A 288,358-nucleotide genomic window follows, 5' to 3' on the forward strand; every position below is an offset into this window, starting at 1 on the left:
TTCTTAGAATTTATCCATTTGTATCTCTTCCTTGAGTGACTTTACAACTTGGACATTTGCAATTTTTAGGTCTCGCAGAGAGACCTATTGCCACCCATCCACAAAGCTGACTTTTACGATGAGGATTTTCAACAGTTCACATGAATCACGTGACCACAAGCTCCTCGTGCACGAGCTTGCATTCGATCATCAAAGGCAGCCCAGTCTCCCTCACACAAGCTTCTTCCAGCAGGCAACCCACCCCCCTCCCTCTTCATATGGTCGCTCGAGTTGCAGGCAGCCCACCCCCTCCCTCTAATCTGATATCTGCCCCGAGCCTTCTGCCTATCAGCCTCCCTCCCACCTCCCCCCTAATTGCTTTAATTTTCCCGGCCTCAAGGCCTTGAGCTACTTCAAAGAAATTCGCTCCGCAGCTAATCAGCCTGCCCTCCCCCTCCCTGTCTGTGCCTTTAAACAATGTGCCCGCATAATACAGTACTGCATCATTTGCCTTTTCTTGTTTTACTTTACAGATACAAGGCGGCGATCAGGTTCTGTGTGCACTCGCAACTTGTTTGGTCAGGTCAGGAATGCTTCAATCGATCAGACTTGCTCTAATGTCATATTAAAGACTCCCCTGTAATATTCCAATGAAGCACTAAAGCCAAGATTGACATTACACGTTGAAGCACGCACGCATCTGTCACCTCCCTATGTAATATTTTAAACTTAAAACATGCATATTTTTCTCCATGCCATGTTCGGTGCACGTCATCTGTCATGCCATGTTCCTTGCACGTCATCTGTCAGCAAACGACGTGAGCAAGCTATAATGTCAGTGGAGCAGATCTCTTGCACTAACCATGCACATCATCTGTCATCTAACAACATATTTAAGCGTTGAAGTCACTTGCCATCTTCCGTGCACGCATCAGTCACCTTCACCAAAAGCCGGCACCTTCCTTTTTAATATTTGAAACGTGCATCATATTTTCCCTCTTTCTCCATGCCATGTTCCGTGACTGTCATTGCTCATGCCATGTTCCGTGCATGTCATCTGTCATCTAACGATGCCATATAATGACATATTTAAGCGTTGAAGTCACTTACCATCTTCTGTGCATGCATCTGTCACCTTTCACCTAAAGCCGGCACCTTCCTATTTAATATTTAAAACACCAAACGTCCTCTGTCATCTAACGCCGTGAGCAAGCTATAATGACAGTGGAGCAGATCTATTGCTATGTAATATTTTAAACGTAAAACGTGCATAATATTTACCCTCTTTCTCCGTGCCATGTTCGGTGCACGTCATCTGTCATGCCATGTTTCGTGCACGTCATCTGTCAGCAAATGACGTGAGCAAGCTATAATGTCAGTGGAGCAGATCTATTGCACTCACCGTGCACGTCATCTGTCATCTAACAACATATTTAAGCATTGAAGTCACTTGCCATCTTCCGTGCACGCATCTGTCACTTTCACCTAAAGTCGGCACCTTTCTATTTAATATTTAAAACGTAAAATGTGCATCATATTTCCCTTCTTTCTTCATGCCATGTTCCGTGGATGTCATCTGTCTTGCCATCTTACCTGCACACATCTGTCACCTGTCACCTAAAGCCGGCACCTTCCTATTTAATATTTAAAACGTAAATGCCAGGATCAGCTGGGTACATTGGTTGAATCATATTCATATTTTCATTCATCGCTGGACTGTGTACATGTCATAGCAAGCATTATAAGTCAGTTTCTCATCATCGACATGCCAATTAAAAGTCATTGCGCTGTACCTATTGTTTCATATGTATCATATTTAATGTATTTATTGGAGAAAATGCAATAAGCATGTAATTAAAAAAATATATTCCATAGCATTATTAGAGCATTAGCTCATTTGTTTCTAAAATAGAAAATGATATATTCAGAGTTATATTTAATGCCATAGCACTATTATATGATTAAAGCATTTTGAAAGACAGATTCATATTTCCATCATCGCTTCCCATCATCACTACAAGTGCACCTTAACCGAGCTGTCCCTGCCATCTTCCGTCGCTGGCGACGACCCAAAAAATGACGTATGAACGTAAACATAAAAATGATGTATTTATTCTATCTATCTATCTATCTATCTATCTATCTATCTATCTATCTATCTATCTATCTATCTGTCTATTTATCTATCGTCCTCACTCTGTCTGTCTATCTATCGCACTCACTCTATCTATCGCCATCACTCTATCTATCTATCTATCTATCTATCTATCTATCTATCTATCTCCCTCACTCTATCTGTCTGTCTGTCTATCTATCTATCTATCGCCCTCACTCTATCTATCTATCGCCCTCACTCTATCTATCTATCGCCCTCACTCTATCTATCACCCTCACGCTATCTATCTATTTATCGCCCTCACTCTATCTATCTATCTATCTATCTATCTATCTATCTATCTATCTATCTATCTATCTATCTATCTATCTATCTATCTCCCTCACTCTATCTCTCTATCACTTTCACTCTTTCTATCTATCTATCTATCTACCTACCTATCTATCTATCTATCTATCTTTCTATCACCCTCACTCTATCTACCGCCCTCACTCTATCTATCTGTCTATCTATCTATCGTCCTCACTCTATCTGTCTATCTATCGCACTCACTCTATCTATCTATCGCCCTCACTCTATCTTATCTATCTATCTATCTATCGCCCTCACTCTATCTATCTATCGCCCTCCCTCTATCACCCTCCCTCTATCTATCTATCTCCTTCACTCTATCTAACTATAGCACTCACTCCATCTATCTATCGCACTCACTCTATCTATCTCTTGCATCACCACAGCATCACTCAGCACCACCACAGAATCACTAAGGGGCACCACAACATCACTATGCGCTACCACAGCATCACTGAACGCCACAGCATCACTCGTCACCACCACAACATCACTCAGCGTCACCACAGCATCAATCTGTGCAACCAATCAACAACAACTGGTTCAAATATGTTCTCTCAATGTTTCAAGCTTTATTACAAATATCACAAAAGATGTTATTATTTCAATTCTGTTCTTGGATTTTCCTCACAATAAAATACACTGAACATAATCTTCACAAAAGTGATTTACAAAAGTTTAAGCTATTGCCATTATAAATTACAATACTTTTTATTTAAGTATTAATTATTTTAAAAAATTAAGTCATTTTTATTTGTAATAGCAATACATCTAAGTCATGTAAATACAACACATACTGCATTTCAAATACTATAAGTGTCACATTTGCGAAAGTTATAACTATTGGCATTGTAAATGACAAAGCTATTAATTTCGCTATTTTCAAAACCAACACATAAATAAAAAATGTGTCATTTACAATACCAATAGCTCTAACTTTCCTAATGCGAGACCTATTGCATTGCAAATGCTTGTTTCTATTTGTATCTCTTTCCTGTGTGACTTTACAACTTATACATTTGCAAAAAATGTTCCTGTTTGTATCTGTTAGGTATCTCATGCAATCCTAAGTACTTATGTATCCCAACTGGTTCTTTTGTAAAGCGCTCTGACACCTTCGGGTCATGTTCGCGCTATAGAAAATCGCATTAAAAATAAATAAATAAAGTCCATGGGGAAGAGAATGTCTTCAGACCTTCAGTCTCGTTTTGAAAGCTTTCCCCTATCTTTTTCCGAAATATGTGCAAAAGTCCAGCTCCCACAATGTTATGTTGCTTATACCGTGTACCTTTAAGACCAATGTTCTAGTTCCTTTTAGAATGTTATGATGCTGGTAGGTTGTATGTTCTTAGAATGTAGGCTTAGCATCTTTCATGTGAAGTCAGTTATAGAGGAGCGGTTTTGGGGAAACGCTTGAGAAGTTGAAAGGCTTTGAACACAAGATACTTCTTAAAGCCAATGCTGAACCTAAAGTGCACAAAGCAAGACCCATTCCCATACTAATTAGAGAAGTAAAAAAGGAGTTAGAAGGCTTATTAGCTAAGGGGATTGTTGGACCCGGCCCGTTGGGCAGGTTCACCCCTAGACTTTTTTTGCTTTTTCCTAGCCTGTTTATGGAACCTGGTGTTGGTGATTTTAGGCCTCTGCGCACTTTTTCACTGTGGTACAGTGTAAAGTGCTTGAGCTCTCTGTGAATGAGTGATGAGTGACCTGCCCTCCCATAGGAATGAATGGGGAATATGTATGCCCATGGTAGTTCCTGATGTGTGGGGAGTGCAGGGGCGAGTTTGGTATGTATGAACTTGTGAGAATGAATGCTGCAAAATGATATATGCGGCATGACTGTGTCTAATCTAGAAGTACTATATCTGATTCTGACAGGCGCCCATGTGGCCCTGTCTTGTGTGCATAATCCCTGTGAATATTACCTGTGCCAGTTGGCACAATGTATATGTGTGACTCTATCTGATATGTTTTTACAATACAAAAGTTATTTTTATAATAACATTGTGTGGAGTCTCTTTTGTGGTGTGCCTAGTATGTTGTTGCTGTTGTGCGCTGGCACAAATGCTTTACACATTGCCTCCGAGTTTAGCCTTACTGCTTGTGCCAAGCTACCAAGGGGGTAAGCAGGGGTTATCTTGGCGTGTGACTTCCTTGCCCTGACTAGAATGGTGGTTTCTGCCTGGCTTTGGCGTCAGCCTTAGCCTACCAGAAACAGCCAGTTCTAACATTGTTGGTCAGCGGTGCGGATTTGGACTTGTGTTTGTGCAGTCCCATAGCGACAACTGGCTACATTACAAAACTCTGCAATTGTTTTTTTTCAGATAGTCACATGTTTGGGATTATTGTTTTTGATTTTTTTCCTCAAGAGTGTCATTTTCAAATGTGTTCCTGGGCTTTATGTTTAGTGGCAGATGAGAGAAAGTGACAGGGCAGGACGCCAGTAGAGGGGGAGGTTCCCATAGATTAGGAATCCCTTGCTGGGTCCAGTGTCCAATCCCAAATCCTGTTCCTGTGTGGGTAGATGGAAGAGAGGGAGTGTGAGGAGAAATGACTAGCTCAGGAGGGTGGTTGTTACCTGAGTGTAGTGGGTGTGTCTGGATTCCCCAGTGTGGTAGGATCCAGTGGTGGCAGCTTAAATGTGTCCAGTGCGTGTGAAGTCCCATTCCCAGTTCCCAGAGTATGGTGCCTGGTGCTCAGTAAGAGGGTGACAGGTTGTGAGTCAAAGGCAGTAAGGAACTGTCTCACCAGTCTGGAGGGGGAGTGTGTGGATGAGTGGTGTCTTGAACTGGAGGAGTTGGTGTGAGTTTTTTTTAAGGAGCTTGCACGTGAGGTGTACCTCTGGTGGTGTGCAGGAGGTCCTGCAGAGGCACTGGGCGAGAAGGTGGATGTCTGGCGGTGTGCTAGATGTCTTGCAGAGGCATTAGGAGGTGATTCTAAAAGGAGTGGCTTGTGTATCTGATGATCCTGTGAAGGGGAAGAGGTTCATGTGTAACCCAGCTAGGTCCCAGTAGTATGGTAGGGGTGTAGGGGCTCACGCCCTGTCTCAGTGGAGGCGGAGTGAGTGTGGGACGGAGTGTCCCACGTTGGCCTGAAACCCTATCTCAGGGCCTGGAGGGTTCCCTAAGGGAGCGCCAGGTCAGGGGCCTAAGCTGTACATAGGTCATTTGAGGAGGATCTTCCTGTGTCTAGAGGACGGGGAGTGTCTGTAACCAGAACTCTGGCGGTCCTGGTGTTGGGCAGCACCACTCCTAAGTGGAGAGTGCAGAAGTCCTGGCTCGCTGAGCATTTGACCGTCTAGAGTGCTTGACCATTTGTGGGGCCTCTGGAGGTCGTTCCCCGAGGAGGGGGGAAAGCCAGGTTGGGGTTGTGGCCTGACCTGGAAGGAGTACTGGAGGAAAGTGTGTCACTGATACGCCGCTGGCGTGTGCTCTGTCTAGCCTGGGACATACTGAGAATCACCCTGTGATAGGGAGTACTGGAGGAGAGTGTGTCGCTGATACGCCGCTGGCTTGTGCTCTGTCTAGCCTGAGACATACTGGAACTGGAAGGGGGTGCAGAGGGACGGTGTCCTTACTTCTGACCCCGGTGTAACCTGAGGGTTTAGATCTTAGGTTGGGAGATTAGGAAACTTCTAGGTCAAGAGGAATCTCTCCCAAAGTGGATCAGCTGAAGAGACTGAGGGGGCTGCCCTTGCTGTGTGATCTGGGGCTCACCTGCAGTTTGTTGTTTCCACTAAGGTAGAGGAAAGGGGGCTTTGCTGTGTGCTGTGTCCCCCCACCTGCTTGAAGAGGGACTGTGCTGTGTGCTTTGTACCTCAGAAGTGGAATAGTTTCCAGGTGGTAGACCAGTGATGGAGTGAGGTCCTGATCTGGTAGGAGAATTGTGTTCTGGTGAGTGCTTCTCTGTGAGGGTGCGGAAACCCAGAAGTAGAGGTAGGGTGGGGCATTCTTGCCCGTGACCTCTGGTCAGCCTGGGGGTGTGGGCCCTAGGTTGTTGGATCAGTGGTAGTTGTAGCTACACTGAGAGAGAGAGTAGAGAATGGCTATTGTATGCCAGGGGTTATTACCCCCCGCTCTGTGGATTAGTTAGGACCTGTGATTTGGATGGCCTATGGCCTGGTCCTGGCTGTGGATGACTAGGGAGTACCAGTGTGGTATCCTAGTTGTGTCAGAGAGTTATTGTTTGGAGGTAACCAGGTGGGTTCAGAGTGGCGTAAAACCGGAAGGTGTCCCTGCTGTGCGGGTCCGTGTCAGTGTTTTGTCGCCCAAAGCAAGGAAGCCCATCAGTGGAGTGATTGGTCTACCCTGCGTTTTGGCTGGAAGGGGGTTGTGTTGGGCCCGGCCCGTTGGGCAGGTTCACCCCTAGACTTTTTTGCTTTTTCCTAGCCTGTTTATGGAACCTGGTGTTGGTGATTTTAGGCCTCTGCGCACTTTTTCACTGTGGTACAGTGTAAAGTGCTTGATCTCTCTGTGAATGAGTGGTGAGTGACCTGCCCTCCCATAGGAATGAATGGGGAATATATATGCCCATGGTAGTTCCTGATGTGTGGGGAGTGCAGGGGCGAGTTTGGTATGTATGAACTCGTGAGAATGAATGCTGCAAAATGATATATGCGGCATGACTGTGTCTAATCTAGAAGTACTATATCTGATTCTGACAGGCGCCCATGTGGCCCTGTCTTGTGTACATAATCCCTGTGAATATTGCCCGTGCCAGTTGGCACAATGTATATGTGTGACTCTATCTGATATGTTTTTACAATACAAAAGTTATTTTTATAATAACCTTGTGTGGAGTCTCTTTTGTGGTGGGCCTAGTATGTTGTTGCTGTTGTGCGCTGGCACAAATGCTTTACACATTGCCTCCGAGTTTAGCCTTACTGCTTGTGCCAAGCTACCAAGGGGGTGAGCAGGGGTTATCTTGACGTGTGACTTCCTTGCCCTGACTAGAATGGTGGTTTCTGCCTGGCTTTGGCGTCAGCCTTAGCCTACCAGAAATAGCCAGTTCTAACAGGGATCATTGAAGAGGTTGAGGCTTCTGAATGGATTAGTCCAATTGTTGTCGCATGGAAACCTAATGGGAAGATTCGTCTATGCATAGACTTACGCCATTTGAATAATAATATAATTATAGAGAAATTTCCATTACCAAAAATCAATGAAATGGTGTCTTCATTAAAAGGTGCAACTTGGTTTTCGACTATAGATCTCTCCGCCGCATATCACCAGGTGGAGTTAGAACCTGAATCTAGATGTCTCACAGCTTTTATCACGCCTTTCGGCTGCTACCAGTTTAAAAGAATGCCGTTTGGTCTGGCATCAGCTGCAGCTGTTTGTTCAGCGGTTGATGTACAGATTGTTGGGTAGCATGGCCATGTTATCTTTCTTTCAGGATGACATTTTAATAGCTGCTAAGAACCAGACTGAACATGATCTTAAGTTAAGACAGGTTTTAAAAGTGTTGGAAACAAAGGAGTGTATCTTATCTGGGGCACATCATTAGTGAAGAGGAGATAAGACCCAAACCAGCATTGATTGAGAATATTGTAAATTCTAGAGCACCTTGTACCAAGGAGGAGGAAGTCAGGGCATTCCTTGGAATGGCTGAGTATTGTGCGAAGTTTGTGAGTAATTTTGCTTCTAAAGTATTTAATATTCGCAATTTTCTTAAAAAGAATGTGAAGTTTGAATGGACTAAAAGTTGTCAGGATGATTTTGATCATATCAAAAAAGATTTGCAGAATGTTACTGCACTGGCAAGTTTTGACCCGAATGTTGAATGTTTTTTGACTACGGATGCGAGCGTTAAGGGCTTGGGGGCAGTACTATCCCAAAAAGATGAAAAAGGAAAGAAGAATGTTATTTTATTTGCCTCAAGAGCACTTTCTCCTGCTGAAGTGAGATACCCCATTAGTGAAAGGGAAGCATTAGCTTGTGCATGAGGTTTGGAGCACTTTAGGGCTTTTGTGTGGGGCATACCAATAGTCATTCGCACGGACCATTGACCATTGGTTAAAATGTTGTCTTCCGATGGCATTTCTGGAGCTTCGGCAAGGATGGGGAGGTTGTCCATGCAGATGAGAGAATTTATTTACAAAATCGTTTATTTACCAGATAGAGACAATCTCATTGCGGACTGTTTGTCAAGATTGCCTGCTCCACTCGAAGAGTGTGAGGATGATCCTTGGGGCAGTTTTAGTGTTGCTCTGGTGCATGATTCAGGGGCACCTGCTATTAGCAATCAGGAGTGGTTGGACGAATTGGACAAGGATTTGGACCTTAAAAAAGTTTCAGAACATATTTGTAAAGGGTGGCCTAGGAAATGTTTTATTGAAGATAGTCTTAAGGCATTTTGGGAGATTAGAATGGAATTATCCCTTAAAAAGAGCATACTTTTCAGAGGTGATAGAGTTGTTCCCCCTGTATCCTTGAGAAAGAAAATTTTGGAACTATGTCATGAAGGCCATTTTGGCATTGGGAGGAACAAGTTGATTGTAAAAAACATGTTTTGGTGGCCAAGAATAGATAAAGATACTGAAAAGTTTGTCAGGAACTGTGAGGTATGTAGTGCAGCGGATAAAACTCTCAGGACCTTAAAACCTTGTATGAGTGAAGGGTTGATTCCTGATTTACCATGGGACACAATTGTGGTAGATATCATTGGGCCAATAGGGGAGTTGAAGGAATTTGGTTTGGTTGCTATTGACTTATTTTCAAAATGGCCAATTGTGAGATTTATGGACAAGGTAGACACACATACTGTGTTGAAATTTTTAGACAAAATCTTCATTATGGAGGGGTTACCTATCTGTATCCTGACAGATAATAGTGTTCAATTTATGTCTAATATGGCAAGTAGTTATTTTCAAAAGAGCGGTGTTAGGCATAAGACTACTCCTTTATACAACCCAAGTGGAAATGGCACAGTTGAGAGATTCAATAGAGTAATCAAAGGTGTTATTCAGGCAGCCATCAACAAAAGAATGGATTGGAAGGTGCAAGTTCAAAAAGCTGTGTGGTCTTACAGGACAACTTTGCAGGCAAGTACAGGATTGTCTCCTTTTGTTATGATGAGAGGGAGATTACCAAGGAGTAAAGTTAACCCTGGCTGGTTAGTTAAGGGGAAAATTACAGAATGGTCTCCTGCGGAGGTCAGAAGTAGTCTTGATAGGGTTCATGCTATAAGTAAAGAATTCTATGATGTTCACCATGGTACGAAGGTGGTAGAAATTAAAGTAGGAGATTGGGTACGTGTCAAAAAACCTTTTAAAGTACCTAAAGGTGAAAGTTGTTTTGAACCACCCAAACAAGTAGTTGAAGTTTTGAGGAATGCGGTGAGGTTGAGCGATGGAAAGGTGTGGAATATGAAAAGCATTGCTGTTAATCCTACTCAGTGTGGTAATGTGTGTGGTGGAGTTGTAGGAAGCCAGCGTGATTATGAATGGATTGAGGATCACTTTGAAAACAGTTGTTTACAATCTCAAATGGCTGAGGTTGGAGGAGACGCTGATGGTGTTATTGATGACCTTGCTCCTGTTGACCAATCTTTCTGTGAAGGGGGAGGAGGGTCATTAGTACAGACGCTAACAATGACTTAAATGTTGATCGTGAGTGTTCTTGTTTTGTGGAGCGAGGACTTGGAAAAAGAACAAGTGTTTTTCCTTCATGGCTCAAGGATTATGTTATAGAATGAACTTTATTTTTTTATTATTGTTTTTCTTCTTTTTTTTGTTGATTAGTTTTATTTGTTTTTCTTTATCTTGTTATTGTTTCTTATTCCCACTTCTTATTGTTGTTTTATGGGAATGAGGGGGATGTGTTATGTTGCTTATACCGTGCACCTTTAAGACCAATGTTCTAGTTCCTTTTAGAATGTTATGATGCTGGTAGGTTGTATGTTCTTAGAATGTAGGCTTAGCATCTTTCATGTGAAGTCAGTTATAGAGGAGCGGTTTTTCCCCTTGTAGATGCTTCCTGGCTCTCACCTGTATTGTTTTACTTATTTAATAAAGTAACTCTCCTGCTACAACTTCTTATTGTCATCTTTACACACAACTACGCTCTTTCATGTAAATAACGGTTGTGCCATAAACCGAAGTACCGGTCAGCGCAAGCCACACTTTCTGCCTAAGGGTGTGCAAGCAGCACAACTGACTGACCGGCAGTAACCTCAGTCTCCACCATGCCCTTCTCCTCGGTCCAATGAGACACCGCCTAAACCCATGAAGCGCCGCCCACCCACATCCGTTCTGCCCCCTTCGCTCAATGTTTAACAGCTTTTGGTCCCGCCTCCTCACCGTTCCTCCCCCATAAGGAAGTCATGCCAGTGAGTCGCCACGCCTATTGCCCCGCCCTCGTTCACCTTTCTCCCGGTTTTCCTGAAAAGTTCTTCAGCGCCTGCCCCTTCCAATCAGCGCCGAGAGCTGCAGGTGGACTGCCTTCGGGGCGCCAATCGCTAGCCGGCAGGGGGCGGAGCCTAGAGAGGCTGGCCGCGCGCCAGAGATTGAGACATGGGGGCGTGGCCCCGGGGCGCGCTGCTGTAGAGTTGTGTGCGAGAAGCAGGTGGTTGATTGGGTCGCCGGAGTGCAGGTAGCGGCGGCGCGCGGACAGCGGCTCAGTGACCCCGCGGTTGGAACGTCTGACGCCCCCCGGCTGGCCGCGCAGGAGCTGTCTGGGCTTCCGTAGACCTCGCGCCCGCCACAGAGGAAGATGGCGGAGGCAGCAGAGGGCGGGGGTCCCATGCTGGAAGCGGCAGCAGAGGCTCTGGGGGCAGCGACCGGCCTGCTGGAGGCCACCGCCCAGGCCCTGGGGGCCTCCGAGTCCGCACTCCGGCTTATCCTGTCCATCTTGATAGGTAAGGCCTGTTACAGCTACTTCTAGTCAGCAACCATTACCGCCTGCCATCACCTCCAAACCCCTCACTTTAACTGACCTGTCATTCCAGCCAGAGTCTGCCATCGTGTCTTGCTGTTCATCGCCACAACTGAGAGCCCCGAGGACCGCCTCTCACCTCATTCACATGCTATAATCACTCTCTGATCTTCACGTGTGAGAGGCCCCCCTCCTCCTTTCAACATTGCCAATAGTGCGCAAGGTGCCAGTATTCCCCACTCACCTGCACCAGCTTCCCCATTCAACCTCTAGTCTGGCCTGGTAGGACAGTCACCCACCTTCGGGTCATTACGAATATGATTTGTTCCGCTCCTGGGAGGTCATGTGCAAGTATTATGCATTCTGGGTATTATAGTCTTGGTCCGCTTCCTTTGAACTCGCAGCACACTTGACTGCAGCCATACGTAGGTTAAACTGCGGAACCGTGTCCTTGATGACATAGTGAGCTGGCCTTTCAAACCAGTGAGAAACCTTCACGGACCTGTTATTCCTGGTTATGCGTCCTTGCCATGATAAGCCGAGCTAAAGTTCACCTTGCCGCTTTTCCAAACTATTTCATGCGTGAAGCAGTAGGTTGGGCCGATGAGGCCGACTTGTCGTGCACACCACCCCTAGCATACCACCTTCTGATAAAAAATGTAAAACAAGTTTTTTTAGGGGCGGATAGATATTGCAATGGGAACATCTCAATATGTTACTCAAGATCTTGTTGTCTGATAGCTAAGGACGATTTGCCCCCACGCCACTGCTTAAGTCTTAAGGTAGCTGATCGAACAAAAAGACTGCCATAGGTGACTTCCACTGATTGCTTCCTCGCGTCATCTTCCTAAATACTACCAGCTTTTCATAAAACCACCTAGCAGTCCCTCTTGGGCCTCCTCTCATTTCCATCCTTTATGAAACCCACCGCTCATTCTACTGCACACCACTGTAACTCCTCTCGACCCTGCCTTTTGGCTCATCCTGTCCATCTTCCTGTATTTGACTTGTTATTTTGTATAACACTTATTATAATAAGACCATGTTGCTGTGTATATGCTTGGTAAATAACAGGTGTTAATGTTACCTAGTTTACTGGTAGTCCAGTTACTGCCTTTGGAATAAGAACCCCTAAGTGCCACCCTCTCATGCAATGCCATAGAGAATTTATAAAGTGCATGTTCAGCATCAGGTCTCTTGGCGCTAAGGTAGGGGAAGCAGCAACAGCAGCAATATTGGAAATAAGCTTGTCTAATCCGCTTTTAAGATTTTCCTGAAGCACCCATAGTTGGCTGATGATCTAATGTCAAGGAGAAGGGTGTTCCAGATTTTGGTGAGTAACTAGAAAGAATCTGACCCTTCCAAGCTTCTTTCTTTTACTTTTTGGAACAGTTGGTTAATTCAGCTGAGCGGATCTGTGATGGTGGAAAGGAATATAACACAGAATTCTCTAGGACACTAAAGCTTGGCTTTTGCTGTGAAGGACTGTAAAGACAATATAGGCTATTTTAAAGACAGCCTCCTGTGATATGGAAAGCCAATATAGCTTTTTTTCATCAGATGTTTGGTATGGCAGTGTCTTATTTGGCAAGAAGCAAACCAAGAGACCTGATTTTGAGCCAGTTGCAGCCTGTGGTTTACGCCGACAGGGAATCTCAGATACATGGCGTTGGCATAGTCAGTCCGAGACATCACTAAGGCAATAATCATTTGGATGACAGCATCCACTGAAGTATCTCCTGATTTTCCTTATTCTCTTTAGTTGAAGAACACAAGAGGACAAGACAGCCCCTATCTGCTGGTTTAAGGATAGGTACTCCTCAATGAAACTTCAAAGACTTTTTACTGCTTTCTTAACCATTGATAGACGAGAGCGGCATCCCAGGGGTCAAAAATAAGGATTCCATTGCTGAAGTTTATTCCTTGTAACCACAATTTCAGTCTTTTCAGAGTTTAGCTTCAACTGGTACTATTCATCCAGTCCAGAATTTATAACATTGTTTTGGAGAAAAAAATTGCAATTCAGTCGTGTAGTAATTGGTGAAAATCGTCTGCATATCGTTAGTGTAGTTGTATATTCCACGTTTTGCTTCTGTAGTTGTATATTTTCACATTTTGCTTCTGTAAGGAATGTATCAGTGAGCGAATGTGATGAGGTGGAGCAGGTGAGGAGAAAGGGAAGATCCCTGGGAGACTCCACAATTTAGTTGGACCTTGTCTGTATGAAAAGGGGTGAGGTGGACTGATTGAGTACGGTCTCTAAGAAAGGAGGCCAACCGTTCAAGGGCAGTACCCTGCAGGCCTGACGCGGTTGATCAGAATAGTATGTTCGGCCATGTCAAAAGCTGCTGAGAAATCCAATAGGACCAATGCATGTGTGGTACCAATATCTACTTCTATCCTCATCATCCATTGCAGAGAGGATGACTGTCTCATTTGAATGGGTGAAACGAAAGCCCGCCTGATTGTCAAGAAAACCAGACTGCTCCAAAAAGGAGCATAGATGTTGAGAAAAGTGGGTCTATAGAAGTTTTGCTAGATAGGAAACCGTGAGATCGGTCTGTAGTTTTTCAGTATTTCCGGGTCCACCCCTGCGTTTTTTCAAGCGAGTGAGCACAGCAGCCTTGTTAAAATGTTGAAGGACCATCCCTGGTTAAGGGAATGGTTAAAAATAAATAAATACTTGTATTTATTTATATCAACACATCAGCACCCAGTTTAACTCATCCAGTCACTCGTCTTAATTCTGCTTTAGGTAGCATGGTAACATACCTCCTACAACATTGGACCATATAATACCATTTAAACTTAAAATACCACCATCCAACACACTTAATTGAATTCCAGAAATCTAAAGTCCTTATCCCTAAAGTAAGATCTATCTGTACTGGTTGTCTTTTCATATTGACTTTAGTGTCATCAGCCCATCTTCATTGATTAGACTGCCCCACCTTAGTGTTCTCTTCGTAATGACTTCCTTTGCACTAGTGCCTATCTTAAATCTTGCTAATATCCCACCCTGAAACTACCATTGTTTGCATTCCCCTACTGCTTACTTACCTTTTCCTAAAACATATCCAGTCCCTCACCAACTTGACAGGGCTCTTCTGCACCCACCCTCCCAGAGGTATAAAGTTTAGTGTTGTGGCCATAGTCACACTCCCCTCAATCTCCTGACTGTTCGTATTAGGTACTGCTTATGCACCCAGGATGGACTACTTGCACTTTCTGACAACCCCTAAACATGTCATTGTGTGGCTTCATTGCTATGGTTTATTCGCTGATCCTTTCATTCTAGAAGTGATAGGTGCTCACCTTGAGGCTTGTCAGTATTCTCATCGGATGTTAGGGTTCCCCCGGTGGCTTTATTTTTGGGTTTACTTGTGTCCCCGTCCGTTCGTGATCCTAGAGCATGTGAGACACCATCTAATTTAATCTATCAGAGGTTGAGAAAATTAGATATATTTAACAATAGCAATCAATTATTTGTCAACAGTGCCAAGAGACCCTTTATTCTGAATGTTTAGTCTGCAAATGCACATTTATTTTTAGGGTTATTTAATTAACATGTGAATCAGCAATGCTTGGGAATAGTTGGCCAGATATGAGGCTACATGCGATGGGACTGACTCTGCCCCAACTCTAATGTGCTTTCCAATAGAAGTTTGATATAGAACGAACTCTGGACTTTAGAGGTTACTCTGGCATGTGACTGATTGGTTAGTTCTCCTTATCTTAAGCTGAAGTAGCTGAATGCAAACCAGCCCCACACACCTTTCAAAAGTAATTCTGTATTGTGACTGACCATCCTCCCTGCCCTCGAAGTATCTTCACAGAAGCACCCAGGACTGGTCAGATACCGGGCTCCGAAACCTATAACCAGTCATTGTTGACCTCCCAAAGTACTGACCCATCAATCACTGATTGTTCATCATCTAGATAATCGTAAAAGCAGTCTCTGCTCAATTTAAAGATCACATCCAACCAGTCATCTCTTTCCTAACCACGAATTTGGCTTTAGATTATGCAGCAGCATGGGGCAGCTACTGTTCAGGTCATAGATGCCACGCTCCAGGTACCAGATGATCAACCTTGCTTCCTGAAATTGCAGCCTTTTAATCTTTCATCCTACCCTAATAAACAACACAAAAGAAACCACATTATTATATCTTGTTTTGAGAGAGGGGTAATAAGCAAGCACAGACAAAAATCTTAGACCCAACCTGTATTTCTTCTTGTAAGTCCAACATTACAGACCAGAGCATCCCGCACCTACCTGAAACTGAACTTGAACAATACAATTCTTATTTGCCAAGAGCAGCAAGCAACACAAAGTCCACACCTGTCCTAATGACATGTCCCTGGGCAAATTTAAAATCTACATTTTATACAAGGCTATGTCCTTTGCATTCATCCTGGACATCAACCTCACAATCTAGGATCTCATTGCAAGAGAACAGATTGCCTGTTGCCCGCTTTCTGCAGTAAAGAGCAGTACCTCCCCATGACCAGCATCTGCCGGACAAGCTCACAATCTTTAGTGGTTCTCTGCACAACTGCAGTGAGGAGCTCGTCGGACGGGGAGCAAAGAAATGCAAAATAAAAAAGATGGTACATCTTTCATCTATTCATTTAGGATCTGGGACGGCTTTCCTACATCTACTAGGACCACCATTACCATGCACCAATTTAAGAATGAGGCGAAGATGGATCTCTTTAAATAACAGTGCTGTAATCTCCTACTTTTGCTTTAAGAAGAGCAGGTACTGCTTCACTCACTTGTTGACTCTTATCTTTGCATTTGAAGTTTGCCATTTTTACAGTTACCAGCAATACCGAACTGTGGTATAAAAAACAAAACAACTTATGCTTCATGAAGTGGGTCGTTGATTATCAACTGGTATTACACATACCCCTCTTTTCTGCTAAATTTTGAGTTTGAATGTCTTCCTCTGGCTGAATACATTTCTTAAAATCTTGGATAAAGTAGCTCAAAACACATTTTGTTTGGTCATCATTCCTCTTAGTTTTGGTTTTTGAGACAGTTAGTGTCCCCCACTTTGTTGCTGATGCTATTTAACGAAGTGTGCCCTAGGTTCCTGCCAACCAGGTACCCAGGGCCTATGTTCTTTCTCTAAACTGTACTGTTGCACACCCAATTAGCAACTTGTTGGCCACATGTAAGTCTCTTGTAAAAGGTACCATGGGTACCAAGGGTACTGTGACCAGGGAAGGCCTGCAAGGACTGCAGCACACATTGTGCCACCCTTGGAGGCCCTGTACCCTAACACACACACGTGTTTTGGTGCAGAGCTAAATTAACAGTTGACATGGTACACATACCTGTGTGACATGCCTACAATCCACTGCCTATTACATAGGTAAGCCACCCCTCTAGCTGGGTGCACTATACTACTGGTGAGGATACAGGTGCTTGAGCCATGTACACCTACATTGTCAAAGTCCATTCTTAGACATTGTAAATGCAGTGAAGCCATAAAGAGTATATGGTCTGGGAGTTGATAATTACAAACTCCACAACACCATAATGGCTTTACTAAAATCTGGGAAGTTTGATATCAAACTTCTCAGCACACTAAACCCACAGTGGTGCCAGTGTGGGATTTAATGCAAAATGCATCTTTAGAGTTGCCACCTGAAAAACAACCTAACTCTAGTGTCCTGGCTGCTCACCATCTGCCACCCCAGACATGTTTCCTGACCTGAGAGCCTCCTGCTCTTGTGGTCCTGAAACAAAGCACACCCTGGGCAGAGGTGCCAAGCCTCCTCCCCCAGGATGTGCAGGGTCCACAAAGGGAAAGGTTCAAATGCTTGCTGCCTTTGTGAACAGACCCAGCCATTTGCTGCTCCCCGCAACTGGCCCCCATCGGTTCTGACCCCCACTTTGGGCAGGAGAATCGGTGGGAAAACCGAGCCTGCAGTGTTTGTTCTGACCAGAGCTTCCCCATTGAAACCAGCAGGGCTCCAGACGTCGGCCCAGCACCCTGCACCTGGCCGCCCCAGTGCCATTGTGGGTGCACTTTGTGTGCTATCTTGTATCCCCCTTTGCCCTGAGCTAAACGCTAGAAGCTTGTCTCCCACATCCAAGTGGTGTGCCCGTGAGCAGTCACCAACCGGAGGCCCCCCAATTGGATAACATTAGGCCTCAGCACTCTGCACCAGGCCGTCCTAGTGCCGCAGAAGGTGCTTTTTGAATGCATGCTTGACCCTGGGGGAACCCCATAGGATTTCATTGACTGTTTTTATTTGAAAAACTATGAAGTGTTGAGGGTGTTTGTATGGAAACATACGAAACGGTGTTTTTGTAAAAACTGTTTTACCTACCTTCTATCTAGAAAATGTCCTAGTGTGATATCTAGGCATATCACACTGAGTAGAAACAAGTAATCTAAAAAGTTATCACAAAGGAACTGCAAAGTAATTTCAACTGTTTCTGAATATTTGACCTACCTGTAACAAAACCAATTGCATTCAACTGTACTATTCTTGAAAAGTGATATTTTACTTACCTGCTCTAACTCGTGCTTGGTTCTAAAACTAAATAAAACTAAAATATTTGTATACAAAACAATTTAGATTTTCACAGACTGCTGGGCAGAAAATCTGGATTTTATTAAAGAGAAAGGAGGCTAAGATTATGCAAATCTTCTTTATTGCCAGCTCGCTCTCTCTCTCTCTCTCTCCCCCACACCAATAAGGTTTTCACAAAAACCATGCCATAAGAAGTTGCACATTGACAAAACCAAACGGCTGAGCAAAAGTTTCATACCTACTGGCTTTACCAATGCATGTTTATTTTTATGTTTCCTATAATCTCATTAAAATTGGTCACTGATTTTCCAGTATGAATATTTTTGGGAAATACTACCATACATCAACACACTTTCCTAAATGATGATGCAAAGAAATGTTACCTACAAGTTTACAGTAGTTCAGCGAAATGGATTTGCATTCTTTTGTGAACATTTTATTTTGAAAGCATAAGAATCCTCAATCTTGCTTTCAAGCTTATGCAAATAATTGCATCTAATGAAAGACCATTTTGGGAGCATTATACATAGCATTGTATTGCTAATCATTGAAAACATGTGTACACATTTTTATACTGGAACCACTAGTGCAGTCTGAGGTTTTTACTTAGAGCTATTTACTTGAAGCGCTCATAAAGGCTTTGCATTAATGAGCCATAAATACAAGTTTGAACAGCATTACCACAATGACACAAATATTACCTTAACTGCAGGCAATGCCATTCCCTGATCCATAATGTAGTACTGTAAACAGGCAGCCAAAGGTTGTGTGCTGTAAGGGGTTGGGCCTTCTTGCACATGAAACTTGTTGCCCTTGACCACAAACAATATGTCCCGGGTGTCTGGCTATAGGAATTCCGAATCCCTGTCTAGTACTTCTATTTATCATTTTAGTTAGTAAGTTCTGACCTACAGAGATGCCGTCTACTAGAGTGTCCTGCAGCTACAGCTGATCTATAAACATTGACAGTTCTGTAACGTAGGCCTGGTGTGAAAAGATCTGAAAGGTAGTTGACAACATGCACTAAATTAGTTGAAATGGGATCATAACCCAGTTGAAAAAAAACAACGAACCCATTTGTTCTAAGCCAGTCAATATGCTTTCCTTGTTCCTATTGCCCATGACTTAGATAGGAGTCGGACAGCATCTTGCGAAAGCCCTGAGATTCGCTAGTGTCTCCTGAATTCTTCCAGGTTGTTAGAACCAGTAGTAAAACATGACAAAGAGAGCAAATTTCCCTTACCTACCACATGATGGTGGTACAACAATACTTCAAATGCTTAATCAAATTTTGGTGACAAAGGCTCAAAAATTACTTGCATTCTTTCAAAAAATATATATGATTTATTTCATGATTATAAATATAAATTCCATTGATTTGCATCGATTAACATTCCTTTATCAGTTTATCATATATTGCAAAATTATCGATTTTTATGAAGACAAAACATTTTTTTTCAATATTAGTGTAAACAGAGAGAAGCATAATAAAGTGCATAGAAATCAAAAATAAGTACAAAATATGGTTACTATATATAGATACATGATTCATTCACCCCCTAGTGGAAAAAGAAAATGTCAGCATCTACTCATTCACAACAATCTCAACATTCTCACTCTAACTCCATACACTACCACACCATTAGAAACAAGGAAGTAAAATCATGAGTACAGGTCTCAAAGATCAATGTGAGACCCCGCACTTGGTCGACGCGCGTTTCAGCGGCTCAAAGCCACTTTCTTCAGGACCACTTCCAATCAGACCACACAAGTATCCAGGGGAACTACAATATATATAAAGTATCAATGTCACCAAACATTAAATTACCACATTGACATTTAACATTGTTAAGAACAACAAATAAACATCCAGATAAGGTGACCAGAAAAGCACACTAAACAAAAAAAAACAGGTTGATCCATACACATGGTCAGAAAAGTACACTAAACAAAAAAACACAGGCTGATCCATACACATGGTCATAACATTAATGTCCACAAAAAGGACAGCAAAGAAAGGTTTAAAGAACATTCACTAACCTGCTAGATCTAATATACACTATTCTAACATTACTAAGGGGATCTGCCTACAGTCCAGAAAGGCAATATTTCCTATAGTGGGATATAGGTACAAAGATACTTACATAGAAAGCAAGTATTGTTTATTTATTGAGTAATCCAACTATAGGTTTAGGTGTTCATATGGTATGCTTGTTCCAAATAACGATCTAAAAATAAATGGTATAAGGTACCAAATGGTAAGCTTTCAGCATCACTGGGCTTGCAAGGGAACAAAGATGGATAATGTGTAAGCAGGCAACTCTTACCCCTTTGTGAATTATTGCTGAGATCTATAGGGGTTTCTTTGATCACTTCATGCGACACGATTCTTGATTTATTGTTAAAAATTATCCACCTAAGGGCAAGAGATAGGAGACTAAGATGAAGATTTGTTATTAACTACTTATGTTGTAAATAGTCTGCAATTATCCTATAGTACTGAGTTGAGGAATGTCTATAGCCAAGTGACAAAAAATCAAAATATGTGTATGTGGAGATCATGGTTGATCTAGCTTACATATGAGATTGAGAATGGAAAGTCAACTATATATAGATAATCTCAAACAATGAAATATTCTCATTTGATTGTATTGGTATATATTCTATTTATTTATCAATTCTTTTAAGATTTACATATTTCATATTCTTTTTGTGTTTTTCTCTTCTGTTTTCTTTCCTTTTCTTATAGTTGTTTTTCAATATAACAAGTCAGTTAAAAGCATACTAGAAAAAATATACATAACCAATAGACATGAGACTGAACAAAATGTTGAAGGCAAAGCGGTAGATGTCACAACGCGTGTTTCGGCTCTTTAGCCTTCTTCAGGTTACCATCTATTGCTCTATAAACTGTTAAAAATATATCAATAAATTTACATGACAAGCATATTATATACAGTGGACTTAAATACATACACATAATATATACACTTATTCAGCTTTGTGTCTTCATTTGAGCAGCAAGGTAAGAGCATTATTTAACGAGTGTCTTTCAAATATAGATCTATTGCATCAACATTGAATTTTAGCACCATTTTGAATATTGTCCTTCCATTTACATATTCACATAATTACATGATCTATATATCAAAAAATGAATAAACATTTATCAGATATGACAATTGCAGTAAGTCTATTGCATCAACATTCATAATCTGTATATCAAAAAATGAATAGACATTTATCCGATATGACAATTGCAGTAGGACTTGAACTCATATTCTCAAAATTGAGTATTAGATGACATTCTCTAATTGTAACATACTTGTACTGGACAAATACATTCTCAATTCATAAGAGAAACAGATCAGTAAATTAGGAGAACATCCCTTGACTTGATCACTTTCACAAGCATATTCTATATAGTGTCATTGGCGAATGACGTTATCTAATATACATAACAATTTTGCTAAACCCCGAAATGATTTATTCAAGAAGAAATGAGAGAAACATGTTGGTCAATTCTGAGAACATCCATAGCTTGATCAATTTCCCGAACATATTCTGTATAATGACCGTAGAAAATAACATTCTTTAATCGTGGCAAAGCTATAAGACAAAAGCAAGCTGCTTCTCACTTAAGCTGAGACGCATATGTTGGGAAACTCCACGGACATCACATGACAAGATCTGAAAATGATAATATGACTAAGAGCTAAGTAGTACCAAGCCTAGATAAGCAGGAACCTGTAAGATTTTTGCAAAAACACATATTGTGATTATAGAGTAATAGTGTGGCTAAGTGCCTAGCAGCAGCATTTGAAGATAGAGATCCATAATATACCAGCTATCTAGTTATCATATGAGATTGCTCTACTATACTTACAACAATTGGTCTTGACCCATACTTACAAAAATTTGTGCGAACTCAAACCTAAATCTTAGCTAGGATGTGACTGGTCAGTCTATTTAGGGTTTCTTGATATCTGTAGATGTAGGATAACAGAGCATTAATTGATATTATGGCTTTAAACATTTAGAATGTGGATAAAGTTACAAATTGGAAATTAGGGACAACCAGATCTCTAAGAAGCCATTTTTCTTGTTCCACAATAGAGTAGTTAATCATAAATTGTTATACCTTCAAATGCAGGTAAATGAAAGCGAAGAACATATATGTTGTAGCTGTCAACGGATGGGGGTGATATCTATTAAATAATAAGCACATATTACTGATTCATGTTCCCATAAGTGATATATGATAAAGAGATCAAAAGGGAAATGTCATACAGTTACCTAGGAGTCACTAGATCAGTTCCTGTCCGTTATCTACAGTTTATTGGCACTGGGGGTAGTATAGGAATGAACTTGCTGGACATGAAAATAAAAGATGTCTATGAAGTTTCTGCCCGAAAAGAAAAGGTGATAATTAATTACTCTGTTGGTTTTAAATACATATGACCGATGTTGGATACAGTCTTAAATGTATATACCATCACACTTAAGTTATGAAGCAAATGGATGACGAGGATAAACGATAATAGCATCAAAGGAATTGTTCATTATCTAGAAGAAAGACATATATACAGAAATATATTTAGCCGATTTGTTAAGAATGCGACTGGTACAGCATTGTGTAGACTCGAACCATAGTGAACAAGAACTTACATGGTCAATTCTTGAAAAGGTTCAATCAAAAACAGGACAGCCAGTGGAAGTCACATGCAAAAAACGAGAAACGTTCTGGATTTTTCATCTGGATTGCGTTGCACGTGGTCTCAATGAAGCCATAAACTGGTACGTCACTAAATAATTTCAGTTCTGTAATTAAACCAGGAAGGGTATAGTTCTCTGTTTTCTTTAATATTTAGTCGCATCTTTTCCACCTAATGTGACTTAAATTCTATTTTTCATCCCACTAAATATGTATCATTATATATATATATATACTTTATCATTTATGGACCTGATTTGGCAACACTCCATGTGAGCATCACTTTGAGGGAGGTGTAGTTATACATTTATCCATTTATTCTATTACAATTCTATTTATTGTTTTTTGCATGCATTTCCCCCCCTTTTGGTCTTCATTGTTATATTCCATGGCACTATTGTATAATTGGGACCAACTGTCCAAGTGGTTCCTCAGATAATCTCATGGCATTTATCGCCCTTTAGTGTTTATCTTTCTGTTTAGTGCACATACTCACGGGGCAGTTTCTTATTGAGGTTTTCCCATTCAATATGGTGGCATTGGAGTGCGTCTTTTATTTTTAGTTGACCCTCATCATGTTCTTGCTGTCCTATTTTCATATGGTGGCGTTGGAGGGCGTCTTCTATCTTTAGTCAACCTCCATCATGCTACCTGCTTCCGGTTGGTTGCCACGTACCGCGATATCTCGCCGTGAGCGGTTACGCTTATAAACACTACATACAAGCCCGGCAGTCTCTCTTTCGTTGTGAGCTGACTAGGAGACGGACAATCCATTATTGAAGTTCTACGGAAGCAAGGTGAGCATTAGGACACCGTCAATTGTAACACCACGCTATTCTTAATGGCGACTTGCGCTGCTTTTATTCACGTTTTCAGAATGCCCGCCAAGTTTTTCATTTAACCGAACCCCTCGACCCCCCCCCCCTCCCCCCCATCTCCGCTATACGTAGGAAAGTGTCTATGTGGGACTCGGTTATTGGGAACGCCTCTTATCTTTACAGCGCCTTACAATACCTTTATATACGGTTCCCTAGTACCCGCTACATTTAACATTTAGCCGATTTTCTCCGGTTATTGGAACTTTGGACAGGGTGATTTGCGATGTCTGTTCTATCACTGTAAAGTACGAATTGTTAGAGAATCTCCCAATTTTAGTCGGATTGAGTATCTAGTCGTCAAAGTTTACGTTTATAATAGCAGTCTAGCTAAGCCTTAGCTGTGGTGTCTAACACGATGAGGAAAGGAAACGTCGGGGACGCCTCGATAGGAATTATGGAGCATATTATTCCATGCTTCTTTAACATGTGAACATGATGTTGGGGCATCATATGCACCAGTACCCCCACATAGCACCGCTCATCTTATTGAGAATTGGTTCCCTCATTCCACAGGACATTGAACGGTCCGGCCGGCGTACCGCTCCATGCTCCCTACCAAGAAACTGGATTTATAAAACTCTTGTAGACACATCTACTATCTCGCAGAGGTGAGTACTATAGGATAATTGCAGACTATTTACAACATAAGTAGTTAATAACAATAAATCTTCATCTTAGTCTCCTATCTCTTGCCCGTAGCAGGATAATTTTAACAATAAATCAAGAATCGTGTCGCATGAAGTGATCAAAGAAACCCCTATAGATCTCAGCAACAATTCACAAAGGGGTAAGAGTTGCCTGCTTACACATTATCCATCTTTGTTCCCTTGCAAGCCCAGTGATGCTGAAAGCTTACCATTTGGTACCTTATACCATTTATTTTTAGATCGTTATTTGGAACAAGCATACCATATGAACACCTAAACCTATATTTGGATCACTCAATAAATCAACAATACTTGCTTTCTATGCAAGTATCTTTGTACCTATATCCCACTATCGGAAAAACTGCATTTCTGGACTGTAGGCAGATCCCCTTAGTAATGTTAGAATAGTGTATATTAGACCTAGCAGGTTAGTGAATGTTCTTTAAACCTTTATTTGCTGTCCTCTTCGTGGACATTAATGTTATGACCATGTGTATGGATCAACCTGTGTTTTTTGTTTAGTGTGCTTTTCTGGTCACCTTATCGGGATGTTTCTTTGTTGTTCTTAACAATGTTAAATGTCAATGTGGTAATTTAATGTTCGGTGTCATTGATACTTTTTATATATTGTAGATCCCCTGGATACTTGTGTGGTCTGATTGGAAGTGGTCCTGAAGAAGGTGGCCTTGAGCCGCAGAAACTCGCGTCGACCAAGTGCGGGGTCTCACATTGATCTTTGAGACCTGTACTCATGATTTTACTTCCTTGTTTCTAATGGTGTGGTAGTGTATGAAGTTGGAGTGAGAATGTTGAGATTGTTGTGAATGTGAGTAGATGCTGACATTTTCTTTTTCCATCAGGGGGTGAATGTTATGTTATAATGTTATAAGGATATTTATTGCGCGCACAATTACTCAAGAGTATCCTGGCGCGAGACATAACCACAGAGAAATCGAGAGCTGAACAGCCGAACAAGCAATTTTAATAGGCTATTTTAAAAAGATGGGTCTTAAGGAGCTTCTTAAAGCAACCAAGGTCTCTGGTGTCCCTGAGAGTGAAAGGGAGGTAGTTCCAGAGGGCAGCGGCTTTGAACGAAAAGGATTGACCGCCCAGTCTGGTTCGGCGGAAGCGGGGCACTACCATCCTTCGTTGGGAAGCCGACCTTAGGTGGCGGCTTGGGACATGAAAAGTCACTCTTTTCCTGAGGTAGGCAGGACCGGTATCATGAAGGGCACGATGCGTGAGTACCAGGGCCTTGAATTGGACTCTTTGGGCCACCGGCAGCCAGTGAAGAGTAGCCAATTGATGTCTTATGCTGTTTCGTCTAGAGATACCCAGCAGGAGTCTTGCGGCAGCATTCTGGATAAGCTGAAGTTTATTAACCAGAAAGGAAGGGGAACCCAGATACAAAGCGTTGGCATAGTCCAGGCGGGACAATATAAGGGCCCTAGCGACCGTTTCTTTAGCTGGCTGGGGTAAGAGAGGAAAGAATCTACTCAGTGATCTGAGGGTCCCGAAGCAGGCACCCGTCAATCGCTTGATCTGCTCTGCAAACCTCAGATCTGCGTTAAACCATATGCCCAAGTTCTTAGCTGGGCCACCTTCAGAAAGGGGACGGGGAAAATCAGGTGGCCAAATTAATTCAGTGAATTGGCTTGGAAATTGACCGTATAGTAAAATCTCTGATTTTCCCTCATTGCATTTGAGTTTTGCATGAGCTAACCAGGTGAAAACGGCTGCCAGGCATTTTTGTGCGACATCAGTTTCTAATGTCGAGTTGCCCCATGTAAACAGGAGCTGGGTGTCATCGGCGTAGGCCATAATTTTTGCACCCAGCTCCTCGGCCAGGTAGATCAGCGGGGTCATGTAGATGTTAAAAAGTGGGCTCAAAGTAGAGCCCTGTGGGACCCCGGTCTGGACAAGCCTGGCCGAGGAGGAGTACGGGGGCATCCAGACTTGCTGATAGCGGGAGTCCAGGAAGGATTCTAGCCAGGACCACACAGCCCCAGTGATGCCTATCTCAGTGAGGCGGGCCAGGAGGAGTTGGTGAGGAACCGTATCAAAGGCGGAAGAGAGGTCCAATAAAATTAGCGCCGCTCTGCCACCCTTGTCCGTGCACTCCCTAATGGCTTCCACCACCTCCACCAAAGCTGTCACAGTGCTGAAGGATGACCTAAAGCCCGACTGGGCTGGATGTAGCGCACCTGACTCCTCCACAAAGGCGTTCAGCTGCCGAAAGACAACCTTTTCGCAGACCTTCGCCAGTGCAGGGAGCAGGGAGATGGGGCGGTAGTTGGCTGCAGTGGCGGGGTCTGCCGAAGGTTTCTTCAGGAGAGGCAGGAGTTTGGCTTGCTTCCACTGCTTAGGTACCACTGCTGATTGTAAAGACCAATTGATCAGAGTAGTGACCTCAGAACCTACACAGTCTGCTACTCCCGCCAGAACTCTTGCAGGGCAAGGATCCGAGGGGGAGCCTGATTTTAAAGATTTTAGAAGCGTTAGGATGTCCAGTTGATCCACCATAGTGAATTTGGTAGTGAATGAATCATGTATCTATAGATAGTAACCATATTTTGCATATAAAAATTTTTTGTCTTCATAAAAATCGATAATTTTGCAATATCTGATAAAGGAATGTTAATCAATGCAAATCAATGGAATTTATATTTATAATCATGAAATAAATCATATATAGTTTTTGAAAGAATGCCAGTAATTTTTGAGCCTTTGTCACCAAAATTTGATTAAGTATTGTAAGTATTGTTGTACCACTATCATGTGGTAGTTAAGGGAAATTTGCTCTCTTTGTCATGTCCTATTCCCCTCCTTGCCTGGCTTGATAAAGTCTTGAGGGGGTCCCATCATTTCTGCTATCTGTTAGAACCAGTAGTTCCTTCACCACAAGGTGGTGGAAGTCTCCCTCTGAACCTTGGAGTATTTCTCTGAATGAAGGTATTGGGATTGGAAAGTCTATGCTCATTTCCAGGATGATTGGGATCCAGGCTTGTGATCTCCACTATTATCGCTACTAGACTATCTTTGTAACAACGTGCATGAAGGAGTAGTCGAGGTAGCATGACAAATGGCGGGCAGGCATAGGGTGCTAAACCCCTCCAGCCTTGGAGGAAAGCATCTACCCCTTTACTTTGAGTAGGGCCCGGTCTCTAGCTGAAGAATTCCCTTCGTTGAGTATTCAGTCAGTCTGCAAACAGGTTTGTCCTGAACGGGCCTCATTTGGACTGGATAGTCAAGAATATTTCCCTGTTCAGTTTTAAGTTGCTGGAATCTTTGAAATTTCTGGAGACCTAGTCTGCTACACCATTACTTAATCCAGGAATATGTTCTGCTATAACTGATATTCCTTTGTTCAAGCAATATCTCCAGAAATCCGTCGCTAGACATGTAAGACCTTTGGAATGGGGTCCACCCAGCTTGTTGACATACCTGACTGCTGACACATTGTCTATATGTAACATCACACAGAATTTCATTGACATCTGGGTGAAGCAACAAACTGCAAATTAACCCGCTAGTAATTCTACGCAGTTGATATGCAATTTTTTCTCTTGATCTGTCCAACGACCCCCTGTTTATGAGTTGTCACATCTGACACCCCATCCTTCCAAACTTGCATCCGATTCTATTATTAAATCTGGTTCCTCATCAATAGCTCTGCCATTCCATGCCTCCGCTTCTTCAGCCACCATAGGAGTTCCCACCTTGATTCTTGATCTATCAACAAAGCCCAGGAATTGTGTTTGTTGGCTTGGTATTGTACAAGATGTTTTCTTGTTTATTGTAATCCCCAGGTGTTCTAAAAGACATATGGTAAGGTTTGTATGACGGAATACCGTCAATTTGGATTGAGCCATCATAAGAATGTCATCCAGATATAGTATTAATGTCATTCCCCCCCCTTTACCTTAGCCAGGTAGTTACAGGGCGTAGGGGCCTAGGTGTGAAGCACCCTTTAGATAGGGTTCCTCCAGAAACCCTCTTTCTCAGGGATTTACTTCGCCCCTTCTTGGCCACTAGTAGATGGCCATACCATATTGGGGATTGATACTATTTTTTATTTATAGTGTCATCAAGGGAACCCAAAACTTTATCTAGGTCTTTAACTAATTCCTCTAGTATATCATCCAGATTTAATTGTGGGGAGGGTGCAGACATGATGGTAAGAGGGGTAAAATTATCTAAATAACTAGTTTGGAGAAGAAAAAGTGCTATAAAAAATGTATATATTTAAAAGTTATTGATATCATTTTTGAGGGGGGTTATTATCATCTGCTCGATCCTCCGGAGACAGCTGACTGGGTTAACTGTCACCGTCATGGTGACCAAACGCAAAAAATGGAGGACGTATTACTGTGCATTAGAGTATCTCAAAGAGTTAAAATTGCGGTCACGCACTTATTTGCCGTGCGTGACCGTGTCTTAATGACCTTTCCTCGAATGTACGCTCATGCCGATACTCGTGCCGGTGAAAGTCTAATGCTCATCAAGCTGGTGTTTGGCTCTGCCTATTTCTGCTGTTGGGTAATGCGAGAATCGGAGCGTATGAAACGAGGAGGACTGTGTTACAGTTTTGGGTAGCTCTGTGAAAGTGTTTCCGGGGAAACTCTGTAGCACTTCGCCATCAGGACTCGCGCTACGGTCAGTATTTTAAATTATTTAAGCATAAACTAAGCGATGAGAGGGGAAGTAGACGCCAGGGGAAGGCTAATTTAGGGCTTCTGGTTCAGAATAAAACAGGACGTTTGAATGTAAGGTTATCGAGGCTAATATTAAGTCAGAAAAATGGTTAAATGGCACAGGAAGACACAGAAAAGCATAGAGTACTCAATGTTGTACCTATAAGCATATTATTCATTAATTCCTGGGATTCCCTCGCCTCCTTCCTCTGCGAAAGTCACAGCACCACAGCACGGTAGGTGTTAAACTATATTTATCAGATCACCATGTTCAATTGTGCAATATATATATATATATATATATCTCTCTCTCTCTCTCTCTCTCTCACCGGACGAAACGCGTCATGTCTGTATTGAGATAATAAAGAAGCACTTTATTCCTACCTACCGTGTGGTCCGTATCCTGATTCCTGGTCGTCCTGATGGCGGTTGAGTTGGGAGTATATATACATTCTCCAACACAGGTCAGCCCACAAGGTTGAAGTACAGCCACACAAAGTTTTAATCGCACATTTGGAATTTGCATCCATTTCCCCGCTTGCCAGCAGATACAAACACAATGGCAGTCTTTCAAGTAATCATCTGTCTGACGCGTTTCAGAATCGTCTCATCCTTTCTTAAGAGGCATGGTTGAGGTGAGTAAGGAGCAGTTTATTTTCGCGCTCTTAAGTAGATATTACCCACACCTGCGACAGTGGGCGTGGCGTTGCGCAAAGCCTTCTGGACAATGCAGTGCGCTGAAAGTCCTCCCTGAGTGGAGTAGCTTCACAAGTCTCACAATTTAAACCAGTTATTACAGTTCCAAGTGGAAGGAAAGCTCACCAAAGGTGCTGTCTGCCTTGCTTTCCAGAAGCGAAACAGGGCATCAAACCAGCACCATCATGTCATGGCGCTGTTTGTCTTCGTTCAGTAGTATGCAGGCAAATTCTATCAGCCTGCACAGGACCCGCCTCCAAGCAGTGGGCAATACTTCGCGGCTGGGCAACAGCCATCAATATCTCCAACAACACAGGGCAGCCCACAAGGTTGAAGTAAAGCCACACTAAGTTTTAATCTGCACATTTGGAATTTGCATCCATTTCCCCGCTTGCCAGCAGATACAAACACAATGGCAGTCTTTCAAGTAATCATCTGCCTGACGCGTTTCAGGATCGTCTCATCCTTTCTTCAGAGGCATAGTTGATGTGAGTAAGGAGCAGTTTATTTCCGCGCACTTAAGCAGATATTACCCACACCTGCCACAGTGGGCGTAGCGTTGCGCAAAGCCTTCTGGACAATGCAGTGCGTCTGGCAGCAAGGACAGTGAATTTTGATGATTTCTCTTCGCGTTTGTATGCAGCCTTCGTGACCAAATAAAGGAGCTTATGCACTTACCTGGTTGGTTCTTCCACAATGAGGCAACTCGATGGTTTGAATGAATTAGCGGCCGGTCCTGGTTGCGGTAAAACCCCCACTGCAAGCGCAGCGTTCCCTAGTTGCGGTCACAGCAACTTCCTCGTGACAGAGATTACCTCCCTGTATGATGGAGAGAGACTGCAGCAAGTTGTTGTTAGAGCGACATCACCCCACTGTGGTTTTTATAGTTTACACTACTGGCATTACAGGACGAACTCATTGGAGAATACTTATGCAACTACAAAGACCACCAGGCCAGAGGAATGGCCACGCCCACTGGGGGCGTTGTTGTGAATATAGTCAGCTGCATACTATCGATCCTGCGATGCTGAACCTGCCCAGTGCCATTGACAAAGGGTCACAGACTTGAAACGCGTCTGGCAGCAAGGGCAGTGAATTTTGATTTCTCTTTGAGTTTGTATGCAGCCTTCGTGATAAAATAAAGGAGCTTTTGCACTTACCTGGTTGTTCTTCCACAATGAGGCAGCTCGATGGTTTGTGTGTGTGTGTGTGTGTGTGCGTGTGTGTGTATATGTGTATATATGTATGTGTGTATATATATAAAATGTAGGCATAGAGAGGATGCTGGAGGTAGGGTATTTCTGTGAGATTGGTGTGAACACTAAGGAGACAGACTGTGGAAAAATGTTCAGACAGAAACGGAGATTTGTATTCAGAGAGGGAAATATCATGTACAAGATCAGTAAAGACTTATGGAAACGGAACGATATTCACGTAAACTGAAGGGGACTAAAGACTAGAATGAAAAGAGAAATGCCCCACACGCCTTGTCACTAGATATAAAAGATGGGGTGCAAATAAAGGGGGGAGTGAGGGGAAAGAAGGGAACATTTCATAATACAAAGTGTAAAATCATTCTCCGGTGACAAGCAATGAAGCAGAAATGTTGGTGAAAATGCAGTTTGATGTTTCAAACGAGAATAGAGGGAGAAAAGGCAGTAACAGAGCACTAAGGCCTGTGGATGGCCCGCAGTCAGCAAAATGGGGGACAACTTAGTTTGCATTACAACATTGTGAATGCCCATCCCGCTGGACCAGTAGTATCAGTATCCCGTGATTCTCAAGCTCGAGACTGTTATTAGAAGGCTAATGCAAAGAGCTCTGTGAAAATAACGGAAAGGACAACAGAAGTTTGCGCTAGAAGAGTAGAAGGGGGTCACGCAGCAATTCGACCACACGAAGCTCACTTAATAGTATAAGCAGTATCAGAGAATGAATGATTCCAGGTTACCACTACATATATTGACCCATCACCTCGCTCTCCCCATTTAAAAACAATCCGTTTCACCGCTCAGCTAACTCTACTGTCACCCCATCACTCGTCACACGCCAACCGCCTTACAAGTGTCACCTAATCAACTGCCTCACTGATCACACAACCCTTTACTAACCGGACACAACCAAACACAATCAATCCAATCACAATGGATGTCAATCGTAAAACTTCACAACGTCTGCCAAATTGAGAATGTGTTTAGATACAATAGCAATGCCAGCAAATGATGTACTAATGCAATATGACAAAACAAGTGCTATTCAAGGGATCTTTGTATGGACATTACCGTTAACCAAACCAGTCACTCCGTTACGTCCATGTCTATCATGCACTTAACTGTCTCATCTCCAGTCATCACCCTCACAAGCCATTTCAATCATTCACCAACTCACACACCCACTGTCACATCCCACATCCTCCAACTGTATCCCACATCCATGACACTTGTTAGCACATGCCCATGTGTATTTGTTTTGATCAAAGGCTCTGCAAAGGAAGTTCCTTAAATGCTGTGGCGTTCTTTTTTCGCTGCAGAGCCTTTGATCAAAACAAATACACACGACAGCTTCGTCGTGGAAAAAAGCACCACCCTGCTACGAAGGAAGGAGCCGGTGGAGAAGGGGGCAGTCAGACCACGGACATCCCGAGGTAAAGACAGCACAGCATTCTGCTACAATTGCGAGGGGATTTATGTGCCGGGGCACACTGAAGTGCTTAAAATATCAGTGGTATTACACTGAACCACTATGAACTTGTTTAATTATTGTGGCAAAACGGAACCCACTGTGGGCGCGGAGGATTGCTGATCAATACTACATGTCCCAGAATTCATGTCGAGAAAGCTACGAAGCTGACACCTACAGCTGCAACTACTAAAGACAGTTGAGGTATGGGACTGGAAACAGCTTTACTTAACCACATTGCCACAGCCCAGGAAGAAGGAGTGGACAGCTCAGAAACGCGTTGGCAAGCAGGATGAAATGACGGACGTTAACTCACCCTCGATCTGCAAATAAATTAAGGAAGTTCCTTAAATGCTGTGGAGTGTTTTTCGCTGCAGAGCCTTTGATCTATATATATATATATATATATGCTTACATACGAATGTGCAAAAAGGCTAATAAAACCATTCGATGAGTGCCATTAAAATGTAACCATAAAAACAAGAGCCCCAAGTATGCCCTGCAGTACTGTATAGCTGTGATGATAATGGTTAGTGTGGCCTGCGATGTGCATCTATTGTATAAGACAGTAGTGCCCAACAGCCACAGCGCAAGATGCGAAAAGTGCGAACATATCAGAAGACTCCTGATAGCTAAGCGTCAGGACTGGACGAAACGGAAGTCCCGCCCCACGGTAGTTTTCGTCACACGCACGTCTTCGTTTTTTTGCGTCTTGCACTGGTTTAATGAAGTTCGTGTTTAAATTTCAGATGGGACATGGTCTTGAATATTAACAGCTGTGAGCCCTTGCCTGAGGTGCATCATCAGAGCTGTGTGAATAATAACTGCGTCAGCCCCGTGTGTGAGGTGCATCATCAGAGCTGTGTGAATAATAACTGCGTCAGCCCCGTGCGTGAGGGTCATCATCAGAGCTGTGTGAATAACAACTGTGAGCCCGTGTGTGAGGTGCGTCATCAGAGCTGTGTGAATAATAACAGCTGTGAGCCCGTGCCTAAGGTGCATCATCAGAGCTGTGTGAATAATAACTGTTTCAGCCCCGTGCGTGAGGTGCATCATCCACATTGCTCAGGTCACCCAAATTCCTGCACTTTCTACCACACTGCTTTCAAGAACAGCATACTCTTGCACACACTCTCACTGCTCACCAATTCAAAGTTTGCTAAAAATGTTATGCAACGCATTGTCATACACCATGCCAATAACTCAAACTTTGATGCTGCGAGACCTATTGTAAATGCTTGTTTTCTTTTCCCTTGCACTGATTGAGCACCCAGTATTGGCACATTATTAATTTTGGTAATTTTTTGGTGGGATATTACACAAGAGGGGTGCATCCAGGACATACACTGATTTGTGACAGACTAGGTGATATGGTTTTTTGATCTATTATGTCACTATTAGTGAATCCATGCTTCAACCTAGGAAGAATGGGGCAACTTTAAATAGTTTTTTCTGCTTTTAGTATTTGCATATTTGTACAGTGATTACTGCATATTTGCACAGCAGACAATTTTTTTCACACATGAAGGTGTGACTTCTGATACATAGTTTTTGATCCAGGATGAAGCACATTTCATTTCACTTTTCAAGCGTTTTTGCACAATATCCAATGCATTAGCACTTTATAATATCTTCAAGCATTTTTGCACAGTTCCGATATTAATATGTTCACAGTTGGAGAGTGCCATCTCGGTTATACCATCTGACCTTATGACCCTTTTTTAGGTCTCGGCTAAACGCGCGGAAGCGTGTCTCGCCGAGAACTATTGTTAGCGAGTGTGCTTCCCAGGAGACCGTTCCGGCCGCGCGCATCCTTGGAGCCGATTTGAAACGGGAACGCGCGCTGTGGCCAGGCGCTGTCTCCTGGGAAGCTCAAGCACCACACACGCATGCGCATACACACACACACACAAGTGCCCATGCACGCACGCACATACATACCTACAGAGACACCCCCCCGACACACATACACACACACACGCGCACACACACACACAAGTGCACCGAGGCCCCCCCTCCCTCGCCGTCGCACACATACATACACACACACGAGCATACACGCACACACACAAGTGCACCAAGCCCCCCCAGCCTTTTGGAACTTACCTGGCCAATGTCGGGGACTCTGCTCTCAGCACGCGGCGCCCAACCTCCTGCTGGCGCGGCCCCGGGGCTCCACACCGCTCAGAGGAGCCCCGGGCGCGAGACGCATTTGACTCCGCCTGCCTCCTCTTCCGGTCTGGACGTGGCCCCGCCCCCGTCACAGGCGACCGTGCCTGACTTCCGGGGCGGCCGCGGCGGGATTCCGGGGGCATTGTCAACCCTTCCCACGTTATTAGCTGCAATCTCACGTGTTGAAAGTGCAAGTGATGTGTTTTGACATCGCCTGCATAGTGCGAAAGACATTCCACCCGTTCGACTTAATGGATGCCCTGCCACAGAGATCACATGAAGCGAAACTGAAACGACGTCCAACACGGAATTGCGGAATTTGAGCATTACTGTTTTAGTTTTTACACGTCGAATTTCCTCGAGGGCCTAATGTCTTTAAATCTATCGATTTTAAAACCGATGTGCTCTTTTGGTTATTTCGTTTTCCAAGCAATTTACGATATGACTGATTCAAATGGTTCCCTATAATTATTTGCAACTTTGCGTTCTACACTATCAAAGAATGCTTATTTTTAAATATGTATATTGCATCTCATGATTATCCAAGTGAAGTTGTTATTTCTGATAAAATTGTTAATAAACAGCTTCTTGGTTCAGCATAGTTTCTATATCGATTGAGGAATACAAATGCTGCCTTTTATCAAGTTAGGAATACACTGATACATGATTCACGAATCTAACTGTGATACTGAGTCATGCATTTATGGACTTTCTGCCCTTTATTACGCTCTATGCACTTTAAACCCTTAATCAAGCTCATATCCACCTTATAAACAGTCGATGGAATTAGTGCAAAGAAATACATTTTGTTTGTTAAGTACGTATATTAGCCAAGAACTAAATGAGCTTTTGTATCCCACAATAGAGTGCAGAGTGCAGAGTGCAGACAATGTTAATGACATTTATTTTTGATTTAAAGAAAAAAAATGTCATGAGCAATGCCAATAGCTCTACCTTTAATGATGCCGAGACCATTGCATTGCAAATGCTTGTTTACATCTGCAAAAGAAGTTTTCATTGTAGATATTTATACTATTTATAATAACATATTTATATAATTATGGATTTGAGTTTCTTCAGTTGCATTGTTTTCTGAGCTTTGTGAAAATGTACAATATGACAATGTGGGCATTTCAATTCTATTCGAGTGATATTGAGGCATATAAGCATTTGAGCATTACATACATTCTTGATTTATTTCGGTGTATAACAAATGTTACGTTAGTGGTAATTAGTGCGATCTGTAAATATTGTGCATATTTATTTATTAATTTTATTCATTTATTCGCTTGTTTTTTCAGTTACACAGACTTACAAAATGTTAAGTTTGTTTTCTAGTTTGGCAAATGTTTGAACTAGACCTGTATTTGTAGTCTCTCTTCTGTCGTATGTCCATGACAACAATGGGCGTAGTCTGTTTGGCGCCAAATTGGATGTTTAAATTTGTGTATTCATGCTTCCTCGCTTGTCAAGTGAGCAATGACAGCCTCGTGTCCGAAACGCGTCTTGAGGCATGCACTGTTCCAGCACTTTGAAATAAATAAATGAATTCTGGCATCAGCATATATCTGAGTCTGTGATCCTGTTTGTGCATGGAGGCACTAGGGGGAATACGGAGTGGATATATATATATATATATATATATAACACCGACTATATAGTACATATAAAGTATATAAAGTCGAAACTCATAAAAAGTAATACTTCTCTTGTGAGCAGCAGCAACAAAGGAGGAAGATGGCTGCTTGTGGGGGACTTTATAATATGTTAGAATGTTTATTGAAGTTTCATATCCTTCAATTATTGCTGTTGTGAGCTGGCAATAAAGGAGATTTGCATAATGTTAGCTTCCGGGTCATGCAATAAAATTGGTCCGAGTTCAGTCTTTGTGTGAAATAATTTCTTGCCTGAGTCTGTACAATAAATGCTTAACACATTATCTACTTTTACCTCTGTAAGCCTTTGGGGGATCCACTGGACTCTGTGCACACTATACCATGCTTTGGTATAGTATATACAGAGCCAGCTTCCTACAATTAGTGACCCCTTTCTGGTGCTAAAAGGTCACTCCTTGTTCTGTTTGCCAGGAACATTGGGATTCTGAAAGGTATCTTGTAAAGCTTTATGCATGAAAACCGCACAAGACCTGTTCCCTTGTGCATAGGTATGATTTGACAGAGTTCTATGAATGCTGCTTTGGAAGTAGATGATGTAATTGCTATGTGGAGAAGTGTGGCTCAATGGTTAGAGCGGCAGACCCTGATGCAGAGGTCTGGCCCGGGACCAGCGTTCGATTCCCGCCTCGGCGGCTCTTGGACTCAATCTCCCCGGACCTGATAATTCTAGCCTCGGTGCCTAGTCTAATCATGGGTCCCACTCTGTGACTCTGGGCAATAGCTTGCTTAATCTCCACAACGGCCCCAGCAGCGCTTGGATGCCTGGCTTCACCTTGGGGGTGCCCACGAGTGGACATCTCACAGGAAAGCCAGGAAGGGTTCCACAGCGGTATGAATACAGTGCTACGAGACCTCTGGGTAGAAGGCGCTATATAAATACAAACACATTTACATTATATGTTGATGAAGTACTATTTTGGGAAAGAAAGGGATGTAAATCGCCCAACATTGACTGAGGGGCAGAGTATTGGGTTGAGAGATTGATCACATGTTGCACAGGGTGCAAGTAGTATAGTACCCCACCCCCCCACTTCTGCTAAATGGGGGCGCAATATTTGTTTGAGAGTCTGCAGACCTCCAGTGTTTTTAAAGATGGTTTCTTAATTTGCTTCCACTTGTTTTGTGGAGAATGTCTTTCCCTTTGCACAGTTTCTACCAGTAAACTGGTGCGTGGGGTTAATATCTTCCCTTTTAATACTTTTATTGTTAGTATTTGTTGACTCGTTTTAATTTTGTTATTCTTCTAGGGACCATTTTTGTTGTTTCTTTTGTATCCTTTGTGTCAAATCTATGAATGGAAGAGAATGTGTTATAAAGTTTTATGCTTGAGTCCCCGTACGATACTCGTTCCCTCGTGTATGGGTATGGTTGTAGAGCTTTGACAGGGTTCTAGGTGGGTTTCTGGCTAGCAAGGGATTGACCACTATTTTACTGCTGCTACAATAAAGCTTACCTCTGTTCAGACAAGCTTTGTGTCTGAGGCCTTTCTTACCACAGTATCTCAATCTCCAGATTTGCTCAAAAGGATTGGGTCCTACATAGTGTCTAACATTCACATACACCAAACCCAGCACTGTAATGCAGTCAATACTTTAGTCATCAGGTCAGCTACATCTTGTGTGGTCCCAATCATGAGGTAAAACAAATTAATCGGCACCTGTCCCCTTGAACAGTTAGATGAGGGTAACTTGAAACAGATTCTGTTTTTGCTCCTATTTTTTAGGTCTCGCCTAGCAATGCAGTGCATGCACTACTCGCCATGGCGAGATTTGTTGTTGTCGTCGACTTGGTTGCCAAAGGGGGACAGGAGATGTGCACTTGCCCAGACAGCCGATGCTCACGCCGTCTCTTCTCTGGTGATGTCAGCTTGCGGGCGGGCGGACAGCAGATTTGCACACTCACAGGGTCTCGGACGCTCACACTGCGCTTTCGTGCTCTCAAACAATGCCCCCACTGCACTCTTGACGCCTTGGTAGACTGAATATTTTATAGTACCAGGAGGGAAGGGCTGCGGAAGGGGGCACCGGCGAGCATCCGTCCAGGCGGCATCTGGCTCCCCGACCGGCATCGCAGCCTGCAGAGTAAGCAGCAATGCAAACAACTTCCTGCAACGGCTCAACGACTGCTTCTACAACGACTGGGTGAGCAGGTGGCCAGTTGAACCACAAGCTGGGCTACCTGGCTGTGCTAGCCCGCGCCTACTTCCAGGGTAACATTGAGCTCTGCTTGCTTTTCAAGGGTGCCCTGGAGAAGGGCCACCTGCATGAGTGGGCCAAGCGGCAGGGCAACGAGCGAAACAAGGGCACGCTGCCGCCCAAGGTCAGTTTTTGAAAACATTTTTTATTATTATTAAAAAAAAAAAACCAGGCATGGCAGGCTGCATCTGCCTGGCACTGCTTTGCTTCCACATCAGGGTAAGCAGCCTGCTCTCCATGCCCGGTTTATCCTATTTCGGAAACACAGCCCAGTGTTTTAACGGGCACCCCAACTTTACACCATCATGCCCTACTCGCTTGACTCTTTGCATCCCTGCCATCTATCACTACCTAACAGCACTGGCCTCTCCTCACTGATCCCCCATCCCAACTTTCTCTTATCTCTTAGCACATGTAATCCAGGCCTCCAAGGAGGTCCCCATCCCACCTCTGCTCCCTGCTGTACAATCTGTCTCCCGGACCTTTACACTATACCATCTCATCATACTGCCACTGCTCCCCGGCTCTGCCTCCAGTGACGGCCTGTGCTGCAGCCAGCTCGGTCATCGTAAACATAGGAAGTTAATAAGTGAGAGGCCTGTTAGGAGGGCAGAGGCCAGATCTCAGCCTTTCACACTGAACCCCCAATCTCTGCCTATCGAGCCAGGACCTCACACCCCTCCGACCCTCTGATGGCCATCTTGCCTGCCACCTGTTGATGGCTGATCAAACCCCCTGGGCACGACCATTTTAGCTTCTATGGGATTATCATATGTCCTCAAACTCCACCCTACCATTGACAGCTTGTCACACACCGCCTACATGTCACTCCTTTAGCCCGCTAACTTTCACATATTCATTTTCCATCAGTAAGAAAAATACTTGCTCATCACTCATTTTGTTCTCTACTAGCCATGCCTCTCAAAGGCAATCTTTCCTCCCTTCAGCATGCCCATTGTCCTTCAAAAAAGCTACCTAAAGATTATAAGCACCCTCATGTCTTCTGTTGTTACTCATGTGAAACTCGCTGTAAAAGTTCAGATATCTAGATGATGTGTGTGAATATTGTATGTTTGTAATGTACAAAGTGCTCTGATCTAGTCGGATAGTGACGTGGCCACAATTCTTAATTTTTTTGTGTGCATTAATCTTATTGGTGTAATAGAGGTAAAACAATACTGCAACAACTAGAATGTGTTTAGTTAACACGCGGAAGCCACAGCTTAAAATGGCATCCTTGATGACCTGGATGGAGATGACCACCCTAAAGATACTGGTCTGCTCTAAATAACACTCCAAGTACAGATGGCCTTCTCAATATTTCCTTTAACCTTGCTTGTTTTAAGGTATATCTTGCTGTAATAAGGATCTAATCTACCTTTTTACAGAAACTGAAAGGCTGATAATTGACAAAGAAACAAATGCCTGAACCAGTGATTTAAAACCGATTACAAAAAAATATAACAAGCATTTACAATGCAATGGTCTCGGCATTGTTAAAGTTTTGAGCCATTGACATTGCTCATGAAATTATTTTTATTTATGTTTTTGTTTTGAAAACATAAATAAATTACATTGTCATTTACAATGCCAATAGCTTAGCTCGCAAATGTGAGACCTATTGCATTTGCACTCACACAGAGCCACCCACACACACATACAGAGCCGCCTACAGCGAGCCACCCACCCAGACGGAGCCACCCACCCAGACGGAGCCACCCACCCAGACGGAGCCACCCACCCAGACGGAGCCACCCACCCAGACGGAGCCACCCACCCAGACGGAGCCACCCACGCGCGCACCCAGACGGAGCCACCCACGCGCGCACCCAGACGGAGCCACCCACGCGCGCACCCAGACGGAGCCACCCACGCGCGCACCCAGACGGAGCCACCCACGCGCGCACCCAGACGGAGCCACCCACGCGCGCGCACACAGACAGACGGAGCCACACACCCGCCTGCCCAAGTTATGTGATCAGTTGTTACTATTACTGCATCCAGATATCAGTGTACTTGTTTGTGATTGAATATCAGTATCATCATGAGATACTAAACACAGTTTTGAGTTGGAAATGGAAAGTAGCATCAAAAGAGACAGAAGCTGAAATTATTGGCAAACAGGTCACCTTGTTGTAAATGGGTGCCACTGGTCACTCTGCAGAGCGTGGGGCTGGGGTGGGTCTGAGGGGTGGCGGGGGCCTTCTTCATCGGCACCAGCGGTCCTTTGGCCACAGTTTATAATTCCACATTGAAATGGTGTCGGTTTAAAATACGATTTGTCAATTACGTTTTACTTTGCGGTGCATTAACCCAGCTTTGTATCCCTCGGAGGTCGATAAAATAAACATATTTAATAACTGCACCAATTTACTGAGCACCCAGAGATGGCAGTGTTCGCTCTATGTGCTATAAAATATTAGAGATTAAGAGACGACATTGTTAGGTTAAAAATCAATTGTATTAAAATACAAGTCTGGTGCTGTATACATGAACCCTGCAGCAATGTGAACAAGTGTTTTAGGGTGCTCTCACTATACAGTCTATACTTTCAGTGTGGTGGAAGTCTACACCAGGCTGTTACAATGAAGATGATCTGTGCTGACTGGCCGCTGGATGACACCGGTCAGCAGTGAGTGTTTAAGTGTGGTAGCGTTCTGCAGTCCATGCAGTCAGAGTATGGGACTTCTATAGGATGTAGACTGCGAGTACCGATTTTTAGAAGAATTAAACCTTTTTTAACTGAATGCTACGAGGGTGGCGCCATTATGGAGCGAGTGTTGGTAGTGCACTGCAAGCCCCAGTGAATTTGACAACCTGGACAAGTCGCGGCAGTATGGGGCAAGAACGGTCTTGCTGGTGTCAGTGCGCTTAATGCCTTAAGAATGGTGACATCTGCAGTTTACTGCTGTCTGGATGCTGGTAAGCTGCAGTTTGACTTTTCGGGATGGTAGCAGTCAGTACTATCCTGGTGGACAATCTAAGAAGAGGCGTAACCGGACTGCTGAGCAGGGTACCCACCAAGCCTGCAATGCCTTATTCCTAAACCCAGCCAAGCTGAATTGCAAAGAGACACACATCCCCAGCCAGGGTGCACCCTCATTACCTGCTGTAGATTTACGACGAGAGAGGGAGGCAGTACCACAATGGGAGGGATCGTTATAGGGTCAGAACAGGGCAGTATTCGTCCGTGCCAACAGCGCTGTGGGCAATAACACAATCATGAAAACATGGACAAATTTAGGCACCAGAATGAGTTAAATGCGTATTTACTAAATCCGATTACCTTTAAAGGTACTCCAGGTCCGGTGGTGCTCAGCCCAATATGAGCCAATTATAAAACTGGTATTTTCTCAGGCATCCCTATGTTTACTTTTTTATTATTTTATTCAATTCTGTGTGTTTTTTGAAAAGCGGTTACATTATACCACTTGAAAATCTACTCGGTACTAAAAGGGTTGAGACTTCACATGGATTGTCAGCAGCCTCGCACACGATAGAGCAGCCACGATTCATCCACAAACATGTGACTAACCGGAGAGAGGCCGGAGACCCATTGCTCTTTGCTGCACAGCTGTCCTGTGTAAAGGGGCATCACTCAGCCTGGAGATGACGGCGGGGAACCAGGGTAATGCCGAGTCGTTGTGAGAGGAGTAGGCGAGGAGGACGACATCGTCGGGGAACTTCTAGGGCAAGGCTCTACCACTGCCATGGCGGCAGCCGAGTACCCAGCAACCAGAGGTGGGGAGTTGGAGCAGAGAGCACCGGGAATCAAGCCAGGCCAGAGAACAGCACGAACGGGAGCCCAGCAGCGGTTCTATGACGCAGCAGGACTTGAGGCCGCAGTACTGAACGTATAACGCAGCCAAGTCTCTGTGTGTGTTTGTCCTTTCCAGGGCATAAATCCTATAACAAGCTGTCACCATTGCGCTAAGGGTAAAAAAAAAAGTGCTACCTACTGAAAATTAAAGGAGAACATGACCACGTCCTGCAACTTAAAGAAGCCTGCTTGAAGGGGCAGCCATGTGTGTGTTATAAGCGCCGCACGCTGGTATGCAGACTCCCCCTGCATTCCAGCAGGCGCGCGTCGCGATCCGGCCTGCATTGGCATGCTGTGGAGACCAGACCTGGCCGCGCACACAACGTTATCCTATGGGAAAACGCTGCGCGCGGCCAGGTCTTTTCTCACTTCGGTGTTCTCAGACTGCTGAGACGCCGACAATAGTTCTCTGGCGAGAACGCGCTTTCAATGTGTTATAGCCGAGACCTAAAAAGTACTTCACAAAACCCCACCCCTTCGATCCTCCTTCAGGCCGTTTGCATATGGTCCTCACAACGCGGACTGACGCACACTCCATCCCCCAAGCTGATGAGCTTATCGACCGGTTGGGAGCAGCCAGATTCCTGAGTATGTTCGATTTAACGTCTGGGTACTGGCAGATTGCCCTAACCGAGGGGGCCAAGGAAAGATCTGCATTCTCGACCCCCGGACGGGCATTACCAGTTTTGTTTGATGCCCTTCGGCTTGAAGAATGCCCCTGCAACGTTTCAGAGGTTGGTCAAACCGGTGTTGGCTAGGCTGGAGGAATTCAGCGCTGCATATCTGGACGACATTGCGGTGTTCAGTTCCAGTTGGGACGAACACCTGCAACACCTCGGGGAAGTGTTTAGGGTGTTTCAGACAGCAGGCCTCACAATTAAGGCCAGTAAGTGCCAAATCGGGCAGGAGTCTGTGGTGTACTTGTGACATCAGGTGGCAACCCTACAGCCCAAGATCAGCACCATTCTGGTTTGGGAGCCCCCAAGACCCAGACCGAGGTGTGGGCCTTCTTAGGACTCACCGGATACTACCGGAGGTTTGTTAAGGGATATGGCACCATAGTGGCCCCCTTAACTGAGCTGACTTCCAAGAAGCAGCTGAAAAAGGTGATCTGGACGGAGTCCTGCCAGAAGGCGTTTGATACCCTGAAGGCCGCCATGTGCAAGGAGCAGGAGACTACTCCCCAGGGAGCAACGGAGGAGTGACATAGAAAGGGAAGCTTTCGCCAGCCGACAACACACAAGGCGAGACCGAGCACTCTGGTCTCTACAGTGTGAAACGCAGTGCGGCGGCAGCCCCAGTGGCGAACGCGACCTGTACAGTTAAAGGCCTGCCGTCGACCGGCGGAGCAGAGGAGACCGGGGAACGGACTGAGGCGGACCGGAGAGGGAGGAGAGGACCAGAGACGGCGCTCAGAAGTGCCAGCGGCGCACCAGCACTGAAGCGGCTTGAGGTGTAGGTGTGGAGCCCCGGGAACTGGTGGACTCTGAGGAAGGAGACGGCCAGCTTGAGAGGAGGCCTCCGGCAGTGGGACGGTGAGAGGGGCACCTGGGTTTCGGGGAAGGGGGTGGTGGTGATTTGAGGGGTCAGTGCTGCCATTCCCTGCCCCAGTGACCCCCCCCCCCCAAAGCGCCCTGCGCCTCCGAAGAGTGTCCACCCAGCCATTTGTTTTGCGCCTAGAGGGATTTTGGTGCCTCTTCACAGCCCACAATTCGCCAGGTAACACGTGGGGTAGCCCAAAATAACTACCCCCCCCCGGGAAGGCGGAACAACTATCGCCCCAGGATAAGGAAATGGCTTTCAAGAAATTGAGGTCGCGAACCATTTTTATGAAACAAATGGGAACTGAAGAGGCAATTAGGAAGTCCTCCAATAAAGCAGTGAAAAGTGGACGGATACAAGGACTCCTGCAATAACTAATTATTTTTCCACACTTACCACCAAAGACCAAATAGAAAGTCAACCGCAAAACGAAGGAATAAAACCTGAGTTGAAGGAGCGTGGAGAAGACATATTGGGAGTTTTACAGGACCAATCGGATGAACAAAACCTAACAAACCCTGAATTTGACCCTGAACAAAAAAACAGTCCATCGGTTATAGAGGAATCCCCTCTGGAATCTGACTTATCTGGCCTTATTACCCCGAGTCTACTGAACATCCAACGCAGTACTGATTGTAACAACTCACGTCCAGAAACCAGTGTCATGGAGGACGATAAGAAGCTCGAACCGCAAATAAGGCCAGAGGAGATACTTACTAGTACACTACAAAAATCCCCGGTTGATCTCGAATACTCAGCAGACCTTTACGTGTTAAAATCTTCCAGCTTAACTAATCACTACACTCCTGTGTCTAAGTCACTTCTTACCTTGCAAGAAATCTTAGTCTGTCCTCTCATTCTTAGGCCATATTCTGGAGAATTCAGACCAAACTCTTGATGTCCAAATAGGAATACTAAAATTCCTAGTAGAAGAAAAAAGAAAAAAAGACCACACCGAGTCAACAAAAATACAAGAAACGCCAGTAACCACTCAAGAGGCAACAAGTAATAACAATATCATTAACACGCTGCAAGTCCAGGGAAAAAGCGACATCGGTACTCAAACGAAAGGAACATCATACAAGGGAACTCAGAATAACCACCAGGAACCACCTATATATTCTCTAAAGAAACTCTTCAGCGAAGATACAGCGAAGATACAATTAACGCCCACAACAAATATCCTATTTTCACAAACATCAAAAATAAACCAACAACGTCTAATCCGGTGACTGATCAAGGAAAGAAGGCTAACCTCACCCTCGCCACGCAACAAGCGAGGGACACACAAAAAATTAAGAAGAACCAAGAAGGAGCTGGGAAAAAAAGAGGAAAGCCGCAACGAAGAATCAAAAAGAACGCGCATAGGCTTAAATTCCAGAAAGTAATAATCCCCCCTGCATCCCAGCACGAGCACGAAGAAAGCACGAAAACACCGACTCCCACAAAGGGAATAAATCGAAACGCGGCAGTAAACGCAGACAATAAAATTCCTCAACAAAACACCACTTTAAATTCAAGAGCCGAAGAATTTCACCTCAATCCAACAACTACAGGGTCATGGGAGCGCTTCAAAGGGCCAGAAGACCACGACAAAAAAAACCCACCCGGGGAAGAAACATCAGCAAAACATTTACAAATAACAGAGCTCTTTCCCACAGATAGTGTCCCACTAAATCGAGGTAGAATAGTCCATCTTCTCCAACGTATCACTCCGTTGCAAACCTTAACAAGAAAAGAGATCGATTTAGTAATATTCCCGGATAAAGAAAATACCAAAACAGCGGTGGTAGTATTCCGGTCACCGGTGTTACCAGGGATCAAGAGAACAGGAGACCTTACATAAATGTGGCTACGATTTGATCCCAACACAGGAAACCACAGTCAACTATCCGAAAAAATGGTTCAAAGGACCCTTATGGGAAAACCCCCATACCCAAAACAAAACTACCTATAGCACAGAAGACTCAGTAACAAATTCAAATTCAAATCAAAATCTAAGGATTTCAGTAAAGAACGGAGAAAGAAGTTTGGAGCCATGACGCAGAAGCAAAGGAAGCAGAAAAAACGCTCCAGTCATGGTCATGGATTTCTGAGACACTGAACGGTAGGAACAATGTGAAGTATACGACTCAATCCGTTTAGCAACGGCCTTTCGATAACATCTTTGAACATGGCAGGGAAAACTACAGATAAAATGACGGAAGCCACAAAAAATAGACCGGACATATTGGCATTACAGGAAACCTGGTCAATAAAAACTTTTAACCAGGACGGTTATTTTGTTTATGATACCCCTGCGCAGGAAGCCAAACGGGGACACGCAAAGGGAGGGATAGCTATCCTATTAAGGGATGAGTATCTCTGGGCTCAAGAGATTGTTGACACCAATTCTAAGCAGTTCCAGTGTATAAAGATCAGGATGGAGACTCACTCCTCAGACCCTCAAAAAGGTCTATTACTCTTCAATGTATACGTCCCTCCCGGACCAAAGAATGATGTCCAATTTGAGGAAACCTTTGACGCCATTCAGCAAATAATCGAAGCTCAATCTTATCTGCCATACCTGATCATGGGTGATTTCAACGGTAAATGTAAATGTATGTATAGGCATTTATATAGCGCACTACTTACCCGTAGGGTCCCAAGGCGCTTCGACCGCTGCGAAACCCTTCCTGGCTTCCCTGAGAGATGGTCCCTTAATGGGTATCTCCAGGGTGAGACCAGGCATCCCCGGCGGTCTGGTGGGGCCGTTAGTGAAGATAAGGCAAGCTAATGCCCAGAGTTGCCGAGTGTGATCGCTGATCAGAGTGGGCACCGAGGCGAGAGAATTATCGAGTCCGCTGACCCTGTTCCAGAAACCTGCCGCGCCGGGAATCGAACCCTGGTCCCGGGCCGTCCTCTGCTCTCGGGTCTGCCGCCTCTAACCAGTGAGCCACACTACTTAAAATATCAAACACCGAAATCTCCAACTGGGCGAACTGGTACAAAGATGAAGCTCTAGAAATACCGGTGCCGACATTCCCGACTAGAAGCGGGGCTGACAAAAGGGGGAAAATGCTATTAGCGTCACTTCCAATACTAAATGGAATTATATTGAACGTGGAAGGTGACATCCCCGCATCCCACACAAGACGGGGAAATAGTACCCTTTCAATCCTAGATTATATGATCTGCAGCATGGAGTCATTTGAGTCCGCTTCACATCTTTGCACCTACTTCACTGAAGAGTGACCACGCAATCCTGCTATTACATACGCAATGGAAAATAAGCACCTGCTCACCTTGTCAAATCATGTATAAACATAGCACAATAGAGTCAAAAATAAACCAAAGACGGATCTATTGGAACTCAACTATGTTAGATAAAATAACTACCTTAATTGACACAAACCATCTTCTATCCATAGAATACTCCGCTGACCTAATAACAAATTTTGAATCCATTATCGAGAACCTAAAGCAAGTCTTTCAAAACAAATTGCAACAAGCTGCACCAGTAATGAATAAAAACTGAAATAAAACCTCGAATTCAGCAACTGCAAAAAGACTGAACAAACTTATTAGAGCACAATATGTGGACCGTTCAATCTCAAGGCAGGCAGAAATTAACAAACTGAAAAATCAACTCAAGCGAGAAAAGCTTTGTTTTAAAAAGAATAACGCAGGACAAAAACTGGGTCGACCTACAAATTGCGGCAAAACAACGCAACCAACGATCATACTGGTCATTAATTGCAAAGGAAACCGGAACAAAAAAGGCCCTGCACTCCATCCCAGTCCCACCTCAAGAATGGGAAGTCTGCCTGACAGCTTTGTACAGAGCAAACACGAGTAATGAAGAGGCTGAAAACACTGAGAATAATAGCGAAGGAAACAATGTTCCGATCGGATCCGCCTTCTTGTTCGCAATAGAAATGCACATCCGAAAGGCGAGATCCACAGGAGCCTCCGGCCCAGACCAAATACCAATCAAGGTCCTACAGGCAGACCCTAAGGGTTGGAGTAAGATGCTCTCTCCCCTTTTTAACTACATCTTCAAAACCGGATCAGTGCCAAAATCCTGGAAGGGGAGTATCATAATACCGATTTTTTTAAAAAAGGATCAAGACACCAGGCTGGTAACTATCGCCAAATAGCATTACTAGATGCCACGGGGAAAATCTTTGCCGCCGAAGTGTTGGACCAACTCAAAAATTGGGCATTTTCTCAGGATCTAATCCCCTTATATCAGGCCGGCTTCAGGCCAAAGCACTCGGTTATTGATAACATCGCGATATTACAAACAATCCTCGACAAATACGTTGTAGGAAAATCCCAACCGGTATATGCAGCATTCATCGATTTTTCTACCGCATTTGACCGAGTAGACAGACCATCTCTCTGGAAAAAACTGAGGAAGCTAAGAATTCCTGAACAATTAATACAAATCATAATTACACTACATTCGCACACGTGGTGGGTGTCAAGTGCAAATGGGGTGTGAAAAGGGCCTGACCAACATAATTCCAACAGCAAATGGACTCAAGCAGGGGTGTCTCCTGGCCCCTTTGTTATTCTCACTATACCTTAGTGATTTGCCTCAGCACCTGCAACAAGTGCCAAGTCTGCCTCCAAAGATCGCTGCCCAAAACATTCACGCCCTCTTATACGTAGACGATATTGTAGTGTTAGATCTCACGCTATTTGGTCTGCAAAGACTTTTAGACACTCTGAACAAATACACTCAGGAAAACTTCTTCATCCCAAATCTCACCAAGACAAAAATAGTTTCCTTCTCAGGAAGAAAAAGAAGTACCAAATTCTGTTGGAGACTCGGCGCTGGAACAATAGAAGAGACTGAGGAATACACCTACTTGTGCAGGATTTTCACTAAGACATTAAAAAAACAATTCACAGGTTAATAACCTGACTAGGAAATCCGAGGTGCACGCCGGAGCCCTTCAAAGACTATACGCGGCTTCAGGTAACAGACATTTTTCATCCCTTCTCAAAGTATATTGTACAAAGATACCTCCAGTTTTATCATTTGCTTTGGAATATATTCCAATAAAACAGTGGTCATTCCTGGACCAAAAAGAAGGGAAGATACTGAGAAAAATGCTGAAGGTATCACAATCCACTCCGGTGCAAGCTCTTCGCCTCGAATTCTCAATCACGAGTTCCTATTCAAGAGCCATCGCAAACGTCATCAGGTGGGCATATAACCTGCTGCACGCAAAGGATGGAACTCTCCGTTCACTACTTAAAGCCGAGACCTTCGACTGCGATGCTTCGAAACAAGTATTCTTCAGCAACATGTCCACTGCATTTAAACTAGCTGAGATCAATGTTAACCTGTTGCTTACGTGGACTCCATCACAACTGAAACTTTTTTTAAAATGTTTTACCCCCAGACTCAGTTATGATCTTGATTTTTCACACTGCGCCAAATTGACTCTGTATAAAAGCTTCGTGGAAACAATTGCTCCTAAGCAAGTGCAACAATACATAGACTTTAATCTTTCGCATGGCGCTAGGAGAACAATCATCCTGTTACGGCTTGGCATTCTACCAGTGCTAATTAAACATCGAGATGGCACCGAAATGGATCTTCGTTATGTAACCTCTGCTACGGAGGGGAGCAGGATGTAGAACATCTTTTATTCACTTGCCCTAATCCAAAAGTAGTGGCAGCTAGGACAAAACCTCTGTATCCTATATACATTAACTGCCGTATCACTACCGTAAAGGACTTGATTACAGTATGTAAATTTCCCCCCAATGAATTAGTTTGTTATAACTTTTATACATTTTTAAAACCTTTTTTTGCTTTGTATTAATATGAAATTCCAAAAGTATATGTAACTGAATTTTACCGTACAAAATTTGTGGTCCTCAGTAGAGTACCAAAACAAATAAAATAAACTTGAAACTTGGAAGCTTTCGCAGTGGTCTGGGCACTGAAGAAGCTGAGGCCCTACCTGTTTGGGACTCTCTTCCGGGTTCAGACCATCAGAGTTTCTCCTGAGTTTTTGCTTTCTCCCCTCCCAGTTTTGGCTCTGTTTTTGCTGGTATACCATTTCTGTGCGCTTTTCGCACTACTGATCAGTGGTAAAGCGCTGGTGCTCCTGTGGTAAATTGTGTTATAATGGGATGTGTGACTTACTTGTCAGTCCCCAGTAACGAGCACTGTGGGTGCCGGGGCTTGTGAGTCCACCCCTACTAGTGGGCTTGCAGCACTGATTGTGCCACCCACGTACGTAGCCTGAGAAAGGTATAAGTGAAGGAAGTTTGGTAGGCCTGAACTCAGTGTCTAAAGACTCGGCCTTTAGTGAGGGTGCCGTTTTCATTCGAAGTTCATAAAGGCCACTTTTAGAAAGTTACCATAATCAAAAGTCGTACAAAATAAACCATTCTTCAACTTAAAGTAAAAGAACACCAAACCCTTGCAAATGTAGAGATCCCATCATGGACCACAGTCTCTTGATTCAGAATGACTTAAGACTGTGTTTCTCCCGAAAGTCACAAGAATGACCTTTTTCTATGTGGTGAAAAATCCAAAGACAAATTTGGTTTTGAATAAAGTAAAAATTATAATAAAGACGAATTTCAGGAACATTGTTTTGATACTTCTATTGGGACATTGCAGGGGGTACAGTTGCATACCCCTGCTTTGAGTGACTAACTGCTTGTATCTGGTATCCTAGGTTTTTATTTTTGGCACCTAGATCTGCCTTCTGACATGTATATGGTCCTGTCCCTGCTGTGTGACCTGAAGGGGTGTATCTACCAACTATGCCCTCCTTGACGGAGAGGACTACTCTCTCTAGCATGGGTCTAGCACATCCGTAGTCGTAGTAGCGTACTGCAGTTTGTGAATCCATAGTTGTGTCCAAACTTTGTCATTGGAGTGAAGGCCTAATAGCCCACCTGGTTTGTTTAAATTCTGAGCACTTTCCTGTCTCCTACCACGAACGCCCCAAGTGTGTTGTGCATATTTTTGCATGCGGCCTACATGATACATGTATGTTGTGCCGGATGAAGGGAGTGTTACATATGAGCTAGAAGGACTGCATTGCAACCAGAGCTGGTGTCTGCATGACCTCTGGCATTAAAGAGGGGGAGGACATTGCCCGTTTACCTGACTTGAAATGCCTGCGTGTCTGCTGAGGGGGAAAAGGGGCTTGCGCTTGCCATCCCTTCAGAAGGAGTGATTATCCAGGATGAGCAAGGTGCACCATGATCGTGGTGCTGGTGAGGTCTGACAGCAGAGGAGTACTGGGAACCATGGTGTCTGCAAGTAATGGTCTCTCCACCTATGTTTCGAGGCTGGAATAAGACCACCAACATGAAGATTGCCAAACTCCAGTTGGAGTTCACATATCAGTTGGCAGTCTGCACTCCAGTTATGCCAGGAGTGGAGTGGCATGTACTTGGCTGCTGTTCTTGTCAGAAATCCTAGATTGGCCCGGGCCTCTGTGCCAAAAGGAATCGAGGGTTGCTTGACCTGAGCCGCTCTGTCTGAGAGATGTGAGGATGGTGAGTGGCTTGTTGCTGAGCCTGTGCATGGTTACCAATCGCCTGTTTCATCCGAGAACCCGGCCTCTGCATCAACCAGACTGCCAAACTGGCATTGGAATCATGAATTGGCAACCTCACTGAATGTGCAACTGCCACAGAGGAAGACCTGCTGGAGCTAGTGATTCACACGCTCTCCCAGAAGCGGGGGAGTCAAGCAGTGACAAAGCCAGGCAATTACCCAATTGCAGTAAATCAACCGGGGACTGATCCGACAAGAACTGTAAAAGACTGAGCTCATTTTGCCATAGAGGGGGTGCAGCGCATAATCATGTACTACTTTGTTCCTGGAGGTACCCGCCTAGAAAAGAAGGGAAGTAGCATATAGCTCAGGTGTCTCCAATGAGAAGCTCAGGAGCTACTAGTGCCTCGCCGGTAACCTGAAATTAGCTCTCTGAAGTCTAGTCCAGCACAGTAATCTTTAATTCGGAGGGTCTAACTATATTGAAGTAGGCAGCGCTGAAATCTCTGTATATTTGGAGTGATCTCCAGCCAAATCAATGGTACAAAGACACGCTTACACACACTGTAACCGCCTCCATTACCTGCAACATAACCACCTGTCTCCACTCTTAATTCAGCAAAGTCGTTCGGAGAGTGGTCAGTTTGCAGCTTCCACTCTAGAAAGCATATCGTGTGTGTGTAAAAACTGTGCCAAAAAAGTACTAGCACTAACTAGAGTGCAGAAGTATGTGAGAACCACACTTTAGCAATCCTGGAGCCAAGCAGAGCAAAGGTTAGATTGAAACTGTAGACAGGTAATGACAGTTCATACTGAGTAGGGAAGATATCTAGCTTTTAGAATGCCTTTTGTTCCATTTGGCACTTGCTGCTTTTGCTGTTATTGTATTAGTTAAGTAGAGGCATTCTATCAAGAAAGGTTTTCCCATTATTGTGGTTCATAACCTAGTCTTTTGAGTTGGGGTGGATGTTCTACTGTAATATCTCATTTTAGCTACACCAACCAAAAATATTGTGTCCCGAATATAGACCACCTCAATATCATGAAAGTGTGTGTGTGTGTGTGTGTGTGTATGTATATCTATATCTATCTTACTGGCAATAGCCAGTAGGTATTTATAGTTGGGACCAAGGTTTCGATATGAAAATAGTGTCTTGCTTTGCCAATAACTTTGGCGCCGTTTGGCGCTGCCCACCCCTCCCCTAATATCTTTAAAAAAATACAGAATACTCCAGCAAGTCGCTGCAGCAAGTGCCAGCAGGCCTAGAACCTGGGCGTGTGGATGGACTCAGACCTGACATTTGCACCACAGATTAGTCGAGTGGTTGGGGTGTGCTTTGGTGTCCTGAAAAGTCTACGGAAAATCCTAGACCTCCTTCCTACTGATGCTAGACGGACACTGGTGCACGCCCTGGTCACCTCACGACTAGACTATGGCAACCGCTTGTGTCTAGGTGCCACGGCTAGGAGCTTGGATCGTCTGCAGGTGCTGCAAAATGCTGCAGCCCAGTTGGTCCTGAGGCCCCCTAGAAAAGCGGCCTCGAAGGCCACCTTGGAGGCTCTTCACTGGCTGCCGGTCAGGAAAAGAATTGTGTTCAAGGCCCTATGCATGCGTCATCGTATCATTAGAGGCAAAGCACCCAGTCCCTTGCAAAGCCTTATTACTCCTTACAGGCCTGTGCGGTCTCTCAGATCGACCGGTACTGGCCTGTTAGTGATCCCTAAAATTCAAAAGGCCCAGATGGGGGGTAGATCTTTCCGGCTCCTAGCAGCAAGGAGTTGGAGCAAACTCCTGCTTGAGCTCCGTTTGGAACCTTCGGAGGCCAGATTCAGAGGAAAACTTAACTCATTTGTTCCTTCAATAATCGAGGCGCAGAGAGCATAGTTGAAGGTCTGCAGCTCTTACTCATCACAGCGCGGGGACACGCCGGTGTGCGTAACCAGGCGCTTTATAAGCTTCCATATTATTATTATTATTATTATTATTATTATTTGGAGGCCTGGCCTCTTTCTGCACCACTCTGCAAATTCGCCTCCCGGCACACTACTGGTTGGGGAATTAATTCTACTTTAGTCCTGTGGGCCGCGGGACTAAAGTGTACTTCTTCCCCCTAACCAGTAGTGTGCCAGGAGGTGTGATTACAAAGTGGTGGAGAAAGGGGGCGTGACTTCAGACAACCTTTTAGCAATCCAGCCATGTAGGACTTACTGGAGGTCACATGAGGGGTAGTTGGCCCCCAAGATCCCTGAGGAGTAAAGTGAACTTTATCCCACAACCAGTAATGCGCCAGGTGACGTGTTTGCAGAGTGGTGGGGAAAGTGGACGTTGTCTCTGAAGACCTCTCGGCAGTCGCGCTATGAGTCTTACTGGAGGTACCAGGAGGAGTTGTTGGCCCCAAAGGAAGTCACTGCTATCATCCACAAAATCCCGAACGGACCCACTCACACCCCCATAGAATCTTGCATACACCCACTCACTCATTCACAGACCTATACCAGTATTTAAACACCCACTCGCTGATTCATATATCAACACGCACATCCACGCAATCACCCTTCTAGCCACTCATACAACCACCCACTCACTAATAGCCACTAACATACCCACTCATCCTCCCACTCACACACTGAATCAGTCACCTATAGAGCTGCTCACATACATACTCACCTATACAGTCACTGATACAAGCACGCACTTGCCCATAAAGCCGGTCTTTCATTCATTCATGCAGTCACTCATATACTCCATCACTCACATATGATGATGCCTTTCTCATACCTAGTTACTCATCCATATACCACTGACACATCCACTCACCCACACAGAGATACACACCCAGGACCCGATGTAGGTCGCCAATTACCGGTCGGTAACAGCAGATTTCGGCCGTTACCGACCGGTATTTGGGAATGGACATGTAGGTTGCATTTAATTTACAGACTCTGTAAATGTACCGAATCGGTAAATACAGATGTAGGTGGCACTGAAAACAGTGCCACAGGCAATTACCGATTTGTTATTTACCATGTAATACTGTTACATGGTAAATAACGAATTCCAGTGTACATGCACATCTGTGCATGTACCCCTGTGCCATGTGGCACACAGACATGCCCTAAGGGCATGTATGTGTCACATGGCACACAAGCCAGTAACAGGGGGGCAACAGGGTGTCAAAGTGACACCCTGTCCCCCTTGCAAATTCGGTATTTTTACCGATTCTGTAATTACAGAATCGGTATTTGCCATTGATTCCTATGGACCTTGAAGCCCATAGGAATCAATGGCAAATACCGATTCTGTAATTACAGAATCGTTAATTACCAAATCTTACAAATTCGGTATTTTTACTTTTTTATTTTTTTTTATTTATTTTTTTTCCCTACATAGCAATTACCGATTTAAAAAAATACTGAATCGGTAAAATTCGGTATTTACCATTCAGTAATTTCTAAATACCTACATCGGGCCCTCAGTCACCAATACAGCCCTTCACACATGCACTCACTAACCCATACAGCCACTGACACTGTCATCCATGCAGACATGCACACAACCCATCACCCACCAACACAGACACCCAAACAGGTGCTCTCACCCATACAGCCACTCATGTACTCACTCACACATCCATACAGCCACTTAGCCACCTACTAGCATAATGATACAGGCATTCACACAGCCAGTTACTCAACCAGACATTCACTGAGAAACCATATCACTCACTTATATAGTCGCGCACCCACTGAATTATCCATACAGGCACCCATACACCCACTGTTTCACCAGTACACAGTGGTGTGTGTGTGTACGTGTGTGTGTGTGTGTGTGTGTGTGTGTGTGTGTGTGTGTGTATGTGTATATATTATTGCACATTTTGGTGAAATACGCTGATAGTGATCGCATTAAACTACAGAAAGAGATTGACACTTTGGAGGAAGAAATATCCAAAATAGAAGTCACAGATCAAATTGTCAAATTGAGAGCTGACATGACCCGCCTGACTATCAAAAAAAGAAAAGCTTTTAAATTTGAAAGGGATCGAGTAGACTATTTAAACGGTCAAGTTTTTACTTTCGCTAAAAGATATGAGGCTGTGAAAGCACGCACTAATAAAGCGAGTCAACAGACGAGGGAAGCCACGCTAATGCCTGCAACCTCGTTCTCTAGCTTAAGTTCTGCTGTGGAAAGCGACTCAGAACCAGATCCAACCCGTGAGGCTAACTTGGGGTTTACCAAACTTTCCCTGGCTCAAGAAGTCGACTGTCTGTGCCAGGACCGACGCGAAACCTTGAGGTCACACAAGACCTACGCACCAAAAAACAACGGGCCAATTACAAACGCTGGCAACGTAGGAAGTGCCGCGCCCGGAACCTCAAATGGCAACAATCTGACCAAACAGGGTCACTGGAAGCGCTACCAAAGGAAAACAAAGAAAACACAGCCAAATCAGTAGTCAACCTCTCAAATCTAAAATGGACATCGGCGGAAACATCTGTGCTTAATCTGGGGCTATCTTACTGTCCGCTGTGCAATATGAACTATGCTGACACGCGCATGGACATATACAGATTTACACGTAAATTAAAATTTGAAAAGGCTTTTCGAACAACATCCCAAAAAGAAAAACATTCCCCTCGAGATGGCATCTAGTCCTAGCACGATCAGTAGCCAGAGTCAGGCCACTTTTGACACCCCTTCAGTCCAGAAACGACCATGGAGAAAGCTTCATCTTGAAGACCTACACAATCTTCTGGCATTAAATCCTCCACCCCCTACCGAAGATTTAGACGTAAACTATGACCAGTTCTGCCTTTGGATCACTCAGGCACTTGATACCTTGATCCCGGCCAGATGCACCAAGGCTCGCATCCACACAGCTAGCCCTTGGTATAACTCCGAATTAGCAAGCCTGAAAAAAGAATGCAAAAAGGCAGAGAGGAGTTGGCGGAAAAACTATGATGCCAATCTAAAATTAGACTATGTCATGCTTCAAAAAACCTACCATCGTAAGATCTGCAGAATAAGGGCGGCATATTATGCTAATGAAATCAACAACAGCTCTAACACCTCGAAAGCTGTATTCAAAATTTTGAAAGATCTTACCGCAAAGAAAACGGTCAACACCGCTATCACCTCCCCTGACCTCTGTAATAATATGGCCAACTTCTTTACCAACAAGATCATGAAAATCTACGACACTTTTCCTAAAGGCCCGCAGCCATTGGCCATTTTTGATCCTACTAGGCCCTCTCTCTCCTCCCTACCCACGCTTGAGCGAGAGAGTTTCCAAAAAATCTGCAAAAAGATTAAATCGGGCTCCCCGGCAGATCCCCTTAAACCGGATACCTTCTGTGAAGCCCATGAATCTATCACTGAGCACATCCGAGATATCATCAACCGGTCTCTTTCGACCGCTAAAGTTCCCTCCAAGTGGAAGCAGGCCTGGGTTTCTCCCATTCTAAAAAAACCCACTCTAGACCCCTCGCTCCCTGAGAACTTCAGACCTATCTCCCTGCTTCCCTGGCCTGCCAAAATTATCGAGGCACACGTCAATAACATTCTGACAGATTTCCTCCTCACCAATAACATCTTGGATGACTCTCAACACGGGTTTAGAGCTGGTCATAGCACCGAGACCGCCTTGCTCAGTGTTTCAGAGGACCTCCGTACCATCCTTGACACCGGAGGCTCGGCAGCACTGGTCCTGTTGGACCTTAGTGCTGCCTTCGATACGGTGTCACACGAGGTCCTCTTGATGAGATTGGAGGAAATTGGTATCACAGGGTCAGCTCTGGGATGGTTTAGAGACTTCCTTTTCAATAGGTCTTTTAGAGTCTCTACCCCTCCACACATCTGAGGAACATAACATTGGACAGGGAGTGCCGCAAGGCTCTTTCCTGAGCCCTACCCTGTTCAATGTATATGTCCGATCCCTGGCAGAGGTGGCTAGAAGAAATGGACTTGCCCTGGTATCTTATGCAGACGACACCCAGTTGGTGGTGTCACTTATGGACAACAGTGGTCTGGAGGCACAACACTTTAAACAGACACTCACTGACATCACCAACTGGATGACGGCGAATTTTCTTCAATTAAACGCCGGGAAAACGGAGATTCTCCTCCTGGGCAAAAACACTTCGCCCTGGGGTGACAACTGGTGGCCGGATGCGCTAGGCCCATCCCCTACGCCTAAGGAATGTGTCAAAAACATGGGAGTTTGGGTGGATTCTGCTCTAAAGTTCACGCACCACACAAAAAAGGTTGCCGCCACATGCTTTGGCGTCTTGCGTAACATCAGGCCCATTCTGAAGTTCTTTGACTGCCGCACTCGCCAACTAATCGTCCAGGCGACCATCCTTTCCAGACTGGACTATGCCAGCTCCCTTCTATTGGGGGCTAATCTAGCTGAAATTACTAGATTGCAAAGAGTTCAGAATGCGGCTGCCAGGGCTCTGGTGGGTCTCCCGCGCCATTCCTCGGTATCTGGAACCCTGAAGAAACTGCACTGGCTCCCGGTGGGCAAAAGGGTCCAGTTCAAAGCATTGTGCCTCGCTTTCAAAATCCTTAAAACTTCCCCCCCCCCCCAATGCTTCGCCCGCTCCTGTCAGAGTACATCCCTAGGAGATCACTCCGGTCAGAGGGGCAGCATCTTGCGATCATTCCCCGCATCAGATTGGCCAGAATGGGCGGCCGCTCTTTTAGCTTCCTAGCGGCCAAGTTATGGAACAGTCTTCCCGAAGCTATCCGTGGGATACAAGATCTCCTAGCCTTCAGAAAGGCTTTTAAAACACACCTTTTTCAACAATAGCTTCACCCTTAGCGTCTCCACCTCACTGTAAACTGTATTCTGTCCTTCCGCAGCGCCGGGACGCCCCTTCGCTGGGGCAGCCGTGCGCTATACAAATCACCATAGCATAGCATATGGGATCTACAAAACGAGGCTACGATTGGTAATACAATGGAAATGCCACACAACTCAAGTGAGCAACAGATCACTCCTTTCAAGGCTAAATCCACCTTTCAACCTATAATGGTTCATGACAACTTGGATACGTTCCAGGAGATGGTGGTACAAGACGTTAAAAAACTCTATACCGCCACGAACAAAAAGAAGTTCTTCATGTCTAAACAGAACTGGTGCTATCAACAACTAATTACAAAACTCTAGAAAGACCATAACATCATCGTGAAACAGGCCGATAAAGGCGGAAATGTAGTCCTTTGGCCCAAAGATATGCATCTCAAAGAGGCTGAACTTCAACTCAATGACATCTCTTGTTATCGAAGGAGCAACATCCAGGTGGTAAAAACTATGTGGGTGGAACAATATCAGAAATTACAAGCCTGGAGAAGTGCTGGACTTCTCACACATGAGGAGTTCAGATATTTGAAGAAGGATCATCCTGTCATCCCCTCGTTTTATTTGATCCCTAAAATCCATAAAGACATTATCACACCTCATGGCCGACCTATCATTTCTGCTATTGACAGTTCTTTGGAACACGTTTCCAAATATACAGACTTTTTTTTGCAAGGCTATGTCAAAACTCTCAACTCTTATGTCAAGGACTCTTTTGATTTCCTGAGCAAAATTGAGCACTTTGTTTGGGAAGAGGACATGATACTAATGACTCTAGATGTTTCATCCCTTTATACCTCAATAAGACATTGTGATGGACTCAAAGCTCTGGATCACTATTTAAACAAAGGCCCTCCACATTCGATGGCACATAACAGAATGTTACTGGATATGACCAAAATGTGCCTCGAACAGAATTTCTTCATCTTCAATGGCGTAATTTACCACCAGGTTAGGGGTGTGGCGATGGCGGCCTGTTTCTCACCTAGCTACGCGTGTTTACACGTTGGGCTATGGGAGGAACAGGTCCTAGTCGGACAACACCATAACTTTATTTCTGAAAACATTGTTTTGTATTTACGTTATATTGATGATGTTTTTCTTATTTGGAAGGGCAGTGCTGACAGTGCCAGAGCGTTTGTAGATTTGATTAATATCAACACCATTAATCTTAATTTTACTTCAAATATGAGTTCGAAGTCTATTTGTTTCTTGGATGTTGAGGTATTTGTAGAAGGTAACATCTTGAACACAAGATTGTACAGAAAGCCCAGTGCAGGGAACACTATATTACACTCTAATAGCCAACATCCGGCTCGTTTGATTCGGAGCATTCCTTTCGGGGAAATGCTCCGAATCAAAAGAATCTGCAGTACTGATGCCGAATGTGCGGCTGCACAGGAGGCATGCAGATTACGTTTTCTTGCAAGGGGTTATTCTAATGTCAATCTCACCAAAGCTATCAATCGTTCAAATTCAGTCAGCAGACAGGAGGCTCTGATTCCCAGTCAAACATCCCCACGGATGTCTCCATGGTAGGGGAGGCGACAGCAAGTTCCCCACGTGTTATTCTGACGTATAACCGACAGCATGGGGCTCTCCGGAGTATTTTGTATAAAAACTGGAACCTGGTTCAAAGTGATCCAGTAATTGGACACATAGTAAACCACAAACCAGAGCTCACCTTCCGTAAATCTCCTTCTCTGTCGAAGGCATTAGTCCGCAACACCTTAGAGCCAAGAGCCTCCACCACCTGGATGACACTTAAAAAGGGCTTTAAGGCATGTCCACAATGTAAAGCCTGTCGTTTTGGCAGCAACAGGACCTACTTTAAGAGCCCATTTCGTGAGCATCCAATTGCCATTTCCAAGTGGCTTACCCTCAAGACTGAATTCATATATGTGTTGGAGTGTCCGTGTGGACTCCAGTATGTGGGCAGTACTAAACTGCCCGCCCACAAACGGATACTCCAACACATTTGTGCAATTTCGGGGCACGATCAAAATTATCCGGTTGCCAGGCATTTTCAGGAGAAACATCTAGGCATACCAGACAAGCTCCAATATTTTCTAATTGACTGTGTGGAAGTTGAAAGGAAAGGAGGGGACTGTGAGGCTAAACTCCGTCTCCTGGAGACTAGATACATATTGGAGCTCAACACAAAAAATCCTAATGGATTAAATGACAGGGAAGACCTTTACACCTGCATTTAGGATTGACGAGTATGCCCATAAGACCTGTCCGGATATAAAAAGAATTCCTTCCCAATAATGTCATTTTTAACATCATTATAAATTCTTGACATTGTGGTGACTCCTTTGTATATATTCTGTGATTATGAATTTGAGAATTTTTTAATGATTTAGGAATTATCTGTTGTCACTCTTGCACTTTACATTGCTAATTTTGCACAATCACTTTTGCACTTGTATTGTTTCTAGCAGGCATTGTGGCAGGCCCACTTGGGCTCTATTTAGATCAACATATTATTGATTCATAATACTGGATGTGGGAGGGGCGTTAAGGAGTCTATTTCCAGATCCCCCCCCATGATTAACGCTGTTATATTACACTTGAGCATATTGCTATTTAAAATGTTTGCATGTATATACTTGGACGATACTCTTTTGCATAGACCTAATTATTTGTCATGTTTTGGTATCATCTCAATTCTTAGCGTTCTATGTAAATATGCTTGTAAATATATCAATTATAATATCTGTTTTATTGAATGTGGAAAATAATTTGGGAAATATATGTTTCTTAAGGGTTTCCCTTTAATGATTTTGTAATAGCGCCATTGTGTATAGTATATTCACCATGTTTATGAATCATTCAGATGCAGTCACTTTAAATGCTCCGCTCAATGACTAGCAGTTTGTCATGTGATCAAGCCTCTTCGAAGGCGAAACGCGTCATGGCGGCAGCGCTGGCTTTATTTCAATAAACCACCTTGCACCAGCACTTTCTTGGGTCGACTCTTTGTCACTATGGAACCGGCAGTTGTTTTCTGTCTTTGGAGTGACCAGCCTCGTGAATTGCTTATCACGCCAAACGGAGGAATTCAGCGCCATCAGCGAGACAGAGCGGCTCACCTTCTTCTCTACTCGGCACCAGTCCACCTCTCGGCGCACCCGCTTCGCGGGTGCCCCTTCGCCTGCCTGAGGAGGGAAAGACACCTGTTGCTGGTTGTGAGGAGCGTAGAGGCGGTAAGGAGGTAAGCGGCACCGGGCGTGTGGCTGCAGCGGGGCTGCGAGCGTGCAGGGACTTCAATTCCCAGAAGTCCCTGCTAGACCGACGGAGAGCTTCCGGTCCGCTCTCCCTGCTGGCCCGCCCTCCTGAGGCCTCATAACACCAGTTTGCAGCCTAAGTGAGTGGGACACCCTTGTGAATTGCTTATCACGCCAAACGGAGGAATTCAGCGCCATCAGCGAGACAGAGCGGCTCACCTTCTTCTCTACTCGGCACCAGTCCACCTCTCGGCGCACCCGCTTCGCGGGTGCCCCTTCGCCTGCCTGAGGAGGGAAAGACACCTGTTGCTGGTTGTGAGGAGCGTAGAGGCGGTAAGGAGGTAAGCGGCACCGGGCGTGTGGCTGCAGCGGGGCTGCGAGCGTGCAGGGACTTCAATTCCCAGAAGTCCCTGCTAGACCGACGGAGAGCTTCCGGTCCGCTCTCCCTGCTGGCCCGCCCCCCGCCCTCCTGAGGCCTCATAACACCAGTTTGCAGCCTAAGTGAGTGGGACACCCTTGTGAATTGCTTATCACGCCAAACGGAGGAATTCAGCGCCATCAGCGAGACAGAGCGGCTCACCTTCTTCTCTACTCGGCACCAGTCCACCTCTCGGCGCACCCGCTTCGCGGGTGCCCCTTCGCCTGCCTGAGGAGGGAAAGACACCTGTTGCTGGTTGTGAGGAGCGTAGAGGCGGTAAGGAGGTAAGCGGCACCGGGCGTGTGGCTGCAGCGGGGCTGCGAGCGTGCAGGGACTTCAATTCCCAGAAGTCCCTGCTAGACCGACGGAGAGCTTCCGGTCCGCTCTCCCTGCTGGCCCGCCCCCGCCCTCCTGAGGCCTCATAACACCAGTTTGCAGCCTAAGTGAGTGGGACACCCTTGTGAATTGCTTATCACGCCAAACGGAGGAATTCAGCGCCATCAGCGAGACAGAGCGGCTCACCTTCTTCTCTACTCGGCACCAGTCCACCTCTCGGCGCACCCGCTTCGCGGGTGCCCCTTCGCCTGCCTGAGGAGGGAAAGACACCTGTTGCTGGTTGTGAGGAGCGTAGAGGCGGTAAGGAGGTAAGCGGCACCGGGCGTGTGGCTGCAGCGGGGCTGCGAGCGTGCAGGGACTTCAATTCCCAGAAGTCCCTGCTAGACCGACGGAGAGCTTCCGGTCCGCTCTCCCTGCTGGCCCGCCCCCGCCCTCCTGAGGCCTCATAACACCAGTTTGCAGCCTAAGTGAGTGGGACACCCTTGTGAATTGCTTATCACGCCAAACGGAGGAATTCAGCGCCATCAGCGAGACAGAGCGGCTCACCTTCTTCTCTACTCGGCACCAGTCCACCTCTCGGCGCACCCGCTTCGCGGGTGCCCCTTCGCCTGCCTGAGGAGGGAAAGACACCTGTTGCTGGTTGTGAGGAGCGTAGAGGCGGTAAGGAGGTAAGCGGCACCGGGCGTGTGGCTGCAGCGGGGCTGCGAGCGTGCAGGGACTTCAATTCCCAGAAGTCCCTGCTAGACCGACGGAGAGCTTCCGGTCCGCTCTCCCTGCTGGCCCGCCCCCCGCCCTCCTGAGGCCTCATAACACCAGTTTGCAGCCTAAGTGAGTGGGACACCCTTGTGAATTGCTTATCACGCCAAACGGAGGAATTCAGCGCCATCAGCGAGACAGAGCGGCTCACCTTCTTCTCTACTCGGCACCAGTCCACCTCTCGGCGCACCCGCTTCGCGGGTGCCCCTTCGCCTGCCTGAGGAGGGAAAGACACCTGTTGCTGGTTGTGAGGAGCGTAGAGGCGGTAAGGAGGTAAGCGGCACCGGGCGTGTGGCTGCAGCGGGGCTGCGAGCGTGCAGGGACTTCAATTCCCAGAAGTCCCTGCTAGACCGACGGAGAGCTTCCGGTCCGCTCTCCCTGCTGGCCCGCCCCCCGCCCTCCTGAGGCCTCATAACACCAGTTTGCAGCCTAAGTGAGTGGGACACCCTTGTGAATTGCTTATCACGCCAAACGGAGGAATTCAGCGCCATCAGCGAGACAGAGCGGCTCACCTTCTTCTCTACTCGGCACCAGTCCACCTCTCGGCGCACCCGCTTCGCGGGTGCCCCTTCGCCTGCCTGAGGAGGGAAAGACACCTGTTGCTGGTTGTGAGGAGCGTAGAGGCGGTAAGGAGGTAAGCGGCACCGGGCGTGTGGCTGCAGCGGGGCTGCGAGCGTGCAGGGACTTCAATTCCCAGAAGTCCCTGCTAGACCGACGGAGAGCTTCCGGTCCGCTCTCCCTGCTGGCCCGCCCCCCGCCCTCCTGAGGCCTCATAACACCAGTTTGCAGCCTAAGTGAGTGGGACACCCTTGTGAATTGCTTATCACGCCAAACGGAGGAATTCAGCGCCATCAGCGAGACAGAGCGGCTCACCTTCTTCTCTACTCGGCACCAGTCCACCTCTCGGCGCACCCGCTTCGCGGGTGCCCCTTCGCCTGCCTGAGGAGGGAAAGACACCTGTTGCTGGTTGTGAGGAGCGTAGAGGCGGTAAGGAGGTAAGCGGCACCGGGCGTGTGGCTGCAGCGGGGCTGCGAGCGTGCAGGGACTTCAATTCCCAGAAGTCCCTGCTAGACCGACGGAGAGCTTCCGGTCCGCTCTCCCTGCTGGCCTGCCCCCCGCCCTCCTGAGGCCTCATAACAGCCTACTCCCGCAGCGCGGGACGCAGCCCGGGCTAAGACTGGGCAAAGACAGGGCCGTTTTAGGCCGTTAAGAGACCGTTTAAGACCGGACCGGGCCACCTCTCTTGGTTTTATCCTTTTGAGTCTCTGCAGTTAGCATACTTGATTTTTATATATTTATTGTAATATCCCTTCCCCACAATGTCATCACGTGAAACTCGGAGCAAGGCAACTAAGATCTCCAAAAAAGCGACAGGCACCCTAGATGACTTTATCACCAGGACCAGCCTCTCCATTGATAAGGAAATAACTAAACTCCAGCACAGAGTATCAACTGAACTTGAATGTGCTAGGAGGCTTTCAACTGAACTTGCGCTTAGGAAAAAATCTTCCCTAGGCAGCATTGCTTCCTCCAAAACTCCTGAACGCATTTCTGGTCTAAAACCAATCATAGCCCTAGCCGAGGTGCACTCAATAGTAGAGGAATCAATTCCTCCTACTTTCCATGAACCACATGGGCCTTCAGCTAGGGCCGAGTCAGGAAGCCCATCACAGTTGACACTCTCAAAGGAGAGTGTTGAGGTCCTTCCAGATGGGGCGCCCTGTAAGTCACCAGAAGAGATGATACCTAACATAAGCCCATCATCCACCTGTAGGTTGCCAGTTGAAGCAGAGTCCCTCAAAAACAAATCACCCGTCAAAGTACCATCAAAGCACAAAAGAAAGCGCAAACACCTAACGGCTTTCGCTAGGAAAAAAGCAAAAGTAGCACTTAGTCATAACATCAAGGGTGGTACTCTAAACACTCCTATTGTAACATCCGAGATCTCTGTACACGATGTAGCACTAGTAAATGCAGACAATACTAACAACAGCATAGACGAACAAATTTCCATTGCTATGTCCGATCATTTAGGTAGTGAGGGGCAAAGAGTCTCCTGTGATATGGTAGAACAAGACGGTGGAAGAGAAGAATTTTTAAAAATAGTATGGGAGACGCTTAAGAGATTACTCAAACCACTGGAAATTAGGTTAACTGGAATTGAGAATCAGCTTCTCGAGGTTGAGAAAAGTGTTATTACTCTTTCAAGCATAAGTCTCAACTGTACTGAAGCACCTAGAGTCACCCAGCAAGTTCCAGTCCCCGTCCCGGTCACATCAAAAAACTCACATATTAGTCCATTGGATGTGCAGCAAAAAAAGGTGGGGGTAGCAAATAACACAAACACTATTCAATCAACTAGCACCAAAACCCAATTGAATCCAACCCCCTCAACTTCTACAGCTGTAAATACTACTAGCAAACCCATGCAGAAAAACCAGGCCCATACTAATACTCCCCTATCACAAATTCCTTCTTCTTCCCACTCTTCCAATCAGAGTGCATTAGCCCCAAATAAACCTCAACCCAATCCCCCTGCCTACCCCTATATTAGTTCTGCAGGCATCCAATCCATGCCTGACAAAACCTTTGCAAATGCCTCCCATAAGCCAAACCACCAGTTTAACCACACTCGCAATAATTTTAGAGGAGGGTACATAGATCTGCCACCAGACGCTAGTACATTTGTAGCTGTTCTCACAGGGGTGCCAGAACTGGATAGTCAATATGAAGAAAATTTTCAATCGCTAAAAAACAAAGTGATTTTTTGGCTAAATAAATATAAACCCATTCCCAACCAGATGAAAAGTAAGATCCTTATGGTTAGGAGGGTACCATGGGTAGGGCCAACTGTAAAATCAATCACGGGCGATTGTATTGTCATATCCTTTGAAGAACCCCAGAGTGCTGAACAAATCTGCAATTGGAAATCGTACGGTGTCAATCCCCCTATTGAAGCCAGACCCCTATCATTTTTCTACCCTCCACCAAGACCTATCCATCACGGCCCCAATTGGAACCCTGTCAACCAGTATTATGACAGTGCTCCTAACTTGGCTAGACATGGTGATTATAATATGTGGTCTGGTGCTCCAAACTTAGCCAGACATGGTGATTATAATATGTGGTCTGGCATTCCTACCTTCAATAGATTTAGCTGCCTAGATGCTGTGGATTGACTTGCCACTGTGCCTTACTGCATTTATGAATTATATGATGCCTTCTGTAGATTGGGCAAAGGCTATCCCAAACTTAAAAATGTCGTATACTTGCTTGATGATGACCTGTCTAATAGGAATATGCCTGACTTCGTTTATGAATTATATGATGCCTTCTGTAGATTGGTCAAAAGCTATCCCAAACCTAAAAATGTCGTATACTTGCTTGATGATGACCTGTCTAATAGGAATATGCTGCACAGGACTAAACCAGTTCCACAGAAAACGGAATCACTTAACAAGGCTGGAAATGTACGCTGTTGCACAGCTGAGGGTGGTCGGGATGGGAGAGTAATTACTGCAACTAGAGGAAAAGTAAAGGTTGCAGAGAAAGACATAACAAATCTGCAAGTAGGCAACCGGCCCAATCAGTGTGTAGTCAATCTCCCCCCTGTCAACCAGAGTACTGATCCTTGCTTACTTATCCTATCGTGGAACATCGCAGGTGTTCATAAGAACCTAAAAGATCCTGAGTGGGCAAATTACATTGACACCTGTGACATTTGTCTACTACAAGAAACTTGGGCCATAGAAGTTCCTCATCGGGTAGGATACAAAACTTATGGCATTAAGGCAGCTCAGTCTGACAGAGGAAGACCATCAGGGGGTCTATTAATCTGGCTAAAAATCACCCTGGCCATGCAGGTTGAAATTGTGGATACAGGCTCTCCGGATATTTTAGCCCTAAGGGTCACTCCACCGTGTGGCAATGAATGGTTCATTGTCAATGTCTATAACAGACCGACCAGTCACTCCAAGGTGTCAATAACACTTGAGGCCCTGGAGCTCCTGTTGAAAAATGTAATTGGAGATATCCCGGTCATCTTGGGAGGAGACTTAAATTGTAATTTTGAACCTGTTCTGGGCATCTCTGAAGTGTTCGAAGATGAGGACTCAGCATATAACATCCCCCAGCTTGAAACCACCAAATTTGTTAAATATTCGACATTGGCCAGCCAACTACTAAGACTTTCCGCAGACCACGGCCTTAGAGCAGGCAATGGCCGACTCCCATCGGACCTGCAAAAACAACCAACCTTCTCTAAAGCTAAAAGCAATTTAGATTTTGTACTTGTTTCTCTTAGCATCTGGCACTTTATGATAGATCTGAAAGTAGTAAGTAGGGGGGAAAGTGATCACTACCCCTTGGAACTTTACATCAACAAGAACATGGTTAGTGACACCACTTTAACTACAACTGAATCCACCCAAGTCAGCTTATGTGAGGACGTCCACATAAACAATAACAGACGTGCAGTAAGATGGCCACGTGTTTTGGCGGATGGAAATGCCTTAGCATTGGTTTACTCTCTTTTTGAACAAACATTTGCACATATAGCTGACTATGCCTTCCTACCGGAACACTTTGAACATTTTATTGATCTACACAAAGTCTTCTTTTCTGAACTAAAAATGCTCTTATCAAAAATGCCGAGAAAGAAGCAGCAAAACCACAGAATGGCCAACCACGGAAAGCTATGGTATGATCACTCGTGTAGAACTGCCAAATCAAACCTATTGCTTGCCATTAAAAACAAGTCTAAAGAAGAAGTAAAATCTGCAAGGGTGGAATATAAACGTATATTAGAAACATCCAAAAAAACTCTGGGAGGAATCAATTTGGGCCGAAATGCTATCTGCTGCAAAAACCAATGACAATGTTGGCTTCTGGAGACTGGTGGCCAACGGGGGGCATGCTGGGAGAGCCGTGAAAGATGTATTCCTGGATGAGATGACCTGGGTAACTCACTTTACAAACCTTTACAAACAATACGATAGTGATAGCCAATGGAGCTTAAGGTCCCTTCCCCCTACTGAACCCCTCAACTTCACATTGGAAGAGACGGTAAGGGCGATCAACGATCTAAAAAATTCTAAAGCCCCTGGTCCGGACAGAATACCGGGGGATCTCTACAAACACGAAGTTGATGTCTGGGCCCCCTATCTGAACCGTCTGTTTAACGCCCTATCGTCAAATTGTAACTTTCCAGACAGCTGGCGGGCAGCGGAGGTTGTGCTAATATTTAAAAAGGGGGATAGAATGACACCCTCCAATTACAGACCAATTAGTCTGATGGACACACTCCAAAAACTATACGCCAAACACCTCCTATTCAGAATCAACGATTGGCTTGAAGCTACGAATATAATTTCCAAATTCCAAGCTGGTTTCCGGAGTAAGACCAGCACAACAGACCAAATTTTTCGATTTTGCTGTTTGATTTGGAAATATGTTCAGCTGAAAAAAGGTCATCTGTATGTAGCCTTCGTTGACCTGAGGGCTGCATTCGATTTAGTCCCACGCAGTCTACTTTGGAAAACCTTGCAAGAAATTGGGTTGCCGGGATGCCTCCTAGCCCAAATAGTTGAGCTGCATGCTGATAATTTCGCAAACATCAGGTGGGGCCCTAATGGCGAGTTGACTCGCAACATTCCCATTGAACGTGGGGTTCGCCAGGGATGTGTCCTGGCCCCTACCCTATTCTCCCTGTTTATTAATGATATCCCTGATTATTTAAATGCTTGTGTTAATGATTCACCGCAGCTCAATGGTGTAAGGGTGCCTGCGCTGCTCTTTGCAGACGATACTATACTTATATCCCAAACAAAAAAGGGCCTCCAGGCACTCCTTATCTCCTTCAGCTGCTACTGCCAGACAAAGGGCTTGGAAATCAATGCAAACAAAACAAAATGCATGTCATTAAATCCCAGTATGCCAGACAGAGGATTTTTGACCCTGAACAGCCAAAAACTAGATACTGTGGATAACTTTTCCTATTTGGGTGTTGTACTAGATTCCAAGCAAAGCTGGAAACCCCAAATCGAGAAAAGTAAGATAACATATGCCCAAAATGTCAAACCAATTTTATGCAAAATGAATTCTAGTACAAGCAAAAGTGTAACCCCGGTTTTAGAACTTTTTAAATTTAAAATACAGTCTGCTGTACTATATGGAGCAGAGATATGGGGCCCATGGGCAAGGAATAGCTTCCAAATTATGGACAATAAATTCATGCGGGCTTCTGTGAGGGTCCCTATTAGTACACCCCTTTTACCACTCCAACTTGACTTAAATTTTAGGAGAACAGATCATTTAGCTATCTTAAGGCCATTATTATTCTGGGTTAGGCTTTGGACTACCCCTGAGTTGATAGATTATAGAAATGGCCTGCAAGAACTGATGATGCTTGATTCCTTTAACTCCATCAATTGGCTAGTGCACATTAAAAAATGGCTTACACTCTTGGGCCTATATTCAATGTGGGAGACTCCAGACAAAATGCCTACTTTTTCCAAACTAGTAGTCAAGCGAGCCTTCTGGACCCACATAAGCGGGGAGCTAGTGGATGGAGTTAGTGCTGGTTCAGCAGTCCAGGCTTTTTTATTATTTAAGGACGAGCTTTGTTTCGAACCATTCCTGGACGAGATCGAGCCACCCATTGCAAAAACCCTTTTCCTAAAGTTCAGATACGGGATACTTATGCTGAATTACAATACTGAAAGATGGGCACAAAAAAGACTGGGAGCCTTGACTGTTAAAACCAAGTGCTGCCCTATGTGCTCCATTGACTGTTCCGAGAATGAGGTTCACATGCTCTTTGTTTCTAGTGCATATACGAAACCGAGAAAGAAATGGCTGAAACCAATGTGTAACCTTCTGGGGACTAGGTCCTGTTCAATAGCTTTTAGGATCATGAAAAGCAATTCAACCCAGTTTATTGTATTTAGTATAAGTAAATTTCTATACTCTGTTTACATAATCCGAAAAAAACAAGGACATTGTCTCTGAGTTGGAAAGTGTATATGTTTTCTTAACCCTTGCATTTGTGATATTTCTTAATATAACTTTAAAAAAAAAAAAAAAATCTTTTGAAATGAAATATAATGCGTGATTTTCCATGTAAAAATGAATTGTAAAAACTACTCCTTGCCCGTAAAACACTTTTTTAAATACTGTTATATTTGTTTGATTTTTTTTTAATGTATGTATGTGACTTTTATGGCCAAAACGGCCGAAATAAAGTTATAAATAAATTAAAAAAAAAAAAAAATATATATATATATATATATATATATATATATATATATATATATATATATATATATATATATATATATATTATACATATATATATACATATATATATCCGAAATAATAATACCCTTGTTCGAGTGCCGGATGATTTCCTTTTTACGAGTGCGGATATATATATATATATATATATTACACATTTCTTCACCTTCTCAGTCACTGGAAAGAATGAGCCGCACACGTCGCGTTGACAAATGTTCTTTTATTTCTCAAAAGCCGTCCCAAACGTTTCTGATGCATTTCGGCCTGACTCCGGCCTTTTTCAAAGAAGGACGAGCTTTCCGTTACACGTGTTTTACATCTGCTCACAGGAAACCAAAAATGTTTGCCGTTAATCTTGCTTCGGTAATTTAACCCTTCAGTGGGTGTGTCTTTCAGAATACGGCATTGTGGAATCTGTAGGCAGTCATTTGAATTACCCTCCAGTGGGTGCTGTCAATTGCGCGATCCCCTGCTTTCCGTTTTTGAAGTTGGCTGGGGGCTTTACCTGAGGCTGGTCCCAGGCGGCTGCCGCTACCCTCTGATTTTCACCTTCATCCACTGCGGTCCTTTTGCGGGTAGTTGTAGCCTTTTAAAGTGACATTTTAAAAAGTCACTGGATGGTGTCATCAGTGATATCGGCAGTGCATTGTGGGGGCCTGAATTATAGTTTGCTGAGCTAACTATTACTGCTGAATGTCACTGGTTTTGTACGAGTGAAGCCTGAGCCGAGCTATAACTTCACTGTAACCTTTGCTTTTTTCAGTGAAAAATAAATATAAAGTTTTATTTACATTCTTAAATTTGTCTGTTTATATTGCTACATATCATTTTCATGATAAGTATGTGTGGAATACAGAACAGTGAATCTATACTTGCCTGTGTGTGTTCTATATCTTCACGATCAGTAGAATACTGGATATGATGTTTTTGGCATCCCTCAATATTATAACATACATCTGTGTACTCAGAACTAGTAATCCCACAGTGTGTTGTCACTATTGTGATTCTCTGTGGGCATTCCTGGAACAATTCAGTCATTAGTAGCTCTGGGCTATTTACTGCAATCAGAAGTAGCGGTCATTATTGGAAAGGCTGGAGACCTCTGGTGTACATTCACCATCCAGTCCACTAAATTGCATCTTGCCTGTATTTTAGATGTAGAATTTAGTTCTAGTACTCATTCCAGTACTTTGTTTCTGAATGAAAACCACCGGGCTGGACAGTCGGTTACTGTGCTTCTGTTTTTTTTGTGGTTTTTTTTTTTTTTTTTTTTAGCTCGATCCCCCTTCCCTGAGGAGCATTTGACTTCTTGTCATCGCATCCTGAGTCCAATCCGGATAGGGTTTGTACTTGTTGCAGATCCACAGTAGAACGGACCCAGGGTTTTTGGAGGGGAAGCTACCTTTACTATTCCACCCCTCCACCCCATTGATGTGGCTCCGTAGCCTTTGCTTGCCCCAGCATCTCTCCAAACAGTGCAGACTATAGCGGGGTGGCAATTTAATCTCCTTGGAGTGTATTCATTAAAGTTTTAATTGAGTCTTAAACCGTTCAAGAATGTAAAGCTTTTGTCGTGGAGGAAAAGGGATTGTTCATGGTCTTAACAGATAACAAAACAACAGTGTATGAAGCAGGCGGGGGGCACTCGCCCCACCATTGCTGCTTGATTATCCTCACCATATGTGGTTGTGGCCCTGCGACCCAAGTAACAGAATCTCCGGTCTTGAGGCACAAGCTTTAGTAATGCCTTTTCATGCCTCTGAACAGTACTGTGGATGAGAGATACGTTTCACAAATGCAGCAAGAATGCCAATGGTGTGAACTATTTTGTCAAGACCCCCCTCAGCCCCCCCCCCCACCCCCCCCCCCCCCCCCCCACACCCCCACCTCTGTTAGAAGTGCTTTCGATGAATGGGCAGTTGTGTTTAGTTGGCATCCTTTCTGTGATTCAGGAGCAGAGATTTATGCCCTCACTCGAGAGCTAGAGGAGGTTATGGAACTCTTATGGATGAACAGCAGAGGTAGATTGGTATCTTACCTTCGTATCAGAGACGTTTCATACGTTAGTCCACTGCTCTTTTCCCTTTTTTCCACCTCTGCTCATGTTTGTTTCTCTCATAATTATTTGGCCCTGTATATAGTTGAACAAATACTGTTAGAGTGCTTCTCCTCTGGTGTTCACACATGCTTAGTTGCTTTAGGGCTTTATTGGCACAATGAATGAGTTTCTCGATGTTTGGAGATGCAGCAGGCTGCCAAGAGATCAGCAGTGGACCAGAGCCTAAAAGACGTCCCAAGCATCCTGGCAGGCCTCGTGACGCACCATTTACACCCATCCATGGGTCTCCATGGACATCGCTCTTGGTTGGCAGGCTTATGCACTCTGAATGGAGTTGACACCTTCTTTGACAGTCCACGTTGCTTTGAAATTCACTGACTACCTTCGTGGCTTGCTTAAGGCCTGCCTCGACATTGTCGCTTCCAATCCTGCCTGGTATTTTTTCATTGAGTATGTGTTGGGTCATCTAAAAAATGAATGGATGGATAGTTGGGGTCATTAGTATTTACTCATCCTCTGTTTCTCTAGCTTAGAAGCTTGTGGCAATGTCTTTTTACCCTTGTGCTCCGCTATGAGGACACTTGCAGAAGGCAAGTCCTACCCTCATCTTCCTGCTCTGGCTACCCGCTGTAGTGCTCTTACCTGATTCTCCTCCACACCCCATCTTTTGTGTTCACGGCTGCTGAAGGGCTATTATGCCACACCCTCTAAAAATGCCCTGTTCTGGCTTTTTGTCATGGTTTTGTTTTTCTACACACATATACACAAAAGAGCTAGCATATGTGTACCGATCCTAATCAATGCTGTTTTCTCCTTACAGGTTACCCCTTGGCCTTATTGCAGCGCTGGTGCCTCTATGGAAAGGACCCTCACCTCTTCTACGTGTTCCACACCATCACCGGCCTCGCAATCTGCTACTTTAACTTCGGTAGGTACTGAGCACAGGGCTGATAGCTCTCAGAGGAACTGCTTTGGCAGCATGTAGCCCACAGTAACACCATTTCTGACGTCCTCGTTGGCAGTCGTTTGCAGAGGCTGGCTTTTACATGGCCCAGGAGACTGACTTTAACTCCCAGACTCGTCTCAGATGTTTGGCTGATCCTTTTCCGCTTCCTACCTGCTGTTTCCCTAAGGTGACTGTGCTTCTCATCATTGCTTCTATTTCTAGAGCAACTTCTCTTGCCTTTCCCTTAATGTTCAGAGAAATAGTATTCCTCCTTTGCCCTCCCAAACCCATCTTCTGACCCTTTTAATCTTCAGGAGTGTCATAAACCTAAGTGCGGTTCCTGTGACGCTAGTGAACTATAACTGCAGATTCTTTGCTGGTGATATGTGATCATTAGGAATATACCAGGACTGTATTCCATATCCAGATTCACGCGCATTTCTCCCATCAACATCTGTGAGGATTGTGCCTCTTAGTATAAGAGAATGCACAGCATTTTTTCGTGACTTCATAACATTACATCCACCCAAACTATCTCATTTATGCACTCCTTTACCAGCAGCTCCCACAAGTAATCCCTGCTCTGTTGGCTAGAGTTGTAGTGCGGATCTCAATTTAAATGTTCACACCAACTGAGACTGTTAGTCCAGAGTTATTCTAGCCTCACAGGCTGTGTAGATTCCTTGTGCACCTGTATTCAGAGAGCACGGGTAGAGGAATCAAGGTGGAATGTGTCAATGCGCACTGAGCAGGCAGTCCCCAGAACATTCCTATCCAAAACCGTCCTGCGGCCATGGTTAGCCTGTCTCCCTTGGTCACAAGCAGGAAACGTATGCAGCTCGAAGACTTCTGAGCAGAAACGGCAAAGAAGGGGACTATGCTCCGATCATCATTTTTTCATCCTACTTCCCATAGGAGGTGGCTGATTAGGCCACTAGTAGCAACAGTACAGCAGATTCAGGTAATCGTTTTAACCTATTACTGGGATCTACACATGAGATGCATGGGTTTGCCTCTGTAGCATTACCACTGTGCCACAACCCAAAGCTGGCCAATGGGATCCTGCAGGCTACACGAAGGAGCTCTGCTCATCCCATTTCTGCTGTTCCACCTGACTGTGGGAATGCTCCCAGTACTTTTTATTTAAATAAACGTCGTGCGAGTCGTAAGAGTTTCTGATGTCCAGCCGTGAAATCTAATATGGAAGCACTTGTTGGTTTCATTTGGAGTTCAGGGAGACCAGAGGGCATGATATCAGAAAAGCCTGAGAGTTGCACAAAGGTATTAATGTATTGTTAATCCCACTGGCTTTAAAAGGGCATATAGTTCAAAGAGGGGACTGCAAGGAAGGCAGAATGCAAAACACAAAGTTGGAGAGCTAGAGTATTTACACTCCAAATTGCATAAACTGTAGTCTGAAGTCTTGTTTTACAAAGAAGGGGCAAAATTAAGTGGTGCAGTAATAAGTCCTCTGATCCTGGGTATGACAGGGCTTCCAATATATAGATTACATCCTGACAGTACTGGGTTAATATCCAATGCCTTTACACATGAATGTTAGTCTGCGTTTAGCGTGATATTTTTATTGTCTTATGGGCCCAAAAAACATATTGGTGGATATTGTGAAGTTGGGGAGGTAATGTGAATTTCCCCTTGACCCCTGAATGTTCTAGCTTCACATTCTCAGCCCGCAAAACCACTGAATCGTTCTGCCAAGTCACCGGTCTCATCTACCCAACTGTAACCCAGGGCAAACCTTCCAAGTTGCTTCAACCTGTACCGATCCTGCCTATTTGATTGTTCAAAAGCTTTTATTGAATGTATAGCATCTCTAATCCAAGCTGTCCTGTTACAGGATCTCAGCTGTACCACTCGCTGCTATGTGTTGTGCTGCAGTTCCTTATTCTCCGGCTGATGGGCAGGACTGTCACGGGTGTTTTCACCACCTTCACCTTCCAGATGGTAAGCTGTGGCCAAGTTTTGTGGATTTGCCCTGGAATTTGACTAAGATTTGTGTTGTACAGGTCATAACAGATTTGTGAAGTGTGGAGAATTGATTTGAAATTGTTCTGGATATGAAAAGTAGTTTTCCCAGTTGCATATTACAATTTCTTTTGTTGCGGTCGCTTCTCCATGATGTGGTTTGCTCCAATCAAAGAGAGCACACACAGCCATTTGAAGCCACATTCAAGAACGATTTGGCTTATTTATCTCGCAGTGTTGTGATGAAGGATCACTGGGACTGTTTAAAGCGTTTGACAGAGAGAATTGGTGGTTCACACTTAGTCATGCAGCAGCTCTTGCTGCTTCCGTACATAGCGGGATATGTATTTGATTCCACAACGCACTTCCCTCCATGATGCCATTGAGAAGTAGCTGCATGCAGAACCGTGCCAAGAGGAGAGACTGATACATTGAGTAGTCTTGCTAACATCTAGAAGACAACAAGCATTTACAATGCAATGGTTTTGCCTATGATAAAGTTAGAGCTATTGGCATTGCTCTTGACATTTTTTTTATTTAGGTTTTTTTTAACATAAATAAATGGCATTGTCATTTACAATGGCAGGGCACAGGGAAGGGGGGAGAGGAGAGACTAAGGAGAGCTGCGGGCTCAGGGAAGGGGGGGGCGAGGAGAGACGAAGGAGAGCTGCGGGCTCTTGTTGTAATGCTTGCATAAATGAGTTGGTGGATGCATGCATGGGTGCATGCATGGATGGGTGTATGGATGGGTGGATGGATAGATGGGTGGATGGATAGATGCATATATACAGCCAATCCCTCAACAATTTATGCAATCCACCAACCCATCCAACCACCAACCCATCCATGCATCCACCCATACATCCATGCATCATGCATACATCCATCCATCATGCATCATCCACCCACTGCGTCCCACTCCGACCCCTCTAAATATAACTCATTTTTTCTGTATAAAGAGATGACTGTATTCACTAGTATATGCAGTAGTGTGTGGTGGACTTAGTTTGAGTGTTTGTTTCCTGCACACTCACACACTTCCCCTACACATTCACACACTGCTCACCCTGCAAACTCACACAATGTGCACCCTGCACACTCACACACTGCAGTCACTGTCACTCTGCAGTCACTGTCACTCTGCAGTCACTGTCACTCTGCAGTCACTGTCACTCTGCAGTCACTGTCACTCTGCAGTCACTGTCACTCTGCAGTCACTGTCACTCTGCAGTCACTGTCAGTCTGCACTCACTGTCACTCTGCAGTCAGTCTGCACTCACTGTCACTCTGCAGTCAGTCTGCACTCACTGTCACTCTGCAGTCAGTCTGCACTCACTGTCACTCTGCAGTCAGTCTGCACTCACTGTCACTCTGCAGTCAGTCTGCACTCACTGTCACTCTGCAGTCAGTCTGCACTCACTGTCACTCTGCAGTCAGTCTGCACTCACTGTCACTCTGCACTCACTCTCGCACTCACTGTCACTCTGCACTCACTCTCGCACTCACTCTGCACTCACTGTCACTCACTGTCACTCTGCACTCACTGTCACTCTGCACTCACTGTCACTCTGCACTCACTGTCACTCTGCAGTCAGTCTGCACTCACTGTCACTCTGCAGTCAGTCTGCACTCACTGTCACTCTGCAGTCAGTCTGCACTCACTGTCACTCTGCAGTCAGTCTGCACTCACTGTCACTCTGCAGTCAGTCTGCACTCACTGTCACTCTGCAGTCAGTCTGCACTCACTGTCACTCTGCAGTCAGTCTGCACTCACTGTCACTCTGCAGTCAGTCTGCACTCACTGTCACTCTGCACTCACTCTCGCACTCACTGTCACTCTGCACTCACTCTCGCACTCACTGTCACTCTGCACTCACTCTCGCACTCACTCTGCACTCACTGTCACTCTGCACTCACTCTCACTCTGCACTCACTGTCACTCTGCACTCACTGTCACTCTGCACTCACTGTCACTCTGCACTCACTGTCACTCTGCACTCACTGTCACTCTGCACTCACTGTCACTCTGCACTCACTGTCACTCTGCACTCAGTCTGCACTCACTGTCACTCTGCAGTCAGTCTGCACTCACTGTCACTCTGCAGTCAGTCTGCACTCACTGTCACTCTGCACTCACTGTCACTCTGCACTCAGTCTGCACTCACTGTCACTCTGCAGTCAGTCTGCACTCACTGTCACTCTGCAGTCAGTCTGCACTCACTGTCACTCTGCAGTCAGTCTGCACTCACTGTCACTCTGCAGTCAGTCTGCACTCACTGTCACTCTGCAGTCAGTCTGCAGTCACTGTCACTCTGCAGTCAGTCTGCACTCACTGTCACTCTGCACTCACTCTCGCACTCACTGTCACTCTGCACTCACTCTCGCACTCACTGTCACTCTGCACTCACTCTCGCACTCACTGTCACTCTGCACTCACTCTCGCACTCACTGTCACTCTGCACTCACTCTCGCACTCACTGTCACTCTGCAGTCAGTCTGCACTCACTGTCACTCTGCACTCACTCTCGCACTCACTGTCACTCTGCACTCACTCTCGCACTCACTGTCACTCTGCACTCACTCTCGCACTCACTGTCACTCTGCACTCACTCTCGCACTCACTGTCGCTCTGCACTCACTGTCGCTCTGCACTCACTGTCACTCTGCACTCACTGTCACTCTGCACTCACTGTCACAAACACGTTGCTCGGGGCATTTGTTGACAAAGCAAAGCAGTTCCATTAAGTGTCAAACAGGTATGGAGCAGGTTTGCTTTCCCATGTATGTCTGTATTTGAGGTGAGTTGCATGAAAAAGATGCATCACCTTATCAAAGAGGAACTCCAATAGCCCCCAGCACCTCCCTTTGCCAGGAGGATGTGAACTCCTACACAGAAGCAGGGCAGAGTCCTCCATGCTGGGCCCTTGGCCCAGGATAGAAGGAGACGCATTCTATGGAGAATGACAATGTGCTAAATGGGGACCCTGCCCCAGACCTGACAAACAACACCTACATCTGACCTCGGGAATTTGTCCTCGGGCCCCAGAGAATAAATCCGACCCTGTCTGAAGCCTTAGGCCGGTCAGCAGGTCGAAAGCAGCAGGGTAGTCATCCCATGCGGATGTCAACAGTGGAAGTGCGCAGTTTTTCTGTCGACCTAAACTTCTACCGCGTGTCCCCTCCACTCCAAAATCTAGGGGGGGGAGGGGATAAATCCCTTACGCTTCCTGTTTCCATCAACGAAGATAGTCAGAGCAGTCACAACAAACACACATGGACATCGCTAGTCAAAACCTAAAAAGGGAGAGGTGGGGGGGGGGGGGACAACACGGAGGGAAAGCAATACAAAAGGCGGGTCGGAAGAGAAGGAACACGGAGGTTGGAAACACAAACACCAAGGAGAGGGGAGGTATGGAGTGGAAGAAGCAACACTGGGGTGGGGCAGCAACACAGGAACCACGGGTAGGGGAATCAACACTGAGGGTGCAGGTGGGGTTAAGTAACATGGAGACTACATGGGAAGGAAGACAGAGGGCGTGGGTGGGTCAAAACAGATGAGAGTGCACAACGGGGAACTGGAGGAAGAACCACACTCACACGTTTTGTGGGCAGAATAATAGGTACGAGAATGTAGAAGAGAAGGACACGGGTAGAGAAACAGCAACACACGTGTGGCACACGAGGGAAACTTTTAGAAAAGGCATGCACTCTAGTCGAGTCCTTAAATAAAAATCAAAAGTAACGCCCTAAAAGGGAGCATTGGAAGGACACAAGTAATGCGTCTTTGCTCTAGGGGAGGGAGACACGCAGGAAGCTTAAGTGAAGTCCGTATGCACTCACAAATGTGGATCTTGCAAATGAGTGACGATGAAGGCAACTAATGGTAAGCAATGTGGTACTATCAAAGACCATTGTACACTTACAAAATGTCTTGCAAGAGACAGCACATGCCTTGTCTCAGATGAGACCTAAAAATAAGAGAATGAGTTGTGAAGTGCGCTGAGATAGACTGCATTAGATGCCATCTCTCATGCACACAGTTGTGGCATTAACTAGAATTCAAAGTGCTTTACAGTTTAATGGTGTTATTCATTCATGTTAGCATCCATTTAAGCTCTTTGGGCTGGATTTGAAGAGACACATTTTGAATCAGTTTAGATCCATTCATTCCCTTTCTGGGAGATATGAGGCCTGTGTCAGCGTCAGACATATAATGATCACCTCAGGGAGGGTCTCTCGAGTTGAGGAACAGCAGAGGTGTTTGGCAGGTACTAAAAAAATAAATGAAAAAATGCCAATTTAAAACGTATGGTATTTGTCATTTAATGGAACACGTTGGCATTTAACAACTGTCACCACGAAGCAATCTACAGAGCCCGGAGCCAACATTCACCAGAGCTAATAGTAGTAAGAAACGTAGGTGTACAGCACTACAGAAAAACGGGAAAGAAGGGGAAATGGTAGGCGCCATATGTTTCCATGCTGCTGTATGTTGTGGTGTCTGAGGATGCCTTACTTAGTGTTCATTCGATTGATGCGCTGTAAACTCTGATCCACTCTGCTTCGGAGAGAGAGAGTAGAGCTGGGCCAGAGCCGCCCTTTACATGCCATGATCGCCGGCGGCCACTAAAAGGCCAGTGGGGCTGGGAACTCGTTAGTCATATCAGGGTCGCGTCCTTGAAAACGCCTGGCAGGGCTGTGACTAGGTCGGGTTGCTTCTAGCAGACTGCTAGGGGGCGCCTGATGAGCAGATGGCGTGTGACTGACTCTTTCCCAACCATCCCAGCCGTTGAGAAACACCAGCCTGTCTGGATTTGGGTTACTCCGCTGAAAGCAGCCAAATGGTGGACCATGGTGTAAAAGCGACAACGCCCGAGTATGCCAACTGGCCAGACAGGGTTTGTGTATACCTAGGCTAAGCGCTTTATCAAATCATTCAACAAATGATGCGGTTTTAAAATGCTCATCTGCGCCTAGATACCACGGCCCCTGACGGCCAGATAAGGAGCTGTGTGGGATAAGCAGGTCTGCCTTTGATCCCTTTCAGGTCCTTTTCGGGCTGATAGAGGCATGTGGTGCGAGGTTTCAGCCTCACAGTGCGCCCTGCCCAGGTGACACCTCTGATAGCGATGCGGCGCAGTACCGAGACCCGTGCTCGTCTCAGGGTTAGGCCTCGATGAGATTAAGGCCAGGAGATAGCTCCGTGGGTTAAAGCACCTGCTGCCACTAGGTCCGCATAGCCTTTTGTCTTTCCTAAACTGAAAAACAAGCGTGACGGTGAATAGTTTATTACAAATGAGTTATGCCTCTGCCAGGGTCAACTGACACCGATAAAGGCAACCCCCCTAACCAGAAACTTTACGGTACCTCAAACAGTTAAAGGGACACCCAGCTGTCCAGCTCGAGCCCTTCTCAATTTTCTAACCTGAAAACACATGCATTGGCTGACTAGGCGACCATTTCTTTCGTTATTGCCCTAATCAGCTTCAACCTCAGATACCATGAATCTATGACACAGACACAGACTGCTTAATAGAGTGTTTGCAAGAAATTAAAGGGCGCTTATTGGTGTGCTGATATTCACAAAGTACATCCACATTTATTATAGATTGGGTATCTTTTGATTAGGAGCAGCCAAAGACCAAGGATTTAATAGGCGTTTTTGTTAGGAAGGCTCATGCTGTGACCGCGCTCTGTACTGAATGAAACACCCACTGCTGCCTGTGTGTGAAACAGACACTGCAAGTCCCCTCTGTGTCCGGTGGCATTAAGAGCGGGCGGGAGAGGGGGCGGGAAAGGCGAGCACGCCCACGCGAGCAGGAAGGCGGGTGCAAAGAAAGGGCAAAGTCCGAAGTGCCGGGTTGTTGTTTGTTTTAAGTCCGACATCTTGGAACATGTTAATGATGTATTCCGGACATTGTGAGCGTGCATGTTTCACCAACTCATATACACAAAAGGTGATAGAATACACAGCCAAATACTTATAATAGGCAGTGTGTTTATATATGTCAGACCATCTAGTTTACAAAAATGTCGGTATAATGTACAGCTGTGTATTTATACAAGAGAACGATGTAAAATATAAAGAAAAAGACAGGTTGAAGGCAGAGTTTCCGGGGCTGAATAATAATAATAGCGCTGAGAGATATCTAAGTCTCCGGAGTAGCGATGTGATGCATGACTTCATAGGTCTGCAGTGAATGAGAAAAGTGTGTTGGGAATGTCAGACCATGACGATAAGATAAACAAGTTAGGGCATCGCACTCTGCAAATATAGCAAAGCACTGTTAGCCAATCAATAAGCTTGCCGAACGAAGGAGGAGACGCGGGCAGCTCGTCTTCCCCGTCAGGTCCCGGGCCGGCAGCCAATCACAGCACGGCCCGGGAATGACGTCGAGGGAGTGTCCCGCAGTTCCGCCCCGGCCTGCCTGGCTTCCTGGTCGCGGGCCGGATTTACAATTTGGAGAACAGAGGCATAGTGGTGTATCAAACATGCCCTTCATTTCACTATTTCGCATGTGCACTACGTGCGCTCGCAAGGCAATCAGGAAGGGGCACAGTGGAAGGCGGGTGCCCTCAATCCCGGACCAGATTCGGGGGCGTTCCCGGCTTTTGGCTGACGTCGCGTGACGTAGCCAAAAGCCAAAAATTCTCGGGAACGCCCCCGAATCTGGTCCGAGATTGACGGACGCCCCCTCCTCCCAATGGCTAGTCTCCATTTATGGAGCTAGCCAATGAGAGGAGGGGGCGTAGACCCGACTCCAAACACAGCTCATAAGATTTTTTCCTAGCGCATGCGTACTTCGTACGCATGCATCGCTAGTCAAAACCTAATAAAAAGCAGTCTCGTAAAAAGGCAAGGAGTCCGCATTGCTTTCCATGGTAATGCCACATCCCTTTCAAGTCAGCAGTGGACCGATCTGTATTCTATGAAGCTTGTTGGACAGCTTCACTAAACAATGGTAATTAGCAATTGGAAGGGATAGGACGACTGCAAGTGCTGTCCAGGCTGAGCTGGAGAACAAACTGTACAAAACACATATTCAACTCCAAGCACACAAGGCACTGAACATCTGGAGCGCCCTGGAATTACACAACTTAGCAATAAAGTGAGTTTATGTAAATTAAAGAACAAATTGGGTTGTACCCCCCCCCCCCCCCCCCCCCAGCCCCCCCGTCCATGGTCTATGGTTGTGAGTCTCATGTGCACACCCTGAGTCTTTCATTATGGATCTGTGTCTCGGAATTACTAGAGCTTCTGCTGGATTTTTTGTGCCCGGACACTCGAGTCCAGTCTGGACTGGAATATGGCCCTAGTTTCAGAAATGCTACCTTGCTAAAAACTATAAAGTCTTGTAAATGCAGATTCAGCTCAAGAAAAATGTGTAACCCTTTTTATAGATTACCCCAGCGGTACCTAATGCTAGATTTGTCAGACTTTCAGGTCCTTAAGATGTGCACCACGCCACAAAGTACTGTAGACTGGACAGCAAGTTTGGAAGACTCAAGGTGTCTGGTCATAGAGTATTCCAAAAGCTATAGAGTGTTAGGGAGCCACTTAAATAAAATGTGGCTATCCAAAATAATCTACATTTGCGAAGCTGATTTAATTAATGGATACGTTTTGTACTGAGTGAAGACCACATGTTGTATGTCGCAAAGATAAAATGTACTGGGTCTTTACATTGGGCTTCAGACGTTTGCCCTTCTTAAACTCTAGTAGGGAAACTAGTCTGTTTCCTGATGGACTGATGCTCGGCTGTCCATGGTCTGCCTTTTATTTTATTACGTGACTGCTTTGTCGCACATGGGCTTATTAATGGCTTCACACACATGTGATGGGTGGAATTTGATAAAGTGGAGGATTGTGAGATGCTGATTTTGGTGTAAAAATAGAAAGTCATTAAGAGCCTGGTCTTTCCTTCTGTTTCAGTTGTATTTGCTGTCTGGGTACTATTTCACAGCCACTGATACGTATGACATCAAGTGGACGATGCCGCACTGTGTGCTCAGTCTAAAACTTATTGGTGAGTGGGTGATATTTTACCACCCTGCCTTCTCATTCCACCCTGCTGTATCAATTGCTGTATTTTAACGTCTCGTTGAGCTGTGCCCTGGAAAGATTATCTGTTAATGTCTCGACTAGAATTAAAAGAATTACCCTCGTTAGTTCGAAGGTTGATGCCTCCCCTCTTATTCTCTGCTCGCCCCCCTTTAATGGTCTTAAACTTCCAATCTGCTTCTTCACTAGTGGGGCCCATCCATAAAGGTCCTGCCTCTCTGGGGTGGGGTAGTTTTTTTTTTTTTTACATTCATCAATTATTTTCTCATTTTTCAGGTATCGCCTTTGATTATTATGATGGAGGGAAAGCGGAGGTATGTGCCCCCTTCTTTTTCTAGTCTCAGTCTGGGGTGTAATGCCATTGTGATTGTGTTGTGCTATCCCGTATGGAACTGGTAAAAACTAGTCTAGTCGCATAGGACCTCACTTATGGGAGCTCATTTTCACGATTTTTTTCTGTGGGACCCCAGTATTCAATCTGAGATCATTTTTATGGACATTGCCACTCAGACTCCTCTTCATTGAAATGGGAGAGACACAGACTCCTTCCACTGAAGGGCAGCAAAAAGTAAAGCATAATCTCCTGTGGTTTCACTTTGAATTTGAATGACTTTCAGGGACTACCACGTGATGGTTCCTTAAAATAATGCTGGGAAGATTGCTGTAACCCAATCCCTCTTTACCCAACTCTGCAGTCTGTAGCTTTTAGTAACTCCCTGTGCCTACGCGGATTAGTTTGGCATGACCCCTCTGATACCAGGTGAATGGTCCTAACCACTGACCAAAGGGAATCTTAAGCAGTCCTTGCTTGATCAACACGTAGCAACTATGAAATGGAGCACTTGATTGCCGAGGCTGCATAGGGAGTACTTTGACATTCAACTTGAATATCTACGGAGGCTTACAGTATACTGCTTGCACTTTGGCCCCAAAAATGATTCGATCAGAGAATAGTGTGTATGGTAGACTACTCGCACTTTGACCCCAGTGCTGTTGGTAACTGGTTCCAAGAACCCTGCATTCCATAAATGTTATCAGCTTTAAGTTATTAGTTGATAGGCTAAAGTGGAAGTTGGCATGAGTTTCAAAATCCAACTTGATATTTACAACTAAAGCATGCATTGGATATGATGCTGTAAAAAAATGTCAATCACATGCCCTAATTGCATATGCAGTGTCTCTTCTGTCTATGTATCAAATCATTCCATAAATGCTGGGGAGCCCCTCACAAGGGTGTAAGACCGATCATCTTCAAAGAAAGTGAACCATTGCTTGAATGTGTGGTCTGTCTCATGAATGCTCCATAGTCTCCCATGGTACCTGCTTTTGTCTATTGCTCTTCCAAAGCTAGCCATGTGTATTTGTACTCTATAGCACATGGGAAAATCGTGTGCCACGCACGCTGTTAATAGAACTACCAAACAAGAACTGGTCGAATGTCTTTCGATTTTTAGAAATTACAAAATGGTGGAAGGGGAACTTAAATAGGTATTACTATGACAGCCTTGTTTAGAGCATCTTCATTACTGTTCCCGTAGGTTAACCTGGTTCTGCTCTCAATTTATTAGATGTATTCCTCTATTTTATGACCCTTAAAACTGGACTTGAAAGGTAGATGAATACTGATGACTAACACTTCCCAAGTCCCACTATAAAAAGATGCAGTAACTCTTGCAAAAAGTATGAATTTGGTTTCCATCACGTTGCTGTGCTGAACATGAATTCTTAAAACATCATATTAAATAGGGAATCTGTGATGTATTTTCTTGTGTTTATGGAGGGTTTGTATGACCTCTACGGTACTCTAGTAACTGATCTTTTTACCCCACAGGGCAAAGTTGCCCCAGAGCAAGAGCAGTTTTTGGTGCAGCACGTTCCCTCCTTCCTGGAGGTGGCCGGATTCTCCTACTTTTATGGTGGCTTCCTGGTGGGGCCACAATTTTCTTTTAGGAACTACCAGAAGATGGCTAATGGGGAGCTGACTGATGTGCCAGGGCAGAGGCCCAACAGGTGGGTGATTGGCCACGGTGTGTAGTATGGGTGGACAATGGATTTAAATGCAACTAATGAAAATCTTCTGAGACCAACCAACCTAGCTACAGGCATCCCAAAACTCTGTTGGTGCACCACAATTCTGATCCACAACATCCCCAGCTCTTCATGTTCTGCTGATTCACTTAATTCAAGGCAAAAGCCTATCTTTAAGCACCTTAATCTGCTCTACAAGTCCACATGCTCTACCACTCCACGACCTACAAACTGCTCTGCCATTGAACATCCATCTTCTGCATTCTTTGTTGCATTCTTAAATTTCATGTACTCAAACCCTGTTTTACTTTATTGGACACGAGTTTCCTCATTTTGGACCCTAGCCTATTCTCCTGCTACCATTCTAACTCTGGCCAATAATCTCCATTCAAGGGACCAGTTCATAATCCATTCTTTCTAATGGATACGTCTTTGAGCAGATTCTCTTGTATGGGATTTCCATGTATAGTCATAAGTGTTGAATAGTCCCGACCGCCTGTGGGCGAACCCCCGGAGCACTTTTTCAAATATATCTTAAGTTCGCCTTTCTTCAGGAAGTCCTTGAAAAGTCACTTAATGCAGCATAAAGGACAAGGCTACAGTGGTAAGAATTCATCTTGAAGTGGTAAAAGGAGAGACTCCAAGGAGATATGCACTTAATGCATAAATAATTTTGAAAGGGCACAGTGAAAGAACCTTCACAATCCCTTTTGATATGAGAGAAACTGAGATGATGGAATGCAGGGCAATGCAGTCCATAGGCTGAGATTATAAGTAAAGATAAAGGAAACTGTGTCTATAAGAACAGCAAGCCCTCCAGAATTCCATCGTTCCAGTTCTTTTTCCAGCTCCTGCTGACAGGACCAATTGACCATTGAACTCCTCCCTTTTTAGGTTTTTTACTTCCAAATAGAACTTCAAAGTTCAGTGTCTTTTGCTACACTCGATGTCTTTTGACAGGATAAAGGTAAAAGGTATTTTTTCTGTCTAAAATGCCTTCTCTTTTCGACAGATGTCCTCGCTGTGGCAGGAAAAAGGCCAAAACAGACTCCCACGAGAACTTCATCTGCCTACCATCTTCTCACCTTCCAACCTCCTGTGGCATCTGCATGACCTTCTCCAGACAAACCCGGTATGATTGAGAGAAAGTTTGCGGGCTGGAAGAAAGACGATCTCAAGAAGCCAGTGGGACCTCTGGTAATTCTTCCATGGGAGCTCTTCCCTCAGCCTCCAGTGGTTGTGGGAGGTCTGAGATCTGTTTTTACGGGAAGAAAACGCTATCTGCCCAGCTGACGTCGACCGGAGGTACGGCACGGTCATGCGTGCTGTTTTTGACTGGCTCAACGTCGTATAAGCATCAACGCACAACGTCAAACAATTATGCGACAATGAGGCTTGCTTCACACCACCAACCGATGTCAAGAAATGCATCGACGTCTAGGGATTTCAACTCACCGGCGCCGAGAGGTAGGCGGTCCGCGTCGAGAACTAACCGCTAACTAGAGTGGTCCGCGTCAAAGACTTAGAAAAGCAGATGAACATCGAAACCTACCAAATGAAGGAAAATCTATCCATTATCTGATTCTTGCTCCAAATCTCCATTACTGGATAGAAATTCCAGTTTTGTCATGGAATTGTTCCTCACTCCAGCTACTGCAGTCTCCACCCTCCAGGCTCCAGAAGAAATGCCGCCCTCCTGAGCAAGATCTGCTCTTTTTGCAGGCTGAACCTTCACCTGACTCAGTGGTGATATTAACTGCATCTACATTTCACGTTGTGTCTCCATCAGCTACTTCCGCCCTGGATAAGAAGAGCAAAAGGTTTGACTCGTCGGGCCACAAGGTCCGTAACACAGTTGCTATGTCTATGAAAGCGGCCAGCGCCACAGCCTTCCTAGGGAGATAGTCTAACTTTGTGGGTTTCCATCCTCCACTTCGTGTATCACCATCCAAAAGAACATGGGGAAGATTTTCTTAAAATCGTCTAGGAATTAGCCATGGTCTCTAACCATGTCATCAGTGTGGCAGCGGATTCCTCTATTATGGCCGCCTACAGTTACTGTTATAGGGTCTCATTATGCAGACCTGGATTGCTGAGACTGACATCACTGAAGCCTGCAGCTCAACTACGTCTTCAGAACTTACCCTTTTTGGGTCCCACTCTCTTCGGCGAAATGGGTAGAATGAAGACTGTGATGGATACTTAGAAAGCAGTAGGACTAGAAAAATCAAAAGTACAGCAACATTTGTTCCGAACCTACCTGTCTGGACCAGCAAGCCAATCTGGAGTGTACCCAAGTACTCGCCATGTTTAATTTAGGGAGGAAGCACAGAGACTGGGGTCCTGGTTACCAGGATCCCAGTCAGACTAGTCAGAAAACCATAATGACACCAGCAAAAAGGGGGGGGGGGGGTGACCATGAAAGCAGATTCTATTTACACAGAGCATCTATGAACACATAGGATCTTTGTCAATCCATATCCGGACGACTGGCTGATCAAGGCGTCCTCATTTCCAGATGCCCAATTGTTTTTCCCATGGACTTGCGATTTTCATCGATTGGGTCTTGATGTCAATATTCAAAATTCCACATCAACACCAGTCCGGATGTTGTTCTATTTAGGGGCTACCAACAACGCACTGCAGGAAAAGTTTCCTTTGGAGGAACAACGTTTATCCATTCTCCAGAAGTGTTGCACACTCAAGCAGATAGCCCTCCCAACAGGCCGCAAAGTCTCCTCGCCTCGATGGCCTCCTGCATATTTCTGGCTCCCAATGCTCTCCTCAACATGAACCCTCTTCAGGAGGGCTTGGGGGATCATTGGAACCAGTTCTCAGGGAACTGGGAGGCCAAGATCACCCTATCCACTCATGCTGTTGAATCCCTGCAATATTGGTATTCCCTGAAATCTCCTGCGGGAATGGCCTTTTCACCAGCAGGACCCAACGCAGACCATTTTGACGGATGCCTCTCTGCTAGAGTGGGGAGCCCACATGGGTCACCTGCAGAAACGAGAAATATGCTCCTCGAGGGGAAAAAACATACCATATCCACCTCCTCTAACTTCGTGCCGTTCATCAGACACTCAAGGATTTGTATCCTTCGTTTGCGACCAACCCCATACAACCACCCTGTACTACCTGAGCAAGCAGGGATGAACACCGTCCAGAGCCCTGTCGCGAGAAGCTCATACGATCTGGCACTGGCTCCTCACCAGGAATTTGAAGCTAATAGCTGCTCACCTGCCATGTGTTCAGAATGTCCAGGCAGATGCGCTTAGCAGGGCATTTGACGAAAACCACTGTTGTGTAGTTCCTAAAAATACATAGGATCTGCACGTTTGGACAACATCAACTAAGGGACTGGTGTCTAGACTGATTCCGGACATCGCCCCAAAGGATATATTCGCCTTTAGACCAGCTAGCTCACAGTGCCAACATAAGCCCCCTAACCTTACCAGGGAGCAAATGGTTTCTGGCAACTATCAAACATGACGACCGTTGATCCTTCAGGGATTGTGGGAACAGTGCAGTACTTTTCTCGCAGTCACACGTGCTCACTTGGTCTCAGAGATGCTGACAATAAACATTGGGGGCGTTTTCAATAAGCATTTATTGAAGCGGCGTGATTAGTTTATAAAACATGTTTGCTGCGACAATCATTATACTGAAGCAAAGCTACAAGATTACAGGCGCCAACAAAGTAAATAGAAGGCAGAATTCTACCAAGGTGCTAAAACAGTGAATATATTGCGAACAAGGAAAATCAAAACTAGGATACCCACTACAAGTAGTAGGACCATATGAAGCCCTCCAAATTGCTTCCCAATACGGAGTGTATGAAAGCTGGAACAACTCAGAAGATTGTCTCAAAGGTGCTCAATAGTACAGAGCCTATGCTCTTAAATAGGTGCATGATCCCCATCCTATCAAACACATTGAAGTTACGATGAACCATTTACTCGAAATGGAGCAGGAAGGTCGTTCAGACTAGTGCCTGTATCTCAGATGAAGACCTTGCAACCTAGAGATCAAACGTCTCTCCGGAAGAGGTTAAGGCCACATCCTTCTGAAAAAGCATGGCCTTCAGTCTGCGTAGTGAATCAAATTGTATAAAGGAAAACTTCAATGAAGGCCATAGCATTGCCTCCCTAACTGTGTGGGTCAGTTGAAACCATACTTGCATACAACAAGTTACCCTGTAACTTACTGTGACTAGATATGCGATTCCTGGTACCATCCCACAACAATTGGGCTCTGATGAATTGTAAGAACCATTGTGTAGTATGGCATCCAGTGTATCCTCAGTGTTGTGTGGAATTTTGCCAACACTCAAAAGTGTGCAAGCAAGAGAATCAGAGGTGTGTTCAAGTCCTCGATCTTGGCATCCCAAGACAGGAGGTCTGTCCAGATCTACTCGCTGGTCGCTTCGACCACATCTCGGGCGGCCATGCAGGCCAGACCTTCTCACGAAGTTCAGAGATCAACTAATACACCCCAACCTCATCTTGAGTTTGGCAGCATGGCTCCTGAGAGAGTGCAGTATGACCGTCTGAATCTACCTCGGGACTCTTTGGACATTCTAAAGGAAGCAAAGCGTCCATCTGTGCGATCAGCATACACATTTAAAAGGAGATTTTGCATTTGGTGCTCTTCCAGGCAGATCGATACCACATCTTGCCAGGAGGATGTCATTCTCCCATATTTGTTGCACATTTCTAAATGTGGCCTCCAGTTCTCTTCCATCAAAGCCTACCTGTCTGCATACAGGAAAAGTCCTTCACAAACCTCTTTCTTTAGGATTCCAGTTACTAAAGATTTCCTGGGAGGGTTAAATAAGGTTTTTCTTCCCATAAGACATCCCTTTCCACCATGGGACTTGAACAGAACGCTTTCTCGCCATATGCTTCTTCCTTTTGAGCCTGTTCATAAGGCATCACTTCAACATCAACATCTCACTTGGAAAACTGCCTTCCTTGTGGCTATAACATTAGCTCGTAGAGTTGGTAATATACAGGTCCTTTGTGCTTATAAGTCTTCCACTCTTCAAAAGTAGTGTTGCGTACCCATACTAGGTCTCCATTTCCCGCAAATAAGATAATCTCTTTATCCACTTTCTTCTCCAGCAGAGCGTTCTCCACTCGCTGGATGTAAAGAGTGTTTAAAATTCTCCCTAGATAAAACCAAATCTATCTGCAATCCAGGTGGATTGTCTCTTGCATCCTATGCTGTTGATCCAGCGGCATACCAGCAACAGATACTCCAATACCATATACTCACCTGGGCCCATAAACACACGCACAATTTGAGTAAACTGCTGGAGTCCAAGTTTATACCTTTTTCATACTTCAAGATTGATTATTCCTTTACTCATAATCAACCATTCACTAATCAAAAAGTTCTATACTCTAGTCGATGGACCATTAGTTGAACTAGTTGATGGTGAAAATTAACTGAATTCTAACCTTTATACTTTAAAGTAAATAACCACAGACTCGGGAATGTTTTACGTCTTTATCTAAATTATTTGCATGTGAACCACTTCAAGTACAGCACATTCACCATTACTCATAGGAGAGAAGATTAAATTAATCAAATCATCAGCACATACTTCAAACTTGCAATGACTTATGCTTGGAAAGGAGAGGACTGAGAGAAAGGAACATCTGCAAACTCACGAAAGTGATAGTTACCTAGGATGGTGTGAAGGCCAACCCCCTGGCGAAAGGGCTGATAGGGGTCCCCCGGGATAGTTCAGGAGACCAAGACTTCAGGATAGGATTCAGGACAGGATAGATGACCTCTCTAGCACAGACGGTCACGTCGCACCCCTCTCTGACACTTACTCCTCGAGATTCTTCTGCGATCTTCTTTCTAATCCTAATAATTTAGGATATTAAACTCTGCATTCATTTCTTCATCAGTATCACTCGCTACTCCAACAGCATCCCGAGCTCTGCAGCATTCAGCATCAACGTCTCTCTAACTAAAAACTACATCAATTATACCTTTTCGTTCCTCATGTACCACCCATTAATGTTTCAATGTCGTAAAAATACTAACTCTGATTGGACAGGCAAGGGGGGATGCCCATCACACCATGCTTACATGTCACCCTTTTCAGTCAACCCATTGTTCGTTGATCCATCCCCTTAATTTTTATTCACATTTTATTTTCTCGCCCGCATTCACATTACATCCAATACAAATGTTTAACTTTAATTTGTGGTCTTATTCATTCAGGTCTTGTACTGCCGGTTCTCAGGCTTCAGGCAGTCCTTGCACTCTTCTTGAACCACGTCATCCTTCCGGGCTGACTTCCACTTGCCATGCACAAAACCCCTGTGACAAGGCTCACTCCAGACATACCCAAGAGATTCAAATGCGCACTAATAATAAAGTCAGAAAGATAGATGTCACTTTTAAGAATAAATGGGTTCACTGTATACCACCCTTCTCGACTCTAATCCCCTTTACTTATTAATACTTTCCATGCATTGGCATTAGTAAATTCACTGTTTAGTTTCAAGCAAGCAGATGTAAAGCACGCGGGTCTTCAAGACTCCATATTAGTACCTTCCGCTCATGCGCAAGAATTTCCCTCCAAGCCATAGCTCGTCATACTGCGTAGGTGCAGTTGGCGCATGCGCAATTAAGATATCCCTTTTGCAGCCATTTTAGAAAGCCACTTGAGTTATTCATGTTAGCAAACACATATGCAAGCTTCACTAACCCACGTTTTTTATGTGGTGTGTATTAGTTTTACACAATACGTAATTAGTAACATGTACAGTTAGGGAGTTAAATGAGAGGATTGCTTCCGAGCAAGTCTCTTTTCTAGGAGTCCTTGCTCCATCAACTAACTAATAAATCTCACTTGTAAATCTAAAACGCACTCTACTAGAGGCAAGGCAGCCACTACTGCTTTGAGAAGTATCCCATTGACAGACCTCTGCAAAGCTTTTACATGGAGATCAGTCCACACATTCACTTGGCACTAATGCCTTGACACAGATGCTAGAGCAGAAGCTCAAGCAGGACAGGCATCCCTCAAATGTATTTGCCTAGCTGTTTCTCACTCTTTTGGTTTGTTGACTCAACCGCTTCAGGGTGGATGGTCTTCCTACTCTATTTAATGCTTAGGACTGTACATAGAAATCTCGTACGAGATACGGTATAGTTTTTTTTTTTTTTAAACCTGTAATCCAATTCTTTTGTAGGGGTATTTTCATGATTGTCCTAAGCAAGCCTCCCTGGTGGAGTAGACTAACACTTTAATACTCCGCAATTAATCAGCTAGTACAGCCTTCAAAAAGAACTGCGGTAACTGCCTCTGACTGAGCATATTGGAGGTCTCTGTTCTTAAAGATACCGTCTCCTTTTTAAAAAAATTTTTTTTAGTTTTTTTACTTTTAATGGTAGCCTATGGGCTACTTTCCGCTGCACTTCTTTATCAGTTTGTCTCTTAGCAAAAGGGTTTGTGAATGTTCTTTTACTGTGCCCTTGTCAAATTATTTATGCATTAAGTGCATATCTCTTTGGAGTCTATCCTCTTGCCACTTCAAGATAAATAATTCTGACCACTGTAGCCTTGTCCTTCAGGCTGCATTCTGGCTTTAAGTGACTTTTCAAAGCCTTCATGAAGAAAGGCAACCTTCATGACATAAGATATATTGGAAAAAGTGTCCCGGGGTCTCCCGCTTGTGGGTGGGACTATTCAGCGCTTATGACTATCCTGGAAGTAGCAGTACCAGAGAGCTGGAATTACAGGTAAGAAACGATACCTTCCTCATATACACGTGTTTTTTCAAGTATGCTAATTGGGAATCATTTTGTTGCTAGGCTACAGTGGGGTTTGCTGTTGGCTACATGTGCTGGGTTGGATCCATTTATCACATCTTTCTGTTTTTTCTGAATGCTAGAAATGCCAGGAATCTGATTTCTGCATAATTTTCTCATGTTTTAACCCATTTTTTTTTCTCGAAACTTTAACGTCCTTCTGATGACACTATGCGGTTTCAAACTTTGCTATCAATTTCAGTGACTAGTATCTAAATTAGAACATCATCACCGTCTATTGTGATGTCCGAGACTTTTATATGAATTTGGGACTCCTGACCGCTATCCACATGCATCAAAGGCCTTTTTGGAACGTGAGCCTGGGCTTTCCTGCTCCTCTTGTATATAAAGGTTTGAGCAGTCAAGATGCATTTCCTCAACACCGATCTCCTAACAGGAAGGAGTCCTTATTTTATAAAAGGACTCTCACCCACACATGTGTAGCATGCATGGAGCCCTACGCCCTGGGTAGCTATGTTTGCTGTATGGGCTCTACCACACTATTGGAGGGAGCACTTTGTGTAGTCCTAAGAACTTATGTGGGGTCTGGACTTCGAAAGATTAAATTGCCTCTTGGTGTACCCAAATACATTTATTAGTGCCATTGTTAGCTGCTTAAAAACCAGGTGAGATGCAAGATGAAGGTTTGAGGCCAAGATCTTTTGCTAGTCAATTAGTCTCAATAGTCGTTCCAAGCTTACATGGAATGTTTTGCATCAACACAAAGACAAAAAGTGAAGCAGAAGCAGGAAGTAATTAGAACTCTTGGAAGCAGGAGTTTGGGTTTCCACCTGTAATTTGCTGGTTGGTCCTTCATTATTGAGCTCAGAGGAATGTTTTCCAGCCTGTTTCTAAGTAGTCGCCATTTTCTTTTTGTAGTCTTCTTTGAGATCAATATCTTGTGGCAGTTTTTTAGATAGGTTTGTGTCTTTAAACCTGAACTTCTGGAGAGAAATCTGTGAATTTCAAAGCCGTTGTGTCTGTAGGAAAACCACGGTCCTGCATAGTGAGCACAGCAGTGAATTGACCCTCGATCATGGTTGATGTTTGTTTTAGCTGTACTTTAGCAATTCTTGATGGTCGATTTCATAGATGCTCTGAAGATGCTTCTCTTGGTGGAAGGTTTGTGTTTCCGTATGAGGAATCTTGGGCAATACATATCCAGTTGAAGAACAAGCTAACTACCTTCGGTAACACTTTTTTTTCTTGAGTCCTCGTCACCTCCCATTTTCTTTTACTGAGAATGTATGGGGCTCATTAGTAACAATTTTCTCACACATGCTCTTTGTATTGGCTTCATCCAGCGCCCAACAAGGTGAATTGAAAAGTTTTCCGGATCCAGACTGGGTATCCATCGGGGAAAAGTGTTACCGAAGGCCAGTAACTTCTTCTTTTAGGTGCCTGTTTTTTTGCACTTAAAAAAAATAAATTCTGAATGTGTTTTTGAACTGTATTTAAAAGGTAAATGTGTGTGGTCCTCTTTCTTAAGTCTACGTTTGGGTATGCCTGCCTCTTGGTGGTGGGATCAGAAATAGGTTTTTGACATTGCAAAGCTTTGCTCCTCCGATGCTCAAACAGTTTGCTTGTACGACTTTGTAGTGTTCTGGGATCCTTTTTTTTTTTTTTCTTCATTTTTCGTGGGTGTTTTTTTCCCTTTGCGATTTTGCTATATTTCTCTGCGGCCCCCCCTTCCTCAGAATATAATATGGGGGATGGGAGGCCTCAGATGATTTTAGAAAAGCTCCAACCTTCCCGTTGAAATGTTGATAGATATATAATTAAAAAGAATGTTTAATCATTTGTATACTTGTTTGATGAATGCTTGTTACTTTATTTTTCTGTAGTGTTTGTAGTTTAAATAAATATTGCTTAGTCTGGGGTCCACAGCTTCCAGTAGGTATTAAGGACCTGATTTCGAGTTTGGCGGCATGGGAGCGGGACTGCCACGCTACTGTCCCTATCCCACACCGCCAAACCAGTATGTGCACCGCCCGCCAGATTACAATTTTTACTGTCATTGGCGGTCTGCTGTTTGGCTGTATAGTTGGCTAATCTGGCCCCTCCCAAGCTTTTATGTAATCTTAATTTTTTTCAGAGCGGAATTTGTTGAATGCATTTTCCAGTTTACAAAAGAAGCCTTTTAATGTGGAGATTAGTCATATAAATCATATTATTAATGGTTGTAATCGTCCTTTTTTAGTTTTTCAATTCTCCCTCTCAGTCAGAAATTGTGGGGACGAGCTTTCCAAGATTTTAATTACCTTCTGTAATCTGTTTTTAATGTTTAAGGGATTCATTCAGATTACCATTAAATTCAATATTGAAGTTATTTATAAATTATTTTGCCAGTATAGGCCACACATGCCTGGGACTACTTTACCTCCACCCAATTTATGCACGGCCATAACTTCTATTTATTTTTATTTAATGTATATACTTATACTAGTGGATAGGTTACATTAGTTTTGTCAAGGCCAGAATAGAGGTTTCAGCGTATTATCATCCACTAATGAGCCACTTTAACCGTAAGATTACCAAATGTAAATACTGCAATAGCCTATGGCTTGTAATAAAGGTTCAATTACTAGAAGAAAGGGTGCCGGGGAAAGTAGACCGCCTTGTTTCTTTCCCTGTTTTTAGTCTAAATAGTACCATTGAGTTTAACTCCAGTATTAGGATGAGTGCACGAGGCCATAATCATTTGGATAAAGTCTTCTCCGAGGTTGAATTTGTGAAGAACTGCTTTCAAGAAGTGTCAGGATACCTTGTCAAATGCCTTTTCAGTATCAAGGGCTATTGTTGACAGCATGGCCTTTTCAATAACGTGGCAAAACATTCTGATATGATCACTGGGCAGTCTATTGTTAACTAATCCAACTTGGGTGGGGTGAATTAGTTTATTCAACCGTGTGGCAAGAACTTTAACATAGAATGTACAATCTATATTAATCCAGGATATCAGCCTGTAATTTTTCAGAATTTATAAATCATTCTATTTCTTAAGAATTACAACAATAACTGCTTCAACCCGTGTGCCAGTAATTTCTCCTTAAGAGGAAAATGACTGATATAAGTCTAACAAAGGGGTATTGAGTTATGACCCAAAAAGTTTATAGCAGGATGCACTGTATCCATCGAGACCTGGGCCTTAGAGGACTTTGATAGTTTTATGACTAACCAAACTTCCTCAGCAGAAACAGGGACAGCAAGAATGGCTCTTTCCTCAGTGCTAGTGTTTGGGAGACTTACATTTTTAAGCAATTCTGTACACTGCTCGGAATCAATTTGTTTGTTACTGTCATAGATCCATAGAGAAGTTTCCAAAAAGTTCAGTATTGTACAGCTGGAGTCTCTTATAGTAGTTATCGAAGGGGGGTTCTCTTTATATTTCAAATAATCAGCTATGACTGCTTAGTTCGGCAGCTCTGACCCAGCTTGGGAGATGTGAGGCCTCACACACTCCAATGATACAGCTAAATCTCCAAATGGGTTGAAAGCAGTTGCGGAGCACCTAATGAACGTCTGCATACCCCAAAATGGCACCTAAATCTAAATAATTTCCATGCCAGTGATTCACATGCTGATCTCCTCGATGGCTGGAGAGCCACCGCCATGATGCTATCAGATTACACACCATAAGGAGCTGGGTAATCGCCATCGCTACAATCAATTAAAATGCTTACCTTCATGATGAACCTGCCGTTTTGATGGTGAATATATATATATATATATATATCTTTCTGGCTTTTCATACTTACATTGATCCTACCAAACATTTGCTAATGCCTTTCCATGGAGATAAGTAATTTCTGCTTCTGTGGGTCACCAAAGAACTTTCCTTTATGTAGTTTGTCTTTTTGCTGAAGGAAAGATCACCCCTTCTCTTTATGTAATCATTACTTGCTATATTAAGTGTTTAAATATGTGGAACTGCTACCATCTTGAAGCAATGGCATTCCTCCAATGACCCCTGGGACAGAGCCGATCATCAGCAACTACCACTGGCGCATCAAAGAAGCCAAGAAAGCAGCCATTGCTGCCCGCATCAACATTGCGACCAACAACCTGAAGGAACGCTTCAAAATTGTCAAGGAATATTCCAACCCAACAGCCACAGTGAACACCATCCATCTCTCCAAAGAACCCCTGCCCCAACAATCTCTTCCACTTGAGAGCCACCCTAATCAGCACGGAACTTACCAACATCCTCTACACATCCATAGCAACCATCCCAGATATATGGAAAAACTCTGAGGTCAGACCCCTCCTAAAAGGCCATCTGCTGATCCCAGCGACCTCAAAAATGTAAGGCTGGATCTCTGAACTCAAAGCCCTAAATTGTTTGCTCATACGATCTGACTCCGCTAAATCCCTCGGTTTCGCCCTGGACAAAGATTTGTCACTGAAGGACCATATCAAAAACTCAGCCAAAGGAGCGCTTGAACACCTCAGAAAAATCCAATCTTTCATCCCATCAAATGGGTTGTTCAGTCGCTGGTCCTCCCTTAACTGGACTACAGGAATGTTATTCCCAACGGCACCCCGAAAACTCACGTTGCCCCCATCAAATCAGTACTTAACATGGCATGCCTGGCTTACAACAGACTGTAAACTGTACGAACACATCACGCCTGCACTCAAGTCCCTAAACTGGCTTCCCATTGAAGGAAGATGTATCTACAAGACCATCTGCATCACGCACAATGTTCTTCAGTCAGTCACTGTCTATTTAAACTACAAACCCACAAGAGCAGGAAGTGCCAGACTTTTGTAAAGCTCAACCACTCTTCTCTTCGTACCTCCGAAATTAAAAAGGAAACCCACTCACTTGCTCTTTCAGGCAATGCTCCCAGCATCTGGAACTCCCTCCCAAGGGACATTCGATGCAACCCCTCCTATCCTGGCTTCAAAAGAGACTTGAAATACCATCTCCTCAACAAGAGCCCATGAGTCAAACTGATCCTGATTTCCTTAGGCTCCTGTGGTCTGTTCGTTCCTCGGTTAATCTGTTACCTGTTTTTCCATTGTGTACACATTTATTGTTTGTGATGTCCTTCTCTTCTCTCCATGCATCATGAATGCTCATTTCCTTAATTCTGCATCTTTCATAACCCTAAAATTGTTTACATGTATCAGTTAATGTGTGCTCCTCTAACTTTTCACGTCCTTTATTTATTTGATCTTGAACCTATGATTAAAATCCTTGCTCTTGATTCTGTACACCGCCCCGATACCTCCGGATCCAGCCCAGCCAGCGCTTTATTGGCCCCTCATTGTTATTTAGGACTACCTCATTTCAGTAATTCCACCCTTCCCGTACCTACAATTGTTTCTTTGTATATATTATTGTGTGCTCCTCTACTGACTGTCACCTCCATTGTTTTATTATTGTATGTAGCCTGGAACCAATGATTATTGCCTTGCTCGGCATGCTGTAAAGCGCTCCGATACCCATGGGCCTAGCTAGAGCTATGCAAAACCTTCAATAAATAAATTCACTTCTTCATGCAGCTGTTATTCTTTGCGACATTCAATATGCCAACAAAGTACCCCTGTGTTTCTGAACAATGGAATCTTATCAGTTTTGGTATCAAATTGCTTATATTTTTGTACTCTCGCACAATTTTTCACTTCCTGTAAAGGCCTAGATTGTTTTCCAGAATGTCTTCAAAGCAATATAATGTGATATTTCTGAAATGGTATTACCAACTGGTTGTAAACTGCCCAATTATTATAGCTACGTTCATGGGCTCGTAAATTAATATTCTACTCCTGCGTGGGGGGCGAGTATATTGTCCTCTTCCCCACATTGCTAATTTAGTTTGGGGGGGGGGGGGTCGGGGGAAGGGGGGGCCAGATTGAGTTCGGAGGGTTTGGGATTTGAGAACTGGTTTAGTCGCCAGCTTTACTGCTATTTGGGGAAAATGTTTTTCACCTTTACTGGAACCTCTTGATTCTATTATAGCCCAGTGCTTGGATCAATCTCTGTTCTTTCTTTACTGGCCCTTCTTTCTTGGAGAGTTATACCCATTTGTAATCTGGGTTGGCTATTTTTGCAATGTTGCTTGTGGCTCAAATGAAAAACTTCCTTAATATCCCTTCACTCGAATCCAGAAGGTCTGAATCACCCTGCTAAAAGGCACAAAGTAACCAATAATCTCCATCGGGTGAAAGGGGAAATTAATCTACTTCAAGAGACTAAAATACAAGCGAGCGAACCTACCTCATTTCTGAACAAATGGATAAGTGATGTGGCCTACTCTCCTGGAATTGATGAGAAAAATTGTAGTTTACCTCTCGCTACCTAGAAACCCGATATCTCCATACTTAAGAGTTAAACTGACGAGAAGGCAGATGAATAATCTCAGCAATTTGTAAATAGGGGAAATCCTATTATGCTAATGTATATGCCCCAAATGGGGAGCAGCACAGTTTTTGGGAAGAGCTCTCGAACTATGACTCTAATACTTCACAACAAATTGATTCTCTTTGGGGCAACCTTTAATTTCCCTATGGATTATACATTGGATAGATCTCCAACATCCAGATACATTGGATTTAAAGTTTTTCTCTACGCCACAACGTTCTTACTCGAGGATAGACTATCTAATGATTTAGGGTTCTCACCCTCATAACACTGAAACTGCTAGTATAGAAATTAGACCTCTCTCTGACCATTACTATATAACTCTGTCGCATATATTGTGTGCTCCAATTATTTAAGAAAAATCTAGGAATTAACACACTAGGTTCTTAATGAGCTGTTTAAGCAGTGGTTTATTAGGCACTTACCTGCAGAACTTCAAAGTGTGTCTTGAGCCTGTCTGTCTCCTAGGAGATTCTAAATTGCGCAGCTTCCAGCCCCCTGGCCAGCAAACATTCCCTGTAGGCTTAGGGACTTTATAAAGGCTGCTATTGAATGCTAGATGTGTGCACTGATTGGTGGTTGTATCTGGTGTTGCTATTTCATTAGGGATAGTGTTCTCATTAGTTGGGTATTTGAGCCTACTGATTGGTTCCTGGGTCAGTGATTTTATTGAGTTAGGATTTAGGGCTAGTGATCTGATTGGTGGATAGGTTTAGGGTTTTAGATTGATTATTGGGACTAGACTTTCTCCTGGTCGTAGGGTTTAGTGTTTCCAGTATGATTGGCTGCTGGGACTAGGCTTTCTATTGGATGTAGGGCTTAGTAGTTCGTGCCTGATTGAATGCTGGGGCATAGGATTGTGATTTGCTGTAAGAGGCTGTTCTTCTATTGGTTCTAGGGCTTAGTGCTAGTGATGTGATTGGTCACCAATTTTCAGTTTTCTCCGTGCAGTGGATCAATTGATGTGACGTGAAGTCATCTCAAATTGAATGCTTCCAAACTAATAAAATACTCACATGTGGAGAGTGGAAGCATTATGTCCCGCCTGCGGCGTGGCCTGATGATCTGGGAACACCCCCTAAGTATCGAAGGAAGTAAACCTCGGAATGACCATGGAATCGAAGCTATCGATGAAGGCCCAAATGGCCAAACTAGCAAGTTCAAGCTTTTGTTACTATAAAAACTCAACCAATCTTCACCCATTTGGGATTTCCATACAAGGTCCAGGCTACCATCTTCCTAGTTAGGTCCAAACTCTATTACACCTATAGTCTCTACCACTGATCATCTTTAAAGCCCATGGAAAGACTACAACCGATTCATAACTCTGTTGCCAGACTACTCTTACATATAAAACCGCAAGACCACATCTCCACTGCCTTGAAAGCCCTGCATTGGTTACCGGTTGCCAGAAAATCCACGATGAAGCTGCTTAGTATCACCCACAAAGCGATGCATGGAACAGGAGCGCTCTTAATCAGGAATAAAACCACTAAACACATTAAATAAAGGAACCTCTGCTCTAGAGTGGCAGCACGCTTCAAAATCCCAGCATATAAGAAACAAACCAAGGGTGGCACATCCTTCTCTGTTTAAGCAGCCAAACTATGGAACTCTTTACCCCTTAACTTAAGATCCACGGATAACCACCTTATCTTCAGAAAGCTACTCAAGAATTGGCTCTTCTCCACATAACCACCATACTCAAACCAAAATATACAGCATATCCCTCTGTATATAAGCATTTTTTTTGTACTATAGATATGTACCTATATATGTGTATTGCTTTGTGTAAACATGTAAAATTGTTTAAAAAAAATAGATATTCGCTCTGTTTAACAAATGTACATATTACTGATAGTTACATTATTCTAACGTGTATATAAGTGACTGCATAAATAAGTAAATCTTTTATCATAACTGTCTACAATTGTTTCACTATTGAATTACCAACAAAATAATTTGAAGTACATCAACACTTGATAGCCGGAGTTTATTTAATGCATCTTTAATCTACATATACTACCTTCCTTTAAGCATCTATACACCTTCTGTGTACTTATGGATCTATTTATTTATCCCAAACCCTATACTACTACTATGACCCCCAAAATAATTCTTTCTACACCGTTCCCTTCTCTACCCCTCCTTGCATCATCTCATACCTCTTTTACTATTCCGACCTCCCAAAACCAGCCTTCCTAAACCCTTCCCTCTGAAACTTCCTCCTCCATCTCCTATTTACTCATCATAAACCTCCTACTGCTATGCGCTCCAAAAAAAGTTCTAAATCCTTCCTACTTCTGTCTCTCCACTATCCTTTTCATTTCAAATAACAGACAACATGTCCACCACTCAAATTAATTTCATTTGTCGCTATACTAATTCACCACTAGTAGTTTATGGTTTCCGGAGTAGCGTGTGCCGAAAAAGCACTTTAACACCTCGTATGGGGTAGTAAGCGCTATATAAATGCAATTACGATACAACACAATGACACTGAACATGAAGCTAAAGATAGGCCTAATGCACCGCTATTAACCACACTAACAAAAAGTGTCTGCAATATATTACTGAGAAAAGGGGTGGTTGTCTGGATTCAAAAACGAATCTAGATGTTTAAAGTATGGTTTTTGAGTGAGAACAAATTTGTGTTTCACTTTTTTTAATTTTTTTTATTCATGATGGCATTTTTCTTTTATTTAAAATTTTTGTTCTTCTGCAGTAGCTATGATGGAACTGGCGGGCACTGACCACTGTTATGTGTAATGTCTTCTGCTAACACTACCATACATGAAAGATATGATAACTTTTGAGATGCCAGAGAGTAGGTTAAAAGACGAGGGAGCAGTTTTTTCTTTGAGCCAAGTAGGGAAAGCTTGGCAAAAGCAGACCCCTATCTTCTACAGGTCCTCATTCCTCAAAAGGCAGTAGGTGATGTCTTTTTCCCCATTATTTACAACAAAAAAGGTATGGTCTAGAGAAAGGTTCGACAACAAAACATTGTTTGTTATTGCTCTGGGCCTGCAGCTAGGATTTAGACAGCCCATCAGTCCCATCACTCAATGCTGTAAGACTCTGGATACTGTATTTGAAACATCCATTTAACGATAAGGACCTCATCACTCAGGATGTCACTTTCGTTGCCCTTCACTTCTAGATTTCCCTTTCATATAATGTAGAGCTATTTTTGGTGACATCATTAATAGGACTTCCACGAGCCAACAACAATGTTGCTGGTAAGATTAACATAGATACTGTTATTCCGACAGGCCCTCCCTCCGTCCCCGAAACTGTTCTCGCTCTTTCCAGTTAAACAGGGAATGAGAAAGTGTGTAGGTCTGCTGATTTTGAACCCTAATTCCTCAATAAAAAACTGCAGCATATTCTCTAGGCCTTGCACTCAATATCATAACTACTGAATTAGGTTTCAAATGACCTGAATACAGAACTGTTTGGCCTACGTGTACCCTGAGCTTCTATTGTACTTTATTGTTTTCTTTAATACCTTTCTTGGGTCTCTCTAATTTCTTCGTTCTTCCTGTCTTTAGTGATTTAGGGCATTTGAGCTTGCTTATGTTGTGAAAACATTTTAAATTTGTCTTTAAGATGTGGCGTATGTGTTTTGTAATTGTCAAATCTGATGACAATGTTCTTTGTGGTCTTAAAAATATATAAGACCTTCATGAAAATAATAACATTCATTGTTTTCTGTTGTCAACAAAAAATGAGATGAAAATTATGCAAGAAAAATTCTCTTGAAAATAAAAAATATTGATTTCTTTTTCAATCACGTTGAGTGGCACATGTGATTGGTCTGAGAGTTGTGGAAATAATCATCAGTATTGGCAGTGGTTTTAATGTATGGCATATTCTGTAGAGGTGGTTGTAGAGGTGGTTGCTGTGAAGAATTTCAATGTTTTTGGTCCCATTAAAACAGCTTGTTTAGCAGGAGGGCATACAAATGTCTATTGGGTCAGGTGACCTAGGGGGGCAAAGGAACCTCAGACCGTTATAACTATCCTAAGATTGTCAATATTATATGCATTATTGGGTTACTCAAACCATTGAATGGATGAATCAATTAGTCAATCAAATTGCATTTGTTTTAGCACAATGCTGCTTCATATGAAGCGCCCCTGCGCTAATCAGCTTAGAAATTGCCCTGAAGATAGGCAAGCAGAAAGATCTAAACCTCATCAGAGGTTTTTAACAGCTTTTTGAAGATCACTTCTGAGGGGTCCAAACCAAGGCTAATAGGCTGAGCATTCCAAAGTTTAGTTGTCAGGAATGCGAAGGATGTCCATTCTTTTCAGATTTTTGGGACTTGAAGTAATCGAAGGTTATTGGGCCTTAGAGATCTATATTGATGGTACGAATGGAGTCTTTTCCTTAAATCTGGCTATGCTGTGAAAAGGCTCTAAAGCAAAGGTAAGAGCTTTAAACTTGATGCAATTAGCAATCGGTAGCTTCTGCAGGAGTATCAAACGAGGCCGTATTGATTGCCTACAACGAATTATTAGCACCATTTTTTTAATCAAATCTTTTTATTAGCATTTTATGTTTTTGGAATACAGTATACAAAAAATGATCAGATTATCACGACATTCCGGTCTCGCCCGTTCAACATACAAATTTCTCAGGACAATACAGAATTAAATCATGTCGCCGCGCTGACAGCGCCACATATGTGAAGATCCTGTACACAGATCTGACAAGCACGCGAAGGGCCTATTGCGACGCCTTCTTCGTTCGTTCATGACAGTCTGTCGGTTCAGTCTTGCACAATAGCATGGTCATGGGGCGGATCTATTCCCTATGGACTTGCGTCTAGAAATGACATTTATTTAACCTTTGTACCAAAAAAAAACGTAAACAATACTTAAACAGTAGCGGCAAATCACGTACATGCGCGTGTGCTGATGTCCCCCCTTGTGTAGCTTCATCTATCAGTAAGTGTACATCTAAGACCCATGTGTCTAAAGGCTGAATAATTGCATAACAGGTGATCCGGACAATAAGGTATCTTGCGGCAAATTATCAGTTCCAGTCTTGCAGCAGCATTTGTATTCTCTGATGTCTATAGGTCAAGAAAACAGGAAGGCCCAAATAAGACTATTTGCATAGTCCAATCTAGACGTTACTAACGTATGTACAATGGTTTCCCGTGTGTTCTATAGAAGCAGGTGAAGCTTTTTCTTCAGTGATTTTGAAGCTGTCCAAAATTTGCAGTGAAACTTTCGAATAAAACACATTTCTGGCAGTAGAGGAAGGGGGCAGGAGAAGGATCAAGTTCCTCTGGTCACCACCTACAAGGGTCAGGTTGGCACTTCAATCCAAAGAAAATGATTTCAGTTTTTTCTGAATTTAATTTGAGAAAATTATGATTCATCCACTCGGCAACTTACTGCAGGCAATGTTTGAAAATCATCAAGGTCTTTATCATTAATTATTCTTCTGAAAAGACAATAGGACCCGAGTGTTGTCAGCTTGGAACTCTACCCTCCCCAAGTTCAATTAACTTGGCAAACGGATGGCTATATATCTATATCTATCTGATAGAGACTACTAGCCGCAGATTCCTTCACGTAGAATTATCCTCCGGCTTGAGACTGGATCCACAGCATCCCTGTGGGGCGGGACGACTCCGCCCAGGCGTCATCCTCGTACGTGACATCAGCGAGGCCACATAAGCCCCACCCTGGCGCGCCTATGTCAGTTTTTTTCCTTTTCCGCGTGCAACGCGGATCCGGTCTCTGTTCTAACCTGTTTGTGCCTCTTTTTTCTCCTCATTGTGACTATTTATGGGTGGAACAGTGTTCGAATGCCTTCGGGCGCGTCGTGTGGGCGTCTTATGTCGGCGACCGACCCTCACCTCATTTGTATGTGGTGTTTAGGGGAAGATTACGGCACCACTGATTGTGAGGCGTGCCAACAGTTGAAGCCGAAGTCGCGGCGGGAGTATCGGATGAAACTACTTTCGGTGCGTCTCTCAAGGTCGGCTTCATCCTCTCGATCTTCCTCAGCGGACGGCTTCAGAGGCGGCCGTTGTTGTCGTCCTCGCCCCTCTCCGTTGTCGCAAGAGCGTCGCTCCCTGGTGGGTAAGTGTCGCAGTTTGTCCCTGGGGCCTGGTGTTCGGCCTGCCTGGGGCGTGGGCTCTCCGCGGGTGATGCTGCCCGCGTGTCGTCCTCCTATCCACCGTTTCCCGGTGAGGGGGCGTCGAGAGTCCAGATGGAGACATATGTGGCGGCTTTGCAGGCCTCTGGCGTCTCCTCGTTCTTCCCCACCTGGGGCGTCAGCGGATCCCTTGCCTTGCGTGGGGCCGTCGGCGGCGCCAGCGCAGACTGTTTCGGATCCAGGCTTGGAGGATGTGGTGCTGTTGGGGTGCGGCCCCTCTGGGATCCCTCCTTCGGACCACAGCGCCTCTGCCTCGCCGCAAACTCCTGCGGGAGTTCCTGCGGTGTCACGTAAGGTCGCTGGGGCTCGGGTCGCATCCCAGAGCCCCACTCGGCCCTCTGAACAGGCGGAGGCCTTGTCCACGGCTGAACTGACACCGCCAAGGCACCTGCTGGTCCGAGCAACTCCACAGGGGTCGATTTGACCCTCTTCGTCCCGCTCTGGGTAGAGGTTGGGCGGGTACCCCTCGCCCACCTCCATGTCCCTCTCCGCAGGCAGCTGCCTCATCGGAGGGCGAGTCGGAGGTTGAATCGTCCCTGGCGCCGCCGCATGGGTCGCCGGGCCACCTCCGTCACATCCTGGGCCTAGGCTGGCGGAGGGCTTTGTTTCACTCCCCGGGTCCCTTTCGTTCCTCCATGCAGGTGGAGGTCGACTCAGCGTCGTTCCGGCGGCGCCCCTTGGCCACTTCGGCTCCGGCTCCACTCCGGTCCCTGGCGCGGTGTGACTTGGAGGAGCCCTATCCGGCGTCTCACTCAGCGCCGGATGGTGTTGACATCCTGCCTCAGGCGGAGGACTCTACGGCTCCACACAGAGGTCGTGCAGCGGATTAGTCTTCGGACGCCCCCTCTTCTCCGGAGGCTGGGTGCCTTCTGGTGTTATCCTCCCCGGAGACTGGCAGTGGCGTGGTGTCTTTTTCACCTGTGTCATCGAAGGGCGGCTCCCCGCCATTTCCGAGGCAGAGGTGTTCGCCGGAGGAGCGGCAGGTCCCCCATTCTTCGGTTCCTTATGACTTCAAGGTCTGGCTTTTGCCCACCCCGCTTCGGGGACGGCCGCCTTAGTTTACGTCCTTTGCCCACGGAGGAGCTGCTTTCTCCACCGCGGGGCCCTACGGAGTGGGTGCGTCCGCGCACGTTGTGTCCACGGCTGTGGGTATCATGCGCATGTGTGACCCGGTTGCTTATTTCCCGGCGGGCCATCTCTTGAAGTTTCTCCACCAGGGCTCTGGTGGGAGGGAGCTGTTGCTTCCCTTTGAGGGTACGCTCCTTTCCTCCCTGATGGGCTTGGAGGTGCCCCAACACCTTCTGCACTGGCACCACCCCTCTGCCTCAAGTCCACTTTTGCGTACTGCTTTTCCTTCCTTGACGAAAAATCTAGATCTGTCCATCTCATCTTGTTTTTTGGGTCACATATACATTTTATGACGAATGATTAAAGTTGTAGCAGAGGTGCAGGAAAGGTGTGATGGCCAACAAAATCCAGTTGCAAGGGACAACAAAGGCTAGAACCAGCAGATTCATACACTGTCAGAAAAGACTGTTACAGCAACTACACCAGAAGCCCGTCAACCAACCTCTGAAAGATAATCTAGGGGTACCACAGCAACCACATGAAATGCTTCAGCATTGCCATCGGCAACCACAGAAAATGCTTCAGCATTGCCATTGTGGGAGATAGTAGTCTCTGATCATTTGCTGGATTGGCTGAGAATAAGAATATCAGGACTACTAGATCTTTACAAGTTATTCACCCCGGGATTCAACACCACCAAGATTTTCAGTCTTCATCTGAGCCATCGAGTGCTCTTTAGAATTCTATAATCCTGCTTCAAGGTTCAAATACCCACTATCCAAATGGTGTTCCCTTTTGATAGTTTAGCCAAGGAATTGCCTGTTCTTTCTTCCAATTCTACTGATCCCCAGTGTTCAAAATGTTGAAGCAATGCTAGGCAGTGATGATTTTCTTAAGCACCAGCTGGGTTTCATTTATGGTACTGGCTAACTTTCCCTATCATTCAGCCATATTGGCTTACATGCAGACCTAACCATCTCATCAAGAAGTCTGGCAGAAGGCATTCCATTATTTCCTCCCTTTTGTAATAAATACTAGTTACATTGTAATCTTTACACTGAGAGAAATAGCACGATACACATTGGATAGCAAGTTTTTTTTTATATGGAACGAACGCATAAACTAGCCCAAGTGTCGCATCTGTCACAATTTCATTTATGTGAAGCAGATGACCTTTTCAAAACAGTTGAGTGCAAGCTGAAAGTATGTTGCTTATCTGAACTTTAATATGCTTTGCCAGGCTCTCCAAAATGATTCTCTAATCTCTTATACCGTTCCTCCTGCCCCCAGCCAAGAGTACAGTTAGTTAGGCTTACCAATCTGTTCCACTTTTTATGAATCTCCATAATTTACTTTCTCACACCTCAGGAGTACAAGCAACCTACAAATTATACTGAATTGAGGAGTGGCAAATATCTCACAGAGGTAATCACTTGACCACATTCACTGGCTACCAGTATGAGAGTAAAATTAATATTTTTAATTTTTATGTCACCCTTGTTCAAAGAACAGTAAATCCGCATTAATAAGCAAGGCCATACAAAGAGTACAATTATTAATCCGTCAAACACAGTATTAAAAAAATCCTGAGACCAACCATCATATTAGAATATCTCAGTGCAATGAATAAAGTGCTACATGCCTATAAATATCCACGGAATATTTACTATCAAATTGGTAAATATCAGCTACATGACATATCTATTCTCCCTTAACGTGCTACTTGAGAGTGCAAATGCCTGAGCATACATTAAAATAAATGTTTCATACATATTTTAATGTGCCACCATATTAATCTCTCAGATCACTCTAGTCTTCAGATTAAGTTAATCCGACACCCACTTATATTTCCGATTCTTTATCTGGTCTGAGCCCTGAAAACCAATTTGCAACTGAAGACCAAATCTTGTCCCCACATTTTTTCTTCTTATGGCTGTTATATGAACTAATCTCTAAATTATATGTATTCAATTTCAACTTTATACGGTTAAAAACGCAACCATAAAAGCAATTTAAGCAAATACAGCAATTTTGCAAATTCATTTGAAGGAGACCATCTAATCTAAAATCAATAAAATACACGAAATAAACAGAAGGGGAAGAGAAATAACAATACTTATAGTAGCAGCATGTAGTATTTGAAAATTAATTCAGAAATAGACTAAAGTGCAGCAAAATATAAATCATCATGCAAGTATGTACAATATTTTAGCTTCATCTAATAACACGGGTTGTAATTTTTCTTCCTTGTTTCATCATTTGATTATACGGAAGGAACCGCAGCATTATTGATATCTCAGTTTCCAGACCTCATAATGTTAGAAGCGACTTTAGATGAATATAGTGCTCTGCCACCGACTAGACAATAAAGTGCATAAAGAATAACCGCTTAATGGTAATTTAGTGTCAGTAAAGTAAACCACATACCATCAGTATTACGATCGTCCATTATATGTGTATGACCTATGTTATTTCATATTGTAGGGCCTCAAGGTACGAATTTTCTTTCCTTCTTTTGATCGATAATTGTACGTATAAGGCCATAGCATACACCCTAATTTTCCAGGCTACAAATACAATTATAGGCTGTATTTATAAAAGTATAATTGTTCACTATGAAAGAGGGGACGTTAAACATTTTTTTATATCCTCATAAAAGTTGCAAAAAAGAATAAAATGTAGAGTTGAGTTATTTGGCTTTCCGTCACACAGGCAGAGTGGTAGTTTTGGTTTCCATTTAAGCTAGTAAAAAGTGGAGCGTGCCCAGTCTTAGTCTTGTAAGATAGAATCCATGGCGCAAGTTTTGTACCCAGTACAGATATCGTTTAATACCCATCTCTTGTTGTCCCTCGCTGTATTCCTTGGTTGTCGATTTTTAGGTTCTCCCTAGTTTCCTTCGTAAGTTCCCTAGCGCCGACAAGCCCAGTTTTCTGTTTCTTTTTGCTATAATATGAGATTTGTACAGGGTAATTGATATCAAGTTCCTTGTCAACCTCTTTTAGAAGTTTAATATATGCCAGCTGCGGCTTTTTGTCAGTATATTCAAGACCCAGGCAATCAATTATGATATCCTGGGTGAATCTGGTCTGGCTTTACTCCATATCCTGTGCCAGCCAGTTAATGGGGCTATGCTGATATGGTAATCTATATAGGGAACTGCAAGCTCCTTGTGTGCTATATGAGAGGGAGTGGAATTACGGACTGTCAGTATTCTCCTTCAAAATATATTTTTCTCAGTTTGGAGTGGAGCACAATTAACCATTCCCTATAGGGCAGCACCATAGCAAGCCCCATAATACATTTACTCTTATAAAGGGTCAATATCTCTTTTACTGGTTTGTTCCATATCTTGGAGGAGAATCTAAAAATGGCCTCTGATCGTAACCGAGTTGATTTATTTAATTCAATCTGTTGCCCCCAGTGGCCATTAGATGAAAATAGCATGCCAAGATACAGGAAGGTGCGAGTTTCGGCTATTGGTACCCCTTTTACCTGATGTGTTCTGGTTTTAAACTTCCCCTTCCCACATACCATTGTGAAGGTCTTTTTAAGGTTGAGTTTAGGTCCTTTTCTTCCATGTATTCGGCAAAATTCTCAATCGGACATTGCAGCCCTTATGCAGTTCTAGATAGCAAGACTGTGTCATCTGCGTACAGTAAGGATGGGGTTATATGCTCGCCTACTATAGGGGCATCGTTTTTCAGTTTTTGTAATAATTGGTCGACGCTATTAATGTAAAGGGAGAACAATAAAAGGGCATGTACGCAGCCTCTTCTAATCCCACATTTTGCCTTGAAGCGAGAAGTACACTCCTTTAGACCCGCAACATACTCTGCGGATAAATAACTATACAGTTGAGATAAGTAAATAATTTCCTTAGGGGCACCCGTTTTAGCCCATGTCTGCCACAATTTCCTATGATTAACCGGGTCAAATGCACTTTTTAGATTTACAAAACATAATTGAAGATGGCCTTTTTTAGAGAATGTGTATTTGCTAATAATTACGTCTCCCTTATCTACCTTCTTGAATATCGGTACAATGATACTTTGTGTCCAAGTTGCGGTCAAAAATCCCCTTGCTGAGGTGTTACATACTCCTTAATAGGATTGGGGCCGAAAAATGTATCTCTGATTTAAACAAGGCTATGGGTACCCCATTGGGGCTGGGTGCCTTCCCATTGGCACATCTCTATAGAGCAACTGTGCTCTCTTTCAATGATATTGGTGCCAGATCAGTACAGGCTGTTTTTAAGAAACTATTTTCAAAAGTTGTTGGGCTATCATCACATGGATTAAAGATCTGGCCAAAGTGCCTTATCCAATCAGAAGGTTGTACCAAAGTCTCAAATTTGATGAGAACTAGTCTTTAAAAAAGGTTGATTAATTGACTTCCAGAATAATTTACGTCCCGGGTATCTGCTGCCAATTTTCCCCATGCTCGTACCTCAATTACTGCTTTTATATTATTTAAAACCTGTTTGTTGGACTTCCTTAAATTTTATTTTATCAGGTTAGTGTTTCTAGGTCTTACTTTCAAGATACGTTTGAGATCCTGATTAGCTTTTGAGCATGAATGATCAAACCATCCGATACATGGCTTGATATTCTTCTTACTTTTGGTTTTCAGATCTCTTGCTGTCCCAGATGTTATATATTACTGAAGGTTGAGATAATCTGTGGATCAGGGTGTTTTCCCTCTATACAAAGTTTCATATGATTGTCGTGCACAAGTTTTTCAAGGAAGGAGGACTGATTAACACCTGACCGTTTAATACTTATACCATTTTCACCTTTGGTTTCGATGTCTGTTACTAAATTAGCCCTTTTGTGCTGTATGGATGGAAAAACCCAAGTGAAAAAAAGCGGATGGTGGTCGCTAAATATACTTTCGGTATCCTCATTTTGTTTTTTAAATCCAACCCAGGCCATTTTCTGAAATCAAAATATGCTCAATGATTGAGGAGTAATTATGATTTTCATATGTTGGTACCTCGTTGTTCCCTTCTGTGACCAGTTGTTCTAAAAGCTCCAGATTATACTTATGCATTACTCTGTTAATTGACTCTCCATAAGAGTTATGAGGAAAATTAGGAGGCGTTGCGGCTCTGGCAGTGGCTGGAACATCAGGGCGTGACCCTGGTGGTTCAACACCTGGCAGGTTCCCTGAAACCCAGGGCAGACAAACTCAGCCGTCGGTGCATGATGGATCACGAATGGCGTCTGAATTCTGACGTGGCGCAAAGCCTCTTTCAGCAGTGGGGAGAGCCTTGGTTAGATATATTCACCACAGAAGAGAATGATCAATGTCATAAGTTCTGCGCGTTGGAATTTCCAAGGTGGCACTCGCTCGGAGACGCTTTTCGTCGTGAGTTGAGTTGCGGTCTGTTGTATGCCTTTCCGCCTATACCACTTCTGCCCAGAGGGCTGAAGATCAGGTGCGATAGGGCCCAAGCCATCCTTGTGGCTCTGGACTGGGCACGGAGGTTCTGGTATCCAGAGCTACTCAGCATGTCTGTCGATCCCCCGATTTTGTCTACCCCTTCGGGAGCCGAACATGTCCAGTCTCCACTTACATGCGTGAAGATTGAGCGGTGGCAGTTGAGGCCATTTGACTTGCCTCCCGAAGTCTGTAATGGCATTCTGGTAGCCAGGCGTCCCTCCACAAAATCGGTATACACCTGCAGGTGGAACAAATTCCAATCCCGCTGGGGGTTAAGTGAGAAAGGCCCACTAGAGGTGTTACGCAGGAAAATGCCAACTTTCTAAAAGAGGCATTTTCAAAATAACAATTTTAAATCCAACTTTACCATCAGTTTGGATTTTAAAAGGACACTGGGTTTAGCTACTTCCAAACTGGAATTATACCTAATGAAGTGTTAGAATGTAACCCAGTGCTTTTCTATGAGAGCGCCAGGCTTGCCTCAGTTAAAAAAGACTTGAGATGTAAGTAACGTAACAGATCCAATTTTTTTAATCCAATGGACATTTATAGCCTACTTTAGGGGTGACTTAACTGTATTAAAAAGGAAGGTGTGGCCTGGCAAAATGTGCATTTTTCCATGAATGAATTCCCAGTAACAACTACACAGCTAGGCTGCAGAGGCAGTCCTAGAGTCATGTTCTCACCTGTCTCTTTAGTGGTGGTAAAGCACAAGTTACTTACTTTCAGTAACGATATATCTGTAATAAACAGTAGTTCGTATTAGATTCCTTACCTTAGAATACCATCAGGCGTCAGACTGGATCCGGAAACTTTTGTGTAGCAGTACCCTTGCGCGTTGGTAGGCGCAGTCTGCGGCTCCACGTCAGTCGTCGTGGGTGCCGGGATGATGTCGCCGGAGTACTTAGACGCCGCCCTCGCGTGCTGACGTCAGTTCTTATTCATAGCTTTTTCCGCGCCAGAAACGCAGAGCCATGATAAAACCCAACGCTGGTGCCATGAAACTAGGGCCCTGAAAGGGGATGACCTTAACCCTAGATATCGGTTTGCAGAACGGGGAGGATGGGTGGGGCGGTAAGGAATCTAATACTAACTACTGTTTCTTACAGATATGTCGTTACCGAGGAGGAGGATTGAATTTCTCTCAGGAATTGAACAAAGGGACCTTGGCTAGGAGGAGTTGTGACCACCTCCTGACAGAATTGCATGGGGGAGGGGATGTGACCACGAACTGTACAAGCTTCAAGGCAACAGCTTCTTTGAAAGGTAGATGTGACCTACTCATAGACAGGAGTCATTTTCTAATTAGCCAGAGTGCCACAAGCCCAGTAGAGTGGAAAACCTGTTAGAGAACTGGCTTACCAGGGGAGTTGCTTATTATACTGGTCAAACTTTAGGGATGTTCCCATAGCTCTGGCCCCGGTAAGAAAGGTTCTGTCATCTTGGATTTGAGCAGGGAGATGGAATATGATACAGTTTAGTGACCAAGCCCCAGAAAGTGATATCCAAGTGGGTACAGTTGCTCCTGAGAAATCTTTCCCTAACCAGCAAGGAGTCTTCCCTCATCCACAAGCTAGTGCCAAGGATAAAGTTGGCTCCCTTGCAGACCCTCTAAAGAACACTGCTGGACTTGTGGAAAACAGTAAGACTAAACCTTCCACAGGACTAGAAATCTGAAGGAGCGCAGTGCCCTCTGTTTCTTCTGTGCCCTCTGTTTCTTCTGTGGAGAGAAACCCCCCATGTGCTTGATCTGCTTCTTCATGAACAGAGGCCTGAAGAGTAGACTCAGAGCTAGTTGGCTAGTCTCTTGTTGAGCTGCAGGAGCACAGTAAGCTGCAAGAAGCACACGTTCCTTGAAGAGCCTAGCCAGCCAGTTACAACCGGACTTGACCTGGACCCTGCTGGTGGCATCCACTGAAGTGAGTTCGGACTCCAATTTGTGTTCCTACGGTCCTGGTACGATTGAAGCAGTGTCCGTGCACTCCTTCTGCCTAAGCCTCAAAGCTGGGACTTAGTAACTTTTCCAACAATTTTCATCTGGAGAACTGACAGAAGGCCAGGACCAACCAGTTGAGTCACACTGAGAAGGGGCACGTTCCACTGGCACCAAAGATTTGAGTTGCTTCTGCTCTGAGCTTTTCCACAGCAGCAAATCTGTCTCGGAGGGACTCCACAGAGAGGCTATACATACCAAATGTAGCCTTCCTCCACTGGAGAAATACGAGCTCCAAAAAGGGAATGAGTCTGAAGATAGAAATCCTCACTCGATTTAAGAACGCTCCAGAAGTATCCAGCCGATGAGGGGCTGTCCTTAGTGTGAATGTTTGATTTCTACCCCTCAGGGACTGTTGGCTATCCAGCCTCTGAGAACTCATCTCAGTCACAGCTTGCTGCCATGCCCTACTGAGCATCTTCACACACAGTTGGCCCTTATGATTTTTAGAAGTTCTATACAAAACTGCACCAAAAAGACAACTCTGGTTCCCTGCGTAAATAAAATCTTAGGCAATGAATGTTATACAGCTCTGCCACAGCATTGTATATTGTTTTTCATGGAACGTATTTGTTACATATGGCTTGTGAATCTTTTTTTAATTATAGGTGTATTAGATAATACTATGTATTAGAATATTGCACCATGTTTTTATTGAACTGTATGAATAATTAAATTAAATATTTACATATTTTTTTATATAAATTGTTCTCATCCCTTTCACTGTTTTTGTTTGACATTACTTGTATGAATTGTGAGACACATTTGAACTATATGCCTATTGTTTAGATCATTGTCTAGGATTTTATTTACAGTGTTTTACCCTGTCCTAGAAGTTAGAGAACAGGGGGTCCTTGTTATTTTCATATATTAACTCTGGTTCCCTACATTCAATTTTTTTCATTTTAGTGTGTTTGCCCAATTACCATTTATACTTAAAAAAAAAAAAAACTGGATTAGGGTTTTTATTGTGCTGTGTTTTCGACTTATTAACTGTTTTGGGACTGATGGATTCCTTTGAGTTAAGCCAGACTGCTGTATGCCACAGCTACCCTGGACTGATCTAGGGTTTAAATTAAAGTAAGCTAACGAGACCTGATACAGAATAGTGACATTATTACATGATGAATCACCCCAACAAATCCACTTTCCTCCAATGAATTTCTAAGCAGGTTGCTTCTTTTGTCAAAAGGCAACTGTGCAAACTCTGTTATAGCCACAATTTAAAGGGTAGGCAGCAGCTTTTCTTTTACAGCCAAACTAAAAAGCTATTTCATTGGTCTCATTAGTTATCATGGCTTTCTTATGCATTGCTTTCAGCCTTTAATCACCTGTAACTAAACCCCTAAATGTTTCTTCTTTTGCAGCCTCCTGCCTGCTGCCAAGCGTCTTTGTCTGGGCCTTTTCTTTCTCACCATTTACACTGCTGTAGGACCTTATGTACCAGACAATTATTTCCTGACTGAGGATTATGCTGTAAGTACCTATTGCTGCTACATTTTGGGAGCAGGGGTTTAACTAAAACATGGCTACAATGTGATAGTGCTAAGATGAACAGAAGGACACGTGCTTTTGTCGTTGCAGACACCCAGTAAAGTGATCAAATGGCTGCACAAAGTTGTTACTGTGTCCTAGCTAAAGTATGCTCCTGGGTTCCAACTACTACAGTACAGCAGTGATATTAAGTGGCTACTTTGGCTGAAGTTCTGCTCAGCATTTAGGCTACCTTTTTACTGCATGGTGTCAATGAAGTGTTTCTACTACACTAGTATTCACTGGAGGCACTGAAGCTAAAGCTTTACTTTACAGGTTTGTATTGGGTACTTCGTCTCTGCAGCCCACATTTTTTGGTGAGGAGTTAAAGAAAACATTTTTTTAACTCCCTCACCAGTGCTTTGGAGTCTCCATGCAACAAGGAGTTTAGGTGGAACTAAAACCAATTGCACAGTTGTAGATTCTGGTTAGTTACAAAGTGATATATGCTAAATGATGCCTTTGCCTCTTCTGCAGAAAGAGCCTTTCTGGTACCGCTGTGTTTACCTGACCTTCTGGGGCAAGATTGTACTCTACAAGTATGTCTGCTGTTGGCTGGTGACGGTAAGTCGGGGTCGAAGGGGTGAATTGTGTCTGGGAGAGTGGGCTCTGTGAGGCATTTTGGGGTGCACTGCAGTTTTCCATGTCAAATTGTGCTTGTTGCTGAGTTTTTGTTCCATTTTAAGCATTCTCTAGATTCACCTGCTGTTTTTTCCACTGTCTAACTGTTGGGTACTGAAAATAAATATTTTGAGGTAAAGTTATTTGAGATTCGATCATGGGCATAGTTTGCATGATTCAAGATTATATTGACCCTAAGGCCACAAATCCTCGCAACATGATCATCGCCACGCTCAAATCTAAACTTTGACTTTTTGGGAAATTCCATTCTGTTACATTATAGCACCCTGGCCTGTGAGCCCTAGGCTGCTGTTCCTCCACTCTTTATTGATTATGAACTCAAACTATTTCTTCCCAAGTGCGCAAATTAAAAACACAAGATGATTTGTTTTTCTTTTGTTACATTGCCAGTCTACCTGTCTACGTGCAATTCAGACAAATCTGTTTGGCTTGCCTAACTAAGCACCCCTACTATTGGTTTTTGATTTAATGAATTCTACAATCTGCAAACCTACTGGAGGTGCTTCAGTATGTTTGTAATTTTGTCTTCATCAGAGCTTTGCCTTGCGGCCTTGGAAGTACATGTCTCTGGAGTGAGATTTGCATAACTCTAAGCCTTTGTTTTTTCTTAGTTTCTACTGTGAAACTGAGACCATTCATTATTGCCTAGCACAAAGTGCCAAATGCAGTGGATTATCACCCTTCTGATTGTGAAAGTCTGATCTGAGTCACTCATTTTGCCATTACGGATGTTAGATTTGTAGTTTACAGTATTCAATGTGATGACAAATGAGACTAGCTACTGTGCTAACTAAACAAAAGAAATCTAGTGACAGGCTTTCCTTATGAGAGGAAATAGCACAAATCTTTGACCTTTGTAGGACCTGGCATCATTGGCGTGGGCCTCCCTTTCCCCGTGACTCTTACTGTCTTTTATGGTGGCTGGATGTAGATGTTATGGGAGCCGTGCCACTGCTAGTCCGTGCCACAGCAGGAATGCTCCCTGTATATAAATGACTGTGTGAATAAGGATAACTCTAATGCTTACATCTGTATAGCCTGTTTAAGGATTACTTTATATCACTCTATCCGGCCCTAGGAACCCAAGAGGAACTTTGAGTTTGATATGTTTATGCTCAGGCCAGGGAGGACCACTTTTTAGTAAGGACTGTGTAGGTATCCTATGTTGTGAAATGCCTTTTCTGAAAACACGGTAGTCTCTTGTCTAAAGCTTTACTGCGGGCTGTTGCGAGTATGCGTATTGGCCATCTGGTTTTGGAGCAGTAGGGCCAGCTGGGTCGGATCTGACTGGATAGGGAGATCGGTATTCCAAGCTTGGGGAGGGATGACTCTTTGATCCGAGCAGAACAGAGCCTGGCAAGGTAAATGATGGCTCCACCTCCCACTGAGTATCTGATAGGAGACCCCCTCATTCTGAAAGGACAGGATCTCGTCTCATAAACCAAGTGCTCCTAACACCACCCAACTGGTTCTGACTGGAGTCAGTGATTTCCAACCTTAAAGAACAAAGACTTTTTAGGTATAAAATTCTGCACTGGAACTTTGGCCAAGTGTGTTCCTTCTGGATGTCAAGATCAAACTCTGTCCGAGTGAACAGAGGAAAGGACTTCGCAACTTTCACCCGGCTTGCCGAAGAAACTACCAGAGGTCCTAAATCGAGAGAGCCTCCTGCCGAAGTCTCAGGGACATTAGACTTCACCCAGTCAGCCGTCGGAATTCCTGTGCAAGGATTCTGCTTGCAGGTGGGGCCCCCGTCGAGTAATCCGGAGCCTCTAGTTCCACTGTAAGGACTGCGGACTGGGCATCTTCTGAACTTTTGCTAAACCTGTGCGGGATGCTGCAGCTAAAAGAGCCGCCGCTGAGTGCCCGTCCGAACCAGAGCTGAGACCTAAACTTTTGCTGAACCTGTACGTGCCGCTGCTGCTACGAGAACTGCCGCCGCTGAGCGGCCACCTGACTCTGAACCTTTCTTTGCTAAAGCTGTGTGGGCCGCTGCAGCTTAGACGAGAGCTGCCACCGCTGAGAGCCCGCCTAAATCTGTACCCTCCAAACTTCCGCAGGATCCGTGTGTGCTGCTGCAGCTAAGGGAGAGCTGCCACTGCTGAGAGCCGCCAGAACCTGCACCATTGTGATTTGTCATGTGGGCCGCTGTAGCCGCTGAGTGCCCACACCCTTTGCTACTGTGCACCATCGTGATTTGTCCTGAGGGCCGGCGCAGCCAAGTGAGAGTTGTAGCCGCTGAGTGCCCACACCCCTTGCTACTGCGCATGATCAGAAGTTGTAATGTAGGCTGCCGCAGCTGAGAGAGTGCTGTAGCCGCTGAGCGCCCACACCCTTTGCTACTTTGCATCATAGTTTGTCCCGCGGGCCGCTGCAACTAAAAGAGATGTGGCCGCTGAGCGTCCGATTCCTTGACAACTTTGCACCCCTTTGGAATTGTCCTGTGGGCTGCCGCAGTTAAGAGCTGCTGCCACTGTGAGCCCACCACGGAGCTGCACGACGAGAGTCCTTGCCACCACCAACCTGGGCAGCCGTATGCTGAGAGCTCGCCTGCCCCGAGTGCCTGAATCATTATGGGTGTACGCTGCGGACCTCGGCAGCCGGTCTTATGGTCGCTGGGAGTCCGCCTGTCATCGTCTCTGCTTCTTCAAGAAGCTGTGTGCTGTCTTCCCTTTCAACAACAGTACCAGGTGCGCAACGGGTCGCGTAGGCCCCATCCCTGAACTCTGGCAGTGTTACGCTTTGGTGAATACGTTATCTCTTGGAGTCCCTACGGGTTGATGTGAATTGTAGTTGTTAAAACGCTTTGAGAGTTTTGAGTTAAACTGTTAGATAAAGACATGATTTTTCTATACCTACCAGAGTTGTGTCCTTTTGTGGTGTCATTATTGCCTTATTGTACTTGGTCATAAGCGCTTCACACACTGCCTCTGAGATAGGCCTAAGTGCTTGTGCTACATTACCACAGGGTTGAGCAGGGGTTGTCAAAGGGGGTGACCCACTTGCCCTGACTTAGAAAGAAGGCTCCCTCTTTGGACAGTGGCGCCAGCCAGTGCCAACTAGAGACCCCCATTTCTAACAACCTTCAACACCACTGTGTCGGAAAACTCAATTAATAGTTTTTGCTTTGACAGTTCATGTATGAAATTAGGGAAAAAAAGGGTTCTGGACAATTCCTCTCATTAGTGTTTTTCATACAGCTTACCTCTTAATCCAGAGTCTAAAATTACTACAGGCGAAGTCTTCCACACCACCTTAATCAACCTGAACTATTCATCTGTGTCCAGTTTCTACCACTAACTATATGCAGCCCCTGTGTTTCCCTTATAACTGGGGGAGGGAGGGCGATGGTCCATCAGATAGCCTCTCAGAACTATACGTAGTTTATATGTATCCCTGCATGCCATACCCTTTCCACCAGCTATGGTTCTGATAATGCCAACCATAAATATTCCTGTAACTCATTAACTGACATAATTACCTTCGAACCAACACCCACCTCTCTAGACAATGGCAGCACTGTCTGATCATACAACTATCCCCTTGACCTGTGGGGCATCTTAAGAGCATGTACGGGCTTCAATGTGATGTTGAATGATTAAGAAGCAGCCCTCCACAGTGCTAGGCAGAAGTAACAAATGAGCATGTTTTACAGTCCAGCTTTATACTATTTTAGGGAAAAATGCAATTTTAAAGTAGGGAGCTATTGGTGCTTTGAGTCAACAGCATAGTATTTTGAGACTGGTTTGTTGTTTATTCCCGCTTGCAAAGGATACAAGATACTATTACAGTTGCATTTTGTATATGGTGAAGTATGTACATCACATTATAGTCAGACATGTTTCTTATCCAAATCTGATATTTTTATGATTTCCTTTCTCCTTGCTTCCTGCTCACTCCCATGCCCCTTATTTTTTGCAGGAAGGAGTCTGTATCCTGACTGGCTTGGGCTACAATGGGAAGGATTCAAGTGGCCAACCACAGTGGGATGCCTGTGTGAACATCAAGGTGTGGCAGTTTGAGACAACAACACTTTTCACTGGCACCATCTCTAGCTTCAATGTGAATACAAACGCTTGGGTGGCAAGGTGAGCACAGGAGCTTCTTGGGGAAGGTTGCATTCCATTTTCCAAAGTCAGAAAAATGAAAGCTGTTTTAGAAGATACGCAGTGCTATGGGGACATCTGGCTACCTTTTAGTCAATAGACCTGAAATTGTTGCCTTCAGTAAATTCCACCTTTGGTGCCAAATACTGTAGTGTTGCGTAAGACTTATTGGAGGTTTAGTCATCTTCTGTTAGTTTACAGGCATTTCTCTTTTTTAAAATTTTTTTTTTTACAAGTAATCGTTCCTAGCATGACATTAGCTGAAGTCCTGCATAGCAGGAACAGATTGCTGTTGTACTAGCAATTGTTTGTTATATTGGTTCCTTAACCCCTTCCATGCTCATGACAAGGTCAACTCGTCATGGGTTTTACCTGCGCTGTGCTTATGACGAGTTGACCTTGTCATGATTCTATAGTATTCAAGTATTTTCCGCACAGGAGGGGAAAACCCCCTAGCAGCCAAGGTGTTAAAACTTCCCTGAGGCTGCCCTTAAAAAAATGTTTTACATGTGAGTGCTAGCGTGACTCCCTATGACACGGCATGAGTCCAAAATGCCCTGTATAGCCATCATTTTTCGAAGCAGCAATTGCTCTGCTGAAATGCTCAGATTTCAACACCTTAACAACAAGAAGTTCAAGGAATAGGGTAACTGGCATAAGGCAAGACACCAGTGATGACACTGATTGGGCTGGGTGCTGTCCAAAGACCAGGTATTTTTTCAACCTCATACATTTCTTTTCAGCGTTTTGGACTGTAAAGAATACACATTTAAGGTTTTGTCTGAAATGCTACTGAACACTTGCAGCAGTCTATAAAGATAGTCTTTTGAAATGTCTCTTATGATTATCTATGGAAGGATTGTGGCCCATTGCTTGTACAGAAAATGTGTGTGAAAGGCAACACTGGGAATATTGTGGTATGTCACAAAGATCTTGCCCCAGATGGATTCTAAAATACCATTTTGCAAATTATTCTTTTTAGACAGAAGGTTTTCAGAGACTTCCAAAACACCACCTTTGATAAAATATGAGCAAAAAAAAGGCAGAAAAGATGTTTACACTTTTTTAAAAAAACATTGCTTTTTCGGGCCAGACACTGGCAAGATAGAGGTTTGAGGCATGTGGGCTGCTGAATTCATATCTGTGCATAGATCGCTGCCTGGTGTTGGGTCCGGATGATCGCACATTGTTGTCCTGGAAGAGTCTTCGAAGTATCACGAGATAGGTGGCTCCTCCCCTGGACTACAGTGCGCATGGGCATCGACTCATCCTCAGATTGTTTTTTTCCGCCATTGGGTTCGGATGTATATTGGTTCCCTCTAGTCGGAATCGATAAAAAACTTTAAGGCCAAAAGGTCTTTAGTTTTCTTCGTCGGTATAGTCTTGCGTTCGGTGCCTAACTCTTCCAGCTCGGTTCCGAGCCGGATTCCATACACCTGCGTGCTTTCGGCGAGAAAGGCCCAGTCGACGCCACAGACCCTATCGACTGTTCATCATGGACCGAAGTCCCTTCAAGAGATGTCCCGTCTGCAACTCAAAGTATCCCCACATCGACGTCCACCCGGTGTGCAACAAGTGTCTGTCGCCGGACCATGACGAAGCCAGTTGCATGGCTTGTTCCCGCTTCAGGTCCAAGAAGACGCTTAAGCATCGACCCGCTGCGCGCCAGGAGGCCCAGCAGACTGCACCGGCGCCTGCGGACATTTTCGATGCCGGGATGTCGAAGAAGAAGCTAACCGGGACATCGGTGACAACCTGTCGAATCCCGCGTCAGACGTCGACTACGAGTACGACTCGGACGCTGAAGAAGTCGTCGACGAGGTAGGGGACGACGACTAGGCCTTTGGGGCCGTGGAGGATAGTTCGGACGAAGAGCTACCTCGCACTGACACTGGGGCCGTACCGATTCATAAGGCTCAGGTCGAGGGATCGCCATTAGGCCTTACCCAAGATCTTACACTGGGTTCTACGGCCCCGCCTTCGGGCTCGGCCACGGACATTGTTATTGAGCCGCACCTGGAAAATCTAAAGTGAAACCTACGGTCTCGACACAAGCAACAGCACTGGTGCCCGCCTCGAAACCGAAAGGGCGCATTACTTTGGTCAGATCCAAGGTCTCGGAGCCCTCGGCGCCGAAGAAGCAGAAGGGTGCTGTCGATACGAAGGCTCAAGTCAAGGGCGTCGAGACGAAGTCTGCCGCGCCGAAGACTAAAGTCAAGGTGGTCGAGCCGAGTAAATCGGCGCCGAAGGCGGTCGACACCAACAAGGGCCTCGGTGACCCGAAGGTTCTCGAGACTCCGCGTCAACATGACAAGGCCAGGAGCGGCGCACCCCGAGAGTCCACTCCTGGTGGAGCCTCGAAGGATCCTGTCGACTCGGCGCGCCCGTCCGCCGCTTTCACCAAGTAAGTGACGGACTCCCTACAGTGCATCAAGGAGAAGGCCTCGGCTGTCGGCCCAAGAGATCCTCCACCTTCGAAGCCGGTCGAGAAACCTCACAAGGCGTCGACGCCCATTCACTTCACGTTGCCGCCAAAAGTGGCGCCGAAGCCTTTCTCCCCTAAAGTGGTCGCCAGCGTCCCCGAGAAGGTGTCCTCGGTGCCGAAGTCGTCGACGGTGGTTTCCACCTTGAAGCATCGGCAATCTTCGGTAGAAGAACAAGAACATTTTATTGATGCCGAAACGGGCAGGCTTTCCCTCCACAAGCGGAAAATTGCCCCGGAACAACCTATGGAGTCCTACAATATTCCTCTGAAATGAAAGAAGGACTCTGCTTCCACTCCTGTCCTTGTGGAACCACTTTCTCCACAGCCTCATGATGTCTCGCCCACTTACTCTGATGTGGACGCTGGGGAGGGCGATGATGAGGATGAGTACAGGTTCGAGGCATGTGGGCTACTGAATTCATATCTGTGCATAGATCGCCGCCTAGTGTTGGGTCCGGATGATTGCACATTGTTGTCCTGGAAGAGTCTTCGAAGTATCACGAGATAGGTGGCTCCTCCCCTGGACTACAGTGCGCATGGGCATCGACTCCATCCTCAGATTGTTTTTTTCCGCCATTGGGTTCGGGTGTCTTTAATTCCCTCTTGTCGGAATCGATAGAAAAACTTTCTTGAGACCAAAAGGTCTTTAGTCTATACGTCGGTATTGTCTTGCGTTCGGCTTACTTTCTTCTAGCTCGGCTCTGAGCCGCTTCTGTACTTCCGCGTGCTCTCGGCGCGGAAGGCCTAGTCGACGCTCCTGACTATCGACCATCCATCATGGACCGAAGTCCATTCAATAGATGTCCGGTCTGTAACTCGCAGTACCCACACATCGACGTCCACCTGGTGTGCAACAAGTGTCTGTCGCCGGACCACGATGAGGCCAAGTGTATGGCCTGTTCACGATTCAGGTCCAAGAAGACACTCAAGCTCCGACGAGCTGCACGCCTGGAGGCCCAGCAATCTGCTCCGGCGCCTACGGACATTTTCGATGCTGGGGATGTCGAGGAAGAATATATCCAGGACGTTTCGGAATCAAACCCCGCGTCGGACGTCTAAGAAGACTACGACGCTGATGCCGAGGTGTTCGAATGCGGAGAAGTCGTCGAGGAGGTAGGAGACGACGACGGGGCCCTTGGGCCATGAAGGATAGCTCGGACGAGGAGCTCCCTCAAACTGACTCTGGGGCCGTGCCTATCTATAAGGCCCAGGTCGAGGGATCGCCTTCGGGCCTTACCCAAGACCTCGATATGGGTTCCACGGCCCCGCCTTCGGGCCCGGCCACGGACATTGATACGGAGCCACTCCCGGTCAAAACGAAACCGAAAGTGAAACCAACGGTCTCGACGCCAAATACTGCGCAGGTGCAAGTATCGAAACCGAAAGTGTGCATCGCATTAGTCGGATCGAAGACTTCTGAGGCCTCGGGTGCCGAAGAAGCTGAAGATGGCTGTCGAGCCGAAAGGCCAAGTCAAGGGCGCCGGGCCAAAGGCTGCCGCGCCGAAGACTAAGGTGAAGGTGTTCGGCGCCAAAGGCGGTCGACGCCGGCAAGGGCCCAGTCGACCCGAAGAAGGCTGTCGACGACCCGAAGAAAACTCACGGCGACCCGAAGAAGCGACCCGATGACCCGAAGGTCCTCTCTGCCCCGCGTCCACATGACAAGGCCAAGGGTGCTGCGCCACGGGAGTCGACTCCAAAGATGGCCTCGAAGGACTCTGCTCCAAAGGTGGCCTCAAAGTACTCCGCTGAACCGGCGCGTCCATCCGCCGCATTCACCAAAAAGGTCACGGACTCCCTGCAACGCATCAGGTACGGCACCGCAGCGGTCGAGCCGAAGGACCCTCCCCCTGCCAAGCCTGTGGAGAAACCGGTTAAGGCGTCCACGCCGATCCTCTTTTCCTTGCCGCCTAAGACGGCGCCGAAGGCTTTCGCTCCTAGGCCGGGGGCCGGCGTGCCCGAGAAGGTCTCCTCGGCGCCGAAGGCGTCGTTGGTGGTCCATGGCCCGCGACCTCGACAACCTTCGGAGGAGGAGCGTCAAGAACACTTCATCGACGCCGAAACGGGCAGGCTTTCCCTTCTGAAGAGGAAAATCACCCCAGAACCCCAACTGGAGTCTTACATAATCCCTCTCAAAAAGAAGATGGACTCTGCTTGCTCTCCTGCCTTAGTGGAACCTCTTTCACCACAAGCTCATGAGGTCTCGCCCACTTAGTCCGATGTGGACGCTGGTGAGGGTGATGAGGACGAATACAGTTATCCAGTCTACACAGACCCTGAGGATACAAATGAGCCCTGGGCAGCTGGTGGTGACCCTGGGGATCCTCATTCAGGACAAGACCCTCAACTCTTTTCTGCTAAGACTTCACCTACTGAAGACTCTGCTGCTTTCAATGCCCTCATTGAACGGGCCGCTAACAATCACAATGTCCAGCTGCATGCTGACCTTGTGGATGTGGATTTCCTCTTTGACACTTTTTCAGTATCAGAAAAGACTGTGAAAACTCTGCCTATGCTAAAAGGTGTTTTAAAGCATGCTGCTGAGGTCTTCAAGGAACCTACCAGGGCGAGGGTGATAAACCCTAGGATTGACAAAAAATACAAAGCTGCACCTACTGATCCTACATACATTAAAGGACAGTTGCCTCTGGACTCCCTTGTCGTCTCGAATGCCCGGAAGAGGGCCAATTCTCAGACTACGGGTGATGCTCCTCCCCCAGACAAAGAAGCCAAGGTCTTTGAGGCTTCGGGAAGAGGGTAGCAGCACAGGCAGCCAACATATGGCGCATCTCAAACACACAGGCGCTTCTAGCGCGCTATGACAGGGCGCACTACGATACACTAGAGACCCTTTTGCAACACCTGCCTGATCAGTACAAAGAAGGGGCTGAGATGCTAATCCAAGAGGGGAAGCTAATCTCCAACGCTTCCATTAAGTGCGCTCTGGACGCAGCCGATACCGCTGTGCGAGCTATTAACACCAGTGTTATGCTTCGGAGACATGCCTGGCTGAGAATCTCGGGTTTTAAGCCAGACATCCAAGCCACCATCCTGAACCAAACGGTCAACCCGGATCACCTGTTTGGCCCAGAGGTTGACACCACCCTAGAAAAAATGAAGGACACTGACACTGCAAAATCCATGGGTGCCTTGCAGTCCCAGCAGTTTCGGAGTGGGTCCTTTCGTCGCTCCAATACTAGAGGAGTCTCAAGGGGTCAGCTTTCCCAGTCCACGCAATTCTACAAAGGCAACACCCAGACTACTTATGCCAACAAGAGTCGAGGTGGATATCGCGGCAACAGCGCCAAAGGCAGAGGACGTGGCAACAACAGCTCCAGGTCCTCTACCGCCAGCAAACAGTGACGCCTTGTCACTGCCCCCCGACCACACAACACCGGTCGGGGGGAGACTCCAGCAGTTCCTGCCCGTCTGGAAGTCCATCACCACGGACAGGTGGGTCACAAAGCTTATCCAATTCGGTTATTGTCTGGAGTTAATATCCACTCCACCCAACATGCCCCCCAGGCACCGTCCTATGTCGGACGAGCACTTGCACTTATTGCAGCAGGAGGTCACTGTCATGCTGCAAAAAGGGGCAATAGAGCTCGTGCCTATGCAGGAAAGAGGGACAGGGGTCTACTCCCTGTACTTCCTGATTCCAAAGAAGGACGGGTCCCTCAGGCCCATCCTAGACCTCAGGCCCCTCAACTACTACATCCTATCGAAACACTTCCATATGCTGACCCTGCAGCAAGTGCTCCCGCTGCTCCAGCAGGGGGACTTTCTCGCAACTTTAGACCTAAAGGATGCGTACTTTCACATTCCACTACACCCTTCACACAGAAAATACCTCGGGTTCACCATCCAAAACAAGCACTACCAATTCAAGGTTTTGCCTTTCGGTGTCACCACGGCACCCAGGGTGTTCACAAAGTGCCTGGCGACAGTGGCGGCACATCTAAGGAGACAAAACATCCACGTCTACCCCTATCTGGACGACTGGCTCATCCAGGCGAAGTCAGCCCAGCAGTGTGCCGCCCACGTGTCCCACACCATTCACCTCCTGCACGATCTGGGATTCTCACTGAATTACCCAAAATCCCACCTCCAGCCGCCCACATACGGCAGTATCTGGGTGCAACCATAAACACTCTGGCGGCCACAGCACAGCCGAATTCAGTGAGTCAGCAGCATTCAATCGCTGATACAAAAATTCAGACCTCACCACTCCCTTCCAGCAAGAGTGTTCATGCAGTTGATAGGCATGATGGCCTCCTGCATCTCCATAGTCCCGCACGCGAGACTATATGCGCCCGCTTCAGGAGTGCTTAGCACGTCAGTGTACTCAGGCTCACGGGCAGTTGAAAGACCTAGTGTTGGTGAGCGGTCGGGCATACAACTCTCTGCATTGGTGGAATCCATGAAACCTTTGCAAGGGCCGACCGTTCCAAGAGCCTGTGCCACAGATCATCCGAACGACGGACGCCTCTCTCCAGGGATGGGGAACCCATGTACTCCATTACACTGTGCAGGGACTATGGACGCAACAGCAACGGAAGATGCACATCAATGTTCTCGAACTGATGGCGATCTTCATGGCACTCAAAGCCTTCAAAGTACATCTGTGCAACAAGGTTGTGTTGATCCGGACGGACAACATGACAGCCATGTACTACATTCAAAAGCAGGGAGGAACACACTCTCCGCAGCTGTCTCATCTGGCTCAGAGCATGTGGAAGTGGGCCATTCAGAGGAACATCTTCCTCATGGCAGAACACCTCCCGGGCAAACACAATCAGATGGCGGACCTGCTCAGCAGGCACAGCCACCAAATGCACGAGTGGGAGATACATCCATCAGTACTCCAGCCGTATTTCCGAAGGTGGGGTCATCCAGAGATAGACCTGTTCGCCACAAGGGAGAACGCAAAATGCCAAAGCTTCGCCGCCAGGTTCCCACACCCACAGTTGCAGGGCAATGCGATATGGATTAACTGGTCAGGCAAATTTGCGTACGCTTTTCCCCCAGCACCTCTGATACCGCTGGTGGCACGCAAGCTCAGGCAGCACTCGATGACTCTCATCCTGGTTGCTCCAACGTGGGCTCGCCAACCATGGTACACCACGTTTCTAGAACTGTCCGTGGTACCGCATCAGAGGCTACATCTCACACCCAGCCTTCTGACGCAGAGCCATGGCGACTTTCAGTATCCAGATCCGCAACAGCTCAACCTGGCGATCTGGCTCCTGAGGTCTTAGTATGGCTATCTAAACTTGCCTCCTGACTGTATGGACATCATCCGGGAGGCGAGAAAGCCCACCACAGGAGCATGCTATACGGCAAAGTGGAAGCGGTTTGTCATTTATTGTGCAGACCACAACATTAACCCGCTAGATGCATCTATTCAGAACATCATTTGTTATCTTTTCCATCTGTACAAATGTAACTTTGCCTATGCTTCCATTCGCATACATCTATCCGCAATGGCTGCTTATCTCCAAAACAGGCAGCACCTCTCACTTTTCAGGGTGCCTGCCATTAAGGCCTTTCTAGAAGGACTCAAGCGAGTCATTCCTCCACAGACTCCACCAGCTCTGGAGTGGAACCTCAATGTGGTCCTCACCCGGCTGATGGGTCCCCCCTTTGAACCGCTGCATTCCTGCGAGATTCAATTCTTGACATGGAAAGTAGCTTTCCTTATAGCGATTACATCACTGCGACGAGTTAGTGAGCTCCAAGCAATAACTATCCAAGAGCCATTTATTCAAATTCATTCTAACCCGGTGGTGCTTCGCACTAACCCTAAATTCCTTCCTAAGGTAGTGTCTCAATTCCATATTAACCAAACTATTGAATTACCTGTGTTCTTCGAAAATCCAGAGTCATTGGCGGAGAGAATGCTCCACACCCTTGACGTCAAAAGGGCCCTGATGTATTACATTGATATGACCAAGGATTTTAGGAAAACTAAACAACTCTTTGTTGCCTTTGCGCCACAACACAAAGGTAACCCCATTTCCAAGGCTGGTATAGCTAGGTGGATCGTTAAATGTATTCAGATCTGCTATCTGAAAACCAAGCGTACTCTCACCGTTCCACCGAGGGCCCACTCCACCAGAAAGTTGGGGGCCTCCATGGCTTTCCTTGGAAATATTCCTTTGGAAGACATATGTAGAGCAGCCACATGGTCTACCACACACACATTTACAAAGCATTATTGTGTTGATGTGCACTCCAAACAGCAGGCAGCTGTAGGGCAGGCTGTTCTAAAAACACTTTTCCAAACTGCTGCAGCTGGCACGGGCGGCCACCGTTAATGGGGGGACTGCTATGTATTCTATGCACAGATATGAATTTAGCAGCCCACATGCCTCGAACCGAATATGCTACTTACCAGTATGCATCTGTTCTTGGCATGTAGGGCTGCTGACATTCATATCGCCCGCCCTCCTCCCCGGCGCCTGTAGCAGCTGCAGAATTCACATATACTTCTCGCATGGTCATCATTCACTTAGTTTCACTCCATCTTGGCCACAATGGCTAAAAACAATCTGAGGATGGAGTAGATGCCCATGCGCACTGTAGTCCAGGGGAGGAGCCACCTATCTCATGATACTTCGAAGACTCTTCCAGAACAACAATGTGCGATCATCTGGACCCAACACTAGGCAGCGATCTATGCACAGATATGAATGTCAGCAGCCCTACATGCCAAGAACAGATGCATACTGGTAAGTAGCATATTCGTTAAGGCCCATTACATGACTTTCCGAGACTATTCTGTCAAAGATTTAAAATGGAGAACGCCACAGTGACCAAAAAACCTCCTTTAGTGGATGCAGTCATAAGTATGTTGGCTAACAAAACAGAGGAAATAAACTGCACCGGTTCAATCAAAACAGATTGTTCAGTGGTTCTTCACAGCTCTATATTAAATAGATTTAAAAATAGATATGAGGTACGGAGAGAGGCAATAGACCCAGCTATAGTGGAAGACTGGAATTCCTTTACCGTGATCACCGTATTTACAGGTAGTGAAGCTCAGAACAATTATTCATATCTGCCAAAGGTACAAGACGTTACATTAGCTATACTAAAGAGGAAATTAAATGAGCTACTTGGATGCAGATTGACCTGTTAAAGCCATCTTTGCTTGATGAGCTGGCAGTTTTTCATGCGATGAGTATGCAAACACTTATGGAATTAATTTAAAAGAAGAGGGGTGGATTTGTATTTTAAAGTTAAACCCTCTGTAGAGACGTAGTTGTAGGAAGCTGGCCCTGTATATATTATACCAAAATGAGGTATAGTTTGCACAGAGTGCAGTGAAACCTCAAAGGTAGGCAGAGGTAAAAGTAGGTAGCACCTTAATCCCCATTTGTGGTAGTGTGGGCGAGCAGTAAAGCTTTATCAGAGGATAGTGTTAAGCATTTGTTGTACACACTCAATAAGCAAATGATGTCACCGCCTCAAAGACTAAACTCTGACCAATTTGATTTGCATAGAAATATTATTTTAGTTATTTTATTTCTAGAGTCAACCCTGGTGCAGGTAAGTAAAATAAAGGCTTTGCAAAACCTTATGCAGTGTTTTTAAATTGAATGCAGGTTGAAATGCAGTTGGTTGAAATTCAGGTAAGTCAATATATTGAAGTTACTTTTCAGAATACTTTTCACGTTACTTTTTAGATTAGTTTTCAAGTTACTTTTGCTAATCTGTGATAGCCATCACACAGACATCTCCTAGACAAAAGGTGAGTAAATCCGTTTTTGTACAGTTGCAGTTTTTCAAATTTTCATACAAACCAATTCCACACTTGGCACAATTTTCAAGGAAAAACAGTCAATGTATTCCTATAGGGAAAAATGAAGTTAACGGTTTGCAGGTAAGTACTTGTTTGTAGGAGTTGGTATTCTGGGGTAGCACCAGGGTTCCCCCAGTGCCAAGAATTCACTCTTGAAATGCCCTCAGCGGCACTAGGGCGGCCGGGTGCAGAGTGCTGAGGCCCAGTGTTATCCAATGGGGGATAGGGGGCCTCTGGTTGGTTGCTGTTCACAAGCAGGCCACAGGGTTGTGGGAGCAAAGCTCCTGGTGTTATGCTCAGGGCAAAGGGAAATTAAAGTTGGCACCCAAAGTACACAAGCAGCCGCGCAGGGGCGGCTGGATGCTGTGTTGGTGTCGGGTGCCCTGTTTACAATGGGGATTCTCCAGTAGCAAAAAAAGACTGCATGCTCAGGGACGAAGATCTTCTGGAGGTGACAACCGGTTGGAGAGGTTAGTTGGGATGCTGGAACACAGTCGGTTGGGCCACCCAAGGCCATGGGACTTCGGGTGCAGGGGTGTCTCCAGAATGAGACTGCAGGCGTTGTTTATAGGGTCAATGCAGGGCCGAGATCACCAGATCTCAGGCCAGGATCGCATGGGAGACCTCATTGTGGTGTTGGGCCACTCTAACTGGGGCCTTTGGCGTCTGGTGCAGAGTGGTGCAGACTCACGGTTTTGGCTGGGGCCATAGTCTGTGGGTAAGCAAATTTGGTGCTCACTGGAGAAAGTCTTGGGTTTGGAAAGCAGGGCAGGTCCTTCGGGTTCTTGTGGCTGCGGGCTGCAGATCACACCGGAATTTCGCATTTGCAGGTTCAAGGGTGGGGCTAAGTCGGAGGGCGTCTTCCTCGTCTTAACTTTAGCATGGCTTCTTTGGTCCTTCTTTTCTTCTTGGTCGGTTCTTGACTGAGGAGGGCAAGGTTCAGAGGTGCCCCTAAATACTAGATTAAGGTATGTTACAAGTAGGTGAAGGTTGGGACCAATGGGTCCCTTCTTTGAGGTGGGGTCACCCCCTATTATGCTGTCCTCCAGCGGGAGGGGGGCATACGCCTCACTCTGGTTGGCTGGGTCCCCCCATCTGCAAGATGACGGGGACTGAGAGTTGTGCTTCACATATCCTCCCCCACCTGAGGGGTGGGGTTGGCAAAGGTGGCCACACCTCCCTTCCTCACTTGGTTTTCCTGCCGATTCTCCCGTCAAAAGTGGGGGTCAGAAACGGTGGGGGCCAGTTGCTGGAAGCAGCTAAAGGCCTAGAGAAGCTCACAAAGGCGGCAAACCTTTGAAGCTTCCCCTTCATGGACCCTGCCCATCCTGGAGGGGGAGGCGTGGCACCTCGTCCCAGAATGTGCATTGTTTCAGACCCCCCGAAAGCAGCAGACTGTTGACCCAGGGTGTCCAGAAACATGTCTGGTGGTGGCAGCTGGTGAGCAGCCACTCAGCCTGGATACTAGTTTTAGGTCGTTTTTTTGGGTGGACATCTCTAAGATGCCCTCTGTGTGCATTTAAGTTTGATACCAAAATTCCCAGTTTTCAGTAAAGCCATTATGATGCGGTGGAGTTTGTAATGACAAACTCCCAGCACCACATACTCTTAATGGCATTACTGCACTTACAATGTCTAAAAATTGGCTTAGAAACTATAGGGATACAGGGTATATGCACCTGTACCCTCACCACTGGTATAATGCACCCAGCTAGAGGGGGGGCTGACCTATACCTTAGGCAGTGGGTTGCAGGCATGGCACACAGGGATGTGTGCCATGTTGACTCTTTACTTTGTTCTGCACCAAAACACACAGCCTGCAAAGGCAATTTGTGAGTGTGAGAAGTTGGCCTGGTATATGATGTTCACTATTCTAGTGGGCACCTTGCACCAGTCCAAACAACCCTTATGGTGATGTTTGTAAAGTCAACGTTATAGACCAGCTATCCTAGTGGTAGCATGGACAAAGCAGTCTTAGGCTAAAACTTCAGAGAGCATGTCAAGCTAGCTGTTTTACCAATAATAGTCCCTTGAATATCAAATGAAAGGACACCACACAAGGTATATATCAAATATATATGTATTTATTACTAACACAACCCCTCTGCACTCTTTATGAGGTCAGAGTTTGAGATACAGCGCAAGTTACTCAATAAGCATACTATAAGGGTAAACAGCCTTTACAACGAAACTTTTACAACGCACTACCATTACAATGCGGTCATTGCAACGCAAACCATTACAACGCATTGCGCTGGGGGGCGCTCTAGGATAGGGAATAAGTTTAATTTTCTATCCAACACCTTCCCTAGTGTCCACGGGGACTGGAGTTGGAATAGAAAATTAAACTTTTCACTATCCAGCACCTCTAAGCGTTGTAAAGGTATGCGATGTAAAAACCGCGTTGTAAAGGCAGGCGTTGTAATAGCCTGCGTTGTAACGTCATACATCCTACTATAAGTTGCACAAATACAATTCTGCCCTAGGGGCCTCACGAACCATATACTAAGTAAGTGGTATAAGAGCCACTTCAGGAAAGGTGAATAGGCCTAGGTCCTAGAGAATCGCTGGGGCTACACTGGACAACCAAAGGTTAGAAAGTAGGAGTCCCACAGGATGCGTGTGCAGTGTCTGAACACACACACGAGTTACCATAGAGATTGAATGGGAACGTAAAAGTTACAAAGTAGGAGATTTCGTCCACTTCCTGGTGGACTACGGGAAACCCCTGTTAAACTAGGACACTTGGATCGTTCATACCCACGGGAGCACCGGAGTACTGTAGTTACCTCACCCAGGGAAGCCGGGTGCATAGGTGTCTTTTTTCGTGTCTGGTTTTGTCACTGAATAGTATGGAGAGCTGCAAGAAAGTGCTGCAGGCGATCAGGAGGAAAGTGTCCGGATGGATCCAAAGGTGGATCGGAGTCGAAGAACCTGAAAGCAGAGTGGACAGAGTCTGGGTCACTAGCCAGTGATCAGGAAGGAAGCAGGTGATGTCGAGATGCAATCAGGTGAAGAGGTGAAGCTTGTCTCCGCAGCCAAGCAATCCAGGAGGCGTCGAAGACGACCAGGAGCTGGAGTCTAGCGGTTAGAGGTGTCTGTATCAGGATTGGACCCAACAAACCTTGGCAAATGCAATCCACGCAGGATTGGAAGATTGGCTCTGTTCAGACCAGCAAGGTCTGGGGAGCTTCTCCGTTGCAGGGAAGCTGGAGCAAGACTGGAGCAACCAGGCAAGCGGTGTTGATTCAAAGATTCGTCTTCGTAGGGCTCACTAGCCAACGGGCTAGCAACCGGGAAGACGCGTTGAGCTGAAATGCAGGAGCGGGCCCCACGCGGCACTCGTGGAGGGCTGAGCTTCGGTGCAAATGCTGTTCGGGTCTGGGGCTTCTCAAACCCCAATGCACAACTTCGAAGGTACCTCTGAAGCTGCACGGTTAGCAAAAAGCAAGTAGTCCAGGGTGTCCGGTCCCATGTCTCTCGTGTCCGCCACGGGTCTCAGCTTTGATGTTGATCGGAGTCAGAGAAGTCTGGAAGTCCAGTTCCTGAGTCCCTGGTGGAATGAGCCTTAGGTTTACCTCCTAAGGTCTTATTAGCCTTTTGGTAACACAATTGTATACAGGACACAATCCACCTAGAGATGGACTGTTTGGAGGTAGCAAGACCGGTCCTGACTGATCCATAATTGATAAACAATTGGTCTGACCTACGAATATCTTTGGTTTTATCCAGATAAAATTTCAACACCCTCCTAACATCCAGGGAATGTAGAGACCTTTCCGCTGGAGATGAAGGATTCTGAAAAAACGTAGGCAAAGTTATGGTCTGGTTGACATGAAAATCAGAAATAACCTTGGGAAGAAATTTAGGGTGAGTACGCATAACAGCCTTAGCAGCATGAAATACAGTATAAGGTTCTTGGCAACACAACGCCTGAATTTCACTCACCCTGCGGGCCGATGTGATGGCCACGAGGAACGCCGCCTTCCAGGACAGGTGCTGAAGCGAAGCCTTATGAATAGGTTCAAAAGGCTCCTTCATCAATCTGAACAGCACCACATTCAATTCCCATGAAGGCGAAGGAAGACGGACAGGAGGGAATACTTTCTTCAAGCCTTCAAAAAATCTTTGATCACAGGGATCTGGAAGAAGGAAGTCTGTGAAGGGCATTTCCTGTAGGCAGTCAGTGCAGCGAGATGAACCTTAGTGGAATGGAAATTAAGGCCAGACTGCACCAAATGTAGAAGATGAAGAAGGATGACATCCTCCTTACGCGTCGTAGGGTCATAGTTCTTGGACTTGCACCAGATGCAGAATCTCTTCCACTTGTAAGCATAGGAAGTCCTAATGGAAGTTCGCTTAGCCTCCTTCAGTATATCCATACACTCTTCTGGTAGATTCAAATGGCCATATTGCACTATCTCAGGAGCCATGCCGTCATACTCAGATGAGAGGTTTGGGTGCACCATCTTTCCCCCGAACTTCGTGAGAAGGTCCGCATTCCGGGGCAATCGGTATCATCCGCGCCCTCGACCGGGTCAGCTTGATGAGCAGAGCACTGCCGGAATCAGGGGAATGGGTGGAAAAGCGTACAGAAAGCTGTTCGGCCAGTCGATCCATAGGGCATTCCCAACGTCCCCTGTAAAAAAAAATATATATATATATATACACAAAAGAAGAGATTTACACTGTAGGGATATTATCTAAGTAGTGCAAGGATCAGGCGAAAAGCCAGAATATGAGGGACACAGCCTTAGTAACGGCCTTTCCTATGGTTATATTTTAAAAAGTTAGGTTTTCAAATGTAATCTGTTGCATTTACTACAAAACAATGGATACACTGTCTAGTTGCTGAAGGGGGAGGGGTAATTTTTTAAATATATATATAATGGACTGTTTATTGGAAACAGTACCGTTTTTAAGTCATCTAAATAAGATTACAGAGTGCTTGGAATGTGGTGTTAGTGGCATGCATGACTAATATTAAATTGTCGAAAAACAAATGGGGGAAGTTCCATTGTCTGATGCCATGTTAACATCTCGGGCATTGTTCCGTAACTGCAGTTAGTTTATAATTTGGTTTATACTAAATCAGCCCATCAATAGGACTCCTTTTAAAATATCAGTTATGGAACGTATGCTGGAGGGGGCCAAGTGCATGTGCCCGTCCACCTGACTCCCACAGAACTCCTAGCAACTAACTGAATCTGAATGTTGTTCTAGGACTTGTACTGCAGGGCACTTTTGAACCAAACAGCAAATAATAGAATGTAACTTTTATTGTTCGTTTATCATGCCCACTTACCACCATCTAACGTTCCACAGTAACAAATATCATGTAGTTACCAGAACACAGCCAAAGCCATCATGCCTTTTCTGGCAGAGTATAATCTTTGGATGTTGCAGCCATTTAAGAAAACTACACTGAAACAATGTATTTCTATAGCTGGAATTTTCTTAAAGAAATTAAGTCCTATTCCCTCTTTTACAAAGGGCCAATGTAAATACCTAACCCTTCTCAAAAGCGGACCTAAATACTGTATCTCAAACACCACCACATCCTCCTGATCACCGTCCTGCCTATCTATCTCTCCACTTGAACACCTGTTTAAATCCAAAGGTGGATTCTTCCGTCAATGTCTCACAACGTGTATCTAAGCAAATATAATACTGGAACATGAAAACCTGGATTAAAATTCATCACCCTAGCTCTTTCCAAGCGAACATGAGAAATATGGGCTTATTTCATTTTTCTTTCTAGAAAGTGAGGCAATGGATAGATTGCCATATTCCCAAAGGCAATAAGCTGCTCACATGCAGCTTACAAGTTGATCAGGGCTGCTTGTGAAGGCTCGCATCTCTGGGAAGATTTCATCTGCCCAAGTATTCTGCACACCCTAGTTACACAGGGTACAAAGGACGGTAGGTTTCGGATTTCGGGCCTTTAGTTGAGAGGCATAAGACCTTGATTGAGTTGTATTTTGAGAAATGGTCCATTCCCACCTACTCTTTAGTATTACTTGTAGGTTTCACCTTCTCTTCTGGAGAGATAGATTAACCCACAAGGCTGCCTTGTGACTCAAGATCTAGTTCAATTCCTCCTCCAAAGTGGATTCTCTATCTTCCCAATCCCCCTTACAAAGTTTAGACTTTATCTTCAACTATTGAAAATGTTTCATCCAAGACAAGTCCATACTTTCAAAGTTCGCCAGACATAATTAGCATTCATTCTGTGAAATTGATCTAAATCATACATGCCGGTTTCTCATAATGGCCTGAACAGTGACTGACGATGGACATGGTTTGATCTGCATATATCCTGCACTCTCTTCTCAATATGAACTATCAGAACTGGACTTCCCTAAAATCAACAAAACTGCTTGACAAAGGGCAATAAGGAAGTCCCTTTGCCTAAAACATGGGGATTGGGACCCTATCTGCAAAAATAAAACCTGATTTGAGAAATGTTTCCTCAATTCCAATTGTGTAGGCCAGTAATACTTCAGCTCAGACAAGGCCCTGCTGTCCTCCTTCAATGACCTGTGAAACTTCTACAGGCAGGAGGTGGGGGAAGAAGTGTAGTGTAGTTCCTATATTCCCAATAGGCTCTGTGCATTGGAATAACATAAACAGCAGTTTAGACGTAGGACTGAGGTCGACTGGGTCTCTACTGAATATGTTAGACTTAATTAGGTATGCCAGCTAGCTCAGAGGTCACTAGAAACATTCTCGAATGAACAGGGAGGAGTTAACTTCCCTGATTACACAAGAAGGGATTCGTTTCGGACAACCGCATAAACAGGACTACTTTGCTCCCTCCAGAATAAGGAGTATATCTCCAGAGTCGTGTGAAAACAATAGATAGCTATTTCACTCAGTCAATCGTGCATACTTAATTTCACCAGAGTGCAGAGAAATAGAGAGACTGGCGTTTTCAATTAAAGGTGTTATTTATTGAGCAGTCTTCTTTCTCATGCAAGAGAAATAATTGCCACAATTGCAATACTTATCATAAAGCAAAGTGCGTACAGTAAAAGGAGTATTATGAAATACTGTAAAAGCATTGATATGGTTTCGGAGCCATATGATACTTAAAACGGATAAAATATATACAGTTACATACAATGATAAAAGTTTACTAAACCTACTCAACTGGTGCTTCTAAAATACGCCTACCCCAGTGTACCTAACCTAAGCCTAGAACGTGGGAAGGAGTAAGGGAGTTGCAGTTTAAGTTAAGTTAGTTTTGCCAAGAATCTGAATCAAGAATTCTCTATGGGTCTAATCAGCTCCGTACCTTGGTTTTAGAATGAAGGAGGTCTTGTATCTCGTTCTCAGGACTCTATCTCCCAGTAACCCGCAAGGGTGACTGGAAACACTGGAGCTGGATTTTCTCGGCAGGAGAAAAGACAGCGTCTTTCTCAGTGCGTCAAATGAGGGACGGCTTCCTTCGGCACTCGCATCAGCTGAGCTTTGGGTAAGTAGATAGCCGCTCTGCTCCAAACCACCGTTTGTTGCTTAAGGCAAATGCTGGTATATTTATACCTGGAAGGTGCCGTGTTTGACGTATGGTTGGACATAAGACGTCAATAAGAACTGTCACTAAGAACTGGCAGTTCTTTCAGGACTCTGAGGAGTTCTAGGACAAATCAAAACAAAAGCAGGGGGAATTCCCGGGTTGCTGGAGATTTGGTTTGTTTAAAGAACGCATTGTACTTTCTAGGAGTCTAAGGAAGTAGCCTTGCCGTATTTGGACTGCATTGGCTATGACTAAATTTGGATATGATTCTTATGCCTTTATAAGGATATGATTTGTTATAACCACATAAGGGCATAAATCAGGAATATTTAATTAGGGTCCTAGATACGTTTACAACAGAAGTGTGGGAGCCCAAATGATCTTGGTAAAGCAGGCAGCAAATGGAATGTTTCAGACACATTAAATCTTAGTAATATTACCATCTTCTCAACACCGATTCAAAATTTCACTGTTAGTCCAGGATGATCACATTTCGTGTAAAGCACTTTTATATCAACAGTAAAGCATCATTTCTAGGGGTAGTTTAAGTTGAATTCCATCAGTGTTGAGTTGGGGTGGTTGTCTCAACATAGTTTTATATCCTTAGATTATAGTATTAGATTGTTCATATATGATCTTACCTTCAATTTTAAGTCTTTAAATTAAAAAAAATAACAGTTTTTAATCACCGAATTGCAGCCCCGAGCGAATAGTTCAGTTGCTAAGACTTGGTGCGGCAACAAAGTAGGTGACAGGCCTGCCAGAGTATTCCAGAATATAAGTAAGGAGCAACAATAGGCTCCTTCAACCACCATAACCCTAGCTGACTGATTACAGAAGAGTTGCAGTACAGCTGTATTTAAGCTCTCAATAAGACCAGAATGTGCGAGAATTACTTCCAAGCAATGCCACTTCACACCGGTAAAGACTTTCACTGCATCCTAGAAATACACTGCCTGGCTGTGGCCCTTTGATGTTGCTGGCGTAGTACAGTCTCCATGAATAACCCCAGAGGAATTACATGCATATTATCCGTTCCCACCCACCTTTGCAAGTGTGCTATTAAGTGAAGTAATTAATTTGAGCTGTAGCAGTTTGTTTGGATATATCTCATTGTACTAATTGGGTCAAACCTCTCTCCTCTCGCCCCCCACAGGTACGTCTTTAAGCGACTGCGATTCTTGGGGAATAAGTTGGTGTCCCAGGGTCTGGCCCTCTTCTTTCTGGCTGTCTGGCATGGGCTACACTCCGGCTACCTCATTTGTTTCTCCTTAGAGTTCCTCATTGTCACAGTGGAGAGAAAGGTGAGATGTAGCTGAGAAAGGAAAGTGGAGGTGGAGGTGGGAGAAGTGTCTTCTGTTGTAATCTTTGGGACTATTTCTATCAGTGTTTTCTCATTTGATGGTGATGTGCTGGATCACCTTTCTGCAACAAGAACACATTCTAGATTTACATGGTATGTGTCATTCCTCCGTTTAGGGGTTGTGCCTATACCCTCTTTTTTTTTTTTTTTAAAGCCTCGACCATAGGCTGAGCTGATGATGAGCTCAAGACAGACCCCTACCGCCTAAGCAAGAGCTCCCATGTAGTGGGATCCAAGATAGCAGGTCAGATTCTTAATTTGGAGACTTGCTTGAAAGCCACCTGGTGTTTCCGAATACATATGCAAATGGCCATATTGAACCGGCTACCTCCAATAGAAGCTTGAGGACAAAACCAGGAGGTGGAGTGGAGTGAGAGAAAGAAACACAGGACCGGAGCTCACTGCATACCCGGTAGTGTCTTTACTGAGAGTCTGCCCTCATATTATCTTGATGTTGTATATTGGACTGAAAAGATTGCAGACAGACTACAACAGAAAAGTAGTATTTAACAGCCAGTTGTCATTTGCTGAAGTAGTATATTTGAAAAGCCGCTTCAGCAGCGGGTGTTAATGTTTTAATTGATGATTATCTACCATCTTGGAATCCAGCTGGCAGCCTCTGAATGCCACCAACACACCATTCCAAATCCACTAGGTAAGCGATACATGCAGAGCACAATTGCAGGAAAAGGAAGAGGCCTAATGGGAAACAGAGAAAGGAAAAATAAAAACGATGTACGACTAAGATGGGGTAATACGGAAAGCCAATGCACCTGAACACTCGTTGCCATGCCAAATCTGAGTCCTTAAATATGGCTCTACCACCACCCCAGCCCAGAAATTGAGTAAGTAGGCTATGCTGCACTTTGTGGTCTAATGTGCCAAATCTTCATGGTTTCCCATGTTCTATTTCACACTGTCTCTAGCCCTGAGTATCTTGCACTTGATATTCATTTTGCCATTTTCCTGAATCCTGACTTGGCATCAAGGGCTGAACTGAAATGTAGAATTGCCATTTCGAAATCTTTTCCCATCTGATGGGAATAGTTTATTCCCACTCGGAAGCTTTCAGACAAATACAGGTCGGTTTTGTAGATGCTGTTCTAGGTTGTGCATTCAAGGTTTTGGCCTGAAGTTCAGGAGCGAACATCTGTTTGGCCCGAAGGTGGAAGTGCAGCTGGAGATGATTTTAAAAATAAAAAGAATACTAATAACTTTAGATTCTACCAGTGCTCTACAACAGCATGAACAAGTCTTGAAAACAAGACACTCGTTGTATAACTACTGGACAAAGGAGTTTAATTTACATCAACAGAACTACTAGCAACAGGCACAGCTGCAGTTCCAGCAGTCTCACAGTACACCAAGGGTAATTTTCGAGGCAGAACTGAGTCTGGAACCAAACATTGACTCCATTTCATTTTCCTGATGAAAACCTATCCACTGGGACCAAGAATTAGATTGTGTTTGATTTTCAGCATGTGCAACTGTAGATCACCTGCTGTGCACACTTTAGTCTAGTATAGGGTGCTGAAGTTGCAGGTTGTTTTAAAATAAAGAGGAAGTGATTAAGATGCTCCTTCAGTATTGGATAATCAATAGGTTCGAGGCATGTGGGCCGCTAAATTCATATCTTGTGCGTAGATCGCCGCCTAGTGTTGGGTCCGGATGATTGCACCTTGTTGTCCTGGAACAGTCTTTGAAGTATCACGATAGGTGGCTCCTCCCCTGGACTACAGTGCGCATGGGCATCCTCTCCCTCCTTAGATTGTTTTTTTCCGCCATTGGGTTCGGATGTGTTCCGTGACTCTCGTTCGGAACCTATAGGATAAACTTGTTTTCTTCAGGCCAAAAGGCCTCTTTAAGCGGTATTGTACTTCGTTCGGTTCTGAGTTAACTTATCCAGTTTCCCGGATACTTGAGCACGTGTGCTCCCAGCTTTTTAGGCCCGATCGAAGATTGACCTCTACGATGGAATTCCAGGCCCTGTTTAAGCGTTGCCCGGTCTGTAACGCGAAGTATCCTCTCTGACGTGCACCCTGTGTGCAACACGTGTCTGTCTCCAGACCACGACGAGGAGAGTTGCTTCTCCGACCCGGCCTCCTGTCAAGAATCTTACTACGGAGAAGAGGTAGACGATGAGGACGATGAAGCTGTCGAGGTAAGAGACAACGGTATGGCCATTGGAGCCGCAGAGGGCGGCTCCAGCGATGAGCAAGACTCAACCGAACCTTCGGGGGTCAACAGTTACACTGTCTTGTCAAAAGCTCAGGTCGAAGCATCGCTGGAAGGCCTTAGAAAAGATCTTTATACTCATTCTACAGCCCCGCACTCTGGCCCGGCTAAGAATATTTCAGAGCCTTCGGTGGGTACGCCTTCGAAACCGAAACTGACTAAAGACAAATCGAAACCGAAACTGGTCAATCCAGTATTCGTTTCGCAAAGCCTAGTTCCTTCGGATCCTAAGAAGGCTCAGTGTCATTGCCCCTTCGGGGTCACAGAAGGGTGCCAACCCGAAGATCGGTGCATCCAAGAAGGTGCCAAAGGCCCAAAGAGACGGAGCGACGTCATATAAGGATGCCCTCGGGGGCGTGGACACTGAAGACGGACTTGAGTCGCAGCCGCCCCTCAGTCCGAATGCATACAAGTTAATGCTGGTGAAGGTTCTCGAAGACCAGCACAAAATGGCCGCATTGGAACGTGACGCATCAAGCCGCGGCCATTTTGGGAATCCCACCGCAACACCTGGCTCGACGTTGGCGATGGCCGTGAAAAAAGTGCAACAGCCATCGGGGCCTCCACTTATAGTTTTTGGACTGCCTCCGACTGCAAGACCTAAAACGTCTAGGCCGGCACAGGGCGCCGACCCTGGTAAAATGATGTCAAAACTTAAGGGAACGACTGCCACTCCTGAAGGCGTTGGTTCCTCTCCACCTTCTTCTGAAAGCTCAAAGAAGTTGTACATTGACTCTGCAACCGGAAGACTCACCCTTTTCAAATGGAAGATCTTGCCGGAGAAGCCAATGGAATCCTATCAAATTCCACTCAAAAGGAAAAGAGACTTCTTCCTCGCCAGTTCTTTTCGAGTCCGTAAGGCCTTATGGACAAGCCTTTACTCATTCCCCCACACGCACTGAGGATGGTGGGGGTGATGACCAGAATGACGAGCAATTCAACTATCCTGATGAATCTAATCGGGATGACTCGCAGGATGTGCTCGACGATCAAGGCACGGCGGACACCCAGTCTTACCAAGTAAAGACAGCCCCCGCAGAGGATACTGCAGCATTCAACGCTCTACTTGAAAGGGCAGCATTGAACCATGATGTGGTCATGCATGCAGACCCAGTTGAGGAGGACTTTCTGTTTGATACCTTCTCTACGTCGGACAGATCAGTGAAGACGCTGCCGATGGGTGTCCTTCACCACGCCAATGACATTTTCAAGGACGCAACCAGTGCAAGGGTGGTGAACCCACGTATTGAAAAGAAATACAGGCCTGCTCCTGTGGACCCTACGTATATCCGGGGTCAATTGCCATTGGACTCTTTGGTGGTCTCCAATGCCCGGAAGAGGGCAAAGTCACAAACAAGTGGTGATGCTTCTCCCCCAGACAAAGGATCTAAAGTATTAGAAGCCTCTGGGAAGCGGGTTGCTGCGCAGGCGGCGAATATTTGGAGAATATCCAATACACAAGCTCTACTGGCTAGATACGATAGGGCTCACTATGATACCCTAGAGCAATTGTTGCAACACTTGCCTGATGCATATAGAGAGGAGGCGGAAATGTTGATTCAGGAAGGGAAACTGATATCAAACGCTTCTATCAAGTGTGCACTAGATTCAGCAGACACTGCAGCCAGGGCCATTAACACTAGTGTAATGCTAAGGAGGCCGGCATGGTTACGAATTTCAGGGTTTAAGCCAGAAATACAAACAAGTTTGCTCAATCACCCCGTTAACCCAGATTTCTTGTTTGGGCCTGACGTTGACACGATTCTTGAAAAGCTCAAGAAGGACACTGAGACGGCTAAGTCTATGGGGGCCTTGCAGTCTCAACAGTTCAGAGGGGGTTCTTTTCGTCGCTCAGGTAGTAGAGGGCCGTCAAGGGGGCAAACATCTCAGCAAACACAATACAATAAAGGTGGGGCACAGACCACCTTTAACAAACAAGCACTGGCGTTGCCAATTGGTCTCGCAGTAGGAAAGTTGGAGCTATTGGTTTTGTAAATGACAAAGCCCTTTATGTTTTTAAAATGAAAACAAAAATAAAAGTCATTGTTATTTGCAATTGTAATAGCTCCAACATTCCTACTACGAGACCTATTGGCATTTGGCAATGCAATAGGGCTCGCATTAGTAAAGTTTGAGGGATTAGTATTGTAAATGACAAATTTATTATTTATGTTTTTGTTTTGAAATTTTTGAAATTAATAACTGTCATTTACAATGCTAATAGTGTTAACTTGTGGAAATGTGACACCTATAGCATTTGTTATGCAATATGTGTTGTCTTTACATGACTTAGATGTATTAATATTAAAATTAGCAATGTTTTTTTTTCAATATTTATTAGTTAAATTAAAGATATTGTAATATATAATGGCAATAGCTTGAACTTTTGCAAATAATTTTGTGGAAGATTATGTTTATTTTTTTTATAGTGATGAAAATCCAAGAACAGAAGTGAAAGATTACATTTTTTGGGTGACATTTTTAATACATTTTGAAAAATTGAGAGAACATATTTGAATCAGTTGTTGAATTGTTGCACATATTAATGCTTTGTTGGCTCAGAAAGATGTTGTGGGGGTGCTGAGTGATGCTGTGGCGTTCAGTGATGCTCTGGTAGCGCATATTGATGTTGTGGTGCCCCTGAGTGATGCTGTAGTGGTGCTGAGTGGTGCTGTGTTGGTGCTGGGAGGTGCTGTGGTGGAAGTGTGCACTACCGGCTGGTGGTGTGTGTGTGACTGGTGAAAGCGTGCACTGATGGCTGGTGGTGTGTGTGTGCCAGGTGAAAGCGTGCACTGACGTCTAGTGGTGTGTCCCTGGTGGAAGTGTGCACTGACAGCTGGTGGTGTTTGTGCCTGGCGAAAGCGTGCACTGATGGCTGGTGGTGGTGTGTGTGCCTGGTGAAAGCGTGCACCAACGGCTGGTGGTGTGTGCCTGGTGGAAGCATGCACTGACGGCTGGTGGTGTTTGTGCCCAGTGAAAGTGTGCACTGACAGCTGGTGGTGTTTGTGCCCAGTGCCCAGTGAAAGCATGCACTGATGACTGATGGTGTCTGTGCCTGGTGAAACTGTGCACTGACGGTGTGGTTGTGCGTGTGGTTGTGCGTGTGGTTGTGCGTGTGGTTGTATGTTGTATGGCGGGCGTGAAACTTAAAGTACGGCCGGCCGGTCGTAAAAAAATAATTAGGGGAGGAGAAGCCCTTTGATGTGGTGTCACGGCCTGGCAGCCGTGAAAAAATGCAATTAGGAGAGGGAAAAGTGGTGAGGAGCGGGGTGTCGAGAGGGGAGAGTGGTGTTGAGAGGGGAGAGTGGTGAGAGTGGAGGAGAGAGTCAGGCCTGGAGAGAGTGAGGAGAGGGGTGAGTGAGTAGAGGGGAGAGAGGCGAGAGAGAGGTGAGTGAGGAGAGAGAGAGGGATTGGAGAGGGAGTGTAGTGGTGAGTGTTGAGAGGGTAGAGTGTTGAGTGGTGAGAGGGGAGATGAGGAGAGGGGAGAGAGGAGTGAGTGAGGAGAGAGTGGGATTTGTGAGAGGGAGAGGAGAGGGGTGGGTGAGGACAGGGGAGAGAGGAGTGAGTGGGGAGAGAGTGGGATTTGAGAGAGGGAGGGGAGCGTGGTGAGAGGGGAGGGGAGAAAGGGGAGAGAGTGAGGGGTGAGTGAGAAGAGAGGGAGGAGGGGAGGTTGAGGTTGAGGAGAGAGGGAAGATGGGAGGGGAGAGGGGCTCACTTGCAACAGAAGAGCTACCTTACTCACTGGCACCAGAAATGGAACATAATTTACATACAGCAGAAATTGCATATATGATCACATGCACAATAAATGGCGTCAACAAGAAACATACAAATTAATGCTAAATGTATGCATTAAGGTGCTGAAAAGATTAATAAATTGGCTTGTTATGTCGCTACCAAAATAGTGAGACACCATTGTTTCACTACAAAAAGATATAGGTGACACTACCGTTTTCTTTACTCTCGAGTGAAGAAGAAAATGAAAGTCGATATTACAATTTGCCATCACCAATTTGCCTACTGTTCCTGTGTGATCAATAGTGCTCTAAGCATGCTACATTGCCACCATGCCAAGATGAACTGCACCCAAGAACTAAAGTGAACACAAAAAAAAACGGAAAAGACAAAGGAACCACCTACTTGACACACAACTATCGTCATATGCCTGGTGCAATACAAACAACCAAAACAAAAAAAAGAGAAGCCAGCCAAACGTACAAAATGTCGTCTGTAAAGTATGCAGCCACTGGAGAAGCATGCTTGTGGGGACTGGGAGGAAGGGTGACGAGACGCAGGCCCTGCAGTGAATAATTAGGGGAGGAGAGATGCCGGCCTGAGGCAGAGCGCACGCTGGGGGAAGGAGCCTTTTTTTGGTGCAGCATCACCTGAACTGCAAGTATTTCAGAGTTAGTTTGTGAATCCTGGTTTAATGATAGCTAAAGAAAAACTCCTTTTATGTTCCGAGGAACCCCCTTTCCACTTAAGTCACCTGGTTTCTAATGAATCCGAAAGGTGTGATTTGACCTACAGTATCACCGTGACCCTCCATTCTTCAAGCACAGCCAAGTGGCAGTAAACCAGAGATTTAAATAATAAAACATAAATAAAACACTGCCGCGGCTCAGGTCATGCAAGGGAGGCAATTACTCTTCAACCTTTGAGGTTTCCTCGTGCAAAACGTTCCCGGAAACAGCCACCCCTATTGTTTCTTTTAGGCGCTAAGCACTCACCGCATTACAGCACATCAAGAGTTAATTGAAAGATGCTTGTAAGTGTTTTTATTTTAATTAGAGGGGCCAGCGCCTCCTTCTGTGTGCTGTCCATCTGCTTCGCATCAGTCTGTTAGCTCAGCTGGAAGGGGTGACCCGCGAGCGTTTGTAATCCCCAAAGTTTTCAAAGGCTAATTATGCCGAGGTCACACGTATGCATCCCACCGCAGGCGAGAGGAGAGTTTTAATTTCTAGATGTGACCGTGCAAGTATTGGGTTCACTGTGTGGACGTGCGATTGTCTTCCGGTTGTTTTGCGGCTCGCCATCCAATGCCTCTGGCTTTAATTGTCTCAGGAGTCCCAGCCTTTCTGGGCTCCTTTTGTAGGATGTATTCCGGTGACTCCAAACATCAGAAGATGGCGAGCGTTTTGAAAAAGGCGAGGGCGCTAAGAGCTAACAACACAAAATACATTGTGTCAAAAATCGCATAAAGCATAGTGCCAAGTACGACTGAGCAGACGTTATTGGGTATTGAGCGTGATTAGCAACTGTGACCAGTTGTTAAATAATGTGCTGTTCTCAGTTGTTATATACGAGTCACGGAAGGGGAGAGGGAGGGGGTGGGCAACTCGAGCGAGGCTGTGCAATCCTGCAGCGTCCTTTTCATGGCCTCAAGCAACGGGATGACGGAAGGTGGGAAACGTGAGGTTGAGCGAAATCAGCAAAAAATAAACAAGAAAATACGAGAAGGGAGGGGGGAGGAGAGAGTGCGATGCGAGAAGCCGGATGGGGGCGGGAGAGCCTGGAGGGGGAGCGTGAATGCGCGAGGGGAGGCAGGCGGATTGGGAGGGAAGCCTGATGGGGGCCGGAGAGCCTGGTGGGTGGGCGTGAATGCGAGAGAGGGGAGGTGCTGGTGTGGGAGGGGGGAGATGCTGGTGTGGGAGGAGTGCTGCTAGGGGAGGAGAAGCCGGATGGCGCGAATGCGAGAGAGGGGAGGTGCTGGTGTGGGAGGGGGGAGTTGCTGGCGTGGGAGGAGTGCTGCTAGGGGAGGACTGGGCTGGGCTTGGATGCGATGCGCGTGCATGTACACGGGCACTGCATGAAAACCGCGGGGCTGAAAGCCCTTTGGTTTGAAGATGTTTTCGCCACATGAATTCTCGCTACGCTCGATGCGCTTGCGCGCATCGATAGGTCGCGAGACCTAAAACAATAGAGGTGGATACCCTGGTAACAGCACCAAAGGCAGAGGACGTGGAAATAATAACACCAGGTCCTCAGCAAATACCAAACAGTGACGTCTTGTAACTGCCCCCGGACCATATAACACCGGCCGGGGGACGACTCCAGCAGTTCCTGCCAGTCTGGGAAGGCATTACCACAGACAGACAGGTGGGTGAGGCAACTTATCCAGTACGGGTATTGTTTAGAACTGACATCCACTCCACCCGACATACCACCAAGACAACATCCTATGTCCGCAGAGCACTTAACCTTATTACAGCAAAAAGTGGCCAGCATGCTGCAAAAGGGGGCCATAGAACTGGTGCCTCTAGAGGAGCACGGAACAGGGGTGTACTCTCTCTATTTCTTAGTCCCAAAGAAGGACGGGTCTCTCAGACCCATTCTGGATCTGAGACCCTTGAACCTATACATCCTTTCAGAACATTTCCACATGCTGACTCTGCAGCAGGTCCTGCCGTTGCTCAGTCAGGGGGATTTCCTGGCAACTCTGGATCTGAAGGATACATATTTCTATATACCCATACATCAGGCACACAGGAAATACCTCCGGTTCACTATACAGAACAAGCATTACCAGTTCAAGGTGCTACCCTTTGGAGTGACCACTGCTCCCAGAGTGTTCACCAAGTGCTTGGCGACAGTGGCGGCACACCTTCGGAGACAACACATTCATGTCTACCCTTACCTGGACGACTGGCTTGTGCAAGCGAAGTCGGCCCAGCAGTGCGCCAGCCACGTGTCCCGCACAATTCATCTTCTGCACAGTTTGGGATTTTCTCTGAACGATCCCAAGTCTCCTCTTCAACCCGCTCAAGTACAGCAATACTTGGGAGCGACGTTGGACACTGTGACAGCTACAGCCTAGCCAAACTCAGTGCGAATCGACAGCATGCAGCTGCTGATTCGCAAATTCAGACCACAACACTCACTACAGGCGAGAGTGTTTCTGCAGTTGATAGGCATGATGGCCTCCTGCATCTTCATAGTCCCGCACGCGAGACTGCATATGCGTCCGCTCCAAGAGTGTTTAGCACGACAGTGGAATCGGGCTCAAGGACAAATGAAAGACCTAGTGTTGGTGACCGGTCGTGCGTACAACTCTCTGCATTGGTGGAATCCACGCAACCTTTGCAAGGGACGACCGTTCCAAGAGCCTGTACCACAAGTAGTGCTCACGACGGACGCATCCCTCCTGGGGTGGGGGGGCGCGCGCGCGCATCTCCTTCATTATACAGTGCCGGGACTATGGTCAGATCAACAAAAGGGAATGCACATCAATCTGTTAGATCTGATGGCAATCTTCATGGCGCTCAAGGCTTTCAAGATATATCTGTGCAACAAGGTCATGTTGATCCGGACGGACAACATGACTGCCATGTATTACATTCAGAAGCAGGGAGGTACTCACTCTCCACAGTTGTCACACTTGGCTCAGAGCATGTGGAAGTGGGCCATTCAGAGGAAAATTTTCCTCATGGCGGAGCACCTCCCGGGCCAGGACAACCAGATGGCGGATCTGCTCAGCAGACACAGCCATCAGGTGCACGAGTGGGAGATTCATCCCTCGGTGCTGCAACCGTACTTCCAGCAGTGGGGACATCCGGACATCGACCTGTTCGCCGCAAACGAGAACGCAAAATGCCCAAACTTCGCCGCCAGGTTCCCACACCCGCGGTCTGAGGGCAATGCGATATGGATGAACTGGTCAGGCAGATTTGCGTACGCTTTTCCGCCGGCCCCGCTCATACCTCTGGTGGCACGGAAACTCAGACAGCACTCGATGACTCTCATCCTGGTTGCTCCAACGTGGGCGAGGCAAGCATGGTACACCACGTTCCTAGAACTTTCCGTGGTGCCTCATCAAAGACTGCGTCTTACACCCAGTCTTCTCACCCAGAGCCATGGCGCAGTTCAGCACCCAGATCCACAACAGTTAAACCTTGCGATATGGCTCCTGAAGTCATAGAATTTGGGTATCTAAATCTGCCTCCTGATTGTATGGACATCATCAAGGAGGCAAGACTGCCTACCACTAGGGCCTGCTAAGCTGCCTAATGGAAACGTTTTGTCATTTACTGTTCCAACCATGACATAAACCCGCTGGATGCATCAACACAGAACATTTGTTACCTGTTACATTTATACAGATGCAATCTGGCATACAGTTCTATACGTATTCATTTGGAGGCAATAGCGGCTTACTTACAGAACAGGCAACACCTTTCACTGTTCCGAGTGCCAGCCATAAAGGCTTTTATGGAGGGACTCAAACGAGTCATTCCACCCAGAAGGCCACCTTCACCGGTCTGGAATCTTAATATAGTTTTGACCAGACTGATGGGACACCTTTCGAACCTCTCCACTCTTGTGACATACAGTTCCTAACTTGGAAGGTTGCCTTCTTAGTAGCGATCACGTCGATGAGACTGGTTAGCGAGCTGCAAGCCCTAACCATTCAAGAACCCTTTATACAGGTTCACGCAAATAGGGTGGTGCTACGCACTAACACTAAATTCATGCCCAAGGTAGTTTCTCAGTTCCACAATAATTAAACTATTGAACTGCCAGTTTTCTTCCCTAATCCAGACTCAGTAGCAGAAAGATCACTGCACACAATAGACGTCAAACAAGCTCTCCTGTACTATATAGACAGGACGAGGGATTTCAGGAAGACTAAACAACTTTTTTTGTTGCTTTTTCACCACAGCACAAGGGCAAACCCATTTCCAAATGAGGTATAGGCAGATGGATTGTTAAGTGTATTCAGATTTGTTATCAGAAGGCTAAACGCACACTAACAGTCCCCCCCAAGAGCGCATTCCACACGCAAGCTAGGGGCATCCATGGCTTTCCTGCGTAACATTCCATTAGAGGACATATGTAGAGCAGCCACATGGAATAACATACATACATTCACCAAACACTACTGTGTTGATGTACATTCCAAGCAGCAAGCTGCTGTAGGACAGGCTGTTCTTAAGTCCCTCTTTCAGGCTGCTGCAGCTGGCTCGGGCAACCACCGCTAAGGGAGAAACTGCTATTTTTTCTATGCACAAGATATGAATTTAGCGGCCCACATGCCTCGAACGGAATATGCTACTTACCAGTATGCATCTGTTCTTGGCATGTAGGGCCGCTAACATTCATATCTTGCCCATCCTCCCCGGTGCCTGTCGCAGCTGTAGTAGTCAGAATTATTTGTAAGCATGGTCATCTTGTATTGTATTGGACTCCATCTCTGCCACAATGGCGAAAAACAATCTAAGGATGGAGAGGATGCCCATGCGCACTGTAGTCCAGGGGAGGAGCCACCTATTTCGTGATACTTCAAAGACTCTTCCAGGACAACAAGGTGCGATCATCCGGACGCAACACTAGGCGGCGCTCTATGCACAAGATATGAATGTTAGCGGCCCTACATGTCAAGAACAGATGCATACTGGTAAGTAGCATATTCCATTCACATGCTTGAATCATTCCCGATCGTCTAAGTGGGAGTCCCACAGAACATTTACAAGCAGTATAAGTCATCCATAGCACATATGGGCTAAAAGAAGCATTATTTAATTAAATTAGCACTATCCTTACAAAAAAGCCAAACTCCAGCAAGTCAGGCGACAGCGCCCTCTAGAACACTTCCGCTTCCGTTTCTGGCTAACATCCTTCATCAGCCAGGCTAGCTTGAATCCAGTGGCAAAGTGAGCAAGGGACCCCTGTCTGGGCATACCCTGCCAGCTTAGGGCGAACAAAGCAACCCCAAGGAGGAAATGGACAGAGCGCTGAAACTTTTCAGACACTCACCCCCAGTCACAGATCTGGGTTGAATTATAGCCTGGCTGATGAGGGCTGTGAGCCCGAAACCGGTCCCAGGATGCTTGTTTCCGGTCCAGAGAAGACATGGCTTGGCAGTTCGGGCTGGACTGTTCCCATGAGGCACAGGGTCAGACTGATTTGCATATAGCCATGTCTGAACTGGGGTGGGGGAGTGAGCTTAAGAAGGATGATTGATTAAACCCTGATCCGTTGACTGGGGGTGAGTGCTTGCAATGTTCAACAATCCGTCCATCATCCCCTTTGGTTTTACCAGTTCCTTCACCTACTTCACCACCAGTTCCTCATGAGGTGGACTCTCCTCCTGATAATATTGTAAGTTTCCATACTCTGATGGAGCATGCAGCAAAACAATTTGATTTGCCAATGCCAGTTAAATGATCAGATTGCCTTATTTATGATTTTATAGAGCAGGCAAGGAAATGTGTTAGAGCTGTCCCCGTGATAACCTATTTCTGTGAAGGTGTGAAGATCATGAAGAATCCAGCGACCATGTCTTCTATCCTAACTATGTGGCATATAAATATAAGGTGCCAGAACATGCACCAGCCTATTTGATAGGGTATCCTATACCAGACTCCATTATGTCACAATCTGCTCAGCGCTGTTCCAAGGAGCCCCCCTCACCCCTGCCTATATTAACACCACCGGATAGAGAGGTTAGACGTCTTGATAATATAAGAAAGATATATTTTCCTCAATGTTGGCTATAACTGGGAGAGCAGTAAATTCTCTTCTTGGCAGATACGACTGACCAATGTGGTCAGATTATTGCACCTCATACAAACCAGTTTATAGAGAATGCACAACAGAGGCAATAAAAATCCTACAAGAGGGCTAACTGGTCTCTTAAGAAATTATCGACACTGCAATGGATATCGCCTCCACAGGTTTTCGGAAATGTGCATGTGCTACTGTCCATCGCAGGCGGGGATGGATTAAAGCTAGGTCCTTCAGGCCTGAAGTTCATAGTAAAATTCTAGAGTTCCCTTTTGACTGAGAGGCATTATTTGGAAGGCATATTCAGGCGTTGCAATCCATAAGAGCTGACACTGCGAACTCATTGAGTTCTGTACAAATTAGAAAAATGCCTTTTTGTGATGCAAGAGGCAAGGTTATGTTATCATACAGACGCGGATATCCACCTTAACACCTTCCATGCTCATGACGAGCTGAGCTCGTCATGAGCCGTGGAATGCTCTCACGCGGGGATAAGTCCCCTGCTGTGCAGAGCGTTCCTCACAAACGGGTGTGTCCGTGACAAGCTCAGCTCGTCATAAGCACACAAGCACTGTGCCTCATGACGAGCTGAGCTCGCCATGAGCATGGGGGCGCTGTGCTCGCCCCCCAGCACAGCGGGGGAATTACCTCCGCTGCGAAAGGGTTAATTATGTAACCACTATTAGCAGCTTATAGCAGTCAAACCACAAAGAGGAAGCAAACTTCTCAGGGAAGATACAAGTTGGAAACCGTGACAGTACGAACTTCCTGGTTACTCAAAAATATGTACCAGAAACGGAGGCTGAAAATGAAACTATCTGCCTCATCTGCAGTTAATCACAATGGACAAATTGGTTTTAGATTGTCTCCTATGGCCATACATTGGAATTTACATGGAGCCACCTCATATGCCTCTGACAAGGTCATCGTCTCTCCATGTTGCGGAGATACAGAAAGAAATATTTGTCTTCTGACAGAGCTCAATAGAAAGAGAACCAGGCAATCAGATGGGAACAGGGTTTTATTCCTTCTTCTTAATCAAGAATGACGGGGGAATGGAGAACTATTTTAGACCTGCAGAAGTTAAACATAAATCTAGGAAAACAGTTATTTCATATTTCAGGAACCACAGAGACTACTTGATGGCCCTCAAGATGCAAAATTTTCCATTCACCCAAAGCCTCAAATTCTTAGATTCAGAGTATCCGGCATTCATTATCAGTTCAGAGTCCTCATTTGGCGCCAATTACTCCCTGCTTTTTCACAAAATGTCTAGCTTCAGTGGCAGCAAGCTTATGGCAGAAAGGATGTCAAATATACTCATACCTTGACGATCTTTTTGCAACTCGTCGTAATCGAAAATGCAGATTTTATGCTGTTTGGGATCCACATCAGTATTGTGGAGTAATCTGTTTTCAGTAAGATAGTTGGGGATATTTGCTTACACTTTTCCCAAGTTTAATAGTCCCATTAATTCCACAGATTCGCAGCAAGAGTAAACGAGTACCGTGCAGGTTCATTTTGATTGCCCTGAGAAGCCCAGGCAGTTTTGGTTAGCTAAACTGATCCTGCTCTCTGAGAAAATTATTCAGCTGAGGCCAATGCCAGCTTTGTCAGTGAACCATACACTTAATGTGGCCTCAGTGTCCTTGAACTGGTCAGCTTGGCTCCTTAGCACAATGGATTTACAAGCCGAAATAATCCCACAAGATTGTGAAATTCTTGCTAGAGCCAGAGCTAATTCTACTAACCGGATTTATAAACTCAAGTGGACATGCTCTGGTTTGTAGTGTCAAAGATCGCAAAATTCCTCCTCTTTCAGCTCCACCAGAAAGTATCCAACCATATTTGTTACATCTAACTAAATTGGCTCATACTTCAATTAAAGTACTCCTAGCAGCCTTATCTAGATTTAGAAGATAATCGAGCTCATAATCTCTATGGTCAAATAGACTTATTGAACAGTTTGGCTGCGCAGGATATCCCCCTCCTGTGCTGGGCTATAATAATGGGTGTGGTCATGACCAGACCAGCTCAGCTCGTCATGAGCACACGAGCACCGTGCCTCATGACGAGCTGAGCTAGTCATGAGCACCAAAAGGGTTAAAGGCATTTTCCAGGTCTTTTCTCCCGTAAAGCAACCTTCACCATCTTGGCAGCTTAATTTGGTCCTTTAATAGTTGATGAATGCCCCTTGCGATCCATTCACAGAGCTGATATAAAGTTTCTCTCATGGAAGGTGGCATTATTGCTAGTGTTTACGTCTGCAAAGAGAAGTGAAAATCAAGCATTTATAGTTAAAGAACCATTTTTACATTTTAAAGAGGACAGGATAATAGTATGAATAAACCCCAAATTCATCCCATGCCGACACATTCATCTTAATGAGCCTACTGTACTCAAAACATTCTTTCCAAGTCTGCAGACCATAGCTGAACATTTTTTATACTCCGATGTTAAAAGATGTTTAATATTCTTTTTGCATCGGGCGCAATTCAGAAAATCTAGCCAATTGCTATTGGCTTATTGCAAACCTCGGAAAGGATATTTGCTATCCAAACAAAGCATTGCTCGTTGGAATGTTGCTGCTATCCAGTTTTGTCATCACAAAGCTGGAAAAACTTTTATCTGTAGTTAGAACACACTCTATCGGAAGTGTCTACATCAGTCGCCCCGTGGCTGTTCTCTTCAGGACATCTATAGAGCAGATACGTGGAAGAGCAGACACGTTTACCCCACACTACTACCTGGTTTTAACAGTAAAGAGGGATGCAGCAGTGGGACAGGCTGTCCTTCATCTATTCCAATAAGACGAGCCTTTATATTCGAGGCATATGAGCTGTAGATCATATGCTTTGCGTAAATAGTCCTCTATTGTTGTGTCCGGATGTTAGCACTTTGTTTTTCTTTGAAGAAGTCTTTCCAGTCACGAGGTAAGTGACTCCTCCTTTCGGTGATCGTGCTCATGGACATAAACTCCATTGTTAGGTTGTTATTTTCCGCCATTGGGTTCGGCTGTTCCTCGCTGCCCGTCTGTTCGACAGTTCCTTCGGTTTCCCTCCGTGCGCAAGGCACTCCACCTTGACGGTATTGTTTCCGACCTCATATACTATTTTTCGTGTGTCGGATTTTCTGATGGACTCTTTAGATCTGGAAAGTTCGTGATGGGATGTCAGGCCTACCCGCATCGGTTTGACTAGCGGTCGATGGAACAAACTCCCTTTAAATTCTGCCCTTGGTGCCATGCAAAATACCAGTGCACCAACTCACACAGACTGTAACCTGTTCTTGTCCCCGGAGTAAGGTGAACAGGACGCGTGCAAGGCGTTCTGCTCCAAGAAAACACTTTGCGACCATCGGGCTCTGCATCGCGACATGCAGAGTCAACGCATAGCCTCCATTCTGGACCTCTTCGGACCTCAGTCAGATGAAGAAGCTGATGAAGCTATCAGGGCAGAGGAAGAGCAGGAACCAATCTCAGTTTCAGAGTACAGCTCCGACCAGGATATTGACATCCCGCTTGGACAGCGTACTGGGAGTACAGAAACTCCCTCGCCCCGACATCCATTTCAACCCAAAAAGAAGGCTCAGGACCAACCTGCGCCCTCAGACCCCGAGATCCCGCTTCCAATGCCCTGCCACCAAAGCATACCAAAAAGCCTTCCGGCTCCAAAAAGCCCCATTCGAAAACGGCAACTAAGCCAAAACCTTCGGGATCGAAACCTAAGTCTGGCTCCGACCCTCAACCATCGATACACATTTCGGATCCGTAAACACCAGCCCCTAAACAATTGGCACCAAAACCTTCGCCGCCGAAACAACTGAAGTCTCCAAAAAAACAGTTTCAACAAACTGCTCGATTAAACTGGACCCAAAGCAAAAAGTGTTGTACATTCATCCAAAAACTGGGCATATCACCACAACAGTGACTCTAAAGAGAAGGACTGATGCTGAAGAGGAATATCACATTCCTTTGAAGAAGAGAACTGTTGGAACTAACCCTTCCCCATCTCCTCTTCCTCCTCCTATCCCATCTCCTCCTCCTCCAGGATCTATACCTGTGCCTACTTCGCCTCCGCATTCACCACATACACCGGACAACCAGGATGATGGGGATGATAATGGGGATGGGGATGAATATGGTCAACCATTACCTAGACCCAAGGCGTGACTACAACACTAACTCGCCCACAGGCAATGATCCTGACTTCTACCCTACCAAACTCTCTCCACCAGGTGACAGTGAAGGTTACATTGAATTGCTGGGTAGGGCTGCCAATTACCATAGGGTGCAGCTCCGCAAAGATTCCCTCGAAGAGAATTTCCTTTTCGAGGCCCTTAGCACTACTCAAGTCATCACGTTCTCTAACAATGCTCAAGGGTATGATCAGACATATGGATGATATCTATAATGATCCTGTCATGGCACGTATCATTGCCCCTAGGGTAGACAAAAAATATAAGTCTGTACCATCTGACCCAGAGTACATTAGGGGACGATTACGTTGGATTCGCTAGTAGTGTCCAACGCATGCAGAAGGGCTAACTCCCAAACCACAGGAGATTCTTCACTCCCAGATAAGGAATCTAAGCTTCTTGATTCTTCGGGGAAGAGTCGCAGCTCAGGCAGCAAACTTCTGCCACATATCCAACACACAAGCGTTGCTAGCTAGATACGACTGTGCGCATTGGGATGATATGGAACAATTGCTCCAATATCTACCCCAAGAACATAAATTTAAAGCTGTAGACCTGAGAAGGGAGGGACAACTTATTTTCAACAATCCAATCAGATGCTCCCTCGATGATGCAGACAGCTGCCAGAGCAGTAAATACCCGTGTCCTTTTAAGAAGTGACGCCTGGCTACGTATCTCTGGATTCAAACCAGAGGTTCAAACCTCTATATTAAACACGACTTTTGATAAGGAATACCTTTTTGGCCCAGTAGTAGACTTAACTGGAAAAGATGAAAAAAGACACTGAAGTGGCCAAATCCTTGGGGGCGATTCAATCCCCACAAGGCCGTGGTTCCTTTCGGCACTCTTTCTATTAAGCAGGGTTCAAGAATTCTTCCTCAGAAATGCCTCTACCTACAAGGGTAATAAACAACCCTCTGGTTCTAAGAACTATTTCCCAGGCGGTTACTGAGGAAATAACTGCAAGGGAAGAGGTGGAGGTTCAAACGGACACCTCTCCTTTCAATACAAAACAGTGACTTATCTCTCCTTCCCCATGACCACTTAAAACCTGTTGGGGAAAGACTGTCAAATTTCTTACCGGCTTGGCAGTCCATAACAGATAAGTGGGTTCTGCAAATTATCCATTCTGGTTACTGCATGGAGTTCATCAACACTCCTCCATACATTCCCCCAAAGTCACACAAATTCTCTGGATCATCTACACCTCCTCAAACTAGTGGTACAGTCTCTACTGTTAAAAAGAGCCATAGAGCCCGTGCCACTACACCAAGGGACCGTGTACTCCTTATACTTCCAAATACCAAAAAAGAATGGGTCTCTCAGACCAATCTTGGATCTCAGAACTTAATTTTTACATACAGTCAGACCATTTTCACATGGTAACAATTCAACGGGTACTAACTAATTTGCAAAAGGGCCACTTTCTGTCTATTCTAGACTTAAAGGAAGACTACTGTCATATTCCAATCCACCCTGCTCATCGCAAATTTCCCAGGTTTGCGTTAGTGGGCCAACGTTACCAGCTCAAGTTACTCCCATTCAGAGTCACCACTGCCCCCAGAGTCTTCACAAAATGTCTGGCAGTAGTAGCTGCTCATCTCAGGAGACAAAGCATCCACGTCTTCCGAGACGACTGGCTCATCAAAGCCAGCATGTACCAACAGTGCCTCAAATACATTTCCATAACCATGTTACTGCATCGACTAGGGTTCACAGTCTACGTTCCAAAGTCACATCTTCAGCCAGCCAATATTCAGAACTACCTAGGAGCCACTTTAGATACTCGAAAGTCTCTGGCGTTTCCCAACGCAGCCAGAATTCGCAACATTCAGGCTTTGGTTCTCCAGTTTCAACCCAATCAATCTCTCCTAGCTCTGGCTTACATGCTACTGCTGAGGATGATGGCATCGAGCATCATGATCGTCCCGTATGCCAGGCTCCAGATGTGTCCGCTTCAGGAATGCTTAGCCGGTCAGTGGAACTAATCCCACGGTCCTTTAACCGATCTAGTGTCGGAAAGCGGCCGTACTCCTCGCTCTCTGCTGTGGTGGATCACACAATCTGTCGAAAGGACTTCCCTTTATAGGCCCGGTTCCACAGACCGTACTAACAGCGGATGCGTCTCTAACTGGCTGGGGTGCTCATCTACAGCAACACACAATACAAGGCCTGTGAATTCACCAAAAAAAGTTGCTCCACATCAACCATTTAGAGTTCATGGTCATATTTCTAGGTCTAAAAGCCTTTCAAACCCATCTGGCTGGCAAAGCTGTCCTGGTTCGTACTGACAATATGACCGCTATGTATTCCATACAAAAACAGGGGGGGAACACTCCCAACTGTACCACCTAGCCCAGGACATCTGAAAGTCGGCCATTCATCACAAAATCTATCTCCTAGCAGAACACCTCCCAGGAGTAGAAAATCAGATGGCAGATCTGCTAAGTAGTCAGGCACAGCAAGTCCACGAATGAGAACTACACCCTCAAGTTCTCCCATTCTTTCAAATGTGGGGCTTCCCAGACATAGACCTGTTCACCACGCACGTAAACGCAAAATGTCCAAACTTCCCATCCAGGTATCCACATCCATTGTCCAAAGGAAATGCACTACGGATGAACTGGTCAGGGAAATTTGCCTACGCTTTTCCGCCTCTCCCACTCATTCCATTAGTGGTTCGGAAACTCTAGTTGCTCTCACATGGGCACGTAAACCATGGTTCACAACCCTATTGGAACTCTCAGTAGTTCCTCATTTAAAACTGTCTTGCACCCAATCTCCACACACAGAGCCATGGAGACATAAGACACCCAGACCACAGTCCACTCAATCTGGCGCTCTGGCACCTGAAGTCTTAGAGTTTGGTTATCTTAATCTGCCGCCAGACTGTTTGAATATTATCAAGGAAGCTAGACGTCGTACCACAAGAGCCTGCTATGCAGCAAAATGGAAGCTGTTTGGGATTTACTGTAATAACCACATCAACCCGCTTCATGCTTTTGTCCAAAACATTATATATTACATTTACAACGTTCCAATTTGGCATACACGTCCATACCTTAACATTTAGCTGCAATAGCTGCACAGCTACAAAATAGAAAACATCTATCTTTTTTAGAGTACCTGTCATTTAAGCGTTTATGGAGGGACTCAAAGTTATTCCCCCGAGACGTCCACCTGCTCCAGTGTGGAATCTCAATATTCTTCTCACCAGACTAATGGGTCCACCCTTTGAACCATAGCACAGATGTGAACTGCAATTTCTCATATGGAAGGTTGCCTTCCTAGTTGCTATCTCATCACTCAGAAGAGAGGGTGAGCTTCAGACATTAACTATAAAAGAACCTTTTTTACAAATGCACCAAAACAAAATAGTTTTTCAGACCAATCTTAAATTCCTTCCTAAAGTCATTTCTGCTTTTCATATCAATCAGTCTGAATCTGGTTGAGGGAAGAATAGAGGCAACTCAACAGTGGCAGAACGTGCCCTACGCACATTAGATGTGAAAAGAGCATTGCTTTATTACATTGAAAGGACGAAACCTTTCCGTAACACAAATCAGCTATTTATTCCTTTTGCTCCACCACATAAAGGCACTTCTATATCACAATCAGGTATTGCAAGGTGGATAGTCAAGTATATTCACATATGCTATGCAAAGGAAAAACGAACATTAACAGTTCCCGCTAGAGCACACTCCACGCAAACTGGGGGCTTCGATGGCATTCCTAGGAAATGTACCCATAGAGGATATATGCAAAGCTGCAACATGGTCTAAACCTCACACATTCACAAAACACTATAATGTGGATGTGTTGCAGCACAGCAAGCTAGAGTAGGCCAAGCAGTTTTACTTACACTATTTCAGACCACTGCAACAGCTACAGGTTAGCCACCGCTATGGGAGATAACTGCTATGTAGTCTATGCAAAGCATATGATCTACAGCTCCTGTGCCTCAAACGGAAAATGCTACTTGCCCAGTATGCATCTGTTCTTGGCACAGCTGTAGAGTCATATGCGCCCACCCGCCTCCCCAGGTACCTATACCGGTTGCAGTAACATCTTCAATTTCAATTTCAAAAGTGCTTTATTCGAGTAATTACTCATAAAAGCAGACAAACAAACACATAATAAAATACAATTAAATTACAGAGTCAGCATGACTTTAAGCACAAACACGTTAAAAAGGAAGTTTAAAAACAGATTTCATCAAGTTATAACCATCAAGGTGCAAAGTTCATATTATAAAATCATACATAATTAAAAATTAATTTAAGTAAGTTTTCGTCAGATAGACTCCAGGCATGGGAACAGAGAATAGATAAACTAGCAGTCTCTGAACAACTAGGCAGAGAGTAGTCACCCTACTAGCAATCTCTGCCTAATTACCCACGCCCACCCCAAATACTTTGCAGTCGCTATGATAATCCAGTTTAAGGGGGTAGTTTTAACAATGCGTAAGGCTACCATGGAGCTTTTAGTACCCAAATTTCTGCACATGGGGGCCAACCAGACACGTCTCGGAACAGAATATGCTTGACAGACAAACAAAAAATGCCCCAGAGTCTCTTTACCTTCCCCACAAACTAAACAAGTTGCTGGACCTCTATTTCTCCATTTAGATGTTAAGTTACCAAGAGGTAGAGAGCCAGCCCTCAATTGAAAAAACAGTTTCCTGTCCATGGGTTTAGTTATGATGTCCCAGTACATTTCAAACATTGGAAACAGTTTAGCTTCAAGGAAGGCAGTCGTCATAGACCCGTTGTTATTGCTAAGGAGGCTCATATTTTCAACATGTTCCCAGTAAAGGTTTTTTATGAACAACTTTGATGGAAAGGGTGACCCGGTTGGATCCGACCACAATTCACTCAACCCTAGTTCACTTAGTGCAGTTCTCAGAGATCTAAACCATTTAATTTCATGAAATCGATCTGCCTTGATTACATCAGCAAATCCTTCTGCATATTGTGACAACTCAGGGGTGGTCCAGATTCTACGCCAATATAATATCGGTCGAAGTTTACACATAGCTGAAATTTCCTTCCTACCAAGATCATATCTGAGTGGCAAGAGGGGACTACTCTGTGGGGTGCCAGTTAGTTTACGGAGGAAACTATTCTCTGACCTCTGTAACTCCTGGAGGTTCTCTTGCCCCCACAGTTCTGCCCCATATAGTGCAGACCCTATTGCTTTAGCCTCATATATGATAAGTGGCGGTTTGATTGGCTTAGTTAAAGATTTCGTGTGCTCCTTAATGATGGTACCAGCAAGCTGTTTATGCCTTAATATTGCCAAATCCAAGTGGTGGTTCCATCTGTTATTGTTTGAGATATGTATCCCCAGATAAGTAAAGGAGTTCACGACTTCAAGGCAGCGCCCACTCAAGGTAATTTTGGATTTATATTTCCTACTGGGATTAAAAACCATGAGTTTTGTTTTCGCTGCATTTACCTCCAAACCATGATCACAACAAAATTTGTCAAAGATTACCAATGCCTTTTGCAGACCACTTGGGGATTTTGATAAAATTAGGGTGTCGTCTGCGAACATTAAAATTGGAACTTTTGCACCAGCAAGAGAGGGAGCATCTACGGGCTCAGCTTGCATAAGGGGAACAATTCCGTTTATAAAAAGAGTAAACAGTGTTGGAGCCATTGAACAACCCTGCCGAACCCCCCGCTCGACAGGGAAGTCAATAGTGTCGTTACCATAGCCACCCCATTGGATCTTAGCATAAGTGCCCTCATGGAGTCTCATGATCAAGGTTAGAATAATCATCGGGACCCCCAGGGCTGCCAGCACCTCCCACAATTTTGCCCTCGGCACCAGGTCGAATGCAGCCCGTAAGTCAACAAAAGCTGCGTAGAGGCTGCATCCGCCCAGTACCACTGTCCGCCATTGTATAAGTTGGAAGCGAAAAACCTGGTCTACAGTGCTTGTTGCTCTGCGAAAACCCGCCTGAAAAGGGGATAGGACGTTCTGCTCCTCAGCCCAATCAAGCAGATTATTGACAATAACACGTCCTACCACCTTTTGGACCGTGTCTATTAGGCTGATAATTACAGGGTTGGGCACGATCCCCCTTTTTGTATACTGGTATAATGACGGCACCCCGCCAGGAAACCGGAATTTCAGCACCTCTGGCTATGTGGTTTAATAAAAGGCAGATGTACTTACTCCACCTGAAGGTGTCATCTAAAAAGACATCCGCCGGAACACCGTCATTACCCGGGGCTCTGCCCCTATGAACGGATTTCAAAGCAGACAGGATTTCGCTTAACATAAAAACATCTTCGTCTGCGAACAGATAAGTAGGGTTACATCTTCGTCTGCGAACAGATAAGTAGGATTACATCTTCGTCTGCGAACAGATAAGTAGGGTTTATGCAAAGCATATGATCTACAGCTCCTGTGCCTCAAACGGAAAATGCTACTTGCCCAGTATGCATCTGTTCTTGGCACAGCTGTAGAGTCATATGCGCCCACCCGCCTCCCCAGGTACCTATACCGGTTGCAGTAACATCTTACTTAGATACATGCATTCATGGATATCTCCTTTTAACTACTCTTACTAACTCCATTATCACCCTGTGTGGGAAAACAATATAACAATGGAGTCTCTGTCCATGCGCACTATCACGAAAGAATGAGTCACCTACTACGTGACTGGAAAGACTTCTTTGAAGAAAAACAAAGTGCAAACATCCGGATTCAACATTAGATGGCGATCTAAGCAATGCATACAACTCTACAGCTCTATATGCCAAGAAGAGATGCATTCTGGGTAAGTAGCATTTTCCTTCTTATATTGTCCCACCAACAAGATAGGTATACATACATATATATATATATATATATATATATATATATATATATATAATATATTTTACCTACTGCCGATAGCCAGTAGGTATATATAGTTAGGACCTAGTTACCATAGTAAATTCCGAACATTCTATTGGGAATAACTTTGGCACCGATTGAGGGATCTGCCTGAATTTTCCTTAAATTTGCCTCGCTGCGCTCTGCTCCTTCCCTGAAAGTTTCGGAGGGATTCGTCAAGCGGGGGCCGAGAAAAAAGGGGGGTCCCAAAACGTGTTTTCCCCATGTTAATTTCCATAGGGACATTCTGACAAGGCTACAGCTCGAACGGCTGAACGGAATTACACCAGATTTAGCAAAATGGTAGGGTCTGGTATGCAGCAGTGCCTTTTGTAAGTTTGGTAAAATCCCTCCAGTAGTTCTTGAGAAAATTGAATTTGAAATGTTTCAAATGGCATTTTCTATGGGACCTTTAGACACGGCTACAGCCCGAACGGCTGAACGGAATTACACCAAACTTGGCAAAATGGTCGGGACAGGTATGCAGTAGTGCCTTTTCTATATTTGGTGAAAAACCCTCCAGTAGTTGTTGAGAAATTGAATTAGAGCAAATTATATATCTATATGCGCTCAACATTCTATTTGGAATAACTTTGGTGCCGATTGAGGAATCTGTGTGGAATTTTCCAGAATTTTGGCCAGCTCCGCTCCTTCCCTGTAAGTTTCGGGGGGGATTTGTCAAGCGGGGGCCGAAATGGGGGGTCCCAAAACGTGTTTTCCCCATGTTAATTTCCAAAGGGACCTTTCAGCACGGCTACAGCCCGAACGGCTGAACGGTATTACACCAAACTTGGCAAAATGGTAGGGCTTGGTATGCAGATGTGCCTTTGCTACGTTTGGTGAAAATCCCTCCAGTAGTTCTTGAGAAAATTGAATTTGAAATTTTTCAAATGGCATTTTCTATGGGACCTTCAGACACGGCTACAGCCTGAACGGCTTAACGGAATTACACCAAACTTGGCAAAATGGTAGGGACAGGTATGCAGAAGTGCCTTTTCTATATTTGGTGAAAATCCCTACAGTAGTTGTTGAGAAAATTGAATTAGAGCAAATTATATATCTATATGCGCTTACGGTACGCGTACCGTATGGGCGCGTACCCTTACGTGCACGAGTGTCTGATTGGCTGGCAGTCGACTGTCAACATTCCAAACTGTCCAAAGCAGGAAGTGTTGGCCACCATCTTGTTTTTCAGGAGAACTGAGGCACAAGGGAGCCCAAAACAAGAGTGGAAAACACGAAAAGGGGGCAGGGTAGAGACTCCCCCAACCCTCTAGCCCTTCTCAGGGGGTCCCAAAAGGAACCCCAAGGGCAAAAATAAAAAACGAAAAATTTGCGGGGTACGCGCAACGTACATGTACGGTACGCGTACCGTGCACATACCCCGCGATTTAAAAAAAAATAATAATAATTTTGCACTTAGTGATCCTTCTGGGACCCCCTGAAAAGGGCTAGCGGGTCAGGGGGTCTCAACCCTGCCCCCTTTTCGCGTTTTCAACTCTTGTTTTGTGCTCTCATGTGCCTCACTTCTCCTGAGAAACAAGATGGCTGCTCAGGTGGTCCCAGAAGGATAATAACATATATAAACGTTATCCGCTAATAGAATTAGCATTTACAAAACCTTTGACATTTATTGAGAAAAAATATAGGTTTCACGCCTGATAGTTAGTAATTAGCATTTAAAAAACCTTGCAAATTCACTGAAAAAACCATAGGTTTCAAGCCTTATATAGGTAGGTATTAGCATTTTAAAAAGCTTGCAAATTCACTTAAAAAACCATAGGTTTCAGGCCTTATATAGTTGGGAAATATTATTTAAAAAACCATTGAAATTGCTCCTATATAGTTAGTTGTACTAACTATGTTTCGCGCACCCACAATCCACTGCTGATGATGTCACATATTACATCATTCATGACAGTCAGTGACATCACTGATATCACTGATGACATCTCAAATGACAGAGATGAGGAGAAGATCTTCGTTGAGGGGATCCTCTTCGTCGAGGCGCAGGAGATCGCAGTCGATGCGGACAAGGTCGCCGTCGAGGCGTAGACGGTCGATGCCAAGGAGAAGACTCGCGACGCTGAGGGACCGACGCTCGCCGTCTGGTCGCCGTTCTTCGACGCCGAAGAGAGGTGGAAGGACACCTGACCCCATTGGAGGGTCTCCAACGTCCCAGGCTGGAAAGGAAGGCGGATCACTGGGCTCGGTGTACTCCGAGGTGTATACCCCGTCCCAGAGACCAGTTACACCTCCGCCTCCATTACCGAGTGGTCCCCCTCCGAGGGCTCCTACCCCTCCTCCGTTACCACCACTTCCACAACCCGTCGGTGTTTTAGGGTAGTGTTGTAGTGTAGGGTCATGCTGGGGGTAGTGTTTTTTTAGGGTAGTGTTTGTGTAGTGTAGGGTCATGCAGGGGGTAGTGTTTTAGGTTTTAGGGTCGTGTTTGTGTAGGGTAGTGTTTTAGGGTTGTGTTTGTGTAGGGTAGTGTTTTAGGGTTTAGGGTCGTGTTAGTGTAGTGTATGTGTAGGGTAGTGTTTTAGGGGTTAGGGTAGTGTTGTGGTGTGGGTGTAGTGCAGGGTAGTCTTTTTTTGTAGTATAGGGTAGTGGTTTAGGGTAGTGTTAGTGTAGGGTAGTGGGTAGTGTTTTGGTGTTGGTGTAGGGTAGTGTTTGTGTAGTGTAGGTTAGTGTTTTTTGCAGGGTACTCACTTACCTTTAAAACTTTTACAATGAGTATACCTTTAAGATGCATGCCTTTGCGTTGTAAAGGCATGCGTGGTAAAGGCATATTTGTTGTAAAAGTTTGCGTTGTGTTAATTTGTGGAGTGATAGTATTTGCGGAATCATTTTTGCGGAGTGATGGTATGCGAGGTATTTGTATGCGGAAAAACGTCCTACAGAGCACAAATGGGAAATAAATGTCCATCCCACTCCCTACCTCGCCCCCCCCCCCCCTTGTTACCGCAGTGGAGGACTCTACCTATTTTAGCATTGCCTGCCAGCTGACCAGCGTCTCACCTTTAACTGTGGTCAAAGTAACTGATCTGCTACAATCTACCCCATCGGGCCCCCGACAGACCCTTGTCCCCCGCTGTTATACATCTGGCCTCAGGTAAGATCAGTACTCATTTAGCCCCACTTCTGACTGTCATAATTTCAGCAATTTTTCCCACCTCTTCGAAGAAAGCATGCATCTGCGCCATACTGAAAAAAAACCTGTTCTTGACACTTGAGGTGATAAAATCCCATCCTATATCCTGCCTACCTCTGGCGGCCAAAATCCTAGTAGTCTATTAACCAAGAGCTTCTTGGCTGTTTAGAAACAAACTGCCTGTTCGATCCCACCCAACATGGCTTCAGACCACAGCACTCCACTGAGTAAGCTTTAATCACGGCCACAGATGGAAAAACTGAGGCAGCTTGACCAGGGAGGAAGAGCCGTCCCAATCCTACTTGACCTATCGGCAGCGTTTGATGCCGTGAACCATCCAGTATTAATGCAGCGGCTCAAGGCAAATGGAATCAACGAGATGGCCCTAGCCCTGCTCTCCTCGTTCCTCACGGCGAGGGAACAGAGGGTGTGTTGGGACAACTTCAAATCTGAGAGGTTCTCCCTCCCCTGTGGGGTTCCCGAAGGCTCAGCACTGTCACCAACTCTATTTAACATCTATGTTGTGAGACTGGCCAAGCTGATAAGGGCTCACGGTTTCTGGTAGGTGTCATGTGCTGACAACACGCAGATTGTTATCTCCATTTCCTCAAGTGTGGAAACCGTGGCAGGGATATTTCACAGCTGTCTGAAGCATGTCCTGGGTTGGATGCACCAGAATTATCTTAAATTAAACACCGACTAAACGGACGTCCTGGAATTTGGGAATGGTCAGGCAATTTGGAATCAATCTTGTGTGGCCGGTGGAAGCAGGTCACTGTCCGAAACCTGCGCCTAAAGCAAGGAACTGAGGATTCCTGTTTAATGTCCAATTACATTTTGCCGGACTAATCAACCTTTTGACATCATCCTGCTTTTTCCTATTAATATCTCTGCTCAAAATGCTTTTATTCCAATTGACCTCAGAAATTCCTTTGTGATCGCTCTGATATCTCTGATTATTGTTAGGCTTTCTTTCTGGGTGTAGACAAACGTCAACTGCTGAAACTCCAATCACTGCAAAGTGCAGCAGCGCGAGTGCTGCTTGATATTCCAAAATAGCAGCATTAGGGAGCTTCACTGGCTACCGGTCAAACCGCGCTTTGAGTTCAAGGCTCTTTGCCTGGTGCATAAAGCTTTGTATGGTGGAGGATCAAGGGACTTAGGAAACTTTTCCAGTTGTATTCCCCTCGGGGGAATCTTAGATCTGCTAACAAAGGACTAGTCCAGGTCCCCAAAATCCATAAAGCCAGATGGGTAGGTGGAAGCTGTTACATTCTCTTGTTTTATAATTATCCCTGTTTCTTTAATACTGGTGGAATGTTGGCTACTCCACTGTGTACTTAGGAATGTTAGAGTCAGTTGGAGCTGAGCTTTTCTTGCAGTGACATCTTAGGGTCTATATCTACAATTAAACTATTAAACTACTCCAGCTTCCTGTGCTTCCTACCTGCAAAAGTGGCGACGAGGGAGAAAACAACCCTTGACCCTTTGATGTCTTCAAACAAATTTTAAGAATCGTTTTCAACAAAGGAAAAGAAAATCAGAAACCTTTTCAAAAAGAAGAAAACCTTACAAAAGAAAAAAAGAAAACCTCCAAGCGATTTCCTGGAAAAGCAGTTTCTCAAGCTGTAATTATATCAAACTGTGAGTTGTGACTATTTCGTTTGTTATCTTATTACTTTAAATTCCGCTGCTTGTAAATATTGAAAAGCAGTGTTTATCCGAGTCTCTGCAATACTAAAATATTGCCGATATATTCCGGATTTATTTTTGAAGGTTATGTTGCCTTTTAACCAAACTCGGAACATGATTCTCGAAATGCCTTCATGTTGCATCTTTTAAAATCACCATCATCTGTTCAACTTACGCCGGCAACTGATAGCGCGAGCAAGCGTGTGCGAGCAGAACTTCACGAGCTGAATCTTCTTGCATCCGCGCCATCCCAGCAACGTCAGGCGGAAGAGTGTGGACAACGTCAGGCGGGTGTGACGCAACAACGCTGCACCGTGTAGCGGCCATTTTGTGTTCCTCGTTACTAAGCAACGCGTTTTACCGATATTCAACGCGTTTTACCGATGTTGGTTTATATTTAACAAAACGACATTCAACTAAACAGAGTCGAATAATCTCGCGTTTATTTTACTAAATGAACATTTTAAAACGTACTGCCATTTATCCTCAACTTAACCCCAACGAGAATTACACGATTAACACAATACTGTTACAAGAATTACAGGATTAACACAATACTCTCACCTGCCACTGTTCTTCATTTTCTTCATTATTTTGCAATGCACTCTGGGAAATTGGCAATGCATTCTGGGGTGTATTAAAAAAAAAAAGAAGATGCTTTATTAACCTCAGCAACAAACAGTTTTTCAATATTTCCTCCTTGAATTCAACACAGACAACGGTGACTACTTTTTGTTTGTGAATTTATTTATTTTTTCCTTCTCCTAAATATTCATATTGCCTTATGCCAATTACTGTTATGTTTATTCTGTATACTTTATTATAATTAGTTATTTCTGAACATGGAAACTAACAATATTCTTGCTCCACCTAAATTCTTGCAAGATCCTGGTATACCTCCTATGAATTGGGAGGATTGGCGCGAATCTTTTGAAACTTATTTGGAGGCAATTGGAGGTGAAGTATTTCTTTCTTCACGAAAATTAGCCTTACTCAAACACAGTCTTGGTGTTGAAGGTAGAAAAGTACTGAAAACATTACCAATTGTATCTTCTGTTAACTCAAAAGTATGTGTGGGCGGAGATGAAGACCTCCGTGAAGAAGAGATTGTATTTGATTGCTCAAAGCTTGAACCAGTTTTATCTGATGAATATCTAGATGCACTTAATGCGTTAGAAGAAAAGTTTGGTAAGAAAACCAGTATTGTTGTAGAAAGACATAAATTCTTTTCAAGAGCACAAATGGTTGGTGAGACAGTAGAACAGTATGTTACTGCTTTAAGAAGGTTAGCAGTTACTTGCAAATTTAAAGAATTACATGAGGAAATCATAAGAGATCAGTTCATTAATAGAACTAACAATGTTAAAATTCAGGAGAAATTACTTGACTTGAAAGATCCATCTCTTCATAAAACTATTTCTGTTGCCAGGAGAGTTGAAAACAATTCACGTTATGTTAAAGAGTTAAACAATACACACAGTACAGATCGTAAGTTAACTGAAAACAAAGATTCTGGTGAAGTATGTACTGTATCCAGTAAGCCAAAAACTTTTGATAGTAGGTATAATGTTAAGCGTGATAATAGAATTAAACCTCGCAATTTTTCTGGTATCAACAAAAGCACTGTATCATAACAAATCGTCTTCTAGTAAGACTGTGATTCCTAACAATAAGCAATTTTGTTTCAGATGTGGAAATGCCAAGCATACCACTGAACATTTTTGGTGTCCTGCGTCAAATGTCACTTGCTTCAAGTGTAACATCTGGTCATTTTGCAAAAATGTGCAGATCAGGGAATCCTAATGCTTGGAAAAGTTCTGTAAATTTTATTGATGAATCTGTTTACTCTAATAGCGATAGCGACATTGAAGTTATGACTATTTGGAATGATGATGAAGTTAATCAAATTTCTGAAGAAATTCAACCACCTAAATGTGAGGTCACTATCAATAACCACAAGTTATTTCTTTGGGCTGATTCTTGCTCATTATATACCATTATTGATAAGACCATGTGGGAAACTTGTGGGAAACCCATTTTAGTTCATTCACAAAGATCTCCTGTGGGTTATTTATGCATTAAATTACCTGTGATTGGGTGTTTCACATCTGAAATCATTTTTAAGGATAGGAACACTCTTGGAACTGTCTATGTTGTGGAAAAAGGGAGAGCATTATTAGGGTGGAAGGAACTATGGAATTTAGGAATGACTCTTGATCCAAATCATCCAGACCAAGTTTTACTATCTCCTAATTGGCATAAAAAACTTCTGAAGAAGTTTTAGTAACTCAGGACGACAATACTGTGTTAGAATGGCATAAAAAATTCCCTGATTTGTTTAATCTTAAATTAGGATGTCTCAAAAAATTTGAACATAGAATAATTCTTAAACCTGATTGTATTCCTATTGTCCATAAAGTACGTAATGTGCCGTTAGTGTTAAGATCTCAACTCAAATTGGAATTAGATCGCCTTTGTCATCAAAACATTATTGAACCAATTGAGGCATCTGATTGGCTTAGTCCAGTGGTTTTGGCACGAAAACCCAACGGAAAATTGCGCATGTGTCGATTTAAGAGATTTGAACAAAAATATTTGGGTGGATCGCTATCCCTTACCCAAAATCAATGAAATGGTTGCTTCTGTTAAAGATGCAAAATTTTTCTCGTCCATTGATTTATCCAATGCATACCATCAGATAAACTTACATCCAGAATCCCGCCATCTGACATCTTTCATCACTCCTGAGGGTGCATTTCAGTTCTTGAGAATGCCTTTTGGTTTATCTTCTGCTTCAACCGTTTTTCAAAGAGTCATGTGCAAGGTCCTTGAAGGCACACCGAATATGTTAGTGTTTCAAGATGACGTACTTGTATGGGGTGCAGATAAAAGCGACCATGACATGATTCTGCATGATGTATTGGGTAAACTTCAAAAGGCTGGGTTGACTGTAGCTGCTGAGAAATGCAAATTTGCCACCAATGAAATAGAATATATTGGGCACACTTTATCTGCCGATGGTGTTAAACCTAAAAAAAATTTATTAGATGCCATCAAGAACGCTACGGCACCATCTGATAAAGACCAACTCCGTTCTTTTTTAGGTCTTGCCGAGTACTACTCAAAATTTGTGCCAAATTTTGCTTCTAAAGTCTTTTGCTTAAGGTTGTTAATGAAAAAGGGTGCGAAATTTTTATGGACCAGAGTGTCAAGCTGTGTTTGATGATGTAAAAAAAGAGATTGCAAATGCTGTTGCACTTAAACCTTATGATCCCAGCAAGAAATCGATCATCGTTGTGGATGCGAGTGCATATGGGCTTGGAGCTGTTTTAATGCAAGGGAAAGACCAATTCGAGTGGGTGGTAGCTTTTGCCTCCCGTACATTGAAGGGTGCTGAGCCTTCTTACTCTGTTATTGCGAAAGAAGCTTTAGCTTGCTTTTGGGGTGTGAATTATTTCAGGAACTATGTCTGGGGCACTAACTTTGAGTTAAGAACAGATCATAAACCCCTTGTTGATATTTTTTCTACTAAGGGTGCAGGGAAAGCCACGCCTAGAATTGCTAAATGGATTTATAAGTTACAAGAATATGACTTTTCAATGGAATATGTACCTGGTATCAAAAATGTCAATGCCGATTGTCTATCTCGACTTCCTGTTGGAAGTGAAGATGTTGTGGTTGAACAAGATGAAGACTGGTCAATTGCTACTGTGGATGAAGCTTGTAATGGTGCTATCAGTTTGGATGTATGGAAACAAGCTGTTCAAGATGATGTGGTATTGAAGGAAGTAATTACACGCTTAACATCACCATGCAATAATTTCTCTTGGAGTAATTCTGACTTGTCCGAATATAAAACAGTGTGGGCTGAACTTTCTTATGACCTTGTGGTTGGTGTGGTTAGAAGAGCTGACAAACTTGTAGTACCGTCTTCATTACGCAATAAGTTACTGGATCTTATGCATGAAGGGCATTCAGGAGGGGCGTGGCTTGGATGCCGAGGAGGTAGGCAGTGTGAGCCCGGAGCTCCGTGCCCGATCCCGGAAAATATCCTGAATATCTGATCGGACCCCGGTGTAACCAGTATCATCCGGTACTGGAAGGCACTGCGGAGGGCCCGGGGCCCACGGAAGACGACACCGAGCCATTCCGCAGCGATATTTCGGCTTTGAAAGTTGGACCCAGGCGAGAAGTCGCGGACCCCAAAATGGCGGCGAGGGCATGAGACCCTGAAGCGACGGAGACATCTGCCTGGAGACCTGCAAAGGACTGCTCCCTGGCGACTCAAGGGTGTTGACGGCTGCATCGCGCCTCTCCCCCCAGGTGCCGAGTGGACCTTGGGCGCGCCCTCGGGCGGAGACTGGGGACCCCCCCTGGTAGGGGCGACGACAGTGCGATAGTGACCCAGCAACAAGAACCATGGGCCCCTGGCACGACTGGCGCCGGCCGGGCTGCGGTCATTCAGTGTTTCCTGCTTTTTTTTTTTTGTGATAACTTCGGGCCCGGGAGCCCTGCCGGAGGGCGATACCCAACGGCACACGGAGGACGGCCAGGAAAGTACCCGGAGGCCACCGAACGAGACGGCCCAGATGGGGAAGACGAAAGGGAAGGGAGATGGCGCGACTGATACTGAGGCCGCGGAGGGAGCGGAGCGAGACCAAGCGGCATTGCAGCGGATGCAGGATCGTATCCTGGAGGCCATCGCCACCACAAAGGACGCCCTGCAGCAGGATATAGCTCAGGTGGCGACGGGTTTGGGCCTCCTGAAGGCCGACCATGACAAGCTTAAGGACAGGGTGAAGTCCGTGGAGACCACGGTTAAAGAATTAGCCCCGGGCCAAGCCACAATGAAGGCCCAGATGGCGGACGTGATGGACCGTCTGAAGGTGTTAGAAAGGAGGGCCGAAGATGCGGAAAACCGAAACAGGCGCAACAACGTTCGCCTAGTGGGCCTGCCGGAAAAAATCGAAGGCGACGACATGGTGGGCTACCTTGATAATTGGTTGCGGACGGAGGTGGCACCGGAAGGATTGTCCCCCTTCTTCTCCCTGGAGCGGGCACATAGAGTTCCAGCGCGCCCACCAGCCTTGGGCCTTCCTCCTCGCCCAGTGGTGTTTAAGTTGCTTCACTACCGGGACAGAGACTGGCTCCTACAGAGGGCGAGAGAAGCGGGGCCATTTCAAGTGGATAACAATAGAGTCACCATGTTCCCGGACTATACATTTGAGACGAGGCGACTCCGGGCAAACTTTCTGTCCCTCAAACGGGAGCTCCGCCAGGAAGGCATCAAGTACTCCCTGTTGTTCCCTGCCAAGCTAAGAGTGGTGGTGGATGAGAAAACATTATTCTTCACGACCTCCGCAGACGCTTGGGACTGGTGGGACACTTATAAAGCGGGCACGGATGGTGCTAAGGCCAGGGAGGAGGAGGCTAAGGTGGCGCAACCGGTCAGGCAATCCCAACGGATCAGGAGGAACCGCAAGAGGACTGGAAAACCATCGGTGTCGCAGACTGAGGCGGAGAGGCAGGCGGCACTGCAGGCGGTAGTGGACTTATCTAGGACCGCCAGGAGTCGGTCCGGGAAGGGCACGGAATCGGAAGACCCGGGCACGGGCTCAGAGACGGGACAGTCGGAATTTGGTGGAGCCCGGGGCCCTATCGTGACGCCGCAGACTTCGGGGGAGATACTGGAGGCGTGTTGAACTGAACTGGTGGAGTGAACTCGTTGTTTGGACACCGGGGCACTGGGCCCGCAGCAATGGACCGTTATTGATTGAGGTTTTGGGGGGCTGTAAGGTGGGGATTGTGGGATGGAGTGCACGGGGCTGACTTGTTTTGGGGTTTACATTGCATTGAGCCACGCCTTACTGGCCCCTAAGGTCACCGCAGTGGGGACTGCGATTGTTACCGCCTTTCCTTGAGGGGTGGTCGGGAGTGTTGGTTTGGATGGGGGTACTTCCAGTTGCGGGGGGTCCTGTCCTGGGGGGGTAGGAGAAGCGAGCAGTTGGGGTTGCTCGGGGGGTAGTTGTTGTTGGAGGGGTTCGGCTTCCTGTTTGGAGTGGGTGGGTGGGCGGACCCGTGGTCGCGGGACTTTTGCGGACAATGTTCTTTGCTCTTTGGTCCGGTTGTGTAGGGGGGGATGGCTAGTACCGGGGCCCTGAAATGTGTGACCTGGAATGTGCGGGGTATGCAGTCCATGACGCGCAGACATAAGGTCCAGGCGTACCTCAAGCGTAGGGGGGTTCATATAGCATTCCTGCAGGAGACGCATCTTAACAAGCAGGAGGGGGCTGCTCTGCAGAGGCGCTGGAGGGGGCAGTTATTCTACACGACATTTTCAGCTTTTGCAAGGGGGGCACTGATTTGGATACGGGCGGGGGTCCCCTTCCAGGTCTCGAAATCAGTGGTGGACCCGGAGGGCAGATATGTGGCGGTGGAGGGGAGGCTGAGAGGCAGGGCGATATCTCTCTGTAATGTGTATGCTCCTAATGTAGACCTCCCCGCCTTCTTGTCTACTATCTCGGGCAAATTGGCGGGTTATTTGGCAGGGCCGGTCCTCTTGGGGGGGGGACTTCAACTCGGTTCGGTTGAGGATGTGTTACTAGATAGGTCCCATCCCCCGCTGCGCGCGTCCCCAGTGCATAGGGTCGCTAAGCGTAGGTTGGAATGGCAGGTAAGCTGGGCCCTCACGGATGCATGGAGGGCGTTGCACCCCACCACTAGGGACTATTCCTTTCACTCGCACCTACATGACCTGCATGTGAGGTTGGATGCGTTTCTTTGTTCGGCGTGTGTGCTCCCCGCGGTGGGAGGGGCGGAATACTTGGCCAGGACGCTATCGGACCACAACCCTTTGTTGATGTCTCTGGAATGGATGGTGACTGCTAACTGCGTGCCAACATGGCGCCTGCAACCTGACACCCTGGATGACTTGTTGTTCAGGGAGGCCCTGGGTGAGCGCATTGAGAGATATTTTGAGGAGAACAGTGGCTCGGCCTCCACTAGGGCGGTCGAATGGGATGCGTTTAAGGTGGTAGTGCGGGGACACTGCATTGGCCACACGGCAGGGGCTCGGAAAACACTGTTGGATGACTTAGATAAGGCTGAGACGAGGCTGAGGGACTTGGAGAAGAGGCGCCCGAATCACCCTGAGCTGCAGGAGGGGCTTAGCGGGGCACGGGAGGGGCTGGCGGTAGAACTAGAGCGGCTGCGCAGCTTTGATCATAAGGAGTACATGGCGAGGGCGCATGCGGAAGGTGATAAGGCGGGGTCGATGCTGGCTTGGCTTGCTAACCCCATCCGGAGGGGTGTGCCGATCATGGGGATCCAGGAGCCAGGGGAGGAGCCCTGCCACACTCAACCCGGGATCCTGAATACGTTTCGTGCTTATTATGAGGGGCTCTATGAGAGTGGTGGAACGGGAGGGGCGGACGAGCTTGAAGAGTTCCTGGACGGGTTACAGTTGCCGCGAGTGGAGGACTCGGAGGCGGAAGAGCTAGGTCGGCCCATCTCTCTTGGGGAAATAGGTTGTGCTGTAAAGCAGATGGCTAGAAATAAGACCCCGGGACTCGACGGACTGCCTATTGAATTTTATGGTAAATACCTAGAGCACCTTGCCCCACGGCTGCGCGAGGTGTACAACGAGGCACAGGCGAAGGGCCGACTCCCGGGCTCCATGTGCGAGGCCCTCATGATCCCGCTCCTGAAACCGGGCAGAGAGAGTGCGGCTCTGTCCTCGTATCGTCCGTTGTCTATGTTGACGACGGACTACAAGATCCTCAGTAAAATTCTGGCCAACAGACTGCTGGTACACATGACAAGCCTGGTTCACGGTGACCAGTGTGGTTTCATACCGACACGCAACACCACTCATAACATTCGTAGGCTCACGAGACTGATGGGAGCGGACTGGCCTTACGCCGTCTCCCCGTTTGTCCTCTCCATTGATATTGAGAAGGCATTTGACAGCCTTGAATGGGGATACTTGTTTGAGGTGATGCGTCGCTTCGGCCTTGGGGACGGATATATAAAATGGACCAAGGTCCTGTACACCGAGGCGGTAGCGAGGGTTCGGGTGGGCACACTGATCTCGGGACAATACCCGATTAAACGTGGCACTAGACAGGGTTGTTCCCTATCCCCGCTCCTTTTCGCGTTGGCGATGGAACCCTTCGCGGCGGAAGCCAGACTGGGCCGCCACTACGCAGGCTTATCTTTTAGGGGGAGACCGCAATTCATATCACTGTACGCGGATGACCTGCTGATGTTTTTGGCCGATGCGGGCCCCGAACTTCAGGGAGCGCGGCAGCTACTGGGGCAGTTCGGCCGGTTGTCGGGCCTGAGGGTCAACTGGCCTAAGTCCTGTCTGTTCCCCCTGAGGCCGGGTGAACCGTGCCCACTCACTGCTCAGGAACTCCGGTGGGAACCGCGCTGCCTGCATTATTTGGGGGTCTATGTATATCACACCCCGTCCGACCTACTGGATGGCAATATTACTCGCTGCATCAACGCTCTGCGGGGGTCCATGGACTTCTGGGCAACTCTGCCGTTGTCCCTGGCGGGTAGAATCTCCCTGCTTAAGATGATAGCCCTGCCCAGGCTTTTGTACTACTTTAGGACGCTCCCGGTATGGGTCCCGAGCTCTGTTTTCAGACACCTGAGGTCATTGGTCATAGCCTTTCTGTGGGGCACGGGAAGGAGGCGCATAGCGCTCGACACCCTGTTGCGCCCCAAAGATGATGGAGCGATGGCGGTGCCGGATTTTGAAGGATACTACTTAGCCGCGCAACTGCAAACCTTTACTCAGGAGGTGGCGAGGGTATATAGAGGCCCCGAAGACGCGAGAGTGGAAGGTACCCCGCGACATGTTCTGGCATATATTACGCTGCACCAGAGGCTCCGGGTGGGAGATCTGACGGTCGAGGAGCAGACGTTCCGTCTTTGCTGGGACCGGGCCCGTAAGCGGGCAGGGGTCCGCTTTATGTATGCCCCCGAAATTCCGCTGGGGATGGTCACCGCCCTTCCACATGGAGGCGACTGGTCGCGCTTAATAGGATGGGAGGAGGCGGGAATACAAATGCTGGGTGACCTTTACGAAGATGGGGTGTTGCTGCCGTTCCAGGGCCTGCAGGAGCGATTTGACCTTCCGAGGGGCGACTACTTGCTGCACGCAGCAGTCACAGGCGCCATGCAAGCTCACTGGGGGGGAAGGGCTGCAGGAACCGGGCACCTCGATGGCCTGCCAGTACACCATGATGGCGGCGGGAACCTTTAAGGCGGTCACATGCCTGTACGCTAGGATGCAGCGGGAGGCCTTGCAGCCTCTGGCGGCCCTGAAGGCCAAGTGGGAGAAGGACCTTCAGGTGGAGATTCCGGACACGACCTGGGGCCAGTTGCTAAGGCGGGCACGGAAGAGCTCGAGAAACGCCAGGTTCCAATTGATTCATTTCTATATCGTCCATAGGGCATACCTCACCCCCGGGAAAATACAACAGTATTTTGGGGCGACCGACGCTGCTTGCCCCAGATGTAATGCAATTGGGGCGGATTTGTGCCATATGCTGTGGGATTGCCCCTCTCTGGGAGACTATTGGCAGGAAGTTGGGCGGGCCCTTAACGTCGCGACGGATAGGGATATCCAGTTTACCAAAGCGGTTGGTGTTCTTCATTGGTTCCCGCACACGCCTAGGAACAAGATGACTAGTACATTTATAGACTTGGGGCTCATTCTGGCCAAGCGGGAGATCACAAGGAACTGGAAGTCCAAAGTGGGGCCCACGTATAAAAGATGGTATGGGGAATGCCTGAGATGGGCCGCGTGTGAAAGTACCTTACGGTACCAGATGGCCTGGAGGTTGAATGACGAGAAAGCTCTGGAAAGGGCGACTGCATGGGAAGTGATGGTGCAGGCGCTCCGGGATGTGGACGATGAAGGGCAGGATGGCGAGAGCGAACTGGGCGGGGCGGACCCCGTCACTATACAGGAGAACACACCTTAGTGAAAGATTACTTCCTCCTGCATCACACCGGACACTTTTACACTGTTAGTCCAGCGCAGAGCGACCACGGGGGAGGGTGGGTAGGAGGCTGTTTTGGAGGGATGTTGGGGTACCGAAATTTGGGGAGGGGGAGGGGTGAAAACCACAAAAGCAACCCAGGGTTATTTGCCTAAGAAAGCGATCAGACACTGTAAGGAGCTGCGAGAAATGAGCAGGGATGAGGTCACCCGCAACACGGCTGAGGTGACCCCCCGGTTGAAGATCGATTGGGTCGTACTGAGTCTGTACATGCTGTATGATAACTGATAATTGTATTGTCTGTACATTTATATTGGTGATGCAATAAAAATGATGTTAAAAAAAAAAAAAAATGAAGGGCATTCAGGCATGTCAGGCATTAAAAGAAGATGTAGGTGTGATTTCTGGTGGCCAGGTATGGACAAGGATGTTGAAAGGTGTGTAAGGAATTGTGCCGCTTGCACATGCAGTGATAAATCTCATGTTTCTCAAGAAACTACGATCTCTGCTGTTTCATTTCCTGACGGACCATGGCAGAAATTAGCTATGGATATTTGTGGTCCGTTTAGCGTTGGTAGTATTACTGGGAAGTTTGCCATTGTGTTAATGGATTATTATAGCAAATGGCCAGAGGTTGCATTTGTCAAGGAAGTTAAAGCTTCCAGTATTAACTTTTGTGAAGAGGTTTTCCATAGGGAAGGTTTTCCTGAGAGCATCACAACTGATAATGGTCCCCAGTTCATTGCTTCAGAATTTCAAAGTTACTTGCATTTATGTGGTATAAAACACATTACTACTGCTGTTTATTGTCTTAGGGAGAACGGCATGGTAGAAAGGTTCAACCGTGTCTTAAAGGATTGCATACAATTGGCTGTGACAGGTGGAAATGATTGCAAAGTTGCTGTCAAAAATATGGTTTGGGAGGGGAGGAGCTTCGCCGGCGATCAAGATGGCCGCGTGAGCTCGGAGCTCCGAAGACCTCCCGGTCCTCCGCAATAATCCTGCTATCTATCCTGTCCCACGATAGTGGGAATCGACTGCTGAGTGGGTCCTGATGCGGCGCCCGCTTTCGGAATGAAAATCGGACATTCCTGGACTTAGTTAGCTCGACGAAACCCGGAGGCTCCTCCCGCGTCATTGCACACCATTGAGGGGTACAGCGGTGCTTCCGCACGGACGCCTCTTTGTCTGAGCTCCGTCCCACCGATGAGCAACTCTGCTATCTGCATGCCCTGCTACTCGGCCTACGTACCGGACCCTGGTTCTACCATCGTGTGTGTGGCGTGCCTACCAAGAGGCTCCTTGCCCCTGCTGGCCGTCTGACCCGAGGGTACCAACATGGCGGGCAGAGGAGACCTGGACAGAGGCAAGTCCCAGCGGGTCAACAGAAAACCGTCCCAGTCCCAGTCTACTATCCCGGAACGCTTTTCCCAGTCAAGAAGCTCGCCGGTGCAGGCGGGCCGCACTAATGACTCGAAACGGGATGGATCACCGGACGATTCTGCCATAACGCTTCGGGACGTTCTGGGTGCGATCACGGGAGTACAGACGGAGATGCACGCACTCCGGGAGGAACTGTCCAGCAAGGTCGACTCCCTGAAGATCGAGATGAACCTCATCAGGACTGACCTCGGGAAAACCAACGACCGGGTGAAGTCGTTGGATCTCAAGACGGCTAGCCTGGTCACTGATGTGTCTGATATCCAGACGGAGGTGCGTGACCTGAAATTGGCAAACGGAATGCTGGCGCGCCGACTGGACGAGTTTGAAGGCCGCGCGCGGCGCCAGAACGTCCGTATTACTGGGGTACCGGAGAAGGCCGAGGAGGACTCGGCTGAACTTTTCGTGGAGGATCTGGTGCTTAAGAACTTGGCGCCGGGGGGCCTGAGTAAGTTCTTCTCGGTGGAACGGGCACACAGGATACCGGGGGGACCACCCAAGTCTGGCGCTTTCCCTCGCCCCATCATCGCACGGCTCTTTAACTTTAGGGACAGAGACGCTATCCTGCAGGCGTCGAGAGCCGCGGGTCCTTTGCGATTCCAGAACTCCGACGTGAACTTTTTTCCGGATTTCACTCAGGCTGTGCAGAAAAAGCGTCAGAGCTTTACCGGGGTGAAACGTAGACTGAGAGAAATGGGCCTGCGGTACTCCATGCTCTACCCTGCCAAACTCCGCATTGAGCGGGACCACCGGACCTTGTATTTTGACTTTCCGGACGAGGTGGGACACTGGCTGGATACCCTGCCACAGGAGCGACGCGAACCGGCTGACCAGACGGAGGAGTCCACCGAGGGCGCGGAAGCGCAGGAATGAATATCTACTGTTTGACTTTCTGTGAGCTGGGTAGCTGTACGGGACTTTCACTTCAGACATTGCTGCTATGGTTTGGCTCGTTTTGTTAATAATATGGGGGGTGACGGGGGGTGATAGGATGTCTCCCTTCTCCTCTGTGGGCTTTTTGTAGGTTAGTTAAGGGGCGACAGGCACACTGCTAGTTGGGGTGGATTTTAGTCTTATGCAGGGGTGCAGGGTGGGGGGTAGTTGGGGTGTGTTTTTTCAACTTCTTTTCTTGTCTTATTCTTTGTCCTGGCTGAGGTCTTATTGCGCTGCTATGTTACTGCTGTGGGCGCCATTGCGGGCATGGGTGGGGGGGAGGGGGCGGAACGTCCCTGATGATGGGGGGTAGAACTCTTAACTTGTTAAGCTGGAATGTAAACGGGTTGGGGGACCGTATTAAAAGGGGTGTGGTGTTGCAAATGCTCAAACGTTGTTCACCAGATGTGGTTTTCCTGCAGGAGACCCACCTAGTGGGGCACACTTGTAAAGCTTTGACTAGACGTGGTTTCAAAATGGTGGCACACTCGGGGTTCTCCTCGGGATCACGAGGGGTGGGCATCATGGTGCGCATGTCCCTCCCGCTGGAGGTGGAGTCGGTGCTTGCGGATGAGAGAGGCAGATATGTTGCTGTGGTGGGTAAATGGGAGGGCCGCACGCTAGTTTTAGTTTCGGTTTATGTTCCCCCGGGGCTGCAAGAAACTACTTTCAGGGACCTAGCTGGCGCCATTTTGGGACTCCCTGAGGGGCTGCTGCTTGTGGGTGGTGATTTTAATTCTGTCGTTTCCGGGGACCTGGACCGCTTCCCATCCAGAGATCTGCGTCCTTCCCAGTCCTGGCTGTCTGATTTCCTAGATTCCATGGGGATGGTTGACTGCTGGCGTCTGTTGCACCCCTCCCAGAGACAGTACACGTTCCTCTCCGGCGCCCATGGTAGCCTTTCTAGACTGGACTACGTCCTCACCCCGGCGGCCCAGGCGCAGTCCGTGTCCACCGCGCGTCTCCTGGCTAGGGGCATTTCGGATCACTCCCCGGTTTGGGTCTCCTTTGACTTTCGAATCCCCGTGTCCTCGCGGGTGGCTCCCATCAACCCTTGGTACTTTCGCGACCCGAAGACCAGGTCGCTCCTGGCTAAGGCTATGGATCGGTACTTCGTCGAGAATACAGGTTCAGTTGCCTCGTCTGTTTCCCTTTGGGAGGCCTTCAAAACTGTGCTTCGCGGTGAGGCCTTCTCCTTGATTGCGGAGGTCCGCCGTCGGCGGGACGAGGACGTGGTTCGACTGGAATCTGACATTGCTGCATTAAACTCCCAGCTGGAGCTGGAGCTGGGCCCGTCTCCCGAGCTACTCCACGCTCTCTCCCTCAAACAGTCTGAGCTTTGGGCGACCGCCACTGACGCGGCGAAAGCCCTGAGCAGGGAGCAGCAAGGCAGAATTTATGACGCGGGCGACAAGGCTGGCAAGCTCCTGGCATGGCTAGATAGAAAGGAACTCGCGTCTCGGGTGGTCCCGGAGCTGACCAGTGCGGAGGGCCTGTCCCTCACGGACCCGGCGGCTATAGTTGGGTCCTTCGCGGACTACTTTGGGGAGGTTTACGCCTCGGCGGACCCCCTCCCGGAGTCTGCGTCGGCATCCTTCTTGGAGAACATTGAGCTTCCCTGCCTCTCGGACCTCGAGCGCGACGATATGGATCGGGACCTAACGGTGGATGAGACGGCCTTGGCTATTAAATCATTGCGCTCGGGCAAAGCGCCGGGGCCAAACAGCATCCCGGTTGAGCTCTACAAACTCAGGGCCGACGCACTTGCGGCACCTCTGTTGAATATGTTCCTTGAGGCCCGCGAGGTGGGAGAACTCCCCCCCGACCAGCGGCTGGCCACCATTGTGGTGATACATAAGGAGGGGAAGCCTCGCGATATTTGTCGATCCTACCGACCCATCTCCCTCTTAAACGCCGAACCCAAAATTCTGGCCAAACTATTGGCTAATCGGTTGGTGGGAGTGATCTCGGATCTGGTGCACCCGGACCAGTCCGGTTTCATCCCGCATCGGAATACGGCGCTCAATCTGAGACGGCTTCACGCAGTAATGGCGCGTGTCCATCTGCTCCGTGAACCCACGGTCCTCGCCTCCCTCGACGCCACTATGGCATTTGACTCGTTGGAGTGGAACTACCTGTGGGCAGTTCTGGCCAAGTTGGGGTTTGGCCCCGCTTTCATCGGCTGGGTCCGGCTGCTGTACTCCGCTCCACTGGCCAATGTGACGGTCAATGGTCGGTTGTCTGCCTCCTTTGCGCTGTACAGGGGCACTAGGCAAGGTTGCCCGCTTTCCCCGCTCCTGTTTGCCCTAGCACTTGAGCCACTGGCGGCCTGGATCAGAACGCACCCAGATATCTCTGGGATACCGTGGTCCCCGGGCTTCGAGGACCGGATATCGCTCTATGCGGATGACATCCTTCTGTATCTCTCCTCTCCATGCCACTCGCTCATAATGGCCTTTGAACTCTTGCGAACCTTCGGGACCCACTCGGGCCTGGTAATCAATTGGTCTAAATCCTCGTTGTATGTACTGTCCGGAGACACGCCGCGCCTCCCCCGTGGGTGCTCAATTCAGGTGGCCCAGCAGGGCTTTCGGTACTTGGGCATCTACGTGTCGCGGGACTCCCGAGCCCGGTACTCGCACAACCTCCTCCCGCCGTTGGAGCGATTGCGTCGGGACGTCGAGGGCTGGAAGAAGTTGCCGATTTCCCTGATGGGTAGAGCCGCACTTTTTAAGATGATGGCGCTGCCTCGCTTCTTGTATGCCCTGCAGAATACACAGGATCCCGTACCGGCGAAATACTTTACGGATATCGAATCACTGCAGCGGGCGTTGCTGTTGGATGGTAGGCCGAGAATCTCGTTGGCTAAGTTGACTATACCAAGTTATGATGGGGGCATTGCCCTGCCTGACGTAAGGCGCTACTATTGGGCGTCCCAGCTGGCGGCAATTAATCATGGCCTCTACGGCCCGGCGGTCAACCCGGGCTATGCTATGGATCGGTGGCTAGTGGGAGATGGGAACTACTATAGAGCGTTGTACTCCGGATCTCTGGATCGGAAGCTGACAGGTCCCACTATGACGATGGTGCGTATGTGGCGCACAATTACTAAAACTCTGGGCTGGCATAATAAGGTTACTATGGCCACTCCGCTGTTTGCTTCGGATATACTGGGGAAGCTGTGGCATACTAAGGGCTTCGACAGATGGGACACCATTGGGATTTCCAAGGTTGGGGACATGGTGGCCAGAGGACGGGTCAAGTCGTTTGAGGTGCTGCAGTCTGAATACCAACTGGCGGCGACGGAATACTTCCGACACGCCCAGCTTAGTCATGCCCTCTCTCCCTATGTAGTGGAAGGGGAGTCTATCCCTGAATCATCCCCCCTGGAAGATCGGGTGCTGGACGGCCATATGCCGGACAGCGCTATCTCTCTAACGTATAAAAAGCTTATTAATGTACGAGTGGATTTGCTGGTGCGACTGAGAGAGCTGTGGGTGCATGACGGTATAGAGGTGGATGACGAAGAGTGGCAATCGGCGATCTCCTCCCCTAGGGAGGTGGCCATATCGGCACGGCTCCGCCTGGTGCAGCTGAAGATACTGCACAGAGTGTATGTCACCGGCCCCAGACTTCTACGTATGGGGCTTTCTATGGACGGCATGTGCCGGCGGGGGTGTGGTATGCTTGGGACCTTCCTGCACATCATATGGGAGTGTCCGGATGTGGCCCGATATTGGAAGCGTGTGCATGAGGTTATGGAAGAAGTGACTGGTGTGGCCCTGCCGGCGGAGGCCCGGAGATGCCTCCTCAACATCTGGGGCCCGACCGACTACAACGTTGCACAGACCCGCTGGATCACCCTGGGCAATATGGTGGCTAAGAGAGACATCGCCCAGAAATGGGGTGCGCCTGCTCCTCCCTTGCTCAGCCTATGGGAAACTAATATGGACTGGTGCATGTTGCGTGAAAAGACGGTGTATGTAGCCAGGGGTAAACCTAAAATGTGGAGATCTGTTTGGGGTGCCTGGAACTCATATAGAGGTGATATTTGCGACCCCCCCGTCGAACTTGATCCCGAGATCCAGCTTTCCCCGTAGTACCCCCTACCTGTGGTTCCAGATTGTTTATCCTGCGGTACTACTTCCCACATGCCTCATTGTTGCCATTATCAGTGTGTTACCCTGGGTGTGCAGCCCCCGACCCCCTACCGCCACGCAAGTCCGCTGTATCCGTATTGTCCTCAGCCTACCCTCTCTTCCCCTCTTTTTCTCCCGTGCTTCTTGCACACTTCTTTTTCTTGGCCTTCTGGGCCCTTTTACCTTATGGTTTACTTGTTTTAGATTTTGATGTTATTTCAAAAATTAAACCTGATTGCTCCTGCTTCTGGTATGGTACATGACCTATCCTATTGTCTTAACGCTGCCTGGCCTCCGGGATGTATGGCTGAATAGCGGTGTACTTTTTCCTATAAATAAAGGTTTTCCAAAAAAAAAAAAAAATATGGTTTGGAGTTATAGGAATACTCCACATTCTGCTACCTTAGTGTCTCCATTTCATCTCCTAAAGGGGCGTTCTGCTGGTAATAAGGTAACTCCTGCTTGGATGCTCAAGATTTCTGCTGGTCATGATTATAAAGAAAACCTTAACAGTAGAATGAATACTTACCAGAAAAAGTATGTGGACAGGCATAATGACAAAATTAAGAAATGTGCGAGCGGTTTTCATGTTGGTGATTTAGTAAGATCTTCTCGCTTTGGGTTATCAAAGGACGGTTCTTCCAGATGGTCTCATCCCAAGAAGGTGGTAAAAGTATTGGGCAATTGTGTACTGCTGGATGATGGGCAAAAATGGAATTTGTGTAGTGTTGTTTTATGTAATGATTTGGAACGTGATCTTTGGTTGGGAAAGATGCCTAACAGTTCTCTGAAGAAGTCTGCTTCAGATTCTGCTTCAAATTCTCTTCGTCATTCTCTTGTTCAATCCATGTCATCTGATCTTCCAAAAGTGGATGTTCCTAAGCCCAGAAGATTGTCTGGACGAATTATTGTGAAACCTGTTAAGCTTAATGATTACATGCTGTAACTCTGTTTGTAAATAGTAATGATTGTACATTGTTTTTTTTTATTACAGTAATGATTACATGCTGTAACTCTGTTTGTAAATAGTAATGATTGTACATTGTTTTTTTTATTGTTTTTTTTATTTAGGAAAGAAGGTGTGTTACATTCTCTTGTTTTATAATTATCCATGTTTCTTTAATACTGGTGGAATGTTGGCTACTCCACTGTGTGTACTTAGGAATGTTAGTCAGTTGGAGCTGAGCTTTTCTTGCAGTGACATCTTAGGGTCTATATCTACAATTAAACTATTAAACTACTCCAGCTTCCTGTGCTTCCTACCAGCCTTTCATATTGAGCATCAAAGCTCTGGAATGCGCTGCCGGACACCATCCGGCCGCAACCTACAAGACCCTATTTTAGGAAGTTGCTTAAGACCTGGCTTTTCTCCCCCACATGACTGATGAGGTACTTTTCCCTATTACACCCGCTTACTTGCTACTCTTAGCGCCAAGACGCCTCAACATTCGCTCTACAAGATCTTTCACTTACTTAATGCCCAGGTGCGTTAAATACTTTCACTGTTGTAGGACCCCTGAAGTAAACGTGTTCACTGCGTACAAGAATGCAAAATGCCTAAACGGGAAAGAACTTTTCAGCACCATGCAGTTACAGCCATGTCCTCCTTTCAAGACATTCCCTAACCTAGATAGTCACAGGTGCTGCTGTATATGTTGCCTCCCAAATCCACTGATCTCTATTGTCTGGCAGAAGGTGTGAGAGGTTGATGAGCAGCTGATTCTCTTACCTCGAGATTCTGTGAGGAGGATTTGTTGTGCCAGTCCAATGGAACTCAGTATTCTGTAGTATTCTTTCCCGCTCCTAAATAGAATAGATTTGCTTTCGCAGTACGATGATCTGGTCTTCCAACTCCAATCTTTTCAGTTTCAACTGCAAGGCTGTAAATTTAAAGGTGCCAGTTAGTGGCCTTGTCTGTAGGGTTGCTACTGTATTCTCACATCCTGGTTGGCTTGTTTGTACACTCCAGAATAAGATTCTGAGCAGCCATGTTCCAAGATAGACAGTTAATGCTTGTCTTGAGTGGATGTATCAGTCACAGGGGATTGTGCCAATAAAAGCACTTTTATTCTATGCAGTGTCAGGCACGTCACTACTGGAATTTATGGCGAGGATCTGGCACAAATCCTTGCCTCTGAAACTCACTGTGCTCCCTCAGTTGGCGGTTTGTGGTGGCCTTTGGGAGTAATTTCTTCATTGAACCAGTGCAATGAGACAACACGCTCTTCCTCTGTCATTTATACTGGAGGTTCCACAGTAGAAGCAGCCATGTTCCTTACTTGCTACTTTTTAAGAACCCTGCTTTCTGTGAATGTGCTCTGCAATATTAAAAAGGAGGGTCATCTTAGTATCATAAAATCGAAAAGGAGAATTACTGAAAAGTATTGGTAGCCAGGTATTGATTCAGATGTTAAGACTGTGGAGAATGATGGGGAGGAGCCAAGTCAGCATCCGAAATGGTCGCATAGCCGCTCGGCTCCGTGAGCCCTCTCGCCCTGCACGCCCATCCTGCTGTTCGTTCTGAACTTAGAAGGTGTATTTGGATAAAAGAAGGAGAGCGTTCACTTACCACCTGATCCTGAGACTCCTGCGTGCTGTGAATCCGGAGAATTTCCCATCCACTGCTCTGCGGTCCGTGCGGTGACGAAGCCGGGTTGTCGATTGCAACTGGCAGCCGGCCGCGACTGCAACAACAGCGGCCGCCTCTGGTGGTGGGGAGTCGGTCGGAAGTTGCCGTTGTCTTGAAGTGCCGCTGACGGCAGTATCGGCCCGGTCCCTTCTTGAAGAGCCTTGGGGGCCTGCGAGGCATACTGGAGTCGAGGGGGGTGTGTGGCTCTTGGCCCCCCCTTGTCGGACTCCGCGCCCGGACATAACCAAGGATCGCCCACGAGACAGGCGGGCGGCCCCCAGGGAGTGGTGGGGTCTTTTGTTTAGCCTTTTGGTGACTCTCCCTGGGGAACCCACCTCACCACTTTGTGCTCCGGGCGTGCATTTAGTGGCGCCCTGTGCCGGGGCCGGTCCCTACGGTGAGGTGCAGAGGGACGGGGCCGAACTGACAAAGATGGCGGCTGACACCCTCCCTCACGGATCCTGTCCCGGTCGGACGGCTGCCATAGGCGCGAAGCTGGGGTGCTGGCAGCGCACTATGGAGCCCACACCCAAGCATGTCTTGGCTGCCCTGGCGGATCTACGCGAGACCCTGATTTGCAATGCCTGTGAACTGGATCGAAGAATGGCCGCCATTGCTGTTTCACCGCCCTGTAAGGACCTGCTCCGATTCCAAAGGAGTGCCGGCGTGCCCGTATCTACTTCCTTGGAGAGGACTTTGGCCCCGCCCAGGTTTTGGGAACTGCTGAGGGCCCTGATTCCTTTGTCCTCCCTGGACTGTGCGGCTGTGTGTGTGAGTGACTCTTTGGGACGTGTGCTTGACCTGAATCTAGGGACGCGATGCTGTTCTTCTCGGGCCGTCCCGACAACACTGCGGCACTTGCCGGACTGTGAGATTTCCCCTTTATGGATGGTATTACTGTGCTTGAACTTTGTGACACTCGCGGGCTTGGTACCGACGGCCTTGGATTTCAGCTACATGCGTCCTGATGGACTCGGACTGCTGAACTTTTTCTTGGTGTTGTTCGGGTCTAATTGGCTCGGATTCTCCAGAGCCTTCAAAAAGTACTGTATATCGATTGTCAAGGGGTCATTTGGTGGTTCTGTTGCTAGACGAGGCCAGGGATGATGCATTTTAGGTTTCGATGGCCCTCACGTTAACTGACGGTGCTTTGGATGTGTTACATTGGGATTGTATTACTGATGTAATTGGTACTTGATGTTCTCCATGATACTCTATTTTGCTTCTACAATCTTCCCCATGTGCAGGGGTGATGGGCGGGGCCGGGCGGCGACTTTGAGGGCCCTCCTCCACTTATGTTTCTTGTCTTTTCTCTTTTTCCTTCTAAATTTCGGGTTCTACTAGGGCGACAGGCACGCGGCTGGGGGGGGTAGGCCTTGGTCTTCCGCGGGTGTGCAGGGTGAGGGTAGGGGGGCGGGGTTTGCTTGTTCTTTGTTTCCATGGCCCTTTAGTCTTTTTTCTTTTTCTATAGTGTTGTCTTCATTCATGGTTCCTGTAACGTGTATTGTTTTGAGGTGGGGTTAGGGTTTGCTATCCACTGGATTTGTGCATACGTTTCTCCTGATTTGTGTGCCTTACCCCACTACTTCGTTTGTATTTATACTAATTGTTGATATCCTGATTGCGTGCTGTGTTGCAGGACCACGTGTGATTGTATGACACTTTTTCAGTACTTATAAATTTAAAAATGAACCTCTGTAATCCTGACTTCGGACCTGATCGTTTGTCCACAAGTTGTCTCCTGGTCTACGTATCGCCCTGGCTTTTGAACTGTTCTGACTCTCCGCATTGATTGCTATGCTTTTATTCTGCTTCGCGGCTGGCCGAGAAGGTTGTAGGCCCGTACCTGTAATTGACTAATAAAGGTTTTCAAAAAAAAAAAGACTGTGGGGAATGAAAGAGTGCAGAAAAATCTAGAGTCACATTTATGCACCCTTTGTGCCCAGTGGAACTTTCTTACTTCAAGTGCGAGGCATTGGCTATCGGCATTCTTGGTCCTATTTGTGTAGCAGGTGAGATCATGAAATATCTTTTGCTTTTAGTGGATTTGTTTTCGAATGGGCTGATTAAATTGTTACAAGAACTGATGCCGCCATTGTGATATTGTTCCAGTATGAAGGTTTGCCTAAAATTAAATCAAGTGCTAACGGTCCCCAGGCTTGGTTCAGAAGTAGTAGAGTATTTCCTTCAAGGAATGGCATTAAACATAGATTTACTACTGTGCATTACCCTCTTGGGAATGGTGGAACGTTTTAATAAAGTAATCCTCGCTAGCATGCAAATAGTCATTGGAAGCAGGTCACTGGCTGGCTGAAGAAGGGTGACTTATCCAGTATTTGGGTGTCTTTCATAGATTCACATGCCTGAATCATTCCCCGTCGTCGAGACGGGAGCCTCCGGTATATAGAAAAGTAATGTCCTAAGACATACATAAAGAGATTAGGTCTAAGGGGCTCTCCTTAGTAACCTATCTAGGTCCTTATGCAGGAAGGACCAAACAGAGTAGACTCCAGGGTCCCACCTTGGTAGCCTATCTGAGTCCTTTTGTAAAAAAGGACCAAAGTAAAAGAAACAACCAATCAGCAACTACCTCCCTCTAGAACCTTCCTGTGAGGAGCCTCAGTCTCTCAGATTTTCTACCGTACGTTGTGCTAGGGAGTCTCCACCTGAGTTCTCCTCAGGAATCTTGGATTTTCTTCAAATTTCAGTTTTTTCGACTTTCTTACTATGGCTGAGGTCAAGAAGAGAGCACTCTTCCGTCCCTGTGCCTCCTGTGGTAAACTGAGGCTCCACGTGGACGACTAACATGAGGAATGCCTATATTGCCTCTATCCTCACCACAAGTCTATTGACTGCAGGATTTGCCGTAAGTTCTCCGTCAAGACCCAGAAAGACCGGGAAGGGAGACTTCTAATTTGGCTGAACAGGCTTAAGGACAAACCGGAAGGCGACCTCATTTCTGAAGGTGAGAGCATGTCTGTCGCCTCACAGTTTTCCCTGAAGAGGCCTAGGGCTTCCTCGCCTGGCCACTCAGCAACCCCTCCTAAGAAGTCCAAAAGGTCTTCAGAGGGCAAGCCTGCCGTATCTAGCAAGGACCTTCCTGTCCCCAGGAAGCAACCACTGCTTACGGTGACGACGGAGCAATCGGCGACCACCTCATCGCTTAAGACCGTCTCTACATCGACAACGACGGTATCGACGACGATGGCATCGTCTGCGTCCTCCTCATCGACGACTCTAACACACTCGTCGTCAGCAGGAAGACCGCTTTCATCCTCCGCACCGTCGACGACAAGACCGTCGACGAGGACATCAACGACGGCATCGTCTACGAGGACGTCGACGACGGCATCGTCTACGAGGACGTCGACGACGGCATCGTCTACGAGGACGTCGACGACGGCATCGTCTACGAGGACGTCGACGAGGACGTCGACGACGGCATCGTCGACGAGGACGTCGACGACGGCATCGTCGACGAGGACGTCGACGACGGCACCGTCGACGAGGACGTCGACGACGGCACCGTCGACGAGGACGTCGACGACGGCACCGTCGACGAGGACGTCGACGACGGCACCGTCGACGAAGCCGCCGACGAAGGGCACCGTGTCGACGAAGGGCGCTCCGTCGACGACGGCGCCGACGACGAAGCAGTCGACAGCGGAAAAGCTAACTAAGGCACCGTCGACGAGAGCGTCGTCGACGGACACACCGTCGACGAAGACCATATCGACGGCTGCTGGTACCTGGAGGGAATCGGAGCTCCTGTCACATGCGATGGACGCTCAGACATCCCATGTCTCCATCAGAATCACCAAAATGCCGATTACTCCGGAGATGACTTCGCCTAGTAAGGTCCAACAGCTGACGCCATCCTGCCTCTTACAGAACCAGGAACCGGAGGAAGAGATGTTTACCCAGGCCACTAGCCCCTCAGACTTGGTCGTCAAGTGCCAGAGTACGGACGAAGAGCAGGAGGCTGAAGAATCGGTTCCTCCAGTTGTGTCTACCCAAGTTCACACCCAGGTGACCCCAATGGTGTGTTTGCCAGCCTCTTTGGTTTCAGACTTGCGCTTTCTCGTTCAGGACTACAAAGAGTGGTTTCCGCAGAAAGCCACCCCTGCTGTTCCGCCAACCCTGCAGCCAGCTGTGACCGTTCCTGCGCAGGTGCCAAGGCCTAAACCCCCTCCACTGGTTCTTCCTAGGACACAGGACCCTGCTCAAGACCCCGTCTCGTCCGAGGAAGAGGAAAGGGAACACGAAGGGGAGGTCCGAGATGATGATACGGACGTGGATGCGGACCAAGACTATGTCACCCACTCTCCAGCCTCTCCAGAGCCGCAATCCTCTGAGTCTCCACCTGCAGATATTGGAGGTTTCCATAACCTCATGGAAAGGGCAGCCAAAAGGTTCCATATGTCCATGGAATCTCAGGAAACTGAATGTTTCCTCTACGACTTTAAAGAACCAACTAAGAAAACTACTAGATCGATCCCGATCATTGATTATCTGCTTAAACAGGGCAAGCAGCTCATGCAGTCTCCAGCCTCCCTGCAGGTAATCGTACCCAGGCTGGATAAAAAATACAGAGCTACGTCATCAGCTCCGGCATGCCTTACGGGTCACCCCAAGGCGGACTCTGTGGTCACCCAGGCGGCGCAGAAGAACTCGCGTAACCCTGCATCACCTTTATCGACACCACCAGATAAAGAGGGCAGGAAGTTGGATGCAGTTGGGAAACGTTTTTCCACTACCTCTGCGACAACGGTGAAGATTGCCAATTCCATCGCCCTTCTCGGGCGTTACAACCGCCAACTCTGGGCGGATATCGCGCCCTACATTGCCGACCTGCCGGAAGACCTTAAAGCGGAGGCACACTCGCTCCTCCTCGAGGGACAAACATCGGCTTCAGAACTAATCGACTGCGCCATTGACGTGGCCATGACTGGATTCAGGCAGCTGGCAGGCGCCGCTGTCCTAAGACGCCAAGGCTGGCTTAAGGCCACCTCTTTCAGACAGGAGGTCCAGACCAAAATTTTAGATATGCCTTATGATGGTGATCATCTGTTCGGCGAGAAGATTGACGAAGCCCTCACTACAATTAAGAAGGACACCGACACAGCCAGAGCCCTAGGCACTCTGCAATCTCGCACTCAGTCCTTTCGTACCAACAGGGGGAGGGGACAATCCTCCTATAGAGGCTCTTATCAAAACAAGTCCTCTTATTCATACTCACAGGGTAAGACGCAATTCCAACAGCGCCAAAACCAGTCGGGACGTCAGTCCTCCTTCAACAAATCGTCCTACAGAGGAAAAGGGCAGAAGAGGCCAGCAGGCAATCGCCAATGACTCTACCAATTGGCCAGCCCCTCCACCATCGCTACCTTTGCGACTTGGAGGAAAACTTTCCTTTTACCTTCAAAATTGGCGGCAAATAACGACGGACAGGTGGGTTCTACAACTCCTTCAATTCGGCCACTCTCTGGAATTCCTCTCAAACCCTCCACGGACACCACCTGTCAAGCGTCCTCACAGACACCTACGGCTGCTTCTACAAGAACTAGCTTCCATGCTCCAGAAGGGAGCAATAGAAAAAGTTCCACACGCCCAGAAGGGGGAGGGCTTCTATTCCCACTTCTTCCTCATCCACAAGAAGGGGAAGAAATGGCGACCGATTCTCGACTTGAGAGCTCTCAATGTGTTTTTAAAGAAGCAGTCGTTCCGGATGGTCACGCTACAAGAGATCCTGGGACTCCTGGAAAAAGGCGACTACATGACATCACTCGACCTACAGGACGCCTATTACCACATCCCTATCCTCAAGGGACACAGGAAGTTCCTAAGGTTTGCAGTCGCAGGGGTACACTACCAATTCCGCGTCCTCCCCTTCGGCCTCAAATCTGCTCCAAGGATCTTTACGAAATGCCTTTCCCCTGTAGCAGCCTATCTCCGCCAGCAGGGTCACCAGGTCTTCCCTTACTTGGACGACTGGCTGGTAAAGGCTCCGTCGAGAGCAGCCGCAGCCGCATCTTCCAGCGCCTGTCTGCATCTTTTCCGCCGCCTCGGCTTGACCCTCAACAAGGAAAAGTCATCCCTAACACCAACCCGAGTCATCACTTTTCTAGGAGCGACCCTGGACACAGAATGCACGAAGGCCTTTCCATCACAGGAGAGAAAGTCGAAACTCATCTCCTTGGCCAGGTCAGTGGCATCCAAAAAGACTCTGACCGTCCGCCTCTTCAAGTCGCTCCTCGGCATGATGTCGTCATGTATCCTACTCATCCCGCACTGCCGCCTAAAAATGCGCCCCCTGCAGGAAGAACTGTCAAAACAGTGGACACAGGCGGCGGGGTCCTTCGAGGATCGCCTACGAGTCACCCAACCTATGATCAACAGTCTACAATGGTGGAGATCAGACAAACACCTGTCGCAAGGACTGCCGTTCCTGCTTCCGGCGCAACCGCATATTATCACCACGGACGCATCCTTGGAGGGCTGGGGTGCAGTCCTGCAAGAACTACAGACCAACGGAAAATGGACGCCACAGGAATCCAAGCTCCACATCAACATTCTGGAGCTACGGGCAGTCTTCCTGGCGCTACAGTCGTTCCTCCCGCGCATCAGAAACTCCCCAGTGCTAGTCAGGACGGACAACACCACGACTATGCACTACCTGAACAAACAGGGAGGGACGCGCTCGCTCTCTCTCTCTCTCTCGAGAATCTCAGAGAGTTTGGAACTGGCTTCTACAACATGGCATCACCCTCAAAGCCGAATACGTTCCGGGCAAAGACAACGTCCTGGCGGACGCCCTCAGCAGAGAACAGTCCCTGTCCCACGAATGGGAGTTGGACGAGAGTGCATTGAACTACATCTTCAAGAAGTGGGGGACACCTCAAATAGACCTCTTCGCCACCAGGGAGAACGCCAGATGCCCAAGCTTCGCAAGCAGGCTTCCCCAACCAGGAACACTAGGGAATGCATTTTCCATAGCTTGGCAGAACGTGTTTGCTTACGCCTTTCCGCCATTCCCACTGATACCCAGGGTGATCAGGAAAATGAAATCGGAGCCCTGCACCCTGATCCTCATCGCCCCATCCTGGCCGAGACAGCACTGGTACACGGAGCTCCATAGTCTATCGGTCCATCCGCCTCTTCGCCTACACAGCCACCCGAACCTACTCACGATGTCTCACGGGCAGGTTCTCCACCCGAACCTGGGCCCTCTGAAATTGTCAGCCTGGCTCCTGACTACCGCGAGTTCAGTCATCTAAACATACCACAAGAGTGCAAAGACGTCCTGTCCAACGCTAGAGCTGACAGCACAAAAAAGACTTATACTCTCAAGTGGAAACGCTTCTGCGTCTGGTGTGAGAAGGAAGGTCTACATCCCTTCCAGGTCACTCCACAACAACTCCTGCCATATCTCCTACATCTGGCGCACTCAGGCCTTGCCCATGCGTCCATCAAGGTCCACTTGGCAGCAATTTCTAGGTTCACTCGGACTTCTAGGGGCCCCTCCCTGTGGGCGGACAGGCTCATCAAACAATTCCTAAAGGGCCTTTTTAGGTCCTTCCCTAGACCAAAACCTGTCCCTCCAACGTGGCAACTCAACGTAGTTCTTCACCAGTTGATGAGGCATCCCTTTGAGCCTATCCACAAGTCGGATATCAAATTACTGTCGTGGAAGACAGCCCTCCTACTGGCTCTGACATCGGCCAGAAGAGTGGGCGAATTGCAAGCCCTATCCATCCAGGACCCATTCTTACAATTCAAAGAAGAGAGTCATCCTGCGTACTAACCCACGATTCATACCCAAAGTCCCTTCGGACTTCCATTTAAATGAGCCTGTGGTTCTTAAATCATTCTTTCCGAACCCATCTACTCCGGCTGAGAGATCACTGCACTCTTTAGACCTTCAGAGATGCCTAAAATTCTATCTTGATAGAACAAGACAATTCAGGAAGTCATCCCAACTCTCCGTCGCATTCAGCAGACCTAGGAAGGGCATGCCTCTATCAAAGCAAAGTATATCAAGATGGATCTCTTCAGCTATAACTCTCTGCCACGAACAGGCAGGACGACCTCTGGACTCACGGGCCAAAGCCCCCTCCACCAGGGCCATGTCCACGACTGCGGCACTGTTTGCTGGAGTGCCCCTCCTGGACATCTGTCGAGCGGCGACCTGGAAGTCCCCGCATACCTTTACCAGACACTACTGCTTGGATGCTGAGCTGACGAAAGACGCAGCAGTGGGCAGAGCAGTGCTTCGCCATCTATTCCAGTGAGGTGAGCCCTCCTACTTCCCGCCATCCTTGACTGGTATGCACATTTCTTTATTACTAGATTCTGCATGACATTGTATGCTGTTTCTTATACAGTCACAAATGTTCCTTATTTGCAGGTGTATATGTTCTGTATCAACACAGGATGTGCATATTGTATTGCTTGCTACTCTGATTCAGGCATGTGAATCTATGAAAGACACCCAAATACTGGATAAGAAATGCGTTACTTACCTGTAACTGCAGTTATCCAGTATTAGTGTCTTTCATAGATTCACATGCACCCTCCCGCCTCCCCTGGCAGGACTCACCTCTCTCTAACAGGTTTACACCTACCAACTTGGTGCGTACGAAAATCTGAGAGACTGAGGCTCCTCACAGGAAGGTTCTAGAGGGAGGTAGTTGCTGATTGGTTGTTTCTTTTACTTTGGTCCTTTTTTACAAAAGGACTCAGATAGGCTACCAAGGTGGGACCCTGGAGCCTACTCTGTTTGGTCCTTCCTGCATAAGGACCTAGATAGGTTACTAAGGAGAGCCCCTTAGACCTAATCTCTTTATGTATGTCTTAGGACATTACTTTTCTATATACCGGAGGCTCCCGTCTCGACGACTGGGAATGATTCAGGCATGTGAATCTATGAAAGACACTAATACTGGATAACTGCAGTTACAGGTAAGTAACGCATTTCATACCCTGAAACTGGTCCCAGGATGCTTGTTTCCGGTCCAGGGAGGACCTGGCCTGGCAGTTCGGTCTGGACTGTTCCCATGAGGCACAGGGTCAAGACTGATTTGCATATGGCTGGGTCCAAATTGGGGTGGCGTAGTGGGCAAAAGAACAATGGATTTAACCCAGATCTTTTGACTGGGAGAGAATGTTTGCATTGTCAGCATTCCGTCCATCATTTGTTTGCTGTAACACTGTATTTCACTTGGGTCAATCTTTCACTCTTCCATCTTTCGTTTCCTCAGGAAGATGAGTTTGGTGCACAGACTGACTGCAACCGAGTCAAGCTTTTCCTGCTAGGGGTATTCGGCCAGATCACAAAAGGTGGATGGCCAACTTTTTCATAGTTTTTGGTGCATTCTGCATTAAGATCTTCTATGCTATTGCCATAAAAAACTCTGGTTGCAATTTTTTGCTACTGAAACAGGCCATGGCAAAGTGATGAATGCATTGTGAGACGTGCTGTATCATTTCCTTTGATAATTAGTACTACTCAGCCTTGCTTCCCAGGCAGTATTGCTTCGCAACTCCTAAGGTGAGGAATTTGGAGTATCCATCAGAAGGAAAAATTGTTTACCTTCAGTATCCTTATTTGTTGTAGATACTTTTCCTTCCTGCACATGCATCTCTGCCCTTACTCCTCCACCCCTGAGATAGGGCAATTCAATTTGTTCCTTCTGTTCTGTTATTGTATCCTGTTAAACTCTTTTGGTTCTTCCCCTTTTGCCTCACTTCGGCACAGGGAAAAAGTATACGCTAGGGATCCCCGTATACAGGATGAGATTACCACTTCCTGGGCAGGCAGAGCCACTACTGGAGTTGCATGGAGAGCTATTGCAAAGGTTTTAGAATACAGTCCTTATTCTTGACAGTTCAGCTTATGGGGCCTTGGAACGAAGTCCATCATATTTCCTAGAACTTACAGCAGGGGCACTTGAGCCCCGCACATTACAAAAATGTTGTACAACAAAGTATTGTTGATTTATATGGACCATATGACAGCCATGTATTACATTCAGAAATGTGGAGGAATGCTCTGTTGACCTTAAGATGGCAGGACAAATTTGGCGATTGACACGGTCATCATATTCACCTTTTTTTTCCTAAACATATTTTGAGTTTTATAGTGCCACTTGGGCAATTGCCTGACATAAATCATTTTGAGACAAGAGAATGACAAGTTACCAGGCATGGAAATATCATTGGGTACAGTTTGCATATATAACAAAATTGAAAACCAAAACTTTGTGCAAACTGTCCCACCCACATTGGCGAGCATGCTTAAATACAAAGGTGTCCCTGAAGAAAGAAAACAATATATTATACAGTATGGCCCAGAGCATCCAATGGAAACTGCTTTTCAAGGTCCTATTTACCTTTTGGCACAGTGTTTACTCGGGGAGGACAACAATGTAACGTAACAGGCACTTTGAGCTGCTATTGTGAGACTAGTCAATGTCCGATCAAGACAAGGGGTCACAAACTATTTGACAAGTTCACAGTTCTACCTATGGAGATGTATATTGGAAAATGCCATAATTCACTATAAAATACTCGGTGGATAGATTATATCCTTACTCTTTCCCTCTCCAGTACCCCTTCCACATGTCATTTGCAATGTGCAGCAAGCCCCTATGACAGTGGTCCTTAGTGCTCCAATGCAAGTTTGTTGGCCATGTTTCTTCTGAAAATATCCGTGTACCCATTTGCAAGTTAAATACTCCCTAAGCAAGCGGGATGGATGATTTCCAACTGCAACAGTTGAATCTGATGATTTAGCAGCTGATATCTTAGATTATTTATTTAAAGAACATATGTACATTGTAACAAAAGCTCTTTCTGAACTTACGACAATGTTCTACAGCAAAGTGGGATTTTTAAAAAACTTCCTGTATAATGCATGTCCATTCCATACAGGCATCATAACAAAACATTGTTAAAAACCACTCGACATTAAAAAAAATCTCAGTTTGCTGATGGGTTTTTTCATGTTGGTGAAAATGTCCCAATACAACATGCTATTTGAAACTTCAAGTGCTTCTTGTGGACCGTCATCTCGTTCTTCACTGCTTCACACTACGGGCCTTGGCAATGAGACTGAGCTATGGTTCTAGTTAAATGTTTATAAGTATTGCACGTGAAAGAACATGGTGTTGACATCTTGACCCATTTGAGACACACTCTCCTCAGTAATAGTCCCTCCCCACACTGGTAATAAGTAGCATATTAACTCTGGAAATCTGCATATATACGGTTTATTTCAGAGCGAGCTCCGCATATATTTACATTTTAAAGATCTCTTTTCCTTTCCGGAAGAAAAATAGAATTATCTGAACAACCCTCTTGCCAGCACTTATGTTGGCTTAAACATGAATGTCAATCTGTTTATTAGGCCTACTTTAAAGCACTTACACTTGTGCATATTACAAGAGTCTGCGTGGTTTTGGGACTAATGCCTTAATTGTGCTTTGTTAGTGAGTTACAGGTTTTAACAAACAAAAAACCACAAGACCGTGTTGTGCATATGCGCAAACAATTTCTGCTTAAAGCAGTGTGGCATTTACACTTGAATCTATTCAGTTTGTAACATTTTATTCTTTATTTTGTTTACTAATCCACAAAATGCAGCTAGTAGCTCTCAGCATGCACTAGAAGGTGGGGAAGCGCCTACGTAGGACACAGATTACAAGTAACTCATTAGAAAGATAACACCCTTTTACCACATTAGGCAAGGCCATCGCTAAAGCAGCTACTTTGACATCCATAGTAAACATTGCATTGGCTGTCATTAGTATGGGAGCATTGTGGCCCTTGGTTCGCATATACCAACTACATTAATATGTGAATATAAAGGTCAGTTTTTTTTTGTTTTTTTTATAAACCTGGTTTCCTCCTATTTTCTGCAGCAGCCATATTAGAAGCATATGATAATGATCTTCGGTCCATGCACACCTTATGATTCTCCGGAGCACACACTACAAATGGAAAAAAGTTACTTCTCTGCAACAATTGGTTTCTAGCTTGTTGTGTTGCAGATTCACAAGCAGACCTCCCAGTGGACGCAAGAGAAAGCACAAGACATACGAAGGATCTGAATAATTTTGAATATACATGTACAGACATTCAAAAGGTGTTGAAAGAATTAGGTTTATTTCTAGCCACATGCATTGGGGTTTTAGGAAACCTGATTTCATACTCCTGAGACTGAAACTTGACAGCATAAAAGTTGGAATATGAAGGCAACAATTAATAGTAGATGTGCACACAACGGGAGAGTGCCCAATGTGTGAATCTACAACACAAGTGCAAATTGATTGTTGCAGGCAAGTAGGTTTTTCCTTTCCTTACAAACTAATAATGTTGTACCATTAAACTATTTTTTTAAAACTTTTTCACTTTGAGGATTTCACGTACAGCTGACTTCTATGAACATAGATGGTGAGATGTGCAGCAGTGTACTGTGAATAAAGTAATTACACTTCAACATTTCGGTCAAACTGTAGTATTCATATTGCTATGCAGTTTTCTCTGGTAATCCCTTGTAGGGATAGTGCTTATAGTTGATGCATGAACTGGTTCTGACTTCTTGAACATTTGTTTTGCAGTTTATGGACCTAGTGAAGGACAGCCCGGTTCTCACCTCTGTCACCTCAGTAGCTGCTCTCCGGCCCGTGCTGTACGTGGGCCAGCAATGTCTCCACTGGCTTTTCATGGGCTACCCTCTAATCCCGTTCTGTCTGTTTACCTGGGACAAGTGGCTCAAGGTGAGGTGCTGTGCTTGAGTGTTGGGGATTTAACAAGCAGAAGGGGGGGAGGGGGGGGGGGTGTTCAGGAGAAGTGATGATGGGAAGGTTAAGCTATAGCATATATGTTTGAGGCATTTGGGCTGCTGAATTCATATCTTGTGCATAGATCGCCGCCTAGTGTTGGGTCTGGATGATTGCACGTTGTTGTCCTGGAAGAGTCTTCGAAGTATCACGAGATAGGTGACTCCTACCCTGGACTACAGTGCCAATGGGCATCCTCTCCATCCTCAGATTGTTTTTTTTTCCGCCATTGGGTTTGGATGTTATTCCTCTACTCCAACTTCGGAACCGAAACTAAACTACTTTAAAAGGCCAAAAGGCCTTAACAGTATTGTTCTCGTTCAGTACTTCTTGACTTGACCAAACTTTCCATCTTGATCCGGTTGCCGACGCGGGCCATTGGGCCTTTTCGACGCCACGTGGGCCTGCTGTCGATGGAAAGGAGCCCGTTCAAATGGTGCCCACAATGCCACTCCAAATTCCCGCATACTGACAAACATACAGTATGCAACAAGTGCTTATCACCGGAGCACAACGAAGAAAATTGCCCAGCGTGTGCCCAATTCCGTTTCAAGAAGACCGTCCGGATTCGACGGGCCGCTAGGAAAGAGATGCAGCAGCCGGCACCGGAACTGGAGAACATCTTCGATGATGAACAAGACCTCCCAGAAGCGGCGGACTCTGATCTAGAAATCGTCACCGTTGAGGACCAGTCTGACTTCGATGACCAGATCCCGCCGGGGCAAACAGTGAGTACACAGCCCCCATCACCGCTTATCCCAAACCTGAAGGCTCGGGTCGAAGCATCGCCTAAAGGCCTTAGCCGAGATCGACAAGCTCCTTCAGAAGCTCCGCCTTCCGGCTCTGCTACGAAGCCCAAAACAAAGCCTTCTGATAGCCCAGGACCAAGTAACATTCTCCCCAAGAAGGTTGTCGATCCCAAGAGGGTCGTCAAACCGAAGAAGGTCGTCGAGCCGAAGAAGGTCGTCGAGCCGAAGAATGTCGCCCAACCCAAAAAGGTTATCAAGACAAAAGCTATCGAGCCGAAGAAAAGCCTCGAACCAAAATGGGTCGTTGATCCAAAAAGAACACCCGACCCAAAAAAGGCTGTGAATCCTAAGAGTGTTGATCAACAAAAACAGGATCACAACACAAAGCCGGTCGAACCTAAAAAAGTCATCGACTCGACCAACAACATTGAGCCTAAAAAAGCCATCGAGCATAAAAAAACGTATCGAACCAAAAGCTCCGGTCGATCCGAAACAGGTCGTCGACCCAAACAAAGTCGCCAAACCAAAAAAGACTGTTAAACCAACAAAGGACGTCTAACCAAAAAAGGTTACAGACCCCAAAGCAACAGTCTAGCCGAAAAAAACTCCACAACCAAAGGCCCTCGAGCCAAAAGGTCACAAACAAGTCAGTAAGCCAAAAACATCTGTGCCAAAGCCACTGCAGTTTCTTCCATCCTGATCCAGAAGCAGAGGAACAATCTAAACTGCATATAAGCCCTGAAACTGGCAAAGTTACAGTTTATTACCGGAAAAAGAGACCATTGGACACAGACTCTCCTTCCCCTGTTCGTCCGAAGAAGGACTTCGGGACATCTTCCTCTAGGCCTTTTACTACTCCTCCTTTCTATCCTAATATGCCTTTTGTGCCCTACACTCCTACGCATTCAGATTATGATGATGAGGATAACATGGGGGAAGATCCTCTGGATGATTTTAATGAACCAGAAGATCCACATGCACAGGATGACACATGGGAGGACCAGAATGGTCCATATGACACACAACCCATCCCAGACACCTCCCCATGCCCTACAAAGCCGTTGCCCACTGACAACACTATTGCTTTTAACCAACTGCTAGATAGGGCAGCAAAATATCACAAGGTCGACATGCACACTGACCCAATAGAAGAAGATTTTCTATGTGACACTTTTCCTACCTCTGAGAAAAATATCAGGACACTTCCTATGCTGAAAGGGGTACTAAAACACGCGCCAGACATATTCAAAGATCCAGCCAGAGCACCTGTACTCAATCCCAGGATTGAGAAGAAATATAAGGCGGCCCCTGCAAACCCTACTTATATTAAATGCCAGTTGCCTTTAGACTCATTGGTAGTAGCAAACGCTCGCAAAAGGGCTAACTCGCAAACAAGAGATGCTCCCCCTCCTGACAAGGAGTGTAAAATATTGGAAGCCTCAGGCAAGAGTTGTCTCACAGGCTGCTAATTCATGGAGGATTGCAAACACACAGGCTTCACTAGCTCGCTACGATAGAGCACACTACGACCAGCTTGAAGGTTTACTGCAACACCTGCCAGAACCTTTCAAAGCTCAGGCTAACGACCTCATACAGGAATGCAAATTTATAACTAATGCTTCCATTAAATGTGCGCTTGACGCAGCCGACACATCAGCCAGTTCCGTTAATACTAGCGTATTACTACGCAGACACGCGTGGCTACGCATCTCTGGTTTTAAGAACGAGGTGCAATCCACCATCCTCAACCAACCAGTTAATCAAGACTTCCTGTTTGGCCCTGCAGTAGATACCATTTTAGACCAAATGAAAAAAGATACCGAAACTGATAAATCTATGGGCGCACTGCAGTTTCAACAACATAAATGTTTCTTTTGTCGCTCTTCCTACAGAGGCACCGCACGAGGCAACATATCAGACTTCCTCTACATATAAAAGCAACACCCAAAGTTCCTTTAATAAAGGCTCCAACAGACGAGGTTATAGGGGCAACAATAGCAAGGGCAGAGGACGTGGCAGCAATAACACTAGAGCCTTCACTGCCGCCAAACAGTGACTCCATCACACTCCCTCCAGACCATCTAACACCAGTCGGAGGCAGAGTCAAACAATTCCTACCAGTCGAACGCAATTACCACATACAGGTGGGTGAGACAAATTATCCAGTATGGTTATTGCCTGGAGCTCACTACTACTCCACCCAACATACCACCCAAACACAGTCCTATGTCCAAAGAACACATCACCCTGTTACAAGAAGAGGTAAAATCCATGCTAGAAAAGGGAGCCATAGAGCCAGTCCAGTTTCAACACCAAGGGACAGGAGTATACTCACTATACTTCCTTATTCCCCAAAAGGACGGGTCCCTCAGACCAATATTGGATCTCAGACCTCTGAACCAATACATACTCTCAGAGCACTTTCATATGATCACTCTACAACAAGTACTCCCGTTACTCCAGCAAGGCGACTTCCTTGCTACATTAGACCTCAAAGATGCATATTTTCACATACCTATACATCCAGCTCATAGGAAATACCTAAGGATCACAATAGAAGGTCAACATTATCAGTTCAAGGTTCTCCCCTTCGGGGTAGCCAAAGCCCCTAGAGCAGTGGTTCCCAAACTTTTGACCCCTGAGGACCCCCATTGAGTCACCACTGGAAGCCGGGGACCCCCAAGCAATCTGTATGAGTTAAATTTCAAATATTAAACAGTAATTTAAAAAAACACACATGTGCACACAATAGAAATACTCAAAGTACTAAGGATTTTGGGGCCAGATGTACGATTATTTTATTTAGCGCTTTGCAATCGGCGACCCATTGCGAATGGCAAATTGTGAGTCGCTAAATGAAATGTACAACCGTGTGTTTAACACTGTTTGGGATTCGCAATGGGGTTGCAAAATGCGAGGCTCATTAATATTAATGAGCTTCTCGCAATTTGCGAGCCCATTGAGAATGCCAGCCCTCCCAGGGATGGTGGCCTGCTGGGCTCAGCAGACCACCATGTCTGGGACTGCTTTTAAATAAAGCAGTTTAAAAAAAAAAATGCAGCCTGTTTTCCATGCATTAAAAAAAAGAAAATGAAACGTTTTCATTTCATTTTTTAAGGGCAGGCAGATGTCCCTGGGTCCACTGCCTGCCCTTAAAAAACAATTTTGCATGCATTTGCAAAGGGGATGGGGTCCCCAGGGGACCCCTTCCCATTTGCGAATCAATTACTATCTATTTGAAGTAAGTGATAATTGCAAGTGTTTTGCGACAGCAATTGCAGTCGCAAAACATTTGTACATGGTTTTGAGACTCGCTATTTGGAAGGGAATGCCCCTTCCAAATAGCAAGTTGCAAAACATCAGTCTATAGAAAATGGTACATAAGGTAAGGGAACTACAAGGTGTAGTATTAACATGTCATTCATACTGAAAGGCGTTTTTAAAGAGTGCTTGGTCTTGAAAAGCACAAACTCAGGATTCAGAACATAACACAGTGACTAGAACTGGCTTTTACATTGAAAATTTATTTCTTCTCAAATAAATCTTTTTATATGTCTCTCTGTTAGATTTACGATTGTCACTTATGAAGTGCACCGTAACAAAAGAATCTCTGTGACAAAAGCAGTAACCACGGACCTATGCACATCAAATCTGCTTGCTACATGTTCTTTGCAGTAGGCACATTAACCCTCTGTGCTACATTAGTTAAATCAAAGCTGCCACTGAACAAAACTCTCCTCTCTCTCCAGCAGGTACATTAATCACTGGCATTAGCTTGACACTTCTATTGTTGCTCGAACTCTGCTAATTATACAAGAAACTTTGCTGTGCTTTTAAAACTGCTGCCCACGGACCCCCTGGGAATGTGTCACGGACCCCTGGGGGTCCGGGGACCCCAGTTTGGGAAACACTGCCCTAGAGTGTTCACAAAATGTTTAGCGGTAGTAGCAGCACACCTCAGAAGGCAACACATTCACGTGTTTCCATACCTGGACGATTGGCTCATAAAAGCCAACTCGTACGCGCAGTGTGCAAGCCATACGTCTCAGACGCTCCAGCTGCTACACAGCCTGGGTTTTTCCATAAATTACGCAAAATCACATCTACAGCCCTCCCACATACAGCAATATCTCGGGTCTACAATAGATGCCTCAGTAGGAAAGGCATATCCAAATCTAGCCAGGATAGCCAACATGCAGACTCTCATTCAAAAGTTTCAGCCACAACACTCCCCGTCAGCTCAAGTGTTCATGCAGCTCATAGGCATTATGGCCCCCTGCATTTTCATTGTCCCTCATGCCCGACTTCACATGCGTCCACTACCAGGAATGCCTAGCACGAACGCAGTGGAACCAAGCTCAAGGACAACTAAAGGACCTAGTTTTGGTAGACAGTCGCGCTCACAACTCTCTGCATTGGTGGAACCCACAAAACCCTTCCAAGGGGCGACTGTTTCAAGAGCCGGTTCCACAAGTAGTACTAACAGCGGAGGCATCACTGACAGGTTGGGGAGCCCACCTACTTCAATACACAGTGCAAGGGCTCTGGACAATAAAACAAAAGAAACCGCATATCAACCAATTAGAGTTGCTAGCAATATTTCTGGCACTAAAAGCATTCCAGAAATACTTGTACAACAAGGCTGTGTTGATCCGGACAGACAACATGACAGCCATGTACTACATCCAGAAACAAGGAGGGACACTCTCCACAGCTGGCCCACTTAGCACAGAGCATATGGAGATGGACAATTCCAAGAAACCTTTTTCTCCTTGCAGAACACCTGCCAGGGAAAGACAGTCCAATAGCGGATCTGTTAAGAAGACACAGCCAACAGCTAGTTCAAGTTCGGGAATTTGTATAGCGCACTACTCACCCGGAGGGTCTCAAGGCGCTTGAGGGATGGTGGGGGCATTATTTATCGAAGCCAGGTTTTAAGCTGCTTTCTGAAGGAGGGGTGGTTCTGTGTAAGGCGGAGGTGAGTGGGGAGAGAATTCCAGGTTTTGGCTGCTAAGTAGGAGAAGAATCTACCTCCCATGTTGGATCGGTGGATGCGCGGAATTGCGGCGAGGGCTTGATTGGATGATCGTAGTTGGCGGGTGGGTTTGTAGAAGGACAGTCGCGTGTTGAGGCATTCGGGTCCTAGGTCGTAGAGGGCCTTGTGTGCGTGGGTGAGGAGCTACACGAATGGGAGATTCATCTACAAGTTCTCCAACCATTCTTCAAAAAAATGGGGGCATCCAGAGATAGATCTGTTTGGCACAAACAAAAACTCAAAATGCCAGTACTTTGCCGCCAGGTTCCCGCATCCGTTGTCACAGCGCAATGCGATATGGATGAACTGGTCAGGCAGATTTGCGTACGCTTTTCCACCAACTCCACCGATTCCGCTGGTGGCACGCAAACTACGTCAAGTCACTCACAATGATCCTGGTTGCTCCCACATGGGCAAGACAGCCATGGTACACAACGTTCCTGGACCTTTCAGTAGTTCCCCACCAAAAGCTGTGCCTCTCGCCCCATCTTTTAACTCGGAACCATGGAGAAATCAGACACCCAGATCCCAATCAGATGAACCTAGCGATCTGGCTCCTGAGGTCTTCGAGTTCGGATACCTTGACTTACCTCCTGATTGCATGAACATCATCAAGGAGGCAAGACGACCAACTACTAGAGCATGCTATGCAGCTAAAAGGAAAATATTTGTAATTTATTGCAACAATAACCAAATCAATCCATTAGATGCTTCTATCCAAAACATTATCTGTTACCTCTTGCATCTTCAAAGATGCAATCTGGCATACTCTTCTATAAGGCTACATCTTGCTGCTATAGCAGCATATCTCCAAAACAGACAACACCTTTCCCAGACAACACCTTTCCCTGTTTAAGGTACCACCAATCAAGGCTTTTATGGAAGGTCTTAAAAGTATAATCCCTCCAACGCACTCACCTTCACCAGTCTGGAACTTAAATGTACTTACCAGACTTATGGGACCTCCTTTTGAACCACTCCATTCATGTGAATTGCAATTTCTAACATGGAAGGTGGCATTCTTAATTGCCATTACCTCCCTCAGGCGAGTGAGTGAACTACAGGCACTAACTATTCAAGAACCCTTCATGCAAATACATGCAAATAAAGTAGTACTTCGGACCAACCCTAAGTTAATGCCAAAAGTCATATCTACTTTCCATATCAATCAATCTATAGAATTGCCAGTTTTCTTCCAAAACCCACTGTCAGTAGCTGAAAGAGCCCTACACACACTAGATGTAAGGAGAGCTCTGCTATATTATGTTGACAGGACTAAATCATTTTGGAAAACAAAGCAACTGTTTATTGCTTTTTCACCACAACGTAAAGGTAATCCCATCTCAAAATCAGGAATAGCCAGATGGATAGTTAAATTCATACAAATATGCTATCAAAAAGCTAAACGCACTTTAACAGTTCCCCCAAAAGCACACTCTACGCGTAAAATGGGGGCATCCATGACTTTCCTAGGGAATATTCCCCTTGAAGACATATGTAGGGCAGCTACATGGTCTACCATACACACTTTTACTAAACACTATTGTGTAGACGTGCAAACAAAGCAGCAAGCTGCTGTAGGCCAGGCTGTCCTTAAAACTCTTTTTCAGACTGCTGCAGCTGGTACAGGTGACCAGCGCTAGAGGAGATACTGCTATACAGTCTATGCACAAGATATGAATTCAGCAGCCCACATGCCTCGAACGGAATATGCTACTTACCAGTATGCATCTGTTCTTGGCATGTAGGGCTGCTGACATTCATATCGCCCACCCTCCTCCCCGGTGCCTGTCGCGGCTGCAGGATTCTCTTTTGCATGGCCATCTCTTACTTTACTATACTCCATCTTTGCCACAATGGCGAAAAACAATCTGAGGATGCCCATGCGCTGTCTGATGGTGCTACATGGTTTAGCTATAGGGGAGATGGGCCGTGCATTCCCTCCTTGGTAGTCACCTACCCAGTTGGTCTTTAGACAGACTTCCTTTCGTCTCTACTGTTGTCTCTTCCCTTATCCTCACTTTCCCTCCTCCCCTAGGCCCCACTACTTTCTCTCACCTTTCTCTCCTCCCCGAATTGTATTGCTGATTGTTTGATATAATGTTTACTTGTTGATCTTTTTCTGGTATATTGTTGAACCACATTGTTGCACTTCCTTTCGTCTCTCCTGTTGTCTCCTACCGCATCCTCCCTCTATTTGTCTCTCCCTCCCTCCTCTCTCAATGTATTGAGACTGAACTATTTTGTCTGATGTCCGATGGAGCTACTTGGTTTATCTATAGGTGAGATGGGCCGTGGATTCCCTCCTTGGTCGTCACCTACCCAGTCGGTCTTTAGGCAGACTTCTTTTCGTCTCTCCTTATTGCCTCTTCCCTAGCTCCTATCCTCTCTCCCCTGAATCTCTCCCCTTGCCTGCTACTCTGCCTACCCGCCTGTCCTTTGTCCCCTTTTGACTAAGCACTCCTTCTCCCCTTGTTGGGGAAAGATCCAATATTTATACTCTGGAGTCTCAGCGAACCCGCTGAGTGAGTCCACTGCGCCAAGGGAGCCACTCACACTTGAGGTATGTTATGGCACCCCTTGCCAAAGCACTCCCTCTCCCCTTTTTGGGGAAGGATCCAGTATGTAGGCCTTGGAGTCTCAGAGACCCCTCTGAGAGAGTCCACTGCGTAAAGGGAGCCTCTCGCAATAGAGATAGGGAAGGGATACCACTTCCCCTGGGATCACAGCTTACTGGACTTTGGACATTGCCATGACTCGTCTACCGGTTTGTGTCCCTGTCACCCTTCCCCTTCCCCCCCCCCATGCTGTCTCTCACCCCCCTACTCCTCTTTCCCGCCTTCATTATCTGTCTACTTCCCCTGCTCCAACCCCCCTCCCCTGAATTTCTCACCTTGCCTGCTTTTCCCCTTACGTATTTGTGCTTATTGTTTATCTCGACCTTACAACTATGTTGCCATGCTCTAAGAACTGTGTAACTTTTGTAACAATGTAACCTGTAACTATGATCTGATGCTGATGTAAAGCGCTCCGATACCTCCGGGTCTAGCCAGCGCTATATAAAACCTTTTAAATAAAAAATAATAATAATAAAAGTAGTCCAGGGGAGGAGTCACCTATCTCGTGATATTTCGAAGACTCTTCCAGGACCACAAGGTGCAATCATCCGGACCCAACACTAGGCGGCGATCTATGCACAAGATATGAATGTCAGCAGCCCTACATGCCAAGAACAGATGCATACTTGTAAGTAGCATATTCCTTAGTCTTGATACTAATGAGTGCTTTATTCACACCTGGTTTCTGTCCCTGCAGGTGTACTCTTCTGTGTACTTCGTGGGCCATGTGTACTTCTTGACACTGCTGTTTGCACTGCCTTATCTGCGGAGACGTTTGGTGCCAAGGCGTGAGAAACCTGAAAAGACTGACTGATGCAGCACAAAGGTTAGTGTGTAGCTCAAACTTTGCACATCTGCAGTCTAGTCATTGTCCCTTTTCATGCTGCCTAAAGAGCTATGGGGGCAAGGACAGGAACAAGAGGAGCTCAGAATTGAGGTGCACTGACATTGCAGTGTGCTGCTGTACTAAAATAGCCAAAAATCCTGCAGGGCTGGATTGAAGTCCATAATTTATTTGTATTCATTCAGGAGCTCAAAAGTGAGATGCTTCTATAGAGTTGTGCTAGGGCTCCAGACCCTATGAGGTGACATCATTTCTTCCTTTCTCTTTCAGATTGTTAATGGATGGAGTTGCCTCATCCCCTGTAGAGCCTCCAGAATGTACCGAAGTGCTCCTGGCTCCTGCCATAAGGGCCATTTTTCTACTGTGACAATTCAGCGTCTGGTATATTTTGGAACGCCGTGGGGAAGACAATAGGGCATAGACACACCAATGACTTGATTATGGAAATTAATATTTTTTGTAAAGTGAGAAGAAATTAGCCTATGCTGCTCCAGTGTGGTTGGTGCCTGACTTTCTCCGGTGATATGAAGTGACATTTGATGACCAGCTGCGTTTTCTACTTCCTAATAACGACATAGGATTTACACTTTTTCCTCTGTTCGTTTACCCCGGATCATGTTGCGATCATTCGGTTGTGTAGCCTGAAGTACTCAAAATCTGCGTTTTCAGTAACCCAGGATCTGTCAGAATGATGACTGACTGGATGGATTCTACCCTCTAATATCAGAGTACCATCAGATATGCTTGTTTTTCTGAACTTTTGGAGATGTATATCTGCAGGTTTCCTCCCTCAGTACTGTCACGGTTGTCCCAGGCTTTTACATAGGATGAAGATATCAAGACTTGAATTTGGATGCTGGAGGCTCAGTGGATGATGGTGTCTGCCTTGCATGACATTGGTGATAAGATCTATGATTGGGGGGGCGGGGCAGTGCCTGGAAGCCTGGCTTAGTGCCACTGGTTTTGCCTTTGCTGTGCCTGGCAATGGTGGAGGCACTTCTGCAAAGTCACATCTGCATCAGTTCTGTTCTCGGACATTTCTTGACTCTTTGAATGATTATGGGCAGGGTCTGTTGAAAGGTGGAGAGCAAAAGTGCAGGCATGAGTGTTTCCTCGTACTCTTTTCCAGGACATTAAGTTCTGGGCAAGCTAAAGGCAGCAGAACAGTTTTTAAGGTAAATTTGTTTTTATGATGGATGTTGCAACTTTCCTAATTGGCCGGTTAAACCGTTGTCGGCTAGCCAGTGAATCCCAGTTTGTAATATCGCACAGTGACCAAACAAATGTTACAAAACAGCAGGGAATCAAAGTGGTTATCGAAGTGATTATCGAAGTGATTACAGTGAAATATCCAAGGTGGAGATCCACTTACAGCACAATGGGTAACCCCAAGGTTGCATGCAATGAGACTCTTCGACTTGTTGGCCACCTATGCCCAGTTTCTTCCTTGTGCCTAGGCCTTTTTCCTTGGCAGGTGTCCCCTCTTAATTCCATGCATGTAGAATGGATGTTGACAGCCTTGGGCTGACCGATCGGACAAGTGTGAACATGCAAGCCTGCCATAAGTTCCTACACCACCTACCACACAATACAACCTATGTGCAGGTTGCTATTATCGGTAGTCCAAATCTTGTACTTGCAATGTCAAGCTGCTTCTCCTACCTGTATGCCAGTCACAAAGGCTTTTCTCCTTTGAAAGGTTTTATACCATGCTGTCTGCGGGCAGTGCCTTCACTAAGATGCATATAAACCTATTTTCTCATGGTGCCTCTTCTCCTTTGAGAGGTCGACTTTACCATCTGCTTACCAAACCTCCTCCTAAAAGTTAATTCAACCTAGCCAATTAGGCTATGATGCATTCTCCCGAGGTATGGTTTCCCTTCCCAGCATGTGTGCTTGAAGTCTCCCTTTCTAAAATTTTGTACCAGCCTTTTATATGAGACATTTTCTAATGGCTGTCACCAGAGTGCCTGCCCATTGTAGAGGGGGCGCAGTTCTGTTATATTAAAAAAAGGAAACTTTTTGGAAGTTAGTGTATGTGACTAATAGACTTAGTAGAGCATTTTAAGAAGGGCCTTATTGGTCTTCACTCCAGCTAGTAAGCACTGCCATTTGGACAGAAGAGGTTTGTAGAATTAATGAGACAGAGAGACTTGCTCATGCAAAGGGGCCCTGGAACAATTGTAAATCTTTCTAAAAAGCTGTACCTGTGATCTAGTAATTTATATACACTGGAGTGTATCTAAAGCCCATCGTTCTACACTGAGGGCTGACGACATTCTAGATCTTGCTACATAGAGGGGTATTTAGATCTTTCTAAGAACTGTGAACAGTGCCCTTTTTAAAACCCCGGATTAAATTTAGGAAGGTTTTTTTTGTTTTGAAGGCAACCCATCGGGGGACGCTGAGTTTAGGAGGATGAGTGTGGATTCCGGGGAGTCCAAACGCACATGGCACTCAATCACTGAAGAAATCGTTCAACTATTTTTAATTAAAAAGAAATTTGCCTTACTAAAAAAATGATGTATTTTATTGAGTTAAGTATGCAGGATGTCGTTCAGTCCTTCCAAACTTGAGATTCCTGCACCCATACCAGTACTTCTCAAGCTTCTCTAAAACGATGCTGAACTTGAAGTGTCATTACGCGTGTTCCTCAAAACATGGGGCACTCTGTTAGCTGTGTCACTGACTGTTAACCATATTGTTTTTTCTGCCTTTGAGCAGGTTGCAGCGATCACTTTCTCCATTGCTTTCTCTTTTCTTACACTGTACAATCCTTTTTGCCTGAATTCCTGTCCTTTATTAGTCCTGTTTGGATTTCATTTTTAGGTCCCGGACTCGAACGCTGCTCTTGCTCCGAGACTTTGTCTACAGTATGCGGGCTTGAACCCGCCCCTCTTCTCCATTGGCTGGCTTCCTAAACGGAGGCCAGCCATTGGAGGAGAGGGGCGCCACTCCGTTGAAGACCGGATTCGGGGGGGTATTTTTTAGCTTCTTTCTATTTTCTTTCTTTCTCTCTTCCCATTGGCTGGAATTTTACATTCCAGCCAATGGGAAGAGGAGAGAAAGAAAACCACGCCCCTGAATCCAAAATTGACGCTGGTTTCTCCGAGGCATTCCTGCCTCGCCTCGGAGAAACATGGTGGTGCTTGTTAAGCCTTCCGTGGCTTAATTTTTAAATTATTTAGCTGCGCATTCACATCAGCGTTTCTAATGCCGTATTGGGAAGTCGGAGAGCTGGATGGTGTGCCTCCAACCAGCAAAAGACTGATCAATTTTGTAGCTGTCACTAAACTCTCACTATCACAGCTGCATGCGTGGGCAGCACGACTATCCCTGAACACGAGGGAGGCTCCTTCCTTGGCTAACAACGTCCTTTAAGCCAAACACGTTCTCATCCAGGGGATACTCATCAATAGTCATGATCTATGAATAATCCCCGCCCATGTGCGGGATCCCGGAGCATATAGAAAATACATATAAATATATATGTATAAATATGTGAAACATATAATTGCAGCCTAAAAAACATTTTCTAACTGGCAAAAGTGCCGCAAAATTACATAAATTAGTATACATACAGTAGTACCCTTCCAAACCCTAAGGAAGAAAGAGCAGAAAACATTTGTATACAACAATGCTTTATTGCCATAGGAAAACCTGTAATTGCAGGCATTTGCCAGTAGGCTGCAGTAGAGTATAAAGCAAACAGAGAAAACTGACACCTTGCCTTTAAGGCATTAGAGTAGGGGTACCGTGCCTTTAAGACCTGAAGGCAACCCCCTGCTCCCATGGTGCACCACAGGTGACAGTTGGGTCAGTTCTTTTTTCCGGCTGCTTCTGTGAGGATCCTGGAGCTTGACCTCTTCAGTTTTCAACTGAAATTGGTTTTTGAGAGAGTTTTTCTCAGATATTCGACATTTTTTGAATAAATAGGGCTTCTGATTTATTTTTCTGTGGTAACCCATAGGAATTTCCTGTCAGAATGCCTGCTCTTTTTAGGAAATGTCCTTCTTGTGACAAAAAGATGGCTAAGAATGATCCACACTCTGTGTGTATTGTGTGTCTTCCATCTTCACACTTTCCTGATCAGTGCCATCATTGTAAAAAATTTAAAAGTCGGACTCTTCGCGACAGGGAAAGCATTCGACTTCATGCCATGCAGGAGATGGACAAGAGTCACCAGGTGGGTGCTTCCCCAGTCCCTAGATCGTCTCCTACAAGCAAGCATGCCCAGAAACGGCGTCATTCTACCTCTCCTGTCTCCAGAAAGAGGAATGAAGGTCGAAGTTCTCCGTCGACGTCGAGGACGCCGTCGAAAAGGCCCAGATCATCTTCACGACGTCTAAGATCTCCGCCGCAGTCCAGTAAGTCGGCGTCGAGGCACCATGCTTTGGGCTCGAAGTCCATGGTTGCTACTACTTCTAAGTCTCCGTCGACGTCGAGGCTTCCGTCGACGTCGAGACACTCTCCGCCACCCCGGGAGGGATCGGCGTCGAGAGTTAGGACGGCATCAAGGTCGCCGCTGGCAAGCGGGCTGCCGTCGAAAAGGACTGTCAGATCCCGTCCTTCGATGTCAAGAAGGTCGACGCCGAGGCGACGTCAGGAAAGGTCGCCGTCGACTCGACGAGCAACGTCGTCGACTCGACGCCATGAAGTACCTCAGCCTGATCGACGTCGAGGTCTCCGGTTCGACGTCAAAGAAGATCGACGTCGAGGTCTCCAGTTCGTCGTCAAAGAAGATCGACGTCGAGGTCTCCGGATCGACGTCGAGGCTCTCAGTCAGTCTCTTCACGGCGTGATTCAAGACACCGCTCAACGCCGTTAGTCACCCAGACTTCTTCGACGTCGAGGATCTCTCCGTCGAGGGCTACAGTGACTGCAGAGGTGGAGTCACCGGGTTCAAAGTCTTCAGGAGGAAAATCTTCATCTCCTGGCTTGAACATTGTGCAGGTTTCTCCAGAATCTACGCCCAAATCAGGGGGCAGCTTGATTTCTCATCCTCAAGGGGCTGTATCTGGACAGAGTAGTCCGGGCTCGGACTACTCCCGTACATATTCACCTTCTAAGGCGAAGACTCCAGCTAGATCTCCTCGGAGCCCCAGGAGGTCACCCAGACCGAGATCGCGAGTCAGATCACGTTCTCCAGTGCGGTCAAAGACTCCTGCCAGATCTAAATCCCCAGTCAGGCCAAGACCAAGATCCAAATCTCCAGTCAGGCCAAGACCAAGATCCAAATCTCCAGTCAGGCCAAGACCAAGATCCAAATCTCCAGTCAGGCCAAGACCAAGATCCAAATCTCCAGTCAGGCCAAGACCAAGGTCTCCATCAAGGTCTAGATCTAGGGACAGTCACAACAGGAATCGTGACAGGTCCCATAGAAGGCGACGCACAAGGTCTTCCACAAGGTCGTCATCAACTAGGTCTTCTTACCGAGATTATTCTCCGACCTATTCCTCTACGCCACCTTCCCGAGTCTCTCCGATTGACCTCGCTACTTTCTCAGATGTATTAGTCAAAGGAGCAACAAAGCTTAATATCACGCTGACCACTCCAGTGGTTCCCACTTCCATGATCTTTGACACCCTCCGACATCGTACAGCGCCCAGGCCTCTACTTCCCCTGGTCCCTGGCCTCCTAGAACCAGCTATGGCTACATTCCTCACACCAGCAGTGGTGGGATCTGTTCCATCTCGAATAGCCAAAAAGTATAAGGCCCCGGCAGAGGATCCCTTGTTCCTTCGATCGGATCCTCCTGCGGATTCTATCATTGTGGCGGCTGCCATGAAGTCCCATGCAGGCTCTACGTCTTCCTCAGTACCACCTGAAAAAGATAGCAAGCTTATGGACTCTTTTGGAAGGAAGATATGCAACACCTCTTCTTCCTTTATGAAGGTGGCGAGTGCCTCTGCCTTACTTGGAAGGTACGACAGATCTCTTTGGGACTCCATGACTCGTTTTACAGATAAGCTCCCCAAGGAAGATCGCCAAGATTTCCTAGAGACTTTGCAGGAGGGAGGCCTGGTAGCCAATCAGGTTATTAGCGCCGCAGTTGATGCCTCAGATCTTGCAGCTCATGGCTACTCAAGTGGCATTTGTTCCCGTCGGTCAGCCTGGCTCCGCCTAACAGGGCTCAAACCAGATGCCCAGAAGAAGATTCTGAATTTGCCCTTCAATGGGAAAACTCTGTTTGGTCCACACGCGGACGACGAAATGTCCAAAATGAAAGCTGAAATGGACACCGTCAAAGCTGTGGGATTAGAAAAGCGCAAGGAGTTCAAGAAACGCTTTCGCCAAGGTGACCGCAAGGCCTTCCAACAGAGGGTTCAAACCCCTCAGTGGCAGACCCAGTCGCAACAGAAGACTCAGTTCCAGCAGCGTCGTCCTGGTAGAGGAAGAGGTGGCAATACCAGACAGCAGTTCCACTCAAAGCAACCTCCTAAGCCCTGAGCCATTGCTTCCTCCAAGTCCGTTCACCACTCCGGTGGGAGGGAGTGTTTCTCATCATCTGACAGAGTGGCAATCCATTACAAAAGACAGATGGGTGCTGAGTATTGTGCAGCATGGTTACTTGCTGAGGTTCAAATCCCCTCCTCCTCAGCTGTTTCCCCAGTTGCAACATCTTCCACGTTACAAGACTCAATTGCTACAAGACGAAGTCTCCGTCCTTCTAGAGAATATGGCCATAGAAGAGGTTCCCTTGATTCACAGAAACCAAGGAGTGTACTCTCGATATTTCCTGGTTCAAAAACGAGGATCTGTCAAAGAATACAGGCCCATCCTAGACCTTCGAAGGTTAAACAAGTTCATACGAAAAGAAAAGTTCCGTATGCTGGCCCTGCACCAGATCTTCCCACACCTACATCAGGGGGACTGGATGTGTGCCATCGACTTGCAGGACGCCTACTTCCACATACCAGTGTCCATCAAACATCGGAAGTTTCTAAGATTTCAGATCGGACGTCGTCACTACCAATATCGAGTCCTGCCGTTTGGCCTGAAATCTGCACCTCGGACATTCTCAAAATGCATGGCGGTGGTGGCTGCTTTTCTCCACAAAAGAAAGATCTTAGTCTATCCATATCTAGACGATTGGTTGTTGAAGAGCTCCACTCCGTCTCTGCTTCAGAACCACCTCTCGTTCTGCCTCAAACTGATGAAGTCGTTGGGTCTTCACGTCAATATGAAGAAATCAGTTCTCAACCCCTCCCAGCGGATCCACTACCTGGGTGCTACTCTGGACTCACGTCAGGCAAGCGTGTGTCCTTCGGAAGAGAGGTTGTCATCTATGCTTCTGAAGGCTCGCCTTCTTCTGGACAATCAGGCCCCATCAGCCAGACAAGTGTCCTCTCTGCTGGGATCGATGGCATCATGCATTTACATTGTGCCCAATGCTCGCCTTCACATGAGACCTCTGCAGCAAGCCCTCGAGGATCAGTGGTCTCAAAGATCGGATCAGTGGGAAGACCGAGTCATGCTTCCCCAAGGAGCCAGGGACGCGATCAGATGGTGGTTGAAACGAATCTTCTACGAGGAGTCCAGTTTCATCGCTCTCCTCCGTCTCAGTCAATCGTCACGGATGCCTCCCTCCAAGGCTGGGGTGCTCACATGGACCAACTCCAAGTTCAAGGCCTTTGGTCCGAGGTAGAGCAAGGCTACCATATAAACTTCCTGGAGCTGCGAGCACCAAACCCCTCCAGATTCAGACAGACAACACAACAACGATGTTCTATCTGAACAAGCAGGGAGGCACAAGGTCAAGAGTCTTGTCTCTGGAAGCACAAGCCATCTGGCACTGGCTCCTGGCAAGAGGCCTGTCCGTCGTGGCAGTTCATCTACCAGGCATTCAAAACGTCCAAGCAGACTGCCTCAGCAGAATCTTCGTCGAAGCGCACGATTGGGTGCTCAACGAGGAAGTGGCTCAAGAAGTTTTTCGGTGTTGGGGCGTACAAGACGTAGACCTGTTCGCAGACACGGACAACTCAAAATGCCCCGTCTTCGCGTCCAGGTTCCCCCAACAGGGATCACTGGGGAATGGCCTTTTGATCAGCTGGTCTCAAACGTTACTCTACGCCTTTCCCCCCCTGCCTCTGATCCCGGCAGTGATCCAGAAGTTCTACAGGACCAACACCAGAATGATCCTGATAGCACCAGAGTGGCCACGCCAGTGGTGATACCCCGATCTCCTTCAGATGTTGGAAGTTCCTCACCGGCGCCTACTATGCCGTCCAGACTTGCTGACCAAAGACATGGGGAGGGTGTTGCACCCCAACCTTCCTTCCCTTCGCTTGACGGCATGGCTCCTGAGGTCATCCAGTATGGACATCTAGACCTTCCAGCAGACTGCATGACTATTCTTAAAGAATCAAAGCGACCCTCCACTAGAAAATCTTACGCTTTCAAGTGGAAGAGGTTTTTCTTATGGTGTCGTGAACATTCTCTTGACCCGATACATGGCCAAGAGCAGGTGATTCTTCCATACCTTTTACATTTAGCAAGATCAGGCTTGAAATACCCTTCCATCAGGGTTCATTTAGCTGCCATCACAGCATATAGGAAGTCTCCCAATCAGACATCTTTCTTCCTTATGCCTGTAGTTAAGGATTTTCTAGAAGGCCTGAAAAAAGTCTTTCCACCGGTGAGGTCTCCCTCTCCTCCCTGGGAATTGAATATTGTACTGACTAAGCTGATGAGTGCTCCTTTCGAGCCCATCCATAAAGCCTCTTTACAGCACTTGACCTGGAAAGCTGCTTTTTTAGTGGCGATTACCTCTGCCCGTAGGGTCAGCGAAATCCAGGCCTTGTGTTGCAAGGAACCTTACACAGTTTTTCATGCCAATAGGGTGGTTTTAAGAACACACCCAAGTTTCCTGCCAAAGGTGGTTTCAGACTTTCATATCAACCAGTCTATTACCTTACCTACCTTTTTTTCCTAATCCTTCCACTCCCCTGGAGAGGTCATTACACTCCCTTGATCTCCGGAGGGTCCTGAAGTTTTACTTGTCAAAAACCCTGCCTCTGAGAAAGTCTGACCGTTTTTTTGTTAACTATGGTAGTACTAATACTGGCCTGTCAGCTTCCAAACGGTCAATTTCTCGCTGGATTGTCTCCTGTATAGCTTTCGCTTATCAACTAGCCAACAAAACCTTGCAGGGTAGACCACATGCACATTCAACCAGAGGGAAAGCTTCCACTACAGCTCTCCTTCGTAATGTTCCTATCTCTGAAATTTGTAAAGCGGCAACTTGGCGGTCTGTCCATACCTTTACCCGCCATTATTGCCTGGACTCAGATACTCAGGCCGATGCCAGAGTAGGGCAGGCCTCTTTAAGGAACTTGTTTGCTTAAGATGTATTGTCAATATATGTCTTAGCTTTTCTGTGAAGTTTTTTACACTTCTTGCTCGTCCGCGAGACTTTGGGTATGAGCTTGCTAATCTATTCATAGATTATGACTATTGATAAGTATCCCCTGGATGAGAAGGATTAGTTACTTACCTGTAATCCTAGTTCTCATCCAGGGGTATACTCATCAAAGTCATAAGCTCCCGCCCACCTCCCCGGACGAGCAAAGTTACTAAGTTATGAGATGTTTTATTATGGATCTCCTCAGGTGTTATTCACCTCCAAAAAGAACTGACCCAACTGTCACCTGTGGTGCACCATGGGAGCAGGGGGTTGCCTTCAGGTCTTAAAGGCACGGTACCCCTACTCTAATGCCTTAAAGGCAAGGTGTCAGTTTTCTCTGTTTGCTTTATACTCTACTGCAGCCTACTGGCAAATGCCTGCAATTACAGGTTTTCCTATGGCAATAAAGCATTGTTGTATACAAATGTTTTCTGCTCTTTCTTCCTTAGGGTTTGGAAGGGTACTACTGTATGTATACTAATTTATGTAATTTTGCGGCACTTTTGCCAGTTAGAAAATGTTTTTTTAGGCTGCAATTATATGTTTCACATATTTATACATATATATTTATATGTATTTTCTATATGCTCCGGGATCCCGCACATGGGCGGGGATTATTCATAGATTATGACTTTGATGAGTATACCCCTGGATGAGAACTAGGATTACAGGTAAGTAAATCCTTCTCCACCTCTCTCAGATGGCACCCATACATCTGCAAAAAGAATAAAGCAGCCACTGTAGGTGCAGCCAGAATCTGAAGCACCGGAAGAGCCCCTACCCCACCAAGGGCAAGAAGATCATGCTGGCCATGCCGCTGAGTCCCACCAGCCTGCTCTGTTCCCACCGAGCCATGGGCACCCCCTGCCCACTCCACCACGGCGCACTCTGGGAAGTGCATGAGGTTGCAGTCCCAGTTTTCACCCGGCCCGAGCAGAAAGGAAGACCCGGTTTCCTGAACACGCCTCCGCTCCGAGTGGCGCCAGAAGAAAGTCCTGGTTATTTTGTTTCAAATCAGCAGGACTTTCTCGTTAACGACTCTTCACCTTTCCCTGTGCTTCCTCCCCCCGGCCGGGCATAGGGCATTGCTCTGCTTTTTACCCCCCTAATTAATAAAGATTAAGCTTTTTTGAATTCGAAAAGGCCGGCGTGTTTTGTTTACAGCGCCTCTGCCCTGCCCTGGGGGGAATGTTAAATACACACTCTGAGGGGCAGCATCTCCGGGGCCTTATCTGAGCCAGATAAGGGAGAAGCAAGTTTGAGCACACTGAGCGACCCTGTCGAGACTCGAACCTGGCTCTCCAGCTCAAAACTCTGCTGCTCTGGTCGTTAAGCCACGACGGTAAATGCTTGAACGCTTCCTTGACAGATTTTTTTTTTTAAAGTAAATTACACACATAACATAATGTCAGGAGAGGTGGAGACCACCTGACACGAGACTCTTTTAAACCCCGGGTAAGTGATTTTACCTCACCTGGCATGACATCACGTCGTAACTTCTCCAGTAGTGAGAAGTGAGCAGTGTGAGCATGAGCACATCTTCTTAACACCAGTGTGTATTGCTCAGCTCAGCCACAACTCAAAAACCGGGACATTTATTCAGTTTAAACTTTGAAGGAAAGTGTTGACACTTCGCAAAAAAATACGAGACCGTCCGGGGAAACCCGGGATGTCTGGTCACCCTATACCACACGCTCGACCACTCCAGCAGCACGAAGCATCGCCCACCCTGGCTGGCACGTGGCACCAGAGATCCTGCTGTCTCGGAACCTCCTGCCACCAAGCACGCCCTAGCACTGGTAGGGCTGCTGGCACTCAGTGCCATGGGCTGGGTTCTCCCTGCGCTGGTAAGTCTTGCTGGGGGGGAGGAGTGGGGGTGGGGGCTGTTCAAATGCTCTTCACATCCATCACTCATACATTTGGCTACTGGTTGGTGTTATGATCTAGTTGGGGCAAAAGATCATATTTGTAAGGGGGCTTTGGACTGGTAATGCAGTGGGTATTTCTTATTGATGTAATTCCTCATCTCAATTGTCACTGGTCAATGGAACATGGTTCTGCCTTAGTTTGGATCACAGGTAAATGTGCGGGCTTCCACTGTTGCTATTTCTAGTTTTTCTTGTTGCTTTTATGTGGCATGGTGTTAATCTGGCCGGCATGAAGATGTATCATTCTTAATTGTTATTTATTGCTGCCAGGTATGCTGAGTTTTAAAAATAACCCTAAACAGGTTTTGCCAATGTTTAGAAGGTGCAGCCCAGAGGTTTCATGTGAAGGAATCAAAGGACACACGTCATATCGTTTACAAATGTAATATCTGTACATTTTTTACTAGGCCCAAAATTCGAGCTCTTCTGGTGTTTAGTCTTCGGTCGCTGCCTTTCAAGAGAGAATGGAAGGCAACGGCTGCTTATAGCAGAAGGGTGCGTGTGAATGTGTGCCGCATATTGATGGAACCCCATCCCCTGGGACCTCACCAAGTGACATCATTGACAAGCAGAAAACAAGTGTGGGAAAAACCCGAATCCCTGGGGGTGCTGCAATGAGCCAGGGCAGGAGGTGACGAGCAGAGCGGTCCTCTCTCATCCCTTAGCCCTTCAACGAAAGACAATTGTAAGTACGCCCTTGCATACATGAAACCTGCCTGGAAAGTGCTTAGCTACGCTTTCAAACAAACGTTATGAAGCATACACCAATTCTAAATAAAGTAAATGTCTGAAATTCCAATTAAATAACTATATATGTACATGCGTTTCTCCTGAAGAGGTAGGGAACTGTGTTTGGAAATCAGGGCATTAATAATAACTAGTAAGCAACGTGGTGGAACTAGTGTCTTGTTTCAGACAGAGAATACGTGCATTTAACCTGTTAAAAAAAGCTATTTGACATTGTTAAGCACAAGTAGACACGTAGCCACGCTATTTTAACCTTCTATTTTTACACAAAACTATAACAAAATGTCAACTCCAATAAGGCGTACATTTGCTGCAGGATTACAGACCATGTTCTTGATGGTGTTCTTGTTAAACAGCTGCATGCTTATCTTATCGAAATTTTGGGAAACATATAGAAAACACCATAATAAATGTGCTCAGAAGTCTTCCAGTCTGTGTGTGTGTGGCTGGCTCTCTGTGTGTGGCTCTGTCTGTGTATGTGTGTGGCTCTGTCTGTGTATGTGTGTGGCTCTGTCTGTGTGTGTCTCTGTGTATGGCTGTGTGTGTGTGTGTGGCTCTGTGTGTGTGTGGCTCTGTGTGTGTGGGTGGCTGTGGGGGTGCAAATGCAATAGGTCTCGCATTTGCGAGAGATTAAGCTATTGGCATTGTAAAAGACTGACATTTATTTATCTGTTTTCAAAACCAACGCATAAATAACAATTTTGTCGTTTACAGTGCCAATAGCTCTAACTTTTGCAAAGGCGATATCAGGTAGTGATTTCCCATAACAATTGGTGAGAGGTCTTGATGGAGAGAGGAAAGAAAAAAGGGGAATAATTTGAGACGATAATATTCTAATATTCTTGTCTCTTTATGGAGGACATTATTTATCACCATGGCATTTTACCATCCCTCCTCAAGACGTCAGCCCGCAATCTCTTAAGACTGGGCGTTTTTTTTAAGGAGGGCATCTGTACTGTTGTCTTCTGGGGTGAATCGTGAAGGGAGTAGTGACGTGGGCTCTGTGTGTGTGGCTCGGTGTGGGTGTGTGTGTGTGTGTGTGGCTCTGGCTCTGTGGCTCGGTGTGTGTGTGGCTCTGTGTGGGTAGCTTTTTTGTTGGTGGCTCGGTCTGTGTGTGTAGGTGGCTCTGTGTGTTTGTAGGTGGCTCTATGTGAATGACTGTGGGGGTGGCTCTGTGTGTGTGTGTGGGTGCAAATGCAATAGGTCTCGCATTTGCGAGCGATGAAGCTATTGGCATTGTAAATGACAATGCCATTTATTTATGTTTTAAAAACCAAAACATAAATAAAAATGTCTTGAGCAATGCCAATAGCTCTAACAATGCTGAGACCATTGCATTGTAAATGCTGGTTACTGTAAGGCAGACTCTCCATTTCAACCCATGAGTCTTTAAAGCACGGAGTTTTAATATTGAACATAGCAACACTGGAAACTAAAAACATTGCTTTCAGTGTTTGCAGTGTGTATTGCAGAAGTTTATTTTCCAGAGTGTAAAGTAAAGAAATGAGAAAAAAAGTGTAAGTCTGTATTGAAATTATACTGATCCCTAAAGAAATTAGTTTATATTCTTACTCTATTTCTGAGGTAGGGGACAGTAATTTCATCCCTGATCATCTTCTCAGTCTACTATGGTGGCCACAAATATTTATTTTTGTGAGAAGTACAATGATTTGGCCTCTTTACTGATTATATTCAGTTATTCAGCACCAAGTCACTATTGAAACGTCCTTTGAGTGCTTCTAAACTTTAATTTCTCCGCATTTGCAATCCAGTTTTTGAAGGCACTCTGCTCCTCGCAAAGTTTTTGCACTGAAATCATGTGATTACATTTTGGTGTCAAATAGAGAATTTATTTTGAAGACCACAGTTAAATAAAGTAGCCCCAAATTGCCCTCGGCCTCCAGTTATTTAGGTAGTGTAGAAATCAAACTTTGTGATGTGTCCTTCTGATGGATACATATACCTGTGGATTCCTCACCTTTTGAATTACCCCAATGCGCAGCTTTTCACAGAAACTTTCCGCCTCAGCTCTTCCACGTCGATGAGGACAAACACTGGAACGGCTACGTACGTGACTCCGCATGACGTCATCAGAGCCTTAAGCAGACCACGGCGGCGTGCTGACGTTGGTTCCCTTTTTCTATGCCGTTGACACGTTAGGACCCCACCCCTCCGGAATATCCACTTCTGGGAGTTTTCTATGATACTGTTGGTGCGACTTTGTAGCCTTTGAAGAGGACTCTACCTATAAAGTCAGGATTCAAGCTGTGGGGGTAATGTGGGGGGACAGATGTCCATTACGGACCTGCCGGGACATGCTCTTCATGCAAACTGATGAATCTGAAGGAGAGGTATTCATGGCCAAGAGACAGAAAAGGGGTAGCAGGAGATCTCGGATCTGGTTGTATTTGCTGACTCCTTATACCTCAAGGTTCTCCAGGAAGCATAAGAAGAAGCAGTGACCTGGTTCTCGGCGTCGCTCTTCGAAGGATGTGACTCCGAAGTCGGTGTCTCCGTGTCCTAGGCGACGTCGCAGGAATGAAATATCGGCAACTCCTTCTCCATGGGTGTTCTGGCTCTGCCTCCATCTCAGAGGAATGCTACTCCTCGTCCAGCGCTGAGGGCTGCGACTCCACCTCGGACGCCGAGAACTCTGACCCCACAGCCAGAGCCGAATTTGGTGCGTCTACGCACGGCTCCAGTGCCCGTTGTCCCGGGTCAGTCCTATCCAGCATTCCCGACTCCGGGATCGGATCAGTCCCATTTTAAATGCTGTATGTAGCATTTTCACAAGGGCTGTGAATCCATCTGATGTGCCTGCTGGCCCCGTGGGTCCACTGCATACTCATTTTCCGCAGACACCTTTCATGCCCTTTGGCCTACACCGGCGCCCAGTCTGCCAGTGCTGTTGCACTTTCAAGAGGGTTGTGGCTCTTTGGATGGTTCATCTTGTAGTGTAGTTCCTATATTCCCAATAGGCTCTGCGCATTGGAATAACATAAACAGCAGTGTAGAAGTAGGACTGAGGTCATCTAGGTCTCTACTGACTATGCTAGACTTAATTAGTTTTGCCAGCTAGCTCAGAGGTCACTAGAAACTTTCTCGAATGAATAGGGAGGAGTTAACTTTCCTCGTTTAGACAAGAAGGGATTCGCTTCTGACAACCATATAACATGACAACTTTTCTCCCCCAGAATAAGGAGTGTATCTCCAGAGCGTGTGAAAACAATAGCCAGCTATTTCACTCAGTCAATCGTGCATGCTTAATTTCACCAGGATGCAGAGAAATAGAAAGACGGGCGTTTTCAAGAAAAGGTGTTATTTTATTGAGCAGTCTTCTTTCTCATGCAAGAGAAATGAATTGCCACAATTGCAATACTTATTATGAAGTAAAGTGCGTACAGTAAAAGGAGTATTATGAAATAATACTGTAAAAGCATTGATATGGTTTCTTAGCCATATGATACTTTAAAAAGGATAAAATATTTACAAACATAAAACATTGACTAACGAACTCAACTGGTGCTTCTAAGATACGCCTACCCTGGTGTACCTGAACTAAGCCTAATACGTGGGAAGGAGTAAGTAAGTTGCCGTTTTAATGTAAGTTGGGTTTTTGCCAAGAATCTGAATCAGGAATTCTCTCTAAGGTTTGAATCGGCTCCGTACCTTGGTTATAGAAGGAAGGAGGTCTTGTATCTTGTTTCTCAGGACTCGATTTCCCAGTAACCCGCAAGGATGACTGGAAACACCGGAGCTGGATTTCTCGACGTGAGAAAAGGCAGCTTCTCCAGTGTGTCAAAGGGGAGGGGCGGCTTCCTTCGGCTCTCGCATCAGCTGGGCTTCGGATAAGTAGATAGCCGCTCTGCTCCACACCACCGTGTGTTGCTTAAGGCAAGTGTTGGTATATTTATACCTGGAAGGTGCCGTGTTTGACGTAAGGTTAGACATAAAACGTCAATAAAAGATGTCACTAAGAACTGACTGTTCCTTTAGTGCTCGCAGGGGTTCAATGACTTATCAAAACAAAGACATGGGGAATTCCCAGGTTGCTGAACGTTTGGTGTGTCTAAAGAACTCGTTGTGCTCTCTAGGAATCTAAGGAAGTATCCTTGCCGTATTTGGGCTGCGTGGGCTATGACTGAATATGGGTAAGATTCTCATGCCAATTTTGGAAAAGGTGATGGACAGAGTTTCTGAATGATGCAGAATACTCCTACCCAGTCAAGAGATCAGGGCTTGATCCATCACCATTTTTTAGCTCACTGCACCATCCCAGCTCAGAACCTGGCTACATGCAAATTAGTCTGTTCCTGTCCCTGTGCATGATGGGAACAGGGCAAACCAAACTACCAAGCCAATTCTTATACTGGGAAGGAGACAAGCTTCCGGGGACCGGTTTCTGGCATTTCAGCCGTCATCGGCCCGGCTTGCTTGAATCCTGATGGTGCAATGAGCTAGGGACTCACGTCTGAGTATACCCTCCCACACTTAGAGTGGATAAAATCAATTTTGGAAAAGGTGATGGACCGAGTTTCTGAATGATGCAGAATACTCCTACCCAGTCAAGAGATCAGGGCTTGATCCATCACCGTTTTTTAGCTCACTGCACCATCCCAGCTCAGAACCTGGCTACATGCAAATTAGTCTGTTCCTGTCCCAGTGCATGATGGGAACAGGGCAAACCAAACTACCAAGCCAATTCTTATACTGGGAAGGAGACAAGCTTCCGGGGACCGGTTTCTGGCATTTCAGCCGTCGTCGGCCCGGCTTGCTTGAATCCTGATGGTGGAATGAGTTAGGGACTCACGTCTGAGTATACCCTCCCACACTTAGTGTGGATAAAATCAATTTTGAAAAAGGTGATGGACAGAGTTTCTGAATGATGCAGAATACTCCTACCCAGTCAAGAGATCAGGGCTTGATCCATCACCGTTTTTTAGCTCACTGCACCATCCCAGCTCAGAACCTGGCTACATGCAAATTAGTCTGTTCCTGTCCCAGTGCATGATGGGAACAGGGCAAACCAAACTACCAAGCCAATTCTTATACTGGGAAGGAGACAAGCTTCCGGGGACCGGTTTCTGGCATTTCAGCAGTCGTCGGCCCGGCTTGCTTGAATCCTGATGGTGAAATGAGCTAGGGACTCACGTCTGAGTATACCCTCCCACACTTAGTGTGGATAAAATCAATTTTGGAAAAGGTGATGGGCAGAGTTTCTGAATGATGCAGAATACTCCTACCCAGTCAAGAGATCAGGGCTTGATCCATCACCGATTTGTAGCTCACTGCACCATCCCAGCTCAGAACCTGGCTACATGCAAATTAGTCTGTTCCTGTCCCAGTGCATGATGGGAACATGGCAAACCAAACTACCAAGCCAATTCTTATACTGGGAAGGAGACCAGCTTCCGGGGACCGGTTTCTGGCATTTCAGCCGTCGTTGGCCCGGCTTGCTTGAATCCTGATGGTGCAATGAGCTAGGGACTCATGTCTGAGTATACCCTCCCACACTTAGTGTGGATAAAATCAATTTTGGAAAAGGTGATGGACAGAGCTTCTGAATGATGCAGAATACTCCTACCCAGTCAAGAGATCAGGGCTTGATCCATCACCGTTTTTTAGCTCACTGCACCATCCCAGCTCAGAACCTGGCTACATGCAAATTAGTCTGTTCCTGTCCCAGCTTGTCTCCTTCCCAGTATAAGAATTGGCTTGGTAGTTTGGTTTGCCCTGTTCCCATCATGCACTGGGACAGGAACAGACTAATTTGCATATAGCCAGGTTCTGAGCTGGGATGGTGCAGTGAGCTAAAAAACGGTGATGGATCAAGCCCTGATCTGTTGACTGGGTAGGAGTATTCTGCATCATTCAGAAACTCTGTCCATCACCTTTTCCAAAAATAAAATTAAGATTCTCATGCCTTCATTAGGACATGATTTATCATAACCGCATGAGGGCATGAATCAGGAATATTTAATTAGGGTCCTAGATACATTCACAACAATCTCCGACACAGTTTGGATCTCATCGGGCACCAGTTCGACCGCAACTGACTTCATTCCTAGTTCCTTTGGATGTTCTGACGTCGCCCGCTCCGAAGTCACTGGTGCTGCAGATACAGAGGATGAGATACCAGAGAGAGGCTCAAAGGCTGGTGGAAGGGGAAGATTAGGGAGCTGAAGGGAAAATTGTGGCTCTTGACCCAGAGTATGGGGGATTACAAGAAGCAGGTGGTCTGGATACCTCCCCAGAGTAGGAATTAGTGTCACCTAAGGGTTTACCTCCTCCTGAGGTGACTTCATACTAGGGGTTATTCGTAAGGCAGCGGCTCTATTGGATTTTGCATTTCCCACAGCAGAACTGAAGTCTAATATCCTCATGGAGGGTCTCGATTCCTCGTATCAGAACCATTGTTGCCCTTCAATAAGGCTTTAAATAAGCTAGTTTAAGGAGTTTGGCCCCCACCAGTGTTCTCATCTGCTGTTTCCAGGACAGTGGCTGGGAGATGCAAGGTAGCCCCGGGGATACAGCTTATTTTATCTTCCCATACCTCGCCGCTATGCAGAGTTGTCCAAGCTTCTTGCTCATCTAAATTATCAGCAGGGTCCTTTCCAACCACGCCTGCTATAGAGAATCAAAACAAATGGAGCAGTCTGCCCAAAAGATAAACAAAAACAGCAGTTCCTTGCACACGCCGACAGTATATATTATGTATCATTGACCATAATCATTGAAACAGTCACTTCTGTTTAATCTTGAGATCCTTAGCCAACATGTGTTATGTCGCACTTAATTGTTGTGCGCAGCAACTTCTTCAGGGCTCTAATCTCTTGTTATGGATCCTCATTTCCGGTTGTATTTCCTACCCGGAATGGGTTCTAGTACTCCAGTGATATTTGCAAAGTATAGGACAGCAGTGATTACTGTGTCCAAGATTTAGTGTATTCCAGAATTCTTTTAAGTGTGGATCTTGTATGTATAAGTCATAAATCCCCCCAACCCCCACCGCCAATACGACTCAGTAACCCTCCACGTGCTCAATCCTGGACCCAACAACAACTGTCAGTTCTCAACGCCGTGCATCACCCAAGGCCTGTCGTCCTGCCGTCACTGCCGCTGCACCTTCACCTACCTCCAGACCCCGACATCTACTGCCAACCCACCGGACGCCAGTGCACCAAAACCCCAGAGCTGCATCCTCCTCAACGTACACTCCCTGCACACAGGCAGTAGAAATCTGGGACTTCCTCACCCACGCCTGATGTCACCTTCCTCACAGAGACTTGGACCTACACCAGTTCCCTCACCCCCATCCCCTACGGGTACACGATCCAGAGAAAATAACGCCCCAACCACCTTGGAGGAGGCCTCTCCATCTTCCTCAAAACCTCCCTTTGACTGACAACCTCCACCTCGAATGATTCCTTGCCCTCTATGGAACACATCCACTTCCAGGTCAACCTCTGAACTACCCTACGCGGAACTCTCTCCTACAGACCTCCCAGACCCTGCGCCCCGGTCTCTAACACTATTGCCGACCACGTTGCGCCCCACGCCCTCGCCTCCACAGACTACGTACTGCTTGGAGACCTGAACTTCCACCTTAACAACCTCAATCACCCCAGCTCCACTGCCCTCCCAGACAACCTTGCCAACATCGGGCTCAAGCAGCTCATAGCCTCCCCCACCCACAAGGCGGACACACCCTTGACCCCATCTTGGCCAGAGGAATCCGCATTCGCTTCTGTCATACCACGCAAACCCTCTGGACTGACCACCGCTGTGTCCACTTCTCCTTCTCGAAACCCACGGCACACAAGCCAGCACCACGCCCCCGCACAGAAACTGGAGAAATATCACAGAAGAGCACCTTGCCTCCGCCCTCAGCTACACTCCTTCACCCACCACGACCGAGGCCAACACTGCAGCCAATAAACTCCACAAATGTGTGGCCAACTGCGCCAACACGCACACTACCATCCAGAACTTCAACAGACAAAACACCACCAAAGCCACCTGGTTCACCACGGACCTCCGATAATCCAAACGCTCGTGCAGATGACTCGAGAAAGCATGGAGGAACAGAAAATAAAAGAGGAAGCAAGCACCACCACTACAGCACACCATCAACTCATCAGATTTAGGAAGAGGAACTTCATCTAGGATAGAATCCTCTCCAACTCCTGCAACTCCAAGGAACTCTTCACCATCATGCAAGAATGCACCAGACCCCCCAGCGAAATCTGATGTCCCTCCCTCCCAGGACCTCTGCAACAAACTTTGCTCCTTCTTCCACCACATGATCAGGACACTACAACAACTTCGAACATAACCAAGGCACCGACCCAACGCCATTCAGCAGACCATCTTCGCCTGGACCCCGGTCACTACAGAAGACACTGCAAAGACCATGAGGAGCATACACTCCGGAGCATCCACCAACCCCTGCTCGCCGCACATCTTCCACTGGGCCGCCTCTGCCATTGCACCAGAACTACGATGGACAATCAACTGCACCCTCAAAATAGGGGTGTTCCCTGATGACTAGAAACGCGCAAAAGTCAAACCCCTGCGCAAAAAACCCTCCGCAGACCCGACTTGACTTCAAGAACTCTCCTCCCCTTCGCCCCCAAAATCACCAAGAAGATAGTCAACACCCTGCTAACAAGCGTCATAGAATCCAACGACATCCTCAACACATCTCAATCCGGCTTCCTCAACACCGAGACCGCCCTCCCAGCCGCCACGGACAACATCTGCACACTGCTCAACCAAGGCCACACTGCAGCCCTCATTCTACTAGACCTCTCAGTAGCCTTCAACACTGACTCCCACCACGCACTAGCCACCAGACTCCAAGACACTGGCATAGAGGGAACTGCCCTAGACTGGTTCCGCTCCTTCCTAATTTGCCAAACTCACAAGAATAAGACTCCCGCTCTTCCTCTCCAAACCCACAGAGATCAGATACGAAGTACCCCAAGGATCCTCTAGTATCCTGCGCCAACAACACCCAGCTCATCCTCTCCTTCACCAAGGAACCCAACATCTACATGCACAATGTCCATAAAAGAATGAAGGACTTAGCAACCTGGATGAGCAGCACCTGCCTGAAACTCAACTTGGAGTAAACGGAAATCCTCATCCTTGGATCTACACCCTCCGCGTGGGATGGCACCTGGCGGCCCCTACCCATAGAAACCCTCCAACACTGACGGACCACACCCACAATCTCTGCATCATTCTCTACTCCTCCCTTACCATGAACCGACAGATCAACGCTGTATTCTCCACATGCTTCAACACCCCCCTCATACTCCACAAGACCTTCAGATGGATCCCCCCGAATCCAGGAAGACAGTCACCCGCGCACTCATCACAAGCGGGATTGACTATGGGACCGCCCTCTACGCCGGAAAAAAACATCTCTACTCCAAAATCTCCAGAATGCTGCAGCCAGACTCGTTCTCAGCATCCTACGACAAGACGTCACCCAGCACCTACGAGACCTCCACTGGCTCCCTGTTGAAAAATGAGTGACCTTCAAGCTACCCACACATACCTTCAAAGCCCTCCACAACACCGAAGCCCAATACCTCAACAAAAGAGTCTCCTACATCCCCAAGAGAATCCTCCGCGTCGCTGACCTAGCCTTGGCTGAAATCCCTGCATCCACAGAACCAGAACAGGAGGCAGATCCTTCTCCTACATCTCGGTCAAGACCCGGAACAAACTCTTCCCCACCCCCCACCCCCCTCAGCAAGCATTCAGGAAGTGGATTAAGACCTGGCTCTTCGAAAGACCGGAGCTGCCTGAAACCCCAACCTCCAGCACCTTGAGACCCTCACAGGTAAGTAATGCGCTCTACAAATCAATGATTGCCTGTGTGAACAATGTGCACTAGTGCTATGCGAATATACAGTGCCAGAGACTGATATACAAATATTCCTTTAGCAAGACTGCCCTGACATGTTGGGGGAGGGGGGGGGTTATAAAGCAATAACCAGGGTATTCCATTTCTGGTAGCTTCCTTTTTTGATCCTGATGATGACGATACTTGATATGTTTCAATTGGGTTGAAATGTTGACATGTATACCAGCAGACTGAGACCACATCTTTCTCTATCTCCAACCCCCCTGGGTCCAGTTTCTTTGTTGTTTTCTTATAACTTTTCTGGAATGCAGGGCTTCCCCTTAATATTATGCAATAACACTTGAAGGAATCTCAACTGTTGTCAGGGTGAACCACCCAAAGTCATTTAACCTGAGCTCCTCCCCTCCTGGTAGCTATGGCACAGAGCATATAGGCATAACTTAGGACATTGTGTAAAGTATTTATACTATACCAAAACTGTAATAAAGTCTAAATGTAAGGCAATAAAAATCCTAAACCAAATTAAAAAATAGTGAAATTTAATAAACAAGATGACCAATCCAATAAGGGAAAGCAGAGATATGACAAAATTTTAAATAGAAATAGCTCCAAAAAGTGCCAAAGATAGTTAATACTTGTAGTAGACAGGAACTTGGGCCCAATTTCAGGCTGACCATGAAAGGGAGTGGTGTGGAAACACCAACCAGGTTTATTCTAGTCAAATATTTTGCCTACTATTTTAGTCCTTTAAGCCCCAATCCACCACAGGAGTACTCTTCTAAAGCCCTCCATGATCTCATGGGAAGAACTTAAAAGGGAGGGGTGGGTTAGGAGTCTTCCTCGTCTTTGTTCCTCTCTGCGGAAACCGTCTGGAGACAGACTTAACGTGAACTTTTAACAATTTTGCTGCAAAGAGTGCACACCTGTTGGTGAAATTGACACCTTTCTAATACTATCTCCAGTGCCATGCCAAATGTGTGGTTTTGGTACCATGAGTCTTGCAACTTTTGCCTCACCGCAGACCATATAGATGCCACATGCTGGGCATGCCTCACCTTCTGCTGGAAGAAGATCCTCTGGTATGTATAAGCAAGAAGGTTGAGCCTTGGACCTCACCTACAACATCTTCAGGGAACTTTCCCCACTCGATGTCTAGCAACCTCCCCCCATCAACCATCACCTTTTCCTGAGGTGGTAGTTTCCTCTGACTCATCCCAGATGGATGAACAAGAGATTCTCCTCAGCCCAGGAGGAAGAACAAGAGATTCTCCAGTATTAGGGTGTCTTTCATAGAGTCACATGCTTGAATAATTCCCCGTCGTCGGTGGGAGTCCCACGGTACATAAAATAGTAGTAATATGCACATATATATATATCATCATAAACATATAAATATAATATATATAAATAGTCATAATGCTTGAATAATTCCCCGTCGTCGAGTGGGAGTCCCACGGTACATAAAATAGTAGTAATATGCATATATATATATATATATATATATATATATATATATATATATATTTATATATATATAACATCATAAACATATAAATATAATATATATATAAATAGCCATAAAGATTTTTTTTTTAAAAAGTACCATAGAACAACATAGGCCCATAGAGGCCCAAAGGGAGAATTCACTTGAGTAACATATCCATGTCATTATAATAGTCCACATTCCAGCCAATCAGGCTGCAGCACCCTCTAGAACCTTCTCCTCAGAAGCTCAAGCCCTCAGATTTTCTACCGCACGTCGTGTGAAGGGAGTCAGTCTCCCTGAGCTCGGCTCAGGTTTTTCTTCTACTAAAAAGTCTTTATTTAGGCCTGTTCTTCATGTGGAAAGCTGCGCCTGTTTCATGAGGACCCTCACAGCAAGTGCATTTATTGCCTGTACCCGGAACATGAGGTGAGGAACTGCAAGTTTTGCAGGACATTTTCTTCTAAGACTCTGAAAGATAGAGAGGCCCGTCTCCTTCTGTGGCTACAGAAGTTAAAGACTTCGGATAATCCAATGTCTGATATGGAGAATGTGTCTTCCTACCATTCTAATTCCTCTTTTAAGCGTGGGTCAGAGACTGAGATGCCTTCTCCTTTCCTAAAGAGAAAGAAGTTCGTGGACGCTCCAAAGTCTGTCTCCCCACGGGATCTGGTTCTCTGGCGTTGCAGTCCCAAGCTGTGCCCTCGTCTAAAACGAGCGCCAGCGATGACGAAATCCATTGACGCTGTACCTACAATGACGACGGCATGTTCTATGTCGACGGCTTCCATTTCCTTGTCGACGCCTGGTCCTGCTTTGTCACATTCCTCTACGGCTGTTTCGACCACGAGCTCGTCGACTGGACCGTCGACGGGTCACTATTCTCTAGCGACTGCTACTACCGTTACAGTGGTGCCGGCTTCAAACGTCCCGCTCCGCTGGATTTGAGTCCTCTTCAGGGTGATTCTCGTCCCCCAGCTCAATTATTTGCGCCTGCAGAGGAGAACTCTTCAGATGGTTCCTATGTTGTTGACACTTTTCGTCCTGCGTCGAGCCCTTCAGACCTCAATATAAAATATCAGGACTATGAGGATAACGCGGGATCACTCTTCCCCGTTCACGATGACCAGTTGGATGTCGACCCCGAGGTTCCTGTAACACAAATACCAGTGTCTCTAATATCGAACCTTCAACACATGTTGGATGACTATAATTGCTGATTTCCACCTTCTGCGCCAAATTCTCCTGCTCCGCAGCCTCCAGTGCCAGCCCCGGTACCTGCTGCTACGCCAAGATCACCAGTTTGTCAGGATCCTGATACTGATAATGATGATGATGTCTGCCAGGATACGGACCAAGACGACGACGCAGTCCTTGCAGATTGGGATAACTATCGGGCCCAGACACCATCTCCTCCTCAGTCATCTCTTCTGGCTTCTCCACCAGTGGACATCGGAGTTTCTACAACCTGATGGTGCGTGCCGCAAAACGTTTTCACTTGCTTATGGAAGTCAAACAACAGGACTGCTTCCTTTATGACTTCAAGGATCAACCTTTGAAGCAAATTCATACCATTCCAATCATGGACTTCATTTGGCAGGAGGGGCTTAAACTTATGGAACGGCCTAATTCTATCCCGGCTGTGCTTCCACGCCTTGACAAAAAATACAAGGCGCCTGCAGACTCACCGGCATGCCTTGTGTCTCAACTTAAGGCTGACTCTGTCATTAAACAAGCTGCACAGAAGAGGTCGCGTAACCCGGCGACTCCGTTGACTTCGCCACCGGACCAGGAGGGTCATCGCCTAGATACTATTGGGAAGAAAATCACCACTATGGCTGCCACGACGGTCAGGGCGGCTAACTCCCTGGCCATCCTCGGACGATATGACCGTCAGATGTGATCAGAGATCGCGGCTTTGGTTCCCCTGCTTCCGGACTCCTCCAGGGCTGAAGCCCATAAGATTGTGCAGGAGAGAGAAAAGATCTCCTCGGAAATTATTGACTGTGCCGTCGACATTTCCCCGACGGGGTTCAGGCAGCTCGCAGGTGCAGCTGTCTTGAGGAGGCAAGGCTGGCTCAAAGCAAAGGCTTTTCGGCCCGAAGTACAGGCAAGGGTGCTCTACTTGCCTTTCGATCGGGAATCCCTCTTCGGCAAGTATGTGGATGAATCATTACAGTCCATCAAAAAGGACACGGACACTGCTCGTGCTCTGGGATCCCTCCAGTACCGGAAGTGGCCCTTTTGTGGAGCACGTGGCAGAGGTACTACCTCCAATTTTCGTGGCTCCAGCCAGTACCGTTCCTATGGTGACAACAAACAGTGATACTCCTATCAGAATCAGAATAGGCAATCTGATTCCAGGCCTTATCAGAGAAAGAGCAGCTACAGAGGAGGTGCTACTTCTAAAAAACAGTGACTTTCCCAAACCCAAGCTTTCTCCTGTGCTGAAAATTGGAGGTCGAATCTCCCAGCACTTCTGCAATTGGTCAAGAATACTTCAGATCGTTGGGTCTTGGATGTCATCTTAAAGGGCCACGCTCTCAAATTTCCACCCGCCCTCTGGCCCTACCCCAGCACATTTAAAAGAACTGTTTGCTCAGGTCAAAATTATGATACAGAAGGGGGCTGTTGAAGTGGTTCCTCGATTACAACAGGGCAAGGCCTTTCATTCCCGCTTTTTTCTAATCAGGAAAAAATCAAGAGAGTGGCGCCCGATCTTGGACCTCAACAAGTTCATCAAGTCCCAAATATTTTGGATGCTGACCTTACTGGAAATTTTACAGTTCCTAAATACTGGAGAGTTCCTCTCCACCATCGACCTCCAAGATGCATATTTTCATGTGCCTATACATCACAGACACAGAAAATATCTTCGCTTCACCGTAGGATCGAAGCACTTCCAATTCAAAGTCTTGCCTTTCGGCCTTCGTTTCGCGCCGAGAGTCTTCACGAAAATCATGGCTCCGGTTGCGACATTTCTTTGCCTACAGGGCATTCAGTTCTACCCTTACTTGGACGACTGCCTGATAAAGGCTCCAACTTTTCATGCAGCAAGGCAACACACTCAGACTTGCCTGTCTGTCTTTCACGCCTTGGCCCTTTCCATCAATCACGAGAAATCTCATGTCCGTCCGGCACAACAGAGTCTTTCTGGGGACATTGATAGATTCTCGTCTGGCAAAGGTGTTTGTCTCACAGGAGCGACAAGCTCGCATGGTCAAGATGGTGGCTCTTCTGCGTTCAATAAGGTCCGCTTCTGTCCGGATGTTGAAATCTATTCTAGGCATGGCATCCTCCTGCATACACCTGATCCCAAATTGCAGGCTACATATGCAAGTCCTCCAAGAGGAGTTGGACAAACAATGGAGACAAGTTTCTGGGTCGTTTAACGACCAGGTCTTGCGGACCCCCCGCATTCAGGGTGCGTTGGAATGGTGGGCTCACCTTCCAAACATCGCCACAGGGCGGCCTTTTCAGGACGCGGATCCCTCGCTTACCCTCACAACGGACGCCTCCTTGGAGGGTTGGGGGTCACACCTCGAAGGGTTGTCAGTCAAGGGCAAATGGACTGCAGATCAATGCACATGGCACATAAACCACCTGGAACTCTTGGCCATCTTCCTCGCCCTAAAATCTTTTCGGAGGCTGGTGGAAGGAAAATTGCTGCTGGTGCGTACGGACACCACCAGTATGCACTAACTCAACAAACAAGGAGGAACGAGGTCTCTTCTGCTGTCCAGACAATCACAACAGGTCTGGGAATGGGCGATTCACCATTGTGTCTAACTGATAGCAGTTCACGTGCCGGGTGTCTCCGAAGCCCTTGCCGACTCTCTCAGCAGATCGGCTATGGACAATCATGAGTGGGAACTCCTCAACCGACTCGAATATGTGTTTCACTGTGGGGCCAGCCGGAGCTGGATCTCTTTGCAACTCCAATCAACCGCAAATGCCTACACTTCGCAAGTCGTCATCCCCACAGAGGGTCGAGCGGGAATGTGTTTTCGATCAACTGCTTGAGCAAATTCGTTTATGCTTTTCCTCCGATCCCTCTGATTCCCCGCCTGCTGCACAAGATGAGACTTCAAATTTGTAAAGAAAGTGGCCCCTGAATCTCGGTTAGCTAGCCAGGACAGGGAATACAATGTTTTGAAAAGACACTTGGCTAAAGTACATTACAACATTTTATAGACAATAATCACAATGTGTCACTTATGTTTAACATGTACCTCATTATATCCTTCTTTTCTTTAAATAATTAAAATCAGATACTCTTATTTTCTTGTACACATTTTTTTGTAAAAAACAGTGGATGCACTTTTCTTCAGACCGTTATCTGTTCAATTCATTAACAATTCTTTTTAAGTACTTAATCTTAACTGGTTATGGTTGGATGCAGATTATAGGATACATAGGTTACCTGAAACATTTTTCAAACTTCATCTATAAAAATACATTTGTTCAAACATATGTTCATTTTGTTTCCTCGTAAAGTAGCAAACTTTTACAGTTTATTGTTGGCGGATTGCGTTACGCGCGTTTCGGCTTGCGCCTTCTTCAGGACTTTGTCATATAAATCTTTTGTCTTATGTCTTTAATCTATTCTGTTCTTTATTGCTGGTGATACGCAGACGACACCGAAACGGCTGTGAGACACAGCTGGGGATAAGAAGCTATTAACATTGAAATCGGTTATTCTGGGAGATGAAATAGAGACTTACATAACAATTGTATAAATAAATAGATCCAAACTAAGAATAAGGCATCCTCATCAATAAAGAACAGAATAGATTAAAGACATAAGACAAAAGATTTATATGACGGAGTCCTGAAGAAGGCGCAAGCCGAAACGCGCGTAACGCAATCCGCCAACAATAAACTGTAACATTTTGCTACTTTAGGAGGAAACAAAATGAACATATGTTTAAACAAATGTATTTTTATAGATGAAGTTTGAAAAAAGTTTCAGGTAACCTATGTATCCTATAATCTGCATCCAACCATAACCAGTTAAGTTTAAGTACTTAAAAAGAAATGTTAAAGGGATTGAACAGATAACTGTCTGAAGAAAAGTGCATCCACTGTTTTATACAAAAAAAATATGTATATAAGAAAATAAGAGTATCTGATTCTAATTATTTAAAGAGAAGAAAAATAAAAAAATATATTTTGTGATACAAGGTTGTCTTGTTGTGGATATAATGAGGTACATGTTAAACATAAGTGAAACATTGTGATTATTGCCTATAAAATGTTGTAATGTACTTTAGCCTAGTGTCTTTCCAAAAAACAAGATGAGACTTGAGCCGTGTCACGTCGTACTGATTGTGCCCAGGTGGCCGCGTTGCCCATGGTTCACGGATCTTCTTCTGTTTTCCCAGTGCGATCCGATTCTTCTTCGCCCTCTGCCTCATTTGCTCACCATGACCCAGGGCCAGATTTGCCATCCGGATCCGGCGTCTCTCCAGCTGCACGCTTGGAACCTGAGCACAATGAGTTTGCACATTTGAATATTGCTCCCGAGTGCAGGGAGGTGCTTGCTCATGCACGCGCTCCTTCCACAGACCTATAAGCTGAAATGGAAACGGTTTTGTATCTGGTGCCACAAAGAGAAATTCGATCCTATGCTCGCCACCCCTGAGCAAATCCTGCCTTTTTTTTCCCTCCTTTTGGCAAAGTCGGGACTTTCGCATTCCACTCTTAGTCTTCCTGGCTGCGATTTCCCGCTTTCGCCATGATGGTTCTACATCACTGTACTCCTCTCTGATCATTTGTCAGTTCTTTAAGGGCCTATTCTGGATGTTTCCGCCCATCCGGCGTCCACCAACTGTTTGGCGCATGAATCTGGTCTTATCACAGCTCCTCCGGCCTCCTTTTGAGCCCATTCATTCAGCGGAATTAAAATTCCTCACTTGGAAAGTTGCCCTCCTCCTCACACTTACATCCTCTAGGAGAGTGAGCGACATCCAAGCTTTCACCATTCAGCCTCCTTTTCTTCAATTCTCCAGGGACGCTGTTACACTACGTACAAATCCTAAATTTATTCCTAAGGTTCCTTTAGACTTCCACCTTAACGAACCTGTCATACTCAGAACTTTTTTCCCGGACCCTCAGTCTCCCGCTGAGCGCTCTCTTCATTCTTTGGACTTAAAGCGCTGCCTCAAATTCTATATTTAACGCACTGCTGCTTTTCGTAAATCAGACCAGCTCTTTGTGGCCTATGGACGCATGGCAAAGGACATCCAGTCACTAAACAATCCATTACTAGATGGATTTCTTCTGCCATCTCCTTCTGCCATCAACGGGCTGGCAAGCCTCTTTCTGCTCCGGTGCAAGCACACTCGACGAGGGCAGTTGCATCCTCTACCGCCCTATTTTCTGGAGTGTCTGTACATCAGATCTGCAGGGCGGCAACGTTGTCCAGCAGGCACACGTTCACGAGGCACTACTGTCTGGAGACGGCTGACGCTGCAGACACTGCTGTGGGTCAAGTGGCGCTACGAAATCTCTTCAGATGGTGAGCCTCTGTTGCATCCTGCCTCCTGTCATAAAAGGTTCTTTCATATATATGCAATGTTCATATGTGCATTTATTGCTTGCATCTGTTCTTATGTTGGTGTACTGCTTTCTATTCGTATTCAAGCATGTGAATCTATGAAAGACACCCTAATACTGGAGAAGAACAAAAGTTACTTACCTGTAAACTGTGGTTCTCCAGTATTGGTGCCTTTCATAGATTCACATGCGACCCACCCTTCCTCCCCTCAGAGGCTCTCTTTTCCTCATGCACTCTAGGTCGCTTTGGTGCTACGAAAATCTGAGGGCTTGAGCTTCTGAGGAGAAGGTTCTAGAGGGTGCTGCAGCCTGATTGGCTGGAATGTGGACTATTATAATGACATGGATATGTTACTCAAGTGAATTCTCCCTTTGGGCCTCTATGGGCCTATGTTGTTCTATGGTACTTTTTTTTTTAAACTTTCTTTATGACTATTTATAAATATTATATTTGGAGTAGTTTCTGTCCTGTAACTCCAGTTCTGTAGTAGGGGTATCTCTGTTATAGTCATAATCTAGTTAATAGTCCCGCCCATGTGCGTGGACCCCGGCAATCAAAAATAATCTCTTAAGTTGTCAAATCATGCAGAAACTGCAAAGACACTTAAGAGAGAATTTAAAGACAAATAATGCAGCCTATATCCACAGGCTACATTGTCCAGAACTTCATCTAGAAATTCCACCAAACAAAACCACACACAACACAGCCTGTCCAGTTTCTTCCATAGAGAAACTTGCCTCTACCAGTAAAAGACTCTGGAATGATAGAGAGGAAGGCATGGACAGACAAGCCCCATAGGCTGCCATTATGTGGCTTAAATAGGAAACTGTGCCTTTAAGATAACTTTCTCCCAGTATCCCAGAATGCACAGCAGGTCCCTTTTACTTTCAGCTCTTTTTGAAGGTGTAGCACGCCAGACCTGTAGCATTCCTTACATGAATATCTGTCTCCACCGGGGAGGAGGGCGGGCGCTTATGACTATAACAGAGATACCCCTTCTACAGAACTGGAGTTACAGGACAGAAACTACTCCTTCTGTAGTAGGGGATCTCTGTGTATAGTCCTAATCTAGTGAATAGAATGGCAAGCCCATCCCCACACCGAAGCGGCGGTGGAGAGAAGAAAATTAACACCACTATTGCGCGAACAAATTCCGCAGCGAAGCCTGCCCATCCTGAGCATCTGCCCTGGCATCAGTATCCAGACAGTAATGCTTCGCAAAGGTATGAACCGACTTCCAAGTGGCCGCCTTGCAGATCTCTGCAATCGGAACATTACGGAGTAAAGCTGTCGTGGCAGCTTTACCCCTGGTGGAATGAGCCTTAGGTTTACCCCCTAAGGTCTTATTAGCTTTTTGGTAACACAACTGTATGCAGGACACAATCCACCTAGAGATGAACTGCTTAGAGGTAGCAAGACCTGTCCTGACCGATCCATAATTGACAAATAATTGGTCTGACCTACGAATATCTTTGGTTTTATCCAGATAAAATTTCAGCACCCTCCTAACATCCAGGGAATGTAGAGACCTTTCCGCTGGAGATGAAGGATTCTGAAAAAATGTAGGCAACGTTATGGTCTGGTTGACATGAAAATCAGAAATAACCTTGGGAAGAAATTTATGGTGAGTACGCATAACAACCTTAGCAGCATGAAATACAGTATAAGGTTCTTGGCAACACAACGCCTGAATTTCACTCACCCTGCGGGCCGATGTAATGGCCACGAGGAACGCCGCGGCCACGAGGAACGCCGCCTTCCAGGACAGGTGCTGCAACGAAGCCTTATGAATAGTTTCAAAATGCTCCTTCATCAATCTGGACAGCACCACATTCAATTCCCAAGAAGGCAAAGGAAGCCTGACAGGAGGGAACACTTTCTTCAAGCATTCCAAAAATCTTTGATCACAGGGATCTGGAAGAAGGAAGTCTGTGAAGGGCATTTCCTGTAGGCAGTCAATGCAGCAAGATGAACCTTAATGGAATGAACATTAAGGCCAGACTGCGCCAAATGTAGAAGGTAAGGAAGGATGACGACTTCCTTGCACGTCGTCGGGTCATAGTTCTTGGACTTGCACCAGATACAGAACCTCTTCCACGTGTAAGCATAGGAGGTCCGAGTGGAAGGTCTCTTAGACTCCTTTAGTATGTCCATACAATCTTCGGGCAGATTCAAATGGCCATATTGCACTATCTCAGGAGCCATGCCGCCAAACTCAAAGACGAGAGGTTGGGGTGCAACATCTGTCCCCCGAACTTCGTGAGAAGGTCCGGCCTGCACGGCAGCCGTATGTGAGGAAGGAGAGACCGGTGAAGCAGGTCCGTGAAGTACCACTATCTGGGCCATTCTGGGGCAATGAGTATCATTTGAGCCCTGGACCGGGCCAGCTTGATGAGTACCGCCGGAATCCGGGGAATGGGTGGAAAAGTGTACAGAAAGCTGTTCAACCAGTTGATCCATAACGCATTCCCCAGCGTCCCCTGCTGGTAGTACCTGGAGGCGAAGTCTCTGCATTTGCTGTTTTCGGCGGTGGCGAACAGATCTACGTCTGGAGTCCTCCACCTTGCGAAGACTTCTCCTAGTACTTCATCGTTTATGACCCATTTGTGGCTTTCCTGAAGCAGTCTGCTCAGTGCGTCCGCCTGAACATTCTGCACACCTGGCAGATGGGTAGCCGTTATCGTCAGTCCTCTGGCCAGAAGCTAGTGCCAGATCGCCTGCGCCTCCTGTGACAGGGTGCGTGATCTCGAACCCCCCTGCTTGTTGAGGTAATACATCGTGGTCGTATTGTCCGTCTGTACAAGCAGAAAGTTGGTCTGAAAGGACGGAAGAAAGGCCTTCAGTGCCAAGTGAACAGCTCTGAGTTCCAGGAAATTGATGTGATACGTGGCCTCCATCGGGGACCACGTTCCTTGAATCTGTAAGACTCCGGAGTGCGCCCCCCAACCGTGGAGAGAAGCATCCGTCACAACAGTCTGCGTGGGAATGTCCTTGTGGAAGGGAACCCCACTGAGAAGATTCTCCGCTGAACACCACCACTTCAGCGACTGAAGAGCATGCAGAGACAGTCGTATCTTGTCGTCCCAAGATCCTTTCCTATGATCCCACTGGTTCTCCAAGCACTCCTGCAGCGGTCTCATGTGCAGTCGTGCGTGTGGCGTCAGGAAGATACAAGAGGCCATCGATCCCAGTAAAGAAGACACCGTCCTCACTTTTGTAGATGGAGTGGTCATAAGAGCCTGAGCCTTCCGAAGGAGTGATAATCGTCGCTCCTCCGAAGGAGACACGCTTGCTGACAGCGTATTGATGGAGGCTCCCAAGTACTGTATGCATTGGACCGGAGTCGAGACAGACTTGGACATGTTGATGTGCAACCCCAGCTTGTTCAAGATAACGCACGTCTTCTGGAAGTGTGCTCGAGCTTCCGAGAAGGAGGAGGCCTTGATCAACCAATCGCCCAGGTACGGGTAGACGAACACCTTGTTCTTTCTCAGGTATGCGGCTACCATCGCCATGCACTTCGAGAACGTTCTCGGCGCAGACTTTAGTCTGAATGGGAGTACTGTATATTGATAATGATTGGCGCCGACTTGGAATCGCAGGAACTTCCTGTGTTTGTGTGCAATGGGCACATGGAAGTAAGCATCCTGTAGGTCTATAGCACATAGCCAGTCTCCCTGTTGCAACTGAGGATAAATCTGATGCAACAACAGCATGCAAAACTTCTCTCTGCGAATCCGCTTGTTTGCTTGTCGCAAGTCCAGAATGGGCCTGAACTCGTTCTTGTCCTTCTTGCGAATCAGAAAGAACCGTGAGTACAGACCTCTACCTCTCGGAGACAGAGGTACGTCTTCTATCGCCCTTTTCCTTGACAGGATATCGGCCTCCGCTTGAAGCTCGCGCAGCTGAAACTGCGAGTTGACCGGTGGAATCGCTGGAGGCGGGCTGGTGAACCGAAGACTGTATCCATTGCAAACCATATTCAGCACCCACTTGTCCTGAGTAATTTTTCTCCACTCTGCCAGAAAAAATTGAATGCCTCCCCCTACCGGAGTGGGTAACGGATCCGGGGGAAGTAAGCGCTCAGGGCCTAGACCGGGCCGGGCCTTTGGTCGCTGGTGCCGACTGTTGGCCGCCTCTGCCCTTCAGGCGTTTCTGGAATGGCTTACGGAACTGCTGTTGTTGCTGTGACTGTCCTGAAGCTTGGCCACGTCCTCTGCCCTGTCCACCGAACCGCCGTTGGAACGGGTGGTACCATTTCTTCGTCTCTTTGGGCTTTTCTAGACCCACAGCCGTGAGTGTTTTGGCCATTTCATCATCCGCATGTTTCCCAAATAGGGTTTCGCCAGAGAATGGAAGATTGGCAACCCTTTGCTGTGCATCAGGTTTCAGTGACGTAAGGCGGAGCCAGGCATGTCGTCGCTGGTTAATCCCATGGCAAAAGCCATGCGCCGCCAAGAGGGACGAATCTGCTGCAGCGCTGATAATCTGATTCGCTACCAGCATCCCTTCATTTAACACTTCCTGGAAATCTTCCCTCTTCTCACGAGGTAAGTGTTCTGCAAACTGCTGCAGGGAGTCCCAGAGGGCACGTTCGTAGCGTCCCAACAAAGCTGTGGCACTCGCAGCCTTCATAGAGGTTGCTGATGTTCCACACACTTTCCTTCCAGCTGAATCCATCCATCTAGACTCTTTTCCGGGGGGAGTGTGGATGACGGGGTGGTAGCATGCTGTTTGCGGGCCGCCGTCACTATCACAGAATCCGGAGGAGGTTCCAACCTTAGAAAAGCCGGGTCCGAATCGGGAGCCCAGTATATTTTTCTGTAATCTGGAGGGGGCTGCCTTAGTCACTGCCGGGGTGAGAAAAAGGTCCATGGCCGGTTCCTCCAGGCCGGTTCCTCCAGGCCCGGCACCAGAGGCAGTAGTGGACGAGACAGGTGTTTCTGGTGCAGTGTCTCAAAAATTACCGATGTCTTGGGCGTGGGCACAGTCAAGGAGATGCCCAATTTGGCTGCGCCTCTTAATAGGGCATCATGAAACGCCACCAGATCATCAACCGGCGACAACCTTGTATCCGGCGATCCCGACAAAGTCGGAGAGTAGTCTCTGGTCCTTGAGGACCTTGAGTGAGAGCGAGACCTGTGCCTCCCATGGCGGCGTCTCGACCGCGTGGATGACCTGTTGCGTGACCGCTCTCTGCTCCTGGAGCAAGAGCGCGACCTCCCGGTTTGTGGGCGCTCCGCAGGTTTCCATGGAGGCGTCTTCCGTGGCCTATCCTGGGGTCTTGGTCTAGGAGTCCCCTTAGGTGGTGTAAGAAGAGGAGGTAGTGACACCGATCTTGGCGGAAGAACAGGAGGTATCTCCGGCCGAGGGGCGGGCCCATGCGGGGGGAGCGGTGGTGGTGGTTGTCCTGAGGGAGGAAGTGGTGGGAGAGGAGGGTTGAAGGGAGGATCCTCCTTAGGTACAGGGGGAGGAGGCGTCTTCGGCCGAGGTGGTGTATATACCACCGAGTACACCGAGCCCGGTGACCCTTCGGAGGAGGTGACTGAGAACCAGCCCCTCCAGTAGGTGATCGCCGTCTCCGGCGTCCTCCACCAGACTCAGCGTAACTTCTGGCGCCAGAACTCCTTCTGCGCCGCTTCGGGGAGTGGGAACGACTCCTCGACGCCGATCTTTTCCTCCTCGACTCCGAACGTCGTTTTTCCGGTGTCGAATGTCGACTCTGGCATCGAACGCCGCCTCCGCGACGTCGACCGTTCCATTCTCGACGACGAGCGTCGACTCCTCCTTGACGCCGTCCGCTTTCTCGAGGTCCTCGCCGCCGAGGTTCCCCTCGAGGCCGACCGTCTTCTCGATGGCGACCGGCGGTATCGCCTCGCCGATGCCTGTGGCTTCTCCTTCGACGCCGCTAGCTCGACGCTGACGATGCCGTAGACAGTGGATTCGACGGAGGCCTACCCAGGCTCTTCGACATTGAATCTTCACGCCGTCTCGACCCGGAGCCCCGGGGAGTTGGGGAACACACCGCCGTCATCCCTCTCGACGTCGTCGTCTATGTAATCGACGCCGACTGAGACCGGGACCGTTTGCTGGTCTTCCTGCCTCTGGGGAGCCCCCCAGAGGCCTCAGCAGAGGCAGAGGGAACCTTCCCAGCCTGCCCAGACCCACCTGCAGCCTGCAGTCGTCTCTCTTCTAGGCCTTGAAGCCTAATCTTCAGCCTTTCCCTCAGGGTCCTTGCTGAGAGGTTCTGGCAGATGTCACATTCTTCAGGAACATGTGCTTCAGGGAGACAAATAATGCAGACGTTGTGTGGATCAGTCTTGGACTTCTTCCTTCCACATGCTGGGCATTTGTCGAAAAGAGCAGGCATTTTAGAGCCCTAAAAAGCCTGAACAAACACACAGGAGAGAAGGGAAACACCAAGAAATATAAACTGCAAACACTTTTATCAAAAAGTGAACTTAAATCCAATATAAACCCTTGAAAACGGGAGAGCTCAATGCCAGGGTCCTGTTAGCAGGAGCTGGAAAAAAGAACTTAAAGTAAAAGGAACCTGCTGTGCATTCTGGGATACAGGGAGAAAGTTCTGGAAAGTTATCTTAAAGGCACAGTATCCTATTTAAGCCACATAATGGCAGCCTATGGGGCTTGTCTGTCCATGCCTTCCTCTCTATAATTCCAGAGTTTTTTACTGGTAGAGGCAAGTTTCTCTATGGAAGAAACTGGGCAGGCTGTGTTGTGTGTGGTTTTGTTTGGTGGAATTTCTAGATGAAGTTCTGGACAATGTAGCCTGTGGATATAGGCTGCATTATTGGTCTTTAAATTGTCTCTTAAGTGTCTTTGCAGTTTCTGCATGATTTGACAACTTAAGAGATTATTTTTGATTGCCGGGGTCCACGCACATGGGCGGGACTATTCACTAGATTATGACTATACACAGAGATTCCCCTACTACAGAAATATGTTTATGATGTTTTTTTTATATATATATATATATATATATATATATATATATATATATATTACTACTATTCTATGTACCTTAGGACTCCTACTTCGACGACGGGGTATTATTCAAGCATGTGAATCTATGAAAGACTGAAGATGAGTGCGCTACGTGGGTACGTGGGCGCATCCCTGTATGATAGGCACACTTGTAAATGTTCAGGTAGCCTGACTCAAATGAGGGTTCAATCGAAAATAGTTCAAATAAATGAGTTCAAAGTTTCATCATTATTTGTATTTAGTGGATTCACAAAAATGTACAGTCAAGCGTTACATCACGCTGCGTTCAATATGAATCAACGGTAGTTCAACAAATGCTCCAATGCATTTCGGACTGGAGTAGTCCTTTATCAAGGAGCGCTGCGGGAGGATACAAAAAATGCATTTAGATCAACGGTAACTAATGCGGTAACGTGAAGAAATGTTAAACGGTATGAAGTCATGCGGGTGATCGGGGTTTTGGCGTGCACTACGGAGGGTGTAGGGAACCAGGGTTGGGTAGTGTGGGTCCAGGGTGTGATGGAAAATTAATCACGAAGGAAGACGGTGAAAGCCCGTGATGACAATTATTGTGATCAAAACGGAAGTTTTTTAACAAAAGTGCGAAGAGAAAAAAGCTAATCTTACACTTCAAACATTGATGTTGTGCTCACATCAGTGCTGCAAAAAAAGACAGTAAAAAGCCATAAGGTGTACCGAACGGAAAGGCGTTCGAGTGAAAAGTAAAGCGCATGCAGTTAACGTACTTACTGAGAGTAGTTTAAATGGTGAACCGGGTGTCACAAACTTCGCGGAGTTACTGCGGAGTTCCAGGAAAGTAAGCAGATGATAGAGATAGATAAAGGACCCAAGGTGTGTGAAAGAATGGAGGCGGCCATCTTGTAGTGGGGTGAGGTGATCAAAAAGAGTATTAATAACAAAGGTGAAATGCAGAACATCAAACAAAGTTATTACAAATAACAACTTAATTCAAATCGAACATTCGAACAAAAAACACCAAATCAAACGTGTCAACACATTTCAATGAAGCCCATCACAGCGTGGCTCAACTTAAGTACCTCGTACTTGAGATGGTTACCCATAAAGAAGGAAAAGACAACAACAAAACTCTCCTACAAAGGGAGACTTCATGGATCTACAGACTCCAATCCTTGAAGCCCTTCGGGCTCAATGATCGAACTGAATTAAGTTGTTATTTGTAATAACTTTGTTTGATGCTATGTACCCTCGTTCTGCATTTCACCTTTGTTATTAATACTCTTTTTGATCACCTCACCCCACTACAAGATGGCCGCCTCCATTCTTTCACACACCTTGGGTCCTTTATCTATCTCTATCATCTGCTTACTTTCCTGGAACTCCGCAGTAACTCCGCGAAGTTCGTGACACCCGGTTCACCATTTAAACTACTCTCAGTAAGTACGTTAACTGCATGCGCTTTACTTTTCACTCGAACGCCTTTCCGTTCGGTACACCTTATGGCTTTTTACTGTCTTTTTTTGCAGCACTGATGTGAGCACAACATCAATGTTTGAAGTGTAAGATTAGCTTTTTTCTCTTCGCACTTTTGTTAAAAAACTTCCGTTTTGATCACAATAATTGTCATCACGGGCTTTCACCGTCTTCCTTCGTGATTAATTTTCCATCACACCCTGGACCCACACTACCCAACCCTGGTTCCCTACACCCTCCGTAGTGCACGCCAAAACCCCGATCACCCGCATGACTTCATACCGTTTAACATTTCTTCACGTTACCGCATTAGTTACCGTTGATCTAAATGCATTTTTTGTATCCTCCCGCAGCGCTCCTTGATAAAGGACTACTCCAGTCCGAAATGCATTGGAGCATTTGTTGAACTGCCGTTGATTCATATTGAACGCAGCGTGATGTAACGCTTGACTGTACATTTTTGTGAATCCACTAAATACAAATAATGATGAAACTTTGAACTCATTTATTTGAACTATTTTCGATTGAACCCTCATTTGAGTCAGGCTACCTGAACATTTACAAGTGTGCCTATCATACAGGGATGCGCCCACGTACCCACGTAGCGCACTCATCTTCAGATATAGCCCAACGCACCTGGACAGTTGCGTCGCCTGTTAGAGCACCTTCAACCTACCTTAACTCTCTCACCAATTCCTCTTCATCCTCTTCTTCAACCTTCTGCTGTGCGCCTGTGCCTATCCTTTCAACTCAATCTATGAAAGACACCAATACTGGGGAACCACAGTTTACAGGTAAGTAACTTTTGTTCTCCTCATCCAAATCACCTCCAGCTGTGGGTTGTATGTATGGTCAGTACAGATATTACACACCAAGCCTCCGGGCATAGAAAAAAAAGAAATCGCCCCTCACCCCATGGTGTCTAACATCAAGCCCTCACACCGCTATGGCGGCTTTGAGTCCTCTGCTGCCTTCGGGCTCCGGTTGGCACCAACGAAAGTTATCCGAGCATATGCCACTCCCAACATTCAGCATCGATCCAGTTCAGCCGTCCAGCCATATGTTCATTCATAAGTCTCAAGTTCCTTCGAAGCGGAAGCCTCCTTTGATATCAGCACAAAGGCCAACCTCAGTCCCAAGGCTTCTGTTGATTCCGAACCTGCTATGAGCGCTGGGGATTCCATCTGCACTGATGATTTCATCAACTGAGTGCTCTAATGACTTGGAACTACCTATACTACAAAGACTTCACGAAGAGTTAAATGCAAAGCAAAACAGCTGTTCATCTAGCCCAAATTACACTGAAATTATGAAAATGTCACAAGTAAGCTATCTGAAACCTTTTCAACTATGAGGCCCTACTACGTAGACCGATTTCTGCTACCATTTAATGAAGCTTTGACGGAGGACATATTTGGGGTCTAGGCCAAACCTTTCTCTGGGCCTCCTGTGGCCCACTAATTACCAGGCACAATCGCCCTGCACCAGGTGACCCATCTTTTCCTTTGCACCCTCCTTCACCTGTCAGTCTGGTTTTTCATGCTTCCACTAGTCTGTCCAATCCAAACACCTTTCCCTCTTCTCCCCCCGCACCCCCCCCCTCCGATCAGCATTACTCATATCACATATCGCTGCTAAATGTGGAGGCCAAGCTCTTGGCCAAAGCCCTTGCTAATTGTATCTACCCCTTTATGTCCTATCTGGTTCATCCTGACCAGATAGGTTTCATGCCTTGTGGGCCACTCGCCACAATATTCGGCGGGTCCACAATGCAATAGCAGCAATTGACCTTATCGAGGGCACAGCGGCATTGCTGCTGGCTGACATAGAGGGGGCACTTGATTCATTGGGGTTGACGTATCTGTTTGCTCTCCTGCAGCGCTTAAACAGTGGACCACGTCTTACGTCCTATATTTGACTGCTATATACGGATCTCACTGCCTCGGTTAGAGTGGCCGGTGCACTTTCAGACCCCTTCCCTATAGGGCGTGACACTTGTCAGGGCTGCCCCCTGCCCCCCTACCTATTTGTGTGGCACTAGAACCGCTGGCCTCATGGGTCCAGATAAACGCACAGGTCAAGGGATTTGAATGGCCAGGGGGGATATCAGATCGTCTCGCCCTCTACTCGGGGATGTCCTTTTCTTTCTATTGGAGTCGCACCGGACGGGACCTCATGTCATATAGTTACTGCTTTTTCTATATACTGTGTTAAGTTAGCATGAGTTTATTAAATGTTTAAACGACATATTTTCCTTTGGCTTCAGTTTGCACATGACACATAATTGTTATTGTAGCTTTCAACCTAGACGAAAGATGTGATTTATTTGAGAATAATATGTTATTGCTCTGATATCAGTTGTGCTTGGTACACTTGGTACACTGTCTGCACACTGAGAGCTGAACCCTCTAAGAATAACACAAGGTTGCTGGGAGGCCTGATCCTCGCACCATATTAGACATAACACAAAGTTGCTGCCAACATTGGGCTCTAAGCGGGTTTAAGATAGTTACTGAGAATGCACAAACACACTTGATGGTGCTTCGCATGCAGAGAGCTGGTAGCTGATGATGTGATCTTCTCCTACTGACATTTAGAGGTATGGGCCCGCCCTGCTAAAACCCAAATGAGACCTTCTTAGATATAATATAGTATGCTAAATAGGGTGCGCGAAATATAGGTGATACAGATTTCTATTGATTTTTGCATTATAATATGCTATCACCGTTCGCTTACTATGGATTAGTGACTATGCTGATAACTCTGATTTTTATAATATGTATTCTGGTATTATATAAGATACTGCGTTTAAGAACCTTGCATTGAAAAATAAATATTTCAAACTTGCACGTGTCTTCTTTTACTCCCCGTTCTGGTTTGAAATGATTATAGAGCGAAAGAGTGTTCATGTGTTCCACGATACCTGAGGTAACCTAAGTTCATGTTCTGGTTTGTCTAAGTCATTGGGAGTTTGTTATGACCAATGAGACACTGTAGCTAGTTCGGTAAGGGGATTTTGGATACTAAGGTGGGTTTTGGGTCACCCTAATTCACAGAGGTTCTAGATCTTTATGCACAGTTCTGTGGGAGAAAGGAAACCCTGCTACATGGCGCCCATACGTTGTTGGCCTTATATCATGACACTCGAGTAGTATATCATTCAAACCTTAACCCCTGCATTCCCGTTTCCGGAAAACGGTGGTGTCGGAAAAACCTACCTATTTTTGAAATAGGTCCTTTCAAGCTTGAATCTTTCTAAAAACGGTTTCCTTGAGTTACTACCCAGTTGTGTTACAAAGTACTCTTTGTTTTTTCACTTTCCTGTGCAGTCATGGCACAAGCCGTGGACATCCCGCTGCATTGCGGTGCGTGATCATTTGCGGGCTTATGATGTTCCTGTGGAAGGCTTGGCTGTGGTTCTGGTGGTGAGTGCGGAACATGCTTACCCTTACGAACTGTTTTATTCGTGGGTGACGTTTCCGGCAGTGGACGCAAATTCTGGTGTGTTCCACTCGTACACTGCGTCACCTGTACCTGCTGAATATGCTCCGTACAGAGCACAGGAAGTACCTATAGATGTTTGGCAGTATGGAGTTTGGTTTGGTGGCGCCCTACCCCACTCTTTAACCGCTCCGAGTTTAGGTCCTTTGTCCATTCCGGGCACTAATTGGCCCGCTTTGGCTGGGTTTACTCCTCACCCTCTTCACGGCAATTGTTCCTTGGCGGAACTTAGGCGACTTCATGTTGTCGCTATTGCCGTGATTAGAGCGCTTGTACATTACACAAGTCGTAATGTTCATGGTGCGGCCCCTAGAGGTGCGCACCTTGCGGCAGGTCAGGCTAATTTGAAGATCAGTCCTGTCATGGTGAATTCCGTGATGGGCAAAAAGCCCCAGGATAAAGATGATTTTCCTTTCTGGCTTGCCGAGAAATTTGACCAGCTGGAGGCTGTGTTTCCTGATACGTCTCCTGGTGAAAAACACCGGATTCTTACGCTAAGTTTGCCGAAAGATTTGGCCCCTGAGCTTTGTGACTGTGAATCTTGGGGTAAGACTTTTGCAGTGGTCTATTCAAGGTGCTATGGCACCCCGTCTATGTCCAATCTGTCTGCGGTCCTTAAACGTGTTCAAGATGACCAAGGACCGGAGTCTGCGATTCAATTGGGTATGCGGCTGTGTGGCACCTTTGATGTGGTTTGCGATCTGATCCTTGCAAATGTCAAGGGAGATGCAGTGAACTTTCAGGTGGCTAATGCGTTAAAGGCGATTCCCGATCCCGAAAAACCCCGTCAGTTAGTGAGGATAATTGTGGCGGCCTATAAAACGGTTGGCCGCAATGCCAAAGGTCTTAAGCCTTTTTCTGATAAAGAGAAAAAGCAGCCCCAGGGACAGACTTCGGCAGCGGCGTGAGGAAATATAAAATTCTATGGTCAAGTTGTGTTCCCTAGCGCGTACCCCACCGACTCCATGTACCAGCTTAAAGTGCATGTAACTTCCCTCCTGTGCCAGCTATGAAGACGCAAATACATTTGCGTCCAACGTTAACTTGTCCTCTTTCAGACCCACCCTGAATGGGTTAAATAGTCCGTTCCTAAGTATGCTATGCCAACGTCTTTTTGTAGTGTACTTTACATGTTTTTCCTGCTCTGGCAAAGTAGGCCCTGAATTTCTGCCATCGAGCCTCTTTTTCTGGCTTTTCACTATGACAGCCTCAGCCCAGGCTGCCTCTGTACCCGTGAACTCTGACTTACTTCCAGCGCGGCCCCTCGCGCTCAGCTCAGCCTGCTTTCTGCCAAGACTGACTATAACCTTCGAGTTATCTGTTCCGCTCCTCGAAAATGCATTCCTGCCTACCAGCTTCAGTAAACATCCTCCCCAGCTGCAGAGCCAAAGGGCCGACCCGTCTCAGTGCAAGTAATTCATAGCCTCTGTTACCATGCTTCCATGGAAGGCCCCGTGCCCCCTACACTTCTCATGCAGACACTTAGGCGCTTATACACGCATCCACACGCATCCACAGTTAGCATAGAATAGCTTCTGCCCTAGAGACCTTTCCGCCCAGATAATATGGTTCCTAAACATCAGATATCAGATATGATAGAAGTACAAGTTGATCTGACATGCCAGACTTCTGTCTCTTTCCGTCAGTGTAAATGTCAAGTCCCCTGCACCCCTCCAATCACACGTCATGCAGCTGCGCGCGCATCCAAGCTTCCGATTTCTGCTGACATTGCAACTTTTCTGTTAACGCCACCCCTTGGTGCCACCCACTTGCGTCACCTATCAGTGACGTTTCTAGCACACACCTCCAGTTCACGCCTCTTGATTACGTACTAGTACCACGTGTATACTGTTATCTTGTCTTCTCTCAACTGTTACGCCTCCTGCACTGTTACTTATGATGTGAATTAAGTATATAAGCTATGTATTGTCAATAAAATGTGGAGCGCGCTCTATCCCTTCTGACACCCCTGTGGTGGTCAGAATCCGATATCCTGGTCATGACCATTCCTTTTTGAGGAATAAAACCCTTAGAAACTCTAACACCACGGACTCTGGTTTTTTCTTTCCGATCTGAGTTATTATTGATTAAGTACTTACCTGCATAGAAATTAAGAGAGTAAATTAATTATTTACGTCATTTTGGCGCCCGAATAGGGACCCCTCCCCCACCTCACGCGCCGGTTGGCGCATTGCAAGCTCTGTCCCCTGCCATCAGTTAGATGGAACCTACGCGTACCGGCAGGATTTCCTGCATCTCCCTCTGACCCCCGGAGGTGACGAAGACTGCGATCAGTGCCCAGACGAGGCGGTGAGGAGTGCGGAGGATCCCGACCAGAGCCTAGCCGAAAGAAGCAAGGTCCGAGGTGTCAAGAGGCCCACCAGTTTTCCGAAGTTTCCCGAAGTCGAGCCGAATCGAGTCGAGTCCAGTCGAGTTTTCCGAGGCCTTCTGTTTCCGTGCTTCCCGGTGAGTACCATTGCTGGGACGTATCTAGACGGGTTTGGGTACACAAGTCCGGTCTGCACTGTTTTTAGGCAGTGTATCTGTACTGTTTAGCAGTATATCTAGTATTCTGAATTTCTGCACTGTTACACCAGTGTATCTGTACTGTTTAGCAGTACATCCAGTATAGAGGGTAGTCATCTATGTCTCAAATGTTTTCTTGTGTGATTAATGTCGTGGTATGAATGTGACCGTTTAATGTGCATTATTGTGTTTCTCGTATAAACTAGCTGTAACCAGTATTAAGTAGTAAGGATTGAGTATTCAGTAATAAGTAAACAAGATGCCGTTTTTCAACAAGTTAAAGCAGATAGGAACTAGGAAAGGGATACTGGAGGAAGAAATTCCTATTCCCCCTAGGGACACTCCAGGTAACTTTATGTATCATAAACATGGCATAGATGCCATATTGTATCTAGACTTATGGGCCGATTATACTAAACACCTAGACGAAAGACACAGATGGCCTGTTACCGGAACATGGGATGCCGAGTGCATCATGAAGGTAGAAGAAGTATTATGGAAAAAGAAAGCTAGACAATCACAGAAAGACGCCATAGAATTTTGGCGTAAGGAATCACATAAGCGTGCTGAGAAAGCACTCCGTAGAGAGGACAGACTTAAAGAATCAGAAAAGGCCCAAGAAAACGAGTTAGTTACTGAAGGGATCCGAGTAAAAACAGAACAAATAGACCGTGCCCGAAACAATCTCGTAAATGGTATGTATCTCGTGGCCGAGGGTACACCTGAGGCCCTATCAGAAATACCGAAAAACTTACCACCACCATTAGTTCCAACTAAAGTAATGCATAAGACTACTAAAGACATATTCCTAAATTCTTATCTAGAGGATGTAGCACCGGCTTACACCAATCTGCCTGTTCGTGCCTTGCCTAATGACAGGGACGGGGGTGGCACCCCGCCCCCGGATCATGTCCCGCCAGTACCGCGACAGACCTCCCCCGCTCCGCCAGCTCCGCCACTTCCCATACCCAAAACTGACCTAACGAAACCACATCTACCTGATCCTACCAAACGACAAATTCAAGTTCAGATACAGACTCCACAGGGAGATAATGCCCAAGCGTCCGCCACAGGAGGTGCGACCGCGGGTCTTCGGACCCCGCCATTAACACACAGATTCAATCTCAGGGATATGCAGAGTCCTCTCACGTTCAGGTCACCCCGCCTTGACGCATTAAAGGAAAACATCTCAGTTTGCAGATATGATCCAGTACCCGGAAAAAACGATCTAATGATATTGGCATCACTACGGTTAAGATCTGCTACTGATATCTTGCTATGCTATGTAGGGATGAAGGACCGTCTAGATAGAATATATGAGTTTGTTCAGACAGGGAAAGACCCTGACAGTATCAAGGATGCCATGGAGAAACAGAAAGTTGACATTCAAGCACAAATACTACGATTTTTCATAAATTGCCTAATAAGAGAACGAGACAGGCCTGGAACAGATCAAAGTGAATTAGATGCACTAAACAAGTGGGGTCAAAATATAGCCGAAGGAAAACATGACAAGGGGGCTTGCATAGCCAGTATGTACAAGAAAATTAGAAAAGCAGTGATAACGGTACACCAGAAAGGGAATGACAAAGCTTCCTCCGAGGAGGAAGAAGAACTTGAAGAACCAGAAAGGACTCTAGATACTATAGCGTATGTAGGTAAGGGAACTTACCTTAGGAAAGGCATCCGTCCAGAAAGCAAGAGAGTTTTTCTCTCTGCTTTAACAAACCCGAATTCTTCTGAACACCAGTTCCAGGAGACTGATAAAAGACTACGAGAAAGAATGGGGTACCATGTACTCAATTCAATGGATGAACAAGAACTAGCCCGGTCAGCCATCTTATGGGCCGAAAATCCGGACATATATAATGATGATACCTTAGCACAGACGTTTCTAAACCTTTCCCCAGACGAACAGAAATTAGCAGGTGTATACATGATTCAACACCTACTCACGAAATACAGAAATAAGCATTCCGATCCAGGTCCCTTACACGAAACATTAGAAGCACTACTCATGGATAGATGGAGAGGTTTCAGTACCAAGTTAATACAAATAATTCTAGAACAACGACAGAAATATAACACTTTCATAAGCCCTGAATATGTTCCGGCCCCGCCTCCAGAAAGGAAAATGTACCACATGCAATGCGGTAGTGGCATTGAAAGCCAGAACCCCTTACGAGAAGTACACCCAGTTATGGGTGCGGATCACGCCTTGAAACGTGTATATGTGCACACGCCACTGACTAAGTTAGAACTGTTAGAAATGAAGAAACTAGTTCCGTGTCATGATAAAGACCCTGCAGGTTTTCACAGAGAGCTTAAAGACATGTTGTTAATGGGGGATTACACGTATGATGATATTATGAAAATGTTAAAAGTGCTGTTGCCCACGGGCATTTACGAGAAATTAAAGGAAAAAGAATGGGAGGTGGGGGACACAAAGATTGCATGGGCAGAAATAGAAGACGAAGAAAGCAAACGGGTCCCAGGGGTAGGCCTTGGGGACAAAACTAAAGCATTACCCGGATTAATAGTACAGGTTCTGCCAAGATTATTGACAACTAGAAAGGAAGATTGGGACGCCATCTCGTCCTGTAAACAGAAACATGATGAAGATACTAGTGACTTCTATTCCAGATTTGAGAAATGTTTCATTATAAATAGTGGCCTACAACCAAGCAGCGAGTCATATCCACACCTTTTTGTATCAAAACTAGTCGAGAACTCCCTACCATTAGTTAAAAATAGAGTGTACAAAGTTGAAAGTACTTGGCAGGCACATACGCCATCCCAGATGTTACAAATGTTACAATATCATCAGAACAGAATTAGAGAAGAACAAGATCAGGAACAGAAACGTATGAAAGACACCAAGATGAAAATGTTAGTAGCTCAGACGGTCCCAGCCGACGGTCAGAGAAAAGGTGGGACCCAGACAAGTCACACTACAGCTTCCGTTAAAGGGACATGTAATTACTGTAAACAGCCAGGTCATTACGTACATGAGTGCCCCGTCCTGAAACATAACATTTCAACGGGTAAAACTAAAGAAAGACCGCATCCGCCTAGACAAGATCAGGTCCAGCAACAGACCTCACAAAATGTACAGCCAATGCAGAATACACAGCCTATGCATGCTCCATCTCATACAGCACAGACAGTAGCAGGACCACAGCCCATTGCCGCGACTCAGCAAGTTTCGCACAGATGTACCAGTATGCCCAATCTGCATATCCAGATTACCCCCGATATACATGAAACAGCCTAGAGAGGGAAGGTGGTTTGCCTCTTATTGAAATTCCTGTAGATCAAGAAGGTCCTTATGTACACAGTCACGTATTGGGAAAAGACAGAAAGTTTTTAATTGACACAGGGGCAAGCCGCACCACAATCAGTCATAATGAAGTCCCAGGGGCACCCCTCTCAGGCTCACAGAATGTTTCCCTAGGTTTTTCAGGACAGCCTATTGTAAATGAAGTATCGGAACCAGTACCCTTGGCTGTGGGTCCATTATCACGAGTTACAGATTTATTACTTACGAACTCATGCCCAGAAAACTTGTTAGGAATTAAAACTCTGAAGGCTCTAGGAGCTATAATATGCTTTTCCCCGGAGGGAGTTAGACTCTTTCTACGGGATTTCAAGGGTCATTATGTTTTACGAGAATTTGATGTCAGATTGAAAAATGTACCAGATCACCTATGGGCAAAAGGCCCAGCTGACGTAGGTTGTATGCATATCACTCCATACCGTGTTTCACTCAAGCCAGGAGTTGTTCTACCCAGAATCAGACAATACAAGTTACCACCCGATGCTGTAGTGGCTTTACTGAAAATCATTGAAGAGCTTATTGCCCAGGGAGTGGTCGTAGAGACCGACTCCAATATCTGTAATTCACCCATCATTCCAATTCTTAAACGTACTGACCCCAATGCACCGCCAGTATATCGGCTGGTGATTGATCTTCGAGAATTGAACAAATGCATTGTACCACAGTACCCTGTGGTCCCCGATATCTCTTCCCTATTGACTGCTATTGATTCAGAAGCAACGTTCTTTACTGTAATTGATCTCAAGAACGCTTTCTTCAGTGTACCTATTGATCCGGAGAGCCAATATCTCTTCGGATTCAGTTTAAATGGACGAAGTTTCAAATTTTCCCGCGCACCTCAAGGATTCACAGAAAGCCCAAGCATCTATAGTCAAGCACTGAAAAGACAACTAGATTGTATTCAAATGCCAGTTAACACCGCTTTACTGCAATACGTCAATGATCTACTGATCACCGCACGAAGTGAGCCCGAATGTGAACAAGCATCACTGACAGTTTTACATTTCCTGGCCGACAAGGGACACAAGGTGTCTCCTTCGAAGCTGCAATTCTGTGTTCAGCAAGTTGTATACTTGGGTCACTTGCTGTCCAAAGTGGGGAGACAGCTCACTCCCGATCGCATTCAGTTAATTGTAAACATGCCACGACCCCAGACACAGAAGGAAGTGCGGGCCTTCATAGGCCTCACCTCGTACTGCAGACAATGGATTCCTCAATATGCATTTCTAGCTAAACCACTCATCCAGTTAACGACGCAGGAGGCAGCAACTTCGACTGCCCTCCCTTGGACTCAGGAACATACACAAGCCTTTGAGGAATTAAAGAAAGCATTATGCCAAGCACCAGTTTTAGCGACACCATGTTACAGCAAACCGTTTACACTTTTTGTTACAGAACGTGATGGTACAGCATTGTCTGTCCTCACTCAAGATCAAGCAGGTTCACATAAGCCTTGCGCTTATTTTTCAAGTACATTGGATTCAGTAGCCCAGGCACTCCCTGCGTGCTTAAAGTCAGTAGCAGCAACAGCGTTAGCAATAAGACAGAGCGATTCAATTGTTTTAGGCCATCAGTTAACAGTACAAGTTCCACACTCTGTAGAGGTTCTTTTAAACAGAACTCAGACTCAACACTTGACTATAGCACGACTGACAGGTTACGAATTGACACTATTCCAGCCACACATAGAAATCAGACGCTGCAGTATCCTGAACCCAGCAACACTGTTACCTACCATTATGACAGATCCAGCTCCGCATGATTGCATAGAGATCATTAATGCAGTAACAAAGCCCCGACGAGATTTAACAGATGTTCCATTGACAAATCCTGACCTGATACTTTATGTGGATGGTTCATGTATGAGAACAAGTACAGGAGAATTAGTGGCCGCGTATGCCGTGACCACTGAAACTGAAATCAAAGAAACACATCGTATTGATACACTGTCTGCTCAAGCGGCAGAGCTCATCGCTCTGACCCGAGCCTGTATTCTAGCCAAAAACAGAAATGTCAACATATACACTGATTCCCGTTATGCGTTCGGAGTTGTACACGACTTCGGCATGTTATGGCAAGAACGAGGTTTTCTGACCTCTCACGGTACCAAGATCCAACATGGTCCCCTCATTCAAGCACTGTTAGAAGCAATACATCTGCCTTCAGGAATATCCGTCATGAAGTGTAAAGCACATACTAAAGTCACAGATTCTGTTTCCCAGGGTAACGACCTGGCAGACCAGACAGCAAAACGTACAGCATTGACTAACACTCAGACAATTGATACGACAAAGACAATAGGACCGACAAATTGTATGACAGTCAGGGATCCCGCACTAGATGTTATTGATATTCAGACACACGCTACCCCAGAAGAAATAAAGAAATGGATTGAACTAGGAGGGATCCAGACAGATCAAGGTTGGATGACGAAGGGAAAATCTACATGGTTTCTCCCTGACTCTATGGTTCAAGTCATGATAAATACAGCACATAGCCCAGCACACCTAGGAGAGAAAGCGATGTTAGACAGTTTACAAAATCTTTGGAACAATAAACACTTACGAGCAGCAGCGAAACAGAAAGTGCGTACTTGCATGATCTGTTGTCAGTTCAATCCAGGTAAAAGCGTCCCTGTAGAGCAAGGTGGATTTCATCCTCCCGATCACCCTTTTGAAGTCCTCCAGATGGATTATATCCAGATGGACCGTTGTCGAGGATTTAAATATGTTCTCGTAGTTGTCTGTGCTCTGTCCCGCTGGACCGAAGCATACCCAGTCCCAGATTATACTGCTCCGACCACTGCCAAGCAGCTGGTTCGTGAATTCTTCCCACGATACGGCTTGCCTCGTGTCGTGTACTCAGATAACGGTCAGCCATTCTCATCTGCATTAATGAAAGAAGTTTCTTTATTATTGGGATACCAGTGGAAATTCCATTGTGTCCGACATCCCGAAGCCGCAGGCCTTGTAGAAAGACATAACCAGACACTAAAGATCCGCCTTGCCAAAATAGGTCAGGAAAAAGGGGTCGACTGGATAGTCGCCCTGCCAGTGGCACTATTCTACATGAGAATGGTTGCCCATTCGAGATCAGGGCTATCCCCATACGAGGTGGTCTTTGGCAGACCACCGAATATGTGGGGGACTCCCATTCCGAAAAAGATTACTGATGTTGATTGTAACATGTTGACAGATTACCTTGCCTCCTTGATGTCTGCACTCCAATCATGTCGTTCACAGGTTGCCGCAGCCTTCCCTGACAACACTGATGTAAAGCCGCATGACGTCCGTCCTGGGGACCTCGTCCTAGTGCGCAACTTTGATAGAAAGAGTCCGTTGGAGCCCCGCTGGAAATCACCGAAGACCGTCCTTCTCACCACGAGAACCGCCGTGAAGATCGAAGGGAGAAAGGGGTGGGTTCACACGAGTCATGTGAAAAAATTCTTTGGACTGAAACCTGATCGAGACTCGTCCACCCCCACCAAAGACTGTGTTGAGCCAAAAGACTTTACAGAATCTGAACGAGAAAAAACTCCCCAAGAGGAGTATCGCATGAAACTCCGATCTAGCAAGTCAGACAGTTTAATTGTTTAAGTCCTCCCCTAGGTGAATCGGTTAAATAGTTTCTGACATGTATCCCCTAGATCGAGATAGAGAGAGAGAGAGGCGAATTAAGAAACATGTATACTGTAAATCACTACGTAGTCACTGTATAGTGACACTATTAATCATGTTTATTCTGAGTATTTTAATTATTGTTGCTAGCATCCTTTTACCTATCTACTACCCTATTTTCAAGCGTGACCAATCTGCCTACAATGTATCTGCTGAACACACTTTTAGCAAGTTACCTCCACATGAACTCTCCTATAGACTTGCGCTGCGCAACAATACATTCATTAGTATGCTACATCATTCCCACCAAACTAATAATGCTACAGACTGCTGGATATGTGGCCGACTCCCTCCCTACCAGAATTACAAGGGAGCTCATCCCCTCTTTCCGTACCCGTTCACTCACAATGGCTCCTGCGGTGCATGGTTTAAAATAATTAATTCCTTAGTTCCTGATATTGCTGTTTTCGATGGGGGCTGGGTTTGGGGAAACCTGAACTTAGTCCTGCTCGACGTCTGTTACCCTGATAAGGAGGGACTCCCCACTAGAATAGGAACTGATCTAGAAAATGAAGTGTATGGATTAGGTAACTATACAATTAGCCTTATGATTCTTACTGTTGAATCCGAAGCCACACCTGTTATACCTACTATGTCAGTATTGCCAGTTACTGGTGAATTATGCATCAGGAAGAAAGGTTCAGTACACTTAGGTCATAGTAAATGCACTACTGTGGTCGAATTCAGCGATCATGGAAAATCGTCCTTTAAAGCTATCAGTCATTCTTACTTTGTTTGTGGTCATACCGCATACATACGTCTACCTCCAGATTGGGATGGTACCTGTTACATTGCATTCATTCTGCCACCTGTTTTCCTAGCTCCCCCTGATTACCATAGAAATACCAATCTAGTAAAGAATAGACCCAGAAGAGATATTCCACTTGTCGACTACACAGAAACGGCATGGGAACAGTACACCGATTTTAATAAAGGATTCTTTTTCTTTTTAGGACCTGTTCAGAATAGTAAATTAATACGTAGATTAACTAGAACACTTGAAGCAGTAGTGAATGAAACTGCCTCCGCCTTAGGTAACTTAACAGAAGAGCAGTCCGCCATGCGGGTTGTTGTCCTTCAGAACCGTCTTGTTATTGACGTCATCTTGGCAGATAGAGGCGGAGCCTGTAAGGTCATCGGGTCAAGTTGCTGTGTTTTCATACCACAAAACGCACCATCTGTATATCAAGCTGTTACACGTTTCCATAAAATTGCGAATCAGATACATCAGAATCCAGGCACCTGGACTTGGTCCGGTTGGTTCTGGACAACGTTAACCGCTTGGGGATGGAAGATCCTATCCTTCCTAGGCATTGGCCTAGTCCTAGTATTCAGTTGCTGCCTGTGCCTGCAGTGTGGGCCAGCGATTTGTGGACTGTGTGCCACCTCTTGTATTGAACATTCCAGTTTTTTATCAAAACGTAAAAGAAAGAAAGAAGAACAAATGATGTTACAAGAACAAACTGATCAATTCATGAGGATCAATATATCATGAAGGGTCCGTAGGGAACAAGGAGGGAATGAGGAAATATAAAATTCTATGGTCAAGTTGTGTTCCCTAGCGCGTACCCCACCGACTCCATGTACCAGCTTAAAGTGCATGTAACTTCCCTCCTGTGCCAGCTATGAAGACGCAAATACATTTGCGTCCAACGTTAACTTGTCCTCTTTCAGACCCACCCTGAATGGGTTAAATAGTCCGTTCCTAAGTATGCTATGCCAACGTCTTTTTGTAGTGTACTTTACATGTTTTTCCTGCTCTGGCAAAGTAGGCCCTGAATTTCTGCCATCGAGCCTCTTTTTCTGGCTTTTCACTATGACAGCCTCAGCCCAGGCTGCCTCTGTACCCGTGAACTCTGACTTACTTCCAGCGCGGCCCCTCGCGCTCAGCTCAGCCTGCTTTCTGCCAAGACTGACTATAACCTTCGAGTTATCTGTTCCGCTCCTCGAAAATGCATTCCTGCCTACCAGCTTCAGTAAACATCCTCCCCAGCTGCAGAGCCAAAGGGCCGACCCGTCTCAGTGCAAGTAATTCATAGCCTCTGTTACCATGCTTCCATGGAAGGCCCCGTGCCCCCTACACTTCTCATGCAGTCACTTAGGCGCTTATACACGCATCCACACGCATCCACAGTTAGCATAGAATAGCTTCTGCCCTAGAGACCTTTCCGCCCAGATAATATGGTTCCTAAACATCAGATATCAGATATGATAGAAGTACAAGTTGATCTGACATGCCAGACTTCTGTCTCTTTCCGTCAGTGTAAATGTCAAGTCCCCTGCACCCCTCCAATCACACGTCATGCAGCTGCGCGCGCATCCAAGCTTCCGATTTCTGCTGACATTGCAACTTTTCTGTTAACGCCACCCCTTGGTGCCACCCACTTGCGTCACCTATCAGTGACGTTTCTAGCACACACCTCCAGTTCACGCCTCTTGATTACGTACTAGTACCACGTGTATACTGTTATCTTGTCTTCTCTCAACTGTTACGCCTCCTGCACTGTTACTTATGATGTGAATTAAGTATATAAGCTATGTATTGTCAATAAAATGTGGAGCGCGCTCTATCCCTTCTGACACCCCTGTGGTGGTCAGAATCCGATATCCTGGTCATGACCATTCCTTTTTGAGGAATAAACCCCTTAGAAACTCTAACACCACGGACTCTGGTTTTTTCTTTCCGATCTGAGTTATTATTGATTAAGTACTTACCTGCATAGAAATTAAGAGAGTAAATTAATTATTTACGTCAGGCGGTACAACCCAATACCAATAAAAAACAAAATTGGCCTAAAAAACAGAATCAGGGTAAGCAACAGCAACAACAGGCTCAGACATCTGGCCCTGCGTCTCCCTTGCCTGCGCAGTCGGAACGTGTTTATGATTTGCGCGACCGCGCGATGATTAAATCTCCTGAACGGTTTCAGGCTTCTGACCAACGCTCTCCTCGTTCCTTTCAGGACTCATCGGCTCCGTCAACCGGTGGTGGAGGGGGCGGCAGGGGCCGGGGTGGCCAGCAAGGACGTGGTCAGCCCCGCCCGCGCAACGGTGCAGACAAGCAGGAAGGCTCTACGCCTCAGAGACCGCAGTTTGCCAAGAAAAAAGTCGCTGCCTTAACGGCGCATCGATATGCCCCAGATTGTGAGAACGCGGCTTCGGAATCTGACTTGGGCTCTGACCTTGCTGGACAGCACGGCGGAGAGAGGCCCTCCGTCCACTACTGAAGGTGACAGCGACTGACACTTATGTTGTCATTGAAACAGCTGATACAAGAGTTGCTCCCCCTGATAGACTGTTGATTGAAGGTGACATACAGCGTACCATAAAAGGGGTATTTTGGGGAAATCTTTCATCTACGTATGACATTTTGCTTTCGGAGGCTGACTGGCCCCCTCCTTTTGTGCTCGCAGCTCCAAGAGGGGAGGAGGTAATCCTCCCCAGTTTCGCGAACACTGTTTCGAGAGTGGAAGCGCTGCACTTTGCAGAAGAGTGGGCTCTGGCGCTTGCACCGGCTGTGTACCGCAATCCGTGTGGCTGGGATAAATTGTCCCCAAGCCACGAGATTCCTTTACAGTCTCAGCCGCAGCCTCAACCTCAATATCCCATACGACGTGAAGCCAAAGCTTCGGTCGCAGCGATCCTTGAACAATTGGAATATCAAGGTGTAATTGAAACATGTGTGTCACCGATGAATAACCCCCTTTTTACTGTAAACAAGCCGGACGGCTCTTACCGCTTGGTTTTGGATTACCGGCATTTAAACTCGCATTGCCGTAACTGTGCAGTACAGAATACTCACGGCTCTGCCCTTGTAAATAGTCTTGTGCGTAAGCGGTTCAAAACCACGCTTGACATTTCCAATGGTTTTTATGCCCATTCATTGGACAGTCTAAGTTCCCAATGGACTTCTTTCACATGCGGCGGTGTCCAAAAAATGTTTCGGCGTCTCCCAATGGGCTATAAGAATAGTCCTGGAGTATTTTCCGCCCGCATTGTCTCTCTGTTGGAGAGGGTCGACCCAGATGCTTGTTCCTATGTGGATTATATCAATTTCACAGACGACGAACTTTGGGAGCATCTGTGTCGAGTGAACAGTATTATTTGTAACTTTGCAGACATGGGTTACAAATTTAACTTTGTGAAGTCGCACATTGCAGAGTACACAGTGTTGTTTCTAGGCTATGAACTGAACAATGAAGGAAAAGGATTGGCTCCTCACTTCCTGGAGAAATGCGCACAGTTGCGCGCTCCAACAACACTGAAAAAATTACAATCTTTACTGGGCTTTTTGAATTTCGGGAGAACATACATTCCGGAATATGCCCAGCGTATCAAGCCTTTGTATGCTTTGATACAACCATCTTTTTCCAAATCATGCTGGCTGCCTGAGCATTCAGCTATTCTGCAGTCTTTGCAAGCTGATTTGCTCGCTTCTGAATATTTACAGACTCGTGATAACCAGACCAACCTGGTGATATGAATTGTCCCTGGGACGGTGGGTTTCACCTACCTAACTTTTAATGAAGGAGATACAGTACCTATGGCTTACAAGTCACACTTGTACACTTCGGCTGAAATGCGCTTTTCCACTGTGGAGAAAGTTTTGACGGCTGTGCAGATGGCAATTCTCAAGGAACGTGCCCTGTCACAGGGAAAACGCATGTTGGTTGTTACCCCGTGTCCTGCCTTGGAGGCAGTTACGAAAGCCAGTGTACCGAATTCTAAGGCTTTGCACCCTAGGTGGATTCAATGGGCTGCATCCTTGACGTCCCAGGATGTCACGTTTATTTTTGACGCCACTTTACGGTCGCAGGAGTATTTACAGTATGAATTTGTTCATCCTGCTCCTTTAGCAATGCGGCCGTTGGAGGATTTCCATTGCATCATTTACACTGATGGTTCGGCGCAGGTTGCGCATGGCTCTAAACATGCCTACGTTTCCGCGTGCGCCATTGTGGTCGGTGCCATGCTGAACGATGAGCTCAAGTCCAGTGTCGTGCACACGCAGACGCTTGGGGACTACACCGCACAATTAGCAGAGCTTCGTGCTCTGATGCTTGCATTGGAGTACGCAGATCCTAGTGTGACGACTTTGATCGTAAGTGACTCTTACTACTGTGTCCAGTCTTACAATGAAAACTTGTTCTTTTGGATTCAGAATGAATTTCGTGATTCCAAAGGTGGCACAATAAAACATAAAATGATTGGGGTCCGAGTGGCGGAACTTAAAGAAAAGTTGCCACTCGTGTTTGTGATTCATACTCTTGGCCATCAGCGCGTGGGAGTCCACGCTGTCGGTAATTCGCTTGCTGATGAAGCGGCGAAGTAAGCAGTATCAAAATACTTAGTTGCAGCAGTCACGAGGTCCAAAAGTAAGATAGATGATGACATCTTGGCAGCTGTTGCTGCCACTGAGAAGGGAGGTAAATATCCTGCGGGGTTCCCTTCGAAGTACACATACCACTTAAGTCCCGATAAGGTTCCTTATGTGAAAATTCCTGAAGTTGGCGAACGTTTAATTCCCAACTCGGATCGCAGAGCTTCATTGATTACAGCGGCTCATGAAGGTGTGGCGTCTGCGCATGCGGGCGTCTCAGCCACTGTAACTCAGCTACAACAGAGGTTCTGGTGGCGGGGACTGTACAAACAGACGTGCGATTATGTCCTTCAATGTGACATTTGCCAGCAGATTAAGCCTTCAACTGCTGCGCGTCCGCCTCAGACACAGTTGGACATTTCTAATAAACGACTGGGGTGCGTTTATTTAGATCACTGCGGTCCTTTTTCTTCTGATACTGCATATAAGTACATCTTAGTAGCAGTTGATTCATGCACACGCTTTGTGTGGGTATGGCCCCATCGGAGCGCTGATTCACGGACTGTCATTAAGGATTTGCGAGTCTTTGTAGGGATTTTTGCCTGTGGTACCTTCCATTCGGATCAGGATCCGGCTTTCGCCTCTAAGGCGTATAAGGATGCTATGGTTTCGTTGGGGGTCCAAGTCAAGTTTTCGTCTCCGTACAGACCTGAGGGTAACAGTGTAGTGGAACGAATGAACCGCGACTTAAAGCAATCTTTGACAGCTCGAGTTATAGGCACTGGCAGAAACTGGTTAGCCCACCTCAATGGCGTGCAGCGTGCGCTTAATAACCTCCCTAGAAGGTCTCTGGTTGGGCGGACCCCATACGAAATGCTCTTTGGTATCAAGATGTATGTCCCTGACCTCGACGGTCTAGACTGCAAGGCCCTGGCCGCGGCCTTTGACATAGATGAACATTGCAATGTTTTACAGGATCTACAAAAGACCAGAGACAGTCTAGCAAAGGAACATTTGCCCTCCACATCGGATGATGCGTTGCAGATCCCGGTAGTTGGCTGGCTACCCCAAGTTGGAGAACTGGTTCGAGAGAAGATCGATAACAAGAAAGAGTTTGGTCCCTCATATCGTGCACCGGTCCGAGTTCTTGGAGTGAAGGGCACAAGAACAGTCATATTACCACCACTTCCAGGTCGTAAGGAAAACAGATTTATCTCTATTGACAATGTCAAGACACACAGGGTGGCCGATTCTTCATAGCATGACACCGGCTGTATCCTGTCCTTCCATGGTGAGGCATTCTGTGCTGGCTATTACTTCTGGTGCAGAACCGGAGGTGTCCCTCGAGATGCCTGCTATTTCCAGTCCTTTATTAAATACTATTCCTGTTACTAACATTGATGAGCTGAACTACACCTATCCTGCTGATTTATCAATGCCAGATTTGCAGACACGTTTGGCCGGCCAGTCCAGATTCTCTTTTGACTCTGTTTCGGAACTTTCAAAGAAACCCTCAACTATTGCAAAATATGCCACTTTATTTAAAAAACATTTTTTAATTCCCCCTTGGACATACATTTGGTTGATTCTATTTTCATTTTACCTTTTTATGTCAATTGGTTTTGTGTTTTATTTTTTCCGCCTGATCGATGGCCACTATGTCAGAGAAAGAACAGGAATTCGGTACCTTAATGGATTATTGGCCCCTCTTTCCTCTTCACATTCAGCACACAGACTGAAACGAGACTTGAATACAGTCAACATTACTGCTTGGCCTGTCCTGGATGGGATTGTGTGGGATGCGGTTAGATTTCAGATACATGGCCCCACTGAAGTGATTAATGTTCCGAATGTGCTTAGAGTAAACATGGGGGATGTGATTAAACAAAATATACGTTCTGATGATTGGGATATTCAGGCCGTGGAAGCATTATTCTCTGATTTGAAATATTATGCTGCTTATGATGCTGAGGATTTATACTTAGATTCTGTTAATTATGGTGATTTGTTTTGCTTCCAACATTATGGTAATCATTTTCTGCATAAAACGAATTCCAGGAGGGTTGCTGTAAATTACACGCAGTGGGAACATTGCCCAGCTCCATTGGGAGGCAGCTCAAATACATTTCTGAAAAAATACACTTATTTTACAGACTTTAATCAGTCATATCCTGAGTCATTTTATTTCAAAATGACACAAAAGTCCATGTCCAAAGTTAGACTTACCGATACAAAATTGCTGTATTTGAAGTCCTTTCTAGACAAGTTAGCTGTAGATGGCTACGAGTTATGGAAAGGAACAATTGACCTTAAATCGGTTTGGGGTACCAAAGATTGGCAGGTACAAGGCACTGAGGCTTTGCACCGTGCATGTCTCATCCCGAATCACATGTTTCTAAATTCTACTATTTCCCAGACAACATGCTTTGGATTGGTGACTTCTAAAAAATTAAATACACCAATCATCCCTGAATTGGAAGAATATTCAGGATGGGGTAATTATACTAAATTGTCCATTCGTGAGTTGCAAACTCTGTTGCACAATTCATCCTTTAATGTATCCAGTTTGGATCCGAAGGGTTTCCTGATGTGGCATAGAAGTGCTGATTATTGGCAACGTTGTTTTTTGGGTTTGGCGGAAGGGTTCACACAAGTCAGACCTGATCCACGTTTTGAAACTGATTATACTGTCACTACTTACTCTGTGGGGAAACTGTGTCAGACTTGGTTACAACATTCCACGTTAGCTGCAGTTAAACTACATCTGTCTCAGTTAAATGATAATGTGGACTTAAATGATTTTATAAAAGGCCCGGCTAAGGGTAGGTCTAAACGGTGGATTTATGCGGTTTACATTGAAATTTGGAAATTTTCGCAAATTGAGGCTGCTAAGCGCCTAAGGGCGATTGACCAAGCAAATTTGGAAAAAGTGCTTGCAGTTGTCGATAACAGTATTAACATGCTTTCTTCCCGAATTTACACGTTGAACAATATTGTCTCTTCTGTAGTTGACATTGTGAATGATGAGGTGTCTGTATTGTACCATGGTCAAAATCAATTGCGTTCTGTAATGCAGTTTGCATGGACACTACAGACTCTTAAGGCGGGTCGCGTGCCCTGGAGTTACATGAACGTTTCCTCCCTATTTGCCCCATTTAATTTGACTGACAAGCAGCGCATGCTTTCCATTCGAGATGCATAATTTTCTATGTTACACATTGAAAAGTTAGAATCTTTGCCCTTTTCTGTAGCTGAGGCAGCTGCTGCAACATGGCTTATCCATGGAGTTATTACAGTACCATTTGCTTTGTACAAATTTTTTAATTGTATGCGGTATATTGCAATAGGGCGATATGAACCACTAGGCAGTGCTTTCCTCCATGTCGCATGGTCTTTACCATACACGTACAGATGCCTAAAGGATGGAAAGGAAGTGAATCTGAATGGTGAAGAATGCACACAGTCGCCTGACCGTTCACTGATATGCAGACACATCCAGTTGCATGGTTCTTGTAATCAGGACCGGCCTAATTTAGCCTGTGTTTTAAAAGGCACGCCAGTTCCAGCAATAGTACCCACATTTACTTTATTGACAAACGGTAGTTATTTACTTTTGAATAACGAGGAGTGTTGTGGGTTAATGGTCGGTATCGCTTACGTGGTTACTGTATCAGAACGTGTGGTGTGTTGCAAGAACGTGTTATATCCACCCACGCATGGGAATTCAGATGTTTCCATCTGGCCGCGCATCCCAACCTTGAAAGCGGAGTTCAATGGTATGAGCAGAATAAGGGCTCTTTTGTCTCAAAAGGAAGTGGCCCTGAGCTCGGCCCGTGAAACTTATGTCCTTCACATAGCTAACACACGCACAGAGGTGCAGGCACTTTTAAATACTGACTTGCTGTTTCATTTCTGCGAATTAGTTCATCAAATCTTTAATGCCTCCTCCACGTCTGGCTTAGCTCATTTTTTTAAATTGGTTAGCAGTGGTCTCGTGACTACATTTGAAAAGATTTTTGGTGTCATCCCCGCTTTCTTCCATTCAATATTTTCGAGTTTGTTTGGCGGATTACCTGTTTTGCTGGCTTTAGCTGCAGGCGTTTTGATATTATTCTGCTTCCTAAAACATGGATGCCGATCCTGCGAAAGAAGCCGCTCAGCCCCTTCTGACACTGTTTCGCAACCGGATGCTTGATTACTATGGCACCCTGCCGCTTGCGATTTTAAGCACGGCATTTGGATTATCGTTTCGATTTTCCTATTTCACATGTGTCCAGCCTGTGTTTCATTGCCTGAGCTGCGATTTTGACTGGGCCATTGATTTGTGTCTGCTTTCCGTTATCTCCTGAAGTCGATTTTAATCACCTGATGGGTCCCGTAGTTTCTCACGAGTTGGTTTGTTCTGGCGAAAGGATTGTGGCCTTGGCAGCGATGCATGGACTAATGGGTCAGTGGGACAGATCCGCAGCGGCGCATGAGTTTCTGGCACATAGCGTTCTTGAGAACCCACCGAGTTGTCCTCTGATGTTGCTAGAGGGTCCGGTGCTGGAGGAGCACGTATGTTCTTTCCCATTGCTTAATTGGATGGCTGAACTGTTTTCGGATGATGACAGTGATTTCAGGTTGGAAGCTGTTGCTACCTATTTTGCATATTCTATCCACCCATGAGTGGCTTTGGAGACTTTCATTATAATGGCATGTGACTTTTTAGTAATTCTGAATGGTGCCTTTTTTCTTACGGACATTAGACTTTATATGTTCCAGGCCTATAATTTTATATTTGGCCTCAAGTTCAAGAATTTTATTATATTTTGTTTGGCCACTATAGGCATTCATACATATTGTTATATAACTATTTTTTACATACATTTAGCTTGGCTCAATATTGTTGAACTCTGCTTTCATGTTATGCCTTTATTATATTATTGGCTTGTTTTTTTTTACCGTCCTCGGATCATTGGGGGGGGGGGTGTCATATAGTTACTGCTTTTTCTATATACTGTGTTAAGTTAGCATGAGTTTATTAAATGTTTAAACAACATATTTTCCTTCGGCTTCAGTTTGCACACGACACATAATTGTTATTGTAGCTTTCAACCTAGACGAAAGATGTGATTTATTTGAGAATAATATGTTATTGCTCTGATATCAGTTGTGCTTGGTACACTGTCTGCACACTGAGAGCTGAACCCTCTAAGAATAACCCAACACAAGGTTGCTGGGAGGCCTGATCCTCGCACCATATTAGACATAACACAAATAAAGTTGCTGCCAACATTGGGCTCTAAGCGGGTTTAAGATAGAGTTACTGAGAATGCACAAACACACTTGATGGTGCTTCGCATGCAGAGAGCTGGTAGCTGATGATGTGATCTTCTCCTACTGACATTTAGAGGTATGGGCTCGCCCTGCTAAAACCCAAATGAGACCTTCTTAGATATAATATTGTATGCTAAATAGGGTGCGCGAAATATAGGTGATACAGATTTCTATTGATTTTTGCATTATAATATGCTATCACTGTTCGCTTACTATGGATTAGTGACTATGCTGATAACTCTGATTTTTATAATATGTATTCTGGTATTATATAAGATACTGCGTTTAAGAACCTTGCATTGAAAAATAAATATTTCAAACTTGCACGTGTCTTCTTTTACTCCCCGTTCTGGTTTGAAATGATTATAGAGCGAACGAGTGTTCATGTGTTTCACGATACCTGAGGTAACCTAAGTTCATGTTCTGGTTTGTCTAAGTCATTGGGAGTTTGTTATGACCAATGAGACACTGTAGCTAGTTCGGTAAGGGGATTTTGGATACTAAGGTGGGTTTTGGGTCACCCTAATTCACAGAGGTTCTAGATCTCTATACACAGTTCTGTGGGAGAACGGAAACCCTGCTACACTCAGTTGCTTCGCATAATGCAGATATTTGGAGACACCTCTGGGCTATACATGAATGCTCGGAAGTCTGTACTCTGGCCTCCTGACAGGGGCTTGGAGATGGGCACATGGGCTGGAGACTTAACAATTGCCACTACAGGGTTTAAATATCTTGGGGTCTACCTTGCGTCCTCCCAATCGTATCGTGGGACAAAAATATTACCCTAGTCTGGACGCACACCCAAACCGAGATGTAGTCATGGGCACGTATGCCTCTGTCTATCTTGGATAGGTCAGTGATTTTCAAAATGGTGTCTCTCCCTTGCCTCCTCGACTAGCTGTAGAATCATCCCTTTCAAATTCCAGCCACCTGGTTCCGACAACTTAACTCCAGACTGAGCCAATTCCTTTAGAATGATCAGGCCGCTAGAGTTGTGCTAAAAATATGCTTTCAGTCTACCTATTGTGGCAGGATAGAGACCCCGGACATTCAATCATATCATGCAGGATCTCACCTCTTGGTGCTGAACGATTGGTGGTACGGGAACAGAAATGACCCGGCATACCAGGTGGAACGGTGGCTCATGGGTAGCACACTACTGCATCTGTGCCTACATACTCCAAAAGAGCTCTGACGACTCCCGCCTGCTACGCGGTTGGTTTTTGGAGTATGGAAGGAATCACTGCGTAGAATGGGATGATGGGGAACATTGACGAGAAAGAGGCCTCTCTGGTAGAGCGGTTTCGGGAATGGGATGCCATAGGTATCACTACATTAGGAGATGTGATGCGCGGCGCTGTCTTGAGGTCCTTTCAGGAGCTCAAGAAGGAATTTGAGATGCCACATACTCAATTCTATAAGTATCTGCAATTCCCCGAGGGGAGCCGCAAAAGCGTCACGCCTAAGACGTATTCAGTTGAAATACATACACTGCGCTTATTTTACGAGACATAGGCTGTGGAGGGCAGGCCTGGTGGCTTCCCCTGCTTTTGTCCCCTATGGCAGCGCGGAAGGCACGTTCATACTCACCATTTGGGAATGCAATGCGCTTAGCAGATTTTGGACTGTGATCACAACCTGCCGATCAGAAGTACTAGGATGGGAAATACCCCTGTCTCCTAAACTTGCTTTATTACATATAGCTGAGGAAATTGGGGGAAACCTTTTCAAAGGGCATCAGTTATTCTTGGGCCTTACCCTGGCTAAAAAGGGATATAGCTAGGGAATGGAAAGACCCATACCCGCCCAAGCTGGGGGTGTGGAAGGCGAGTCTGGATTGTTGCATGGATCTGGAGCAGCCTATATTTAAGGCACAAGGATGCCTGCAGAAATACTTCAAAATATGGAAACACTGGGTGGACTTTCAAAGTCTCATTTTGGAACACCCCCACCCCGCATTACTGATGCAGATTTCTCAAACCTGTCAACTCTCCGCCTTCTTGCATGGAGATTGAGCGGCAGCAGTTGATAGCATTCAACCTTCCTCCTCACGATTGCAATTTTATTCTAGCAGTGAGGTATCCCTCCAACAAAATGGTGAACGCCTGCTGTTTCAAACAATTTGTATCATATTGTACCGAAAAGTCAATTGACACACTTTCTGCCTCCCTTTCGGTTATTTTGCTTTTTATTCTTACCCTTGATCAGCAGGGTTCTTCGTAGAGCAGAAAGATAACCCTTTACAGTGCCTAATCTACCTTCTTGTATCTGCCTGACCAACCCTTTTTATTTAAGTCCCAAATTGTAAATAGATTTTGGAAGTGCCTATTTTAAGGGAACAAATGTTCCCCCCTTCTTCTTTTATTATGCCTCAGTGGGACCTCAATTTGGTCTTCACATATTTTGATGTAACCTCCTTTCCAGCCTCTTCACAATTGTCCTCTCCGACTGCTCATAATTAAGAATCCCCCCTCGTGTTAGTTACATATGCCCGGAGAATAATTGTGCTGCAGGCTTTATCTTCAAGCCTCAATCCTAATCCGTTTGTCCAGACAAACTGGTGCTTTACACTAGGGCCTCTTTCCTACCCAAAGTGGCAACACTATTCCATAAAAAATGACCAAACTTCGCCTCCAGGTAGTCACCCACAATTCATGTTCAGTGTTCCATGAATGAACTAGTTTTGGATCTTTGCATATACTTTTCTGCCTCTCCCACTTTTCCCATTTATGTTCTGGAAGATCTGGCAAACCTCTCAAGCCCTTGTCCTCTTAGCCCACATGTGGGACAGAAAGCTGTGGTACTCTGCACTCCTTGAGATGTCAATCAGCCCCAAAAGAAACTCTCAATACGCTGGGACTGCTTCAACAGGACTCAAGGTCAAATCGTACATCCAGAAACCAAACAGCTCAATCTAGCACTTTGGCACCTGAGGTCCCAGATTTGTGGCTTCCTATGCCTCCTACAAGAATGCATGGGCATTCTGATAGCCTGCAATGCAGTAAAGTGGAAAATATTTGTCTATTATTGCATCCCCAAATACCTAGATTCGCCTGAAACCTGTGGTCAAGGATATCATCTGTGACTTTCTTCACCTGCAAAAGTCAGGTCTTGCCAATCTAACATGAAGTCAGTGCCCATGCATATTGCTAACTAAGGAGGAGTGACAGTGTATCTCTTTACTCAAAAGACTTTCTTTGAAGAAACGCAACTTGCAAATGTCCGAACCCAACACTGGACGTGGCAGGAGTATGCAGAGCATGTGCATCTACAGGCTATAAACAAATGGTAGAGGATGTAACATTTTCCTACAGTTCTAGCCGCTTACATGTTGAACGGGGCACATTCCTACCTTTTCTGCATACCAGTAGATAACGCGTTCCTGGAGTGCCACCAGAAAGTCATACCTCCCAGAGTTCCCACTCGCACCGGTCTCTAACCATAATATATTTCTCACTAGACTCCTGGGACATCCTTTTGATCCTTTGGACTCTTGTCTTCTCCAGTACCTTTACTGGAATGTTGCTTTTCTTGAGAGCATAGTATTTTTTTAACTTAAAAGTAAGCTGCAAGCCCTTGCATTACAATAATTCTTCATTCTGATGGATACAGCTACTTGCTAATTCCACACCTTTTGAATTTCCCAATACAAAAAGAAATATTTTTTATGTCTCTCCCACTGATGGGGGACATTGGCTTCAACATGGCTCCTCATGCGACACTGCATGAAGTCATTGAAACCAGAAAGCGCCCCAGTCGATGTGCTGACTTCAGTTCTCTTTTTTCTGCACCTTTGTGATGCGGTATGATTTTTTCGAATATTTGTATTATCTACAGAATGTCATTACCACGTAAATTGGGTTTTAAACCCTGTACAGACTGCAACAGTCAGATGTCCATTACCGACGCACATGACATTTGTCTTTGGTGCTTTGTATCAGACCATGATGTTAATACCTGTTCCTGCTGTTAGAGGATGAATGCGAAGGCCCTGAACTAGAGAGAAGCTAAATTGTTCATGGTAAGGGATGAGAAGAGAGGTCATTTTTAAGTCTCAACCACGAAGCAAATCACCTTTGCCTCACTCTTCGAAGTTGGTGAAAAGGAAGCACAAGACAAAGCGACAGCATGAGTCTCAACATCGGTATTCTAAGGACAAGTCATGTGGGTTGGTGTCCCGCCAACTGTATTCAGAGGAAGACTGTCTGCTTCTGCTGGTTCCTTCTCCAGTGTTCCCTTCAAAACCGGTTCCTCTTTCAACTCCAGATCCTCGAGTATCAGACATGACACCGGCTTCACATCCAGTGCCTTATCCCCAGCAAGAGTACCCAACTTTTCAAACTCCTGGGTACTGATTCCAGTCATTTTCTGAGTTCTGTGTTTAGTAATTTTAATATAGCGATGGACCCATGTAGTGCTACTGGGGGGCCCATGAGTCTTGTAGCTTATACACTGGGAGACTTTCAAAGCCTTGCCAGCAGCCATTCATTCCAATAGCCAAAATACCTTGGCCAACTTCAGCGCCAATGGAGGTTGCTTGGAAGAGGACACCATTTCCTTTGATTATTACACCTTCAGGGGTTTCGGCGGTGCCGATCACCTGTAAACAGACGTCTGAAGCTTCGACCCCAGTGCCGCTTTTGACATATCCCGAGCAATTACCTACATCTCTGGTGCCAGTGCTGGTGTCATTGACACCTCCACCTTCTACTTTTCCTCTGGATTCTTTTCTGTTCATGCCTAAACACAGATCCAAGAGAGAAGCCGGGCACTCATTTGAGGAAAGACCGTATTTCTTTGGGGGTACAAGACTCACAAAGAGAAGAGATTGTGGAGCAGGGGCCAATGGGATAAAAGAGACACATGGTTTGGACATGTCCAATTGCTTTCTCCAAAGGTATGCCACCTCCTGAAGTCACCACATACCATTCGGTCATCAGAAAGCTGCAGAGATGTTGAATCTCTTCTCCCTTCCATCCTGCTAAAATCAAATATTCTAGCTGAGGTACTCCACTAGTCTTCAGCATTCTGTGAGTCTCCTACACTTCAAGAAGGCTTTAACAGGGCCAATATTGGGTATTTGGCAAAAACCTATGCAGCCACAGCTGTGTCCAGGCTGATGGCCAGACGTTCTAAATGGCTCCTGATGATCCTCCCTTTTTATTAAGCGATCCTACACCAGAGAGTCTGGTTGTTCAAACTTCATGTTTTTCAAAGCTGAAACCAGGTTCATTTCCTATTTCGGCTGCACATCTATTCCAAGAAAAAGGAGCAGTCCACTCAATAAGTTTTTGCCTGGAAGCATGGCTCTTAAATTTACTAATGCTACCTCCCTACTGGGTAGGTACATTCATACCCATCTGGATAGGGTTCAGGCATTTGTTCCTAAATTGCCTTAGGAGGTGCAGAGTTGTGTCTTGAAGATGTTGAAGGATGGACAGGCTGTAGCATGCTGGGTTATACAGTCTGGGCTGAATATGGTAGATTCTGCCATGTAGTATTGCAACAAACTGGGTGGGGTGGGGCAGTTGACCTGCTTTTCTGGATATGGCTGGAACAACAGGGCATATCCCTGGCGGTCCAACATCTGACAGGTTCCCTGAACACCAGGGCGGATGAACTCAGCCGACTGTGCCTGGCGGATCACGAGTGGCGTCTCCATCCAGAGGTGGCGCAAGGTCTCTTTCATTGGTGGGTAGATCCTTGGTTAGATTTGTTCACCTCTGCAGAGAAACCGCAATGCTTGGAGACGCGTTTCATCTTGAGTGGAGCTGAGGCCTCTTCCCAGAGTGCTCAAGAAGACCAGGAACTACCAGGCCCAAGTCATTCTTGTGGATCCAGACTGGGCACGGAAAATATGGTATCCCAATCTTCTCCTCCGATCAGGCTGCCCCTTTGGGAGGATCTTCTGTCGCAGCAGCTGGGGAGGGTCCTCAACCCAAACCTGTCAACTTTCCCTTCTAGCGTAGAGATTGAGCAGCGACAGTTGATAGCGTTCAACCTTCCTCCTGAAGTCTGTAATGTTATTTTGGCAGCCAGACATCCCTCTACCAAGACCATATATGCCTGCTGGTGGTACAAAATTGTATGTACAGAGCGAACTATTGATCCTCTTTCTGCTCCCCCCTCTCAAGTCTTATTGTTTATTGGCCCTTGCCCAGCAGGGCTCTGCTTTGGGCACTCTTATAGGAAACCTTTTGGCATGTCCGCCTTCTTGAGAATGCCAGACCACCCCTCTTTATTTAAATCCTCTGTTTTGAATCGATTTCTTAAGGGGCTTGTACATATGTGCCCACCGGCCCCTTTCATCATGCCTCAGTGGAACCTTAATTTGGTTCTCACCTTCCTGATGTGTGCTCCATTAAAACTTCTGCACAACTTCTCCCTCCGGCTGCTTACCATCATAATAGCCTTTTTAGTGGCAATAACTTCTGCCAGGAGGGTGAATGAATTGCAGGATCTGTCTAAGCCTCTTTTCCTGACCATCTTCCCTGATAAGTTGGTGCTTTGCACTAGGTCTTCTTTCTTACTGAAAGTGGTAACACCATTCCACGTGAAGCAATCTCTCACCTTGCCCTCTTTCTATACTCCTCTGCACCCCTCTAAAGAAACGGAGCAACTCCACTGTCTGGACCCAAAAAGAATGTTATCCTTCTATCTTGATTGCACTAAAGAGTTCCGGGTAGATCACCAACTCTTTGTGGGGTAAGATGGATCAAAGAAAGGTTGTGCGGTGCAGAGGAGGACTATCTCACAATGGGTAGTCCTCTGCATCGACATTTGCTATGCTCGGCCAAAAAGCAGCCTCCTAAAAGCTTACAGGCTCATTTCACAAGAGCCAAGGCTGCTACCACGGCATTGCAACATTGCGTTCCGGTCCTTGGCATTTGTCAGGCAGCAACGTGGGCATCCCTGCACATGTTTACAAAGCACTACTGCCTCGACAATCAAGGCTACAGTGACTGCCTTTTTGTCCACTCTGTCCTGCAGTATTTCCTTGTCTACACTTGTCTGCAGTCCGTCCTCCGGGGATGGTATTGCTTGGGGATCTATACTAAGTAAGGTAAGGAATCTGCGGCTAGATTTCGCTATCGGATGGACAAATTATTTGCCTTCAGTAACGCCTTATCTGGTAGAGACTTATCTAGCCGCAGATTCCATAACTACTTACTCATCCTCCCCACACTGCAGCCAGGATTTTAGGGTTAGAACTGATCCCTTTGAGGGCCCTAGCTCTTTTAAACACACCAATGTCAGTGTACTTCAGGGCTCTGCGTGCCAGGTGTGGAAAGTCGTGAAAAGTAACTGATATCAGCGTGCCGAGATGGCACCTATATAGGTGACGCGGACGTTACTTCCAGGCCGGACAATCCTGATGAAGTCACATGGAGCCAGCTGATGCCCCCATCGGCATGCAAGGGTGTTGACTTCTGGGAAATTAATTCTAAGGTAAGAAATCTGCGGCTAGATCATGTCTCTACCAGCTAAGGCGTTACCAAATGTGAGAAGCTGGCCTGGTATATGATGTCCACTAATGTAAGTGGGCACCTTGTACCAGTCCAGACAACCCTTATGGTGGTTTAAGAGATCTTAGACAACCTTAGAAAGCTCTCTGTGGTAGTTGTGGAGAGCAGCCTTCAGGCTTAGTTTTGAAGGAGTGTAAAGCAGCTTGTTTTACCAGAATGAAATCTGATAGTATAGATTACATGAAAAAGAACCTCACCAAGTATTTATAAAAATATGTATTTATTATATAACTCCATCTAGTACGTTACAGTATCTCCTACACGGAGATCAACACAAAACACACAATACTTTAGCAAAGAAATCACAGTAAATAACACTAATACAAAGCAGACCCTAGGGGGGGGACCAAGCCATATACTAAGAAAGTGGTATAAGAACCATGTCGAGAGGATGTAGAATCACAGGGGACCTAGGGAACCACCCAAGGTAAGTAGATGGGGACCCCATGTAGAGCGCTGAAGAAACCCAGTGGATGACAGAAGGTTGGAGAGCCACCCAACCTGTGGATACCCTAGTACCCAGGTTACCTACACCAGGGAAGCCGGGTGCATAGGGGTTAAGTGGTGTCGGAAACCACTGTCAAACCCAATTGAGGACTTCAGGAAAGTGCCTGAAACTGCTGAAAGAGGAAAAAGTGTCTGTGGGAATCCAAAGTGCATTCTTGAAAAAGAGTACCTGAAAGCAGAGGGGGACAGAGTTTGTCACTTGGGTGTGACCAGGAGACTTGAAAGACGAATGCCCTCCGATGTCGGGTGCTTCAGGGATGATATAGATGACCTTGACCCTGCAGCTGTGGGGTCCAGGCGACGCAGAGGATGACCAGGAGCTGGTTATGAGCTGTCCCACTAAGGATGTTGAGTGCTGAGGGTTCAGTGTCCGGCATGAGCACCAACAAGCCTTGGCAAATGCAATCCGTGCAGGAAGTCAAGAAAGCCCAAAGTTGGGACCAGCAAGGTCCAGGAGACTTCCCAAAAGCAGAGGAGCCAGGGCAGACCCGAGCAATCAGGGGAGCCCAAAGAAGTCATAGATGACCCTCCACTGGCCGAAGGCACTGAAGTCCCAGGAGGTCATCGGGCAGCTTATCAAAACATCTGACCACGGTGCACACAATGTGATGTGGCTGATGATCTTGATGGAAGAAGTTGCTAGAGGTTGGGGATACTTGGAGCCCAGTGCACTTGTTGCCAACAAGCCTTTGCGGTACACAGGGGTTTGATTATTGCAGCATCCACAAGGGATACTGGCCTCAAACTCAGTGAGAGGACAGCTCGGGCCTCGAGGGACGTAGAAAACCACCACCTGTGCTGTTGAACCCTTCAGTGTCCGCAGGAGCTTGGGATCAGCAGACCGGTCAGCAGTGTTGAGGTGCATGTGAATGCAGGGAAGTGACTCCTTCACTTCAAGGGATATTCCTTCTGGTGTCTTTGATGCTCCACAGGCCTTGGAGTGTTATGAAGCACGGGCACAGAAAATGCAGCAGACAAGCAGGGGGACAAAGTCTGGCCCTTTCGAAGTCTAACAAAGTCCAGAGCCTCCAGACGGTCGAAGTGGTATTGGAATTGAACCTTGTCCCATGACAAATCTAGGGACCTACACCCAGGTCAGCTCTTAAGTACCCTAGGGAAAGTGTTGGGATGATTGAGGGGACCCTCCCAGGGGAGGGTCTGGACACGGGGGAGTTTACTCTGATGTCCTTTGTCCAGTTTCACACCAGAGCGAGAGCCAACGGCTCCCAGGACTAATTTGAACTGGACTATGCACAGGAATACCAAATGTGCCCCTGATGCTGACTTTCTTGTGTTGGCAAGTGCACCAACCCAGCCCTAATACACTAAATCCTTTCAGAGAGGTGGTCACACCTCTCTGTGAAAGGATGCCCTTTGTTCCACTTTACTCTGATCGAGTGTGGCTCAGCAGCAGGAGAGCAGAAATGTGTCTGGTCGGCAGCAATCATTTAGTGTTGTCAGGATCAAGAAGGCTGGTATCGGGAACACTGCCTGGAATCATACCTCCCAATGGTTTACGGTAGTGGGGGTACGATTCCAACATGTTTGATACCAAACATGATAGGATTTGTTGCAGCCAGTTTCGAGATGGCCATTGCGTGTTTATGCGGTGCCCCTTTATATATTATGTGGCTGCTTATCTGACAACCCGGGAGAATGGACTCCGTAGGCTGCAGGGGTGTCCTACTCAAGCAGGGACACCCTCTCACTTACAACCAAGCACCCTGCTGTCACGATTGTAAAGACCTGCTACAGGGTTTGACATATAGGTTTTAAGTGCAGTGACCCTTAGATCTAGTAAACCTTTATTTTAAGTGGTGCATGCACCAACTTACACAGGATGCAGTGGCAGCCCTGTAGTTACAATTTGAATGGTCTCTTATGGTTGGCATAATACATGCTTCAGCACATGAGACCTCTGGGGTACCTATGCTCTGGGTACATGGTTACCATCTACTAGGGACTGATAAGGGTACCCCATGGGATGTACCTAAGTACTGAACTTACCAATTTAGGGAGAAAGCAGATAGACTGGGAACCTGATTAGCAGGATCCCAGACAGATTAGTCAAAAACCAGTATAGCACCAGGGAAAAGTGGGGGTAACCATGCAGAAGGATCCTACCTTCCTACACCAAATGTAAGTAACTTGTCAATTAAAACATGGCACCCCTAAGGTAGACCCTGGACAGCCCAAAGGGCAGGGTGCATTGTATATAAAAAGTTGGACATTACTTTCAAGTTTTACATGTCCGGATAGTGGAAAACTCTTACATTTGTTTTTCACTACTGCAAGGCTTATCTCTCCCATAGAATATAATTGGAGTTGCCATATTACATTTTATAAGTGTAATGTCTGTGGGAGAGGAGATAACTGGTTCCTGCTTGGGGTGTCTGTAACCCTAATTTCAAATCCTAATTTATGGTGAAGCAGAATTTAAAATTCAGAAAATGCCACTTTTAGAAAGTTGGCTTTTTCTTGCCTTAGCCATTTCTTGCCTGCTGTCTGTCTCTGGTCGCATGACTGGGTGTAGTTGGCAGTTGGACTTTGTGTATTTCTCCAAGACAGCCACACACAGTGGGAGTTAAAGTGTAACTGGATGGGCCATCACTAGCCAGATGGGAGGGAGGAGCTGGGCCCAGCCTCACTTACACCTGAAAAGGCTATGTCCTATATTCACACAAAGGGCTGCATACCCCTGTAGTTAGTCTGGAGCCAGGGCAAGGAAGGCAGGGCATCTGCCCACTTCAAAGGCATGCATCTAGAAATCTCTACCCATTTCAAATGCACCACTGTGTACAAATGAAGGACCTCAGACACCACCACTTCAGTACCTGCGGATACTCCGCCAGAAAGGACAGGTGTGCTGCTGCAAGGTCTGACACTGCTGATTAGAAGGAACTGCTACCCTGGAATGCTGACCTGCTGCCCTTTTGCCTGAGTTAGGAGAAGTAGAACTGAATCTCTTGAACTCAGAACCCAGAGTGACTCCATGGACTCTGCCATCTGTAAATTTTCCCTGCCAAGTGGTGTCATCGCTTTACCCCCCACCCCAAACACCTTGAATCCTGGACCTTTGAAATTGGCCCTAAGGTGCTCTGCCAGATTATGTAGATTCCAGCAGAACCAACGCTTCTCCTCTGCTAAACTGGGTTACACTGCGTGGATGAGAACTTCTATAAAAGGCCCACATCACAGCCTGACACCACATCAGGTGTCAGTGCTGGCATATTGATGCCAGCACTATTAAATTTAAGCTGAAATCTTTAATAGCCTTTTACCTCACTACCTTTTCCCATGGGCTCCCACTTAGTTTAGAAGTGCAACCCTGTTGTCAGGTGTATGGCTCATCCTCTATCAAACCAAGTTTTTAGAGGGCTAGGACTGGTCTATGACGAAGCATGATACATCATGGACTCTGGACTTCACATCACAAGCCCTCGTCAATGGGATCCTAGATATCGCAGCAGCACCTCGCACTACAGTCAGTCCACATTGTTGGACCAAGGCATCAATTTGGCTGCACAATGTATCTTTGTGGATCCATGCAATGTTCTGCAACCCGGACTGAAGGTACTTTTGTTCAGGGGGCCTAACTAGGTCCCTGTAGCCGGCCCTTCGCAGTCATCCTGAACTTGTGACTTCGTCCTAGTCCGGCCTGACCTGATATCCACACTTGGCACTTTATGCCTTTTGGTGCTATTTTTGCTAGTCTTCAATATCCCCGGTTCTCTCAGTTAGAGGTTTGTTATTTTTATCTTATATTATTTATTACATTAGGCTCTATTTTTCTAACCTGCTGTGGAATTTTTTTGTGTGGTGTTTTCACTGTTTATTGTTTGTAGTACTGAACAAATACTTTACACATTGCCTCCAAGTTAAGCCTGACTGCTTTATGTTGAGCTCAAGTTACTTTGGGGCAAGCTTGTGCCTTACCCTGACGTGGATTGTAGTTGCTGCTTGACCAGGGCTCACACCCCAGTCGGCAAGTAACCCAATTGCTAACTGGGTTGATCAACCTGGCGATGGTGTCACATGCCGATCTACTGCTCCCAGTTGGATTTGTGAAAGAGCAACACCTGTGATCGGTGAGGCGCTACCGCGAAGTCTGCCGATGCTTGAATAATTGTTTGGACTTCGGACTGACCTGGAATCTCGACAGCATTAAAGGACACATTTATTGGTTCTTAGATTTCTGGATTGGTGGCCATCTGCTGGCCGGGCTGTATGGCTTTTTGTCTGTTTTCTTGCCTCAACGTATTCCTTCTTTCATTGGTCCTTAAGAGGCCTAAAGCTTAAGGCTGAAATGCGTCAACATCCTCCTTAAGAGATCTCCTGGAGTGTTATATTTAACAAGAAGATGGACAGGGGGCCAGTTTAACGAGGTCCAGTGTACGTACCCCTGGAAGCTATATTGGAAACAAATGGTACACAGTTCCTCTGTGATAGTGGAGACCCGTGATGAATGCAAGAAGGAAGGAGGATGGGGAATTCCTCCTTTTGGAACTAGGGCTCTCACACACCCAGCAAGCTTGGTGTCATGCTTTATCATTTGAGCCTGCCCCTCGTCAGGTCGGCGCTGCAATACCCGACGGGCACCCGAAACCGGGGATCTTTATCGGGGATCTTTTGTTCCTGCCAGTGGGGGTGAGAGCCAAGTAGATGTAATGAAAAGGTGAGTTTAAAATAGGTCAGTCAGTCCTATCCCAACTTTATTCTGTAGGTAAACTGCCTAGTTAAAAGGTGGAGAGGGGCCTAACCTAGTCGTAAGGTGTCTAGATATCTGGACCCTACTCTCAGATGACAGACATGTTTCGTGTCTCTGGGGGTCAATAAAGTACAGGACACTTCTTCAGGATCGTGTGTCATACTATCTACAGCGAAAGGTAAGTGTAAAACTACATACCCTAAGTTTCCATAGTAGACCTATGCTGTATGCTCATTGGCAAGCAACAGTGGTCGGCAGTTGAAAGGACACCGAATGGGTCTAACGACAGAAGTCGTATCAGCCTTCTGACCTACCCTGCCGCCGACACCGGGATGGTAACATCTGTGTATTTAGTACCATGTACACACTATCAATAGAAGAAAGTAACCATACTTCTTGTATGTGTACTGACACAAGAGACTATCTGTTACTGTGATTGTGCGTAAAATTTAGAGCACAGCCTACATGTTATACTTTCTTAATCAAGATTAGTTTTTTAATCTCAGTGACTTTTTTTATATGTTATATTGTCTTTGTCGATTGTCTGATTTGAATGTTTTATTATTTAACACCATACAGTAACATACTTTTGTCCAGAGGAGTCGATAAATACAACCTGACATGTTAAAATAAAAAATGTATGAAATTTGTACTTCGATCAATGATTAATCAAGGTAATCATTTTGATGGAATAGCAGTGCTTCTATCCATTCCCGCATTTCAGTTTGTGTTTTGTTTTTGCCTTGGCTAGCCCTTGGGATGCATGGTGATTAGAGCACACTGGAAGAATTTACGCTTCACGATAGGCTATCAACATTTCCAGTTTGTACTACTTCCATTGGGCCTCTCTTCCGCTCCGCAAGTCTTCACGAAGGTGATGGCAGTGGTCACTGCTTCAACTCTGGGCTGGGAATCAACTTTGCCCAGAACCAGGAGCCACACCTGCAGCCAAAACTTCACTAGCCCAAAGTGCAACAGGTGCAGTCATTCTGACCGTGTAGCCTCTCTCTCTCTGTGCAGTTTCAAGGGCAGTACTTCTCCTAATCCAATGTATACTAAAGTTCAGGGTACCCATTATGTCTCAGGAAGGTGCCAAAGGGAACAACGCGGATGCTAGCAAATGGGCTAGTAGGCCCACTCCTCTTTGGTGACAAGGTTCCAATGATGTGTGGCATTTGGCAATCCCAGCCTGCAATATTCTTGACACTCTCAAAACGTCTAAACCATCCCTCGCTTGTGAGGAGCTAGGTAGCCTGCCCCAGAGGTGTGGCTACCTAAGGGCTACACGACCACAGAAAAAATGGTTTGTGGACAGATTTTTCCTTTCTGGCCCTGGCTCCAGATAGTCTTCACAAACAAAAGGCAGACTGCATGGAAGTGTTAGTACCATTTGACCTTCCAAAGCGGCTTTCCCTTTGAAGCTCGCCTTTTGGGCTAACACCCTGAGTGGCTACGTTACTGAGAGGGGAGGTAACACCTCAACCTGCAGCAGCTGCCTTTTTCAAAAGCCAAGGAGTTATTCACAGGTCTCCCCAGGTGGGCAGAAAGCTGTCTGTTGGCCAGGACCTGTGTGAGGCAACTGGACCAGCTGGGTCACCGAGTGCCAACTTTCTAAAAGTGGCTTAAATGTAATTGTGATATTAGTTTCAGCATGGGCATTAAGTCGGATTTAATGCCACAATTAATTTGATACCTTACAGTGCCTTTTTAGGTAGTCTTATTCAGAAGTGAGTCAGGCTGGGGTGCCAGCCTGTAACCCTGTATTAGCCAATGTATCTACTGACTTTTCCACAGCAAAATGACAATCTGAGGTGTTTTGCTGTAGGGTCATACAGAACAGCGAAGCAGAAGCTGGAAACAATAATGCACTTGGTTCCAGTAAGCGAGAGTGAGTTTGCTGGCCCGCTGAGGAAAACGTTGACCCTGGCTGGTTCCGGCCTGGCTCCTGCTCCACCTGACTGCCCTGCTTCTGTGTCAACAGCTGCTGGCTCCCACCTGTCGAGGGGGCCAGCATCACGCTCAAGCACTCATTTGGGCATCACAAAGAGCAGGATGTCGTGTCAGGCGGGTCTCACTAAGTGCAGCCATATCATGCCCTAGGGGTCAGCAGCACACTAGCAAGGAGCGGGGTGAGTAGCAGGAGGCAAGGGGCAATGGTGGCAGGTGAGAGGGCAAGGCAGTTGGTTTAGGTCCAGCTGCAGGTGGTTTGAGCTGCTGGTTAGCTGAAGGGCCCACCTAGGATTGAGTATGCCCTGGAGCCAATTTGAGCTCCCCCGTCGCCTGCCTGCTATGCCTCCTTCGCTGTCCAGTGTATGCTAAGTTCCTGGCTCACCCGTGTACCAAGCATCAATGGCTTGAACAAAGAAGTACAAAAGTGCAGCAACACTGAAGCCCGCCCAACTTGTAGATCTTACAGAAACAGCAATCACAACATGCTCATGCCCCTCCCTTTGGTAGCCGAGGATCGAGTACCGGGTGCACTAGGGGATGTGAGGTGTTGCTTTTTTGTGAGGGACTCTACTTCTCTAGCCATACCCCCAGGTTAGCAGTCCCCAGATTGGCCCAAACTCCCTCCAAGGCATACACAAGCACCCACTCACCTGGCAATGGCGAGATTTACCAGTGGCAGCTCCTCCCCTGTGGTGGAGGAGCGCTGCCCCCAATGTAAATTGAAGCATAAAAATAAAATGATGATAAAACAGTTATTTTATTTTTCGTCTTGGCTGCCAGCGAGCCAACTGAGCTGTGTAGAGGGCGGGGCCACGCAATCTCCAATTGACAACTGCAGCGCGGGGGGAGTGGTAGTGGGCACTGTAAGTGCGCATGAGGCTTTGGTCGGCTGCCTTAGAATTGGCAAACCGCCATGCCCACTTAGCAGCATCCAAACCGAGCTGTGTTGCACAGCTTGGTGGTGCAGACGCAGGCTCCCACTCACTGTGTGAGCGGAGGACCTGCCCACTCACACCAATCTTAGTGTTTCTCTCATGCTGGTAATAACATTACCAGCATGAGAACATCGTCTGGATTGGCCTAGGGGTCTGAAGTCTGGGAGTCTGTGCAGATTGTGTCACAGTGACAAGCACTTCTGCCTGCACAGGACTCTCAGTGTGGACTCTGAGATTGAGTGCTAACTAACAGAGTGCCAGTGGGAGCGGATCCAGAGCCTTTCCAGACAACTCTCTTCAAAGAGGCCGGACCCTGCAGGCGGTGAGTGGGGCTAGGGAGAGCCAAAGTTAGATATGATTTTTCATCTATTCTACAGATTCCCCCGCAACGATCCTCGGGTTTGTCCAGGTAGGGCCCCAGTGCTGTACATACGCTGACTATTTAGGAGATGCTCCCTGAAGCCCGCTGTCTGCACTTCGCTGAAACTAGCACTGCGCCAAGATGAATGACCCGCACAGGTCTCTGTGCAGACAGGATACAGCAGAGCCCTGGCCTGGCTCATCAATAATCTGGATCACATGTAATTGCATGTCACGCAAACACTTTTTGAGTGTTTTCGAAGCTACACTTGGCTACTTGTATGCGGGAAAATAAGATGTGCACTCCAGTGCAGCCTTGTTGTGCATTAAGCATATGATGTGACCAAGTCTGCCTGGTGTGCACACGATGGGCCTGTCTAATATGGGTTCACGTGAAAGCTTTGTGTGTGCATGAATTTGCTTCTGGGGTGCTTTCACAAAGAAGTATGAGTGGAGTTGTTGTGTATGCATTTTGTCATTACCTCTTTTCCGTTCATTGTTCCTTTAAATGTATTGTATTCTTTCATAGCATGTAAGCAGAGCGTGGCATGGAATACTTGTGTGTTCCTTGCTGGTTCCACTTCAGGCAATCAGTTGCACTGATGTCCTAGAGTGGAGGTCGTATGCCTGGCACTCACCTATTTCCGTATTATTACAATAAATCTTTCAAGCTTAACTTCGTGATTGCATCATTACAATTGGCGACGAGGGGAGAACTACTACAAGCAAGCTATTCTCTGGATACAATTTCTTTGTATTTTACACTAGCAGCCCGTCCCGACGTTGTTCGGGGGAGAAAAGTAATGTGTGAAAAAAATTATAAAGCTTTCAATATTTCTCGGTACACAACATTTTTGGTTTCATTTGATTGTGGACGTAGTATAAATTGATTTTGCACAT

General features: G+C 46.1%; 1 protein-coding gene across 1 annotated transcript; it reads left to right on the forward strand.

Annotated features, from left to right (window-relative positions):
- Positions 1 to 10,807: 10,807 nt before the first annotated feature.
- LPCAT3 (lysophosphatidylcholine acyltransferase 3) lies at positions 10,808 to 211,852 on the forward strand. The gene is made up of 13 exons (XM_086932970.1): positions 10,808 to 11,305; positions 72,885 to 72,992; positions 74,866 to 74,972; positions 82,927 to 83,020; positions 83,332 to 83,369; positions 84,887 to 85,065; positions 115,337 to 115,445; positions 115,980 to 116,066; positions 120,066 to 120,232; positions 139,212 to 139,359; positions 199,865 to 200,023; positions 209,186 to 209,314; positions 209,603 to 211,852. Exons 1-12 carry the CDS (start codon positions 11,161 to 11,163, stop codon positions 209,300 to 209,302), a joined length of 1,458 nt encoding a protein of 485 aa, XP_086789096.1. The 5' UTR covers positions 10,808 to 11,160; the 3' UTR covers positions 209,303 to 209,314; positions 209,603 to 211,852.
- The last annotated feature ends 76,506 nt before the right edge of the window (positions 211,853 to 288,358 follow it).

This window comes from Lissotriton vulgaris, chromosome 7, assembly GCF_964263255.1.
Source record: "Lissotriton vulgaris chromosome 7, aLisVul1.2, whole genome shotgun sequence".
Taxonomy (NCBI): domain Eukaryota; kingdom Metazoa; phylum Chordata; class Amphibia; order Caudata; family Salamandridae; genus Lissotriton; species Lissotriton vulgaris.

What these genes read in the sequence shown, in the direction of transcription:
- LPCAT3 (XM_086932970.1), top strand. Translation starts at nt 11,161, where the DNA reads ATGGCGGAGGCAGCAGAGGGCGGGGGTCCCATGCTGGAAGCGGCAGCA. An exon ending in TCTGCTGTTGGCTGGTGACG is followed by an intron (nt 116,067 to 120,065) that starts GTAAGTCGGGGT and finishes TATTTTTTGCAG; the next exon opens with GAAGGAGTCTGTATCCTGAC. An exon ending in CCTGGGACAAGTGGCTCAAG is followed by an intron (nt 200,024 to 209,185) that starts GTGAGGTGCTGT and finishes CTGTCCCTGCAG; the next exon opens with GTGTACTCTTCTGTGTACTT.